This window comes from Phocoena sinus, chromosome 9, assembly GCF_008692025.1.
Source record: "Phocoena sinus isolate mPhoSin1 chromosome 9, mPhoSin1.pri, whole genome shotgun sequence".
Taxonomy (NCBI): domain Eukaryota; kingdom Metazoa; phylum Chordata; class Mammalia; order Artiodactyla; family Phocoenidae; genus Phocoena; species Phocoena sinus.
The window spans coordinates 16,633,643-16,922,000 of NC_045771.1; positions in this window are offsets into that span (position 1 = coordinate 16,633,643).

Sequence of the window (288,358 nt, forward strand, 5' to 3'; positions counted from 1 at the left end):
TTAGTTTTTTAAACATATCTCTCATTGCAATAAATTATAAATGTAGAGGACAGTAACTTCCTCATTAATTTTTTCTGCCATTTTCAAATACATCTGTCATCATTATACACACATTTAAACACACACATACAGACACACGCAAAGTACTGATCTTTCAAATTCAGTATCTTTGCAATAAGACAGATTTGGGGCTGCTAGGTAGGCAGACCCTTACCAATGAGCATTCAAGTGAATATATAGGCAAAGTGGTATTAATGGAGTTATTGGTCTTAAAATGTCTTGTTGAATTTTAATGCTTAACATGATTTGTCATTACTACAATGTATTGACCTTCATCATGTTTCACAAAAGATGTTAGCTAACTGCATCAATAGGATAAATAAGAATATGAAGTGTAGTCTACTCTAAAAATGTGCAATCTGCGCTTCCCTGGTGGCACAGTGGTTGAGAGTCCGCCTGCCAATGCAGGGGACGCAGGTTCGTGCCCCGGTCTGGGAAGATCCCACATGTCGCAGAGCGGCTGGGCGCGTGAGCCATGGCCGCTGAGCCTGCACGTCCGGAGCCTGTGCTCCGCAACGGGAGTGGCCACAACAGTGAGAGGTCCGTGTACCACAAAAAACTGTGCAATCTATTTTCAAGCTCTTTTGGGAACTAATTTTGCAGCAGATGTTTGCATACAATGTGCTAACTTCAAACGGTGATTATTTAATTCTTGGAGGAAAATGTATCCATTTTAGAAGAGCTTATACATTCCCTAGAATAACCCCAAGTATCTTAGATAATTTTTTTCTATAATTTCTTATATTTTAAAGATATTTGGTTCATTCTTACCAGACTCAGGAGTTTAACTTGAAAGGCAATAGTTTAGAGGAAAGAGAACAGATTTTAATGTTAGACACATCTGTGATCTAAAACTCACCTCTATTATTTTCTAATTGTGTAAACTTAGGCAAAATTAATTTCTCCAAGCCTTAGTTTTTATTTGTTAAGCAGAGAAGACAATGACTATCTAATTTCTAGTACTTTGGTGGTTTAACTGAGATAATGAATATAAACTTCATAATGGAGGACTGATATAGAGTTGATGGCCAATACGTGTTAGTTTCAGTGTCTATTTATCCCGTATCTGTGAGATTTTATCCTAAAGTGCAAATGTGACAATTATGTGCTTCTCCTTCCAGTCATTCTTAATGAGTAAGGTTATGCTTACCAGCCTTGTACCCCTTCATGTCAAAAAAAAAAAAAAGCTGGATCAAAAATAGATGTTACTTCCTTATGTATGCATATGTGTTTCTACTTCTCTTTGCAGCTTTGGTAAAAAGGATGGTATTTTTAAGATAAGAGCTTGTGAGAAACAATGCAATTATTCAGTCGTTCTGAAAGATGGCCCAGGAGGTATTGTTCTGCTTACATAGGTTCTACAAATAGATAATGCCATAATGAATTTTTGTTCTAAGGAGATGTTTTATACCTCAACCATATTAAATATAACAAATGCCAAATGGAATTAAAGAGATGGAACAAAACTCAGTACATTTGTTTCCAATCTAAACTCATCCTTGAGGTACATTAGGACAGAATCTGAGGTATTCTGCCAAAAGAAGGTTTCTTTCTTTTAGTCCCACAAACACCATGTTATGCTATGCATACAGGTGCTTCTCTGTGAGTAGGTCACCATTTATTTTGTAAATACAAATCAGGTAGAGAATACTTGAGCAGGAAATGCTGAAGGTATTACTCTGTCAATTATTTAGGGTAGGAATTTGCAAAAAATGTCCTCTAGGAAAACACACACACACACACACACACACACACACACACACACACACACACACTTTAAGCAAGAAGACCCGGATTCAAATCCCAGCTTTAACTCTTTCTACTCATATGATCATGAACAAGTTAGTCTTTCCAAAATTCAGTTTCGTCACTCCTAAAATACATAATTTTGACAGTCTAACATTACATGCCACATAGATAGTAGATACTGAAACATATAGGTTACTCTCCTTTCTTCCTTGTGTAGGTAATTTTATACCTCCCATAGAAAGCCCTTAGGCAGTTTCTGTGATGAATGCAAGAATTCAAGTTTCAAAATACCAGTGATAGGTTTTTGTTCACATGTGTGATTCCTGCTTCTAGAATTTATATTATGCAATAATCAAGTCAATTGAAAATAGTAAATTAAATATGGAATTAAATGATGCCATCAAAGTAATATCATTTTTTGATTTGGTTTAATCTTCTTGATTTTCATTTTCAAGGAAATTAGGAAAACACAAAAATTTGAAGATGAAATATACAATTCAATAAATGTTTGTTACCATATGATCCAGAAATTCCACTCCTAGGTATATACCCAAGAAAAATAAAAATCTATGTCCACACAAAAACTTGCACATCAATATTCACTGAAGTATTATTCACAACAGCCCCAAAATAGAAACAACCCAAATGTCCATCAACTAATGAACTGATAAATAAAAGAGTATATCCATACAATGTTGTATTATTCAGGAATATAAAGAAATTAAGGACTGATATATGCTACAACATGGACAAATCTTGAAACATTCTGCTAAGTGAAAGAAGCCAGTCACAAAGGACCATACGTTGTATGGTTCCACTTATGTGAAATATGCAGAACAGGCAAGTCTATAGAGATGGAAGCTATATTGCTCAGGGAAAGGGGGGAGAGCTGGAAGGACTGTGAGATTGGGGGGTAGGGGTGAATGCTAAGGGGTATGGTGGGTTTTTTGTGGGGGGGGTAATAAAAGTGTTCTAAAATTGACTGTGGTGATGAATGATCAACTCTGTGATTACATTAAAAGCCACTGACCTGTACACTAAATGGATGATTTGTATCTGAATTATGTCTCATTGAAGCTGATAAAATAAATAAAGCATGATCTCTGCTATAGGTGAAACAGACATGTTAACGAGTAAATTATGATGGCTTCTGTTACAAAGATCCATTTAATTCATTCACTCATTCTTTCATCATACAGATGTTCAGTGAGCATCTACTCTGTGTCAGGCAGCATGATGGGAACAGGATACATACACAGAGGTGAGCAAAACAGATATGGTTTCTGTCCTCATGGAGATAATCACTAATAGCACAGTGACTGGTGCTCCATTGATTTCCTTTGTTTAGAAAAATGAGAGCATGACTCTATTCATTTCTGGGAGTTAATTCCCAGTTCTTGCATTCTTAACGGTATTACTTTAATTAAGTTTTGTATAAGACGTAAAGGTTTCTCATAACAGTATTTTTAGAAAGAGAGATGGAGTCAAAAAACCAGAAAGAAATAAGGTACTTCATCTTAGAAAGACCTTGACACTGGCCTCAAATGTGATCATCTTGGACTAGCTATACAGATTTTTTTTTCTGATATTAAACAGTCAGAAATGGTAATAATTTGGAGTTCATGAGCAAAAATATAGAGACTTATATGATCAACTAAATAGCTTATTTGCCACAATTTAGGACAACACTGAATCTTTCAACATCTCTGTGCTGCAAAAACTTCCTTCATTAGGAAGAGGTAGTTCAGTGTGTATCACAATCCAAAGGACATATTGGCAAGAAATGAAGATTTAGCAGAAGAGGCAAGTCAAAATCTTGACCTTTCCTTTTCTCTGTTATTTAGTTTATCCCACTCAGAATCTCTATCCTTCTTCCAATATGGAGAGGTCTCTTCATGTCTTATTTGTCCCATCCACCTCTCCCTTCTACCCTTCCAATTCACTCGGAAAACTAAGCAGAAATTAGAATGAATCTCAGTAAGAAAAGGGCATGGGACAAGGACTTATTTTAGTCTTGACTAAAAGGGATTTTACTGATACTACATAAATAGGTTTATGAGGATATATGCTGTGGATATTTGGAGCCAATGTGCATCAAAGGAACCACTGATCTAGTTGACAGAGTATAATCTTGACACTCAGGAGAACTTGGTGTTCTGACCCCTGCTTTACCACTAACTAGTTGTGTGATGTTAGGCAAATTACATCCTCAATACATTAGCTTTTATCCTTTGTTGATTGAAGGAATTGAACCAGAAGATCTTTCAGTTCCTTTTAGATCCAAAATTAGTATTTCCTTCATAATGTTATAGTCAACTTTTAAATTATTCTTCTTATATATTTTGGAGTATAGATGTGGATTAAGAGTATAGGATTTGGAATCAGATAGAGCTGGGAGTGAATGCATATCCTATCATTTATTAGAAAGCTGTTTATGCCCTGGGAAAAGTCTTTATATGCCTCATTTACCTCATCTATATAAGAAGAAGATAGAATGACCTCATAAGGTTGTTTTGAGGATTTTCAATGACACCCTGTACAAAAAGCACCTGGACTACTCTATGTGCTCAATAAATGAAAGCTATTACTATAATTGGTGTAGACTAGATGAATTCATTTTATGTAAAGTAGTCTGCTTAGCATCTTTGATTTTATATTTCTCTTATACACAAGGTGTCCATCTGATACATTATAATACTGCATTTTCTTAATATGCTATGTGTCTATCTCCAGTATATGACAGCCAGAAATGACTTCTAAGCTACAGGCCAATCTCTGAGCTGATGAATTGCTCCAAATACTTGACTGCTATCTCCTCTCTGTGACCTTCTTGAGAAGACATCTATACTGACAATGTGGAAATATCATGGGGGAAGTGAGATGTAGGGAGAGAGAAGAGAGTGGAGTTATGTAAAGAACACTAGAAGTTAGGAGAGAAAAAATAAAGGAAATAGTATAAAAAGGAATGCCTTAGTTTGAATTCCTTATGTTATTATGTTTCCCAAGTCTTTTACAGAAACCAAAAATTATTTTTATAATAGGAAAAATTATATAACTTATATATAAAAATATAGCATTGTATGAAAACAGTACTTTAAAAATTCAAAGTAGCTCTTGAAGAGAGCAGAGCAGAGCCTAAATGGATTTCTTCTCTCTTGTTTAAGATCAGACCTAAGGCATGCACATATAGATGCTTTACATATACCTAACCAGCCATGCATATATTTATAGATATGCTTCCAAAAAAGAGGCACATCTCTACATCTATTTACAGTTGAATATAGGTTTGTATTCACTAAACATAACAATCCTTTCAATCAAATAGACACATAAACTCTTATTTGTATTCATCGAAATACACAGACATGCAAACACTGATGCCCACACTTGCAGAAAGTCAATATCTATACCAGCTGAAACTAATGCTTCAGTTTAGTGAAAGGAAGAGAGGAGTTTTTCTCACAACAACATTTAAACCTTTGTAAGTACAGGGTTTGCTGGTTTTTTTCATTTGTAAAATCTGGCTGTATAAGATATCCTACTCACTAAAATAGCTTAGGATTTTGAAGTTAAAAATAAACATTATATAGTAAAATTAGTGTTAGCATCTCCCTCCTAATGGTATATGCAATGACTTCGTAAGTGCTCTAGGATAGTGTAAAGTAATGAGCTTCTGGCCTCATTACAGCAGTTTGCTGGGCTGGCCTCTGGGAAACAGCAACGGGAACTGCCTAGAGTCCACAGAAGATGCTGAGGAGACAATGTCCTCTTTGGAACAAAGACTATAATCTTTGGTCCTACAGACTTATTTAAGAGTTCAAATGAGCAAGTTACAGATGTGCTAATGAAAGGCCCAAGAAATACAGCTGATGGGCATAACAGTGATTTCAACCCAGATGTTCCATTGGGTTAAAACAGCATTGTTAGCAGTGGTTCTCAAAATTTAGGTTCTCAAAATCCCTTGGAGGCTTTATTAAAACACAGATTGCTTGGCTCTACCCCCAGAGCCTTTAATTTAGTAGCTCTGTAGTTGGGGCTGGAGAATTTGTCTTTCTATCAAGTCCCTAAGTGGTAATGATGATGCTGGTCTCTAGACCACACTTGGGAACTGTGCCTTAGAGAGACAGAACGATTTAAGGAAGAAGGATGTATCAGAATCTTTCAGGGACTTGAGGTGTGATCTGAGTGGACATATGTAATTTTGTAAAGTTCTGTAGGGGATTCAACTTCACTCCTCTCACTGCCAATCCCAACCCTCCAAATCCTGCCCCAACCAGACTGACAACTAACTACTGGGCTAGGTAAATTATGTGGTTTCAATCACAGAAGCAGATAGTACTAGCTTTAAAAAAAAGTCCAAAACATTGGAAATATGTATTGCAGATAAAAAGTTATTATGAAGTGGATACACAAAATGGACAGGAGCCCATAACATTTGCCTCATCTTTGCCAAGCTACCATAGACTTTTGAAATAAATACTGATTTCTTTTTTATACTAATGTGAACTTAAAGGTATGAAGTGACATGAAAGCCATAAAGCAGAAGAAGGAAACTTAACATTTATGGAAAATTAGTGCCAAAGATTTGCTCGCTGGGAATGTTGATTAGAAGTTTTGTAGTCTTGGCCAATTAAATCAGCTTCCATACCACAGTGAGTAAATGATGGTTTTGAGTGTCTTTAAGAGCAGAGAGAAGGCAGAGAGAATTAAGGAAAAATCCAAATGATAGCAGAATGCTTTCCTTTTAAGGCAAGAGAAAGAAATATCCAGAGGACAAACTTAGGCTTCAGCTTCTGAGATGAATGAAAACAGTTTTAGCTCTCAAAGCTGTAGGTATGGAGCAGCTAGTCCTCAAGGCACTGAGTTAATGATGCGGCTGATTGCTTCTATGCACAGCGTCATTATGACTGATGCTGGGCAAGTTGCTTAACCTCTTTTGGTCCCAGTTTCCTCATCTGTAAAATGAGGAAATCGGAATAGATGACTTCCGAAGTCCCTTACAGGTCTAACATTTTATGATTTAATGCCTGACTGGCAATGCATCCTCTTAAGTGCCACTGTGCATAGCCATGCATGACTTGAAACATTCCTGTGCAGGGTGCCAGCTTGTCTTCATGATGGAAAGTAAAGAGAGCTAGCTTTAAACAAAACAGTGAAGTAATCCAAGTTTTATTTAATCTTCTTTAAGTTTTGTTTAAATTGACTCTCGTGCCCTTTTAAATTCCCTTTCAGGCAACCTGGGTTTCCTTGCATTTGCTCATTACCCTCTCTTCACACTTCGCTTTCAAAGGCATATTGGGCATTGGTAAAAATGTAGGCAATGTTTATTGGATAACTGATAAGGTGACACTAAGTGCAGACAACAATTAAAAATCTAGGGGAAGAGCCTGGATAATCAGGTTTAGAATACCAAGCAAAACATTGGCAACACATTTGAGAACTTGCCCAAAAGGGCTGGAGATATGCTCGGTAAAACTGAATGAATGAGAACCTCGATCCTCGAACACATACTCACACGACCCAGAAGAATATCAAAACATGTTGTCATAAGGGGCTAAAAAAGTTCAAGCTTAGTGAGTTTGGGGTACAAAAATACTGAAATAATTGTAACCACATTGTCATGGGGGTATGTAGGCATATAACCAGGGGAAATCCTGGCAGAATCCTTCCCACTGCACTTGAAATCTTACCTTGAAATCTTCCTCTAAGGCTGACTCCTGAGAAGAACCTGTTCAGTTGGTCTAGAATCCCTGAAGGCTTAGCTGTATTTTTCTGAACACCCTTCCAAACTTCCTTCCATTTCCTAAAGAGGAACCCTTTGAAGGACCCTGAGCTGGTGGGGAGAGATGGAGTACCATGTGTCCAGGACTTATTGGCTTTCACCCGGACACCTGAACTTGGAGACTTCTTTCCTGAGCACTGGATTGCCTCCATACCTAGGTCACTTCCCTGTGCTTCTAGCTCTTCTCCTCCATTTTGTAACCACACATGGTCATGCACATGGTCATACGATGTTTTCGACCATCTACTTAAACCCAAGTGACTTAGAGTTACTATAGTCACAGTCCTGTCATCTAGAACATCTAGTATCAGATCTTCAAGACAGAGAATAACTGAAAAGGCTCCCAGATAATTCAAGTAAGAGGCAGAGACATAGAAGAATAGGAAAGCACAGCAAGAATCCCTGTGCTAGGCTATAGTGGGTAACATGAGTGAGTCAAAATTCAGAATTAGAACATTGCCTCTGAATACATGTATTAGTGGATATATATAAATACAGTTGTAATAATTTATATAATTTAAAGATAATATAAGTAATAATAAAGGAAAAAGATTTTTTTTAACTTGGCTTTACTATGGAAGAATAATAGTAACTTCAAAAATGTACATAAATAAATTTTTCCAAGTGCCTAATATTACATAAAATAATGACATTATGTAGCAATTAATCTATCACATTACTAACGACTTACAGCAGTTTGCTCTGAGTTTTGTATGGTTACAACATTAAATTCTGGTCAAATATGCTATGATTCTATGTCTTTATGGTTCATTTTTGGAGGAAGTATAGTTATCTGTTCATAACTCAAAAAGAAATTAAAGGGAAGAGTGAATGATTAAACTGTTTTGTTTATAGATTCAGTCTGAAAGATAAACGAATATTGGCCTCTTTAAGATCTCCATTGAGAGTAAAATTACTGCTTTTATCCATTTTCAAAACATTAGAACTAAGCTATTCTTGTGTGAACTGGGATGCAGCTCAGCAGCCCAAGTTTTGTTCTTAATTGTTCCCTTCATGCAGACATGGCCTGGAAGAAAACCAACAACTTGATCCTTTTATTTCTATATCCACTGGCTGGAATAAAACCAGGTTGAATATTTTAAAATAATCACAACCAATTTTGCTTTACTCTTCAATGATTTTATATTGAATACAGAATTTAGAGTCCCTTATAAAATTATCAAGGGGTGTTCTAAGAGATTCAGATGATGCCTTTGATTAATTTTAACTCCAGTTCACTCTTCATATTTTAGCAAAGTGTGAAAACCTACACTGCTTTCCACCTGTCCTTGGCTCTTCATAGACTAGCTACTGGTCAGAGATAATGGGCAGCATATCTAGATGTGCTGGGATATGGCTGAAAGGGGGACATGGTACATCTGATTTAACTAATTCAGGGACCAACAGAACACAGGACTACTATGAAGCACAGAGTAGGCCACACATTTTCCAAAAAAATCCCCTACTTCAGGTAGAGGGGGACATAGGAGCGAGCGATTGATGATAGTTTACGAAGACAATGACAAAAGGATGCTATAAAAGTGAGAATAGCATGAGAGTAGAAAAGTGTTTTCAAACTTTTAACCATTCATGTTACAACTTCATGCATTTGCCACATCCACATACCACCTGAACCTGTAATTTAAGTAATTTTACTTAAATATATTTAAATAGACTCATTTAAATAATTTTTAAAATTAGCCTCCTACTCTGAGTTAATATCCCTGGTCACCATGCTTCCCTTCCTTACATCCACATCCCTTGAGATCTTTCCATCAAGAGGTAGAGTCTACTTCTCTATCCTTAGAATCTGGGTAAGCCCTGTGACTCACTGTGGCCAATAAAATGCGGCAGAAGCAATGTCATGCCATTTCTGAGACATTAGGCCTCTTATGTGCTTCTTCTTTCTGCTGGGACCTCTGCCTCCACCATGGACTAGTTTGCTATAGTAATGCCTAATTAACACAACCATCTACAACTTTTGTAGTCCTCCTTCCTCAGTTGAAGATGACCTTGGATTGAGGAGGATGGAACCTTGGCAGAAACAGTAAGGAGCACTTATTTTCCTTTCATTGCTGATCATTTCTTCCTTTATAGAGAGGTAAGACTCCTACTTAAGGAGTCTTAAGGAGGTTAATTTTGAGGTAAGACCTGCTTATAAGGTGCATTTGGCTCTGGAGGAACGAAGAGGAGACAAAGCAGCACTATGAGAAAATAAAGGAGAGACTTGCCACTATGGATGGGCCTGGGGTGAAGGTCTAAATTAATAGGGGTCAAGATGACCTTTATCAAAGCTCAGTTCAGCTAAAAGGAAAACAGACCTGGGTAAAGAACAGAAATACTGTTCAGGAACATAGTATGCATTTAGCTAATGTGTCTTTAGAGATAACATTGAGATGTGTTAATATAGTTAATTTTTGTTTGTTTGGAGTTTCATATGAGAACAGTACTAGAGTTAGGTGGCAGAATATCTATGCTAGGATTTCCCAATATGATGGACATATCCAATATGACAACAATTATTCTATCCGCCAAGTCTAGGGGACAGGTAACAGTGCTAGAAAATTGAGTGGGAATACTGGTAAGTGAAGATTCTAAGAGAGTTTTCAGTGTGCTTTGAGTTTACTTTTTCTTTCTACAAAGGAATGGAAGGAGGTATTTCCTCCAAATAAACCCAGGTGATGTGAGAAATTCGAAATGAAATTTTAAAGTATACATAGACTTGTGCTTAATTTTTTTCTGGAAAAAGTTAAAAGTGATAATCCAGCTGAAGCTGCCTATGAGAGACAATGGAGAGGAAATGCCTATGAGAGGAAATGGTTAAAATGGGAGCGAAAAACCTGTGGAAAAGCCTGACGATCACTACCTTGGCCGGGTGATCATGTTAACATCAATGATTACAAATCATGTAGGTAGTTGTGCATTCTTGATATGATGTGATGAAAGTGGCACTTTACTTCTTGGTCTTCTTGCATCCAAACCCATAACCCCAGTCTCATTATGAGAAAAACATCAGACTAATTCCAATGGAATGGCACCCTACAATATACCAGACCAGTACTCCTCAAAACTTTCAAGGTCATCAAAAACAAGAAAAGTCTGGAAAACTATCACAACCAAGAGAAAACTAGGAGATATAAGAATTAAATATAATTTCCTGGATGGATCCTGGAACAGAAAAAAATTAGGTAAAAACAAGGGAAATACAGATCAACTATGGATTTTAATTAATTATAATATAGCAATATTGGTTCATTAAGTGTAGCAAATATACTATACCTATATGGTATAAGAGATTATTAATGTGGGAAATTGTGTATGGGGTAAAGGGTGTGATGCGGGAACTCTGTACTATCTGCTCATTTTTTTCTGTAAATGTAAAACTGTTCTAAAAGATAAAGTCTATTAAAAAAGTGGTAGCTTATGGATGAGTAGAAGAGCCCATCAAATGGATGGTGAGTTTACCATGATTTCCTTCCATTATCTCCAAGACTAAACTCAATTCAGCCTAAAATCCTGAAGTGGACATCAGAGCAGATAGAATTTTAGCAGAAGCCCTCTAGCTCTGGCTCAAGGATCAAGAAAGAGTCTTCTAAAATTCAGATACAATGGGGGTATTCCCATCTTTTATTGCTCTTCTTTTTCTTTTCTTTGTTTTCTTACATTCTAGCCTCCAAACAATCCAATAATTTAATAGCAACAGGGGTGATGGGAACCCACAAAAGCCTAACACTCTGAAAGAAAGGAAACTTTCTCTCCTTATCAGAGGAGTTATGACCCCAGAGGGCAAGGGAAAAACTCTTGTTACTTCTCTGTGTCTCTGTCCTTCTGTCCCTTGACCCCAGACACAGGCATAGTCCAAAGAAGTACATAAAACAACAAGGTACATAAAGCCTGGTTTCCTCAGTGGAGTAGCCCAAAGGGAGTACTTAGAAGATTGTAGAGAGGGAAGAACATGGGACTGTGACCTCTTAAAGTCCTATATGAACTCCTGGGCTCATCTCTAAGCTGAACATGTATGAAATTGACCTTAAACAGAGTACATAGACTCTGATAACCAAACTGTGGAATGGACCACCATTCTGGCCACTGGGTGGTGCACACATGGCATAGATCCTAAAAGTAGGGCTAAGGCTTTGAAAACTGAACTGATACTGGAATCACAACCCACAGAAGGTAGGTCAGGACTTAACAGTCTGAACCCAATCAGGATGATTACCTGCTTAAAAATATAATTAGTATTATCTACATAAATTAAGGCAAACAGTCCCATAACATAAAATTCAAAAAAGTTCAGGATATCATCCAAAAGTACTTAGTCTATGAAGAACAAGAAAAATCTCAACTTGAATGAAAATGAACAATCAGACTTCAACAATGAGATGGCACAGATGTATCATTTTTCTATCTAAAGAAGAGCTATATGGAAATTTTAGAAGTGAAAAACATAATAACCAAAATTTTTTTAAAAATTCAATGGATTAGCTCAATAGCACAATAGGGAAGACAGAGGTAAGAGTGAGTGAATTTGAAGATAAATCAGTAGAAATTATTAAGTATGAACAACAAAGTGTAAGTTGATGGAAAAAATTAAATAGAGCCTCAAGTACATATGAGAAAATACCAAAATATCTAATATTTTTGCTATGAGTGCCTGAGAAAAAGGAGAAAGAATGCAGAGCAGAAAAATAAATGGAAAAAAATAAAGATTGAAAACATCTCAAATTTGTCAAAAGAATAAACCTACAGATTCAAGAAGCTCAGCAAATCTTAAAGAAGAGGCCCCCCCAATCCACATCTATACATATCATAATTAAACTGCTTACAACCAAAGATAAAAGAAAAAATCTTAAAAGCACCCAGGGAAAATAATGCATACATTTACTAAAATGATGTTTCAAATGACTGTGGATGTCTCGTCAAAAATCCTGGGGCCAGAAAAATGAGCTACAATATTTCTAGAATGTTGAATGAAACGTATAATGCAGAATTCTATATCCAGCCAAAATATCCTTCAGGAATAGAAATGAAATAAAATATTCTTAGATTAAGGAAAACTAAGAGGATTTGTTAGTTGCAGACATGCTGTAATAGAATTGTAAAAAAATTCTTAAGACAGGAGAAAATTGGTACCAAAAGGAAACTTGGAACATCCAGAATGAAGGAAAAGCAACAGAAAAGGTAAATATCAGAGTGAATATAATAGATTGTTCTCCTCCTACTTAGTTGTATAAAATGTTTTGACAGTTGAAAGCAAAAATTATAACACTGATGAGGTTTTCAATGTCTGTGGATGTAATGCATAAATGACTACAACATGAAGCAGTGGGGAGGGTAAAAGGATATGACGGGAAGGTTCTCCTTGAAGTGGTACAAACATCAGTAAAGTTGAACATGTGTATTCAAATTAAGATGGAAAAAAAACTGTTTATCATGAAATATAACTAAGTGTAAATAAAATACATATGTATAATTTAAAGAATAAAAAAATGTGTATTCAAATGCCTAGAGAAACCTCTAAAAATTGTACAAAGGGAAATGCAAATTAAGACTGCCATGAGATACTTCTGTCTACTTATTAGGATGGCTAAAATAAAATATCCTGACAACACCAAGTGCTAAAGAAGAAGAGGAGCAACTAGAACATTGCAGGAGGGAATGAAAAATGGGGCAGCCATGCTGGAAAACAGTTGGGCAGTTTCTTATCAAGTTAAACCCCCACTTCTCGTGTGATCTACAATCTCACTTTTAGGTGTTTAGAGAAATGAAAACTTATGTTCACACAATTGTACACAAAAGTTTATAGCAGCCAAAATGACCTTCTGTGGGTGAATGCATGAACAAATTGTAGTACATTTATACAATGGAATACTACTCAGCAGTGAAAAAAGCCAGGAGCTATTGATATATGCAACATCTTGGAAGGATCTCAAAAGCGTTTTGCTGACGGAAAGAACCCATTCTCAGAAAGTTACATTCTACTTACTTAACATTCTTGTAAAGAAAAAACTACAGATCAGATCAGCAAGTTGCCAGGTTTAAGGGTGGAAGAGAGTGTGACTACAGAAGGATAGCAAAAGAAAGTCTTTTAGGGTGATGGAACTGTTCTGTATCCTGATTATGGTGGTAGCTACGCAAATTTAAACTTTTTTAACAGTCACAGAACTGTATACACACACGTTAATTTTATTGTATGTTAATATAAAAAAGTATACTTTTAAAAGGCATTCACAGAGATAAGAACAAGATTAAAATGAGAGGAGCCAAATGAAATCTATACCTCTCTGAGCATCGGAGATAATAATACAGAATATCCTGTTATAAAAAATATCTTTTGAACTTGAGAGGTCAGAGAAAGCAACCCAATAGTGCTAAATTCACAGAATGTTTTTCATCTGTTGGCTAAATCAAATTAAACAAATCATCAGGACAGATGGCATTCACTCCAAATGTTTTGAAGGAACCCTTTTAATGAGGATGTGGTTCATACTCTCTTGAGTTTCTCCAGTCATAACCTATTTCACCTCTGAATTTCCAGCTACCAGAGCACCTACAGACCTTTCCATTTTCTGGCCATTTAACGACAATCATAAGCACTTATAAATGTGAAATATAAATTAATGATATTGGAATCCAAAAAAGGAGGGAGAAATTTAGATTGCCCCTATAGTATTCAGTGAATGCTTTTTCATAAAAGTTATCCTGAAATAGTTCTATCTGATATCCTGTGGAGGGCAGAGGCAAAGATGAGTTTTACAATGAGGACCACTGATGTCTTGTATGCCAAACTCCAAGACCTTGTGAAACTATCAAGCAGAGAAGGAATGCACCTGCAATCATGAAGTGAATTTGAGATAATATAAAGTACACACATAATTGCCATAAAAATAGGAGGAAAAGAGACATGCTCTAATAGAAGTGTATTACAGCATGGGTAACACAGAAATGAGAAGCTGATGAAAAACTTTCCAAGTTGTCCCTTATAATTATGCCTTGTATGCATATTTATTCATTACCTTCAGTGGAGAAAGGAAATGAATAAATGTAAGATAAAGTTTTCTTTTTTAAACATCTTTATTGGAGTATAATTGCTTTACAATGTTGTGTTAGTTGCTGTTATGTAACAAAGTGAATCAGCTATACGAATACATATATCCCCATATCCCCTCCCTCTTGCGTCTCACTCCCACCCTCCCTAACCCACCCCTCTAGGTGGTCATAAATCCCCTAGCTGATCTCCCTATGCTATGCAGCTGCTTTCCGCTAGCTATCTATTTTATATTTGGTAGTGTATATATGTCAGTGGCAACTTCTCACTTTGTCTCATCTTACCCTTCCCCCTCCCTGTGTCCTCAACTCCATTCTCTACGTCTGAATCTTTATTCCTGTCCTGCCCCGAGGTTCTTCAGAACCTTTTTTTTTTTTTTTTAGATTCCATATATATACATTAGCATATGGTATTTGTTTTTCACTTTCTGACTTACTTCACTCTGTATGACAGACTCTAGGTCCATCCACCTCACTACAAATAACTCAATTTCGTTTCTCTTTATGGCTGAGTAATATTCCATTGTATATATGTTCCACATCTTCTTTATCCATTCATCTGTCTAAGGAAACTTAGGTTGCTTCCATGTCCTGGCTATTGTAAATAGAGCTGCAATGAACATTGTGGTACAAGACTCTTTTTGAATTATGGTTTTCTCAGGGTATATGCCCAGTAGTGGGATTGCTGGGTTGTATGGTAGTTCTATTTTTAGTTTTTTAAGGAACCTCCATACGGTTCTCCACAGTGGCTGTATCAATTTACGTTCCCACCAACAGTGCAAGAAGGTTCTCCATACCCTCTCCGGCATTTATTGTTTGTATATTTTTTGATGATGGCTATTCTGAATGGTGTGAGGTGATAACTCATTGCACTTTTGATTTGCCTTTCTCTAATGATTAGTGGTGTTGATCATGCTTTCATGTGTTTTTTGGCTATCTGTATACCTTCTTTGGAGAAATGTCTACTTAGGTCTTCTGTCCATTTTTGGATTGAGATGTCTCTTTTTTGATATTGAGCTGCATGAGCTGCTTGTATATTTAGGCAATTAATCCTTTCTCTGTTGATTCATTTGCAAATATTTTCTCGCGTTCTGAGGGTCGTCTTTTGGTCTTCTTTATGGTTTCCTTTGCTGTGCAAAAGTTTTAAAGTTTCATTAGGTCCCATTTGTTTATTTTTGTTTTTATTTCCATTTCTCTAGGAGGTGGGTCAAAAAGGATCATGCTATGACGTATGTCAGAGTGATCTGTCTATGTTTTCCTCTAAGAGTTTTATCGTGTCTGACTTCACATTCAGGTCTTTAATCCATTTTGAGTTTATTTTCGTGTATCGTGTTAGGGAGTGTTCTAATTTCATTCTTTTACATGTAGCTGTCCAGGTTTCCCAGCACCACTTGTTGAAGAGGCTGTCTTTTATCCATTGTATATTCTTGCCTCCTTTATCAAAGATAAGGTGACCATATGTGCGTGGGTTTATCGCTGGGCTTTCTGTCCCGCTCCATTGATCTATATTTCTGTTTTTGTGGCAGTGCCATACTGTCTTGATTACTGTATCTTTGTAGTATAGTCTGACGTCCAGGAGCCTGATTCCTCCAGCTCCATTTTAACTTCACAAGATAGCTTTGGCTATTCGGGGTCTTTTGTGTTTCCATACAAATTGCGAAATTTTTTGTTCTAGTTCTGTGAAAAATGCCATCGGTTGTTTGGTAGGGATTGCACTGAATCTGTAGATTGCTTTGGGTAGTACAGTCATTTTCACAATGTTGAGTCTTCCAATCCAAGGGCATAGTATATCTCTCCATCTCTTTGCATCATCTTTATTTTCTTTCATCAGTGTCTTATAGTTTTCTGCATATAGGTCTTTTTTCTCCTTAGGTAGGTTTATTCCTAGGCATTTTATTCTTTTTGTTGCAATGGTAAATGGGAGTGTTCCTTAATTTCTCTTTCAGATTCTTCATCATTAGTGTATAGGAATGTAAGAGATTTCCGTGTATTAATTTTGTATCCTGCTACTTTACCAGATTCATTGATTAGCTCTAGTAGTTTTCTGGTAGCATCTTTAGGATTCTCTATGTACAGTATCGTGTCATATGCAAACAGTGACAGCCTTACTTCTTCTTTTCCGATTTGGATTTCTTTTATTTCTTTTCTGCTCTTGGCTGTCGCTAAAACTATGTTGAATAATATTGATGAGAGTGGGAAACCTTCTCTTGTTCCTGATCTTAGAGGAAATGACTTCAGTTTTTCACCACTGAGAACAATGTTGGCTGTAGGTTTGTGATATGTGGCCTTCATTATGTTGAGGTAAGCTCCCCATATGCCTACTTTCTGGAGGGTTTTTATCATAAATCTGTGTCGAATTTTGTCAAAAGCTTTTTCTGCATCTATTGAGATGATCATATGGTTTTTATCCTTCAGTTTGTTAATATGGTGTATAACACTGATGGATTTGCGTATATTGAAGAATCCTTGCATTCCTGGGATAAACCCCACTTGATCATGGTGTATGATCCTTTTAATGTGCTGTTGGATCCTGTTTGCTAGTATTCTGTTGAGGATTTTTGCATCTATGTTCATCAGTGATATTGGCCTGCAGTTTTCTTTCTTTGTGACATCTTTGTCCTGTTTTGGTATCAGGATGAAGGTGGCCTCATAGAGTGTTCCTCCCTCTGCTATATTTTGGAAGAGTTTGAGAAGAATATGTGTTAGCTCTTCTCTAAATGTGTCATAGAATTCGCCTGTGAAGCCATCTGGTCCTGGGCTTCTGTTTTTTGGAAGATTTTTTATCACAGTCTCAATTTCAATGCTTGTGATTTGTCTGTTTATATTTTCTATTTCTTCCTGGTTCAGCCTCAGAAGGTTGTGCTTTTCTAAGAATTTCTCCATTTCTTCCAGTTTGTCATTTTATTGGCATATAGCTGCTTGTAGTAGTCTCTCAGGATCCTCTATATTTCTATAGGGTCAGCTGTTACTTCTCCTTTTTCATTTCTACTTCTGTTGTTTTGAGTCTTCACCCTTTTTTCCTTGATAAGTCTGGCTAATGGTTTATAAATTTTGTTTATCTTCTCAAAGAACTATCTTTTAGTTTTATTGATCTTTGCTACTGCTTCCTTCAATTCTTTTTCATTTATTTCCAATCTGATCTTTATAATAACTTTCCTTTTGCTAACTATGGGGGTTTTTTTGTTTTTCTCTAATTGCTTTCAGTATGTTAGGTTGTTTATTTGAGATGTTTCTTGTTTCTTCAGGTAGGATTGTATTGCTATAAAATTCCCTGTTTGAACTGCTTTTGCTGCATCCCATAGGTTTTGTACCATCGTGTTTTCATTGTCATTTGTGTCTAGGTATTTTTTTATTTCCTCTGTGATTTCTTCAGTGATCTCTTGGTTAGTTAGTAGTGTACTGTTTAGCCTCCATGTGTTTGTATTTTTTACAGTTTTTTTCCTGTGACTGATATCTAGTCTCATAGTGCTGTAGTCGGAAAAGATACTGGAAATGATTTCAATTCTCTTAAATTTACTAAGGCTTGATTTGTGACCCAAGGTATGATCTATTCTGGAGAAAGTTCCATGAGCACTTGAGAAGAACATGTATTCTCTTGTTTCTGGATGGAATGTTCTATAAATATTAAGTCCATCTCGTTTAATGTGTTACTTAATGCTTGTGTTTCCTTATTTATTTTCATTTTGGTTGATCTGTCCGTTTGTGAAAGTGGAGTGTTAAAGTCCCCTACTATGATTGTGTTACTGTCGATTTCACCTTTTACGGCTGTTGGCATTTGCCTTATATATTGAGGTGCTCCTATGCTGGGTGCACAAATATTTACAATTCTTATATCTTCTTCTTGGATCGATCCCTTGATCACTATGTAGTGTCCTTTTTTGTCTCTTGTAATAGTCTTTAAAGTCTATATTGTCTGATATGAGAATTGCTACTACAGCTTTCTTTTGATTTCCATTTGCACGGAATATCTTTTTCCATCCCCTCACTTTCAGTCTGTATGTGTCCCTAGGTCTACAGTGGATCTCTTGTAGAAAGCATATATACGCATCCTGTTTTTTCATCCATTCAGCCGATCTATGTCTTTCGGTTGGAGCAATCAATCCATTTACATTTAAGGTAATTATCAATATGTATGTTCCCCCTACCATTTACTTAATTGTTTTGGGTTTGGTATTGTAGGTCTTTTCCTTCTCCTGTGTTTCTTGCCTAGAGAAGTTCCTTTAGCATTTGTTGTAAAGGTGGTTTGGTGGTGCTGAATTCTCTTAGCTTTTGCTTGTCTGTAAAGGTTTTAAGTTCTCCATCAAATCTGAATGAGGTCCTTGCTGGGTAGAGTAATCTTGGTTGTAGGATTTTCCCTTTCACCACTTTAAATATGTCCTGTCACTCCCTTCTGGCTTGCAGAGTTTCTGCTGAAAGATCAGCTGTTAATATTATGGGGAATCCCTTATATGTTATTTGTTGCTTTTCCCTTGCTGCTTTTAATATTTTTTCTTTGTATTTTTGGTAGTTTGATTTGTATGTGTCTTGGCATGTTACTCTTTGGATTTATCCTCTATGGGACTCTCTGCGCTTCCTGGACCTGATTGGCTATTTCCTTTCCCATATTAGGGTAGTTTTCAACTATAATCTCTTCAAATATTTTCTCAGTCCCTTTCTATTTCTCTTCTTCTTCTGGGAACCCTACACTTCGCATGTTAGTGCATTTAATGTTGTCCCAGAGGTCTCTGAGACTGTCCTCAATTCTTTTCATTCTTTTTTCTTTATTCTGCTCCATGGTTGTTATTTCCACTATTTTATCTTCCAGGTCACTTATCCTCTCTTCTGCATTAGTTGTTCTGCTATTGATTCCTTCTAGAGAATTTTAAATTTCATTTACTGTGTTGTTCATTATTGTCTGTTTGCTCTTTAGTTCTTCTGGGTCCTTGTTAAACATTTCTTGTATTTTCTCCATTCTTTTTCCATGATCTTGGGTCATCTTTACTGTCATTACTCTGAATTCTTTTTCAGGTACACTGCCTATTTCCTCTTCATTTGTTTGGTCTGGTGGGTTTTTATCTTGCTCCTTCTACTCCTGCATATTTCTCTGTCTTCTCATTTTGCTTAACTTACTTTGTTTGGGGTCTCTTTTTCAAAAGCTGCAGGTTCATAGTTCCCATAGTTTTTGGAGTCTGCTCCCAGTACGTAAGGTTGGTTGAATGGGTTGTGTAGGCTTCCTGGTGGAGGGGACTGATGCCTGTCTTCTGGTGGGTGAGGCTGGATCTTGTCCTTCTGTTGGGCAGGACCATGTCCAGTAGTGTGTTCTGGGGTGTTGTGAACTTATTATGATTTTAAGCAGTCTCTCTGCTAATGGATGGGGTTGTGTTCCTGTGTTGCTAGTTGTTTGGCATGAAGTGTCCACCACTGGAGCTTGCTGGTCGTTGAGTGGAGCTGGGTCTTAGTGTTGAGACAGAGGTCTCTGGGAGAGCTCTTGACTGTTGATATCACATAGGCCCAGGAGGTCTCTGGTGGTCCAATGTCCTGAAACGCAGCTCTCCTACTCAGAGGCACAGGCCTGACACCTGACCGGAGCACCAAGACGTGGGTGCTCCCTTCTCCCTTTTCATCTTAGTCCTCCACCATCTTGAAGGTCCTCCATGAAGAGCCTTAAGACAAAGTTTTGTTTAAAGTAAACAATGCTGTTTTTGTGTAATTATCAGGCAGGATTATTGAAGTAATCTTCCAAGGAGCAACTCCATTCTCTATTGTTACCAAAGACTACATTTTTATAATTCTCTTTCCTATTCTCTTTGACACTTTTATGAAAATCCTGACATGACCTACCTTGGAAGAAAATGGATTAATCAGATTTCAATGAAAGTCATTTTTTGAATGTGATTGATTCTCCTCATTTGGTTGAGGGCTAAATGGCTAACAGGGTAGCTATTTCTCTCCCAAATGTAGGAAGATCTTGAGACAGAAACTGATCAGGCTGTTTTAGTGCTTTATTTCAGAAAGCAGATACGAAGTTTCTAGGTCTGGAAATGAGAATAAATGGGAATGAGATGAGAAGAATTTTGACAGTTCAATCCAGAGAAAATTGTTTACCTAAACAAATGGTGATTCATTAAAATTGATCACAGATTAAGAGTTCTTTGTTCCAGCTGCATGACAGACTATATATATATATATATATATATATATATATATATAAAATTAATTCTCCCAGAAGCCTTATGAGTTTGGTGTAACAGAGCCTAAGCAGCCACTCATTGCAACAGCTATGTATCATCTATCCATTAACAAGTAGTGATGGAGCAGGTGAAATATAACAGTTGCTCTGATGGGCTAGACTGAACATAGCAGAGAGCGTCCCTCTCCTTAGGGAGCTTATGTTCTAGGGGAAAACAGAAATTAAAGAAATAATTATGTTCATGTTCTACGAGCTTTCTAATGGAGCAACTATCCAAACACAGGGATCAGAGAAAGCCTTTCCAAAGAACTAATATTGAGTTTAAAATCTGAAGAATGAATATCAGTTACCAAAGCTGGGCTGGATGTCTCCTCATTGTGACGTTGTGGCCCACCCCCCTCATCACTGTATCCTCTGCTTAATTCTACTATGCAATCCATCAAGATATTACTTCTGTCCTAAATGAGCTCACAGTTACATGGTAGAAGAAGCATTAAAATAGATGATGAGATCTGAGTGCACTGAACAAGAATCTAAATCCTAAACATTAACTCTATTTCCTGGTTAATAATTTGGGAGTTTTACAGATAATTATGTTTTCATTAGTGAATTATTAAAATATAAATATTCCTAGAATATAGATAATAACTGACATGAATATGGTGGTTACCTGGTCCCAAGTCCTATACTTAGGACTTTACACATATTAATTAACTTCATTATTATAATCACCCTATGAGGCAGACACTAGCATTATCCCCATTATGCAGATGAGGAAAAGAAGGCACAGAGAAATTATGAAAATCCTTTAAGAATACACAGCAAGTAGGTGGTGAGGCAGAATTCACAGCTAAAGTCCATTTTCTTAACCTCTTAACCTCTATACTCACGTATCAACCAGCTGAAAATGAGACCCTATAATTACAGAACATAAGATAGTTGTCAAGGAGAATTTAAGGGGAAATGGGGAAAAAGAGTGAAAGGAAGCAGAAAGAACCAGTTACAGAGGGATGATTCAGTCCTGATATGAGAGATGAGAAGGGGCAAAGAAAAACTCCACTTTATAAAACAAAATGCTGCCCCAAGTAGGTGTTTTCGTTTATACTAACTGCTAAACTAATTTCATTAGGTACAGTTTGGTGGTCCAATGTGAAACTTCTTGGAGTAAAATAGTTCTATAAGAAAACTTGAAAGCTATGGCCCTATCTCCAGAAAACTTCAAACATATATACTTTTACATATATATCACTTTGAGGATTTTCAGTCCTAGAAGTCATCTATGAAGATGACCATCTCAGGGACCCTGCTTTTTGTTATTTTCTTGACTGTATTGAAATGATTTTCTCAAAATGCTAAAGCCAGGAAAAGAATCTGTCAGAGGTATTTAGAGTTTACAACAAAGTTAATGAGAAGGTTCTAAAAATGCTAACGATCAGGGAAGCAATAGAGAAGAATAAATCGTTGTAATGTTAATGAATATCTGTTCTTACTGTGTAGCCCTCACTCCTGCTGCTTATAAGCAGATGGCCAGGTCATTATATTCTTCATTTTATATGCTTGGTCGAGTAGGAAGTAGAATTTACATTTAAAGACATTTCTAGTGGTTTTTGTAAAAGCCCAAAATTTTTTCAACTTTTATGCTAGATTTCTAGAAGGGGATAGAGAAAGAGGAAAAACTCTGAGGGAAGGAAAAGGGGAAAATAAATGAAATTACACCTTGGGGTGGGCCCTATTTCATGCCATTTCCCAAGAAGTTGTTCTCAGTGGTGGTGACTTCCAGGAGCTTATGGAAAGACAGGACCCTAAGCACTTCTTAGGCCTGGACAACTTTTATGTCCTAAGTATGTCATCAAATAGAGAGTTGCCAGAGAGTTACGACCATGCAGTCTTGGAAAATACACTGCTCAGTGGCAACCCCTATAGACCTGAGTCTAAAAGAATCTTCTGGGGACTTCCCTGGTGGCGCAGTAGTTAAGACTCTGCACTCCCAACGCAGGGGGCCCGGCTTCCATCCCTGGTCAGGGAACTAGATCCCACATGCATGCCACAACTAAGAGTTTGCATGCCAAAACTAAGGAGCCGGCAAGCCGCAACTAAGGAGGCCGCTGGCCTCAACTAAGGATCCCGCCTGCCACAACTAAGACCTGGCACAACCAAATAAATAAATAAAATAAATATTAAAAAAGAGACTCTTCTGGAATATTTTATTCAAAACAAGATGCCAAGACCATTGTATGATCTGTGATTGGAGACGCAACCCCTTCAATAACTTATACTAAGTTTCCAGATGGGGCTTTAAATCCAATTTAATTTAATGAAAAAAGTAACATTTTTGTATTGTATTTTGGCACACTTTATTACAAAATGAATATTGATTTTATGCAAGAGGTGGGAAATTTCACATTTAGTGAAGACATTTTGATATTGTATCAGATGTTCAAATCAAACTGAAACTCCAATCAAGTAAATTAAGTACTAAGATGAGTATAACAATCGTAGAAAAATCCCTCCCACCTTTACTCTCACCTCAAAAATACCCACTAGCCCTCATATAGTCCTCTCTAAAAGCAGGAAGGCAGATACAAATGCACTTTACATTCTAGTAGAAGTTAGACTATGGAAAAGGGTATGGGAGAGGAACCAACGAGGGTAGGTCTTTCTATTTTCTAGTTTTCAAACTTAATTCTAACTGAGAAACATGTCCTGGAGCTTGAATTGAAAACAGAATTGGAGAAACTACCATGCTTTCTGAACATAGTCTGGGCTGCCCCTTTGGCATGATCTGCTTTGATTCCCTTCCAGCTCCTCTGGGTCTGCTGTTATCTTCCAATGCACCAAATGTGACTTCTGCAATTAGCATGCCAAGCTTTCTGGCTGACCCAGTGTCCTGGAATGAAATCAATGTTAATGGTTCCTGTGATTCTGGTTGTTTTTGCTTTATTGACGTTTCCTTCTCCCTACATCCCACCTCCAAACTAATTTTCATTCTATTTGAAAACAGCCCAAAATGATAAATTATTTTGTGCTTTTCTGCAGTGGTAAGATTTAATTGGGTTTCCCTAGATCAGTTCAATTCCTGGGAAAACGAACTCAAACCCTTGAACGTGAGGGACAGACAAGAGGTAAGATGGTGAATAACGTGTCGTGAGCACTATGAAAGTCTGCTGAAAACAATTATGTCACCCACGTATCTCCCTTCACCTTTCTCTCTCCCATTCTTTCTTTGTTTTTGTTTGTGTTGGCAAAATATTTCCAGTATTACATGGAATAACATTAGGATACAGAAATGCTGTGAATAGCATTAATATTAATATTCTGGTTCACAGGAAAATAAAATAGTATAAACCTCTCTGCAACTTTAAAAAGGGAGTATTGATAATATTTGGTTCTTTCTATTGAATAAAGAAGAGTTAAAAAGAAATGCCAGGGCTTCCCTGGTGGCGCAGTGGTTGAGAGCCCGCCTGCCGATGCAGGGGACACGGGTTCATGCCCCGGTCTGGGAGGATCCCACATGCCGTGGAGCGGCTGGGCCCGTGAGCCATGGCCGCTGGGCCTGTGCGTCCGGAGCCTGTGCTCCGCAATGGGAGAGGCCACAACAGTGAGAGGCCCGCGTACCGCAAAAAAAAAAAAAAAAAAAGAAATGCCAAGCATACCATTTATCTACTGAAGTGTAACAAACCACTGTGATTCTGATGCTCATGGGACAGTTCTGCTGCTTTTTTCTGGGCTTGTCACATGGTTGTAGCTAGCCAGGCTCCTTCCTTGGGGCTGCAGGATCCAAAATGAACTCACTCCTATGTCTGGGCTTTGATGCTGCCTGTCGACTGGGTGTCTGTCTGTCTGTCTGTCTGTCTCTCTCTCTCTCCCTCCCTCTCTCTCAAAGGTCTTTCCTCATTCATGGGCTAGGTGAACTTCTAATTGTGTTGGAAGCATTCCAAGGGCTCAGAGATGGAATCCATACATCTTCTTGAGGCTGAGGCTGCAGAAACTCACACAACCTCATTCTATTGGTCAAAGGGAGTCTTAATGCCAGCCAAAATTCAAGGAATAGGGGAATAGACCCCACCTTTTGACTGGGAGAATTGCAATAAATGTGCGATCATATTTTATCTACCACATTGAGCAAGTAAAAATTTATATTAGAATTATATGTCTAAATGCCAAGGTGGGCTTCTTGAAGGGAGTGAATATTTATTATATTTATTTTCACATTTCAAGCTCAGAGTGCTACCACATACTAGATCCCATTATCTGTCTGTTGAACAAGTATTGGTGCCTATGGATTGAAAAAATATAACAAAAATAAAGTAATAATAATTCCTTATGATTGACTATGTAACTTAGAGTTTTTATGGTTGTTTGTGTGAAGTCATTTATTATGTGAGATTAATTTGGGTGGACCTAAAAGCTCTCTTTTAGGGGTACAGAGTAATTTGGAAAAAAATGGCCTTAGGCATTTTAGACTGGGAGTATAACATGTATAAACATCAAAAAGGTGGAAAGGCAACTTATACGTGGAGGGCACTCAGCATATTGTTGAGTGAATAAAGGACTACCAAGTTTTTGAGCTGAGAAATGGAAACGAGTGGATTTTTTAAAGGCAACACAGATAATATCAGATCCAATGTGATAGGTTAGAGGAAGATGAAGAAGGAAATTAGACTTTCAAAAAGTGGCTCAGCACTTTCCTATTAAGAAGTCTTTACATTCAAACACTGGTTCTTCCACTCAAACAAGTCATTCCCAAGTGCTAAATTTAAAGGGGCTACATGGAATATTAAGGAAGCTGGAGTAAATAGAGTTTGTTTTGTATCAGGCTTAAACTGTTTGCCTCTAGGCTCAAACCTAAAGAACCTCTGACTCCCTCTAATTTTAACTCTCCCATTCTCAACACTCTCTATCTGTCTGACCACTGCCACACAGGCCACCTGAGGGGTGATGCTTCTCTGAGATTTTCCTTATGCACTAATTGCAGTAAATACCATCCTGCACTTTGCAGCCTATGAAACACTGCTCACTTGTTGGCCATACTCTGTATCCCTAACCAAACTATACATTCCTTAAGGACAGAAAGGTCGTCTAGTCTTTTTCCTCTTTTTGCCCTCAGTGATGGTATTCAGTAAATTTCTAATTTAAATAAACAGAAAAATCTTAAAAGTATTTTTCTTGCATAGTAATAATATATGCATGCCTTTTACTTTCTCTAAAATGTATTAACATGAGCAAAGCATTTATACCAGTGCCTGACATAAGGAATTGCTAAATGATATTTTACTGGCCTTACTACCATTATCATTATTACTTGCATGTAACTTATAAGCAGATCAGATCAAGGCAACACCTCTCACTGTAGATCCTCTGTAAACCACAGGCAGACTGGCCACCTGCATTAATTGATTTAGGTAACAAATATTCATTGTACATTTCACATGTGCTAAGTTTTCATTTTCAGTGGTAAGCAAAATAGACATGGTTCTTCCCTCCGTGGAGCTTACAATCTGGGTTTGGGGCTGGAGGAAGCACATATTACATTAGTGAAGGAGCAAATTACAAATGTCAATAAGTGTTATGAATGGAAAGGACAAGGTGCTATGTATGAGTACATACGACAGAGGGCAATATACTAGACCAGGTGGTCAAGGGATACCTTTCTGAAGAAGTTATACTTAAGATGAAATAAAAAAATAAAATAACATGGTTCAAGCCCAGAGAACAGTGGTAGAAGAACAGTGTAAACAGAAGGAGCAGCATGGGGTCAAATGCATAAGATGAAAAGAGAGTATAGCAACTGATAAAATAGAAGAACTTCCCATTCTTGGTCTCTGAAGCTAACTACCTAAGTTTAAATCTTGGCCTTTTCCTTTGCTAGCTGTGTGATTCCAAGCAGTTTATTCTGTGCCTTAGTCTACTCATTGATAAAAAGAGGTAATAGTATTACCTTATAGGGCAGCAGTCCCTAATCTTTTTGGCACCAGGGACTGGTTTTGTGGAAGAAATTTTTCCATGGAGCGGGGTGGGGGATTGGGAGGATGGTTCAGGCAGTAATTCGAGCAGTGGTTCAGGTGGTAATGCAATCGATGGGGAGCGATGGTTAGCGGCAGGTGAAGCTTTGCTTGCTCACCCGCCGCTCATCTCCTGCTGTGCGGCCCGATTCCTAACAGGCCTTGTACCCATACCGGTCCGCGGCCCAGGGGGTGGGAACCCCTGTTATAGGGTACTACGAGGATTAACACGAAAGTGCTTAGCACATTGGCTTCGCACACTATAAATGCTTTATCAGTATTATTGGAGAAACTGGGCTGGCTGACTCATTCAGTCAACTACGTGTTGAGAATATACTGCGCCAGGCCTACTGGTGATGCTCCTGACATCACCTGGATCACTGCCCCTGTATCTCTGCTACTAACCTCTCTTTTTTCAGACAGAAACACGACATCACTTTGAATGTCTTGCTTTTTGGGTAAGAGGTCCTCAGCAGAGCTGTTTAGGTTCTTAATGATAAAGGCTTACATTTTCCATTCATACCAGAGCCCTCTCTTTCCCAAAGCTTGGAATTCTGTAGGTGAAGCTTGGAAGCAGGGAGCGCCTGGGAGAGGTTGGATCAGTGGGCTTTCATGCGGTCTCTCACTGCGCCCCCCCAGAATATCGCGCTGTTCTCTTTTACACGCTGCTGCCAGCCTGCAGTTTTATCTTCACACACAGCTACTCTCTGCTTGCCCTTTATCCCTCCAATCCTCTCCATGTCTCAGAAATCTCAGCCATATCTCAGACACAAAAGCCACAAGTCTTTCCTCCTCTGGCCCTGGAATTTTCTCCTGTGCCCTCAGTAAGAGCAGCGTGGAATTCAGGACAGTTAATGCTCTGAATCCTGGACCAAAAGCAGATGGAAACGATGGACAGAGCCTTCTCTTTCCTCCCCTGACCCTTCTTTCATATTGACGACTCTCATAATCGTTTCATCCGTTTCTCACAGCAGCCCTAGTAGAAACCCCAATAAACACCCTGATGTTCGCTTTTCCTCCTTCCCAGAGTTGCCCTCACAGTTGCTTCCAGTGATAGCCTGTCAAATTATTACTTACACTCCAGCCCCCCAAACAATGGTCACCTCTGCACCTAACAGTACTTTTTATTCTTCCTTCCTTTCTTTTTAAAAATACAAATATTATGTAATTTTAGAAGCTATCTAATAAGAGCCATTTGGAAAATTCAAAAGAAAAGAAAATATATTAGAATATAAATATATATTTTTTTCTCTACTATATTTTATTCTCTCTCCATATATGTACACACACACATATACACATCCATACATATATAAACAAACATATATATTCTTCCTCCATGAGTCCTTGTGCTTAAAGGGAAGAAATGAATTTCCTTAAAAATTTGCGAGTACTACTAACAAGTACGCATTTTAGAAGTACAAAGCAGGTAACTTACCAATGTTTCCTCCCTCTGTAGCATTAATTATAGTGGATGCACACACAGAACTCTGAGAACAGCATTCTAAGGTTACATTCAGTGTGCGTTCCTGATATACCACCTGAGAATCCATCCGTATGTCTTTTGCTTAGGAAATATTTTTGAAAAATATCACAGTCCCCTCTACACCTAATAGTACTTTTTCCCCCTTTCTTTCTTTTTAAAAATATAAATACTGTGTAATTCTAGGAACTATCTTATAAAAGTCATTTGTAAAACTCAAAAGTTACTTAATCAGAAAATCTTTATATATTGGCTATGTAGAAAGATAACTCATTTTCAGTATTTTTTAAATGTATGCAATTTCAAGTAGTCTGTCTTTTTGTTTCCATGAATGCATTTGTAAATACATGTTTAAGCTTAAATACATTTACCACTTTAAATATGTAAACTATTATTGCTCACTATCTTATCTTCATCTATTCTCTTACCTTCATCTGTTCTCTTGCTCCAAGACCTCCTCTGTGATTATCAAAGGACACAACATTTTGACAAAATGAAAAGGTAAAGATTACTGACTGGAAAAGCAAGTTACAGAAATACATAGAGTGTGTGATTTTATTTTGTTGAAAAAAGAAAAATACATTTATGTATGTGTTATTCATCTAACTCTGAGGGAGACATTTATTATTTACTTAATTCTAAGAGAGAGAGAGAAAAAAAGGAGGAGGAGGAGGAGGAAGAGGATGATGATGATGGGGAAATGAAGAGGAGATCCAGAAAGTATACCCTAAGGTATTAACACCGAGTATGCATTTTTATTATTGTTTATTATCTGTTTTATTATCTGTACTTCTTAATTTATTACAATGCCCATATTTTAGCTTCTACCAAAAAATATACATGTATATGACAACTTACACATGTATATGACAATATATATGTGCGTGTGTGTATGTGTATGTAACAAACTTGAAGAAAGCACTGATTTAAGTTTTGTTTGAGGCAACTATTTTACTCTTCTGAAAAAGGAACAAAAGAACACATAGTCTCTTGCCAAGGATAAATCAACTCAGATGCTCACAAGAGGTTTCAAGTTTGCTTGGAATTTCCAAGTTCATGAATGTTCAGTGGTCTTTAAATTTGGAAACCTGTTTTTCCCGTTGCTAATAATAAATCTTATGAACTATCCTACACAAAGCATTAGGTACCCTAAATAAACACTATAAAAATAACCTCCTTTATTTTGGGTCATGCTGTTTCAGATGCCCACAACCAACTGTCTCCCCTGCTTTAGAGGCCGGAACCCTTCTTGTCTCTCTTCATTTCACCCTTGTCACTCCCAATTCTCTGGCAAGTTTGGTAAATACTACAAATAAAACAGGCAATATATAGAAAGATGATAAGTAAATAATATATGTAATTTATACCTTCAAATCTTCTTCAATGTGTTCTTTGAGTTAGTTTTCCAGTCTGTTGGATCAAGGAGTTTTCCTTCTTCGTATTTTACAAAGAATTCTCCCTTAAAAAAAAAAAGGAAAGGAAAGAACGAAAGTTGAGAATCAAGCATATGTCACTGTTAATGGAATGATGGAGTCCAGATTATGAGACACAGTCCCTGGAATTCCCAGCAGCCTTTGCAACATCTCTAGGTCACTTACCTTTAAGACCCCTCTCCTCAAACTTCATAACCCTATTACATTCTACAGAAGGCCTTTTTTAGGGGTGCCATTCTTTATTTTATACAGAGCAAATGACTTCCATGGTAAATTTTGGAGGGGAGAGGCAGACCCAATAGCTTGCTCTGAAAGATTCCTAGAAATAAAGAAGTAAAGGATAAAAGTTCTTTCTCTCCCTCTCTCTCTCTCCCTTCCCCTTTCGACAGTGAGCATAGTTTTCTTTCTGCAACTGAGGAGAGTCAGACAGAGGGCTGGGTTCCCTAAGATAAGTGTGTGGGCACTCTAACTCCATTCTTTGTGATGGCTGAGAGCCTTGCCAGACTGCTATAATGTACAGATACTTCATAGAAGCAAGGACATATTGTGAGATTTCATTTACTTAATGGCTTACAGATTGAGTTCCATACAGCCTTGAATATTGTAGTTCACCTTATAACATATTGTACTATTTTTTGAAACAGTATAAATGATTCTTTCTTAAATAAACGTAGTATTTTTTTCTTCTTTTGAATTAACTAGTTCCAAGTGACCCATCACATCAAAATCATATGTGGAGGAAGAGACCTTCAAGATGGCGGAGGAGTGATTTGTGGAGATCGCGTTCCTCTCCACAAATACATCAGAAATACGTCTACGTGTGGAACAACTCCTACAGAACGCCTACTGAACGCTGGAAGAAGACCTCAGACTTCCCAAAAGGTAAGAGACTCCCCACGTACCTGGGTAGGGCAAAAGAAAAAAGAAAAAACAGAGACAAAAGAATAGGGACGGAACCTGTAGGGAATGTGAAGGGACGAAAAGCTTCCACACACTAGGGAGACGCTTCACTGACGGAGACAGTGGGTGGCGAGTGGAAAGCTTCAGAGCCACAGAGGAGAGTGCAGCAACAGGGGTGCGGAGAGCAAAGCGGAGAGATTCCCACAAAGAGGATCGGTGCCGACCAGCACTCACCAGCCCGAGAGGCTTGTCTGCTCACCTAGCGGGGCGGGCGGGGGCTGGAAGCTGAGGCGCGGGCTTCGGAGGTCAGACCCCAGGGAGAGGACTGGGGTTGGCTGCGTGAACACAGCCTGAAGCGGTTAGTGCGGCACAGCAAAACGGGAGGGAGTCCGAGAAAAGTATGGAGCTGCCGGAGAGGCGAGAGACTTTTTCTTGCCTCTTTGTTTCCTGCTGTGCGAGGAGAGGGGATTCAGAGCGCTGCTTAAAGGAGCTCTAGAGACGGGCGCGAGCCGCGGCTATCAACGCGGGACCCAGAGACGGGCATGAGACGCTAAGGCTGCTGCTGCCGCCACCAAGAAGCCTGTGTGCGAGCACAGGTCACTATCCACACCTCCCCTCCCAGGAGCCTGCGCAGCCCGCCACTGCCAGGGTCCCGGGATCCAGGGACAACTTCCCCGGGAGAACGCACGGCGCGCCTCAGGCTAGTGCAACGGCGCGCCTCAGGCTAGTGCAACGTCACGCCTGCGTCTGCCGCCGCAGGCCCGCCCCGCACTCCGTGCCCCTCCCCCCCCCACCCCCCCCCACCCCCCCCCCCCCGACTGAGCCAGAGCCCGTGAATCGGCTGCTTCTTTAACCCCGCCCTGTCTGAGCTAAGAACAGACGCCCTCAGGCGACCTACATGCAGAGGCGGGTCCAAATCCAAAGCTGAACACCGGGACCTGTGCGAGCAAAGAAGAGAAAGGGAAATCTCTCCCAGCAGCCTCAGGAGCAGTGGATTAAATCTCCACAATCAACCTGATGTACACTGCATCTCTGAAATAACTGAATACACAATGACTCATCCCAAAATTGAGGCAGTGGACTTTTGGAGGCAACAATATATTTTTTTTTTCCTTTTTCTCTTTTTGTGAGTGTGTATGTATATGCTGCTTTGTGTGATTTTGTCTGTATATGTTTGCTTTTACCATTTGTCCACGGGTTCTGTCTGTCCGTTTTTTTTCTTTTTTATTACTTTTTAATTTTTAATAATTTTTTTTCCTTTAATAACTTTCCTTTCCTTTCTTTCTTTCTTTCTGCCTTTTCTTCTGAGCCATGTGGCTGACAGGGTCTTGGTGCTCCACCTGGGTGTCAGGCCTGTGCCTCTGAGGTGGGAGAGCCGAGTTCAGGACATTGGTCACCAGAGAACTCCTGAGTCCACATAATATTAAACAGCAAAAGCTCTCCCAGAGATCTCCATCTCAATGCTAAGACCCAGCTCCACTCAATGAACAGCAAGCTCCACTGCTGGACACCCTAGGTCAAAAAACTACCAATACAGGAACACAACCACACCGATTAGTAGAGAGGCTGCCTAAACTCATAATAAGGTCATAGACACCCCAAAACACACCACCAGACGTGGTCCTGCCCACCAAAAAGACAAGATCCAGCCTCATCCTCCACAACACAGACACCAGTCCTCTCCACCAGAAAGCCTACACAACCCACTGAACCAACCTTAAGGCACTGGGGGCAAGCACCCAAAACAATGGGAACTATGAACCTGCAGCCTGTGAAAAGGAGACACCAAACTCAGTAAATTAAACAAAATGAGAAGACAGAGAAACATACATCAGATGAAGGAGCAAGGTAAAAACCAACGAGACCAAACAAATGAACAGAAATTAAGCAGTCTATGTGAAAAAGAATTCAGAGTAATGATAGTAAAGATGATCCAAAATCATGGAAAAAGAATGGAGAAAATATAAGAAACGTTTAACAAGTACCTAGAAGAACTAAAGAGCAAGCAAACCATGATGAACAACATAATAAATGAGATTAAAACTTCTCTAGAAGGAATCAATAGCAGAATAACTGAGGCAGAAGAACGAATAAGTGACCTGGAAGATAAAATAGTGGAAATCACTACTGCAGAGCAGAATAAAAGAAAAAGAATGCAAAGAATTGAGGACAGTCTAAGAGACCTCTGGGACAACATTAAATGCACCACAATTTGAATTATAGGGGTCCCAGAAGAAGAAGAGAAAAAGAAAAGGACTGAGAAAATATTTGCAGAGATTATAGTTGAAAACTGCCCTAATATGGGAAAGGAAATAGTTAATCAAGTCCAGGAAGCACAGAGTCCCATAGAGGATAAATCCAAGGAGAAACATGCCAAGACACATATTAATCAAACTATCAAAAATTAATTACAAAGAAAAAATATTAAAAGCAGCAAGGGATAAACAACAAATAATAAATATATAAGGGAATCCCCATAATGTTAACAGCTGATCTTTCAGCAGAAACTTTGCAAGCCAGATGGGAGTAGCAGGACATGTTTAAAGTGATGAAAGGGAAAAACCTACAACCAAGATTACTCTACCCATCAAGGATCTCATTCAGATTCAACAGAGAAATTGAAACTTTTACAGACAAGCAAAAGAAAGAGAATTCAGCACCACCAAACCAGCGTTACAACAAATGTTAAAGGAACTTCTCTAGACAGGAAACACAGGAGAAGGAAAAGACCTACAATAACAAACCCAAAACAATTAAGAAAATGGCAGTAGGAACATACATATCGATAACTATCTTAAATGTAAATGGATTAAATGCTCCAACCAAAAGATACAGACTGGCTGAATGGATACAAAAACAAGACCCGTATATAGGGTGCCTACAAGAGACCCACTTCAGACCTAGGGGCACATACAGACTGAAAGTGAGGGGATGGAAAAAAATACTCCATACAAATGGAAATCAAAAGAAAGCTGGAGGAGCAATTCTCATTTCAGACAAAATACACTTTAAAATAAAGACTATTACAAGAGACAAAGAAGGACACTACATAATGATCAAGGGAGATATAACAAGGAGATATATCTAACAAGGAGATATAACAATTGTAAATATTTATGCACCCAATATAAGAGCACCTCAATACATAAGGCAAATGCTAACAGAAATAAAAGGGGAAATCGACAGTAACACAATCATAGTAGGGGACTTCAACACCCCACTTTCACCAATGGACACAGCATCCAAAATGAAAATAAATAAGGAAACACAAGCTTTAAATGATACATTAAACAAGATGGACTTAATTGATATTTATAGGACATTCCATCCAAAAACAATAGAATACACTTTCTTCACAAGTGCTCATGAAACATTCTCCAAGATAGATCATATCTTGGGTCACAAATCAAGTCCTGGTAAATTAAAAAAAATTGAAATCGTATCACGTATCTTTTCTGACACAATGCTATGAGACTAGATATCAATTACTGGAAAAAATCTGTAAAAAATACAAATATATGGAGGCTAAACGATACACTACTTAATAACCAAGAGGTCACTGAAGAAATCAAAGAGGAAACCAAAAAATACCTAGAAACAAATGACAATGAAAACACGATGACCCAAAACCTATGGGATGCAGCAAAAACAGTTCTAAGAGGCAAGTTTACAGCACTACAATCCTACCTTAAGAAACAGGAATCATCTCAAATACACAACCTAATACTACCCCTAAAGCAATTAGAGAAAGAACAACAACAACAACAAAAAAACCCCAAAGTTAGTGGAAGGAAAGAAATCATAAAGATCAGGTCAGAAATAAATGAAAACGAAATGAAGGAAACAACAGCAAAGTTGAATAAAACTAAAAGCTGGTTCTTTGAGAATATAAACATAATTGATAAAGCATTAGCCAGACTCATCAAGGAAAAAAAGTGAGAGGACTCAAATCAATAGAATTAGAAATGAAAAAGGGGAAGTAACAACTGACCCTACAGAAATACAAAGGATCATGAGAGATTACTACAAGCAATCATATGCCAATGAAATGGACAACCTGGAAGAAATGGAAAAATTCTTAGAAAAGCACAACCTTCTGAGACTGAACCAGGAAGAAACAGAAAATAGAAACAGACCAATGACAAGCAGTGAAATTGAGACATGATTAAAAATCTTCCAAAAAACAAAAGCCCAGGAACAGATGGCTTCACAGGCGAATCCTATCAAACATTTAGCGAAGAGCTAACATTGATCCTTCTCAAACTCTTCCAAAATATAGCAGAGGGAGGAACACTCCCAAACTCATTCTATGAGGCCACCATCACCCTGATACGAAAACCAAACAAAGATGTTACCAAAAAAGAAAACTACAGGCCAGTATCACTGTTGAACATAGATGCAAAAATCCTCAACAAAATACTAGCAAACAGAATCCAGCAGCACATTAAAAAGATCATACACCATGATCAAGTGGGGTTTATCCCAGGAATGCACGGATTCTTCAATATATGCAAATCAATCAGTGTGATACACAATATTAACAAATTGAAGGAGAAAAACCGTATGATCATCTCAATAGATGCAGAGAAAGCTTTCGACAAAATTCAACACCAATTTATGATAAAAACCCTGCAGAAAGTAGGCATAGAGGGAACTTACCTCAACATAATAAAGGCCATATATGACAAACCCACAGCCAACATCGTTCTCAGTGGTGAAAAATTGAAACCATTTCCACTAAGATCAGGAACAAGAGAAGGTTGTCCACTCTCGCCACTATTATTCAATATAGTTTTGGCAGTTTTACCCACAGCAATCAGAGAAGAAACAGAAATAAAAGGAATCCAAATTGGAAAAGAGAAGTAAAGCTATCACTGTTTGCAGATGACATGATACTATACATAGAGAATCCTAAAGATGCTACCAGAAAACTACTAGAGCTAATCAATGAATCTGGTAAAGTAGCAGGATACAAAATTATGCACAGCAAACTGTTGCATTCCTATACACTAATGATGAAAAATCTGAAAGAGAAATTAAGGAAACACTCCCATTTACCAGTGCAGCAAAAAGAATAAAATACCTAGGAATAAACTTACCCAAGGAGACAAAAGACCTATATGCAGAAAACTATAAAACACTTATCAAAGAAATTAAAGATGATACAAAGAGATGGAGTATAGATATACCATGCCCTTGGATTGGAAGAATCAACTTTGTGAAAATGACTATACTACCCAAAGCAATCTACAGATTCAATGTAATCCCTATCAAGCTACCAGTGGCATTTTTCACAGAACTAGAACAAAATATTTCACAATTTGTATGGAAACACAAAAGGCCCCAAATAGCCAAAGCAATCTTGAGAAATGGAGCTGGAGGCATCAGGCTCCCAGACTTCAGAGTATACTTAAAAGCTACAGTAATCAAGACTGTATGGTACTAGCACAAAAACAGAAAATATAGATGAATGGAACAGGATAGAGAGCCCAGCGATAAACCCACACACATATGGTCACCTTATCTTTGATAAAGGAGGCAAGAGTATATACAATGGAGAAAAGACAGCCTCCTCAATAAGTGGTGCTGGGAAAATTGCACAGCTATATGTAAAAGAATGAAATTAGAACACTGCCTAACACCATACACAAAACTAAACTCAAAGTAGATTACAGATCTAAATGTAAGACTCTTAGAGGAAATATAACACTCTTAGAGGAAAACATAGGCAGAACACTCTGACATAAATCACAGCAAGGTCCTTTTTGAGCCAACTACTAGAGAAATGGAAATAAAAACAAAAATATACAAATGGGACCTAATGAAACTTAAAAGCTTTTGCACAGCAAAGGAAACCATAAAGAAGACCAAAAGACAACCCTCGGAATGGGAGAAAGTACTTGCCAACGAAGCAACTGACAGAGGATTAATCTCCAAAATATACAAGCAGCTCATGCAGCTCAATATCAAAAAACAAACAACTCAATCAAAAATGGGCAGAAGACCTAAATAGACATTTCCCCAAAGAAGATATACAGATTGCCAACAAACACATGAAAGGATGCTCAACATCACTAATCATAATTGAAATGCAAATCAAAACTACAATGAGGCATCACCTCACACCGGTCTGATGGCCATCATCAAAAAATCTACAAACAATAAATGTGGAAAAAAGGGAACCTTCTTGCACTGTCGGTGGGAATGTAAATTGATACAGCCACTATGGAGCACACTATGGAGGTTCCTTAAAAAACTAAAAACAGAACTACCATACGACCCAGCAATCCCACTACTGGGCATATACCCTGAGAAAACCATAATTCAAAAAGAGTCATGTACCACAATGTTCATTGCAGCTCGTTTTACAATAGCCCGGACATGGAAGCAACCTAAGTGTCCATTGAAAGATGAATGGATAAAGAAGATGTGGTACATATATACAATGGATTATTACTCAGTCGTAGAAAGAAAAGAAATTGTGTTATTTGTAGTGAGATGGATGGACCTAGAGTCCGTCATACAGAGTGAAGTTATGTCAGAAAGAGAAAAACAAATACCATATGCTAACACATATATATGGAATCTAAAAAAAAAATGGTTCTGAAGAACCTAGGGGCAAGACAGGAATAAAGGCAAAGATGTAACGAATGGACTTGAGGACACGGGAGGGGGAAGGGTAAGCTGGGACGAAGTGAGAGAGTGGCATAGAGTAATATATGCTACCAAATGTAAAACAGATAGCTAGTGAGAAGCAGCTGCATAGCACAGGGAAATCAGCTTGGTGCTTTGTGATCACCTAGGGGGTGGGATGGGGAGGGTAGGAGGGAGGTGCGGGAAGGAGGAGATATGGGGATATATGTATATGTATAGCTGAGTCACTTTGTTATAGAGCAGAAACTGACACACCATTGTAAAGCAATTATACTGCAATAAAGATGTTTAAAAAAATCATATGTAGAAATTTTAGGCTGAAAGACATGAAATTATATTGTTCCTCTAACTTCAACATAAAGCAAGATTTCACCCTACTGAATCCTCCAGGAACATAACCCAAACACAGAGGTTGACTTTTAAGAGTGCTTTTCAAATAGGAGAAGCTTGCAAATGTACTTCAGTTTTTTAAAAAATTAGTTATTTTTGTTATTCTTTTCTTTAACTGAGAAAGAGCAAAAAATATTGTTTGACTTATTTTCATCCTTAGAGAAATTTCGGTTTTCTTTGAGTTGTGCATTCAATGAATCTGGGGTGAAGTCAAAAAGCTTTTGTCAAGAACTTCCTCCCCTATGTAACAAGACCTATGTTGAACAAAGACACTGCAAGGAATTGTTTTCTTAAATAAGAAGTGAAACTAATGTCACACACATATTATTCAGAAAACAAAATTAATGATAGTCATATGAAGATTGTCAAAATTGAGAGAAGGAAGCAATCCACACAGGCCAGAGTAGGGAATTATCATTGATGAGATAAAATGTACTTTGGGTGATGGGCTTAATGTGGTTACATGAGGGAAAGAGTGTTTTATGACCAAAGTGTAGGTGGAGGGTATCAGGGAACGGCTGGTGTCAAGGAGGAAACTGGCCTGCCTGGAATAGGCATTTCATGTGAAAGAAAAGTGGGGAAATTGGCTAAGTTTGGACTATAGGTTGGGGAAGTAGACAGGACAGCCAGTGAGATAAAAAATAGGGCAAATCCTTAAGTACCCAAATAAGAGGTTCAGATTTGAACATTCAAGTACTAAGAAGTCATTGAAGTCTTCTGAAAAATAAGGATTGTCATCTCTATAAAGGAGGGCAGAACTAAGATATGAAATATAGGAAAAGGAAGGGAGAGACAGCTTTTTGCAATTTTCTCTACTGTTAATGAAGATGAAAGTGATAGACACTGAAATGGAAACATATTAACCATAGCAGCAACAATACAGCCACAGATCACTAGAGAGTAAGGAGTCAGAATGATATATACCTCGCTTTGACCATGGTTGAGTTTTTTACAGCACTAAATGGGCTCTTGGCAGTTGAAACAATACAGGAAGAAACAGTTCAGGCAAAAAATATTATAAACGAGAGATATCCTCAAAGCATGGGAAATACTCTTACTTTTTCCTGTTATAAATGGCTGAGAAGATGAGGGAAAATTTTGTCTGTTTGAAACTAGTCTATTTTAAATCAATCAATTAAATTAATTGATTAAATTAGCTAATTAAATTTATTTTAAATTAATAGTAGTCAGCTTACCTTATTTCCCCAGTTTCCTTTAACCAGTTCATTAGTCCTCTTATTGCCAGATTAAACCCTTTGCTTATGCAACATGGTCCTCTACTAGTGTTTCCTATCTTACACTATGGATCTTCCTACCTCCCTCAACTTTTCTAGCACCTGCTGTGCTATTTTCATATTCAGTGTTCCTCTCTCTCTCTCATTGCACCACACTGTACACTGTAAATATCTTGCTGTTCTCATAATTCTACTCTTATTTACCTAAAAAATTCCTCCAAAAGATCATTTCAGATTTTTTCATTTCCAATTTTTTCATTTTTCTCCTCTGAGCTCTTAATTAATGATTGAGTTGACATGATGAAAGAAAAAAACAAACCTTCATGAGCTTTATTATGCACCTGTCTTCATTAAAGTTAAATGACTGTCTCTAAAGTTATCCTTTCAATTCCTGAAGAATTAATGTTTTTCACTTCCCTAGGCTGAATTTCCTCCTCTAAATGCTAGAACTGATCACTTCTTGCCTCTTCTAGGGTTTTGTTTCTACCACAGATATTCCATGTGCTCTTAAGTAAATTTTAGCTTACTATATCTTTTAGGAAAAAAATACACACAATTTACTGAGAGAAAATATTTGTTCTATTAGCCAGTGAAATTTTAAATGTTTGGTTTCCGATTTCCAAATTCCTATCAGGGATTCTTAGGCAGGATGATTGGCTAACCATCCATGACTACCTCTCCTCCTTCCTGAAATCTCATTGAAATGTGAGAAAACTCTGCACAACTAAATCTGTTGTACCACTGCAAAACCCAAAAGGGTATCATTAAATTATCAGAACATCACGGATTTTCTTGACAGTATAAAAGAGATTGTTTATGAAACTCAACCAATCTTAGTCACCTGCAGTTCATGACAGCTTAAAAATAAAAGTGCACCCAAGTAAGCGAGTTTACTCAGGAGAACTTTCAAAGTTTTCCAATTCCCAAAGCAGCTGGAACTAGGAGTAGGACTTGCCCTGTCAGGTGGTCGATTAATTCAAGTACTGTGGAATAGTTGCAGTAGTCTCTCAAAAAGAAATTTTCCTAGAAGATAAAACTAAGTAGAGCTCTCCAAGTAAAATGGAAGTTCTGCCCTAGGAGACTTTGTAAGGAAATTGGGTCAAGAAGAAGCCGCTATAATGGACAAAAAACAAACAAACAAAAACCCCAAACAAAAAATCTGTTGTACCTATAAATTCCCTTCTCCTTCTAAAGAAAACCCAGCCACACACAAAGTTTCTCCCCATTTTAATCCTCCCCCCTACCCTTGCTCTCAGCCAGTGACCTTCACAATCAGGGTCAGAATTCACTGTGGGATAAAAAGCTTACTTTACCTGTGATTTGAAGACATCTGAATGTAACATGTTGCTACAACTGGGCTGTTAGTTAAAATCGGGAACAAAATAAAACCTCAAACAACTGAGAGAAAACAAAGGTAAGAAACAGAGACAACAGAGTGAATAAATAAAGTCCCTGGGAAAGCTAAAGTAATAAAGGAAATAAAAGGTAACATCCAATATAGGATGTTTAACCACCTCAGAGATTCTAAAGGATTGCATATCTTGAAAGCAAGAACTGGCTACCATAAAATAGAAGTAACTAAGTAAACTGAGGTCTTGAGAATTAAACTGTAACAACAACAAAAAAAACCCAACTTCAGTGTTAATAAAGTAGAATAAGTAACAGCTGCAGAGTGACATCTGTCTTAAAGACTATATACAGAGGCATGCCTCAAAATTAGAGATGAAAATTATGAATGAGAGGTGAAATTATGAGAATGCAATTAAGAAATGTGGAAATGGATCCATGAAATCAAATAATCATTCCAGAAGGAATGAATAAAGATAGAAGAAAACTTATCTTCTAGAAGAAATATGTGGTGCAATGAGCAGAACTGTCTAAAAGTGACCCTAAATTCCCTGGCAGTCCAGTGGTTATGTCTCCCTGCTTCCACTGCAGGGGGCACGGATTTGATCCCTGGTCAGGGAACTAAGTTCCCGCAAGCCGTGCGGTGCAGCCAAAAATAAATGAATATGTTAAAAAAAATAAAAGTGACCCTAGATGTTATTGTAGGTTCCCCAGACAAACTGGCTTCTTCCACTTCTCTCAGGTGTGTTGCACCAAGCTTGGCTTCCCGTAACAGGCCAAAGGCCACCCGGTGCTAGGCAGCTGGTTTCTCAGACAACTCTTGTAAACAGCTTGAACTGTTTCCAGACTACCCAGCATGATTCCAGACTACCCAGCATCAAAAGGTATTTTCTTTCCCTGAAAACACTGTCCTGCTTGCACCATAACAAAGCAGATACACAGGGGAGAGTGACCTTCAACAGGATCCCAGCCTAACACTGCAGGCCAGGAGTACCCAGGTGTCAGGACATTCTTCTGCAGGTGGTGGAAGAATGGGAACCTTCTTCCTTTGCTTGCTTCTCTTCTTATTGAACCTGGACCTATGTGTTATCCTTTTCCTCAATGAATCCTGTTCCTTAAGCCACACAAAATGATGTTGTGATATATCATAGATAGAGACCTACAAGGGACTCACCATGCACAACAAATTATTATTGAGTCTTAAGAGAAAAAGGCCCACCAGATAATGGTTATTTAAACATATTTTGTAAAAAGATACGATCTTCAAGGATAAAAGGAAACACCTATATTTTCATCTTTTGGATAGATTACATTTATAGAACCAGTTAATCTTGAATTTAATGGAATTCCAAATGTATTTCAAAGAAAAATTAAAAAGGAACTCAATAGGCCAATTTTAAAATTCATGTGGAAGATAAAGGGTAACAAATAATAAAAAATTTTTTGTGTAAAAATATAATGTGTCGTGTAGTGGACACTGTGCTTTTCTACCCAGATCCCTCTTGTGGACCGAAGGACACCTTCCTCCTGCGGCTTCGAGTTCTGCCAGCAGATAGTCCCCAGTAACCTGTCCTCTCCAGGAATGTCTCTCAGGGGAAGAAAGCACTTCAACCAGAGTCTGTGTTCCTTCTAAGAGGCAGCCTATATCCAATTACTAGTTGATGCAGGAGTATAATAGCTCAGCCATCCCACTTCAACCTGGGACATCTCTCGGGGACTGTCTCTTTCTTCAGAGCTCCCTGTGGGGTTAACTGTGGCTTAACATGATGTATCGAGCACACTTTCTCCCTCAGCCCATTCCTGCATCAGTGTCTTCCCCACAGATGCTGATCACCAGAGCACTCACTAACAAAATTCCTATATACTAATATCCATCTCAGAGTCTGCTTCCAGAGAACCAGACTTGCCCTATCAGATGTAGATATCACAACAGCAAAAGACAGCAGTTAAACACAGTGATACCAATATATCAATAGGCAACTGAATCAGGAAGAAATAGAAAGGCAAGAAATAGACACACACATATACTATGGTGATTTGGTATGTCACAAAGGTGTTTTTTTGTTTTTGTTTTTTTAACTTGGCCAGGAAATAACGGACTTTTAAATAAATGGTTGGGGACAATGACTGTCCATACATCAAAGGAAAACATAATATAGTCAATTTTCAACTTTAAATAATACACAGGAACAAATTACACATAAATTAAAGATGTAGACATAAAAATCAAAGTATGAAAATACCTAGAATTAAGCATCAGACAATATCTTATAAGCTTGAATGGGATGGGGGTGTTAGTATAAGGCTTCCCAGACAAAACACAAAATTCAAAGGTCATTTTAAAAAAATGGTTGTCAGATTTTAAATTTTTTACCTTTGCATTTTGACATAATTTCGGACATACACAAAGTTGCAAAAGTAATACAAAATATTACCATATATGGTTCCCCCATGCTGAAGTAAAACTGTCTAAGAAATATTTAGTATGTTTTTTTTTTCACAAAGATATGATTTAGCAGTTGTAAAACTACTTTATTTGTATTCTAGGACTGAGTAAATACATAAATATATTGTAGATAATGAAAACCAAGTTTCTCAAAGTCAGAGAAAAAGTTTATTCTAGTGAGAACACTATTAGAATAAATGCTGTGGTAATTGGTGGCATTAGTAATAATTCATGATTATAGATAGATAACCACCCAGGCCTGGCTTTCTCCATGGGGCTCAATTCTTCAAAATTAGATTTCATTCCATTTCTGTTATCTTGATTCTGTATATTCCCACCTTTCCCCAATTTCAATTACTTCCATAACTAATTTAAATGTGTTTGTAAGCTTGAATCTTCCCTTAGAAATGTCTCCTTGCTAACTCCAAGGAATCTCTAACATTTGAAATCAAATGCAAAGTAATAAAGTGAAATAAAATATTCTAGGCAATGTATATGAGAGAAAAACTGCCTTCCCTAATCTCACAAAAATGTCCCATAATAAAAATTATCGGGCTTCCCTGGTGGCACAGTGGTTGAGAGTCTACCTGCCGATGCAAGGAACACGGGTTTGTGCCCTGATCCGGTAGGATCCCACATACCGCGGAGCGGCCGGGCCCGTGAGCCATGGCCACTGGGCCTACGCGTCTGGAGCCTATGCTCCGCAACGGGAGAGGCCACAACGGTGAGAGGCCTGCATGCCACCAAAAAAAAAAAAAAGATTATCAGCTTTGTCCTTAAGGATAGATTAATTTTTAACTTTTCCATCTGGATTAATTTTCCTTTACTAACATAGCTTTGACCTCACATTTGTACCATGTGATTACACCTGTCTAACTTTTTAGAAGAAGTGTGGGTCCAATCAAATCCTCTTTGTGTAAATTCAAATGAAAGACAAAGAAACTAAGAATCAGAGTGTGGTGACTGTGTGAAGCAGTACTTGGAGATATGGACTTTGGGGCTATGGTGGCCATTTTGACCCATGTGCACCAATGAGGCTTGCAGTAACACTGTTGGTACAGAAGACAGAAGTGGCACAGGAGACCATGCATTTGCAGAGATAATAAGTAGCTAAAAAGTTTATATACTTACTTGTTATCTTTTCATGTCTAGTAAGGTCTTACTATATCTATAGTTAAGTTTAACTAAATGCTCGTAATTCTTTAATATAGAATGCCCTCCTTGATTAAGCTACCTTGGGTGGGTTTTTGTTTGTTGCAATTAAACAATTATCCGTTAAAATTGTTAAACAGATAATTAAAATTGTTAAAATTGAAGTAGGGTAATGAAAGCAGTCACTGCAATGTGGATCTTTAGTAAATAATAGTATTTACTATTAGTTTAAACCATGTATAAATACATTTATAATAGTTTAAACCATGTGTAAATTCATTTATAATATACAAAACAACAAAAAGTTATCATATTGCTGGTAAAATAACAAGAATGAAGTCTCTGTACTGATGTTTCCTCCATAGTTTGTTGTGGAATTTATTTCTGGACAGGTATCCTATGTCCGTTCTGACTTTAACCTAGATGTTTATAATGAAGAAAGAATATAAAAAGAAGTGCTTCAAAGATTTGGAAGTTGAAAAGAGACATATATATATAAAAACATGATCTTCAATAGTCCTAGCATATCCGAAAAAATCTGTGTTCAATATAATTCTTTAATGTATGCTGTTAATCTGGAATCAAAGAGCTGAGAAATACTAAGCTGAATCTAGTATTTTAAAGAGAAAATCATCAATAATAATAGTATTAAAAGGTACCCTTTCCAGAATTCAGGAGAAAAAATTCTCCCCTTCCCTTATAAAATAATTAGGATGCTTTGGAATGTTCTGCATTTCCCTGATCAAAAGCATTTTAAGCAAAACTAGCTCGATCTGAGGAACTAAAATATAAGCAAGTATGGAAAAATTGAGGAAGAAGCTTTAGAAGGGTTAGGGAGTTATTTCTCTCAAGAATCATTTTAGAAGATCTGAAGCATGCAGACAGTAACAATCTATTAATTTTCCTCATAAGCTGCCTTATTTTTTCCACTTAGTGGTCAGCAAATGCAAAGCCAACTACCAAACACTCAACTTTGAATATTCACTAAATAATAGACAATTATCTCTGACTGAGGCCAGGATGAAAACAACCCAAGAAATAAACCACTATCTTACCCTGACTCCATTCTTCACTGTATCTGCACTCTCTCCTGGTACGAGCATTCTAAGCATTTAGTGATAATTTTTTGAAACACACACACACACACATACACACACACACACACACACACACACACTTCCATATAAAATGATCTTCTCAGAATACTTCACAAGGAAAACTCACTTTCCCACTGTGGCCAACCTATAAACTCAAAGTCAATACAATAAGCAATTCAGACTAGCCATAAAACTAACATATAGTATACAATTACATTGATTTTGTGCTAGATGTTTACATTTTTTGTTACAAAAATTAACATATGCATTCTTATCCTCATTTTACAGATGAGGAAACAGAAGTCCTAAGAAATGAAAGCTTATCCAAGGTAACATAATTAGATACTAAGTGATTAATCCATCTTAAAACAACCCTTTAAAACATTAACCACCCACTTTTGCCTCTGTCCATGAGATAATGTAGAAGTATATTGCTTTAGGTATTTTGCTAGCAGTATTTTTTTAGATGGATCTATCAATTGGTATAAAGCAGTAAAGAAGGAAAAATAAATTATATCTATATTCATTTTACAAATATGAAATGTAAGCTTAACTATCATTCTATAGAAATGCATTCTTTATAATTCTGATATTATTACAGGTTGTCCATTTTTAGAATGACAAGGTAGGCTGTCAATCTGTCTGAAGTTTATCTTCCCTAAAATATGACCATGTCAATTTCATGCTAATTTTTACATAAATTAGACTGTACTTTTCGCTCATGTTTTTGTGCTGCCTCATATCCACAACCCACAAAAACATATTAGTGTCTCAGAAATACTTGAATAAAACATAAAATGAGTAATGAAAGGTGTAACATGAATTATACAACTCAGAAAATTGTCTCAAATTACATCAAGCATGAGAATCTGGTATGAAAAAATAAATTTGTTAATATAGTGACAAATGTACAAATGTGAATATTTGTATAAGCACCTATATCAGAAAATTACAATCAAGATATTTGACAGTAAATATCTGAACATAGGATATTATTAGATGGGAGAGTCAGCTGAACAGCTTTGGCAAAGAGCCAGTGAAGTCTCCATAAGTTAAAAAAAAAAAAAGGAAAACCTAGAGGGTTTTTTTCCCCTGAATTAGTAGAAAAATACAATTCAGCAAAAAAACAATTAATTTTAAAGATAAAGACAGAGAAGAAACGAAAGCTATAATTATAGCACTCAAAATTGTAGTCCTGAGACTTAAGTATAAATCACAGTATGACAAGACATTTGCAAAATCAGGTCGAAAATTAACAATGTTCTGTTCAAAGAGAAAACTGAAAAAGTTATTGGAAAAATCCTCTCATTAAATGATGTTGGTTATCACATAGTGGTAATGAAGTATATTACAGAAGAGCAATTATTATCACAAGATCACTCCATCAGATAGTTTTGTTTATAGCTGTGCAAAAACCCTTGAGGTACAGAATATGACTCTGCTCTTAGAACATATGTGGTACCTATATCAAGGAGATGGTCCTGGTTAGTATTTGTTTGATCTGCTACTAAAAACCAAACCACTGGGAAAGAGGTATTTCATCTCGTTCACATATCTTATGTACCATAACTTAGCTGGAGAAGGAGGCATTAATGCCAGTAGTAATGGAGAGTTATCAATAAGTGTGCCAAGAAAGGGCATTTCTGTGTGAAGAGAAAATGCTGACTATGAATACTGTCAACTAAAAAAAATACATAACCTAAAATTTGAGAATTATGTTTTATTTGGCAGACAAAACCAAGGGCTTAAGCCCGGGACTCAGCCTCTCAGAGGGCTCTGAGGAATGCTCCAAAGAGGTGAGGGAGGAGCCAGGGTATGTAGGAGTTTTTGCAACAAAGACCAGGTAGTCAGAACTTCAAAAGATTAGTGTGAATTAAAGAAAACCAGACATCTAAGGAATTTAGCACTTTTTCTATGAGCAGATTCAAGAGTCTGGGCTCAGTGAAATTTTTCCTCTGATGTGCACCTTAGCTACCTGGGGTCAGTATCCTGTTCTTTCCCATCCCCAGTTCCCCCATGGCTCACCATAGGGGAGGCTGCAGTGTCTTTGCTTGATGGCTGCAACATCTTTTGTTTACTGATATGGCAGGCAACATTTTTCATTCACAATACCAATCCACACAGAGTTTTATTCAGAGACAATGGCTGAGAGTCAAAATTAGATTTTTGGATCATAATTTGGTGATTAAAGAAATGGTAAATATCTTAAATTTGTTCAAAGCATATTCTCTGGGTCTACATCTTTTCAACATGCTGAGGGAAGAAGTGGGCAGCAAATACAAACCTAATTTCCCATATGAAGGCTAGTGCACTTCTAAGTGAAAGGTGCTCATCCAAATTTAAAGAATGAAATATAAGGTAAAACTATTTCTTAATGAATGATTCTAATATCGAAAGTTACAATGTCCTTTGAATTTATGTGGCTTGCTCGGGTGCCACAGGTTAGTGATCTACACAGCATGTTGTAGGGTCCAAGTCCGTTATTTAAGGATCACAGTATTATTTTTATTATTGGAGATAAAAGAACGGTACATCTTAAGACAAAAGTCCATCTCAGGGTGTATTAGTCAGAGTTCTCCATAGAAACAGAATCAATAGGAGTTCTACCTATCAAGAAAGATTGATTTCTTATGAGGAATTAACTCACATAATTATGGAGGCTGAGAAGTCCCACATCATGTCATCTGTAAGTCTGCAAGCTGGAGACCCAGAAGAGTCTGTGGTGTAATTTAGTCTGAGTCTGAAGGCCTGAGAACGAGGGGAGCTCATAGTGTAAATCCCTATCTGAAGGCAGGAGAAAATGAGATGAAATGTCCCAGCTCATCAGTGAGGCAGAAGAAAGGGGCAAATTCCTCCTTCCTCCACCTTTTGTTCTATTAAGGCCCTCAACGGATTGGGGGATGCCCACCCACACTCTGTGTTACTGAGTCCACCAGTTCAAATGCTAAACTCATCCAGAACCCCACTGACAGACACACTAAGAAATACTGTTTAACCTGGGCACCCCTTCATCCAGTCAAGTTGACACATATTATCACAGAGGATAAGTAAATAGATTGCTGAAAATTTTATTTTTCCTTAATGCTTTATTATTTTCTTCACTCACTAAAGATACATTATTAGACATATTTTAACATTTATATCCAAATGGTACTATGACATCCTGTTGAGTGTGGGATCCGCCCAAAGAGTAGACTAGGAATTCATTTACCGTTATCCTTTGTGCTGAACTAATCAACCTAGGAGCTTTCAAGTGAATCATACTTACCAACTTGGCATCCAGGGAGAGGCACTGAAAGAAGCTGTTGATTCCATTAGAATCCAACTATCCAGAACTACCTGACAGAAGCACCACATTCTGGATGCCTTTCGCAATGATCTGCAACTGTAACTTAAGACTATTTCACTTAGTGGAAAATGCAAGCAGAAATGCAAACAGAACCTGATTCATTGCTCAAAACTCTCCATTCCCAAAACAGAAGATAACGCTTATTTTTCTGTACTTGTACAGGAGAGAGAGAATCCCTATAGCTGGTCATGTACTCACTTTGTAATTTTAGATTAACCAATTCGGAAGAGAGACTATGGGAGCTTCAGAGTCTTTACCTATAAATGAGCAATTCCTTCCTAGAAAAGGCTTTAGTAGAATAAGTTAAAAGTGTAAAAACCACTCAAAGTATCTTATGATAAAGAAATAATATAAATGACAAAATAAGCATATTTGGGCTGGAAGTATTCTTATACATTATCTAGTGATTTCTTTTAGAGGTCCAGAGGGTTTAGTCTCTTACCCTGGAACACACAATTAGATAAAGGCAAATCACAGACTGCAGCTCAGTGTTTTGGTCTGTCTCAGAGTTCAGTGTTCATTCTCCCTTGCTCTGCAACACTCTTTGTGCTTTGTCTCATTTAGACTCTGCCCCTCAAATGTACAACAGATATTTTGCTGAAGATGCTGTGTAAATTCACTTAATGTAATACTAATGATGTTGTACGTATACGAAACTAAACTTTACACACATAAAAACCCGTCTTGAAGTCTAAGGTAATAGAAATAATCATGTAACCTCTCTGAATTATGAGTTTGATTTTCATGTATCAGTATTGTCTATATTTCAAGGTATCTTGACCCTGCTACATTTTCTTGTTTTCTTCATGTATGACAGCAGTCCCCTGAAAAGTGCCTTGAGTCCCAAGTGAATTTTTCATGGATACATGACTGCTGCTGCTGTTGTGTCCTGCCCACTGGACACCATGGCAGCCACTCCCATCCATGGCACTGGCCTGAAATGTATTGGACATTAGACTCACTTGGGAGGTTTCAAAAATCTTAATGTTCAGTTTGCAACCCTCATCAATTAAATCAGAATGTCTAAGGGGTGAAAACCAGGCTTCGGTACCTTTTTAAAGATCCTCGGTGATTCAAAGCACAGCAAAGTTTGGGAACCACAGACCTATTCCCAGGAGCTGTTAAACTACTCAAGCTGCATAATGGTCTATGGGGCAAATGAAGTAGAACTGTTTTCCCCATGTTTTCTATCATAGTCTGTTCTTGGGTGTGTCGGTTAGTTTCCTCTTGTCTCTCAGCCATACACAGGGCTTTTTATTTTCTCCTCTACTCTGCCAAGGATTGGAAGCCTCCAAATTATTCTCCTGGACTCCTCTGCTAACTGGGTTTTGATTAAATTCTGCCAGTGGGAGGCACTGGCAGCTGATTGGAAGTCCGGAGAAAGAGAAAAGTAATTTTTTTCTGCTTCTGGCTCTGGCAGTTGCTGAGGTACCAGCAGCGAGTCAGCAGTGTTGGAGGGACTGCAGGCTCCTGGCTCCCTGCTCCGTGGTTGCAGTAGCTGTAGTGTCGCCCTATGGGTTCTGGGCAATGCCACTTTGCTTTTCACCCTAAGCAGTCGTAGCACCTTCCTGCATTTACTTGCATTTCCTTCTCCCTTTGGATCCTCCTCCTTTCCAACAATTTAGAAACATTTAGCTTTGAAATACATAGCGTGATTTTTTTTCCTCCAGCTTTATTGAGGAATAACTGTCAAATAACATTGTAAGACATTTAAAGGGTCCATCATGATGATTCCATATATACACTGTGAAAAAATTCCTACCATCTAGTTAAATGACACATACATCACCTCACATATTTATCCTTTTTGTGTGTGAGAACATTTAAGTTCTACTCTCATATGCTGTCTTTGGGTAACTTAGAAAAATGCAGTTTCTATGGACAGATTAATTTTTTGCAAAAGAATAAAAGTATACTCTGCAGGTGGATACAGCCCATAGGCACATGCCTTGGGAAATGAATATTTTCTTTGTGGGAAGAAAGAGGCATCCCTCCCTCCAGGAGGCACAATGCTGCACTGAGGCATACGCTCAGCGGACGGATCAAGTTTCTGTCCCCACGCACCCCTCTGCCAGGCACCCTCATGCTTCACTAAGCTACCCTGGGAACATGGAGTAAGGAGTATAGTGCCCTGAATCAGGCTGTGGGGATTTAAAGAAGAGGGATGTACACAGACGACCAAGGTATTTTAAGGAGTAAGAAGAGTAGGTTTATCTACTGAAAACGATGGAAAGAATGGTTGAGTGTGGTAGGAAGAAAAACAATGCCATGAAGTGCCACTGAACACTGCAGGAGTTCAGGGGGGACGTGCTCCACAATGTTGATTCTAGAAAGACGATAGATTCCAACCATTATTAAACTAGTAAGTGATGCTCTCAGATAGTTTAGTCATTTCCATTTCTCTCTGATTCAGTTATGACCCCTGTGAAAACCTGACTATAAAAACCTCGTGGGATTCTATAAATGTAGGCAAACCACCAAAAATGAAATCACCTTTCTGTTCTGGCTTTGAAAGCCCCAAACTATAAACTGAATTCACTTAGTTTTTGTGAATATAATATGCTAATGTCTTTGACTTTGTAAAATAATCTTTTCTGACCTTTTTCACAATCTTAAAGAGAGATATGGGCTTCCCTGGTGGCGCAGTGGTTGAGAGTCCGCCTGCTGATGCAGGGGACACGGGTTTGTGCCCTGGTCCGGGAAGATCCCACATGCCACGAAGCGGCTAGGCCCGTGAGCCATGGCCGCTGAGCCTGCGTGTCCGGAGCCTGGAGAGGCCACAGCGGTGAGGGGCCCACGTACCGCCAAAAAAAAAAAAGAGGTATCATTCACCTTGCATTCAATCACTTCAATATTTTCTATTATAGCCAGTCTTATTTATATTTCCCCCCTTCTATATGCTCATGAATTTAAATACAACACTAAATAAAATAAAAAGAATTGAAATATTTTTTCTATATCATCCTTTTTTTATTCCTGCTACCTTCTTAACCATTAAAAGAGTTCAAGTGCCTGATTGGCTAACATTTATTTTAGGCCCTTTACAAAGAGAAACAAATAGAAATAGTCTGTGTATCTTAGTAGATCATAATCTTTTTTTTTTTTTTTTGCGGTACGCTGGCCTCTCACTGTTGTGGCCTCTCCCTTTGCGGAGCACACGCTCCGGACGCGCAGGCTCAGCGGCCATGGCTCACGGGCCCAGCAGCTCCGCGGCATGTGGGATCCTCCCGGACTGGGGCACGAACCCGTGTCCCCTACATCCTCAGGCGGACTCTCAACCACTGCGCCACCAGGGAAGCCCCATAATCTCTTATTTTTGAATCTGAAGTTATTTTTATTTCCTGATTATAAAAGTAATACACACTCATCATAAAAATTCAGATAATGTAAGAATTTGTTCTGTCATAAAGGAACTTGACTGGGACCCAGAAACAAAACAATAAAAATATTCTCCAATGCAAAATAAATTAATTGTATATAAATAGCTAGTAAATTTTTTATAACAAAAAGAAGTGAAAGCATAAAAGCAACAGTGCTATTTTGTTTTTAGAGCATCTAACAATTTACAAACACTTTTAAATACTTAAACATACAGAGTTAGGTTACTTCTCCTGTTGCTATATTCTTTTTGTGTGTGTATGTGTGTGTTGCTATGTTCCGAATACCTATTTCTGCCTACTAAATTGTGACTTGATTTTACGACCTATGATTCATAGAATGCATTATGATCTTATGAAACAAAGTTTATCAGTAACTTATGTTTGATTGCAGCTTGTTCAAAGGAAAGTTAGTACAGTCCATGTTTATTATTCTCATTTTTGCTGCATTTACCATTCGCATTAGTTTCCTAGGACTGTTGTAAAAATTAGCACATACTCAGTGCCTTAAAACAATAGACATGTATATTCTCATGTCCTGGAGGCTAGAAGTCTGAAAAATCAAGGTATTGGCAGGGCCACACGATCTGAGGTAGAAATCTCTTCCATGCCTTTCTCCTTGATTTTGGCAGTTGTTGACAATCCCTGGTATCTGCCTCCATCTTCCCCTGGCATTCTCTTCTCTATGTGTCTATATCTCCGTATCTGTACCTCTCCATCTCCCCTGCTTATATGGACCCCAGTCATTGTATTAGAGCCCACCCTAATTCAGTACGATCCATCTTAACTTGATTACAACCGCATAAACCCTATTTCCAAACAAGGTCATATTCACAGGTGTCAGGGGGCAGGGATTAGGACTTCAACATATTTCTCTGGGAGACATAATTCAACCCACATTGTTTTGTGGCATTTGCTATTGCCTATGTCTTCCTTCTGGAATGTTTCTTGACTACTACCTCTCTTCAAGGAGGTGCTCTCTTGGTCTCTTGGAAAAAGAAGAGTGTTTTTACAGAAGTTAAAGCAGTGGTTCTCAACCAGGAGTTATTTTGTTTCACAGGACATGTTTGCCAATATGTGGAGAAATTTTTGTTTGTCCCAACTGGGAAGTGGGGGAGTTGCTACTGGCATCCACTGGGCAAGAATGCTTCTAAACACTCTTCAACACACAAAGCATCACCCCCATCCCCACAATAAGGAATTGTGGTCCCTAATGTTAAAAGCACCAAGATTGAGAAACCCAGATCCAGAGGTTCCACAGAGCTGTTAAAAAATTCATTCACAGGCTTCCCTGGTGGCGCAGTGGTTGGGAGTCCGCCTGCCGATGCAGGGGACATGGGTTCGTGCCCCGGTCCGGGAAGATCCCACATGCCGCGGAGCGGCTGGGCCCGTGGGCCATGGCCGCTGAGCCTGCGCGTCTGGAGCCTGTGCTCCGCAGCGGGAGAGGCCACGACAGTGAGAGGCCCGCGTACCGCAAAAAAAAAAAAAATTCACTTAGGATTCCTATTTCATGCCTTCATTAGAATACACATTGTTGAGCTGAGGTTTGTAATGGGAATTTGGAGACACAGACCTGGGACTGGTCGGACAGGACCTCACCTCACAGCTTGGCCTTACTACTCTACTGGTTATTAATAACAGATGACAGAACCACCAGGGAAACATTACAAAATGACAAAAACTCAGGTTCCACACTTGGATCTTTTGAATCAAAATTGACAATGGATTGTAGAAATCTACTGTTACGAAGTTTACAGTCTACTAGAGTAAGTCAGGGAGTAGAAAACACACAAGCATAATGTTGTTTTTCTACTATAGAAAAGGAAGTAGCCTAGGGGAACCCGCCCATAAAAAAGAACAATGGGAATATAGTGCTTACATAACTAAAAGGGATAATTAAGGAAAACACTTATTATTTTATTTTATTGTAGGTTAAGTCAGAAGTAAACATGTCTCCATTTTTAGAGAGGATCAATGACTAGAAGAGGTGTGTAAAGAATGAACACAGGGAACCATCACCTTAGCATAATTCTCCACTGTGTTTCCTAGACAGTGGAGCTCTGGGCACCATGTTCACTTGAATACTTCCTGAGCATCCCATGGCCTTGAAACATGGCCCTTGAGCCAGGAAGTCTGCTTCGATTGGTGCTAACCTCTGTAGTGAGATAACTGCCTAACATCTCAAACCAAAACTAGTAAGAGCAGTGCCTAGAAAATATTGGGTGCTCAATAAATGTGTTAAATGAATTAATAAAGAAAGAAATGCTCCAAAGTATACGGAAAAACTTATCTGATCTTAGCTGTCCTCCGGAACAACCTAGCATGTTAACCTAGCATGTAACAAACAATGTGCCATGTGAGCAAAAGTGATGTGGTTCCCTCAATCCTGCGAAAACTACAACAAAGAGGAAAGTCTAAGAATTGGATAATATTATAACTGGGATGTTGAACAAGCATGATGAGTTAAATGCAATAAAATGAAAACATATTATTGTTTTAAACTATCTTTTTTAAATGAATTAGCTTACTCTAAGTCACAATGCACCATTACTATCTGCTAATGAGAAAGCCCAATCTTCTGTTCTGTCAGAACATTGAACTTGGCCAACTCAGACAGTACTGCTCACTAGACCTTTCCTTTCTCTGTTCTACTTTCCCTTTCCTGCAAATAACGGCTTTGGTCCACTGTGGATTGAATTGAGGGAGGAGGGTATATGCCTCTCTTGACAAGGAGAGTGAGTGTCTAACCAAGTGGTGCTGCAGAGGCTGCTGGTATTTAAGCCTTTCTTTCTTGGGTACTTTCCTTGGTCCTTCAGATGCCCCCTCCTCCCTTCCACTGGGCCGGCAACTGGGAAATATACTTTTTTTTAATCAGTCAGCTGTTACCAATTTAGCCTCATGTTTTTCTCCTAGATTCACTCCACGCAGAAGTCTCCCTGTTAAAATCCCCACCACTACCCCAGGCATTGTAAGAGGCAAGGTTGGAAAGGACTCCAAGTCATCTCACTCTTTCAACTCTGGACCTTGGGAGAATTTATGGGAAAAACTCATGCATTCTTTAAGATGCTGGTTTCAGTCTCTGGTGAGAGCACAGTTTGCACTGACATTCCAAATCTTTCTTTCTTTCTCTCCCTCTCTTTCTCTCTCTATCTCTCCCCCCGCCTCTTCCCCCCACCCCCAAATGCTTCAGGCCGATAGCTACTGTCTCTCTCCTTAAGATAACCCAGACTTGTGTCAGACACTATCTACTGAGTAACCTAACTGCAGACACTGGTTTCTTTGAGGCTGCCTATCCTCAACTTGAGAGCAGAAGGTAGTAGCCACCTCCTCACTCTTAATAGGGTGGACCCAAGAGAGTGGGTAGCAACTCTTCACATATCCACAATTACATATTTCGCCTCTCAACCCATTTCTATCTTCCTTGTGAATCTGAGAGTTCTCTATCTTGACACCTCTTGAGAAATGTCTACTCAGCAGCTAGCACATTACTTTGAAATTCCACATCTATTGGATCCAGTTGACTCAACTGAAACTGAGAAAAGAGGCCATTTGTATGAGGATCACATCCCGTAATTGCACCTTCTTTTTATCTAATAGTACATAGTAATTTAATAATTGGTAAATGGCTATATTCAGGTTCTCTCCTCATTTTAAAATGTGTTTAATTTAGAGTAATAATTAAATGAAAAGGTGTGTTAACTTCTAATCATGGCTATGTAAGTTTTTGCATGGCCAAGACACCATGTCTTGATGCCTAGACAGATTAATTACTTAGTCTCTTGGGTGAAATAGCCCCTAGAATGCTCAACTAGCAAATCGAAATCCATAAAATTAAAGTAAAAAATATTACCAAAAATCTAAAATAAGTCTTAGCTTTGAACTCAGGTAGCCCATCTACTAATAACTTAGTAAAATGAGACACTGGCAGCATTACATTTAGCAGCCACAGTTATGTTAAAATGTAAATTGTGTTAGAATTGGCCTTACTAATCCTCCAATGTCTTCCACCTGTACATAAAGTGAAAGCCTAGATCCTTACCACAGCCTGCAAGGCTCTAATGTGATCTGGCCTCTGCCTACATCCAGACTTTTTTCCTCTCACTCCCCCCTTAAATCACTATCTTCCAGACACACTAGCTTTTTACATGCCTCTTTAGCTTGTTGATGTTTAGGGCCTTTGCACATTATGATGTCTCTGTGCCAGTGGTTCTTACCTGGGAGGAAGTTTGCCCTCCATGGGACCTCTGTCAATGTCTAGAGGCATCTTGGTTGTAACGAGTGGGATAGTGCTATCAGCATCTCTAGGTAGATGCTAGGGATGCTGCTTAACATCCTACAATCCCAGAATAACCCCCATAACAAATTATCATCTGCCCTCAAATGTTAATAGTGTCAAGATGGAGAAACCCTTCTTCTCTGTTTGCAGTGATCCACCTGAATACATCCCCATAGTTTCTCCTCCTTTTCATTCTCAGCTCTAAGCTTCAGAGAAACAAACATCCTTTCTACCACCCAAGCTAACATAGCCCAGGCCCCACCCCACCCATTCTTAGGTCACCACCATATCTTGCTTATTATGAAGTTTATTGTTTTACTGTCTTTATTCTTCCAGTCTCTGACTCTAGCAGGAGATCCTTGTTCTACACATTCACTGCAATATACCCTGCATCTGAGCAGTGCCAGGCACACAGAGATCTCCATTAGATATGAGTTAGATTAGTGAGACAGAGAAAAAAGTACGTAAGAGAGAGTTAACAAATAGCTAAAACTTTTTGAAAGATTTTTTTCCCCTGAAACACGTTGCTGGGCCAAAAAAAAAAAAAGTGGAAAAAGAGTTCAGGAATTGATTTATAAAAACAGCAAGTGTTTTCAGATGCAATGGATTAGCATCACTGATGTTTTAAAGCTCAGGTGAGTCAGAAGAGAGCTAGAGCGCTACACACTAATGTTTCAGTAAAAATAACATGTTCAAAAAAAAAAATAACATGTTCATACAGTGGCAGCTCACACTTCCATGGAAGTAACTTAGCACTGCAGTGAATGAGTGGCAAAGTGGAAAAAGGCTGTGAGGTCCCTCAGGAGGAAGAAGAACCACTTAGAGAACACTACAGGAGCTGAGGATTATACTTTCATTTTCTTGGAATGTAGTCAGTCCCTTTACTATAAATTATTGTCAGATCAGTCGTTTATAAGTGCTAGATTTCTCAAAGCACACCAGATGAATTTCTCCTTTCTTTTTGGGTGCCTGAAAAGTAAAGAGGGCATTCTTACTCCCCACTGGTTCGATGGCTCAGTCTTCAATTTCTGTTGATCAACACAGGAGGGAAGAGGACATTCCCTTATGCAATTGAAATGCTACTGAAACGTGATCATTTTTTAAATCATTATCCATGCAGGTCTGACTTTTAAGGCAGCAAGATTTTCCAATTTCCAAAACAATGGTTATGCAGGGGTGTGGGGTGGGATAGGGAGAAAACACTAGAAGGAGTGAATAGGTTAAATCTATAAGCTTATGAAAGTATCCTGATTCACCCCAGTTTCACCTTCAGTCAAGGGGTAGATGCTCTACAGATCAATGATGGGTATCTGTGAACCTCACAAATTAAGTTTAAAATAATGTTTATGTGCATTTATGTTTGGCTCTCAGAAGACTCTCCACTACTTTATTGGAAGTTCTAACATTTTCTTTCTTTAGGTATTCTGCACTTGGGGAATATTCCCTATTTGGTGACACAGCAGTCAATTACAAAATTAGTGTAAACAGGGACTTACTTTGATGAACTTCGTAGAATTCAGTGGTGCGTTATTCACATGTTCCATTTTTAGAAAGTACAAAGATTTAGTAAAGAAGCTTATGACTCACCAAAAGCCACATGGAATCTTTGGGCTGGTGATAAAACTATTCCTGAGCATCCTGTTACATCATCCGAGAAGAGAAGTGAAGAGAAGAGGGCAGGTGTTGTCTCCTTAGGGCAGGAATTCCAGCAAGCAAAATAAAGGAATTTATCTGATGCTATCTATAATTAGAGTTTATTGGAAGGATTTAGGAGAAATATGGAAAAAAAGAGGACTACTTCAGAAGGGAATGATGAATGAAGCATGGTAAAGCAGGACAAACCTGGCAAATTCTGGGCTTTTCACAACTAAGCAGTTAATAGACTGTAGAGTCTGAACTTGGAGAAGTAGAAGACAACCAGTGTGAAACTTTCTCTTCCTCCTGTCTCATCCCATATTCGTTTGTCACATTTAGGAAAGGAGCTTAGGTTTTATCTTCCTTCACTATGTTTGAAACTTGTGACAGGTGAGGAGGGATGGCAGTGATCAGAATATTGCCAAGTAAATTTGTAGTAAGTGGAAAACACTAATAAAGAAAAATGCTAGAATTTCTACATCTACCTGGACAAGGGATTATTTATATTAACTTTGCCATTTGCTTTACTTCACATAGAAATATACAGTACTTGCACAAAATTATCCCATACCTGGGATAGGGGTGAAATGGAGATGAAAATACTTTACTTGCCAATCTTTACTTCCAGGAACCAAGTGAAGTTTCTTTGGGCATTGGACTTCCATCTCTATGACAAAAGTTTTACAGATAGCCAAATTCCTTTAGAGACTAACCTTTGATTTTTCACATCAAAAATAGATGATCCCTTTCTATAGAAAGATGTGTGAGTGGATCATATCTCTCGCTTTGAGGCTGAAAATTTAATACAAAGGTGATAAAAATGCTGATTTTATGTATTTATGTTGAGATGGAAAGGTAAAACAGGAATACTCGAAGAAGAAAAACCAATGACTAGGTTGGGTTTCACATCAAGAGAAACAAGAGATCCAAACGTGCTTTCTGTCTTTAAGAGCAGGTGGCAGCCACACCCACATATTAAACAATAACTAATATATTATAAGAAATATAGCTAGTGAAAAAAAAGATTTGATAATGAAGTCCTGAGTTACGTGAAAATAATAAAAAAGTATGATGAATAATTCTTTGTGAAAACTCTATAAGCAGTTCTGGGGCATCTGTCAGAGGAAGGACAGATGAGGACATCAAATCAACCCAATGAGCCTGTTTCTTGGATGCAGAGGAGTGTCTCCCAAGTTGCATTTATAGTGCTTGAGGGCATAGCAAATAAATGTGTTCTTTTTCTTTGATGTTCACATCTGTAGCTGTGTTATTCCACTTCAACCTTGGCACAGATAGCCGTGAAGCTATCCTAGGCACTAATAGTGATCCCTTTGAGAGCCTGGCATAGCTCCCCATAAGAAAGCTCTCTACCTGTGTATATGTATGGCAGGTAGTCACCTATATTCTGAAATTTGAGAGGTACTCAAAATCTTCATCATATTTTCCCCTATCACCATAGTGCTGCTAAGCTTTAAAATACCAGTAGTCAATTCTTTCTGTACAAATTTTCTGAAGCTTCTTAATAGTAAAGTTAATTATGCTAGTACAAATATTGATCCTAGCACCTTGTTAGCTAGCTAACTGGTAGCAGAGCTTTTAAGTTTTATTTTATGTTATTTTATTTTTGTGACTAATTTCCTGTCATACAGCAAAAGGGATAAGCACAGACATCTTCTGATGCAGAGTTAAGGAAGGGAAAAACAAGTAGGAAAAATTCTGTTCATCAGGTTCTGACTAGAATGGTAGAAACCCAAAACATGAAATAGGAAGTACCTGATTAGGGGAGGTCAAAAGAAATTAGGGTGACAATTCAGAATATTTTTCTGACTGTGTTTTCAGGTGATTTTTAGGGTTCTTTATCTTCTCTGAATGTTTTCCACATTATCGATTGTTATGTCAGACTCATCTTTTCCTTGGAGACTTCAATTCGGCAGTATTGAAACCGTTTAGTACTGGTTTTTCTCTAGGCCAACTGCACAGTGGTCAATGTGGCATCTCCCTTCACCATCATTATGAAAAGTTCTCTCTTTTGAGTTACAGCCCCTATTTCCTGAATTACACACATCTCCCTCTTCAATGGTTTATTCCCATTGCTTCCTAGAAAAAGCACTTTGGATGTAAATTTTTGGAGACTTTGTAAATTGACTAGCAGCTTGCCTGAGGATAGAATTTTAGGTAGAATTAATTTGTCCTTTAAATTTGAAAGCAATGTTTCATTAGAGTCAAGTTTCTAGTGCTGTGCAAGACATTTAATTTGATTTTGATTCTTACTACTTTTCAGGTAATGAGGGTTTTTTTCCCCCTCTCTGGAAACTGATAATCTCTTATTGTCTTGTTTTTAGAATGTTTCAGTAATGTGTGTTGGTATGAGTCTGCTCTACTGTCATATAAGCTTGGGCACTTGGTAGGCGTTTTTAATCAGCAAACTTATTTTCAGTTTTCAGTACTTCTCTTGAATTGTTCATAATTTCCTACCCTCTGTGTTCTCTGTTCTCATCAACAGAAGCTTTCTATATTTGGATTTTTAGACTTTGCGGCTTATTCTCTAACTTTATTACCTTACCTTTCCTATTATCTGTTTATTTTTGCTGTTATTTTTCTACTTTTTGGTAGATTTCTGAGACTTTATTTTCCAAAATTTCTATTAGCTTTTTCATTTCTAATATTATATTTTTAATTTCTAAGATTTGAGGAAAGAAAAGAGAGTTGTTTTATATTACTTTATGAATATCCTGGTTTGTAATTTCAGTTCATTTTAATGAAGGGATTTAATATTAATGATAATTATGGAAGTAATTTATCCTTTATCTGTGTGTATGAATTTTTTCCTCCTACTCCGGTTTTCCTCCTTTTTGTTTGTTTTGTTTGCATGCTATCGGCTTACTTTAAGTGTCCAGTGATTCTTAACTGTCTGTTCTTATTTAAGAGTAAAACATCAGAAGTTATTTGGAGGCAGGTGTTTTCAGTGCTTGGATTTACTGCAGGATGGCCCGGATGGGCCATTTAATTGGGTAAATCCCCAATTGACAGATTTATTATTACTGTTTTCTTAACTGGATCAGTCTCTCCATAAACACTCAATTTCTTACTTGGGAGGAAAAAACTTAGCTACCAGAATTTTCTTGAATCCAAGTAGGAAATCGGGGAGTGAGGTGTTTATCTTCTAAGAAGAAAACTTTCAATTAATCCCTCTGTTTTCAGTATGTTACTTCAGGCCTCACGTGTGCTTGGTGTCCACAAATCTGGTTCTCTCTCATTTAATTTTTATCTTCCAATGGTTTGAGAATGGAGCCATTACCCAGCTGAATTTTTATACAAATATTCGACCAATTCTACTCTCTCAACCCCATATTGCACCCTCCCTTTTACACCTATCCAAGATGAGTTTCAGAGTTCCTGAGGTTTTCTGGAATTCTATGGTACAAATCAGCATGATTCTGGTTCTGAGTTAGCCTCATAAGTTCTCTCTCTCTCCGTCCCTCTCCCTCCCTCCCTCCCTCCCTCCCCACATCCATCAATCCTGTCAGTAGTTTCTTGTTGGGTTATTTGGTGAGGAGGCAATAACTTGCTTTCCTTTTACTTGCATGAGTACTAAACCACTTCAAAAATAAGACAAAGGAGGCATATGAAAAACAAAATAAACATTGTGAAATGTTAATGCTGATATTAAATAGTGTTTCTTTTACCTACAAGAAGGAAGACTTCCTATTACTGAATCCTGCAGTGAAAAGACTTACCCTTCCAGCAGTACTAGACAGAAGCAGGCCTCCATCCCTGAGACAGAGCTACTCACAGAGATCCAAAACACAACATATATCACCTGCTCTCTGCCTGTTTCTTAGGAAGAAAGGAATCTGCTGGCCACACAGGCCCACTTTCTCCTTCCAATCTACCAATCAGATAAGGATATTCCACCTGCCCTTGGGCAGAGTGAATAAGTAAATAGCAAGAGGCCAAGAGAATTATGCCCAAAGATCTCCTTTTACATGGAAGTAATCATCAAGAGTAAGGTAGAAGCATCACCACTTCCAATATTCCCCAGGTTTTGTTCTTTTAACTTCTTGGCTTGACCATTAAAACAATGCTACCTCCCTCTTTAGAAGAGATTAGCTGCCCATCAAAATAATACTTCATGATGCATTTAACAACTGCTTATTTGGCTTTCTGTTTGCATATGGGTCAGAAGAGTGCATTAACTACATCATCTCTAAGACCTCTCTGTACTCAAGGCTAAAAAGTCACTCTTTACTCTATTTCCCTTCTCAAATTATGCTACTTTCTTAAAGGTCTTCAATGGGACCAAACGACATCATAAATATATTTCAACAATATATTACATAAAGTCACAATAATAAAATTCCATCAACACAGAGGTGTTTCAGATAGATATACAGATGTTACAGATATAGATATATCCCCTGCCATCATCAAATTCCCTGGGAGAAAACAGATCCAACTATTCTTTAAAAATTTTTAGCCACACTGTACGGCATGTGGGATCTTAGTTCCCTGACCAGGGATTGAACCCCATGCCTCCTGAAGTGGAATTATGGAGTCTTAACCACTGGACCACCAGGGAAGTCCCCGATATACAACTATTAAATTCCCTTGCAAGTCAAACCCCAAAGACCAAAACATTTGTAGATCCAAAATTAAATTATATTGTTCTTATGTATTAATAGTGCAAAGAAATAAAAGTCCAGCCCCATTTCTTATTTTTGCTGAATTTCAAAGCTCAGTTGTATTTGTCTCAGTGATCAAAAGTAGTGGATAAATTGTAAAGCAATTATACTACAATAAAGATGTTTAAAAAAATTCTTAATTAAAGAAACCTAAAAAAAAAATAATGGATAAAAGCACAGTCTGGATCAGATGACCTAGATTAGAATCCTGTGGACATTACTTGATAATTGGATGACTATGTCTCTCAGATATCCAATCTGCAAAATGGAAATGATAATCATACCCACCTGATGAAGATAATGAGTTTTACATAAAGTAATATCTGTGATTAAAAGAGTACCTGAGATATAATAAACTCTCAATACAGTTTTAATATAATTTCTTCAGCAGCTTCAACCTGGACTATCTTCCAGTGGAACTGGTAGGACTCCTCTGAGTCCTTGGAAGTTAAAATGATCAATGCCAAATCTCTGAGGTTGCTTGTTTTTAGAATCCATATCATTAACAGGGCATCTAAGAATGTGATGACACCAATTCCACACCCACCAAAATAATACAAAGTCCTAGAGCAGTTATCCCAGGCAAAATTATATTCCCAGAAGTCAGTGTTCAGAGTTGCTGAAGATCATAGCACATTCTCAATGGTAACTGTTGAGAGAACATTAATAGAGAATATCTTTCTTTAGTCTTAGCAACATTCAAGTAGTTCAGAATCCATGACCCATGATTTTAAAATGCTCATTAAGATGTTAATTTGGGCAAGTGCATTTTCTGTAAATGGTGGGGAGTAGAGGGAATCTATACACACAATCATTTCTCCTATAGAGTGGCATTTGTGTAACAGCAGCTCTGCTTATCAGATATGTTGAACTTGGTGCCGTTCTTTAGATTCTAGTATCTTCATAACTTCTTAGTTTTCTTTTGCATTTTGCATCCCCTGTGGCCATGAGTCTAGCACAGAACTGAGCGAAAGAGAGAGACACAGAGACACTGTCTATCTGTAGACAGCTACCCTTCCAAATTCACTAAATAATTCCACATTTCCAAGGGCAAAATTATGAGGAGTGAAGAGAGATTATGCTACTGTGCACATGGTAGGATACCCCAAGAATGGAGATAAATTCCACTAACTTTTTTTTTTTTCACAGAACTTAACATTTGGTCTTGTGGATAACTTATCTTAGCTTTGTTTTCTCTTTCTCTAATTTATGTTCTTATATTTATTCATTTTCTTCCACCTACTTTCATTAGGTTAATTCCGTTTTTCTTTTTCTAATTTGTTGAATTGGAAATTTAACTCATTAATTTTACCATTTCTTTTATTCTAGAATCCCTTTTAAACATTGTTTTAGCTGCATCCTACAAATTTGGGTATGGAGCATTTTGATCATAACTTAGTTAAAAATTATCAAATCACCATTTAATATCTTCTCTGACCACGAATTACTTAGACTATTTTTAATTTTCTATTCTGTGGAAAGTTTAATTCATCTTTTATTTTTGCTGTCTAAAAATTATATACGATTAAGAAAATGGGTTCTTTGTAATTCTAATTCTTTAATGTTTACTGAGACTTTGTAAAGCCCAATATGCAATAAATGTTATAACTGTCCCTTATTTGTTTATAAAGACTGTACATTAGCTAATTGTTGGGTACAGTGTTCTCATGTTGTATGGTCTCTGCCCATGTAGATAGGGCAACCTCTAATATTCCTTACCCTTATCTCTAACTTTTTTTACCCTTTTGAGTCCAAGGAGACTAATCTCTTTGGACTACATCAAGAGGAGAGTACAGTAGGATGTTTAATCCTCTCTCACTGTGAGGCCACAGATTTCCCCACGGAAGGCCACAGCTTCTGTCAGACAGCTGTCTTCTTCAGCTACCACTATAGCTACACATTTCACTGGGCTCAGGGAGACTCTCCTCCACTTGTTTTTTTACATTTAGAGGTAGTTTGATTCCATGCTATAGCTAGCTCCTGGAAAACTGCATCATCCCTTCTTGCTTTCCCTTAACTCCCTACTCAATTAACCCATATGAATGTGCCATCTCTTTCCTTCTAGGATCATGGCCAATATAGCGCTATACATGTTTGCTCAATTATAATTATTAATTGTATTATTACTTTATTTTTCACCATTCCTTTTTTTGGAGGGAGGTGAATTATTAAGAGCAATGTCAAAAGATTAGTTTAATTTCCCAGTTTAATTCTTTAGAGAATTGTTACTTATTATGTAGCCATCCTCTTTATAACTCACTGACTTTTGCTGTTTATATTTTACATTATAAATTTTTATTTTTTGAGGCCTAGTTTACATACAGCAAAATTCACCCTTTATATAGTATATGTCCTATGTGTTTTGAAAAGGGCATAGTAAAGCAACCACCACTAAATCAAAATATATAAAAGTTTCATTGTCCCCCAATTCCCTTATTTTTCTTTGTAGTCAACCTGCTCTCTCACCCCTCATCCTTAGCAACCACCAATATATTATCTGTTACTATAGTTTGCCGTTCTAAGAATGTCATATAAATGTAAACATATAGATTTTTCATTTAGTTTAATTCATTTGAGATTCATCTGTGACGTTGCTCGTATCAATAGTTTATGCCTTTTTGTTTCTGAGTAATATTTGATTATATGTATTTATCATAATTATGCATTTACCTATTGATGAAATGTTGGTATTTGAACTGATCCTAGATTTTGTCCATTATAAATAAAGCCATTATAAATAGTTGCATACAGGTTTTTATATTGATATATGTTTTTATTTCTCCTGGATATTTACCTTAGAGTAATATTGCTGGGTTATAAGGTAACTGCATGATTTACTCCATGATAAACTGGTAAACATTTCCAACATGGCTATACCATTTTGAATTCCAACCAGTAATATCTCTTTGGTTAATTCTGAGTAATTTATTTGGGTATATAGTTTGCTAATTTTCTCTTTATATCTTATCTACATTGTTATCAAATTCACTGACAGTCTTAATTTCAATAATTATGTTTTTCATTAATAGAAGCTTTGTTTACTTGTTTTCCTATCTAGTAGCTTTCTACAATCTTGTTCTCGTTTTTGATTTACTTCTTTAATTATTTTATATGTAGTTATGTATTCTCTGTGATATTTTTGGTGGCTAAGGTCTAATTGTGTTTTTTCCCCTGTTCATGATATTTACACTGATTTTTTTTTTGTCAATGTGAGCTATTTCCTAGTATGCCTGGTAATTTTGGATTATTAAGTCATGTTCATTGGAATTTGATATGTGAGAATCCAGTGAGCCCTAGGTTGAGGGTATACCTTTTAGAAATTATTTTTATTTGGTTTTGTTAGGACTCCAGAATGCTGCTAATTCAGGCTAACTTTAAGTTAATTGTATTGACCTGAGTTTCTTTTCTTTGAAGGAAAATAGGCTTATGGTTTCAATTTCTTAGGAGACCCAAGGCAAAAGAAATGTTTCCTTCTTGTTTCTCATTTATGTCAGGCATGTATTTTTTTCCTATCATACTTTTAGTCATTATGTAACCCTTAAAATTCTTAACTTTTTTCAGGTTTCTCAGTTCTATCTCTCCACAGGATCAGGGTGTACACCATGTCTCTTTTTCCCACATGGCTGCTAAAACCCAAACCTCTTGCTGAGGCAGATAAACTCCAGTTTCACTTACAATTCTATTTAAGAGTATTGTACTTTTGTTCTTTGGTTATCCCCCAAATCAGACATGTTATTATTTTACATAGCCAATATTTTTTAAAATTTAAAGAAATTTTTTATCATTTTCTTCTCTCACTATTTCTTATCTGATGGATATTTCCTCCTGATTCATTTTCTTATATTTCATGCACAGGTGCTTTATATACTGTAGCTGATAATTCTAATATGTGAAATTCTATGAATGCTGTTTTACTGAATTTTGCTCATGTGACTTGTTTCCTTGTGTGTTAAGTGATCTTTGACTGTGATTTCATATTTGGTGGTTCTTTATCCACATGGGAATCTTCCTATGAGGCTCTGACTTTGCTTTTGTGAGGCACTGGGGGAAGAGACTGTTTAATGATTTGAGGCCCATTTAGCTCCCCCTGCAATTCATGCAGGAGTTGAAGTTCAGCTACTGAACATTACAGCTGATTCAAGACTTATCTAGACCTTAGAATTAATAAGGATAACAGCGTTCTGGGCAACCAGTACAACAAACATGGCATACAAATAGAAACCTACTTGCCAACTCTGTGCATTTTTAAGGCGTAAAGGATAATTCCCAAAGTTTTGAAAGAGTGATTATACCTGCCAGAGTTTATGGCTCATTTCCTGGTAGCAACTTAACATTTTACACAACCTGTCCAATCATCTTTTAGACAGGAGGTACCTATCAGAATTAAATACGTAACAGAAGAAGAAACTTAAGAGATCACACAAAGCAGTTACAGAAAAAAATAAATGACCGACCCAAGTTCATACACCCAGCTGGTAGTGGAACGTGGACAAAGACTCGAGTTGGTATAAGGTGAAATGTGGTAAGTATTTCAACAGACATGAAGATCATATGAGCTAATCTCTCAGGATCTGGGCATCTGCAGCCAAAGGGATCAATTCGCATTTAGTTTTCTGCCTTCTTCCCTTTTCCATATCCATTATCTAACCCCAGTCTCCTCATTAATATGGATGTTTAGGCTCTAATTATACTTATTATGGTGTTAGTTTAAAGAACTAGTTTAGTTTATCTAGTTTAGATAAAGTTGTTGCAAATGTTCTTTGCTGGTTTTGCATTTTAAAGATTATAAATCTAAATCCTGTTACAGTGCAATAACAAACATTTATATGTACTTCAATACCACATTAATCTCGAATACACTAATTTGTAACATCATTTGGGATGAGTTGAGCTGGCGTTCACTTGTGTTCTATTTGTGAAAAATGCATCTTGGAGCAATCAGATGGGATATGCAAACTTCGAGAACTGTAGTTAACCATTTTAAGAGAAGAAATTATTTCTAATTAACCTAGAGACTCTATTTTCGATAGTTTGCATGCTAATTACGAGTCTTATCTTTTCAATAAAAGGAGTCATGGATATTGACTAAGGCAAAGCTTTGTTAAACAGGTTCAGACTGCATGGCACCTGAACTTTATTTAATTAAAAATATCAAAAATTAAAACATTACAATTTGAGAACCCACTCCAATATTTCATTTAAAAGGAAAGAATTAGGAGGTTGGGCTAAGATTTTGAAAAATTATATTGTGAATTCATTCATAGTCTTACAAACTAAAAGAACAAAAATAGTAATAGAAATAGTTCATGCATGTCTTTAAAGAAGCTAGTTTGGAAAAAAGAGCAAATTGAATTAAGTCAAGTCTAACTCTGTGAAATGCAGAAGAACGAACCTTGAGAGTTATTCAATTCTTAACTTCCTCTTCTCTCTCTCTTTTCTATGGAACCAAATACCACTGTTTGTTCTTTAAAACTCCTTTCATGTGCCAACTTCTCTAGGCGAACTTTCCTGATTCAAGGTCTCAATTAGACACCATTATTCTGTTCTTCCAAAATACCAGCATAATCTCTGTCACAGAACTTCTCGCATGACAATTCAATAGTTGGCTCACATATATCCAGACATCACATATCTAATCCTCCCGAATTATGGTCATTCAATCTTAATTTGCTTAAAGGTAGAAAACATGTCTTTGTTCTCTATACTCTGACCCAAACACACGATCTGGCACAGAGTAGGCACTTTGCAAATATGTAGGGCATATAAGCAGCCAGAATTGAAAGTTCTGTTCCCTAGAAATAGACTGTAATTCTAGAAATATTCTATATATTGAACAAATTTTATCAGCACAATTTTTATTATTCGTACAGTTTATTTTATAGGGAGTTTTTTCAGAGGATCAAAAATACTTCTTCCCAATAGTTACTTTTTTTTCTTTCAACCTATAGGTATGTTGTTTCGATGTATTTGATGCTTTCCATAAATATGGCTAAAAACTTTACAAACTTCATACAATTAAGTAATTCTGACCCACTGAGTTAGGGAAAGGAGATTATATAGGAATAAGAAATGAGAGAAGAAAGTCAATTAAGAAGAGAAGAAAAGAAAGCAGAGATATAAAGCGTTCTTTAAGAAACAGGAAGAGTCAATATCAATGCACTTTTATTAAATACCTACTATGAGCTATATACTGCATTTGATATCAAGTTGAATTTTACATGGATCCTGAATTCCAGGAGTTAGAGTCCTAACTTGAGAATAAAAGATGAAAAGTAACTAACATGTTACTAAGCCCTAGGCAGGGAAGAAAGCTACAGGAAATTCACTTCTGTAGCCACTGTACTCCTAGCTAGTAGACGACTCCTGATAGAACGGTTATAGCTATTATTCTTGCTCAGCCACTTAATAGGTAGAGAGCATAAGGAAAGTCACTTAACCATGCTAACTTTCCAAAGTAATACTGCCATACAGAATGGTTATAAAGATTGAGTATTGAGAAGAAAAGTATAGAAAGAGGGCTGGTACATGGTAGGAACTCAATTTAAGTTTTGAGATAGTGTGGTATTATTCTTTCTCTTTTATTTTAGATAATTATAGACTTCATTTTATTGGAAACATTCAAACAGTTTAAGAATTAGAAAATTCTTTTATGTTCTAACAGAATTAAAGGTATTTTAGTGTGCCTGACATGTATCACACAAGGGATAAGTGTATAAGGCTACCTTTGTGTCAGAAAAGCTGGAATGGAACAATGACTTCTCAAAGTCCAGCTCAGCCCTGGGTGTCCGTGCTACGTGGTTTAATGGTGGAGGAAGTGAGTGATTATGTTTCCTTTCTGTTCTATGTTGCGATACCATAACTAATACATCTGTGACACATGGGATTCCTGCTGTCCTGAAAACAATTACTGAAATCAAAATTCAAATGGCTCTTTGATCCTAAATTTGTGGTTGATCTTCCCATTGCTCCCTTTACTAAGGAGATAGATAAGAAAACAGACGGAGGGGGCTTCCCTGGTGGTGCAGTGGTTAAGAATCCGCCTGCCAATGCAGGAGACACGGGTTCAAGCCCTGGTCCGGGAAGATCCCACATGCTGCAGAGCAATTAAGCCCATGCACCACAACTCCTGAGCCTGCACTCTAGAGCCTGCGAGCCACAACTACTGAGCCCACGTGCCACAACTACTGAAGCCCATGTGCCTAGAGCCCATGCTCTGCAGCAAGAGAAGCCACCATAATAAGAAGCCTGCACACGGCAACGAAAAGCAGCCCCTGCTCGCCGCAACTAGAGAAACCTCGCGTGCATCAATGAAGACCCAATGCAGCCAAAATAAATAAATTAATTAATTAATTTTAAAAAAAAACAGAGGGAGGGAAGCACTTTGCTCCAAATCCAGCAGAAGTGAACTATGCAAAATTAATCCTCAAGAGGGATTACTCTCCCACCTGATATGATATGGAATAATGCCAGAAACATATGGTTAAGGGACAGAGGAATTTGAGATTGAGGTGGCTATCCAACTGCAGGCTGAGATTTCTTAAGTCTACTTACATACAAGTAAGTACATGCTCAAGTAGATAAACCCACAGAGATACTGTAACAAATACACAGGCTGACGAACTTACTAACACCTACATGCATTCAAAGACGTGAATAGAGTAGGTAAAAACATGAGTGAGTAAGCAGGAGGGGGGACAGGGAAGCAGGAGGGTAGGTAGGAGATGGATGGGGATCAAGTAAGATGACAGACAGTGAAAGTAAATGTGAGTGATCTCCAGAGACCAAAGGATGCTAGTGTACAGTACGTTTTAACTTAGAACATGAACACAATCAGTTGTAACAGCCAGAGGAATCACACCACTTTTCATGAGTGAAAATTCTAAATTTATCTGTGCTATTTGGAGCCATTATATGCCGTCATGTTGGCCTTCCCCGGGTGCTGGCTGTCTGATAAGAATTGAAACATTTAATCTGAAAGGACGACATCTGGTGATTATTTATTTTCCCAAGAAAATAAAGAAATCCTTTTTTCTATAGAAGAGAATTCTTCTGTGCCTAATAGCAAATGCATCAAGCCTTTAAATGGCAATATCTTGAAAGCATTAATCACGTTCATTTCCAAGTGCTTCCTTTGCCTCTTGTCGCCCGTTAGGCTAGAGTACCACTTGACACTCCACTCGACATCTCTGCAATATCATGTCACTGGGATGTAAATGTCCCATTTGAAACAAATCAGGAGTTATCATCTGCCAATTAAAAGTTCACCAGAACTTCATCTATGATATTCTACCATCTCACCACTGGAAAGAATGTACAGTGAATATTTTGTAATTTATGGTATAAAATGATTTAATTTATATAGCACAGAACATCCCTCTGACAGCTGTCTTGTTGCTGGGACAGTATGGACTCCCAATAAATCAGCAAGCTTCCAGAGATTTTCTTAAGATAAATACAGTGGCCTGATAGCCCTGGGAGCTCTGCCAAGTGGTCTGGCCTCATGAGAACCGACCCTGCCAATGTGGAGAATTTCCCAACCAGCCTGTGCTTTTAAACAGAGGTGGAAGAGCTGGCACTGCATGATGAATTGTCCTCATCTCTGAGGTTGGCCTTATGCATCCCCAAGGCTCTGGTTCTATGAGTTAGCAAAGGGAAGGTGTGGGGAGATCATATTTTCCAGCTGCTTCCTATTCTCCTGGACCCTGAGATGACTATACCAGTGATGCTGTCCTAACACCCTCGATCCTTCCAGACACTGGCATCAACAGAATGCCTGGAATAAGTAACATTTAATAAGTGCAAACTGTTTGCTAGGTAGAGTGCTAGCCACTTCACCTGCAGCGTATCATTGAACTCTAATGATCATTCTAACAAACTGGCATTCTGATATTCATTTTACATACGGGCAAACTGAGGCTCAGGGAGGCTAAATAACAAAGTCCATCTTGATAGCAAGTGCAGGACCAGGATTCAAATCCTGTCAAGATGACCATAAAATCACAGGCATTTATCATGACGGGTTGACATACAAGTTCATGTGAAATGCAGTCTGAGCACACCCACACAGCAGCAAACTGCAGTACATTCCAGACTGGGAAACATCTCAAGGGCAAGTCTGGAAGGAGGCAGTTTCAGAGTAAACACAGGGCATCTATCTCCCCGACAGATGGCTGCCTTTGTGAATCTTCCTTCCAAGGGTGTAACTGTGCTGGGAGGGATGTAGATCTTCACCAGGCAGGAAAAGTCATGGGATAATCTGAGGAGGTGTCTGTTTTCTGGCAAATCTCACTTCTCACAAGTATAGTCCCAGAGGTTGGAGATGAAGGTGAGAAGAATGTTCTCTCATTTATTTTCTCAGGAGGATTGAAGGCCAACTTCCTGGCTTGGAGGCAAGGCAGTTTTTCTCTACAACCACACTCCTGCCGCTGCAATCCCCAGTGTGTCTGTTTAACACATATTTCTTCTAAGTCGTATAATTTAAGAAGAGAGCAAGTACATAATTTTGGAAGTCGAGTGGCACTTTCAGAATTAACACTGTTTCAAAGTTCCAATATTTTTAAAATAGGGTGTCAGGAAATAACTGAGAAGGGAGGGATTAGCTGCTACTTTTAACTATGTTTTCAGCAGTGGTGATGCTGAAAATCTTCAGTTCTGTTGATTTCAGCCCCAGTGTGTGGAATGCTTGCCTAATTAAGTCCTTGCCTCCAGAATTAGATGTGAAGCACAGTCTGGGCTCCCACCTACCCAGAGCACCATGGCCCATGTCCTGCTTCTACAAATAAGGATAGGATTGGTGACTAGATACACAAGCTTTTCCTAGGCACAAGGATGGGTGTTAGGCACACCACACATTTCTTCACATGAAACCTCCCTGTAATCAACAATAACACAGAAGAAAGACAGTTGGGTAGGATCAGGAGGGCTCTCAGGGTATATTTCCAGTATAAACTTATCTGGCTCTTACAGAATCCTTGACTTCTCTGATAATACAGCAAGAAAACCACAGACAAAAACACACAGAAGAAAAAAAAAAATTTCAAAAAATGATAAAAAATAAAAAAGCAAAAAAAGAACATTTTTCTCTACGTTTCATTTCTTAGATCAAAGAATAGATTGAAGATGCTAGAAGGTATCTTTGAAATAATACATTCTAACCATCACAGGAAGGGAATGGGACTTCTTTCCTTCCTTCCAATTGAATGTAAAAGCTCTGAGGGAAAAGATTTTTGTTAGCTTCTCTTCATATCTTTGGCAGTACCTAGCATGTTTCTTGTACATGATAGGCATTAAAAATACTTATAGAATTTATTGTATTAAATTGCCTTAAGTCACATATTTAGAACAAGACAAGCAGAGGCTGGATGGAGCCTGGATTTTTTGATAACTAGTATTGTGGTTTTCTCATTACACTATACAGTCATAACTGAAAGAAAAAAAGTGTACCTATATATTGAATGCTATGCAGATTATAAAATCTCCAAAGATATCTTTTGATAATGGTGGCTTCATTTCTGCTTCCTGAACTTCAGCATATCCCAAACTACTCCTTCATATAATAGATTGCCACATATATTGTACTAATGACCTAGTGATAAGGTGTGTAGGAACTGTTAAAGCACCATGCCCTTACAGGTGTTGCCATTACTGATGAGCTCTCTGCTCATGGGACTTTAGGCAAAACCATGGTTAGGCAGGATGAGTCAAAATTCTTTGACTGTCAGCTCATAGCCAATACCTGAACATTTAGTCTCTAGAATTTTCAGAATATCACAAGAGCTTAAAGTAAACACCACGGACAAATTAGAGTTATGTGGAGAAACCAAGAATAGAATGTCACACTGATTAAAAAAAAAAAAGGAAACTTTTACAGAGAAGGAAAGGCAATAGCCTTTATTAGCAAGAAAAGTGGGCGCTGTTAACTGAGATGGGGGCAACGAAATGACAGAGATGGTGTCAGATGACTTGAAGAGGGAGCTGTCAGATGACTTGGAGGAAGCTGTGTAGAAGGGTTAGGGCTTGAATAATAAAATACATTAGACTTAGGAATCATTTCATTAAAGACCTTTAAACTATATCTGAAGACGTTGAGAACAGAGACAAAAAGCGGAGACAGTCAGTGATAGAACAAGGACTGGAATTAAATTTGTTTTAGCACAGATTTGCTATGCAGTTACCTGAAAGGGGGTGGCAACTCAAGGACAAGGATATGCAGCAAACTGATAGAAGTCTTAGAAGAGCAGGACGAGCAGTGGGAGTGGTTGACTCTGGAGGAGGAGAATCCTCCTGTTACGTGAGCGAGGTCAGCAGGAAGGAATAAATACAACTGAGGTAGCTAAGGATTGCAGATTATTTTAATTGTTTTTCAGCCAACCTCCAATTTTTTAGACTTACCTGAAACTAAAAGCTCTTTTGAGATAACCATGTAGTATAGTTAAGTGAGTGTAGCACCAGGGCCTAGTTTTATGGGCAATCATCCAGTTTTCTGGGGGATTAGATGACAGAGCTAAAAGCGAAGTATTTTATGTCTGTTAACAAGCTGGACTCCTGTCTGGCAAATTAGTGACTGAGTCCCACCTTTCAGAAGCTTTCAGGTTTTCTATTGAGAACAGAAATAATATTGATGCTTACAGTTTGTAATTGCAGGGTTACTCAACAGCTATGTGTACTTGTGTTTATTTTCATGGGGGTCTTTGCACTTTCATTCATGCCCAGGTGTTGGAGAGTAACAGGTAAATTATAAACGGTTTTTAATTTGTTATTTAACATTAAAAATATGGCCTTAACATAGGGCAGCATAACCGGCATCTGCTTTAGAGCTATAAAGAGCACACAGTTAAAGTTGGATTTTAATCTACCACTTTATGTTTAATTTTCCTTACCTATGATATGGGGATAATAATAATATTATCTACCTCATAGTGTTATTGGGGAAATTAAATATAATATATACAAAGCACTAGCTCAGTACGGGCTCATAATAAACGATCTTATTATTGTTATTATTAGTTTTTATTTGAACACATATTTGTGGGTTTTTTTACACAATCTAAGAAAGGAGTAAAGAGACAGGATAATTAACATTTATTAAGTACCCACTGTGAGCCCTATGAATTTTTGTGCATAATCTCATTTTAGTAATCTCAACAGTGTCTCAGGTAGGTACTGTCATTCCTATTTGGATGTGAGGTTCAGAATGCTATATTTAACTTGCCATAAAGTCTCACAGCTTATAAGTGGCAGGTACATGACTAGAAACCAAATATGTTTCCATTTTAAATAAATCACATGAATTATTCCTCTCATTTGGAAATTAGTTATTTGGAGTGAAAGTAGAAGGTTCATATGTGTCTATATTGATTTAACAAGTCTTCATTAAACCTCCACTTTAGTTGCTGGAAACTACAAAAAATCCCATAAGCAGTAGCTTGATCTCTGGTCTCTACATCCTTAGAGTCTGGGGAATGAATATCATCCTTGAATTGCCACAGAGAGACCCTCTCCTTCCTGGCGAGGAGGGAGGTACTTACACAAGCCCAAGCAAATGAAAACTGTCACCTGCACAGCCAAATCACCCTGTCAGCCAGCCAGAGTCAGACACTGATTGCACAGCTGACATCTGTATCTCATATTAATCATAGTGTCCGAACTTGGCCAGAGACACAAAGACACAGACAAAGAAGCAGCAAATAATCCCAGCTCCTCTGTGGTTCTTCCATCTGTCTATCAGGAATGCGTCAGCATGAGTATTACTAAACTGATATATTCAGGGGAAAGAAAGGCCATCAACAGAAGAGCCAAAAACACTATCCCGATACATGTTAGATGTGATCCACATTCTTGTTCAAGGCAGTGTTTTTATAATTTCATGCATGTTTGTCCCTAATAATCATGTGTGTGCTGTTTAATGACCGCCTCCCATTCCTTCAACTCTCATATATGAGCAATTCCATCATGCTCTCTCTCTCTTCAAGTATGTACACTACGTCTTAAAGAGGTTAGTAACAGGACAATCAAGTAAAAAACTGATTTTGCTTTGACCAAAAATGAACCATTTATTAGAGTTCTCCCCCAGCTCATTTTTGACTCTCTTAATTTCTATATAGGGCTTCCTCCTTGAGCATTTCTTTATATCCTTCCCTAAAAAAGCGCTGAAGATCCCCTTTACCTATCTTTCTTAAGTCTGAAGTTTCTGTTAAGCTCTAAGCATCCACATCCTTTCTTCCTCCTCCCTAGGCTCTATGTTACCTGCTCTAGCTTCCAGATAAGTGGTCAGGCATATATGATAGGACCTATTAAGGTGTCACATATACATATATGTTTGTGTGTATATACACATATAGATGTGTGTTTGTGTGTGTGTGTACAGAGAGGGAAAGAGGCAGACAGACAGAGAGTCAGAAAGAAACAGAGACAGAGAGAGACTGGTGTCATCACTAGGAACGTGGGCCAAATAGTTGCATTGTCACTACAGAAAGTGAAGTGTCTTCATGGAAGCTGGGATGCAACAATGAGGAAAGATTGAGGCAGTATCCGTATTTATTTGCTAGCAGTGGATTGAGACATTTAAAGTTTGTGAATGTCTGATTAAGTGGGATTTATGCATCATACCATCTAATGTACCTTAATTAGCCCTTGTAAAATGCAAAGAGCCCTAAGAAAGTTCCTTTAAGGAAACTGTGGTGTGACCATAAGGCAATACGACTAGAATAAATAAACAAGAAAAGGTCTGAACTGACACTTCTATTTCAGTGTATCTGTGAACATCTCTGTCAGCAACTGTAGAGACAACAGTATTTACTGCTGGTAGTGTGCTACTGGCAGATATTAGAAAACTAATCATACAATCCACCTCTTCAAAGTAAAGAAGACATTTTCAATATAGTTACCCAAAAAACTGATTTTTATTTTATTTTATTTTCCGAATAGCTAATTTTGAAAAGAAACTTGTATGATGGAGAGAATACTTTTTAAATTGGATATTCTATGTGATTTTGTTGTTGAATTTAAGCTAACTGAATAAACCTTATTTAGATTCTTTAATAATTCAGAAATAAAACACAAACTTAAAAACATGATTTTCTATCGAATGTAAAAATTGTCTTTGCCAGACTGGATTCATTTGTTAAACATATCAAAGTACAATTTCCTCCTTTATATTCATAGGAAAAATTTCTTGACCACAGTGATTCTTACATTCATGCAAGAATTATTCTGTGGTATAAATATATGAACAGAGGTATGCTTAAAGTAACACCATTTCTGTGGCAGGAATGTGTGGAAGTGGAAACATAAAACAAAAATTTAATATTCATAAGTTGGCCCTTTAAGAATGAATCAGGGAGACAGTGGAGAAGTTATTTCAGAGACCAAAATACACCAGTGAACAGCCTTTAAAACACGCTCGTGCATTAAGATAACTGAAAGGAGGCAGCACTGCTGGATTGAAGTTTGCAAGGGGTAGGGAATAGGTAGACTGGAAGCTGGAGAGGTAAACAGGACTAATCAAGATGATTCATTGTTCTCTTCTAAAGAGTATGGCCTCTTGGGGTGATAGGAAATTGCCTGGTAAGTAAAGCATCACAGTCAGATTTATGATATAGAAAGATTACCCAGGCAGGAAAATGGAGTGTTGTATAGGAGGGTTAGTAGTTTGGAAGCAGAGAGCCTGGTAAGAAGATACTTAAAATATTACGAGGTGATAGATATTGAGGTAGGGCCGGAAAAGAACCAAAAGCAATGAGGAAAGACATGAGGGGGGAAATGTAAAGACCTATAGACTATAAATAAATATTTTGTGATGGACACCCATGCTTGGCTGAGAAGGGAGAAAGGTCTAGGGCTAATGAAGTTATATAGAAGAATCAGAGTCACTAAGTTTAGACAATAGCACTAGGGATTTAGGAGTCAGGCATTTGGTTCTAGTTATATTACACAAAGATGCCTTCAGGGATCACAGGTCATCCAGTGTCTTGTATCAGAATTATTTTCTCCAATTTCCAAACAGGGATATTAACATCTATCCTATTTCTAATTCCTGCTAATATGATGAGCCTTAATGATAGATAAAACAATGACACCAGGCAATACAATGTACAGATAAAGCTTGTTTATACAGAAAGCTAAACAAAGGTGTCCAAAATGTAGAACTGTTCTAAAATTTGTTAAATGATCATGTTCTTTTAAAAGCACTCCATGAAAAATGCTGAAGAACAATTTGCTATAATACTAAGCTCTTGGTGATGGTGGCACATGCCAGGCTGCAAATGACCAGTTGGTGATGTTGCAATAGTCCAATCTGTGCAACATGAGTAAGGCATGGAAAATGCCTGAGGATGGAAAATTATTCTGTTAGAGTCTAGATTGTGTTAGGAAAATATCCTAACTTTTATGGAATAAAGATCACCTGCTATAGCATAGGAAATGCTCAATATGTATAGGCTGGTAGCCATAGTTAGGCATAACAAGAGCAAGCAGAAGACAGTAAGCAATTTCTTCAGAAGAGCTGCTGCATCATTCTGACCTTCAGGCTTTCCAGTGGGGCAAAAATCCACATTCCTAGCTGAAACTCAACATGGGCTTCTGGTCAATTACATTCTACCAAACTATGATGACACATTTTTGGCATTTTAAAAAAGTGCACTGAAAATTCTGGTTTTCAGTGTGAGAGTTATTAGGAAAATGTATGTGTCATGTTTAAGTCACTATAAACTTGGAGGATTATGTAATATTTTTCTATTCTTATGTAACTTCAGTTGTTTTTATTAATATGAAGTCATGACAAATATGTACTATGTTCTTCAACTGCATTCACGTGATACATTCATTGCATATAAGCGCTTTCCAAGATATATGCTCATTTATTCTTCATATTTTATAGGTTCCCCTTTTTTATAAACATACTGCTATTCTGAATGAAAGCTATCTAAACTCTGTAAAGATCTTTACTGTAGTGTCTGGAGAGTAAGGAAAAAATGAACATTCAGATATTGATGGTTTGTTGCAATGTATCACCACTCCATCAGAGAGCAAGAGACAATGTGTAAACAAGAAGATCTAGCTCTTGCTTCCATAATCTGATGGAGTAAACTAACAACTGGGATTCAGTATAGTAGGTGAGTCAACACTATGTGCCTTAAGAGTGGGAAAGTAAAAAAGGACTAGCTGGGGAAAGGCAGTGTCTGGGAAGGCTCTTAGGGGAGGTGATAATTCAGTAAGACCTTGAAAGGTGAGGAGAGCTTGTCAGTTGGTAAGAAAAGAGGAGAATTCCAGGCAGTTAGAACACATTATGCGAAAACCGAGAGATCATAGACTCTAGCTTGAGGTGGCCACATTGAAAGTTCACCTGACTACCTAGAGCACGTAGTGATGCAGGAAAGAAGGGGAGAGCCAGGTTCTCACATGAGGACACACAAGACAGGAAAGAGACACTCCAGCTCAATTGGGACAAGTCTTGTGTGCCAAGTGGAAGAACTTGAGTTTGCTCCTCTTGGAAAAGAGGAATAATTGAATGTTTTAAGATGAAAAAATAGTAATATAATCACAGTGATCATTTTGATATCAATAAATAAATAAAATAGAAGAAGAGATATTGGTGATATGGAGTCTCATGAGAAGACTATTAATACAATCAAGGAAAGAGGTATAGCTTTAGGGTACTTTATGTCTCTGTATATTGTTGTATCTTTGTGCTGGTGAGGGAGATATCATTTACCATTTTTGCAAATGGAAAAACCAATGATGAGTTCAAGTAAATCATCTGTGGTCATTAAGAAATTAGAGGCCACTCTAAAATCTGCTTCTAAACCCTGTCATTTCTTTCCAAAAACTTTGACCTCTTTTTCTTCTTAGCAGAAAGCAAAAACGTAAGGAATAAATAATATTTATTGGTCAATTATTCCTCAAAAAAGCTGACAATTATTATTTTGAAATATTTATTCTAATATCTCATGCATTTTATGCTTTCAATAATTAAAACATCAAGAGGGATTAACCTTTTATCACAGATTACAAATATGCAAGTGTATGTAACAATAAGATTAATTTTAATTTCTACTTTGTTAGTTTATAAATAGTATTCCAAACTGAGATGCTCACAGGACAGAGAGAGGGAGGGGAGCGATTTTTTTTTTTTAAATACAAAACTTCTAGAGAAATCATGAAAGTGCCTCTAAAACTCCAAGGAGTCCAAACTCAACGCTATGCTGTTGTGGGAGAGGGAACCTAATAGTAGAAACCTCAGAAATACTATGGAAATTCCAGACACAAGGAGTTAATTCTAGGACAACTTGGGTTTTTTGAGGTCCAGGTCTACATGGGCATTAGAATTCTCTTCAAGGCACCTTAATCCTCTAACTCCGATAACAGATATAAATAGGTTTGAATACCAGTTCTGCCCTTACTAACAGGAACTTGAAGAAATTATGGAGCATGGCTTCCCTCCTCTACAAATCAATGGCAGCACTTACTTCATCAAAGGGCTGTTTCTGAGGAGTAAATAATTTAATCCATGTAAATGATTTGGACCAGTGTCCAGCCAGAAGTGTGCGTTCAATACATTGTAGCTGTTATTATAATCATCTGTTTAGAAATCACAGAATCGGAGCTAAAAGGAACTTCAGCAATTACCTAAACAACCACCTGATTTTGCAGTCGAAAAAACTGAGGTCTAGACAGAAAGTATTTCCCCAGGTCACACAGCCAATCCATCACAGAGCCGGGAGTGTAACCCAGACCATTTAGATTCTGGTCTGGTGGTGTTCTTTCCACTAAAACACACTAACTTCAGTGCTGCAAGATATACTGATACACTGTGAGTGGTTTTACAGCAGATATGTGATGGTTCTGTCTGGCCTAAGTGTATGTAGCTGAAACTCAAGCAATTTGGACGTGCCCAGGGGAAAGGGCGGAATAAATAAGAGTGAGCCTCATATTTGGGCACAGATTGAAGAATCAAGCATAATTATAATGCGTACTGCTCTCTTTCACCTTTGGATTCTTTGGGATTTACATATCTTTCCACACAGGAAGCTAACTTCTTTGAAAGACAGGTAGTGTGAGACACATGCCCTGAACTCCAGAGTGAATAGCAGCTGAAACAGCTGCTTGAGCCCCAGCGCTGTCACTGAGCACCCCCTCTGTCTCCAGGCCGACAGACAGCTGCTGACAGCATTTCATCTGTCAGCATCTTCACTCCTCCACAATCAGCAAATAGTCTGGGCCCTGATATGAGACGAGGAAAAACAACAGCATCATCACTGGAAACTCTGCCACTGATGTACATGCAAGAGCAGTTTATGACAATGAAAAAGAGTCACACAGTTGATAGAAAAGTCCATATTTACATTATAACCTGGCTCATCTTCAGGAGAGGAGAAAATCTCCCATCAGGACTTTGCTCCAACAGTGCCAGCTTCAACATTAATCATTTTCAATAAAGAAAGCCTTAGCTCTCTTTTAACACTGGAAACACAAATTTAAAAAAACATATTACTTTAAATGGAAGGGGTATCATCACAATTTAATCAATGTTTATTTTCTGCTTAAAAGTCTCCATGTGTGACTAAAACAAGTTGGCTCTGACTGTATTTTATTCTTAGGTGTTAAATTAGACTACTGAATTAAATAATCTCTAAGGCCCCTTTCACTCTCCATAATATTGTAACATTGAGCTTAATGGTTTAACATTTAATAGTATATATATAACTCATTGTACTTCTCTATGATTATTTACCAGCCCAAAATAGGTAGGGTTCCCATTGGCCTAGAAATAGTCTTTAAGCACATATTTTATGAGCTCAGGCAACTTTACAGAACAGTTAAGAACTATTTATCCTCTTGATACACTGAGAGAACAATAGTTGTATTTAAGAATCAGGAGATGAGAAGAAATAACATAATAATGTTTTATATTAAAAACATTTTATAGCTTCCCAGATACTTCTGTATACCATATTTTATATAAACTTCACCAAACCCAAAAAAGTATGTATTTTCTCTCCTTTTTTTTCTGTAATTCTGCAATTCAGAGAGTTAATGGAACTTGTCCAAAACACACAGCTTTAGCTACAACCTAAAACTAAGCCTTTGGATTCCAAGTCCGAATCTCCATCACTAGTCTATGTCTGCCTCCTGAGGAGGGGATGGTGTCCTCCAATTAAATGATACTTTTAATGAAGAAATGATAATGTTAAAGTTCTCTATTTTCTTGACTTATTTAAAATATATTAATATAAATACAAACTAACTATAAATTGTTTATCAATATAAACATGCAGCCAAAGAATAAATTAGTTCTGTAATGAAAAATAGAAAATATGGATGAGAATATGTCTTGGAAAGGAGAGATGGAAATAGGATGGGGGAAGGGAATCATATAGGAGTTAAACTCCATCTGCAATTTTTTTAAAGAATATAAATACCATTATACATAAAATAGATAAACAACGACCTTCTGTATAGCACAGGGAACTATATTCAATATCTTATAATAACCTATAATGGAAAAGGATCTGAAAAACAATATATATGTGTATATCCGAATCACTTTGCTGTACACCTGAAACACAACATTGTAAATCAACTATATTTCAATAATGAAAAAAAAGAATATATATATCAAATATGGAAAGAATACCAAGAACTGGCCAAGTTGTCACTTCCTTTTGAGAAGGTGTCTCCCTCCCCAGTACCAGGAAGGAGAGAGTGAATCTTATCACCAGAGATAGCACCCAGAGGAGTCTGCATAAACAGGACCTTACTAAACAACACTTATCTTTCATTTGTTTCCTTCCATAGAGTTACCTTCCCATGATTTACCGCTGCTAAAAGCCCAAACCCCTTTTCCTTTGTCTTGTCACCTCTCCACAAGTTTATCACTCTCTGGGTCTAACCATTTCTTTGGATCTTCACTATTTTTCTATGAAGAACTCCATATGCATAATAATAAACTGTTTCTCCTGTTAATCTGTCTTTTGTCAGTTTAATTTGTAGATCCCCGACACAGAACTTAAAAGTGTGAAGAAAAACATTTTTCTCCCCTACACCCTCATAAACTTTTCATAAAATCTAACTTGCCAAGCTCTTGAACTGCCATTCAATTTATTACTGTAAAATTTATTTTCTATTTCTCCAGAATTAAAAAAAAAAAAACATATTGTTGGTCAAAGACAATTTTTTCCAGAATACTGCAGGGACCTCAGAGTTGACTGACCCTTAGAAATGAGACTCTAAACTTCTGCTGTCTGACGGGCCTGACCAAATACCCTGTGACACAGGAGGTAAAGAAGAATCTAATGTTCCCAGCTTCAACTCTGATTCTGACTACAGAAATACAGGAAACTGCTTTCATCAATAATGAAAGTAGACTTTACCTTGAAGATACCAGCTCCACAACAATGTGGTGCTAAAGGTGACAGTGTGTTTTGCTTGGTCATTTTCTGAATGTAACAGCACTTGGAGGATGACCATTTAACTCTTTTGTTATTTATTTAAGCAGTAAATTGAGAGGTGAATACACTGACTTCTTGAAAACTTTAAATTAACCACCTAGTGGCTCTATAAGCAAATAGAAGGAACAATAGCCAGAAGACTGAGTCATCCTGCAGAGAAGCTTTCAAATGCAGGGTATTCGTCTTATCTTCCACATTAAGAGCTGTGTTGTCTGGAGAAAAAAAAGATGAATGTAAAGAAAAAGGTTATATAAAACTGTTCTTTTATGCTGTTATTTTCACAACTTATTTGTAAGAGGAAGACATCCAAATTATATATGTGTGTGTGTGTGTGTGTGTGTGTGTGTATGTACGTGTATATATGTGCATGTATATATATATGTGCATATGTATATATATAAAATGCCCATACTTGCGCATTATTAATATCAGCAGATTAATGTATCATGCTTGCTTTTGTTTCCATTTCTATTCTCAAATGTAATGGCTCCAGCTACGTGCCTTCTGTTTTTACTCATGTTTTCAGACTATGAAAGTAATTACTGGGTCTACCTTCTTCTAGGGCATGAAAATTTTATGAAATCCAAACATATCTGAGAAATGTAAACACATTTTTATTGACTAAGGACTATAACCAAGGATTGAGCTCTGATTTGAAAAAATTTTTGAAGTGCTTTATAGTATCAAAATCTGTTCTAATGCAATATTTCATCTAATCTTCACAATCCTGTGAGGTACATATTGCTATAATTCTTATTTAATAAGTGGAGAACCTGCAATACAGAGTTAGTTACTCTGTCACATTTTAACAAAGGGTATATCTGGTTATTAACCATAGATTCATTTGCTGTGAGGGCTGTGAATAGCTATTTTGTGCCATATACGGTGCTGGGTGGTAGAGAAGAAAGAAAACTAACACAGAGTGCCAATATTAGGGAGAAACAGAATACTGAGGAGATAGACAACAAATAATTAAAATACAGTATTGTTGACTGCAAGAAAGTAAATCCAGAATGCTATAAAATTACATGAAAACAAAACAAGGCTGCTTATCCAGTTTAGCTCTGAGTATGTGTGTTAGGAGGGACTATTAAAAGGTAGATAATTAAAACTTTAAGGGCCGATGAAGTTAGATAGGTCAAGGACTGCACAGGGCAATCAAGGCAGCAGCATCAGTACAGAATGAGAAACAGACTTCTGCACAATCATGGAACCATGGAATCCACAAGTGGTGCAGGATAGGGTGCTGGAGCATAGGGTACAAGAGGGGAGTGGCAACTAATGAGACTATAGATGTGAGCAGCCAAATGACAGAAAATTTTCATGTAAAGCTGAGGAGATTGGAAGGCAGCCTGAAGCAGTGGGAAGCCATGAAGGTATTTTAGTAGGTACATAACATTCTTAGATTTGTTTTTTAAAAAATACACACACTTACTTACACACTGGCAACAGTTGGGAAAAGAGTTTAAGAAGAGGTAAGATTGGAGACTGAAGCAGTCCAGGGTCTCCACTGAGGGCAGTGGAGATGCTGAGAAGAAAAAGGGCACAAAGGATATGAAGGCAAATTCAGAACATAGGACAATGCCAAGTTTTCAGACTTGAGCCACTAGGTGGATACTAAAGATATAAAATGTTGATAGAGTTCAATTTTGGACAGACTAAATTTAAATGTTCAAAAGGGACATTCAAGTAGAGTTGGATATAGAAATCTAGAGGCCAGAAGCCCGGACTAAAATTATATTTTAGTTCCGTCAGTGTTTACATAATGAGGAAAGAGGATTAAATCCATCAGAGTATTAAAAGTAAAAACAGAAAATATTTGAAGAGAAATCTCTGGGAAAGAAAAATATGGAAAGAAACCTGAGAGAGACGGAGAGAGAGAGAGAGAGAGGGATTTTGTGTGAAAAACTGGAAAACCAACAAAAAACCCGGACAGTTTTGAGTAGGTTGGAAAGGTCAAAGGCACCAAGTACTAAGGTGAGGTTAAGTCACTCTTGATAAAGGGTACAATAGTGATGCTAGGGAAAGCACTTTTAGTAAGATGGCACAGATGGAATTGTGTATCAAGATTGATTTGTGTGAGCCACAGGTGAGAAAATGAAGACCACTAGCATAGACCACTTCCTGGAAACTTGGATGTGAAAGAAGGGATGAAACTGACCAGTACAAAATGTAAATATAGGGCTAAATCATGAACCCAAGTATTCTAACTCCAAATTTCTGTGTTCTACTCCTTCTGTGTTTTTTTTTTTAAATCATGATTTTTTATAACCTATTCAGATTGTTTTCTTCTGAGAAGATTAGTTTAGCTGGTGAGAACTTGATGCTAATGAGGTGAAAGTTCTCCGTATACCCTAGCTTGCACTCCTGACCCTAGCTGATGGCCTTGTAAATGTGTACCTTTTGACTAAACAGAAAATGCAGAGCAGTGGGAGGCTCAGAAACCTTATCATTGTCCTGCGCAAACTAGGTCACAGATCAGTAGCATCCACTTTGCATAAAAGGATAGGGCTCTTAATGCTGGTAGAAACAGTGTGAGTCTTCAGAGATTCTGTGAAGACAAGTGCTGTGCTGTATTCCTGGGTTTCTAACCAGAACTTGAACTGCAGCAACCTCCTTCTGCACTCGTTTTTATAGCGGCAGGACCCGTCTCAGTAATAGTGTTACGTATTCATTGGTACCCTCTTATCATTTGTTGCCCAATTCCATGTGCTGTGTAACCACACTTACCCTAAAACTCTCCTTCAGATGATACTTATTTAGTAAACCGGTCTTTTACGCGAAGCATAAAAGTGCTCTGAGACCTTAAGGGCTGGAACCACCCCTGCCTTCAGGAGCTCACAATTTAGTAACAGAGAGGAGAACTGTAGTACACTTGAATTTGTAACCAAGCAGGACCCTACGGGGCCTTCCTGGGACAGATCTTTCCCCCATATCCTCTGCTGTAGCTCCTCTCTGAAGTACCTAGATAACAGTACTTGATGCACACTTCTTGAGTTGTTTTACAGTTGTTAAAACCACCACCAAATGGAAGAAATGAACTCCTCGATGACCATGAGCCCCCAGGCTTACGAGCACCTAAGGAATGATAATGTTCACTGCTCTATTGTCTCAACATCAACCAATCAGAGAATTGTGTACAAACTGATCATATACCCTGTGCCCCACCCCCCACCTGGCTTTTAAAATTGCTTTGCTGGAGCTCTTCAGGGATTCCGGGGTATTTTGAGCACTAGCCACCCATTCTCCTTGCTCACACCTGCAATAAAGCTTTCTCTGCTCCAAGCTCTGACTTTCTCGTTTGTTTGGCCTCACTGAGCATCTGGCACATGAACTTCCATTTGGTAACAGATGGGCACATCTTCCTCTCTCTTAGCTGTGTTGGAACTCCTATACATCCTTCCAGTCTGTGTTCAGGCATCAGCTCTTTCTGGGGCCTTTAATAATAAGACCAACAGTGGGAGCCACCCCCTCCTTTGCTCTCCCACTGTACCCTTGACATATTCCTATTAGAGGCCTTGCCATGTCCTATAACAGCAATTGTTAATTGTCCAGCCACCCTGTTAAACCATGGTCCCCATGGGGGCAGGAATTTTCTTATGGAGGTTTCTTTCCCCAGAGTCCAACCTCATATAATTAAGCTCCTGATATAAGATTGGGTGTTAACTAGACTTATTGTGGTGATCTTTCCATAATATATACAAATATTGAATCATTATGTTTTACACCTGAAACGAATAAAATATTATGTCAATTATATCTCAAAAAAATAAAAAGATTGTTGAAAATTCATCATGAATATAAATGACTATAATACAGTCAAGAACTATAAATAAAGTTCTATAAGAGGTCAGAGAATGTGGTAATATTTGACCCGGGCCTGGAAGAATAAGTAAAATTTGGATATGTAGAAATGGAGTGAGGGAGGTATTCCATGTAGAGGAATTAGTGTGAGCAAAAGCAAACATTTCACTGGAGCTTTGAGACATAGCAGGTATAGGAAGCTCAAGGGACAAGCTTGAAAAGGGAGGTTAGAATCCAACTTTGGAGAACTTTGTATATCAAGTCTAGGATTTTGCTCATCTATAACCACAGACACATTCAGGTATGAATTCATCCCTATAGCTGTGAAAACACACTAGTCTTTACATTATTGTAAGAATGGCAAATATAAGACAGAAGTAGGACCAGGCTTTGCTCTTAATAGACACTTATTTTCATATGGAGTTTTGGGGGAGCTCTTTCAATTTACGGACTTAGGTTCAGAGACCACCCACTGAAAGATGGATATGTCAAGTCAGGAAGTCAGGAAGTTTCCATCAGGGAGACTATATGACTTCAGGATAGGTTGGCAGTTAGAGTCCAGAAGGTGAGAACTGTTCAGCACTGGGAGGAAATCTTCCAATTCAAAAAATAAGGGCCAGTGAGTATTGGCTGTCTCACATGCAAGCACACCGAACATCTTTAAGGCCGTTCACAGACAGCAATGATAACGTACACTGTGAAAGGGACAGTGAAAGTAAAGGACACGGTATGGCTTGTGTTACTGATACCTGGAATATTTCCAAGATCTCTTGCTTCGGGGATCCCATTTGATCTTGGCCACTTTTATGGTGACTTGACTATAGTAAAACTCCCAAGCCTAGGATATGCTGCCTCTGATCTCTAAGGAGGCCAATCAGGTGTTGCGTCACTTTTGTTTTAGGTGGTGGCTGCATGGCCAGTAGTTTGCTTTTAATAAACTGGGGAATATCATTTGGGGATGATGCCCATATAGTCTCAAGAGGACCTGGAATTTTGTCCTTATAAAAGGTCCATCCACTTTTAGTTGACTGTGCTTGAATAGCATGCAAATGCAAGCAGTTTCCTTGGCGGGGCCAATCTAAAAATATTATGAATATTCATCTGAAGTTTGCTTAAAATACTGTCAGGGAAAAAAAAACACGGTAGTATAAATGAAACAGGAATGTCAGAGTGTTGGTAAAAGTTGATATTAAGAATGTATACGTTGATATTATAAGATGTGCATACGGTGGTTTAATATACTTTCTTTTTGTGTATATGTAAATTTTTAAAACTAAGAATTAATTTTAAAAAAGCAATATAATGGAATGTTGGACTTTAACAAGCAATTTACATTATGCTATTGTTTCCTAAATTTACTGATGATACGTCACTAGCTGCAAAGTTCTGGACAGTTATTGTACACTCAGTGTGCCTTGCTAAAAGAAGGCAAAAACTTAGTTGACTCTTCTCTGTGGAAGAACATGGAAAAAAGCTGGTCCAAGGATGCATACCAGGTACCAGTAACGGATGTGATTTGTTAAGTCACCATCATGATAAGAGTCACTGTTGGTCTATATAGCAGACACTACTCTGTATAGACCTGACAAACCACAGGAAGTACTAAGTACTAGTGACTTTTTTAAAAAGTAGTCAGACCAGGTTGTTGAACTGAGAGACAGTGTTGTGTAACATCCCTGCCTGCATCAAGTCTTCTATATGGAGACTGATTGATTTTCCTACTCTTGGAAAGTGGTACTGCTTCAACTGCATGACTGTGGCAACTTTTAGAATTACACTCATTTCTCAGCAATGCCCCTGGCCAAATGTAATAAAGCCCAGTAGCAGGGGTCAAGTGATCTCATCCAACAAACGTGTCCTCTCACTAGTGCTGGATTTAAGGAACTCAGAAAGTCTAAATCAATTATGCAGTCTAACAAAAGAACAGCAAGGCAGTCTAGATAAAATAACTGGCTACAGCTTTATAAGCTCCAACACTGAAGACCTATAAAAGGCCTCTCCACATGGTGGGGAGTAGAAAATGCAGCCTGAGATGTATAGTGGGAAATGGAGCCTGGGGTGAGAACCTAGCCCTAGCTCTAACCGATTTCTTATTGAGTGTGTCCCTATATTTCTCTTAAGTCTGTTCTGGGTCTCTGTATTCCCATCTACCTCCCAGACCTACAAGAGTAGCTGCCATAGAATAAGTTTCTTAGACTGTATGTGTTGACCCTGTGTACAAGCTCTTCTTCTGGATCTTCCCAGGCTCTGCTGAAACTGTCTGCTAGTAGCCTTATTATAGTTGTCTGTTTGCTCATTTTTTGGTTTGTTTTTACCCTGAGGTGAATCCACTCTTTTGGAATACCCAGGTGATCCTTTTACCTCTGGGCTTTAGTGGACTCGGGAACCTACACATATGACAGCTCATGAATACCACAACCACCCAGGCAGGAGGCATTTCAGTGTGACGAGTGACCTGGTCACTCTGAGGCTGCTGTGGCTGACAGCCAATATGATCACCTGGTTACCAGCCATCTTGTTGATCTGCCCTTATCACCAGAAGGATGTTCTATCAGTAGGACGGCCTATTAAAATTCTTTCATCCACTCCTTAACACCATATGGCTATAAAATGTGGTATGTCCATTTTGGTCAGCAATGGCTTTACCAGGGGCACAGGAATACACACTGCTAGCAATACACTTATTAAGGAAATTTATAGGCAGGTAAATTAGCTGAACATATATTATCCTCCAAGCCTTCACCATCTCACAGGAAGGAGTGGTTGAGCCAGGCACAGCTGGACTCACCTGGAGTGTGCTCCAGGAGATGGACTCTGATTTCACCACTGTACATATTTATAAGGTAGATGGGAGGAGTAAGGCAGTCCCTAGTTGACTGTATAACAGTGGGAGCTTCCTGGCTGGGAATAAGACCTTTTCATGCCTGAGTTTAGCTAGATGAGTTTGCATACTAATGCTCTTGGTACCAGCTAAGGACCTTGGGTAACCATAAACTAACTCAATCCGGCTGAAAGAGTTCATTGTTAAGCTTCTAGGAGGGAAAAGGCAGAGAACCCAATAGGACCATAGGAGACAATATATTTGTCTAGCCTCACTTATTAGGTGTTTTTGCCATCTGTTTTTCTACCTGATGTTTCATTAGACCAATGTTTCTTTCAGAATTGTCTTCATATCCCTTATATAACCATAATTTGGGGTGGGGGTGGGGCTTATTAAAAATTCCAATGTCTGAACCTTACCAGAATTCTACTAAATCTGACTATAGAAAGATTGAACCCAGAAATCTTCTATTTTAACAGGCTTCTCAAGTGATGCTTAGGGACACTGAAGTTTGAGAACTACTATTCCAGATCAGTGTTTCTTGAATCTATCTTATCACCCAAGACTTGTTCAAAAGACAATTCTCATGCGTCATTGGAGACCTACTGAATCAGAACCTCCAAGAGAGTTTCCAAAAATCAGGGAAGATATATAATTCATCTTCACATTAATTCTAGCCCAGTGTTCATCATACAGTATTTTTTTTAATTAACTGAATTGTGGCTTGAAACGTAACTGTGAAGGTAATTTAAGAACTTATTTAAGAGACAGTGAAAAAAAATTAGAGCCAAAGTATTATTTTTTTTTCAAGTAATGGAAAATTACTTTCCCAGGAGAAATAGCCTGAAAGAAAGGAGAATCAAAATAGTAGTGATCTTAGGAGTTTAAATTTTTTTTTTCAAAGAAAAAAATATTAACCCATTATATACTGTGATGAGATCAGGTAAGGCAGTGGCAGGACGTGTGTCACTCTCTCTGTGAACAGGAAGTTTCCTGACCACAGAGAGTTAGTGTGAATCACAAGCTATGGGTGGAGTCAAATCATTCTTGGCTGAGAAATGAGTGAATGTCAGTGAGGGAGGGAAATGGTATAATTTATTCTATCAAAGGGTGTGGTGATAAGAGGAAGGAGAAAGATAGGAGAGACAATGCCTTCAACAGTAACAAATTGATGAAAATGATTTATTTATGATTACATGAGTGTATTTGTGGATCAAGGGGAAAATGTCAATGGAGAGAGAAAATTTGGAGGCATAAATTAAATGTAGTTGGGAGAATGGATTAGATTAGGAAAGTGAAGAATTTTTAAGAATAGAAAAATGTCTGTTTATTATTACAGGACTTTTGCCATAATCCTCCATGTGGAACCCCGGGCATGGTCCTGTAAACCCCATTAGGCCAAGGCCTACATTTATATAACTGAAGTGGACCTTCATGACCTTTATCTCTACGAGTCAGTACTCTCAGGTATCATCCATCATCCTACCACTATATAATATTAGAAAGACGAATTCAAGTTTCTCCCTATATTCTATTCCTTGCCTATGTCAGCCACCTCTAGGCCTTCACAAGACAGTAGTCAGGATAGAAGAAATAAAACCTTTCAAGTATGAGATTGCACCAGGATCATTTTTGTCATAATTTCTACATAGAGCAGTTAACCAAGGTTTTCCAGGAGAAAAGGCATTTAAATTTGAAACCTGAAGAATCAGTAGACAGTGAAGGGAGGCAAGATTGTTCCAGAAAGTGGAAAGGTAAATGCAACTTCCCAGAGGGAACACAGTGGTCTTGAATAAGTAGATGTTTAGTGTGGTTGTAATAAATTATAAGATTAGTGGTGGCAACTGAGGCAACTGAGAAGAGGGAGAACAAGACATTGTAAACTCCTATGGCTCATAATAGGGATTTTGGGACCTTATCCTTAGAGCAATGAGAAAGCATTGGAGGATTTTAAACAAGATCCTGAAGGGTTTGGTTTGTATGTTTAGAAAAACATCAGTTGAGTTGTAATATAAAAACTGAAGAAGACTGTAGAAGGAGTCAGGGAGCCTTATAGAGTTCTACTGGTATAATTCAAATGCAGGAATATGATGGTCTGAATTCCTTTAGTGGGAGTAAGGGTAGAGAAATGTTAATATATTAGAGAGAGATCTGAGAAGGAAGCATTAACCTTCTCTTTAAGATTCAATCTATCTTTCCTATAGGAAAGAAGAAACCTTCCACCCACATTTACAATGTCTCCTCTCACAATCTTCTAACTTCTTACTAAGAAAGAAGAGATGGCTAACATTATCTGTCAAAATCTAAGATATTAAATAAACCACATTTATTTAGTTTATTTAAAGTTCTTATGCTTAATGAACAAGAGCCATGATGTATCTTCATCTTTCACTTTCTGCCTTAATAGGAGCCCAGTCTCTAGGGGCAAGCCAGCAAATCTTTTCCAAGTAATGGAATTTAGGGCCCCTTTTAAGGTCCAGCCATTATTCCATTTCTTCACCGACACGCCTGAATACATAAGCCCCAACAATGAGATGTGTGACAAGGTAAAAGGCATCAATTAACAAGAAATGCTCTGATGAAATTGTTACAGGAGAGTCCTGTTTTATGGTTTGGATGAAGATTACTGATGACATAGGTTTGGCCTTGTCATTTTTTTGTCAAGTGGCTGATGGTAACATAGCTTCCTCTGCAGTCCCAGATGTTTTACACTAAATGGTCAAAGAAACGAGAGACTTCACTTAAGCTACTATTCTTCAGTCTACTTTCACCTTTGAAGCTCTCCATGGAGCATGGCAGGGAGACACATACTAGGCATCTGGCTTGACTGTCACTTAAATGATAAATATCAGTCAGGATGGACTGGTTTATACTGTCAAAAACAAATAAACTCTAAATGCTGGTAGATTAACACATCAAAAGCATACATCCTGCTCCTGGTCTATGTCCAGTGTAGGCTGACAGGGAGTCCCCTCACCACAGTTGCTCAGGGAGCTGGGATATTAAAGCTTTATGTCAGCCTATGCTTCCCAGATCATTGTATTCAACAGAAGTGAGAGGGAATATGGCTAAGCCGTCATTGGCTTTTTTTTTTTTTTTTAACATCTTTATTGGGGTATAATTGCTTTACAATGGTGTGTCAGTTTCTGCTTTATAACAAAGTGTATCAGTTATACATATACATATGTTCCCATATCATCATTGGCTTTTAAAGGATCCACTGGGAGAATATACATGTCACTTCCCCTCAAACTTCATTGTTCAAAGAAAGACTTAATTTCAAAATATGGTGTGGAACTGCAGTTCAACCTTGAGCCTGGAAGGTGGAAAGCTGTAAATACTTGTTGAACATCTCTAATAAGTGCCATGTAATATCTTGTGTCCCATTTGGTTGTTGCATGTTTTGTCTATGCTCCCATGATTGAGAAACTTGGAGTATCTAAAAAGAGAAGACTAGATTTTGTGAACACACAATCCCACCCTGGACCCCTTTCAAAACTTGAGAGGTATAATCAATGTAGTTAGTAACTGATTATGAGGAGGAGTAATTCAAGAAAATTCTTAGATTTCTGTCTTGGAGAATCCAGGAGGTGGTGGTGCCAGGTTATGCACAGAATCAAGGGACATGGTGACCCATGACCCCAAGGGACCTCTTCAAATTCCGTGCCTCATGTTATAATACACCCCCAGACACTGCCACATTACATCACAAATCCCAACATGGGAGAAATATTTATGACTTTTAGAACTGTGATAGCCATCATACTTGATAATACAAAAAACTAGCCAGAAACATTTTGAAACATTTCACAGCATATATTTTCACAGCTGTAAAATTTCTTAAAGTAAATGACAAGTGCCATTTCATGGAAAGCTCGAATACTATGTAAGATTACACTATTCCCCTAATCCCCACCCAAAACCAACCTATCCCAGCACTGCCCAACCCATTTCAGTCATATTGTGCCTTTGGGGCCATTCATAGAGACAGAGAACACGAGAGGCAGAGAAGGTTTCAGGGAAGAAACAAATTCAGTTTTTGCAAAGGTGAATGCTAACTGCCTATGAAGCATCTGAGTAGAAATGTGAATAGGTAACAAGGCATGTGGGCTTGAATCTCAGGGGAGAAATCTGGGTTAGAAATATGTATTTAAGCATCACCAGGAATTGAACAATGTAAGTCAATATTCTTAATTCTTTCCCCTCAGCCAGACTTTGAGTGTTACCATTTCTCCTCGGGCCTCATAGTAGATTCAGAAAGTTCCCTCTTAAAGGAACACTCTTAGTTCTATATTCCAGGTCATACAACTTACAATTCTTTACTTCTTTTGCATAAATGATAGGTGGAAAGCTGAAATGTTATTACACTGAGATGACAGTGGACTCTTAGGTGACATCAGATAACAAGAGAAAGTGTTGTCTGAGTGCCCAATTAAGAAAATTTCCAGGGTAAGTTTTTTATTTGTAGAATATTTTTTTAAATATTTGTTCAAGTAATACGGAGGATAAACAAGGATATAATTACTATAAATGTGGCTTGTTTAATAAAACTGCTATTTAAGAACCAGTAATATACTGACACTAATAAGGGGATTTATGTCCCTCAAATATTTGTCTCAATATGTCCTTCTTTGAAGCAATTTAACTCTCACCGTCTTTAGAAGTCTCCATTCAAATATTTTTACTTTGCTAGGTTTTAATTCTTGGCTATATACTCAGGCATATAGGCCTCTTTGGGAAACATCAGTACTCATGGTGTGGGCTGTGTGTGTTTGTGTGTGTGTGTGTGTGTGTGTGTGTGTGTGTGTGTGTATCATCAGACCTCACATCTTTTATATTTCACCAGTAAATATTCTATAAATCAATGAAAGAAGTTCTTGGAGAAAGAGGGGTAAATCAAAGATAAAGGTGGAGCAATACTCAGGCTCTGAACTTCATTATCTTTGGTAATTATGTCTACTATTTTGAGGGAGGAGAAAAATAATTAATCTCTGTTTGACTATTCTTTATGCATCCTGTCTTCTCTAATAATATTCTCTAACCAATTTATATTCCTCCCTCTTAAATATTTAAAAGCCTTCTAATTTTCCATCCACTGTGTACCTAGACAGATGTAGCATGTTTAATTAAAGGATTTGCCTTTACCTAGAGTTGATAATATGTTTTTTTAACCACTTCAGAAAAATCTTGCAAAAACAACTTATTATAAAATGCTAAATTGAGTTTCAAATTTAAACAAGGTATCTGGAGTTATATTTATTAGTGTATTAAAGCAGTTCCAGGAGTATCTGTGGTTTTACTTCTCCACTTTATAGTATCTGAATTTCCAAAATAGATTTGTGAGCATTTATAGAATTTCAGAAAAAGAGATACTGAAACCATAAAAAGTTCTAGAGATTTTCAAGTCCAAAGACTATACATTTTTTTCAAGACGTGAAGACATAAAACCACAGGGAAATATAGTGACATAAGGAAAGTCGTAAGTTACTGAAGGACAGAGTTTGTACACTTTACTCTCTAATCAATGGTTTTTCCATAATTGTATCCTGCATGTATTTAATTAGTCACAAAATATTTTTCTATTATAAAAATATATTTAACATTTAATAGGACTTTCTATTTTATCCCAATAATTGAAATTTCTTATCAAAAAACCTCTTTCTTTGTTAAATTTTTTCTTCTTCTGTTATCAACTATTTAGATTATAATCTTTTGTCAGCTAATAAGACACTCAAATGTACTGTCATCATAAATAAACTTTTCCATTTTGCCCACAGGGGGTCATGAGAGAATTTGTTAAGGTGAGTTTGAAAATCAAGATATGCTGTGCTTGTCACATACTCTTATTCTGCCTCTCAAGTAAATCAATAGGGAAAATAATGAGATTAGTTTGCCATGTGTTTGTTCTTTCTAAGTTTGTACTCGCTACTGAAGATGCCACTTACTCTTCTAAGTACTACAGGCTACTTGGCTAAACATCCATTCAAAGACATTTTTTTTTCAGTGATGAACATGAAGTTTTCATATCATTTCTGGGATCCACATTTTCTTTCTTAAAACAAAAACAAAAGCAAAGACAAAACAAAGCAAACCAAAACAAAAAAAAACTGGGGTGCTTTCATATCTCTGGACTGATTTATAAGTGGGCCATGTGGTTTGCCAGAAACAAATTTTCTCAGATTTTATGTGTCTAACGAAGTATTTTGTCTTTATTTTTGAAGGATATTTTCTCTGGACATAGTACTATCAGTTGACAGGGCTTTTTTTGTTTTGTTTTGTTTTTGCGGTACGCGGGCCCAGCCGCTCCGAGGCATGTGGGATCTTCCCGGACCGGGGCACGAACCCGTGTCCCCTGCCTCGGCAGGTGGACTCTCAACCACTGTGCCACCAGGGAAGCCCGGGTTTTTTTTGTTTTTTTTTTCTTTTCTTTTTCTTTCATCACTTTAACAATGTTGTCCATTGTCTATGACTTGCATTTCTGACAGAAAATCTGTAATGACTCTGTTTTCTTTTTTCCTCTGGCAGTCTTTAATAGCTTTTTCTTCATCATTGATTTTCAGAAATTATACTATGGTTTACCATGTTGTAATTTTTTATCTATTATGTTTGAATATTTAGACATTCTACTTGAATTTTCTGATTCTTTGAAGATCCTGCATTTGTGTGTTTAGAGCTTCCATCAAATTTGGAAACGTTTATCAATAAATTCTTTATATATTTTTGATGACCCTCCTAATTCAAACTTACTTGTTAGACTGATATTTCCCCACAGATTACTGAGTCTTTGTTCAGTGTTTTTCTTTCACTACTTCGTTTTGGTAGGTCTATCTTTGAGCTTATTGATTTTGTTCTCTCCACTGTCTGCTATAAAGCTCATCCAGTGATATTTTCTTTTTTCTTTTTTTTTGCTTTAAATACTGTTTGTTTGATCACCAGAAGTACTTGCCTTTTTTTTTTTAACATCTTTATTGGAGTACAACTGCTTTACAATGTTGTGTTAGTTTCTGCTATATATCAAAGTGAATCAGCTATACGTGTATATATACCCCCATATCTCCTCCCTCTTGTGTATCCCTCTCATCCTCCCTATCCCATGCCACTAGATGGTCACAAAGCACCGAGCTGATCTCCCTGTGCTATGCGGCTGCTTCCCACTAGCTATCTATTTTACATTTGGTAGTGTACATATGTCCATGCCACTCCTTCACTTCGTCCCAGCTTACCCTTCCCCATCCCTGTGTCCTTAAGTCCATTCTCTACAAATGTGTCTTTATTCTTGTCCTGCCCCTAGGTTAATCAGAACCATTTTTTGTCAGATTCCATATATATGTTTACCATATGGTATTTGTTTTTCTATTTCTGACTTACTTCACTCTGTACGACAGACTCTAGGTCCATCCACCTCACTACAAATAACTCAGTTTCATTTCTTTTTATGGCTGAGTAATAATCCATTGTATTTATGTGCCACATCTTCTTTATCCATTCATCTGTCAATGGACACTTAGGTTGTTTCCAGGTCGTGGCTATTGTAAATAGAGCTGCAATGAACATTTTGGTACATGACTCTTTTTGAATTATGGTTTTCTCAGGGTATATGCCCAGTAGTGGGATTGCTGGGTCATATGGTAGTTCTATTTTTAGTTCTTTAAAGAACCTCCATAAGGTTCTCTATAGTGGCTGTATCAATTTACATTCCCACCAGCAAGAGGGTTCCCTTTCTTCCACACCCTCTCCAGCATTTATTGTTTGTAGATTTTTTTTTTTTTTCAGTATGCGGGCCTCTCACTGTTGTGGCCTCTCCCATCACGGAGCACAGGCTCCGGACGTGCAGTCCCAGCGGCCATGGCTCACGGGCCCAGCCGCTCCGAGGCATGTGGGATCTTCCCGGACAGGGGCACGAACCCGCGTCCCCTGCATCAGCAGGCGGACTCTCAACCACTGCGCCACTAGGGAAGCCCTGTGTGTAGACTTTTGGATGATGGCCATTCTGACTGGTGTGAGGTGATACCTCATTGCAGTTTTGATTTGCATTTCTCTAATGATTAGTGATGTTCAGCATCCTTTCATGTGTTTGTTGGCAGTCTGTATATCTTCTTTGGAGAAAGGTTTATTTAGGTCTTCTGCCCATTTGTGGATTGGGTTGTTTGTTTTTTGATATTGAGCTGCATGAGCTGCTTGTATATTTTGGAGATTAATCCTCTTTCAGTTGCTTCGTTGGCAAATATTTTCTCCCATTCTGAGGGTTGTCTTTTGGTCTTCTTTATGGTTTCCTTTGCTGTGTAAAAGCTTTGAAGTTTCATTAGGTCCCATTTGTTTATTTTGTTTTTATTTCCATTCTCTGGAGGAGGGTCAAAAAGGATCTTGCTGTAATGTATGTCATAGAGTGTTTGGCCTATTTTTCCTCTAAGTTTTCTAGTGTCTGGCCTTACATTCAGGTCTTTAATCCATTTTGAGTTCATTTTTGTGTATGGTGTTAGGGAGTGTTCTAATTTCATTCTTTTACATGTAGCTGTCAAGTTTTCCCAGCACCACTTATTGAAGAGGCTGTCTTTTCTCCATTGTATATTCTTGCCTCCTTTATCAAAGATAAGGTAACCATATGTGCGTGGGTTTATCTCTGAACTTTCTATCCAGTTTCATTGATCTATATTTCTGTTTTTGTGCCAGTATCATACTGTCTTGATTCCTGTAGCTCTGTAGTATAGTCTGAAGTCCAGGAGCCTGATTCCTCCAGCTGTTGTTTTCTCAAGATTTCTTTGGCTATTCGGGGTCTTTTGCGTTTCCATAGAAATTGTGAAATTTTTTGTTCTAGTTCTGTGAAAAATGCCTTTGGTAGTTTAATAAGGATTGCACTGAATCTGTAGATTGCTTTGGGTAGTAGAGTCATTTTCACAATGTTGATTCTTCCAATCCAAGAACATGGTATATCTCTCCATCTGTTTGTATCATCTTTAATTTCTTTCATCAGCATCTTATAGTTTTCTGTATACAGGTCTTTTGTCTCCTTAAGTAAGTTTATTCCTAGGTATTTTATTCTTTTTGTTGCAATGGTAAATGGGAGTGTTTTTTGTCTGTTGTAAGATTTTTTTTTTTTTTTTTAATGACGTTAGCTTATTTATTTATTTAGTTAGTTAGTTAGCTCTTTAGTTAGTTTCGGTACGCGGGCCTTTCACTGTTGTGGCCTCTCCCGCTGCGGAGCACAGGCTCCGGACGCGCAGACCCAGCGGCCATGGCTCACGGGCCCAGGCGCTCCGCGGCATGTGGGATCTTCCCGGACCGGGGCACGAACCCGTGTCCCCTGCATCGGCAGGCGGACTCTCAACCACTGCGCCACCAGGGAAGCCCCTGTTGTAAGATTTTTAATCACAGTTTCAATTTCAGTGCTTGTGATGGGTCTGTTTATATTTTCTATTTCTTCCTGGTTGTCTTGGGAGGTTGCGGTTTACTAAGAATTTGTCCATTTCTTCCAGGTTGTCCATTTCATTGGCATATAGTTGCTTGTAGTAATCTCTCATGATCCTTTGTATTTCTGTAGGGTCAGTTGTTACTTCCCCTTTTTCATTTCTAATTCTGTTGATTTCAGTCTTCTCCCTTTTTTTCTTCATGAGTCTGGCTAATGGGTTTATCAATTTTGTTTATATTCTCAAAGAAACAGCTTTTAGTGTTATTGATCTTTGCTATTGTTTCCTTCATTTCTTTTTCATTTATTTCTGATCTGATCTTTATAACTTCTTTCCTTCTGCTAATTTTGGGGTTGTTTTGTTCTTCTTTCTCTAATTGCTTTAGGTGTAAGGTTAGGTTTTTTATTTGAGATTTTTCTTGTTCTTGAGGTAGGACTGTATTGCTATAAACTTCCCTCTTAGAACTGCTTTGCTGCATCCAACAGGTTTTGGGCCATCATGATTTCATTGTCATTTGTTTCCGTCTCTGGAGCTCGTTTAGGTGGTGCTCTCAATCCCCTCTCCTTGCACACCCCGAAACAATGGTCCCTTGCCTCTTAGGCAGGTCCAGACTTTTTCCCCGACTCCCTCCCGGCTACTGTGATGCACTAGCCCCCTTCAGGCTGTGTTCATGCAGCCAACCCCAGTCCTCTCCCTGGGACCTGACCTCTGAAGCCCAAGCCTCAGAGCCCAGCCCCTCACCCATGCCGGCGGGTGAGCCTCCGCACCCCTGTTGCTGCGCTCTCCTCCGTGGCTCTGAAGCTCCCCACACCCCCTCCCCACCCCTGCTCTGAGTCAGTACCAGTGAAGGGGATTCCTAGTGTGTGGAAGCTTTTCCTCCTTCACAGCTCCCTCCTAGAGGTGCAGGTCCCGTCCCTATTCTTTTGTGTCTGTTTTTTCTTTTGCCCTACCCAGGTACATGGGGAGTTTCTTGACTTTTGGGAAGTCTGAGGTCTTCTGCCGGCATTCAGTAGGTATTCTGTAGGAGCTGTTCCACATGTAGATGTATTTTTTATCTATTTGTGGGGAGGAAAGTGATCTCCACGTCTTACTCCTCTGCCATCTTGAAGGTCCTCTTCGTGCCTCTTTTTTACATCTTCTACTTCTCTACTTGTTATGTTCATGTCTTCCTTTAATTCCTAATGGTATTTTTATAACATTTTAAAAGTTTTTGCCTGCTACGTTCTTTTCCTCTCCTTTTTGAGTCTATTTCTATTGACTGTATTTTCTCCTAACTATGCATCACATTTTCCTCTTTATGTCTGGTTTTTGGTTTTTTTTTTGCAGTACACGGGCCTCTCACTGTTGTGGCCTCTCCCATTGTGGAGCACAGGCTCCAGACGCGCAGGCTCAGCAGCTATGGCTTACGGGCCTAGCCGCTCCGTGGCATGTGGGATCTTCCCAGACCAGGGCACGAACCCATGTCCCCTGCATCGGCAGGCGGACTCTCAACCACTGCGCCACCAGCGAAACCCTGGTTATTTTTTATTTGATGCCTGACTTGTTACGTTGTTGCATGTCTGGATTTAATTGTTTTCTTTATAGTAAGTGGAATTTTGTTTTGGCTAGCAATTATGTTACCTGAAAATTAGCTTAATATTTTCAAGGTTTGTTTGGAATGATCTCTAGGAGCTTTTAATCCATAGCTATAAGCCATACTTCTAAGGCTATACTCTTCCAAGTTCTACTAAATGCCATGGTGTTCCAGTGGAATTTACTCTAGATAAACTTGAATGTGTCCCACCCCTGTGTGAGCTCCAGGAATTGTTAAGCTTTTAGTCTCTGACATTCTTTGCCTGGCTTCCTGGATTTCACTCGAGGTACAATTATTCTTTTGCAACAGACTCGAGGGGACCCCATGCAGATTTTTGGGACTCTTCTTCTGCATAGCTGTTTTGCTATAATCAGCTTTGAAAATTCTCACTGACTTACTTTCCTAAAATCAGAACTTTGTTTCCTCAACTCAGCAATTATCTAGAGCTCTGCTTGGGTTCCCCCTCTCTGCACCACCAGACACAAAAGTGACTCTATGCAGAAATCTGGTTCAAGCATAGACTACCTCTGCGTCTCTCCTCTCTTGAGGATCACAGACCTATGTTGCCAGTTGTCAAATATCAAAAATAGTCCGGTTTTTTAGCTGTTTATGGTAGAAAGACAACACGTACTACTTTCTTCATCATGGCACTGGTATCATAAATTTCTTTATTTTTTCACACAATATCAACCTATGCACTACCCAGAGCTTTAACAACGCAAAACTTCTTAAAAGAGTGCTCCACATCATTTATGGAATTTTCCATCAAGCTGTTGGCTCCACATTTACATTTTTGTGTGGGCTCTTTTTTGATCTTCCCAGAAGGTAACAATAAATGATTTTCAGACAACAAACAAGACTTATTCTATACTCACATGGGCCACAATCAGTTTATTGACTGGGATATTGACTAGATACAGTCATGCCACCAGAAAAAACAACCAAGTTTAAACATGTAAGGAAATGACAACTGTATCAATGTCTGACCTACAGATGTTTTAAAACAGCCTCAATTATAAGTTGCATACTCATTTCTTAAGGGTAAAAATATGAAATATCAATCTTCAAACTGATAAAACATTGTTTAGAGAAAGATCACAGAGCAACGTCATATGCGTGTTAAATTTCCAGGGCATAGTCCAAATGAGCAAAGATTTAGTGTCCCAGTTATATGCTCTCTGAGGAAGAGCCTCTTCCTGCCTTGGAATGAGGAACTTACTTTTTTGTTTGTTTTATTTTGAGTAGAGCAGAGAGGGTTGGAGAGGAAATAAGAATGTAACAGAGGCCAGTAGGAGCCCACATTAAAAGAGACTTCCTTCTCTAACCTTGTTTCATACAACCTGCTTCTGTACTGGCCATGAAATTTCAGAAAACTCTCTAAGTCTAAATATTAGGAGATATTGTTTAGGTGATGAATATTGGACTGAAGACAGGAGAGAAAAATGGGAGGGCAGTGAATAAAGAGAAACAGAAAGAGAGAAAACCAAAGACATTTGTAGGTCAAAACATAAAGCATCTGTGGAAACTGGTGTCAGAGAAACTTCTAAAGATGTGAATATGTATTTATATTTCTTTCAAATATGCAGTTTTGCAAAAGCAACCATGAAAGGCCTAAGATGTAACATTTGATATGTTATCAAATAAATGTTCACTTCTTGAAATTACTATGGTTTTCCTTTGTCCATTAATGTCTACCCAATGTCCTAGTAATGGCGCCATTGATTTAAACAGCGGGCATTGTAGAGTGTAGCTACCATCTATTGTTGCTTTATATCATTTGTCCAACAGTCATCTTTGTCAATCATTAAATTAGTAATATAAACAATACAAGCTTTTAATAAAGGAAATGTCACCAGATTTTGTAGCAAGTGTAAGGAGAAACACTGGGAAATAAAACGTAAGAAAAAACAAAAGGGAAGACAGTGGAGAAGAAAATGAGAAGTAAAATAAACTTTAAGCCTCTATGAAATGAGCAGTCTCTTCAGTATAAAAGAAGTCGCAATCGAAAACCTGCCTTTGAAGTTCTTACGAAAACAACAACAAATTAAATAATAAAATTATACAAAAAATAACCAGAGTAAAGCACACATGTAATCAATATCTAGCAATATATGTTATGACTAAGGACAGCACCTCAAAAAATGTATATTGTAGGTTTGCTGGATGCTCTCCAGTTGACTGTCTAGATTCATTCTCTGCCATGCACTAGCTCGGCTCCCTTTTCTGTCCAACTTCCAGCTGGAACTGGCTAAAAAACTGGCATTGGAAGATGGCAGTGGGAGGAGAGGGCTATAGTTTTCTTCCTTCCCTGCATCAGCCGGGCAGTAGCTGTAACCCTGCATGACTACAGGTCCACCTGAGCAGCTCCTCCGCCACAGTTAAGCTCTCACTGGCTCTTGGAGTATTGACTCCTTACCGGTCCCATCAACTTCAGTAGCAATAATAGCTCCTGGCTATTGCTATTCTCAGAATTTTACTCATTACCCACAATTCTGTAAGTAGACCCTTCATTAAAGTCTCTTACTTTGAACCATCTGTGGTAAGTTTTGTTTCCTACCGGGAACGTTAATGACACAACAGGTATTTGTTATATCCATTAGAAAGGGTACAAGTCGTGTTTTCCATTGTCAACAATAAATACAAAAATATAGTTGCACGTGTGTGTGTATATAAACATAAACACTTCACTGTAGCTTACCTAAGGAAATACAGATTGATTCACAGATATTAAGAAAGGCCAGTTGATACGGAATGTTGGTATAGAAATACATACATATTTCCAAGAGGCATTGAGTTGCTGTTTCTGGGATGGATGTCAAGAAGGCCAGACAGGTACTTGGACTAGTCCCAGTGTTTACACACCACAATGATTTTAAGAGAACCATAAAGTCATAGCGCTGGATTTTAGTCTATGGGAGTTTATTGAGAACGGAAGAGTTATGAATCTCTTATATTCTTGAATTCCCTTTATGCTGATTTTGTTAAGTGTTCATTTGAACACCACCAGCAATAAGAATAAACTAGCTCCTAAAGCAGGCCATTACAGTTTTGATCAGTTTTAGCCATCAGACACTTTTCCCTCCTGCTCATAGAAATATTTCTCCTTGTTACTTCCCCCACTGGTCCCAGTTTTACCCTTCAGTGTCATTCTCAATATGTCTCACCTCATCTTTCAGACCACATGATCACCTTTCAGATACCGGAATATAGTTATTATGATCTTACTGAATTGCCTCTTTTCCACTAATTTTTCAACAGCTTGCCAAACTCCTTGTAGTTTTATGATCAGACAGCACCTAAAATTAATTTATTTCTATTTCCCCAACTCTTCTGTCTCCCTGAGAAGATTCTATTAATTATAACTTGTTCATTTGCAACACTTTTGCACAGTCTTACCTCTGCAGTTTCCCAAATTGCATCACCCCACTGTCTTCTGGGACATGCTTTGAAACATATCCGAGAAGAAACATGTTTTGAAACAAATATGTTTCAAAACATGTTTCAAGAAACAACTTCCTGTGTTTCTGCACAAGCTACTCATTCACCTCCATATTACAGCCGTCAGTCTGCAGACACACAGATGGCTGGAAATCAAATTTTGCCTAATTTGACATCAATTTATCTACACTTGACTATAATCACACTTTATGTATTCAGATAGGATTATATCCAGGTCCATGTAGAAATGGGGAAAAGTGTTTGGTCTTGTACTTCTTAATTTCACCCTAGCTTTATAAAAGGGGATACATTTTCTCCCAATAATTGATCCATAATCAATATTGTGCCAGGCTCAGGTACCAATCAGGATTTGACAGGCGGGACTTCCCACTTCATCACATAACAGGTTCTGACTCTAACAGTCTTTGGAACCAGTTTCCAAATAGTATCAGCATCAATGGCTTTGTTCTAATACACAAAGCCTGGAACAAAACATGTCTTGTTATAGGAGATGTTCATTTCAAGGATTTATTAAAAATATTTATTATCTCCTACATGCTAGGGTCTCTGTTGGATCTGAGCACACAGAGGGGATTGAGGACCTGTTCCTTGGTCTGTTGGGCCCTTCTCTTCCCTTAAGTACCTGGGCTTATACTCTGTCCTATTCCAGCAGAAGGAGCTGCAATATTAAGACAAAAATATACCCATAACTCCTATAAGGTCTTTATTCTTTTACAAGCAAAGGAAAGAAAAGATGACAAAAATATATGAAGGAATACTGAAAGTACCAGTTTCATGAATCATAAGCACTGAGTTACATTTCAAGCTATAAATTGTCACTATGATTTTTTGTTTGTTAGTTTATCTGACATTTTTATAGTTCTAAGCCGCAGTGAGATAGCCTCTCGTCTAATACAGGCCTTACCTTATATTACGATTTAAAGCATGACAGCTTTAGCTACACCTAAAATGAGACAACATGGTATCATAAAAAGAGTGCTGGCCTGAAAGCCACGGGTTCTAACCCTAGCTCCACTTCTAACAGTACATGAACTTGAATGGTTCTTATCATGTTCTAGACCTTCAATTTCTCTCCTGTAAGCAAAAGGCTGGAATTTGATGGTCTCAAGTCTCCTTATACCCCGAATTTTCTGATTACATTAGTTTGTTTTGAAAAGCTGGAGAAGGAAACAGAAAAGGCCAGCTAGCCCAGTTGTAGAGGGAGTTGAATGCTGGCACAGGAATTCAGGACTGTATATGAAAATGTGTGACTATAGTATAATCATTATGATTCATGAGGACAGTAAATTCCCTTGTTGGTTACACATACACACTCTCCTCCCCTTCCCACTCACAACTTCTACTTCCTGGTTTAAGAACAATCTAAAAGTAGGAAAAGGATGTGGGTAGAGTGGGAAGAAGGGAGGGAAGGGAGCAGGAAACGTTCTCTATTTGGAAGAGATTTTGGAAGCTCTTTTTCATGCTCATTTATACCACCTACGGTGCTTTTATTCTTCCTTGCTGAATGTTTGATTATCCTAACAAAACAGAAAGTAATAAGTCAAAATAGTTATCCTCTCTCCTTTTCAAGCATAATAAGCTCAGTTAGAACATTTCCATACATACACAAATGATGACTTAATTCACTGAATAAAATTAAAAGGAATCAAAAGTGTCAATCATGCCAACAGGAGACAAAGAAAATTCCATAATAAGGCAACTCACTTTCTATGCCTATGGGTGAGAGAGAAATGACCAAAATTGACCTTTGAAAGCAATTTTCCACTTTTTGTTCTCTGATATAGTGAGTCTACTCTCATAGTAATCAAAGAGCTTAAAAGCAAAGCTTGTAGGCTTTATAACAAACTATTCAGCTCAGGGACTCTCTAGATAAGGGTATTTGGCTTTGGCATGATCTGTTTCACAGCAGGAAAATCTCTGGACTTGTAGTTCTCACGTACTTGTGGGAAGCTCATGACAATAAGGAGGTGGGATTTAGCTGAACTTTCTGTGGACTTCAAAATTAAATGTGACTTCTGCTGGGAACAAGATACCATGCACTCATTTCTCCTTGCCCCTTTTCACTAAATGCAACAAAAACCTGGGGGAGGGAATGCAAGAGGAAATCACAGGAGAACACAGAAAAATGAAAATAGAATGGCAAACTAATTGAGGATTCCAGGAGTGAGGAACAACGTAGTATCAAGAGCTTCTTAGGACCTCCCACCCAAACAAAGAAGGTGGCCCAGACTCCCCATCTCCAGACCCCAAAGCTGGCAACAGAAGGGCGACTGTTATGGACTAAATGTTTGTGTTCTACCAAAATCCATATGTTGAAGACAAGATACCCAATGTGGTGGTATTTGGAAGTGGGACCTTTGGGAAATAATTAGGTTTAGATAAGATCAAAGTGGTGGGATACTCATGGTGCAATTAGTGCCCTTATAAGAAGAGGAAAGTGAGATCTGTACTTTTCTCCATATGCATGAAGGAAGAAAAGGGTATGAGAGCACACAGAGAGAGGGCAGCCATGTATAAGAGGGCTCTCACCAAAGCCCACCATGCTAGCACCCTGGTCTCAGACCTTCCAAGCCTTCAGAACTGAGAGAAACTAAATGTCGGTTGTTTCAGCCATCAGTCTTTGGTATTTTGCTATAATAGCTCCAGCTGACTAAGACAGTGGCCCGAGTAGATTACTCTTCCCCTGATGGAACAGGACTTCAACACCAGGAGAGATGTGGCACCAGCAAGGAATTGATCAGGAGCTCAACTAACAATAATTGGCCAGTCCTTCCCTGCTGATTCTGATACTCCCTGCCACCACCGAGAGACATCAGTGGCTGAGGACACCCAAAGGGTATTCATTTAGTCATTCAGCAAATACTTACTTAACAGTTATTTTGTGCCATGCACTGTTCTAAGTGCTGGGATATGTCAGTGGAAAAAACTGATAACAAAATATTTATTGATAATTATACTTGAAGTTATTATTCAATTAAGAATTTTTAAAAGGCAAATGAAAAAGAATAATTTAAAGATTATCATGATAAGCTTAAACACAAATATTTATACACAGATTAAAGTTCAGATCTTCGTTTTAAATCTAACTGTTTTCTAAGAAATTGGCAAAAACCTTAGATGGGGATTACTAATGTCATTGTTTCTTATCTTCTGCTTCATCACCCAGGCTTTGTATATTTTCTTCTTTATGCCTCACACAGCCATAAACCTGGCAAGTTTGTGATGAGTTAGCATTTCCCTTTATCAGAATTCTTAGTCTCTGTATAACAGTTATTCACTGTTTAGATTTTAAATACAGTTTTCTACAAGACTAAGAAGATTGTTCCTCCCCAACGTACTCTGTGAAATGCCAGCTGCCTGCTTTAATCTAGAAAAGGCATCTGCTGTTGTAATGGGTGGTGTTCTGCTCTATGATCAGCATCCACGGGCCTTTTACTTGTCTGAATATTCTGGGATCTGCCCAACACTGTGGCAATGGGAATAGTTTAATAACTTCTAACTTGGAAGAAAAAGTAATTTCCTAACTGAATCCAAGCTTAAAAGATATTCCACGTAGAGCAGAATCATGGAATCTGTGTTATTCTATTAAACATCCAAGTGACTGCAGTTTTCTGAGGATTAATTATTTAAATATTTCAAGCTAACTACCTAACATATTCTCTGGCAAAATAGGACAGCATGCTCTTTTTTCCCCGCAGTGTATCATGTTTGCTTCAGATGTAAAATACTATCCATTCAACTTACAATAATGAAATGTTGTTTACCTAAGTTTAAAATGATTTATTTTGAAAAAATTTTTCTGAACAAACTTTTGGGGAATAATTTCAGATTTGTAGAATAGCTGCAAACACAATGTGGAGAGTTCCTGTATTCTCTGTATCCAGTCAGTTCCATTATTAACATTTTAAATTATTTTGTTACATTTATTAAAACTAAGAAACTGACATTGGTACATTATTATTAAATAAACCCCAGACTATTTGAATTTCATTAGTTTTACTGTGAATGTCCTCTTTCTGTTCCAGGACTGAATTATATCTCCCCAATCTCTGTCTCTGACAGTTTCTCAGTATTTACTTGTTCTCATGATCTTGGCAGTTTTGAAGAGTACTGGCCAGGTACCCTATAAAATGTCCCTAATTTGGGTCTAGCTAATAGTTTTCTTATGATTAGATTGAAGTTATGGGTTTGCGGAAAGAATACGATACATGTGACCTTGTCACATCAAATCGGGGGGAGCATGATATCCACAAGGCATCACTGATGATGTTAAACTTCATCATTTTGAGAAGATTTTGTGTGTCCGGTTTATTCACTGTAGATTTATTTTTCCCTTTCCCTGCTTTCTTTGGAAGTGTAGCTCTTTTATGTTTCTATTTTTAAATGAATAAGTCACAGACAACAACATTTGTACAGCTACCACTCAGATTTCAGTAAGGTTTAAAATTTAGTCATTTTTGCTCCACATATTTTTAATAACAAGAAAAATATTAACCTATGGAGTTTATATTCCTTATAGGTCACTACACTATTTCATTTTCTTGCCTTGTAGAGACAAACTGATTAAAAATGAATGTTGAGTGAAAAGAAATAAATTTCATGTTGACAAACACAGTATGACTAAATGTATATAAATTTAAAAGGAGAAAAAGAACTATTTTATGAATATCTATGTACATAGTATTAAAATCATAGGACCAAAAATGTTTAATTTTTTTCTTTTCTTAACTTTGCTTCTTAAACTCCCTTCTTTCTTTTGAGTTTAATTCTTAAGTATATCATTTAGTAATACTCCTTTAGCAAGAGTTTGAGAACAATGAACTCTCAGTCTTTGGTTCTCCAAAATTATCTTTATTTTACCCTAAGTACTGAATGATATTTTAGCTGAGTATAGAATTCTAGGATGAAAGCTAGTTCCTCTCATTATTTAAAGATAAGGATCTGATAGACTGCTATGATCAAACAGTAATTCCTTTGAAGGTTAACTACCTTTTCTTTCTGTTTATTTTCAATATATTATTTCACGTTGCATGATTTCACTAAATGTGTTTAAAATATGATTTAATTTTAGTTATGCTGCTTGGAAGTCAAGGTCCTTTTTTGATTCTCTGATAATTTACATTTTTTGGGTGGCTCTCTTTCCAACTATGACTCCAGCCTATTGAAACTTTCCCTTAGCTGGCTGATAGAGCTTATCCAGTTTCTATTTCTAGGACAAGGCAGCCCTTCAGGAAGTCTGACTTTATGGTGATTAATCAGGTTCATCTTATGCTTCTGGTACAAATGTGTTTTTCTTGGTGTTTGAAGCCTGTTCCAAGCCACTAAGCCTTATGTGGTTTTGATGTTTTATTGAGCATTTGAATCTAAGCCCTCTCATTTCTATGACTTTCTTTTCCTCTTTATTTCAGGGAACTGATACTTTCTCATTCAAAGTTTTGAGCATGTATATTCATTTAAAATAAATTTTATCTTATTTTATTCAGAATTTCTAAGTGTTTATAGGAGAGGGAGTAGAATAGCTCTGTCATGTTATGACAGCCTGTCATATTAACTGGAAGTACCTACACACCATTTCTGTATAAGATACTTTTTCCTTTGGAAATACAAAAAGAACGCTGACCAAAAATATAATCTCCACATTCTAGATGCTTGAAGTCTAACTGAAGATTTCAGACACATACTCATAGAATATAAAAAGAAAAAATGTTATTAGGCAGCATTGCATAATGATTTAAACGGTATAGATTAGTGATTAGAAGCCTTGACACTTAAGCCAGAATTCCTACATTTGAATAAAAACTCCAGCACTTGACAAACATATGAAAATTTTTCATAAAAAAGGTCAAGACTGGTTTCAAAATTAACCCATGACAAGGGTGATTTGGCAGAAAGTGGATTTTCTGATAAGGATTTGCTTTGAAAAAAAGCTGTACTATGATCGGGACCCACCCCAAGAGTGAGAGTTGTATGCCCCAATGTCAGCCAAAAAATAGTGAGAATCTTGGGGACTAGATGTGGGAACCAATGCAGTAGATATTGCTGGACTGGAGCCACTCAGCCCTTGTCCAGGAGAACCACTGGGAAATAATAGGGACCAACACAGTTTCTCTTTGCAGTGGACAGCTGAAAAAGTCAAGGACTAAGGAGATGCAACTGCTGGAGGCATAGAAGACATTATTTCACAGGAGTTGCATTCAGAAGAGTCCAGCAAGGGAATTTACGTGAAAGCAAAACAAGCTTAATATATCTGCCAGTCCTAGAGAGCATGAAGATATTTTACAGCAGTATCAGTCCAATACGAACTTCCTGCTTCCACCATTACCCTGACAAGTGGGGAAAGAGGTAGTCAGAAAAGGTAACCATATTCTCTTTCAATACTACTGTTTGTGAGTCCTTGCATTACCTGAGGGTACAGAGCAAAGTGACAGGACTGCCACATTTAATTCAGTGGCAGAGGAAAATTTTCCCTAGCTGAATAAAATTCTAGGGGACAAAAGTAAAGTATTTTTCCAAACACACATTTCAAAGGCACTTTTTTCCTCTGAATCCTCTTTAATTGAAAATGGCCTTCCACTATTAATTTTATAATTTATTCTCCATTCCAAATTTTGATTAAAATTTTTAGAACAATAATATGTAAACAGGATGAGTTATTCATTACAAGTACTGACATTAATATTGTTTTTCTAAGAGCTGAAATTGTCTTCTTTTATTAAAGGTGTTAATTCAACATATTGTATATTGTAATTTAATGTGCTATTTTTCAGTTTCCTTTTTTTCCTTGACCCAGGCATTATTTAGGAGAGTTTTCTATTATTATTGCCATTATTATTAACTTCTGATTCATTGTGCTTATATGCAAAAAATAAATTTTTAGAATCTAATCTTTAAGGAATTAAGGTTATCAATGAAATTAATTTTTTAAAAGCCTCTCTGAACTAAAAAGAATAGATGTTTTGTAAAGTATGATACTTTATATATGCTACTTAATCTTTGTTATTTTTAGTTCCCCTGGCTATTTATTTGTTTCAAAAATTGAACCAAAGGAAATACCAAACATTTTGTTTGTAAATATTTCAGTATATATGTCTATCAAATAAGGAGTTTAAAAATATATAACCACAAAAGCTTTAGCATACCTAACAGCCTATTAATTCCCTTATACCTTTCAATGCCTACTCCATGATATTTCCCATTTATCTCAAAAATATTATTTTATGAACAGTATTTTTAAAGCAGGAAAAACACAATATCCTGCATTGTACTAGATTTATATGTCTCTTAAGCAACCATTAGGATATATGCTACTTCTCCCCATTTTTTATGTTATCTATTTGTCAAATAAACCAAATCACTTGTTCTGTAGAGTGTCCCACTTTACGGATTTAGCAGATTGTATCCATGTTGTGCTTTTACATGTTCCTCTATCTGCCATTTGTCTTTAAAACTAGAGGATTATTTAAATTTAGATGCAATGGCAAGAATACACCATAGATGGTGTTCTGTATTTCTTATTGTATCACATCAGGAAGCATGAAATGTCTGATTGTTTCATGTTTACTGATATTAAGACTTATCAACAGGTTTGAGTGGTGCCAACTTAATCCATTCATTATAAAGTTTTCAACAATATTTCACTTATTGGTTTCAGAACCAATGGTTGCTTAGATCCATTATCTTATTACAGTCTGGAAACAATAATTTACTAACTGCATGATACTCTATTTAACCCTGGAATTCTTCTGTAAACAACTTTTCCTCATCAACTATTTAGTTATCTTGAGGTGCAGTCTGTTTAGGAAAAGCAGACAAATGCTTTTATTCCCCCCCTTTATTTACTCCTTTGGAGAAAAAACTGGGACTTCCCTTGTGGCACAGTGGTTAAGAATCTGCCTGCCAATGCAGGGGCAAGGGTTCGATCCCTGGTCCGGGAAGATCCCATATGCTGTGGAGCAGCTAAGCCCATGCACCACAACTACTGAGCCTGCACTCTAGAGCCTGTGAGCCACAACTACTGAGCCCATGTGCCACGACTACCGAAGCCCGCGTGCCGACAGCCTGTGCTCCACAACAAGAGAAGCCACCACAATTAGAAGCCCGTGCACTGCAACTAGAGAAAGCCTGCATGCAGCAACGAAGACCCAACACAGCCAAAAATAAATAAATAAATTCATTTAAAAAAAGAGTTGATACTATAGAAATCTCCAAAGATGAAAAAATAAGTTTATTTTTGTTTTATTACAGTCAAATTTTAATATATTTGAGCTATTTCACAAATAATGCAGTTATTATTCTTTGTCATGTTCGAACTGTACCATCTTTGACCTGTTGGTGTTACCTTCAGATAGGCTCTTTTGTCCATTTGAGACAACTGTGATAGTTTTTAAAATAGTTTTCTTGCTTTCTGATATGACAAAATATTCCAGGTTTATCTTGCATATTTATCACCCTGAACTGAAATCAGCTTTTTCTTCAAGGATTCCTGATTCATTTTAGTTAGAAATCATGTTTATAGACACAATCTGAGCCCTAGGGATGCTCATTTCTACTGGACTGTTGTTGGTTTTAAGCTTTTTAATGTACAGAACAAGGATATATATAATTTTAGAAAGAGAAAAAAAGTAAAAACATTATTTCATATTCACATTTAAAATAACGGTTCATATTTAATCTCTTTGACTTTATATCTGTATCTGTTTATTTGCCCAAAAAATGGTTTCCCAGACATTAACAATTACTTCTTTATTTTATCTATCCCAAGATAAATAATATTAAAAAAGAAAAGAAAGACTGAGATCAGCCAAAGATTTATCTGTGGTTATATATATATTTTTCATTAGGATACATATGCTTTGGGATATATGGTTAAAATAGTCATTTTAAAATAGCTTGACATAGTTATCCAGTAGGTTTATGCTAATAATTTCTTATACATTTAGGTTCATTTGTTTTACCCTTTCTTGTTAAAATTTATAAAAAGAACACTGGTCTTAGAGAGCCATATTATACCAAAATTGTGAACTACTGGTAAATTGAAACTCCCACCTACAACCTTTGGTTTCCCCCAAATATACAGAGAGATATAGATAGATAGATCTATCTATGTAGATATTTATGGATAAATATTATCTGAACCAAGAACTGGGACAAGTGGTCTGACCACAAGACCACCTAGTTTAAATTGGCACTGCCTCTCCAATTCAGGAACAAATCATTGTTGAACTTTAACTCTCTTCATGTTCTCTACCAGGTTATTTTTTAGCAGATGATGTCAAAGAGGATTTTTTGACTCAAGGACTGAAAGATTTGAGGACCATAATGAAACAAAAAGGTTAGAAAACTAAGGTAGAATCAGTAATTTTGTCTTTTTTTTTTTTTTTTTTTTTTTTTTTGGCGGTAAGCGGGCCTCTCACTGTTGTGGCCTCTCCCGTTGCAGAGCACAGGCTCCTGACGCGCAGGCTCAGTGGCCATGGCTCACGGGCCCAGCCGCTCCGTGGCATGTGGGATCTTCCCGGACCGGGGCACGAACCCATGTCCCCTGCATCGGCAGGCGGTCTCTCAACCACTGCGCCACCAGGGAAGCCCAGTAATTTAGTCTTAAAGTCTCCAAAGGACTTAAGGGTCTTAATAGATTCATTTAAGCCACATTATTGTTTCTATAGGCATTTGAGTTATCAGGAGGATCAGGCTAGGAACCTGTACATCATTTTAATGTCATGAAATACAATGAATTCCAATTCGATTTTCGAAATAAGCTTTTCTAAAAGACAACCATATTGTGCTCATTTCCTGCCTTGAATATTACTCCTTTTCACTTCCTCCACTTTAAGAAGACATTTTTGAAATTTTACAGTTTCACATAAGCCTTATATGTAGTAAAAAGCAAGGATTTTCAAACTGTTTTCAGGCAAGCCTTAGAGCCCCACGTGCTGCTTCATGTTCCAGTCCCATCATGAGACTCTGAGTGGGTAGGAATCTGGACCTCAGCCCCGTTTTACTCAAAATAGATTCTTTTTGATATGTTTCATATATAATTTGGTCCTTTGGAGGCTTCATTTGGAAAAAGAAGCATTTTCTCCTTAAAAAGAAATTCAAACTCTCAAATTCACCACCTTAAAATTGGATATACTCTCCTCACTCTCTCCCTACGAACTGTTATAAACATGTTAAATACAGCCTTAGAGAAGGTAGAATGAGTGTTCCACACTTTTCTTTAGGGTAGTCACACAACAGTACAAATCAGCTGTATTTCGAGTTCAGAATCATTCACACAACAGCACAAATCAGCTGTATTTCGAGTTCAGAACTCTCTACCCACCACAAAGACACATATACTTCTTAAACCAAAAGCTAAATCCCATTTGTTTCTAAAGTATAACTTTTTTATTATCATTATTATCACCATCATCATCACCACCAGGTTCTTTTCCACCAAGACAAATAGAATACACCTAGCAAGAAAAATTTTGTATTTGGGTGTGAAACACTACAGGAAATTCCCTGAAGTAGAAAATTGGCTCTTAAAGAACTTTATTTTTTTTAGTGAAAAAAAACTGGCCAATAAATTCTTCATAGGAAAAATCCTCCAGCTTTGAAAATACAGTCTAAGTATTTTATTCTCCATTCTCAGACAAGAATCTCTGTCTTTGAACTTATTTCCTAATGATGTTTAGTGCTTGGAATACAAAGATAACTTACACTATATGAGAAACATAACAAAGAAATGTTAAGTAGAAGAGCTTTGTAAATTTCAAACAAATGCCTGCCAGAGACCATTTCAGATAGTACATATTTAGTAAAAACAAACAAGTCATGTTATCATGGTTATCATTATCTTAAGATAATACTATTTATAGAGTTCTAGGAAATTGATATCAAATCTAAAAATATATTATCTTCTATTATATATCTTCAAATTCACATATGGCCTTATAACTTCTGTATAATCACATCATTTAAGTTTTCCTTCATTTGGTTTGATAACACCATAATTTAAAATTCAAATATTCAGAGAGAGCACTCACTGTGTTACCCAAACTAAGAAGACAGAAGCTTGATTTGGGGACCATTCATTATAACTGGGGTGGTTATTTTGCTGTATCAAATACAATGCCAGAATTTTCCTATTTTTAATATTCCATGGAAGGCTTTTCTTAAGTATATTTGAACATGACAGGTCATGTGTTTTCATTTTGGGTATTGAAGAAAAGAGTGAAAATAAACATTGAGTTCTCCAAATAGCTTAAGGCCTGGATGGGGTCAGTAGTGGGGGAAGAGAGAAAGAAAGGACAGTCATATTGGACATGGGCTATGACTCCCAACTTCTGGTCACCTTCTGTTTACCTGATAGTTTATTTTGTTGGGAGCCCTCCCTGGGTACCAATGCCAATGTGTCCAGCTGCTGTGGCCCACTGAAAGTGTTCTATATTGAACTGGGCTGGCTTTCTCCTTTGTTACTGTGTCTTGCTTCATTTTTCCTACTTTTCAGTGTTTAAGCTTCATTATGGATCAGGTGGTCCTTAATGAAGACTCACTGTCCACTGTAACAGCTGCTTCATCTTAATTCCTCTAGTACTGTCCACTGCCCCATTCATTTGGTGTTTATACATGGTCTGTACTGCTAGTATTTTAAAAAATTATTTTAGTTTAGGGTAATAATTAAGAGTCAAGGCTTTGCATACATTATTCTTGACTATGGGTACAATGTTGTATAGCAGATATCTAGAGCTTACTTATTTTGCTTAACTGAAACTTTACGGCTGTTCATTTTTAACTTCTGTATCCCCTTCCCCACAGCCCCTGGCAACTGCTATTCCATGCTTTGATTCTATGAATTTAACTCTTTTAGATACTTCATGTAAGTGGACTCGGGTACTATTTGTCTTTCTATGACTGACTTATTTCACTTAGCCTAATGTCCTCAAGGTTCATCTGTGTTGTTGCATGTTGCAGAATTTTTCTTTTTGTATGAGCCTGCCAAAATTCATGGCATTGAAAATAATTTGGGACTAGACAGAGGTGGCGATTGCACAGCGTTTTGAATGCACTGAACTGTTCACTTTGAAATGGTTAATTTTATGTTATGTGAATTTCACCTCATGGAAAATAATTTTTTTGAAAAAAAACCTCATAGCATTGCATACCTCAAAGGTGTGAATTTTACTATATATAAATTACACCTGAATAAATATGACTTTATAAAAAAAAGTGTAAAGGCTTTGGAATCAGATGACCCTGATTTCAAAGCCTGCCTCAGCCACATATTAGCATTCTATGAGCTTAGGCAAATTATTTCAACTCCCTGCTGTTGAGTTCCCTCATGTGTAAAATTGTAATAGTAACAGTACTGAGGTGGTATGAGCTGTGGTGCAATTAAAATGGCATCATGATATTTGACCAGAACTGCAAGCGCAAATCCACCCTTAATGAAGTTTTGCCTACAAAGTCCTTGAAGCTAGCACAAAGCCAGCTGGGATTCTGAGCCCAAACACAAAGGGAACCTGGGGACTAAGCCTGGAAAAGTATGGGGTTTTTCCTTTTTGACCTCAAACAAAAGCAGGTCAGGCCTGTTCCATTTATATCTACCTGAAAGTCTAAATTTCATTTCAATTCAAGATTTCAATGGTAAAAATAAACAAACAAACATATAAATAAAAAAACTATACCTCCTAGTGACGAGGGGAAAGGAATGAGAAAGGTTAAGACCATTGGTCCCAAAGTCTGGAATGGAGCCAGCTCAGGCCACTGTCAAAGGCCTGATCACTGAATGAGAGTGAGCAGAAAGGAAGCTGTTTCTATTTGGGTGCTGTGTGCAGATCCTCATGCATTAGGATAGAGTTCCAGCATGAAACATGAAATTGGGTCCACATTTGGATACTTCTTAATTGTGATGGGGTAACTTGACCTTAACACCTACTCATTTTTAGGGAATGACTGAAGAGAGGATTGAGAAAGGAGCAGAGAGGAGTCTTGCATGCCTTTCCTTAGAAGCCAACAAATCTCTTCCTCACTGGTTCATTATAGAGATTCAATGAAGATAATTCAGGGAAAGCACAGATAACAATGCTGAAAATAGACCTAGCTACGTTAAGTAGGGTAGGAGACGGCAGAAATATTTGTCGAATCGATTATATCATTTTGTCAAATTGTCTTTCCTGCTTTCTTCCCTTTGTCTTCGCTGCAGGAAACTGAGTTTCAGGCTGCACCATGACTTTGTAGGAGACGGCTGCATTTTAACCTCTTTAGAAGCATTTCCCTTTGAGCCTCGTGCAATCAGGACATAAAGGTAAAACGATCTTTATCATTGCTTTGAAAAGCTCAGGACCATTCTAATTGCTTAGCAGGAGAGAAGGTCTGTGCAAAAGGCTGGATCGCTAAGATGATCAGCTATTATGAAAAGGGTTACATGTGTCTTAGCTCTGTTGGTTCTTTGAAAATCAAAAAGTCTGACAATGCACCCTGGGGAAGCAGCTGTGCCTGTGCTTTTCAGGCAGATGAGCTTAATACTTGCCATAGCAGTGATTTCAGACACACTGCCTTTCTGGAAATGAGACTGTATTTAAAAGAACAGGCTCTTGTTATCTCTTTTCTTTCAAAGAACAGTGACAAAAGATGGTCTTTTTGAAAGGGGATTTTGATGTTTACTGTCACTTAACATGTTTCGAAATGCAGGACTAACCCCACAGATACTGATCATTTTCCTCCTAAGAACTATGCCTGCAGTTCTGGAAGATGTCAACTTAAATCTGAATCTCCCTACAATAGAGATTTTCCTTAGGCATGACCCACTGAAAGCATGAGTAACAATCAACAGTTCCATTCCTGATGCTCTTTTCCTTTAAAACATAACTTCTTGTTCAGTAAGTAGCATAAACAAAAATATTTTTATTACATATTCGTCATGACCTTTAAGGATGCTTAGAATAAGAGGTTGTTTAGGGAAAGATTGAAAGAAGCATAAACTGTAAATATAAACTGATAACTCAGATACAAAATCCTCTTGCTGTCAGTCATAAATCATCTCTTAACTTTGGTTTTCTTTTCTCTTTCAAGTGAAACTTTGACTTTCTCTCATTACAGGCTTTGGAAAAATGTATGCCTGACCAGTTGGTCACTTGTAGTTTGTGTTTTGGAAGTTAGGACTTCTCACACTTAATTCAGCTTCTCACTTAACTGAAAGTCACTAATGTCAGGGCTTCTCAGTGGTTTTCATGATCACTTAATTAGCCTGCTCTGTTACACAAGAGAAATTAATCTTATGTTGACTTTCACTCTCTATGTTCTGTATTTCTTGATTTTTCTAAGAAAATATATACCACTTATTTTTTACCTACGTAAAGTCTGTATTAAATTCTATGATAATTTCTTGCCAATAAGAAAAAAGGTGAACTTATCAAACAATGTGGTTATTAATTCAATGAACTACCTCTACTCTTCCTCATCAATCTTTAACTAACATTCCATTACTTCTAGGTCAGGGCCTACAGTTTAACACTCTTTCCAAACTTCTAAAGGAAGCAATAATGTATCTCTAAACATTTTCAATACCTTTATACAATACTTCTTAAAATTTTCCCATGCTTTTTGTGACTGCTATGGAGAAACACTGAGTGTGTTGAAAAAAACAGGAAATGGATTTTGGGAATAGCAACCCAGAAAATAGAGATTCAGTGTTCTGTTTTCTCATACCTACAAAATATTTCCTTAAACTGTCCTTTTAACAGAGCCTGTGAATGCAACACTCTTTTCTTATTTTTTTTCCTTCCAACTTATGAAATTTTTAAAGATCAACTGAGCTCTGAGGAGACACCTTAGGGGCCAGTGTAATGCTGTGGACTTTCAAAAAGGGGGAAAATCCATGTAAGAGCATTGTCTTTATTTGGTGTCTTAAAAATAAATAAATCATCCTAAAAATCTTTGGCCAAAATTACACTTAAATTGTTTAAGATGGCTTTGATATCTGATGTAATTTTTTTGTATCTTATTTTGACATCTGTTGTCAGTCTTGTGTAGGTATTAAAAAGATGTTTCAGATGAGTATTAAGTTTATGAACTAAGCAAATGACTGACAATCTAAACCTTTAGGTAAGTAGTCCATAATAAGATCCTTTGTCTTGAAATGTAGCAAAGATATTTTCTTCAAAATTGGATTGAGTCATATTCTTTAAATTGTTGGCACCAAGAAATTGAATAAGCTTTATATGAGTCCAAATTATATAATTGTTTTTAGTGTTGGATAGCCAATTGTTGAAATGTATTAGCTATTCAAAGATTCATGATTATGGTTAATAAAAGAGCAGTGGATCAGCAAAGGAGAAAGAGAAAGTGAGGGGATAAGATGATGCAAAAAGAGACAAGGAGAGAGAGAGAGAGAGAGAAAACATCATTTTTCAGCATCTTCCATGGTATGTCTGAGTGTGACTGAGAATATCTATGTTTAGCTTACAACTGTTGAATTAACTCCAGAGAAAACACTGCTTGATTATAATCAGATTGTGTTTTTTCAGACAACAGAACAGAGTGGTTATCTACCCTGGAGACAGACAAGTCTGGTTTAAGCACTGAGAGGCTGTTTAATTTCTCACACCTAAGTTTCTTCTGTGTAAAATCAGGATCATAATTTCTACTTCATAATCTGTTACAGGATTAAATGTGATGTCATATTAAAAAAGGTTTAGCATGGATCTTAGCACTAGTAGTTATTTTATTTATACATTATAATTAAGTAACTATTATAAGAAAAGTCATAAGTCTTAACGTCTATTCAGGTCCCTGTATTAATGAATAGGCAAGGCAGAGCAATTACTAAGAATAAAAAAATACATACACTAGAGTAATTGACTATGTGAATATCAACGTAGGTACAAATGATATATACAATGAGGCAAAGTGAGAATACAGAGAGATGACTTCTGGAGTGGCAGTGTGAAGAGCTTCATGGACCCTCTCCAAGAAGAAACAATATAACTGCTGAAAATTAATTAAGACGACGATTTAAAGTCTCTAGATATTACCCTAAAAGCACACATCAAAGGAAGAAACATGTATTTGAGAAAATCTACTAAATTTCTGTAAGAAAAGCAAGAGTCTGTGGCATTTGAGCCATGACCCACTCCTGCCCTCCATCTAAGAGCCGTATTGGGACCAGAACACATCTCAAGACAGGCATCAACGATTACCCCTGTAATGGGGCATGGATTTCATTGGATTAGACTTTAGAGCATTATTACAAACAATAGAGCAGTCATCTGTCAATTAATGGAGGTTAACAGTTGTGTGTGATACCAACAGAGGCAGACAGCATAACAGGGATATCAGGGAGAGAGACAATAAAAGAGAGCCCAGTTAAAACCACTATCACCCCAGGGTGACTGTGTGCATGCCTAAGGCTGTGCCCTCTGAAAACTTATGGGGTACAAATGAAGTAGTACTTAGAGGGAAATTTATAGTGGCAAATGCCTACATATAAAAAAGAAGAAATCTCAATTCAATAACATAATGCTGTTCCACCTTAAGAAACTATTAAAAGAAGAGCAAACTAAACTTAAAATAAGCACAACAAAGGAAATAATAAAGATTAGAGTGAAAATACATGAAACAGAGAATAGAAAAACCAGAGAGAAATCAATGAAACCAAAAGCTGGTTCTTTGAAAAAAGTCAACAAAATTGACAAACTGATCTAAACTAAGAAAAAAATAAACAAGACTCAAGTTACTAAGGTTTAGAATGAAAGAGAGACATCACTACTGGCCTTGCACAAATAAAAAGGATTACAAGGGAATGCTATGAACAGTGTTATGTCAACAAATAAGATATCTTAGAAGAAATGGAAAAATCTCTAGAAGGCCACAAGATTGTGTGGCTTTTGCATAAGTGTATATACATCAATGTAATAGAGAGTCCAAAAACAAACTATTATATTTATGGGCAACTGATTTTTTTGACAAGTGTGCAAAGAAAGATAAATGGAGGAAGAATAGTCTTTTCAGCAACTGTTACTGATACAACTGGATATCTACATGGAAAAGAATGAAGTTGAGATTTTTCCTTACTCCATCCACAAAACTTAACCCAAAATGGATCATGGAACTAAATGTAAGAGTTAAAATTATAAAACTCTTAAAAGGTAGTGTACGAATAAATCTTTATGAACATATTTGAGTTAGACAAAGTCTTCTTGGATATACTGTCAAAAGCACAAGTGACAAAAGAAATGACAGGTCAAATGACAACAGATTTTTTTAAATGCTACAAAGGACACCATTAAGAAATTGAGAAGATAACACAGAATTGGAGAAAATATTTGCAAATCATACGTCTGATAAGAGACTTGTATCCAGAATATATGAACTCATCATAATAAAAAGAAAGTTAATCCATTGTTTTTTTTAAAAACGGGCAAAGAATTTGAATAGATTTTTTTTTTTCAAAGAAGACATTGATATGACCAATAAGTAAATGAAAGAATGCTCAACATCATTAGCCACCAGGGAAAGGCAAATTCTAACTCTAATGAGATACTGCTTCACACCCACTATGATGACTTTAACCAAAATGACAGATGATTACAAGTGTTGACAAGGTTGTGAAAAAATTGAACCTTCATACATTGGTGGTGGGAATGTGAAACAGTGCAGCCACCTATATTCTGGCCATTCTTTAACAGGATACAGATAAAGTTACTGTATGATCTGCCAGTTCCATTCCTAGGTCTATACCCAGGAAAAATAAAAGTTCCATCCAAAACTTGTATGTGAATGTTCGTAACAGCATTGCTCATAATAGTCAAAAGTAGAAACAACATAAGTGACCACTGACTGATAAACAGATAGACCAAATCTGGCACATCCATACAACAAAATATTACACAATAATAAACAGAATGAAGTACTGATTCATGCTACACCACGGATGAACTCTGAAAATACTAAGCTAAATGAAAGAAGCCAGTAACAAAAAATCAAATATTATGTTTTTTCCATTTATAGGAAATTTCCAGAATAGACACATCTATAAACAGAGAAAGTAGATTAGTGTTTGCTAAGGGCTGTGGATGGAGAGTGAGGACAGGTGAGATGGGAAATGACTTACTAGCTTTACAAGGGATTTTTTGGTTCTGATAAAAATGTACTAAGATTTGATTGTGGTGATGATTGTATAACTCTGTAACTATGCTACAAACTACTGAACTGTAGACCTATATGGTTAATTGTGTGACAAGTAAACTATATCTCATTAAAACCATTTTAAAAGAAGTGAGAAATAAATTGACACAAGTTCTGTATCAATTGTTTTCGGAGCAAGAGAAGGAGAAAATGGAAGAGAAAAGGAAAGGCAAAAGTGAGCAAGTTGGTATGCAAGAAACTTTTTTTTTTTTTTTTGCGGTACGCGGGCCTCTCACTGTTGTGGCCTCTCCCGTTGCGGAGCACAGGCTCCGGACGCAAAGGCTCAGCGGCCATAGCTCACAGGCCCAGCCACTCCTCGGCATGTGGGACGCACAAACCCGCGTCCCCAGCATCGGCAAGCGGACCCTCAACCACTGCGCCACCAGGGAAACCCGCAACAAACTATTGATAGTTTTTGACAGGAGAGAAATAACCTCTGGTATAAAGTCAAAAGTCTTCAAAAGTTTCTCTGAAAAGACACAACAATTTTCCTAGATAAGTATAGAAATTCTGGAGGTCAAAGCATTTCTAAATGGATAGAAAAAAACCTAAAACACTAATTTATTCTAGTTAGCAATAGATTATTTTAATTATTCTATAATCATAGCTCATATACTTGCATGTTATCAATAAATACAGAAAAGAGTCTCCTTTTGATCCATTAAATACTTTCTTTGATTTAAATTCTTTTTCATTTGTCATGATTTTTTATTCATGTTCCTTTTGCAAGCTCTGAATATATTTGATTATTTTTGCTCATACCAGTAGTAATAATAATAATATCCTACAAGCAAATTTCCTTGCTATTAAATCAGCTTCTAACTTCCTTTAGAAGTCTACTTCCTCCCACCCCTTTTAATAGAGTGATAATGTTGTATCCTTTCTAATCTCACACCAAATCTCATATCCAACTGTCACAATTTGAACATTGTCTATTCATGCACTTTACTATTATTATGATCTTGAAATCACAGTACTTGAAAGTCACTCTAGAAATTATCTTGACCACTTCCTTATATTTATCCTGGTTTTTACCTATCTCCTTTCCACAGATAAAAATTCTTTGTTATGACTGTTGTTTGCTCTGATAGCTTACAATTTTACATGGTACAAAGCAACATTCCATTTTCAAGAGCAGTGGAGAACAGCTACCTCCTTTTAATATTCTTTTACATATGTGAGTGTTTCTACTGTCAACTTTCAGACCTATGTTTACCGTAATAAATAGCCCTGATTTCATTTTATTTGTCAGTTAAAAGGACAAAATAGAACAAACAAAAATTGGTAAAAATGTGTACTTAGATGTATAGGATTAAATAGGTAACATTTAATGCAATACCGTATTAAATATAACACCTGACATTTACTGTTCAAAGCAATTTATGTGTTCTATATCATTTAATATTCACAGTATTACCTTGAGGAAGTTCTACTATTATCACCATTTCACAGCTGAGGAAACTGAGGTACAGAGCTATTATTTGCTCTGCTCCAAGTAAGCATATTTTTCATTATTTTAACATTTAACTATAGAAAAGGTAGATTAATAAAGAAAACTGAAAACACTCCAAATAGTTGAAAGATCAAATAGCTGACATTATTTTCTTCAGATTCTCTTAAGTAAATTTTAAAATATACACAAATGTAGCAAAAACAGTCTATTGAACCCTCATTTATTCATCATTCATCCTCAACAATCATCAACTCACCACCTAACTTTGCTTCATTTATAACTTTTGCTCAAACCCCTTAAATATTTTGATGCAAATCTCAGAACTCATTGATAATCCTATAATTTTTGCATAAACATTTATTATGTATCTCACAAAGATAGAGGTCCTTTTAACATAATCACAATACTAACGATACTTAACATAAACAATACTCCTTTAATATCCTAGAATGTAATATTAGTGTTTATAATTCCCTGAAAGTTCATTTTTATGACAGTCTGCTTGGATTGAAATCCAAATAAGGCCCATACATTGCAACTGGTTAATATGTCTCTTAATCTATAGATTTCCCTTTATTATGTAGTATTATTGTTATTTTGCAATTTGTTTTTTTAACAAACCAATCCCTTTGGCCATGTAGCATCTCCTCCAATCTGTATTTTGCAGATTACAACCACACAGTGATGTATTTCAACAGATCTTTCTCACAGTATTTTCTGTAGTTAATTCTAGAACCTTGATCACATTGGGGTTTTAAGCTTTAGCAAGAATATTTCATAGGTGGTGTGGATTTTTAATTAGAAAAATGTGTCTTTCTAGAGAATTGAGAATGCAGAGAAAGATTTACTGTCCATATCAATTTAGTTAAGATTAAATGCAGGAGTAAATAGAGAAGAAAATTTTGCCTGAAATTTAACATCCAAGACAGACTCTAGAATGTGGACAGACTTAAAAATACATGAATAAAAGTATTTTCCCGAAGCGCAGTCGGGGTTTACTGGACCAATCAACATGGATGAAGCACTTTCCAAGCCTTAATTTGAAATCTTTCAAATGGACTCACAAGTTACAAATAGACAGGCTTTGTTCTTTCACGGTTTGTGTTCTAACATAACATTCACTATTAGAGGTAAGTCTAGGATCATTTGTCACACATTTCTCAGTGACATTGTTTAATTTTGATAAAAGAGAGCATGAAATCAACTTTGAAAAGTAGTAAAGAGTACTGGCAATAAGAGCAATCGCAAGCTTTCCTGAGGAAAGAAGAGACTAGAAAAAGAGAATTCGTTGATAGTATCACAAAATGAGATTTTTTTTTTTTAACTTTTGAAAATCTATAGAACAAAGGAAGCCTATTGCCGCTTAATTCTAATTCCAATTGTGTAGGATAGATTGCAAAAGAGAAAACCATTAGTCATAAAATTTGTAATTTCCCATATTCCTACCTAAGAGATATGTAGCTCCTATTTTTGGCCAACCTGAATCTTGTTAAATCTACAATTACTGGTTTTGTATGAAATGGCAAGAAATCAGGGAATGGGATTAAAATATGATCCCGGGGGGAAAATACCATTGCAGTATGAATTTCTTTATATGTCATGATTATTTTTCCCTTCTTCTCATCCAAATTTCATATGGAGCTCTGGTAATGTCATCTCCTAGGTAACTGTGTTGGCAAAATACAGATTTCTATGCAGGTTTGTACGGAAATCAACTGTCTATTAAACTCTTCCTTCCACCACATTCTTTCATCTGTATTCTTTATATTGGAAGATGACTCTCAGTCTTAATTCTGCCTTTTTATTCCCTTTAGGGAATTTTTTTTTTCCAATGGCATGGAGCTCTCTGGTATGTGAACCTAATTAGCTGTATAAAAGCAAACTTCATGTTCAACTCTTTAATCTAGCTACATTGGAGAAACAAGAGGGTCTCGGAGTTGAAGCTCTCCATGGTTTTGATGGAATGTAACCATTAAAAAGAGTACAATATTTCAGGACATGATACTTTTTATTCAAAAGATATAAAGGTTACTGGATGTAGTAAAATTAGAACAGTCTTTTAGGTCCTAGAGCCCAGGTTTGTATCTCAGATCCATAACATGACTTTAGCGTGTCTCTTACTCTTAAGAGTGTTTCTTCAAAAGTAAAAGGTGAAAAGAACTTCTTGCTTTTCAGGCAAAGTATTAATATTCCTATTCTTATCAGTATCTCTAAGGGTGTGGCCTGGAGACATACATACATACATACACACACACACACACACACACACACACAGAGATGATAGATGGATAGATATAGATAGAGTGATTTCCACAAGTGATTCTGATGCATATCCAGATGATAAATTTTGTTGCATAGCACTATTTCATCACTGTTTTTGTATGCATGTTGTTGATAACTGAACACATTTCCATAAGCTTATCGATCATTAATTTTTCATCTTTCATGAGTTACCTATTCATGTGCTTTTGCTCATCTTTCTACTCAGTTGCTATATGCATTTCATTGATTTGTTTATTTTATTTTTTATTTTTTTGCGGTACGCGGGCCTCTCACTGTCATGGCCTCTCCCGTTGCGAAGCACAGACTCCGGACGCACAGGCTCAGCAGCCATAGCTCACGGGCCCAGCTGCTCCACGGCATGTGGGATCTTCCCGGACCGGGGCATGAACCGGCGTCCCCTGCATCGGCAGGCGGACTCTCAACCAGTGCACCACCAGGGAAGCACTGATTTCTGTTTATTTTATGCTAACAATATTAAAACACCGCACATGATCTGAAATTGTTTTCTAATTTTTGCTTGTCATCTAATGTATTATGTTGAAGGTTTTTGAAATAATGTTTATAAATATTTCATAATCAATACTTGCTTTATTGGCATGTTATTTTTTTTGTGAACAAAATACTTCCAAACCATGAAATCACATTAACATGTATATATAATACACAATATGTAATATATATACTATATATATACACAGTCAGTTTTAGCTTTCCATGGTAGTGCAGGATCATAAAAATGACTGTGCAAGCTGAAACTGGGAAAATGTTAATAATATATGGGGAAATTTTAATTGTTATCTTTAAAATTTTTGTCAAGATATTAAAAACTGCCTTATTCTTGGTTATAAATGTACGGAAAAATAAAAAAATAGTAAAACTAGTATTTCCTAATTATACTATAATTTAAAATATCAGAAGAATTAAGAATGGAAGTTGAAATGTTTTATTTTGTTAAAAACAAACATTATCAAGAATAGTTTTTTTGTTTGTTTTTTAGCCGTGCCACATGGCATGTGGGATCTTAGTTCCCCAACCAAGGATGGAACCTGTGTCCCCTGCAGTGGAAGCACAGAGTCCTAACCACTGGACTGCCAGGGAATATCCTCTCAAGGCACAGTGCTTGAATAGTGCTTGCCTTCTTGTGTAACATTTGACTCACCGTATCTTTTCTGCACTGGGGTGATTAGGAATTCTCCATTTTAAGTTTAGATTAGCTTCCAACATTTTATCCGTCACACTTTCAATGTTATGAAATATCTCCAAGAGTCCCTTTAATGTGCAAGTTTTGCCAATGTCCCTTGCTCTCAGACATCTATACCCTTTTTCCATTATAACTACTTTTCAATTTTTCTTCCACCATTATCAATTTGCATTTCTAGGCTACTCTTTCATCTTGCTGACCAACTTCCTCTTTTGATTATTCATTTTTGTAAAATGTCACATGGGTTTATCACTGGGAGACAAGAAGGAAATGTAACTAAAAACTTCCCTGTCTGTGAGTGAACAGATGTGCAGTGACCAATTACCTATTGACTGTGAAAGAAATGTAATCAGTCACTGATCATTTGTCCTGATTTGTTGATTTGTGGACTGAAAAGCTAGTGCTGAGGTTTGCACTTTATGCAATTACTCACAGTTAGTATGCTGTGGTAACTAAAATTTGAACTGTCTTGTTGGATGACTAATATGTTTGACTTCAACCTTGGTAACATAAATTCATGCATGTCAAATCATGCAAAGTGAGTGCTATCTGTATATAATAAAAATATTCAGTTCCTTTCGAGGTGTTATTACATGTAACTTTATTAATTAGAACTTAAGAATTAATTTGCTTTCAGAGACCAGATTGCTACCAATAAGAGTACCAGTTATACAAAGAAAGTACTGTTTTTCCATATAGGCTCCCATATCTTTAAAGATTTTGTGTTAGGTTTTTGCTCTGTGACTTAAGATCTCTGATGGGTCAAGAATAGTCTTTAGGGGACCAGGAGAAGATGGCGAAAGAGTAAGACGAGGAGATCACCTTCCTCCCCACAAATACATCAGAAATACATCTACATGTGGAACTACTAGAAAACACCTACTGAATGCTGGCAGAAGACCTCAGACCTCCCAAAAGGCAAGAAACTCCCTACGTACCTGGGTGGGACAAAAGAAAAAAGAAAAAACAGAGACAAAAGAATAGAGACGGGATCTGCACCAGCGGGAGGAAGCCGTGAAGGAGGAAAGGTTTCCACACACTAAGAAGCACCTTCGCGGGCGGAGACTGTGAGTGGTGGAGGGGGGAAGCTTAGGAGCCGCAACAGGGCTGTGGAGGGCAAAGTGGAGGGATTACCGCACAGAGGATCGGCGCCGACTGGCACTCACCAGCCCGAGAGGCTTGTCTGCTCACCCGCCGGGGCGGGCGGGGGCTGGGAGCTGAGGCTCGGGCTCTGAAGGTTGGATCCCAGGGAGAGGACTGGGGTTGGCAGCGTGAACACAGCCTGAAAGGGGCTAGTGCGCAATAGCTAGCCGGGAGGGAGGCCGGGAAAAGGTCTGGAGCTGCCCAAGGGGCAAGAGACTTTTTCTTCCCTCTTTGTTTCCTGGTGCGTGAGGAGAGGGGATTAAGAGCGCTGCTTAAAGGAGCTCCAAAGACAAGCGCAAGCCCCGGCTATCAGCGCGGACCCCAGAGATGGGCATGAGATGCGAAGGCTGCTGCTGCAGCCACCAAGAAGCCTGTGTGTGAGCACAGGTCACTATCCACACCGCCCCTCCCGGGAGCCTGTGCAGCCCGTCACTGCCGTGATCCAGGGACAACTTCCCCGGGAGAACGCACGGCACGCCTCAGGCTGCTGCAAGGTCACGCCAGCCTCTGACGCCGCAGGATCGCCCCGCATCCGTACACCTCCTTCTCCCCGTCTGAGTGAGCCAGAGCCCACGAATCATTTGCTCCTTTAACCCCGTCCTGTCTGAGCGAAGAACAGACGCCTTCAGGTGACCTACACGCAGGGTCGGGGCCAAATCCAAAGCTAAACCCGGGAGCTGTTCGAACAAAGAAGAGAAAGGGAAATCTCTCCCAGCAGCCTCAGGATCGGCGGATTAATCCTCCACAATCAACTTAATGTACCCTGCATCTATGAAATACCTGAATAGACAATGAATCATCCCAAATTGAGGAGGTGGACTTCGGGAGCAAGATATATTATTTTTTCCCCTTTTCCTCTTTTTCTGAGTGTGTATGTGTATGCTTCTGTGTGAGATTTTGTCTGTATAGCTTTGCTTTTACCATTTGTCCTAGGGTCCCGTCCATCCGTTCTTTTATTGTTTTTACTTTTCAGATTTTTTTCGTAAGTTTTTTTTGATCTTGCTTCATTCTATTTTATCCTCTTTCTATTCTTTCTCCCTTTTATTCTGAGCCGTGTGGATGAAAGGCTCTTGGTGCTCCAGCCAGGAGTCAGTGCTGTGCCTCTGAGGTGGGAGAGCCAACTTCAGGACACGGGTCCACAAGAGACCTCCCAGCTCCACATAATATCAAACAGCGAAAATCTCCCAGAGATCTCCATCTTAACACCAGCACCCAGCTTCACTCAACGACCAGCAAGCTACAGTGCTGAGCACCCTACACCAAACAACTAGCGAGACAGGAACACAATCCCACCCATTAGCAGAGAGGCTGCCTAAAATCAAAATAAGTTCACAGACACCCCAAAACACACCACCAGATGTGGACCTGCCAACCAGAAAGACAAAATCCAGCCTCAACACAGGCACTAGTCTCCTCCACCAGAAGGCCTACACAACCCACTGAACCAAATTTAGCCACTTGGGACAGACACCAAAAACAACGGGAACTAAGAACCTGCAGCCTGCAAAAAGGAGACCCCATACACAGTAAGATAAGCAAAATGAGAAGACAGAAACACAGCAGATGAAGGAGCAAGGTAAAAACCCACCAGACCTAACAAATGAAGAGGAAATAGGCAGTCTACCTGAAAAAGAATTCAGAAAAATGATAGTAAAGATGATCTAAAACCTTGGAAATAGGATAGAGAAAATGTAAGAAACATTTAACAAGGACCTAGAAGAACTAAAGAGGAAACAAGCAATGATGAACAACACAATAAATGAAATTAAAAATACTCTAGAAGGGATCAAGAGCAGAATAACTGAGCAGAAGATCGGATAAGTGACCTGGAAGATAAAATAGCGGAAATCACTACTGCAGAGCAGAATAAAGAAAAAAGAATGAAAAGAACTGAGGACAGTCTCAGAGACCTCTGGGACAACATTAAATGCACCAACATTCAAATTATAGGGGTCCCAGAAGAAGAAGAGAAAAAGAAAGGGACTGAGAAAGTATTTGAAGTGATTATAGTTGAAAACATCCCTAACATGGGAAAGAAAGTAGTTAATCAAGTCCAGGAAGCACAGAGAGTCCCATACAGGATAAATCCAAGGAGAAACACGCCAACACACATATTAATCAAACTATCAAAAATTGAATACAAAGAAAACATATTAAAAGCAGCAAGGGAAAAACAAATAACACACAAGGGAATCCCCATAAGGTTAGGAGCTGATCTTTCAGCAGAAACTCTGCAAGCCAGGAGGGAGTGGCAGGACATATTTAAAGTGATGAAGGAGAAGAACCTACAACCAAAATTACAACACCCAGCATGGATCTCATTCAGATTTGATGGAGAAATTAAAACCTTTACAGACAAGCAAAAGCTGAGAGAATTTAGCACCACCAAACCAACTTTACAACAAACGCTAAAGGAACATCCCTAGGCAAGAAACACAAGAAAAGGAAAAGACCTACAATAATAAACCTAAAACAATTAAGAAAATGGGAATAGGAACATATATATCGATAATTACCTTAAATGTAAATGGATTAAATGCTCCCACCAAAAGACACAGACTGGCTGAATGGATACAGAAACAAGACCCGTATACACGCTGTAAACAAGAGACCCATTTCAGACCTAGGGACACATACAAACTGAAAGTGAGGCAATGGAAAAAGATATTCCATGCAAATGGAAGTCAAAAGAACGCTGGAGTAGCAATTCTCATATCAGACAAAACAGACTCTAAAATAAAGACTATTACAAGAGACAAAGAAGGACACTACATAATGATTAAGGGATCGATCCAAGAAGAAGATATAACAATTGTAAATATTTATGCACCGAACACAGGAGCACCTCAATACATAAGGCAAATACTAACAGCCATAAAAGGGGAAATCCATAGTAATACAATCATAGTAGGGGACTTTAACACCCCACTTTCACCAATGGACAGATCATCCAAAATGTAAATAAATAAGGAAACACAAGTCTTAAATGATACATTAAACAAGATGGACTTAACTGATATTTATAGGACATTCCATCAAAAAACAACAGCATACACATTCTTCTCAAGTGCTCATGGAACATTCTCCATGATAGATCATATCTTGGGTCACAAATCAAGCCCTGGTAAATTTAAGAAAATTGAAATCACATCAAGTGTCTTTTCCAACCGCAATGCTATGAGACTAGATATCAATTACAGGAAAAAAAATCGATAAGAAATACAAACACATGGAGGCTAAGCAACACACTACTTAATAACCAAGAGATCACTGAAGAATTCAAAGAGGAAATCAAAAAATACCTAGAAATGACAATGAAAACACGATGACCCAAAACCTACAGGTTGCAGCAAAAGCAGTTCTAACAGCGAAGTTTATACCAATACAATCCTACCTCAAGAAACAAGAAAAGTCTCAAATAAACAACCTAACCTTACACCTAAAGCAATCAGAGAGAGAGGAACAAAAAAAACCCCAAAGTTAACAGAAGGAAAGAAATCATAAAGATCAGATCAGAAATAAATGAAAAAGAAATGAAGGAAACAATAGCCAAGATCAATAAAACTAAAAGCTGGTTCTTTGAGAAGATAAACACAGTTTATAAACCATTAGCCAGACTCATCAAGAAAAAAATGGAGAAGACTCAAATCAACAAAATTAGAAATGAAAAAGGAGAGGTAACAACTGACACTGCAGAAATACAAAGGACCATGATAGATTACTACAAGCAACTCTATGGCAATAAAATGGACAACCTGGGGCTTCCCTGGTGGTGCAGTGGTTGAGAGTCTGCCTCCCGATGCAGGAGACATGGGTTTGTGCCCAGGTCCAGGAAGATCCCACATGCTGTGGAGCAGCTGGGCCCGTGATCCATGGCCGCTGAGCCTGCGCATCCGGAGCCTGTGCTCCACAACGGGAGAGGCCACAACAGTGAGAGGCCTGTGTACCACAAAAAAAACACAAAACAAAAAAACAAACAAACAAAAAAAATGGACAACCTGGAAGAAATGGACAAATTCTTAGAAATGCACAACCTGCCAAGACTGAATCAGGAAGAAATAGAAAATATGAACAGACCAATCACAAGCACTGAAATTGAAACTGTGATTAAAAATCTTCCAACAAACAAAAGCCCAGGAACAGATGGCTTCACAGGTGAATCCTATCAAACATTTAGAGAAGAGCTAACACCTATCCTACTCAAACTCTTCCAAATATAGCAGAGGGAGGAAAACTCCCAAACTCATTCTATGAGGCCACCATCACCCTGATACTAAACCAGACAAAGATGTCACAAAGAAAGAAAAGTACAGGCCAATATCACTGATGAACATAGATGCAAAAATCCTCAACAAAATACTAGCAAACAGAATCCAACAGCTCATTAAAAGGATCATACACCATGATCAAGTGGGGTTTATTCCAGGAATGCAAGGATTCTTCAAAAAAATCAATCAACGTGATACACCATATTAACAAATTAAAGGAGAAAAATCATGTGATCATCTCAATAGATGCAGAGAAAGCTTTCGACAAAATTCAACACCCATTTATGATAAAAACCCTGCAGAAAGTGGGCATAGAGGGAACTTTCCTCAACATAATAAAGGCCATATATGAAAAACCCACAGCCAACATCATCCTCAATGGTGAAAAACTGAAAACATTTCCACTAAGATCAGGAACAAGACAAGGTTGCCCACTCTCACCACTATTATTCAACATAGATTTGGAAGTTACAGCCACAGCAATCAGAGAAGAAAAAGAAATAAAAAGAATCCAAATCGGGAAAGAAGAAGTAAAGCTGTCACTGTTTGCAGATGACATGATACTATACATAGAGAATCCTAAAGATGCTACCAGAAAACTACTAGAGCTAATCAATGAATTTGGTAAAGTAGTAGGAGACAAATTTAATGCACAGAAATCTCTTGCATTCCTATACACTAATGATGAAAAATCTGAAAGTGAAATTAAGAAAACACTCCCATTTACCATTGCAACAAAAAGAATAAGATACCTAGGAATAAAACTACCTAAGCAGACAAAAGACCTGTATGTAGAAAATTATAAGACACTGATGAAAGAAATTAAAGATGATACAAATAGACGGAGAGATATACCATGTTCCTGGATTGGAAGAATCAACATTGTGAAAATGACTATACTACCCAAAGCAATCTACAGATTCAATGCAATACCTATCAAACTACCACTGTCATTTTTCACAGAACTAGAACAAAAAATTTCACAACTTGTATGGAAACACAAAAGGCCCCGAATAGCCAAAGCAATCTTGAGAACGCAAAATGGAGCTGGAGGAATCAGACTCCCTGACTTCAAACTATACTACAAAGCTACAGGAATCAAGACAGTATAGTACTGGCACAAAAACAGAAATACAGATCAATGGAACAGGATAGAAAGCCCAGAGATAAACCCACACACATATGGTCACCTTACCTTTGATAAAGGAGGCAAGAATATACAGTGGAGAAAAGACAGCCTCTTCAATAAGTGGTGCTGGGAAAACTGGAGAGCTACATGTAAAAGAATGAAACTTGGACACTCCCTAACACCATACACAAAAATAAACTCAAAATGGATTAAAGACCTAAATGTAAGGCCAGACACTATCAAACTCTTAGAGGAAAACATAGGCAGGACAATCTATGACATAAATCACAGCAAGATCTTTTTTGACCCACCTCCTAGAGAAATGAAAATAAAAACAAAAATGAACAAATGGGAGCTAATGAAACTTAAAAGCTTTCGCACAACAAAGGAAACCATAAGGAAGACCAAAAGACAACCCTCAGAATGGGAGAAAATATTGGCAAATGAAGCAACTGACAAAGGATTAATCTCCAGAATTTACAAGCAGCTCATGCAGCTCAATAACAAAAAAACAAACAACCCAATCCACAAATGGGCAGAAGACCTAAATTGACATTTCTCCAAAGAAGATATACAGATGGCCAACAAACACATGAAAGAATGCTCAACATCATTAATCATTAGAGAAATGCAAATCAAAACTACAATGAGATATCATCTCACACCGATCAGAATGGCCATCATCAAAAAATCTAGAAACAATAAATGCTGGAGAGGGTGTGGAGAAAAGGGAACCCTCTTGCACTGTTGGTGGGAATGTAAATAGATAGAGCCACTATGGAGAACAGTATGGCGGTTCCTTAAAAAACTAAAAATAGAATTACCATACAACCCAGCAATCCTACTACTGGGCATATACCCTGAGAAAACCATAATTCAAAAAGAGTCATGTACCAAAACGTTCATTTTGGTTCATTTACAATAGCCAGGACATGGAAGCAACCTAAGTGTCCATCAATAGATGAATGCATAAAGAAGATGTGGCACATATATACAATGGAATATTACTCAGCCATAAAGACAAAGGAAACTGAGTTATTTGTAGTGAGGTGGATGGACCTAGAATCTGTCCTACAGAGTGAAGTAAATCAGAAAGAGAAAAACAAATACCGTATGCTATCACATATATATGGAATCTAAGAAAAAAAAAAAAAGACCCTAGGGGTAAGATGGGAATAAAGACACAGACCTACTAGAGAATGGACTTGAGGATATGGGGAGGGGGAAGGGGAAGCTGTGACAAAGTGAGAGAGTGGCATGGACATATATACACTACCAAACGTAAAATAGATAGCTAGTGGGAAGCAGCCGCATAGCACAGGAAGATCAGCTTAGTGGTTTGCGACCACGAAGAGGGGTGGGATAGAGAGAGTGGGATGGAGGGAGACGCATGAGGGAAGAGATATGGGAACATATGTATAACTGATTCACTTTGTTATAAAGCAGAAACTAACACACCATTGTGAAGTAATTATACTCCAATAAAGATGTAAAAAAAAAAAAAGAATAGTCTGTGAATTGCAATTTGTCCAGCTATTTTTCTTGTCATAAGGGTGGGAGCAGACCTCTTTAAAGTTCTCTCTGAGTCAAAACAAGAAACCTATGCAGGACCTCAAGCAGTACCTCATAGAGTCTCCCTTGACAGAGCGAGTAATGGGGGCACTGAACACATTATGGGGTATGAAGATCTGGAGCATTGTTTTTAATTGAGTAATATTGGACAAAACATAAGGATCTATAGATAGATAAATTGTAATAAAGCCTATACAGCAATGAATTGAATAACATAAGTTTATACACATATAAAATTGAAAGATCGTAGAAATGTGTCTTCATATGCAAAAAAAAAGATACAGAAACATACTGAAGGAAGCATTTACAATATGCATTGAAATAAATGCACATATAAGGCAACATTAGATACCCATTTTTTTCATGTAGATACCTATATAGTAGTAAAAATATTAAAGACTGTGAGGTTACACACAACTTATTCATAAATTTTGTAAAATTAATTTGCACAATTCCATGTATCTTTTAAGCCTGAATTAATTTCCAAGAAATGTAACACCAAGGAGTAGATGACATTGCTTGCACCCTCCTGCCACATTCCAAGTGCCTAGAGAATGCATGTTTTCCTTTTCCATTTTCTTGATTTGGCTCGGAAACCTCCGTGTTCTCCCACCATTTTTTGTCTGTACTTAACCAAAAGCCAGTGGTGCTTATTTCTTACAAATATCCTCACAGGATCCTTACAAGTAAACGGTATTACCCACCACCTCCCAAACCAATGTATTTGCTCATGCTAGTCTTTCTGCCCAGAACACATTCCTTTCCATATCGACATCTGACCTCTCCGTTTTTCTTGTCACATTTCTTATACTTGATCTTTAAAAAAAAGTTCTGTTTTTTTCTCCCATTAAGCATGATACTTTACTCTTATAAAACATTAGTTATTTGTTTACACTTTCTACTTTGCTCTCCTTTCTTTGATACTGCATATCCTACTTCCTTTCTTTTATGAGCCTTTATATTAAATAACACATTACAGAAAAGCTACCTATTTGGACGGCCCCTCCTTTCTCTGTTTCTTCTCTTTAGGTACTAATGAACTCTTTGTTCAGTTCTTAATGATGGCCATTGGCTCTCTCATCCTTTTAGGCATCTGCTATTCGACACTGAATATTGAAAAGAAAATCTAAACAAAACGAAGCCAACTCTGGATTATCGTTTATCATGATATCACACTACACTAAGAGTTAAAATCGTCCAAAGTTTTAATTTTACATGGTGGTAGAATTTACTCCTACATTTTATGAAAACATATTTACTCATAGAAATAATACGTATAATAGTTTACATTTTATATCCAGACCCTGAGGTTTGTCTCTCACTCTGATTAGAGAAAACTTCATTTGCTATAGTCCATTTATATAACATTGTCAGCTTAGAATAGATTAGAACGCACGTGATAAAATACTGGAACCATTTCCCTCTTGGTTTCTGTTTAATTTGAAAATATGAACTAGAAGGCAGTTTCAACTTCTTTCCCTTAGGCTCACACATCCCAGACTGTCAGTTTAGGCTCTAGTCCAAGCTATGCTGGAAATTCAAGCTGATTTAGGAGCCTTTGGACCATTGCAATGCTTTTTCTATTCAATTTGCAGAAACATTCATGCCTAAGGTCCTTATCCTGCAAAAGCTAATTTGGGATCGATGTGATAGGAATTCTAAGCTTTTGCTGGGAAAGTAAGAAATACAACATGCAATAGAAGCAAAGAATGGAAAAGATTAAACCAGTATATACTGACTTTCCCTATACTACGTCCATACAATATCTAGTTTTTGTTTTTCTTATATTTAGCTTTGGATTTAGTTTATCCATCCATAAATTTTGATTTTAATATATAAATTTTCTTTAAATATTTATTTTTGACAGTGACAATCAACTGAAAAAATATTAATATTGGAGTGGCAATGTAACATAGTAATTAGCTTTGGCTATTGAGTAAGAAACATAAATTCAAGGCAGTGGTCTGAGTTCTACTAGCTATGTGGCCTTGGGCAAATTATTTAACAAGCCTAGACTCAGGTTCTGCATCTGTAAAATGGGAACTATAATAATAGTCATAACATTATTGTATATTTATGCTGAGAATATGCCACCTCACTTCCCCTTCCTTCACTCAGAGAACAATGTTTCAATTCTCTCAGTTCTGCTCAGTACCCCAGGAGAATTGATCCCCAGGGATTTAATTATGTGGGATCCCTTTCCTTCTGTCTTTAACTAGAGTTAGTTAAGGAGAAACACAGCAGGATATCGAAGAATGGAAAGAGATAGATTGGGTACTTCCCCTTCTGCTATAAACAATATTTGTGTCCTCCCAAAATGTATATGTTGAAATCTTAATCCCCAGTGTGACAGTTTTGGGAGGTGAGGTTTTGGGGAAGTGATTAAATCATAAAGGTGGAGCCTTCATAAATGGGATTAGTGCCCTTATAAAAGATACCGTAAAGAGCTCCCTCACCTCTTCTACCATGTGAAGACATAGCAAGAAGACAGCTATTTATGAACCAAGCAACAGGTCCTCACCAGACACCAAATTTTCCAGTGCCTTGATCTTGGATTTCCAAGTCTCCCGAAGTATGCTAAATAAATTTCTGTTATTTATAACCCACTTGCTTTATGATATTCTGTTATAGCAGCCCCAAATGAATAAAATCCCTCTCCTTGGTTTAGCACAGTGGTTCCATCAGGGATTGTGTCCCGTGACTTTTCTAGCTCCTGTTGGAAGCGCTGCCCTGAAAATCTTCAGATCTCTGAAGTGGTATCACTTTCTTTCCTTGTCCTTTAAGTTTAGGGATAGTAATGGCTTTCTACTATTGATAGACTCTAGACAGCTGAACATCATTCATTTGTCCCCTAAACCTGTCTCCACTTTTGGAAATGAACTTTCCATCCCAAAATAGCAGTTGTAAAAGCAGGACCCAGTTAGTTTTGTTATTTGGGGTTCTGATAGATATAAACTTCATAATTTTATGAATAATAAGCATATTCCCTCTCAACCTTTGCCTATCTATCCAACATTTAATTTTCATTAAGGATTCTTCTGTCACTCAGAGTATTTATGTTCCCTCTTTATGAATATTTTCTATTTTTCTTATTTTTATATTGAGAAGCAGTAAACAAAGGAGCACATAGACCATTAGGTACAGAAACACTGTGGATTTGAAAAAGAAAAAGTTAATAATTTTTAAATTATTTTCCATACCTTACCTAAGATATTAGGTAAGGCTCTTCTTGAGCCTGGAAAACACATTGAGAAATGCTTTTCAGGGGCCAGTCTGTTATCACATATACACATCACATGTGTATGATCACATATGCCTTGGGTCGCAGTTTATAAGAACAGAGTTAATGATTTCTCCTGATTGATTTTACACATTGAAGCTCACTCTCACTTAAGGCCAATTTATCCCATCAATATTTTTGACAGTCTTTTTCATGTTCCTATTATGAGACACAGAGCAGACATCTCTAGTAGCCACAGGTGCCCTTGACTCCTATGAAACCAACCAAGGTCTCCACCAGCTCTCTTAGTTCTACAGGCAGAGGCAGAATAAATTATTTCCCTAGCACCTTAAGAACTGTGAACTTTGCCCCCCTCCTACAGTTTCATGACTAAAAATGAAGGCAGGGAAATAGAAGAATTGGAACTGTTTGAACTACAGGCTTTCAGAGTAGCACTGCTGTTTTAGCAGATGCAAGTGCTTTATATTAAATGTGACAGGAGTTGCATGTCCTGAGCCAAAAGAGAAAATAAAATGTTTACTATTCAACTGGAAAGCTAAAAACCAAAGGCAGGGGGTGGGAGGCAAGTAGACAGAAAACGATGGATGAAGGTAATGTCATGGAGCTCAGTTCAGTAAATCTGTGCATATCCACATTCATATAAATCAAAGTAACTTGACCAGGCAGATGTATTGGATTTGTTCCTGCTGGCTGTCAGCATTTTATCTGAGGAAGTGGATAGAAACTAGCATAAGTTTTATCAAAGTTACTAATTCCCCAGCTGTACACTCTGTTCCCTCAATACTTCCTGGTTTGAAATTCTTAGTTCCCTCAGAAAAGAAAAGCACTACTATGATAAATAAAGGAATTCCTAGACTACTGAAAACACATCAGTTGTAGAGGGTGTACTTTGAAAACAAATTAGTATGACTCTGCCATGTTTTTGGATCTTTATAAAACAGTCTGAGAAGGGATCACTGTGGTCCTAAATTAACCACCAAGGTAGATCCAGGGTGTTCCTAGCATTATTCATAGAAAGGCACAGTGTTGGAACTGTCCCAATGAAATCAACAGAATTACTCTAAGGAATATCTAAAACAACCAGGCCTCCATGATTCTTCTAGCTTTAGACAGCTCTTGAGAAACTTGAAGCTCCCAGAAACTCTGAGCCAAGTTAACAACTAGGTTGCACATGAGAAGACCTAAAGGTTGAACGTGTACCCAAATGCTTGTCATACATGGATAGGCAGAAGCTCTAAAAATAATTTTACAAAATATGCAGAAGCATGAAACACTACAGACCCATTAAGGAATTATGTAAATTAGAGTGACTATGCACTTGAAAGAAACCAATACATTTATAAAAGTGAAAGGTGGAGTTATGAATAATTATGCCAAGAAAACAGGTATAAGCCATGTCCATTTTGGGTAAATCAGGATGTATGATCATCCAAACATAACTCAACGTGCCTACACTATGGAGTATGTAGAAGAAAGTCATGGATTGAGACTAGGAATGCGGGAAGTGGCAAAATATGAAAAATCTTGAGTGCCAAAGATATTTGGACATTCTCTAGAGATGCTGAGAAACTATTCTACAGATCTATTAATTTGGCAGATTGGATGCCGTATCAATGTGTTCCTTTTTATAAATCTGGAAATCAAGGACAAATATATTCTTTGGTTCTATCAGACTAAGTCTTCTAAGTTTTTTATGTTCTAGATATTTATCTACCTACTGAACACAAGTCATAATATGTGGGTTAAAAGAGAAACATAAATAATCATGACATAGTCCTTGACCTCTGGGGAAGAACAATTATTTACATAAACTAAATAGGTTTACTACAATGCAGAAGAGAATAAGTTAGATAAAAGAGTAGACTTAGGGTCTGTTTTCTATCTTTGTTTTCTACCTAGTATGCAATATAGGACTCTCTAAATAGGGGCTCAAAAAGTGTTTAGCTGGACTATTTGAACTCTAATTATTTTCATAAGTACAGGCATTCCCAGTAAAATGGATTATTAGGGTAAGATGCCTTGCTTATTTGCAACCCAACTGTTTGCAATCCATGGCACTCAGTAAAACCCAGCATGCAGACAGTTAATTGAGAAATTATATTAGCCCAGTCAACTTTGTCAAAATGCATTTTCTTTTTGGTTTTTATTTTCCTATGAAATACCGCCTACGGGATCAGTTGTTTCCAAGTGCACAGGCATAATCCATTTCCTAACGCATAGCAATGTAATGTGGGGGAGTTCCTTACGCAAGCAATTTGCTGAAAAATGTAACAGGCTACAAAGAAAGTGGAGTTGGCTGTTTCTAAACAGTGTGAACAAGGCATGAGATTGTTTTACCTTCCAGGAACAACAAGATAAACATACATGTCATCTGAAATTATACCTGTCATAATATAATGAAACAGCACACGTGGGGCTTTCCTCCAAACTATGATACTTAGCTTCCTTACTTCTTTATACTGTTCTACTCCTTTGATTCAAAATATGAATTTTCAAATTTCAGCTTAGTTATGTTGCTGGTTACTGAAAACCAAAATAATGTAAATGGGGGGAAAAGTCACCATTACAAATTAAACAATTAATGGTATATCCCCAGTACAACAGTTATTTACATAAATTTAAATATATGGAAGCTTGAAGCACTGACTAAGAGAGAGTATAGCTACAACCTAGATATATTTCAAGGTAGGTCTTAGTGTCCTTCCAAACTATGGATAAAGTGTTTTTCAATGCTTATAAAATAATACATTGAATTGCTGTCATCCTCAATTCAACTGAATGTATTGTAGATATGTACTAAATAATTCAGAATTTTAAAGTTTCCAATGGAAATTGGGCATCTTTTATAGCCTCATAAATCCATTCATGCCTAATTTCATGCAGTAAGGGATAACATAGTAACCTAAAAATATTATTGCAGTTGTAAAGTTTAGATTATGAAAGGATTTTATAGGACCTAGAAGACTTTCAACTTGATATGTAAGATTTGGAAGAGTCATACAAATTCCTCAGATGATTAATATATTTAATATACCATTATTATAATATATGGACTTTCTCCATTACTGCATTCCATAGCCAGTAATATAAACTAAGAAATTGAGGTTAGAGAGAGATTGACCAGCAAATTCATTAGTAAGAAAAATCAAGATTAACGTAGAGGTCTCTTGAATCCTGATTTAGGATTCCTTCAATTAGGGATGAGTGTGGGGTGTGTGTTTGTGTGTGTGTGTGTGACAGACAGACACAGAGAGAGAGAGAGAGGGAATTCACATTGAATATTAAAGATCAAATGCTACCTAAAGTCTCAAGAACATAATAATAAATATATTGCTTGTAGATTACAATTTTACTTCCATTCTTATAGCTAATCAGCTGTATTTTGGTTGTTTTTTCAGTTGTCAAGAATGAGCACCTGAAACTATTATAAGAACGTGAAAAAAAAAAAAACAGGACACTTATGACGCCAGTGACCCCAATATGATATCCGATAATGGTTTCCATTTTAGTTAACACTCATGGCTATCATCAATACAGTATTTATCATTTAAAAATCATCTTCAACATGGATAACCTAAATATAAATTAAAATACTATTATAAATTTATTAATTATTTGTATAATAACCCAGTCATAAATGTGCACCATTATTCTTCATTCTAACCATAGGCTACATGGGTCCCAAACAAACTATCTTGGAAAAGTTTAGTAATTGATGAAGTATTTTTGTTACTTTTAATCAGGCTGATAGAAATGAGTTCATGGTTTTAGACAGGAAATACCAAAACTTTATGAAACCTTCCTCACTCACTAGCAAGAACAAAGAGGCTCAACAGCAGCTGAATTCATCTTCTCACCACACTCCTCCCCCCGAAACTCATAAGCCAAGGCAGGATTTGTCCACTAGTTAGAATTTTAGTAGATTTCTGAACCAGCTAAATCTACCTTGGTGAGCTTGGCCTGAATTCCTCACCTCCTTCAGTGGGGCAGATGTCTACCACAGATGGCTTCCTACTAGTCCTGGTGAAGAAAAGGCCAACTCTTTACACGATTTATAAAGCTGTATAAACATAGTTTATTAAGACTTTTGGGGTGAAAGGTACTATATAAATATAAGATATTAAACTGCTTAATCAAAAGCACCTTTTTATAGCCTCCATTAAGCTGAATAAACAAAAATGCAAAAGAACATAATATATCACTGCTGGAATATCCATCAAAAAGAGCCACAACTTTTCCATTTTTGGTCGGGTCTATTTGTACAACCTTAAGTCACAAAGATTTCCAAATGCTTGTTGAAATGTAATGTCACTCCCTCACCTTCCCCCGACCTGTGTCGCTCTGTAATCACTTTCTAAGCAATAATGTAAACATGTCTTTGCTTTATGAGGCTGATACACAAACCTTCAGCTGGAGGACTTGTCTTTCACTCTGCACTGGATACAACATAAGATAGAAAAATGTCAATAGTCCATATGTAAGGAATGTGAGGATGGGTATCCTACCTTTCATAGCCAACTAAGCTTCAGAATAAGGCCCAGCTTGACATCTGATGACTGTGTTGAATGTAAGGAGAACTCTGTCATATGATTTACAAAGACCAGTCTTGGAGGCTGGGCTGGTTTTAGCCTTTTTTCCAGAAGTGGAGGAGTATATGTGGTATGGAAGAGCAAAAGGGAAATAGTTCATAGGTCTGTTCCATTTGAAAAGTATTGTATTAGACTCTGAAATTCATCAAATCAAGTATAGCATACAAACAACTATTATACCGTTTAGAATAAGAAAACTTGCCATAAAAAGGAACAAAGTGCTATGTGAGTTTCCAAAAGGAAGAATTAACATGGGCAATGGGAAAGCCTTCTTGGTAAATATGGCAATAGAGAAGGGCCTTCAAAATCTGATACCTGTTTGACAGGTAATTATTTGGGGAGGTTTGAAAATAGATTAAACAGAAAAACTATACAATACTGGGCTGAAATTTAAACATACCTCAGATTCTAGACCTTAGGAACAGCCTAATGGGAAAATACTAATGATACAGAACTGACCTCCCATACAAACACAAAAGTAGTATAGGGTTGGCCGCTGGACTGTAGCACACAGCTCCCCACATATTTTCCGTCTACTCTTCCTCACCATAGAGTACACAGCTCCCCACACCCTTGATGGTAAGCCTCCTCCTTGTAACTCAGGACTCTGTTCTTCTCACTATGTTGGACCTTCTTTAGGGTTACAGGTATCTTAGTCACCACTGTACTCTTAGCACAAAAACAGAGTGGGGTACAGAACTGGCATTTAATAAATCTGGGGTGAATAAATGAAGTTATCGTGCACATGAAACGACTGGTGAAAGAAGCTACAGGAATCAGGGAACACAGGTGGAGTAGGGAATTATGGATCTATGTTTACTCTGAGTTTAAGACTTGCTCTTCTCTGGTCCTAAACTTGGTACTGTTGGACCTCCAGAGCAAGCTTGTCCTCTGCATCAGGGCAAACTGCAGTGTCTCCAGGACTGGGATTGACAAGAAAACAGGAATTGGATAGGTGGCCTTTGGGTTGATGCATAAATAACACAATCTCAATATCATGGTCTTCACCCTCCAGCGTCTATGCAGAAAAGCCCGGTAGGAGAGCACCAGAGATAGGTGACAGGAGGCTGCTGGAGAGTACAGTTCAAGCACACAATGCATTGTAGACTTGAAAGAAAAAATGAGGGAAGGGACAAGGTGTTCATAACAGTAAGATCTTAATGGTTCTGATCTATGTTCTTTATCTTCATGGTCAGAAGAGTAAAGGCGTGTCTGAGAGTGTATACATAGTGGAATACTGAGGTGGAAAATAACTATTTGTTTAAGGTGTAGCTTTGCACATTATAACAAGAACTCTCTTAGCTTTAAAAACTTTTTGTTAATCAATGTTTATGGTAGATGTTTGTTTTCATCATTTCCGGACAGGGATTACTTGGATCATGTATTTATGAAAATCTACCCATAGTCACATCTACCTATAGATACTTGGTATTTCTGAGATCCCTGACAAAGCCATTTCTCTCACACACTTTTTAAAGTTAGGTCAAATTTAATTTAAGCTCTACTTCTTTGTACTGCAGGCATTCGTTACCTTTTTTATCATACAAAATGTTAACTTGGACAGCTCCTCCTGCTGGGCAAGTAGTTGAGATATTTTTCTGTATTCCATTGGACTATTATTAGAATTATTCGTACTTTTAGAAAAATTATAATAACAATTATTTTAACAAGACACATGTGAAGTGTAAATTGAAAAGTAAGAAAACAAGTATATTAGTTGAACAAAGGGATTAGCAGGCCCACAGCAACAAAGGTACTTCTAGAACATTGTATATGGTGTGGCTCTTCTGACCCAGCCATCAGAAGGGGATTCTATTTTGAGTTGGTTTTCTAAGAAAAAAAATGTGTTGCTCTGACCCTTTCACCTTTATTTACCCTGCTCTTCATATCCAGTGGCATTATTTACAAATAGGTGTCATGGTTAGAAATTAAGGGGATCTGTGTCTATGAAAACTTTCCTACTACAAATATACTATACCTGCCACCAACTGACAAGATTTAAAATGACTACTTATCTCTTCTGAACTGAGATTGTTTTTACTTTTATTCGCTAACACCAAGTGAATGCTTTCTATATGACAGGCACTCCTCAAGTTGGGTTTGTGCCACCAAAAAAAAAAAGACAAAGGCACAAAGCAGGTGGGAAAAATACCTCTTCCATAGGAAGCCAGGGAAATAATTCCCAGGTTTTGACTACAATAACACATATATTTTTATTAAAATAGCAGCACACATATAAAAACAGAGAGAAGATATTCTTAGAGGAAAAGATCAAAGAACCCGGACGTATTGAACTCCTGTATCTAATTAATATAACTTACTTAGAGTTACAAATGTTGTCCCATTTTCTGAATTGGGAGCCTATGCTCAACTTTTCTCAGTACACACCCTTTGTTTAGAAGCTTCTACATTGTCTTCTAGGATAATAAACCACAACATTTTGGGGGGGTCTCACTAATGATGCTCATAATGGCTACCCAATGGAATATGTTTACCTCCTGTCCTGAGGGTCTGGAGCATTTGGCACTGTTGACCACTTCCCCTTTCATAAAATTCTCACCTTTCTATGACACTCCTCTCTCACGAAGTGCCTTTCTCTCTTCCTATTCCTTGTTTTCTTTAATGGCAACTCTCATTATGTTTGCCTCTAAATATTGGTACTTCAGTTGTCTTTGTTCTCAGCAATATGATTTTTTCTTTCTTCTTAAGTGAAATTATCCAAATATGTGGTTTCAGCTATCACTTATACGCTTATGCTTCTCCAGCATAAAGCCCCAGCTGGACCTTTCTCCAGAGCTTAGATGCAGATAGTCAACCCCATTAATCATTACAACTTGGCTATCCACACTCTCACTTTATTCTAACTGAACTTATCATCTTCCTCTCCAAATATGTTTACCTCTTTATTTCCTCTATCAGGTGATGACACCCTGAGGTATTCCCTCATCCTCATCTATTACATAATGGGGCTTATAGATCCTACCTTCAATCTCACATGTGTCCCCGCAGTCACAGACTTAGTTCATGCTTTCGTTGTATCTTATCTAGATCATTAAATGGATCCATAACTGTCTCCCTTAAATATATCTTCTCTGACACAGTATTTCAAAAATCATCCTTTTTATCAATTACGTCACACCTCTGCTTAATAACCTCCAGAGGCTATCCCCAACATTCATGACAAAGCTTAAGATTTTTGACTTAGTATATAAACCCTGCATGATTTCCTGCTGTCTACTTCTCTAGCCTCCTCTCTCACCGATTCACCTGTATTCCTTGCTTCCTCTCGCCTTTTTACTTTCTTCTCTGTCTACATTATTATCTGCATTATTATCTTCCCTTACTTTCTTTCGCTCACAAACAGCTACCCATCTTACCAAGAGTCAGTTCAACTAGTATCTCTTCTAGAAAGTCTTCCCTGGCACCATGTCTAATTTCAATATACCAATTCAAGGCTTTCAATAGACCCTACTTATACCTGTAATATTCTTTGCATTACATGGTAACCATTGGTTTTCTTGTTCATTATGCTAAGAAATCCGTGAAACCTTAGAGTCATCCTTGACACTTCTCTTTCTCTCATAACCTACACCCAATCCATCAGGAAATTCTGTTGGCTCTACCTTCAAAATATATGTGGGATCTGGTCATTTCCCACTACTTCTTCTCTACTTTTCTAGCCCAAGCTATCAACACAAGCCTGGGTTTCTGCAATAATTTTCCAACTGGTCTCCCCATGTCTTCTCTTGATTCCAAGTAGTCCATTCTCAACACAGCAGCCAGAGTGATCCTTTTAAAATGTCAGTCAGCTTAAATTTCTCTGCTCAAAACTCTGTCATGGTTCCCCAAATCACATGGAGAAAAAGCCAAACCCTGAAAGGGTCCACATCATGAAGTTCTCTGTACTCTCTCTGACCTTAACTCCTACTACTCCCTACCTGCTTACTTTTGGTTTCTTTATGTTACTGGATCATAATAACTCAGGGCTTCTTTACTGGCTGTTCCTCTTTCCCCAGAGAGCCATAAGGGTAACTCCTTCACTTAAATCAATTCTGTGCCCAAGTGTCATCTTCTCAAGAGAGTCTACTCCTATTACCATTCTTAAAATAATGGCCTGCAACCCTCTCCAACACTGGCCCTCTTGAGCCTCCTTGCACTGATCTACTCATTTTCCCCATAGTGCTTTTACCTTCTGATATAGTACCTCTTGTGTTTCTTTATTTTCTGTGGGCTTCTTCTAGAATATAAGCTTCACCGGGGCAGGGATTTATCCGTTTTACTCACTGATGTATTCTAAATGCCTAAAGCAATGCCTGACAAATAATGAGCTTTTGATAAATATTTGTTAAATCAATGAGTAAACAAGTGAATAAGAAAATAATAGAGTCCATGAATTATTCCTCTATTTCTAGACACAACACAGTGCCTGTCACACACAGTGGACACACAGTAATTGCTGATAGAATAAATATATGAATAAATGAATGCACAAATGATTAAAAGAATGGTTGGCAGACCTGGTGGGGTACATAAAGATAAATAAAATATAGTCTCTAATTTAAAGATGTTCCCCATCTTTCTGGAAAAGGGTAAGATAGCCAAATTATGCAATTGTAAATATGCACCTAATGTTCAGAAATAATTACTAATCTTGTCTTTCCTGTTCTGTTCTAGAAATTATATTATTGCTGACCAGCATTCCTCACAATTTTCACCAAGACTCTTAAGTATTTTTATGTCTTCAATTCTCTTTTACTCCATAGAATAGCTAATGTTTTCCTCTAATATGAAGCTCTCAAATCATTCCCCATGGTTGGACCTAATAAGATGGAAGTCCCCTTTTTTTATGTTCTGGTCACCCATTTCCGAATTGGGTGGGTGAGGACGGTTTCCACAGCACCAACAAACAATTCTTAGACACCAGCAGAGGGTCTGAGAATTCAGCTTGATTCTGACACTACCTGGCAGACAGCATCAGATTCCAAAGGTTAGAGGTTCTGTCACACAAGACTGCCCCTCCCTCACTTAGGATGCCAGTGGCAAGTCCAGGTTGTCGCCTGTGTTTCTGAACTACAGGCTATATATCAGAGGTTCCAACACTCCTCCTCCTTGAGTTCAATTCATTTGCTAGAGTGGCTCACAGAACTCAGATAAACATTTTACTTACTAGATCCTCAATTTTATTATAAAAGGAACTCAGGAACAGCCAGGTAGAAGAGAGGCATGGGGCAATGTATGAGGGAAAGGGCAGGGCCTGGAGGTTCCATGCCCTCTTCACGTGCACTACTTTCCCTAAAACCTGCTCAAGTTCTCTGAATCCTGTCCTTTTGTGTTTTTTGCTTTTTTTTTTTTTTTAGGGAGGCTTCATTACGTAGTCATGCTTAATTAGATCATTAGCCACTGGGAACTGATTCAACTTCCAGCTCCTCACTCCTCCCCAGAGGTTGGGGGGGGAGGTTCTAAAAGTTCCAAACCTCTAATCATATGGTTGGTTCCCTGGCAACCAACCCTGTCCTAAGTTTGCCTAAAAGGGCTTTCCAAAAGTCACCTCATTAACCTATCAAAAGATATCTTTATAGCTCTTAGCACAAAAAATTCCAAGGGTTTTAGGAGTTCTGTGCCAGAAATGACAAAGACCAAATATACATTTCTTATTATAAATCACGTCACACCCCCAAACAAAGAAGACAGTTACTTCTCCTTCAGAAAAGAGCCTCTTGAATGTTTTGCTTTTGATCAATGTTTGCTCACAGTTTGTCATGTTTGGATTGATGGTGATGATTTTGTTTGTTTTGGAACATTATTTCCATCATGTAGATTTTTGAGTACGATTAAGTAGAAAAGATAATCTACGCAACACAATTTTTTCTTCCGTAATTTTAAAACGTATTTAACTTACAAGAGGTACTTAAGTGGGAAGAGTTCTCATAAATGTCAGCAAGAATATGAAGAGATCAGAAAGGGGAAACCTAGATAAACAAAGAAATTCTACCCGAATACAGAAAGTTTTGAAATGTGCGAAACTTGTGAATCCTTTCATATTCCAAAAGCAAGTCTTTCTGCATCTTGGTTTGAGAAGGTTCTCTGCCGCTCCAAGCAAGAAAAGAGAGAAATGATAACACCAGTTTCTAAAGCAGATACTTACCGTTGCTCAAGATAGTAAGCAACAGTATTATTAAGCTGTGATGAGAAATGCCTTTGTATGGTGTCACTCTGTACTATTTACCGTACTGGTCCCTTGGCTAATCAAATTCAAACTAACATATTAAACTAGCCCAACATTAATCTCAAGGAAAAGTCCAGAGATAAATTACTGAAGAGGGCATTTAAATGAAGGGGGACGCTTGAAGATTATAGCGGGCAGGGCACATAAATAAAGGCAAGGATGATTACATTCTCTTTTAAGCAAAGATCATGGAAATCTCTATTTGCTTGAGTTATGGCAAAAATCAATTAGTCTATAACTGGAAATTTTTTTTTCTGTCACACTGTACCAAGCCTAGGGGAAATCATTATGTTTGACATCACTAATAAAATAGATAGTTTTTCAGCCAGTATTTAGTTTTCTCCAAATAATATAATCTCCAGAAAATCATCCATCAATAGAAAGGCCTACATATCTCCCATGTATAGATTTCTACCTGGTGTCACAGAAGAGAAAAATCCAAGTGAAATAATTAAAAAGAGAGACAATGGGTGTGTGCCTTAGTGGAGAATCAGATAATATCACCAGAAAAAGAGTGATTTGGGAGCTACATGGCCCAGGTTTGATTTCTTCACCACTCACTCTGAGACCCAGATAGGCTCCTTAATCTCTGTGGGTCTCAGTTGTCTGAAGTGTAAAAACTGTAAAATGGAGTTTACAATATCTCCTTCCTAACACTTTTGTGAGAAGTTAACAATATAGAGTTTATGTAAATTCCAATTATATCGTGGCAGTGGATAATTACTTGATATATCATAGTTATAGACAAGATGACAGTGAACTTTTTAAAAAGGTAATTCCTTGACAATAATTCTTATTAATCAGATTGTCAGTTAATATACCAACACATATTAATCTGTGTAAGACCACTCCCCCATCATCTTCCACCCTCCATACCTCTCTGGCAGGAGCAAAACAGGACCCAAAGCTCTGCACGCTCCTGACAAGATGCCTACCCGTCCCTTCCCAGCAACCCAGTCCTGATTGCCTTAAAATCACCAACACCAAGATCACTGTGCTCTTTATAACTGTTTCCCTCAGTCACAGAGAAACTCACAATCCCAGGTTATCCCTCAACCTCCAACTCTAATTCCCTAGAAATTCATTCTGCCTCCTCTTTCTCCGTAACTCCCCAAACCCATCCACTCTTTACTCTGGAAATTCAGTCAGCCATCAGCAAAATTTGCCATATTCTCCACCTGTTTTCTGTATTTCCCGTTGCAACTTCCTCCACTGAAATCTGACTTTCCCGGCAGCCCTAACGATTAATGTGTGTTTTGTCTTTCATTCCCTCCCTATCACTGGAACTCTGTACTCCTTGCTTCTCCTACAACATCCTTCTTCTTTTCTCCCTAAAACAAAAAATTTTTTAAAGTAAAACAAACTGTGAATCTCCTGTAGTTAAACTAGACTACCACATCTCTCCTTGTTATAATCATTAATCATTGCCAAAGTGTCACTTGTGCTATTCCTTTAAGATTTTAGCTCTTGGCTGATTGTCACTTTCTGTAACAATATACTTGGGACAATCCTTCACGGTTTAAATTTTCAAGTAAATGCTTATTTCAAAACCCAGACTCTTAATTTTTAATTCTCTAAAATGAGTTTATTCTCCACCCTACCACAGCCATAACTTCACGGTTATATCCCAGACTTTCTCATTACCAAAAACTACAACCCCTCAAATCTAATTTTTAACATCCCACTCTCCATCCAGCATTTCCCATCTTTCTAGCTCCTTCTATCCAGTGCCTCAACTTGTATAATTCTTCAACCCCATCAGAACCTATAATCCATTAATCCTGCCTCCTCTTCACTGCCCTTTTTTCCCTCAATCTTTTACTTCCCTCTCTAACCAGGTGAAATATGGTCCAAATTATAATCACTCCTTGCATTCACATCCAATCTTTTGTCCCCTTCTTTACTCAGCACACTTGGTTAAATCAGGTGCTTTTGCTATTTTGCAGGTGAAAGTGGCCAGAGAAAATTACAGGCACACTGACTAGTCTTACATTCAATACGTATTCACTAACCTCAAATGGACCCTTCGTGGCAACCCTCCCACACTTCCTAACAGACAACTATTTCACAAGTTATTCTCTTCACAGCCATAACTCCTCCTCCACGATATTTATGCTTAGCTGATGGCCTAGCTTCTCTTTCCCTAAGAAAACAGAAGAAATATCACGGAGGATTTCCACAATTTCTCACAATACATCTATCCACCCACCTATATCTACTTCCTGCTTTCCTCCCTGTTATGACAGTTGAAATGTCTAAAACCCTAGCTGAGGCCTCCCATTTCACCTCTTGGTAACATTCCATCCTCTTTCATCCACTCAAAAACATCATCCCAGCAATTCTCTTTTCCTCTTGCAGTATCAACTCTCCCTTCACTGGAGCAACACTCCAGTGAGCATGCAAACCTACTATAATTTCTACTACCTTAAAAAATAATTTTAAAAACCTCTTTTTAACCCCTAATCCTCTTTCATTTATCAACTCATTTCTATGATTTTTTTAAAAGAAAAAATTTATAAAAAAAGAGCTATCTCTATCTACTGTCACCAATTTCGAATCTTCCTTGTCTCACACAAGGTTAAATCAGGGTGAGCTCCCCCAAAACACCACTAAAACTTTCAAAGACACCAATGACCTCTTTTTGCCAAGTTCAGTGGTCACTTTTCAGTCCTCCTCTCACTTGACTTATCATCAGGATGCCACATTTCAATACACAGCAACTCCCACCTCTAACTACTCAAAACAAAATGAGTCATCCAAGTCTTCTCTGCATCCCTCAAACCCTACATCCAATTCATCATTAGATCTTTCAGCAGTTCTTTCAAAAGAAATCTGGAATCTAACTTACCACATCCAAGGCAGCCACCCGAGTCCATTCTATCATCATCTGGGGCTGGATAACTGGTGTGACTTGCTGACTGTCTCTTTGCTTCTATCTTTGTCTACAGTCTATTCTCATGAGTTCAGTGAAACTGACCCTTGTGAAACATAGTTGATTTCCACCCCCTTAAAATAAGCTATAGCATGGGTCATCACACTACTGCCTGCAGGTCAAATCCAGCCAGAAGACTATAACACACAAGTCAAGAATCATTTTTATGTTTTTAAGAGGGAAACAGAAGCAGGAGCAGACGTGGAAGAGGAGAAAGAGGAAGAGGGAGAAGGAGAAAGAGGAGGAGAGGAAGAGAAGGAGGAGCAGAAGGGATAAGAAGAGAATACACTCTAGAGACCTTATGCACCCTGCAAAGCCAAAAATATTTACTATCTGGTTCTTATTTGCCATCCCCAGACCTACACTAGCTGTCTCTAAATCTCTCACCTCCTCTACTTTAGCCATATGAATATTCTTGCTTTTTTTGTTGTCAGTATTTCAGACATGCTTCTGTCTCAAGGCTTTTGCATTAGGTATTCCCAATGCTACACCTTCCCCAGATAGCCACATATGGATGGGCACCTCCTCCTACTTTTGGCCTTCATTCAAATGCCACCTCCTCTAGGAGACCTTTGTTGATACCCCCTTTTGAAACTGCAACACTTCTCCTTACCACTTCCTATTTCCCTTCTCTGCTTCATTTTTCTCTAGAGCTCTTATCACTGTTGGTTCTCAAACTGGCCTCCATACAGGGAGGGCAAGAAGAGACCAAAGAAAGAGACAGAGTACTCCCGATTGGTAGGCGGAAGTTCTAGTCACCCAAGGAACTTACTTACGAGGCTTCTGTTGGGTGCCACGAGATGAGGAGACTCCACATTCACCGCCAGAATCTTAAAAGTTTATATAGAGGCTTTAAGAGGGTTCAGTCACGTATACAGTCCAGATGGTCCCAACCACACATTACTCTCTCAAGGCTGAGTCCTTGAAAAATGTGGGAATGGTGGACAGAGCATACATTCCAAGGACAGGGCAGCGGGTCAGGAGCCTCTGATTGCCTGGGTCCAGCTCACGGGTTAACCAGGGGTCAAGTCCTCTCAATGACTCCTCCAACAACTATTTAGCATACTGTATATTTCACTCATGTTTCATTGACTGTCCACCCCCAACTGCAATGTTAGATCCATGAGAGCAGGGAGGTATGTTCAATTTATTCACAGCTATGTACCCAGCATAATGGCATTGCCTCACACATAGTAGGGGTTCAAAAAGTATTTGCCGAACCAAAGAAATCATATATGGTAAACTGCTAGTTTTGGGTCATATAAATATGCATATTCTCTACAGTCTTGTGGGTAAGGTAAAACTGCCAATGTTCCCCCTTTATTTGCAATATATTCTGGTTGTGTTTGTTTTTACATCCCAAGACTCATTCTAGTATTTACCTAAGCTGAACCCAGTATAAGAGGCAAGCATTCTCAGTGGGGATAGACAAGAGTAGAATGTTTTATTATGCCTTTAAGTAATGGCTTCTCTTTGTCTAATCTTCTAACAATAAACTGACCCTGTTCTATTTATATATCTCTCTGCTTTTGTCTCCTCTTTATTTCCTCTTGATTTCTTCATTTTAAAAATATTTATAAAAGAGAGAGAATAAAAGAATTAAAGGTAAAAAAAGATGACGCTTTATATTCTAAGTTAAAGATTCAGATTTATAAACCAGGAAATAAAAAGAATAAGTTAATGAAACAGTAAAAGATCAGAAAAGTGAGCCTGCAGGCCATTCCCATTCAACGATGGTGCTGGCATGGATGATAATGCTGGAATATGGGGCTTAAAAAGAATGTTAGCAAGGTCATCATGGAAAGCTTGATTCTCATACCAACCAAGTAAAACCCATTATTTTCATTCATGATCATCAACTCAATTATAGATATAAATAAAAAACCAAGTATAAACCAACTTAAATTTGTGCTCACTTCTATAACATTCATCAAAGCACACGCTCTACTGATGACGAATTTATCACCAGCAAAACTCACTGGAGTCCCTGGGAAAAATAAGACGGAATCCAGATGATAAGGTCTAACCTCGTTTTGTGCTTAGTGTAGTTCCACTTGCCTTTAGGGGGCCAAGGGCAGAGACCTCGCACCTAACACATCAGATTAGTTTCCAGCAGAACCGCTGCCCCCCACACCTCCATTCAAGATGCGGCAGCTGTCAGGGCAGAGACGCACCCAGCACTTTCGTCTGAAAAGCCCTGAACGAAGTGACAGCAGGAAGTCCGCCCCTCCCTCCACAGATGACAGGACGGGTAACAAAGATCAGCAAAACTTGGGAGAACAAGTTGCACAAGCAAGAGAACATGCCTAGTGGAGTCTGACAGGAACGGTGCCTGGCTGAGATGAGCCAGTTCCCAGGATGAGCTGACAAGGGGCACATTTCACTCTTTCAGCTCTTGCTCAGACTTGGGAGAAGCTAAAATTCAGGAACTTGTAGGGAGGAGAGAAGCCTGGCTAACTTTCGGTCAAGACAAAGCAGAGGGTATGAAATGCGCAGTACAGAACATTCAGTCATCGGGGATGACAACATTCTCTGTTCCAGCAAATGTGGTTCCTCTATTCAGAACTGGACCACAATGGACAGGGACTAATTGGTAGATTTGGGGTTTTTTTTTTGGGGTACGCGGGCCTCTCACTGTTGTGGCCTCTCCCGCCGCAGAGCACAGGCTCCAGACGCGCAGGCTCAGCGGCCATGGCTCACGGGCCCAGGTGCTCCTCGGCATGTGGGATCTTCCCAGACCGGGGCACGAACCCGTGTCCCCTGCATCGGCAGGCGGACTCCCAACCACTGCGCCACCAGGGAAGCCCACTACTTGGTAGTTTTATGGACTAAACCCAATTTTACTAACACCAGCTCCTCCTGCATCCAACCCTTTCCCTATGCGGAAAGCACTCCCTTTGAACACTGTCCCCAGTAAAGCTCATGAACAATTCCTGGGACACAGAAATAGAATCTGGGTAATAAAATAAAGTCTAACCTTTTTTTTCCTCTTTGTGCTTCCTAGTTTCACTCGCTCATTTGGTGCTGGGGTCAGAGGCCTCACACCTGGCTCTTCAGACCAGAGTCCACAGTGCAAAATGGCTGCCGACACCTCAGCCAGGCGGGCTGTGTGCAGAACCTCGGCACACGGCACTCAATTCAAGATGGCAGCCGCGGGCCGTGCGCAGAGACACTGCACCTGGCACTGCAATCTGGAGACCAAGCAGCGCAGCTGTGCCGCCCGCGAGAGCTCTGCCCTCTCCCCACTGCCGTATCCCTATAAAACAGCCCCGCCCACGGCCTGTCAGGAAAGCATGCGCTCTAGAGCAGGAGCTTGTGCCTCTCCATTCTCTGATCAACGAATAAAACTTATGCTTCAGAACTGAACTCCATCTCCGTCTACTGGTTCGAGGGACACCAGGCAGGAGGACCCTTATTGGGGACTGACTCGAAAGGATCAGTAACAAATGTACAGACACATCTTTGACACAAATTTCAGGACAATAAATTATCAACGCATCTCAGATTTCTGAGGCTCCTTCTCATTCATAATCTCACTAATTAATTTCCCTACTTTCCATTCCTATGAAGCAAAATTCTCCTGGCCTTCCCTGGTTACATTCTCTTTTAAGTGATTCTAATTTTTGTCCAGTAATGTCAGAGGCTGTCACTGTCAACAGTCATCAGGAAACAGATGACAAACCAAAATTAGGCAATTTGAGGTGAGTTTAATAAAGGCCCGTTTTCAAAGATACGGGCAAGGTTCAGGGGGAAAAAATGCAATGATGCAGGACCCCAGGGTTATGAGATCAGGCACCGATTTTAGGACTGGAAAACAAAAAGGACAGGAGTAATAACAGAACTTGGAGACAGTGCTCTACAGAGGGCCATCTAAGAGGAACTGTGACCTTCAGTAGAGAAGGTCACATGGGGAACCGGCAAGAAGTTCCTTCCAGCCTCTGGATCTCTTGCTGGTGCCTCCCATTGACAAAATCCAACCAGAAACCTTAGGACAAAAGAAGACTGCTGACAGAGTCTACACAGGTCGTTGTCCCAGGATGTTGAATTGGAAAAGAGTGTAGAATGAATCTGGAGCATTAAATATCATCATTGGTTAATTGCAATCTGAGTCAATTAAATACTTTTCACAGACAGTTCCCAGATCAAGCAAAATTTACTCAGGATCACAGAGAAAGAATTAGCATGTTAAAGAAACAGCATATAGCTTTCAGTTCATATTGCAAAAGGCACTTAATATGTGGGATCAGATTCTCATTCCAGGTAAAATCCTGGGAGGATTTCTGTAATTTTTTCAGGTTAAAAGTTAATCATGACTATGTTCATAAATTTGTCAAACAGCATGACTAACAGGGCATAAGAATCTTTATTAAATAAACCTCATTCCTTTGCATCTACAACACAAACTCAGTGGGTTTCTGAACTGGAATAACAACTCCCTCTCTGTTCCTTTGCTCCTTCCAACCTTGCTCTGTCCCTGCTCCCATTCCAGGTCACTGTTCAGCATACTAATGCCAAGCCTGCTTTTACCCAAAGTGCCTGTTTCGTATGCTGTCATATATATACTGCCAGTTGGATCTCAGCCAGTGGAATTAAATGAAATGGCTTTCTGTCAGACTGAATACTAATTATGTCTTCATGCGGAAGCTAGGTCTGCATAATGACATCATTTGCAACTAGGCTGGAGGTTGAAGCTCAGATAGAGTTTGCTGTGATATTTATGGATGTAAGCAAAGTGGGTCTCTGCTGTTCAGTCTACCTGTTTTGTGTGGGATTCTTTGCCTGTTTGATAGATTTAGCTTTGGAAATACAAGGTCTTCTCTGGGCGACATTGTGGATTAAGTAAATTTTTCATTGCCTAAGTCAGTTGTCAAGACTTCAAACCCACAACTCAGTTCCCTAGGGAAGACTTTGGTACACTTTTTCTTTTTTTTTTTTGGTATTGTCAAGAGCCTGAGATCCCCTTCAGGTCACGAGTATATGCTCAGTATGATAAAATATCTGATTTTCTGAGGCAGCATGGTTTACATCTATTGGTAATTCTCAAAACTTTCCCATTTTGCACACTGTCTGCACCTTGACCTCATCAGCCTGTCAGAAATAATAACATCCTTCACCCTTCAAATGATGCTTATGTGTCTTACAGCATTTATTGTGTTCAATTAGCTAAATTACTCGCAAATCCATGTTTTGATGATAATGAGCAGAATCCCTCTAAGGCCCTCATTTTTCTCTTGGCATTTTAATGGTCCTTTTATAGGAATAACTTTCTTCATGGGAATAAAAAGACAAGGAGCAGCCTAATGTTAAGCAATGCCCACTGGGAAGAAAAGTTTAGGTCAGGAGAAGACCCATGGTGTCCATTCAATTCAATACGTGCATAACAGAGTCCTTTCTAGTTTAAGGCATCTTGCTAGGTATACGATGTCTACAAAGACTAACATATGTGAATCCTATGTCCCAACGTCTTATAATTATATGGAATCATGGAAAGAGAATCAAGCAGGTTGCTAAGAGTTATCATTTTTAGGTCAATCTGTATTAATAGAGGTGTGTAGCCTTGGCAAACAATTTAACTCTTGCAGCTATTGAATAATGGGAATATAATAGATGATCACAGGTTTATATAGGGTCTAAAATTATCTTCTCTTCTCAGGCTATAATATGCTTGTATTGAAATAATTCTTTTAAACTCTAAAGAATTTACTGTTATTATACAAACATAATTGCTTCCTATTGCTGTCAGAGAGCAGCCATTATCCCTTAGCATCATGACATGTTCTACTGATTTTTAGAGTGGCAGTAAACAGAGTGAGGAACTCAAGACACTGGTGATTTTTAACATAAATATTTGGCCTACGATTTGAAAATCCTTTTTCCCAGTGAGTAATCTGTACTGCTCAACCAGCCCACAAATGTCCCTTATATGGCCCATATCTATATTTAACTGAAAGGAAGTTTATGTTACTTTCCACTTTATTATGTAGAAGCAGGCAAGTAGCACAGTCAAACAAGCAAATGTCAACAATGTTCAAGGCAGTGAAATACAAAGTCTGGGAACTCTGAGGTCAAATCTCTAGACCAGTGCCCAGGGCACATCAGTGACAATCTACCACTGACTCTTTTCTCAAAAATTCCTTACTTATATTTGCTTTTGCCACTATAGCTACAAGGCATGACTCTAGGTGACCCTCCTGATATTGAAAAAGCTCTGACCTTTTTAAGTTCACGTTCTGATGCAGTCAGGGAAAAAATCATCTTCACTTCTGTAGCTGTGTTGGATAGTAATCCATCATGAGAGTGACCATGAGGAGGTTTTTAATTATACCATGTATACTTGGTTTGGTATAGTAGCTTTTTTTCTTAAAATTGGGAGACTGGGATTGACATATATATACTAATATGTATAAAATGGATAACTAATAAGAACCTGCTGTATAAAAAAATAGAATAAAATTCAAATATATATATATATATACTTCAGAGTTTTAAAACCCTTAAGTTCACTGGATTTCCTGAAAGAGGGGCCGAAATGCTGACCAGAGCTAATAAGCTCCCTAAATCTTGTACAAATATGCTATGTACAGCTGTGTTTTCTTCTGGTGTCCATGCCATAAAAGGAAGTTTTTAGAAATGAAAATATCTTCCAGAGAGTTAGCCGACACATAGGAAGCAAGATCAAATGGGCAATGGCTCATTATCAAAGCCTATCTGAAAACATGACTCACCTGCAACTATTTCAAGATCCAACAAATAGAAATAAAAAGGTCAGAGTAAGGAAAATCTTTCTGATCCTTTGTGCTGTCTCATGATGGCATGACCTCTTTGGGAAAACATGTTTCCCTTCCACACTGTTCCAAAAATAATTTAAGGTGGTATTCAAGGATAAATAGAATGTTGGAGAGTTATATGAATTAAGTGTAGACAAGAATACATAGGAGATAGTAGGCTCCTAGTGGTTCCATGATCATATGTCAGGGTGGTGTAGAAGGAACTTACATATAGAAGGTTGAAGTAAACAATTCAGAAGACTCACTTAATCTTAGTGTTAAAAGTGAGTTAACCTCTGAACCAAATATCTTACCCAAATGCAGAAAATCTTTCTTCAATAATTCTGATACAAGATAATCAATACTGGATTTTGCTGTTTGGTGTCACCCTTTCTGGTCAATACTTCCTGGGGAAGTACTGTTCTGTTGGAGAGATAACCAATTTTGATAAAATTCTTTAAATAGAGCTAATATCTAGCTCTCTTTAACTTCTCTTCACTATTCTGAGCTTTATAGCCTCTGGAATGGCCCAGGTGAAGCCTATTCCTTTGTAACATCAGCCCTTCCAAGTAACTGGAGGCAGCTATTACGCTCCCATGAATCTTCTCTTGCACAATTATTAAGAACTTGGGTTTTGAAGCCAAATAGAGTTGGGTCTGAATCCTGTACTCAAAATACAATAGCAAAAAACAAAACAAAACAAAACCATGATAGCTTTTGTTTTTGGATAAATTACTTAAATGCTCTGAGTCTGTTTCCTCAGTTTTAAATGGGAAAATAATATTTACCTAAACAGGTTATTGTGAACGTTTTTAAAAAACGGTATAGGGGCTTCCCTGGTGGCGCAGTGGTTAAGAATCTGCCTGCCAATGCAGGGGACACAGGTTCCAGCGCTGGTCCGGGAAGATCCCACATGCCATGGAGCAACTAAGCCCGTGTACCACAACTACTGAGCCTGCTCTCTAGAGCCCGTGAGCCACAACTACTGAGCCCACGTGCCACAACTACTGAAGCCCTCATGCCTAGAGCCTGTGCTCCGCAACAAGAGAAGCCACTGCAGTGAGAAGCCCGTGTACCGCAATGAAGACCCAACGCAGCCAAAAAAAAAAAAAGAATAAATAAATTTTTAAAATATTTTTTTTAAAATGATATAAATTAAGAACATTAAATAAGCATAATCTTGGTGCATAATATATGTTCAATAAATTTCCTCTCATATCCTCTTCATCTTCAGAATCTGATATTTTCCTTCACAGGCCTATATTCTAGATTATCATATCACGATCTATTAAGTTCCCTATAATTTTAAATTCTAGAGGATACCAAATCTTTTTATAGGTGAGAGGTAGATATTTACATCAGTGGTTTTCGACTTTATGTGATTCAACATCTCTTTTTATGGTAAGTAAATATTTTGTAATGCTCTCTTTCTATCCTGGAAAAACACTAATAGAAAATTTATCTACAAAAATAATTTCAAAAAATTAATATCCTAAGTGCATTGTAAATGAGACATTTTTAAAGTGATATATAATAAAATAATGTGTACTTCAATATGTAAATGTTTTCACAAGACTACAATGGCAAACATAACAGAAAAGAGATTGTAGCACCTACACATATATCTCCATAAATACACCAGTTTCAAATGCCAGCTGATACAGGAGCAAATAGTGTGGCTACCAATGACATAATTTTCCGAAATTGTAAACAGCCCCTGGGAAAGTTCTGAATAAAAACCAAAGAATGATCTTCCCTTTGACATATAGTAGTTATACACCTGGAAAATTAATACCCTGCAAAAATACTTTAAGATTTTAAACTATGTGAAATTAGGTTTTAAGCTTAGATGATTACAAATAATTTTTATTTATAATAATATCCTGTAGGATATTTGAAGGTCATAAATGATATAGGACAATTCCTAGAAGGTTTGACCTGTCTCGTTCAGTGTAGTATGTCAGGCATTGCTGGCCAGTAATACTCACCATACCAAAAGCACTAAGACAATTAAAAAAAGAAAATACACACACAGATTCCCAAAACACCTCCACTAAGAGTCACTGTTTGAAGGGTACCAGGTCTATCTGTACTCCTAATCTTTACCTGAGCCATTTTTCAGGAGCAGCTATGTTATCATTTTGGTGACCTATCTGGCAAGTTGTAAATTTTGAACCAGTGCCACTTCTTTCAGGAATGTCCTTGATTTTACCCCTTAAAGTAAGCTGTGTCTTTTATACTGAGGTAATTTACATTAAAACCAAATTCTGTATCTGCCATTTATTTTTGCTAAATTTCATTTTCTTTGTTTCACTTTATCTTTTCAGTCTATCATTTTGGATCTTGATTCTGACATATTATATTATCTCTCCCTGGTTTTCATCACCTGAAAATTAGATTAAGTACTTTTCATCTGTCTTTATCCAAGTTGCTACTGAAAGTGAGAAATCTAACACAATGAATGACACACTTTATGGAACTTGACTAGAAATTTCCCTCTGTGTTGACAGAGCTCATTAAACGTCACCCTTTTATTAATAAGTATATAGCTAAAAGGGATCCATGAGACATATTGTCAATAGGCTTGCTAAATCTAAGATAAATTATGTCTACAGTATCTCTCTTCCATGTGAAATTAGTAATATTACTAATATTACACTCCACTTCTAATTTTAGGCAACATGCATACTCAGTGAGCCTTAAGTGGTAATAATGCACCTTTCTAAGTCATTGCACATGTCTGAGTTTAATAGTAAGAATTCTGACATGAATATGCACAATTTTACAACATTACCATATTAGTTTAGTTGCTATAACAGCTAGACTCAAATCCCAGCTGTGAGTTCTGCTTCACTTCTGATTCAGGCAGCCAAATTAACCTAGGTCATCTTCAGTACATATGTCCCAAGCTCACCCTGAATATCGACAAACAACCAATAAAGCAAGGGAAAAGAGAGCAGAAAGTCATGTAGAAAGTTTTCATGCATTAGGTCAGAAAGTGGCATATATCACTTCCGTCCACATTTTACTAGCTAGAACTCACCTGGTCACACCTAAGTTTAAGGAAGTCTAGAACATATAATCTTGCTGTCTGCCTAGAAGAAAAGGAAATGAATTTTGATAAACTAGTAGCTGTCTCTGCCAGTATCATTCTTAGAACTGTACTAGGTTTCCTGCTCTGAGCCCCCATGCCTCAGGTGTCCCCACATTTTGGAATGCCTTCCTGAAAATACTCTAAGTCACCCTCCTGTGTCTGGGACTAGCCAGGGACAGCAGGGTTCTCTGGGCAGTGCATCTAGAGCCCAGACCTGGTGCCATGTGTGTCTCTTTCACTGGAAGCATCAATCTCAAAAATTTCTAAGTCCCATTCCAGCAGCTGGGCCTAACAGGCTAATAGTGCTTTCCAGGTGTGGTGTCCTGTGTGCATACCAGAAGTTATGTGGGCTGCAGTTTCTGCTTCTGTACTTCAGGGTATTCTTTGACTCTCTACCATGATTGTGGGGTTAACTGGAAGTTCCAATGAGATAGTGCTGACACACTGGTTTAGGATAACTCTTACCCAAGTCAGAATGCAGGACAAGCTCAGAGCTCAGGGCTACTAATGGTCTGCTGCCAGCCCTTGAAAATGGGTCCCGTGTGTAGGCCCTGCATGGATTCTCACCCCTCTGTGTTGGACCTCCTCTTTATATAGTACTGAGGGCAGCATGGATGCCAGCAGCCAATAACTACTCTTGGGAGCCCCACCATCAGTACCCAAGGAGGTCATCCACCTTCTTCACAGATTTTACACCATGTTCCAGGCAATCCATCATGAGTGGATGCACCTAATTCCTCCGAAGGTGATGAGACCTTTACTCCACAATGCCATAGGGACCCTCTGATTAATGCCCTCTGGCCTCTAATCAATGTGGTGAGGCTGTGCCTTTCTGAGTCAGGCTTAAGCCATGCTGGATGAGAGATGAATATTCCTGGCATGAATGGAATTATTCTTCTTGCATGAACAGTGGGTTCTTGCCTCTTTTCTCCGCTGGTGGCAGTGTTTTAGAAGGCAGGGGTATGGGTGACACTGAATAAGATCACATTCTAGGAATGTAGTGATTATAGCCTAAAGTGTTCAAGAGAAGATATAGTTGGAGATGTGCTGTTCTATATTTCAAACAATAAATTTAATGTAACCAGAAAATGGATTATTGTTTGTATTTTTCTTTATACTCTGGATAATATTTGCCTTTGTGTTCATCATCAGTGAAATGTAGTAATAGCTTTTGAGTCATTAGAAACCAATATTCATGGGCTGCACAGTGGAAGATGCAGTACCATGGATAATGATGCAACCAGCATTAAATAAATGGCCTTAGGGAACTGCAGAAGCAACAAAATCCATATTGTCTCTATGCAAACAGGATTCTAAAAGCCATGGTATTGTGAGTATTAACAGCATTACTACCTTTTTCTCTCAGTGGGAGATACAAAATTAGCCAGGAGCGATGCATTTGACAATGGATTGCATTGACCCATAGATCAATTTGGGGAGTATTTTCATCTGAACAATTTTAATTCTTCAGATCTGTGACTATGGGATGTTTTTCTACTTATGTAGATCTATAATTTCTTTCAATGATGTTTTTAGTTTTCACTGCATGATTTGTTTCTTAAGTATTTTGTTTTTTGATGCTCTTTAAATGGAACTGCTTTCTAATTTGATTGTTCATTGCTGGTGTACAGAAATACAACTGATATTTGTTTATTGATTTTGTGCCCTGCACTCTTGCTGGACTTGCCTGTGATATGTTTAGTATGTGATAGTACTTGCTTCCAATGTTGAGCAGGCAGTTTGTAACTCTGCCTTATGAGACTTTTGGCCAGTGTTCTTGTTCTTACATGGAGGAGCAGGACTTTCAGAACACCTTACTCCACCAATCTGGAAGTGAGATATCCACATGCACAGTGCCTAGAAAGAATCCAGACACACACAAAAATGCATACTATGTGAGCTCATTTATGTAATGTTCAAAGTCAGCCTTCAGTAATTATGGTATTAGAAGTCAGGATAATGATTTATCCTTTGGGGAAGCACCAGGAAGACTGCACAAAGGAGGGTTTCTCTGGTGCTTGTTATGTTCAGTAATCTGGATGCTGGTTACTCAGGTATGCTCAATTACAATATTCATTATCTGTATATGTATGATTTGGGTATTTCTCTGTATGTATATTACACTTCAATATGCATGATCAAGAGATTAGGGGGCTTCCCTGGTGGCGCAGTGGTTGAGAGTCCGCCTGCCGATGCAGGGGACGCAGGTTCGTGCCCCGGTCCAGGAGGATCCCACAGGCCGCAGAGCAGCTGGGCCCGTGAGCCATGGCCGCTGAGCCTGCGCGTCCGGAGCCTGTGCTCCGCAACGGGAGAGGCCACAGCAGTGAGAGACCCGCGTACGGCAAAAAAAAAAAAAAAAAGATTAGGGATATGTTTTTATGTGTTAGTGGGATAGGCAAGAGTCCTATAGATAGCTTCAGTGATATTTGAGAATGTTCTAGTGCTGAAGTTGTTAGGTTGTTCATGCATGTTCTTTTAATAACGCATCAAATTATACATGCATGTAATAAAGATTCTTTAATGTGCATCCAATATTACACCATAAAATTTATTTAAAATACTATCAGCATTGTCCAATGGTCTTTAGTAGACTTTGAGGTTTAAATACTGCATAGTTTTCCACCCTTTGTTTGGATATTTAGAGAACTTCCAATATTTTATTTTATAATGTTGCAAGTAGCATGCATATAAATTCTGAGTATACATCTGATGTTTCCTTAGGATATACTCCAAAAGTGGACTTAAGGGGTCAAAGTATATAAACATTTTAAATGCTCATAAAATCAGATTGTACATAAAAATACATAAAATCAGATTGCTAGGAATGTTTTACAGATTAACTCTCCACTCTCCTCAGAAACACATGAGTGATATCACTTTTCTGCCTCCTATCAAACACTGGGATGAATACATACATAAAAAATATTAATATACTTATATAATAATATATTTATTAAATATGATTTAATTGCAAGTTTTCAGTATGTTAAAGGAAGCGTGGTATTTGATTTTATTGTGTATCTCTGAGTAACAGCTGTGTTGAATATTTTTCCATTTGTTTTATTTTTTATTAACTTCTTTTCTGACCTTATTTATTTTTATTTACATATCAGTGTTCCTATTATTCTTATTGATTTGTGAGCATTTCTGAACATTTCTAATTCTGTTTTCTAAAGTCTATATTTGGTCCATATTTGAGTAAGCCTGATATTTAATTTTCTTTGATATTTTAACCTCAAATATTGTTTGAGAACATTTGCTAAGGTTTTGGCCACTTCCATCTCACCAAGCATCTTTTCACTGATGTTCAGAATGATGTACAGAAGTGTTTTTCTCATGACTTCCTTTCCTTTCTTAAAATAAAAATTTCAGCCTCAATACCATGAAAGGTAATGGAGCTCTCACAGAGTTGTCTGTTGTGCCCCTTTTTGGGTTCTTTGCCTTTGTAGAAGATGCCAAGGGATGAAAGCAGAACTTTATGTGCTCCTGCAGCCCTCCTCCCTTCCTCAACAGTTATAGTATCAACATTCAAATCTGTATCAGAGATCATCAGAAGTAATCCCATCAAGAGTTTTGTCCCTGTTTCTGTCAGTCACCATAGAAAATACAGGCTCCCCAGGTTCTCTCTCATCACGTGATTATGCTGCCTATATGGTTTATTAAGTCCCTGAATTGACCCAATCTCATATTCCACCACAAATCCCAAACTGAGTCACTGTGCCCTCTGGACCACACGGTCATTCAATTGAAAAATCTCATGTATCCTCAACCTCTTCTGTGAACATCCTCCAAATGCAGTTGCCGCTGGGAATATTTCTCCCGATGAAATTCTTTCAAGGGGTGCATACAGATCACTGCTCTTCATTTCTCCTTAAAACCCACTCCCCTTTATAGGTCTCTACAGAAATTCATCACCTCAATCTTTGAAGATATAGTACATGGATCACCTTATCTATCCCCACCCCTCTCTAAAAACTTCTTCATAAATATCAATGCTTTTAATATACAGATTGATGATTATTCCAATACCTCAGCCTCTCCAATCATTGAACTCCTCTCCTGCGATGACCTTTGCCTTCAACCGGCCCCCACCACCAATTCCCATGATTGAATTGCCTTGAAGTTGGCACGACGACTTACAGCATACTCTCTATTACCCAAATATCAAGCATCACCTTCTCCAATCACCACCTCCCACCTTTGCAGCTTACTCTTCCTGGTTCTCTCCTTCACCCTGCTGGTATCATCCTTGCTTTCCCAGGTTAAATTTCAGTTCTGCCACCACAATCACACCCTGCATTCACTACCAACTCTCATTTTCCTCTCTCCCCACTGAACGTGTATGGAAAATCCCCAATCTTGGTTCTAATGAACTCTTTATCTGTTTTTTTTTTTTTTCCAGCTCCTGAGTGGCTAAGTCAGGCAGAAGAGACACAATCAATCTCATTTTAAAATCGTGAGCACTAATACCAAGTGAGACCAAGAAGTCACCTGCAATTCTGCAATATTTCCTCAAGCCATTCAGTTTTTTACTCCTCTGGATAACGGTTTTCTACTTTTCCTTTTTTCCTCAAGACTTTAACCCCTTATAGTGAACTTCCTCATAATTAATCAAGTTATTTTTATTTCACAGAGAATACAGAAACAATCAGAAAGTAATATCTTCAACATCTTCCAACCAGTACCTAATCCCATTATAGTCTGTCTTCCACCCAACACAATAAATGAATTCTCCATAATCCTATCCAAGAAATTCCTCCTCTTCTACACTGGATACCATTATCTCTTCCTTACACAAGGGCATTCTCCTGAATTTGTGCCTTTCTCTCCTACATCATCTATTTTTACCTCTGAATCATTCCTAAAATATATGAGTATGCTAAAATATGACCCATGTTAAAAAAGCAAACCAAAAAACTCTTTTGTCTCCACATTGCACTCCAGATATCACCCCCTTTCTTAGGGTTGGATGGGATGAAGAGATTAGGAAAGATGTGATAGCTAAAAAAGTATGGAGCTTCTCTCTGAGATGATGAAATATTTTAACATGTATCTGTGAATATAATAAAAGGTGAAGGTTGCATGTAACTGTGAATATAATAAAAACCATTAAATTGTTCACTTTAAATAGATGAATTGTATGGTATGTGAATTATATCTCAATACAGTAGTTAATAAAAGGCAAATAAAACAACTCCAATGAGATACCACTCCACACCCACTAGGATGGCTATAATCAAAAAGATATACAAAAACAAGTGTTGAGACTACGTGGAGAAAATGAAACCCTCTTAACATTGCTTGTAGGAGTCTAAAATGGTGTAGCTTTGCAAAACATTTTAGCAGTTCCTCAATAAATTAAACACTGACTTACTACATAATCCAGCAATTCAACTCCCAGGTGCGTCCAAGAGAATCAAAACATACTTCCATACAAAAATGTGTTCACAAATGTTCATACCAGCATTATTCAGGGTAACCAAAAAGTGGAGTCAACCCAATGTCCATCTTCTAATCAATGAATAAACAAAATGTGGTATATACATGCAGTTAAAAATTATTGAGTACTAAAAAGGAATGGAACACTGATAAATGCCAGAACATGGATGAAACCAGGAAACATTATGCTTCGTGAAAAAAATTACAGTCACAAAGACCACAAATTATATAATTACTTTTGTATAAAATGTCCAGAATATGCAACTTTGTAGAAAGTAAATTAGTGTTTGCTTTGAGTGGGTTTAGAATGGAGAACACAGAGTGAATAAAAATGTGTACAGGGTTTCTTTTGAGAGATAAAAATGTAAAATTAGATTGTAGTGATGACTGCACAACTCTGTGAATATATTCAAAACCACTGATTTGTATACTTTCAATGGGTGAATTATTTAGTATATGAAATACATGAGCAGTTTTTAAAAAAACAGAATCAGAGAATATGTATTTTTGTAAAGTGCACACTTCCCATGCTTAGTTCATCTTGAAGACTCTAGTCCTTCAAATCATATCTTAGGTGTTGGGCTTGAAAATTAAAAATGGGGCAGAAATGATTAAAAGTACATTCACAAAGGAAAGAGAGAGAGAGACAATGGAAGGACATAGAGAGGAGATAGAAAATCATTAGACTATTATTTTGAAGGGTTCTCATTTGGACTGTGTTGACTCTGCAGCTCAGCAAGGGGAGTAGCTCCATGTTAACAATATTAAGTCTTTAGATTCATCAACATGAGAATTTTCCCCATTATTTTTAAATCATCTTTAATTTCTCTCAACAATGTTATCTAGTTTTCATAATACAAGTTTTGTACTTTTTTGTTAAATTTATTCTTAAGTATTTTATTCTTTTTCCTGCTACTGTAAATGGAATAGTTTTATTAATTTCATTTTCGGATTGTTCATTAAAGTGTATAGAATACAATTGATTTTGTATATTGATTTTGAATCCTATAACCTTGCTCAGTTAGCTTACCAGGTCTCATAGATTTTCTACGTTAAAGATCATACATTCTTCAAATAAATAGCTTTACTTCTTCCTTTCCATTTTGGATACGTTTAATTTCATTTTCTTTCCTAATTACTCTGTACAGAATTCCCAGTACAACGAAGTAGAGAGAGCAGGAATTCTTGCCTTGTTTATAGTCTTTGGAGAAAAGCATCCAATCAACAATAAGTATAATGTTAGTTATGGGTTTTTAATAACATTTATCAAGTTAAACAAGTTCCCTTCTATTTCTAGTTTTTCTAGTGTTTTTATCTTGAAATGTGTTGGATTTTTTCAAATGCATTTCTCTTTCAGTTGAAATGATCATGTGCTTTTTTTTCTTTTCTCTTAATATAATGAATCACATTGACTTGCTTTTATATTATAAGCCAACCTTGGAACAACAGCAGAATATATATGGAACAGGTATTAGTCTGTAAAATAACCGCAATGAATTTAAAAGGCTAGATAAAACCGTAATTCAAAGAGTCATGTACCACAATGTTCATTGCAGCTCTATTCACAATAGCCAGGACGGGGAAGCAACCTAAGTATACATCGACAGATGAATGGATAAAGAAGATGTGGCACATATATACAATGGACTATTGCTCAGCCATAAAAAGAAACAAAATTGAGTTATTTATAGTGAGGTGGATGGACCTAGAGTCTATCGTACAGAGTGAAGTAAGTCAGAAAGAGAAATTCAGTATGCTACCACATATATATGGAAACTAAAAAAAAAAAAAAAAAAAAGGTTCTGAAGAACCAAGGGGCAGGACAGGAATAAAGATGCAGATGTAGAGAATGGACTTGAGGACATGGGGAGGGGGAAGGGTAAGTTGGGACGAAGTGAGTGAGTGGTATGGACATATATACACTACCAAATGTAAAACAGATAGCTAGTGGAAAGCAGCCACATAGCATAGGGAGATCAGCTCCGTACTTTGTGACCACCTAGAGGGGTGGGATAGGGAGGGTGAGAGGGAGACACAAGAGGGAGGAGATATGGAGATATCTGTATATGTATAGCTGATTCACTTTGTTATAAAGCAGAAACTAACACACCATTATAAAGCAATTATACTCCAATAAAGATGTTTCAAAAAATACCAAGTATCTTCTCTGACCACATGGAATGGAATTAAAAATAAATTAGAAATTCACAAATACATTGAAATTAAACAACACATTCCTAAATGCTCAATGGACCAAAGAAGAAATCACATGGGAAATTATAAAATACTTTGAGATTAACACAAATATAAAAACTTTGGGAATGTAATGCTTAGAGGCAAATTTGTATCTGTAAATGCCTATACTAAAAATTTATTTAAAATCTCAAATCAATAACTTCAACTTCCACCTAAAAGGACTAGAAAAGGAAGAGTAAACCAACTCAAGCAAGCGAAAGGAAATAATAAAGATTAAAGAAGAGATAAATGAACTGGAGAATAGAAAACTAACAAAAACAACAAAAAAAGACGCTTTGCAGAAATCGACAGAAGGATCCCAAAATTCATATAGAAATGCAAGAGACCCCAAAATAGTCCAAACAACCTTGAAAAGAAAATAACAATATTGATGGATTCACATTTCCTAATTTGTTTTTTTTCATGAATGACAATCTATTTAATTTTTTTATTGGAGTATAATTGTTTTATAATGTTGTGTTAGTTTCTGCTGTACAAAAAGTGAATCAGCTATATGTATACATATATTCCCTCCCTCTTGGCCCTCCTTCCCACCCCCCACCATTCCCACCCATCTAAGTCATCACAGAACAACAAGTTGAGCTCCCTGTGCTATGCAGCATGTTCCAACTAGCTATCTATTTTACAAATGGTAGTGTATTTATGTCAATCCTAATCTCCTAATTCATCCCACCCTCTCCTTCCTCTCCATGTCCACATGTCCATTCCCTATGTCTGCATCTCTATTCCTGTCCTGCAAACAGGTTCATCTGTACCATTTTTCTAGATTTCACATATATATGTTAATATACGATGTTTATTTTTCTCTTTCTGACTTACTTCGCTCTGTATGACAGACTCTAGGTCTGTCCACATCCCTACAAATGACCCAATTCATTCCTTTTTTGTGGCTGAGTAATATTCCATTGTATATATGTACCACATCTTCTTTATCCATTCATATGTCAATGAATGGATAAAAGCTTCAATGTCCTGGCTATTGTATATAGTGCTACAATGAATATTGGGGTACATGTGTCTCTTTGAATTATGTTTTTTTCAGGATACATGCCCAGTAGTGGGATTGCTGGGTCATACAGTAGTTCTATTTTTAGTTTTTTGTACTGTTCTCCATAGTGGCTGTATCAATTTACATTCCCACAATGCAAGAGGGTTCCCTTTTCTCCACACCCTCTTCAGCATTTATTGTTTGTAGATTTTAAATTATTTATTTATTTATTTTTGGCTGTGTTGGGTCTTCACTGCTGCATGCAGGCTTTCTCTAGCTGCAGCGAGTGGGGGCTACACTTTATTATGGTGCGCGGGCTTCTCACTGTGGTGGCTTCTCTTGTTGCGGAGCATGGGCTCTAGGCACGTAGTTGTGGCACAAGGGCTCAGTAGTTGTGGCTCACGGGGCCTAGAGCATAAGCTCAGCCATTGTAGCGCACGGGCTTAGTTGCTACATGGCATGTGGGATCTTCCCAGACCAGGGATTGAACCAGTGTCCCCATACTGGCAGGCAGATTCTTAACCACTGCGCCACCAGGGAAGTCCCTATTGTTTGTACATTTTTTGATGATGGCCATTCTGACTGGTGTGATGTGATACCTCATCGTAGTTTTCATTTGCATTTCTCCAATAATTAGTGATATTGAGCATCTTTTCATATGTTTGTTGGCTATCTGTATGTCTTCTTTGGAGAAATGTCCATTTAGGTCTTCTGCCCATTTTTTGACTGCGTTGTTTGTTTTTTTGATATGGAGCTGCATGAGCTGCTTGTATATTTTGGAGATTAATCTTCTGTCAGTTTCTTCATTTGCAAATATTTTCTCCCATTCTGAGGGTTGTCTTTTCATCTTGCTTATGATTTCCTTTGCTGTGCAAAAGCTTTTAAGTTTAATTATGAGCCATTTGTTTATTTTTGTTTTTATTTTCATTACTTTAGGAGGTGGGTCAAAAAAGATCTTCTTCTGATTTATGTCAAAGAGTGCTTTTCCTATGTTTTCCTCTTCTCAGTAGTGAAAAGCTGAAACCATTTCATCTAAGATCAGGAACAAGACAAGGATGTCCACTCTTGCCACTATTATTCAACATAGTTTTGGAAGTTATAGCCACAGCAGTCAGAGGAGAAAAAGAAATAAAAGGAATACAAATTGGAAAAGAAGAAGTAAACTGTCACTGCAGATGACATGATACTATACATAGAAAATCCTAAAGATGCCACCAGAAAACTACTAGAGCTAATCAATGAATTTGGTAAAGTTTCAGGATACAAAATTAATGCACAGAAATCTCTTGCATTCCTATATACTAACAATGAAAGATCAGAAAGAGAAATTAAGGAAACAATACCATTTACCATTGCAACAAAAAGAATAAAATACCTAGGAATAAACCTACCTAAGGAGGCAAAAGACCTGTACACAGAAAACTATAAAACACTGATGAAAGAAATCAGAGATGACACAAACAGATGTGGAGAGATATACCATGTTCTTGGATTGAAAGAATCAACATTGTGAAAATGACTATATTACCCAAAGCAATCTACAGATTCAATGCAATCCCTATCAAATTACCAATGGCATTTTTCACAGAATTAGAACAAAAAATTTTACCATTTGTATGGAAACACAAAAGGCCCTGAATATCCAAGGCAATCTTGAGAGAGAAAAATGGACCTGGAGGAATCAGGCTCTCCGACTTCAGACTATATTACAAAGCTACAGTAATCAAGACAGTGTGATACTGGCACAGAAACAGAAATATAGATAAATGGTACAGGATAGAATGCCCAGAGATAAACCCATGCAGCTATGGTCACCTAATTTATGACAAAGGAGTCAAGAATATACAATGGAGAAAAGACAGTCTCTTTGATAAATGGTGCTGGGAAAACTGGACAGCTAAATGTAAAAGAATGAAATTAAAACGCTACCTAACACCATACACAAAAATAAACTCAAAATGGATTAAAGACCTAAATGTAACACATTTCCTAATTTTAAAACTAACGAGAAAGCTAAAGGAATCAAGACAGTGTGGTACTGGCATAAGGATATACATATACATCAATGAATTTGCATTAAGAATTCAGATATAAATTACATTTATGCCCAGTTGAATTTGACAAGCATGTCTAGAAAACTATGTTGGGAAAAGAACTGACATTTCAACAAATTGTGCTGGGATAACTGTACGTCTATATATAAAAGAATGAATTTGGACCCCTACCTCACACCAAACTCAAAAGTTAACTAAAAATGGATAACCGACTTAAAAATAAGAGCTAAATCCATAAAATTCATAGAATAAAATATAAAATTAAATCTTTGTGTCCTTGAATTTGACAATTCCATAAATTAAAACAAAAAAACAAACCTTCCTACTTGTCCTTCCTATACCCTTTTCTTCATGAAAAAATACACATACATTATCATCACCAGTTTGTCTCTCAGCTCAGAATGCTTCTTTCCCTAAATCTCAAGTGCTGAGAATTCTCTCTCTGAATGAACTATGCTTCTACCTCCATCACTCCATATACTGTTTTAAATTTTCAATTTAGCCTCATAATGATTCCTAGTCCTTAATGCTTTCCAATTCTTAAAATTTTCTGTTCATATCTATATCAAGACTGTGTTTCAGGTTGGCTGTATCAAACCTTCTCCCTAGAGATCAGGGACTTCTCTCTTTCTTGGTACCCTATATGTTTAATTTTCAATTACCATTTTCAGCCAAAATAAACATTTTATATTATCCAGCTTTTAATCCAAGTCTCCAAAGCAAGGACAATACATATATATAAAACAACTCATTGGCTGCATTACAAATTCATGTTATCTGCTATCTGAAATGTAACTGTAAATAACTCATCTAGTTTTTCTTAGTTGAATCTGTGTTTTCTTACACAGAGTTGCTCTCTTAAGACTGGAACATATGCCTCTTCACACCACTGCTTGATCTCTCCTCCTCCTTTGATGAAAGATGAACCCATCCCATAAGAACTCCATCAGCTTCCCTGCCATCAAATTCAATGTGTTTCTATATCTGCCCAATATATGACCATTTTCTCTTATCTCAGAAGACCCAAGTATTCTTATAACTTTTCAAAGTAAATCCTTCAAACTTTGTACTTGATAGTACTCTATGTCACGTTCTATAGGAACTTTACATACCTACCTTCTATTTGTCTCACCAGTTGTTCTTCTTTGTAAAAGTTCAGACATTCCCTATAAAAATAAAATTGTCCCTATAAAAATTAAATTCTACTTGCCCTCATTCCACTTTCTTTTCTACCAATCTAAAATAATTAAAATATTGATTACAGGGGCTTCCCTGGTGGCGCAGTGGTTGAGAGTCTGCCTGCCGATGCAGGGAACACGGGTTCATGCCCTGGTCCAGGAAGATCCCGCATGCCGCGGAGCGGCTGGGCCCATGAGCCATGGCCGCTGAGCCTGCGTGTCCAGAGCCTGTGCTCCACAGCGGGAGAGGCCACAGCAGTGAGAGGCCCGGGAACCGCAAAAAAAAAAAAAATATATATATATATATATAGATTACACTCTGTTTCCAATTCTCCTTCTAGTCATTCCTCAACTTATGATAAATTGTCTTCAATCACAGTATTAAAGAAAACTTCCCTCCTAATTGTCAGTGACAACAATCCAGTGGCCACTTGATAGTGCATTTTCTTTTCTGCAGCAGCACCCCATTGAACAGTTACTGTTTGTGGAAATAATGACATCACTCCCTTGCCATAAACTCAATTGATGGATTTTCCAGTTTTTTGACAATTCCTCACTTTTATTTGCTCACTCTCCCCTCAATTTTTCCATATTTCATTCCTTAATACAGTTTCCTTCTACAGCTTCAATTATTAATTCCATGGATGACTCCTGAGTCTGTTTCTTACCTTCCTGATCTTTACATCTTTCCAGCTACACTCAGAAGACCTCCCCAAAACCGTACCTCAACACCAAACTTATCATGCACATTCTCAAACTTTATCTTGATCCTTGCTCTCTACATGAATCGATGTCATCACCATTCTCTTACTCATTCAGGTTTTGAATATCAGGGTTATCATCTATACTTTCTCTCTAGACTCTCTCATATCTAATCAGTGACCGAATGCTACAAACTCTGCCTCTATAAGACTTTGACTTTTCTTAATTATCCAGTTCAATAACTTTTCACTTCTTTCCTGGGATATTATAATGTCTATCAACCCGCTTCAAATTTTTCCACTCTTGAAAATTATGATCTGCATTGTCATTGGTTATTGTTCTAAAACACAGATTTTATCAAGCCATTGACATAAAAATCATATGTGACCATTAGGTACTTATGTACTTAATATATACTCTATGCTATATACTCATATATACTCCCTGCCAGTACTAGTTAAACATGCAATATTTAAGCTACCCTTGAGTAAATCTCTGAGGGAAATAACAGTATCATCAATAGAGAGAGATTAATGAATTTGCCACAAATCACAGAGTTAGTGAGTGATAGAGGTGAGAGGTACAGTTTAAATTCTGGTCTGTATCCAGAGACCAATACAGACTGCCAAGCAAACTAAAAAAAAAAAAAGAAACTTCATTCGCTCTCCACTAAAATCTAAATTCCTAATTGGACATTCAGTTTCATCCATAAGATGAATACCACTTATCCTTTTCAATTTAATATTTCTCTTTGCAACTTTCATTTTTTCTTCAGTAAGAGCTCATATACATAAAATAGTACATAATGTTTTTTCGAGCTTCAGTGAAAATTACATATAGTATATCATCTCTGTGGACCCATCCAAATCCAGCGTTGTATGATTCTATACTACTTTTCACACTATAAACATCTCAAACTAATGCCCCACCTTTACTAAAATAAGAAACAATAAATAGCCAAGACTTTCTTTTCTTTGGCTTACACTTTACCCTCTATGCAGAAACTGCAATTCCATGACTCTATTTGTCCAAATCTTTCACAAATCTTTAAGGGCATGCTCAAATGCCACCTTCTTCATAAAGATTCATTTGACACCATAACTATGATAAACTTATCCCTCTGAAACTGCTATTGAATTTGTACTTATATTGTAGTACAATACATAACACCTTACATTTTATTTAGCTTTGTACTTTTCTATCTCACTCGCTATATGAAAAGTTCACTTAGTTAAGCAACTATATTTTACCCAGCTTACTATACAGTGTACTTTGCTATGATGACTATGTTGCAAACAATGGCCACTCAATACATTGTTAATAATGAGTTGATTACCAACTCACTAGCTTAATTCACTTTCATATGTTTTTGTTAAATGGCTAAATATTTAGCACAGTGGTTAAGAGCTCAGATGGTGACTATTTCAATCCTTGCACTACTATCGGCTTAAACTCTCTGAGCCTTATTTTCTCCATCCATAAAATGGTGGCAATAACAGCACGTTTCTCTTAGGGTTTTGATGAGAATTACTTGAATCAATTCATGTAAAGAACTGGAAGAGTATCTTCATGTTTTAAGCCCTCAGTAAATGTTGGCTATCATTATTGAATATTGTAAAACAAAAATAAGGGCTTTAAAAAGAGAGCTCTAAAATAGTTTCCAACAAATTTGCTTTTATGTGCTTTGTATGGGACTTCCGGGCGGGTGAAAAATAACAATAAATTTAATTAAGGGGTGACTTTTCTGGTCAGTATAAAGGACAGAGCAGTTTTAATCCTGGCAAGAAGCAGTGTCTGGAAGCTTTTCATATTCAATCATTTTCTTTAACATGAATAAGTCGAGTGCTCCATTAGTTCTGGAGAGGAGAGTATAATAGAATCAGTTCTATAAGAGGGGCATTAAGCCCTCCTCCATTATAGGAAATTATTGAAAAAGGCTGCCAGGCTCTGATTTCCTTGCCAGAATATGGCTATGGATATTCAACAGTAACGTCAAGCTCGATAAAAATTTTTACTTTAAATAGCTAGAAATTCAATTGGCAGCATAGAATGTGAATGTCAGTTTTGAGCAAAAGTAGGGCTCAAAAGATATAGACACAGTTCTGTCTTACAGCAGATGCTTATTAGCGCCATCACTTTATTTAGATGGTTTAATTAAGATGAGATGGTATTTCCATTGCTTGTTTTTAATTTACATTGCATCTGTATGATAGAATTGAAATTTAAGCCAATATCAGCAGTCTATGTAAAATAGAGACTTTTTTTATCTTTTGAATGTTGACATCAAAGAAGGTCAACTCTATCTTAGCAAACTGAGGAAAATTTAGCCACATTGTTGTTTTTTTTTTAATTACCTTCCTTCAGAATTAGCCTATTTCCCTTCAATGACACTCTAATTCTACTACATTTCTTAAAGACACTAATTTGTCTATCCATTATACACTGCTTTACAATTTCAGAGGGAAATTTTTGAGTTCATCTAACACCCGCTAGGAAAATTCTGATGCCGGCATTTACCAGCCTGGCCCCAATCCCTTTTTATTAGTGAAACTCTGGCAGGACTTATGCTATAGAATGAAGAATAAGGCAAGTAACTGTCCAGAAGTAGGAAAGCCTCTCTACAATAGTGTCAGCAACCTCCCTAGAAGCAACATGAGACAGGGAGTGTGCATTAGGCTGACCTTTCTATGCTTCAAACTGAGAGTAAACATAACCCATTGATAGGGCACATAGACATGCCTTTAATAAAATATAAATTTGAGAAGCTGACTCCACAAGGATCCTTTCCTTATCAAATCTGTTCTGATTACTCGATAGTCACACTTCTCACACACACACTGCTCGTATTCTCATCCACTGAAATGAAACAGACAAACGGAGCAGCCCCAGAGAGAATAATTCCCCAGCTGGTATTCACTCCTGCTTCTCAAGCAAAACTCCATGGATCCATATGGATTCATATCATCAATAGATCCAGATAACTAACATCAGCTCTCTCTTCCACATCACATAAAAGGAGTTAGTTTTTCTTCCTTTGGCCTCAGTGTACTTTTATCAGCCCAAACATCTCATTATGCACAAAGACATTTTTAAATATAAAATTCAAAAGTGAAAGTAAAATTATTCACTGCCACTGCAAATACGTATTTTCCAAGACCTTATATCTAACAGATTTCTTATTTAACCTTCATTTTCATTTAAAACTCTAATAATGCTTTTGATAAGTGTTCCATGTTCCTTTTTTATATCTTTTATTTAAAAAAATTTTTAACATCTTTATTGGAGTATAATCGCTTTACAAAGTTGTGTTAGTTTCTGCTGCATAACAAAGTAAATCAGCTATACGTATACATATATCCCCGTATCTCCTCCCTCTTGCGTCTCCCTCCTACCCTCCCAGTCCCACCCCTCTAGGTGGTCACAAAGCACCAAGCCGATCTCCCTGTGCTATGTGGCTGCTTCCCACTAGCTATCTATTTCACATTTGGTAGTGTATATATGTCCACGCCACTCTCTCACTTCGTCCCAGCTTACCCTTCCCAATCCCCGAGTCCTCATGTCCATTCTTTACGTTTGCATCTTTATTCCTGTCCTGCCCCTAGGTTCCTCAGAACCTTTTTTTTTTTTAGATTCCATATGTATGTGCTATCGTATGGTATTTGTTTTTCTCTTTCTGACTTACTTCACTCTGTATGACAGCCTCTAAGTCCATCAGATTGGTTCTTCACTAGATATTATCAGATCTTAATAATTCAAAAAGAGAGAACAGTAAGAAAATCACAAAAAAGAGATAGTGCTTGGAGATATTATTAAAGTAAGATAAGGGTGGAGGAGTTTTATCCCCACATTTTTATGAGACATATCTTTCCAGGAAGGCACCTAAGAGATAATCCTTAATAGTATCAATTCATGATAAAAGAACTGATTTCTCTATTTTACTGCTTCCTACCACCCACTTGCCCACCACAAATTCTTGGCTTAAAAAATGTCTTATTGGTCACCTTATCTTTGATAAAGGAGGCAAGAATATACACTGAAGAAAAGACAGCCTCTTCAATAAGTGGTGCTGGGAAAACTGGACAGTTACATGTAAAAGAATGAAATTAGACCACTCCCTAACACCATACACAAAAATAAACTCAAAATGGATTAAAGACCTAAATGTAAGGCCAGACACCATCAAATTCTTAGCGGAAAACATAGGCAGAACACTCTATGACATAAATCACAGCAAGATCTTTTTTGACCCACCTCCTAGAGAAATGGAAATAAAAACAAAAATTAAAAAATGGGACCTAATGAAACTTAACAGCTTTTGCACAACAAAGGAAACCATAAACAAGACGAAAACACAACCCTCAGAATGGGAGAAAATATTTGCAAAATGAAGCAACTGACAAAGGATTAATCTCCAGAATTTACAAGCAGCTCACGCAGTTCAATATCAAAAAAACAAACAACCCAATCCAAAAATGGGCAGAGGACCTAAATAGACATTTCTCCAAAGAAGATATACAGATGGCCAACAAACACATGAAAGAATGCTCAACATCATTAATCATTAGAGAAATGCAAATCAAAACTACAATGAGATATCATCTCACACCAGTCAGAGTGGCCATCATCAAAAAATCTAGAAACAGTAAATGCTTGAGAGGGTGTGGAGAAAAGGGAACCCTCTTGCACTGTTGGTGGGAATGTAAACTGATACAGCCACTACGGAGAACAGTATGGATGTTCCTTAAAAAAATACAAATACAACTACCATATGACCCAGCAATCCCACTACTGGGCATATACCCTGAGAAAACCATAACTCAAAAAGAGTCATGTACCACAATGTTCATTGCAGCTCTATTTACAATAGCCAGGACATGGAAGCAACCTAAGTGTCCATCAACAGATGAATGGATAAAGAAGATGTGGCACATATATACAATGGAATATTACTCAGGCATAAAAAGGAACGAAGCTGAGTTATTTGTAGTGAGGTGGATGGACCTAGAGACTGTCATACAGAGTGAAGTAAATCAGAAAGAGAAAAACAAATAATGTATACTAACACATACATATGGAATCTAAAAAAAAAATAAATAGAAAAGAAAATGGTCAGAAGAACCTAGGGGCAAGACAGGAATAAAGATGCAGACCTACTAGACAATGGACTTGAGGATACGGGGAGAGGGGAGCGTAAGTTGGGACAAAGTGAGAGAGTGGCATGGACATATATACACTACCAAACGTGAAATAGATAGCTAGTGGGAAGCAGCCGCATAGCACAGGGAGAGCAGCTCGGTGGTTTGTGACCACCTAGAGGGGTGGGATAGGGAGGGTGGGAGGGAGGGAGATGCAAGAGGGAAGAGATATGGGGACATATGTATATGTATAACTGATTCACTTTGTTATAAAGCAGAAACTGACACACCATTGTAAAGCAATTATACTCTAATAAAGATGTTAAAAAAGTCTTATTTATAAATAAAGGAAATCTAATTTAAGATGCTGAATTGGGAAGTTAGAGAAAAGTAGGAAGTAACAATTCGAAGATTACTTGAGCTCTTCCCCCTGAAGCTCAAATTATTTGTTTTATAATATATAAGGATATGTTAATATTAAGTGGTGAAATATACAAAAATGGAATATAGACAGAAAGCAGTTTAAATTCACTTTGTGATTTTTTTTTCATGCTTTTCTTTCAGGAGGAAGAGACCAAGGATGACTCTAGAGAAAATAAAGCAGAGCAGGGTGCAGCAACAAATATCCAAAACCTATAGAATTACAATTACGAGAAAGTGACACCTTATATAAAAGAAATCACTACCATTTTGATTAAAAGCCAGATTCAACAAACTTAGGAAAAGTGACCTAAACCAGGATCATCATACTTTCCCCACAGATCACTCTCTCCTGAATATCTCTTTCTACTACTGGCCTGGGGAGAAGAACCTAGAACACTCTGGTTCGAGCTGGTCCCCAAGACCCTCCCCATTATGGGCTCCAGCTTCAGGGAGATAGGGCTGAAAAATTAGAGCAAATACAGCAAGAAGGAATCTCAGGCCACAAACTATATTCCTTCCTTCCCTGCTCCCTCCTTTCATTTTTTCCTGCCTCCCTCCCTAGCTTCCTTCCTTTTGTTTAAGGATCTTTATCCATCTAGAGTTGTGTCTCTGCCACAGGGAGCATGTAGATATCAGATATACCAGCATATGTGTGTGTATCAGGGAGTTGGGAGAGCAGCACCTGATAGAACAATTTGACCAAACATGAATCCACTAGGGCACTTGTCATCGCTCCTGGTCCTTGGACAGCTGACCACACAGGCTGCTACAGAGATGACACGTGATTCTATGCACATGACGCCTTCGGATCTGGCAGCTCTTTCTGCTATGCCTCCACCATATTAAGTGTAAAGCAACCATTCTATTCTGCTGCTTTGACAACATGCTAGGGTTTAGGAAACTGTGAGATTATCTAAGACTACCTCTGCTCAGATGCATTTCTTCTCTAGGGTCTTGACATCTCAAGGAGTTCTACACTCCAGCAAATTGGCTCAAGTCTCATTCTCAGATCCCACAGACCCATCAGGGAGTTCTTTCCTCATCCCAGGGTTTATCCAGCAGAACTACCAGTCTGGAGAAATTGATGATTCGGCTCCAATTGCTTCCATTCCACTCTCCCAATTCTCTTACCTTTGTTGTGTGTGATTTTATTTTTCCTCAGGACCTAAGCTTTTGAAATACAGCTTATAGAGAAAATCCTTTTTTATTTTGAGTTGTTTTATCTATCCCTAGAGACAAGGAATGGAGAACAACTGAGCTACTTAATGATGGAAGGTCAACGAGTTAATAAAAACTCTAGAAGAAAATAGTTTAAAATGGGACTTCAAAAACAAAAGCTAAAGAATAATAAAATTAAGAAAAGGCATAAATGTAAAGTAAACTGAAGTTAGATTAGCCTTCCTGCAAGGAATAGCTTTACTCTTTAGTTATGTCTCCTTGTCAAGTTCCTTTCATGGCTTCTAAGAACAGACATTTTCTTCAGCTCTTGCCACGTAAATGCAACTGTTCTAATCTCTGCATAATCCGAACACTAAATATAAAACAGAAAAGAATCTAAGGATATAAAGGAGCCCCACCTTGACAAGATCCCTCTTCTTGATCCTGTGACCTATATAGATTGTGATGAAATGCTAGGATATAAGTTCCATGAAGGTAGGAATCTTGTGTTTCTTGTTCATTACCAATTGCCTGCACTGAAAACAGAGCCTGCTCCACAGGAGATGCTCAACAAATATTTATTGGATAAATAAATCCTATAAGATCATGTATTTATATCCATGAAGATATATTTTAGTAATCCCTGATGCTAATCACTATTCATTATTCTGAGGCTCTCTGAGGCACACAGTAAAAAAAAAACAAATAGACTGCCACCAACAGCAACAAAAAATGGTAGAAAACTATTTGAGGAGTATAAGTTGACAGCTAGAATAAGAACAGAGATAAAGTTTCCCCTAGTGGCCTGGAGGACTACTCCCTCCATTACAGCCAGAGATCTATGTATTTCATCAAAATTTCAGGTGAAATATGAGGATGTCCTAATCATACAGCAGGTATGTTGGAGGGAAAAGCTTTTTTCAGAGATCTTAACTCACCCAAATAAGCAGTAGCAGCTATAGCTCCCCATCTCCTGCCAACATACTGTGAACCATAAAGGCAAAAACATGTTTTCCATGAGGAAGATTCACCCTACTGACCATTCATAGTTGTCTTCCAAACCTGCTCCATTAGTCCCTCTCCATATTATACTCTAGAAATAGAGCACAGAAGTAGAGTTAGGATCCAAGCGCAAGCTAGAGAAAATCCTGATATGAATCTGAGATTCATGAGTTTTCTTATTCAGCTAATGTGTTAGATCCTTTTTGTGATACTAACAGTGATTGGAAGCTGAGTTTTTCATCAATACTTCCTGGTCCCAACCTTGAGTTCCCTTCTCCTCTAACCTTTTCTTCAAAGATCTAGCTGGCATGACTCAATGAAATATCCCTTTAAGTCACCAAGTTAAATTCACTTTAGTAAACAAATTTTTATGCCAGAGGAGTGAGTGTTTTATTTTTCCACTAGTGACTATAAAGGGGATATTTTATTGAAAATATCTCTTGAGTTATTGCTTGAGTATTATAACTAGAATGCTCTGCTAATGGAAAATGAAACATACATCCATTATTAGTTCCATAATAATGTTAATAATGTGAGCCAAACTCAATAAGCCTAACTAAATATGGATCTACAGAGTAATCTCCCGGATATGGACTAAGTGCTACACACAATGCTTCATTTTAACACACAACAGTGCATGAGTGATCAATCTCATGTGATGAGGTAGTTACATTCTTAGAATACTGTGGTTTACATTAAAATGCTTTGTCTTTAAAAGGACCACACGCAAAACATGGAGCTACACTCTCATGACTGGAGACAATCCAAAGCTATACGGTGTTAGAAAATAGGTAAAAGATTAGAGCCCGTTAGAGATTCCTGAATTAATCAGGACACTTTCACAAAGCTCTGTTATAGAATGCACTTCCTGAAAGCAGCCCGCTCTCTTGTCATCTCAAGCCTCTGCCGATTTTGCTCTTTTTGCTTGAAGCAGCCTTCTGGTCATTCTTCAGGTGGATGGGTCCTTTTCTCTGTTAGAACTCAGCTGATACATCAACTTTCACAGGAAGATTTATTTAAGCCTCAGTCCCCTGACCATGCCAGATGCCTCTCCCCTAAGTTCCTAATTGTCAGTGAGTTTACCACTCTTACAGGATTTATCACTATATTGGCATTGTGTATCTATCTATTGTGATGACTCACTATGTCATAAGCTGCTTCAAGACAATAAGCATGTCTTTATCCCTCTGGTTCCTGACCTTTTATTTAGCCTGGTATATAGCAGGAGTTCAATAATCACATGTTGATGCCTCTTTCTTTGGCCAATTCTTCCTCATAGCTGAGTCCTCAATTTAAGTATGACTTTCACCAAAACTCCTTTCTTGACATTTCAGGTTACTTTGACATCGTTGTGATATCCCTACTAGCTTTATCACAATTTTAATTATATAGCTATTTGTTTTATGATCTTTTCAAGCCTTCACCCATTAAGCTAAAAGCTCTAGAAGGACAGGCACCATGTCTCCCCTGCTCTAGTTATATCCCTCATGTCTTACTGAACCCATTATACAATTCACACTCAAAAATAGTTATTGATTCAATTACTGATACTTGCTACAATAGAGATGAAATCAGTATGTTTTAAATGAAAGGATCCAGTCACAAATGACCACATTTCATATAATTTCATTTTTATCAAATATCTATAACAGACAAATCTATAGAGACACAAAGATTAGTGGCTGCCTGTGATTGTAGCAGCGGAGAAAGAAGAAAGAGTGAGAAATGGGAGTGACTATCAATGGGAACAGGGTTTCTTTTCATATTAATGGGAATATTAAAAAATTAGATTGTGGTGATAATGTCATAACTCTGTAAATATACTGGAACCCACTGACTTTAAATAGATGAATATCATGGTAGGTGAATTATATTTCAGTAAAGCTATCGAAATAGTTGTTGAATTAATAAATAAATAAATTAAAAGATGAACATGGGGCTTCACTGGTGGCGCAGTGGTTGAGAGTCCGCCTGCCGATGCAGGGGACATGGGTTCTTGCCCCAGTCTGGGAAGATCCCACATGCCACGGAGCGGCTGAGCCCATGAGCCATGGCCCTGAGCCTGCGCTCCGCGACGGGAGAGGTCACAACAGTGAGAGGTCCGCGTACCGCAAAAAAAAAAAGATGTTCATGAAGTTCAGGTGTCCCTCATTTCGTAAAGGGAATGTATTTCTGGAAAGGGAAACCCTGTTACCCAAGGTCCTTGGATCATAATCTCTTCAAAGATGCATTTCTGGCATAAAACACTGTCAATCATTTTTCCTTTCTTTTCATGTCCTCTGAATCCATGGGATGGTGCTTGCTATAGTTCCTTTTAGCTTCTGGTCATGTTATTCATCTCCAGTCCTCCGAGGCTGCAATGAGTTTTACAAGAATTTCTGCCAAACCCTAATTGCCATCTGTTTCCTCATTATTTGAAGTCACCCTAGGCCACTGAAGAAATTAGCATTTAAACAACAACTAGGAGTAGCCAAATGATTCCAATGAAATGTCCCTTTTCTCTTCCTTCACTGTGCCACTTGTAACACATAAGTGATGGCTGTAGCGCAAGCAGTCACTTTGGATAATGATGATGAGTTCCATACCTTAGGAATGTCAGGGTTGAGTGGGAAGAAGATTATGAAACTTCTTTCAGCTTAATTATAGCAAAACAAAAATTTCAAAATACGATATTCTAAAATATGGGTACTGTCTAAACTCTGAGGAAGTATCTTTCAAATCATGGAGAGAATATCTTATTTCTATAAGGAATAATTGAATTCTACAAGGAATGCCACTGAATACCTTGAGGAAGAAAACATAAGCTGTCATGTTAGAAAGTGGCATTTAATTATTAATTCTTTTATTATCTGTGAGAACTTGGGGAGTTAATCTATCAGTAGGCCATAGTGTTTTCATCTGTAATACAGTGTTAATAACACTTACAGGATTATCAAGGGATAAAAATTATGCAATGTGTTTGATGGTACCCAGTAACTGTCTGGGACATTGTAGATGCTTTAAACATGCTTCCAACATAATTACTTGAATCAAAAGGTAATCCAAACTTATCTTTCCAAAAGATAATAGTTTAGTCAATAACCAATCAAGAAGTGTTACTTTTGTACTTACCATGTACCTTAAAATATGTTGGGAGTCATGGATGAAACAAAAGTAAAAGGCACCATTCTTGTCATCAGAGAACCTACATAAAGTTAGAGCATCACGACTGATCCAGGAGAAACCACAATGAGCACTACATGGTAGTACATACTTAACATGGCATCACTTGCTAACAGGAAGCTTGATAGGAATATCAAAGCGACAGAGACCACTGGGAAGGAGGGTAGTGGGAAAAGTTTCATGTGAGAGGATGTACTTGATCTGAACTTGGCAAATCTTAATAGAAATATTTATATGTAATAATTCATCAATCATTTTCATTGTGTCAAAATACTAGTGTAATTAATTCCTCAATTCCCCCAACCAGGGTAATTCATACTCTGGACAGAGAAAATATACTCAGAGATAAGAGTTAACCTATGGCTGCTGATGATACACTATCTAAGCCCACTCCTTCCCACTGCCATCAATGGTTAAATGACAAAATCAAAGATACTAAGTATCAGCATATAGTTCTCCTGGCCAAGGATTGAGGGGACAATTCAACCATGGTAACATTAACAAAAAGGAAAGTCAGGAAATGTATCTTTTGCAATGGTGGGGGGGGAGGGGGGGACACGACAAATAGAAGGCTGGGAATGAACTGCATTCATTTATATGGAACAAAAAGCAAAAAAAGACAAAGAATAAAATAATGGAAATCACAAGTGCAGTATAGATGAAAAATTCTTTGGAAAATGCATCCAAAGGAAACAGAAGGAAATGTGAGGCAAAATTTTTGTGTATGCTTAAGGAATTTAGAGATAATGTGGAGTCCATGAATTAAGTGATGAAAGAGACCAAAAATAATGCAGGATATCAACAAAGTTTCAAAAATAGAATACAATGGAAAGGTAGCTGACAAGCTTACCAAAGAAACTGAAGAGGAAATTAAAAACTTTAAACTACTTGACATATCATTAGAAGCAGAAAGGAATTGAATTACAGTAGAGTAAGTTTGTTCAGCTGTAGGAAAGTAAATCTTGGGGAAAAAATAATCACATAAAATTCAGGGTAAAAAGATAAAGAGATCACAATGATTAGACAGAAAACAACAATAAGAAGAAAAGGCAATGGATTCAATTTTTGAGTAATTGCTCTTGGGAAAGCAAACTGGAACACATAGAGTAAAAAAAATTTTTTTCAAATATATAGTATAATAAAAATGTCCTGAAATAAAGAAGACCTGAAGAGTCAGATTCAAAGGAAAGATGATTGAAAGCAATGTGCACCAAAGGATATCCCAGTGAATTTACAGAAATCCAAAAATAATAAATAAATTTCCTAATTATCCAGGCAAAGTCCACATGTCATTCAGAAAGAAAACTGAATAAGTAAAGCTGACCTCTGACTCTTCTCCTAGGCAATGTTAGGTGCCAGGATGTTGATCTACAATGTGTCGGGAACAAAGAGATGTAACTCAAAAATTCTACTTGCATCTAAGTTTGAAACACATTTTCATAAACTGGAAGATATTTTCCTAAGCAAACCAAAAAAAAAAAAAAATCAGGAAATATAGCAGTAATGCTTCCTTCATTTCATGCCCACTTGAAGATGGAAAATCCTGGGAACCAAAAGCTAAGGTAGAATAAAAAAATTCTAATTGGTTAAGTGGTTAAATTATGGAAAGAAAAGCCTAACATAGAGCATTAAGTCTGTACAAATGTATAAAAAGGTCAATAACAATATACCTAATGAGGACAAATAGATGGATATTTTATAAATTCTGAAAGAAATTTACCTATTTACTGTTGCTAATGGACTAGGACTAAGGTCACAGACATCCCTAGAGGAAGTGTTAAAAGAGGAGAGGAGGTAATATAAATGAACGAACTTTATTATGTGCTGTGAAGTCAATACATTCACTTTTATATTAGACATTAAGCATGTGTACATATACATGTTTACATAACCCATCACTTTCTTAAGTTACACCAGTATTGCTAGATTTCCAAATCTAGCAATATTTCCAAATAAAAAATAACATAGTAAACAAAGATCAGGTAACAAAAAATAGAAAAAAGCAACAAAGAAGAATAAAAAGAATCACTTATTAATTCAAACGAATTCCTACTACAATTCAGGCACCATGTGAAAATATGAGTAGTGTATCGAAAAAAGAGGGGATATATGTATACATATAGCTGATTCACTTTGCTGTACAGCAGAAACTAAGACAACATTGTAAAGCAACTATACTCCAATAAAAATAACTTTAAAAAAAGAATAAAAATGACATATTCCCCATCCCCGGGGAATTTAACAGTTCAAGAGCTTACACAAACTCTCTCACACACACAGAGACTCTAGATTAAAATTTTCACTGCTTGAAAACTATACCTTTTTAATCTCCCGTGCAGCCTTAGGGAAGTCTGCCTGTCATCATGGTATTTATATGGAGCACATGGTCATCCCTCCAGGCAACATACCCACCACCTGTACTGATCAATCAGATCCTTCATTCATAAATAGGAATTTAAAGCAGAGGTTCATTGGATATTTCAGAGGAACTACCTATATGAAAAATAAGCAAGAAACTAAGCAAAACTGATACCAAATGAAATCGATAATTTAGAACATATATGGAAATTGTAAAAATTCTTTTAAAAAATATAATTTATTATGCTCAGGTAAATTTAAGGCAATACTGCATGCAGAAGTAAATAAGATGGTATGACATAACTCTTGGCAAATGAATGTATGATATAGAAAGGGGTAGGGGAGAGAAGGGAAGGGAAACTAGGGGAGGGGAGGGCAGAGCAGAAGAGGGGAAGTCAGAGAAGGGAAGGGAAGTGTAGGGAAAGGGAGAGAAAGAAAGGGGAGGTGAAGAGAGGGAAGTGGAAGGGAAGGGAAGAAGGAAGAAAGATCAGTGAATAAACTAAACAATAAAATGGATAATACTAAAGTCCAAGATGGTAATTTGAAAGTTTAAATTTGTAATCTTCCAGATTATAGAGCTAAAAGAAATGGAACATATCCCAAAAAAGTAAGAGACAAAGAGAAGAACTCCAAGTTGGCCATCTGCTTAATAAAATGACAACTGCCCAATACACTAGCCACAGATGCTGCTGAATGCTTTAAATGTGGCTAGTCTAAATGGAAATGTCATAAGCATAAAATACACAGAAGATTTCAAAGGCTTAACACTAAAAAACAATTTTTTAACCAAAATGTTTTAATTTTAGTATCATTTAAACTCTCTTTGCTTGTTTCCTTTTAGTTTTCTTTTTTTCTTAATATACCTACTAGAAAACTTGAAATGACACACATGGCTTGCATTATATTTCTATTGGACATGCTATAAATGAGTTTCAGAAACAGAGAACAGAAGAGAAAAATAAGAGGGTATTTCCCAGAGCTAATAAAAGATAATTGAATGAAGATGGTCAAAAGGTACAAACTTTAAGTTGTTAGATAAATAAGTACTAGAGATGTAATATAAAACGTGATTAATATAATTAACACTGATGTATATGTATGAAAATTGTTAAAAGAATATATCCTACGAGCTCTCATCACAGGAAAAATTTTTCTTTAATTTTCTATCTATTTGAGATGGATGTTCATTGAATGTATTGTGGTAATAATTTCATGATGTATGAAAGTCAAATCATTATGCAGTACACTTTAAACCTGGACAGTGCTATATGTCAATTATATCTCAATAAAACTGGAAGAAAAAAGATAATATTTATACTGAAAGAGGCTGCCCAGTGCTAAGAAAAAGACCCATAGAAAGACACATACCATAGAAACTTCAGAACTCCAAGAAGAAAAACAAACCATTAATCGTTAAACAATGATAATCCAATAAAAAATAAACAAATATTAAATAATAATAAAAAGATAAAATCAGTGGGAGAGGGTAACCTAACTTTAGACATGCTGATCTAGATTTTGTAGTTTGCCAGTTGTGTTAAATCATAATTAATAAAAATAACAAGAGCTCTAAAAAAGTATTAAAAGCTTTTTTAATATCTACAAAAGTAATCTAATCTACATAAATTTAAACAGCAGGCTGACATCAGACTTCTCATCAGCATTACTAACTGTTGAAATATAATTTTTTGAATATGTTTTGGTCTTAGAAATCTATACTCAGCTGTCAATCAGATATTAGAGTAACTAAGACATTTTCAAATAGGCAATGACTCAGAAACTTACTAAAAAATTATTTTAAAAATGTACTTGAAGAAAGTTCAGTCAAATTTTGAAGATACAAATATTTTAAAAAGAGAAAAAATGGGGTAGAAGAAATAGTAGCATATAAATCATAATATAGGCCAAATTTGAATCAGTTGGAAGATTTTAAATACCTTTCTCAAACTATCTACCTTCAACCCTTGCAAAAAAAAAGAAAAATCCGATGTCTACAAGTGAGACTTAAGTATCAGTATTTTTCAAATTTCCCAAGGTAACTGATATTCATTAAGTTTCAGAATCGTTGATGATTCTAAATGAATTCAAAAGGAATTTAAAGATAATCCATGAGAATACGACACTTCAAAATTCACCTGCAGGCAGTAGGTGACAAATTTACAACCACACTACATTGTTCTGTTTTAGATAATATTCTTATAATCATAAAAATGTAAATGTAGTTTTATTGCAGTTAAATATTCAGACACAATCTTTAGAGAAAGCTCAGTAGACCTCATTATAATTATACAGAAAATGTCATTGCCATAATCCTTGACAATATAAAGATAATTAATAAAAAACAGGGGTCAGAGAGGGAGAAGTAATGGCAGGGAATGTCATTACAATTACACAAAATTCTTTATCTTTCAAAAGGGGGAGTCAAAATATACCACAGAAATTTGGTAAATAAGAAAAAGAAGTATAATTTATTTTGTGATATTTCATAATTTTAAAAGTATATATCACATTTATAAAGTATGCAGGAAATACCTCAAAGATTATATTCTACACATATAACTATAATGAAAATATAGATATTTATCCATTACCCAGCTTAATAAATAGAATTTCACCTATTTAACTGAATTTCTTCATGTGTTCCCCACCAGTCATTTCCCTCCCACACTCAGTGATGTATTATCCTGAATTTTATGTTAGACATTTCCTTCTTTATAATTTTATTACATTTGAATGTTTCCTCAATTCATTTTTTAGGTTTACATGTTTTAATCTTTATATACATAATGTAAAAAATAAGATTATACCTTAAAAAGTCTTCTCTAACATTTTTCTTTTTGTTTAAACATTATGAGATATGCTCACATAGTGTTATGTCAATGTTTCCTAGCACTATAATATCAAATTATATTAATGCACCACACTTTTATTTGTCCACTCTCTTATTGATAAGTATTTGGTTTGCTTATCATGTTTTGCTAGTGCAAACAATTCTACTATACACATTCTTGTTTAGTTTCCTCATGAACATCTGTCAGGGTTTCTGTATCTAGGAGTGTGATTGTTAATAAAAGATGTGCCCAAATTTACTAGGCAATGTCAATTTATATTTTCCAAAGTGGTTGTCCTAATTTACACTCTTACCAACAGGTCTTCTCTAAATATTTAATGTAATTAGTAGCTGTGATGGTTGTTCTGTGTGTATGTAAGTGTTTACTTATCACCAATATAGTAAGGCATAAAATCAAATCTCATTATGGTCTTCAGTCTTGCTTACCTGAATGTGAGCATGATCTTCACTTTTACTTATCCGAATATGAGCATCTCTTCATAATTCATCAATCAGTTGTGCTTTCTTTTCTGTGAAATGATTGTTCATATATTCTGCCCACTTTTCTACCAAGTTTCCTTCTTGATTTGTAGTTCTGTGTGATATACACCTTTTGTTGACTACATTTACTGCAAATATCTCTAAATTTGTGACTTCTATATCACGATTCTACTGTATCTTTTGTGGAACAGAAGTTTAAAATTGAGTGATACTAAATTTAACAATATTTCTTTTGTGGTTTGTATGTTGGAGCTCTGATTTAGGACATTCTTCTCAGTCCTGAGGTCAAAAAACAAACATCCATATTTTCTTTAGAAAGTTTAATTTTTGTTCTTTCTATTTAGGTATCTCAAATGACCTAAAACCTAATGGATTTTCTTTTGTGTGTAGTGTGAGGTAGATATCCATTTTTTATATTATATGTATAATTCATTTTCCTAGCACCATTTATTTTATGTTCATCCTTTCTCCACTAATCTACAATACCACCTTGGTCAGATATAAAGTTTTCATCAACGTGGACAGATCTGAGTCTGAACCTTTTCCTTTCATCTATTTCCAGCTCTCCAGCAGTAGAATACTCTTGATTATCAAAGCCGAATAATGAGCCTTGGAACCTGGTAAAGGAGGTCCCTCACCTTGTTCTTTTTTAATTGTCTTCATCATTATTAAAACTTTGCTTTTGATTACAAGTTTGTGACTCTGTCTTGATTTTAATTAGAATTAAACTGAATTCATAGATTTATTCAAAGACAATTGACTTTCTTATAATACTGCCTTTCAAATAATTTATTTAATTAAATCTGTTCAATGTCTTTCAATGAAGTTGTATAATTTTCTAAACAAAGACAATGCATCTCTCATCTCTTATCTTATGAGACTTATTTCTAGTTACTTGTATTAGTTTGCTCCATCTGCCATAACAAAATACCATAGACTGGGTGACTTAAACAACAAATTTATTTTCTGAGTTCTGAAGGATGGGAAAGCCAAGATCAAGGTGCCAGCTGATTTGATTTCAGTGCTCTCTTCCTAGCTTGCAGACAGCTGCATTCTCACTGTGTCCTTACATGGTGAAGAGAGAGAGAGCTCTTTGGTTATTTTTATAAGGCCATCACTACTGTTGGATCAGGGCTCCACCCTTATGATCTCATTTAACCTTAGTTACCTCCATAAAGGCCCTATCTCCAAATATACTCACAACGGGAGTTTAGACTTTTACATATGAATTTTGGTGGGAAACAATTCAGTCCATAGCAGTACTTCAGTGTTTGTTGCTATTAAAAAATGGTAATTTAAATGGTAGGTCTTAAAAATCATCTTTCATAAATCTTTTTGCTGGTATAAAAAAATTCAATTGGATCAGCTCCTATATCCAAAGCTTCAGAAGCCTAGGCCCTCTAAACATGACTGCAGAGGGACACACGAGGCTGAGACCATCTCACACCCACCATGTGATCCAGCCATTCCACTATTAGGAAACTACTCAAAAGAAATAAAAGCATGTCTATACAAAGACTTATATACAAATGTTCATAGAAACTTTATTATTAATAGCCAAAAACTTGAAACAACCCAAATGTCCATCAACAGGTGAATGAGTAAACAAGTTGTAGTCTAACCATACAATGCAATATTACACAGTAATAAAAATGATGAACTTTTGACATATTAAGCCACATGGATGAATCTCAAAGTAATTATGCTGAGTGAAAGAAGCCAGACAAAATGGTTGAATATGATTCCACTTACATAAAATTATAGGAAATGCAAACGAATCTATATGGCAGAGAACCAGACAGAAGTTGTTGGTGGTGGTTAAGGAGGGGGCAGGGTGAGAGAAAAGGACTACATGGGCATGAGGAAACTTTGGGGCGGTGATGGCTATGTTCATTATTTTTATTGTGTTTGTTTCACAAGCATATGCATATGTCAAAATTTATCAAAGTGTACATTTTAAGTATGTGCATTTTCTCCTCTGTCAATTCTATAAAGCATTCCTTTTGGTACTTTTTGTGTCTATGAGCACTTACAAAGTTAAGTAAGAACCAAATAGAGCTTTTTAAAGATGGTAGACTGATCACATGTCAACTTCTCTCCATCCTAAGGGTAACATCACATTTATTGTAAAAGAACAGAAAACTTATAGTCATACAACAAGTAATAAATAGAAGATGGGTTATCTAAGAATGAGAGATTTCAATAAGTAATAAAACAATGCAGTAAGTGATGCAACACGGCAGAGCAAATACAACCTAGAATGTGTATAGAGGCATACATGGCTGAAGCGAAAGTTATTTGCTTGGAAGTACCTCAGGGAAACTTGGAACTGAGGAACACAAGATAAAACGGACAGACGATGGAAGTGAATTATGATGCTAATGTCAAGTTGGAGATTCAGATTAAACCCTCTGCATCCAACATTTAGGAGTCCTAACATGTATTACCTCTGTCACCCCAATAATGGCCAATCATTTCAGAAGCCTAGCACAAGTACCCTGAGATCTCAAATGGCCTTCCATTTCCTCATGTTTAAATACGAACAAACATCTTTTGAGGAAATCTTGAATATCGATAAAGACCAAGGTAAACAGGAAAAAAAAGTACCAGAGAATAATGATGAATTAGGGTGGTGGAGAGAGTTATAAAATGTCTCTTACTAGTGTTTTCAGTTAGTTTATCTTTAAAATCAGGAATTTATGAAAAAAGATCAGAGAACAAGGGAAAACTCTTGAAATTTTAAAACATGACTGGTAAAGAAAAATAAATGAAGTTTTAGGAGATAATGTTGAGAAAATCATCCATAATATAAAACAAAAAACACAAAGAAATGGGAAAGAAAAGAGGAAAAATAAAAGAGCATCAATCTAGAACATCTGTCTAATAGAGAAAAGAGAAAATGCCAGGAAAATTATTAAAGGACAAATAACTGACATTTTCTCAGAGTCTCCAGATTTAAAAGGCCGCTCCAAATGCATAAAGGAAGACCTAACTCTAGGAATATTAGGAATATAGGATGTATTTCATAACATCAAAGATAAAGAAAGACCCTAAAAATGTTCACAGGGAGAAAATTGTCATCCCTAAAGAAACAATAACCAAACTGATACACTTTCCATCAGTCACACTAGATCCAAGAAGACAATGCAGCAATGCCCTCCAAGTTTTTTAGGTAAACAGTTTTCATCATGCACTCCATACTCTACCTAATTATTAATCAAGTGCCATTGTAGAATAAAAGTAGTTTCAGATATATAAGAACTTAGAAAATTTATCTCTCACCCACCTTTCTTTATGAAGTTAGTTAAGAAAGTGTGAATGAAACCAATGAGTAATCTAAGAATTAAGAAACATGAAATAAAGGAAGAAATCTACCTAGGAAAGCACAGAAGGAATGTCAAAGTGACAGCTGTTTAGAATTAGAAGTTTTAAAGAACAGCATCTGCATTAGGGGCAGGATTGCTGAGGGCTCTTGGAAGGAGGTCTCTGGGCAAATGGGACTCAATAGAAGGTGGGATTTGGTGCAGAATAGGGAAAGGACAATGAGAATGTGATAAAGGCAAACAAGAGAAAAATTGAACATGAGTGAAAAGACATTATCAATTATAAGATGAATAGGAAATACCAAAAAATGTATAAATGTAGGATGAGTTCAGTTCTTGGCTATGCAGTGAATAGTATTTTCACAGGCACTATAATGGAATTACTGTTCAATATATTTTTTAGAAAGTCTAGAATAAATCCATAGATGAACCACACACTCAAAAAAAAAACTTCATTGTGGTTTATAACATAAAATTCAATCTTAGGAATATTAAAATGAAAGTACATATGCCCAGTGAAACTGGAGAAGTAAAAGAAAGGGTAGGGGTACTAATAGTATCATCTTCTAAAGTGAAATGTCAAAAGATATAAATTATTTATTTCCCAATAAAATTATAAATCTTTCCCAGTCACCTTTAGCAATATCTTTTTAAAATTTTTATTTTGTGCTAGAGTATAGTTGATTTACAATGTTGTGTTAGTCTCAGGTGTACAGCAAAGTGATTTAGTTATACATATATCTATTCTTTTTCAGATTCTCAGGTGGGGGGAGGGATAAATTAGGAGGCTGGGATTAACATATACACACTACTATACATAAAATAGACAACCAACAAGGACATACTGTATAGCACAGGGAACTCTACTCAATACTCTGTAATAACCTATATGGGAAAAGAGCCTTTAGCAATATCTTTAGTTTTTCCCAAATAAGACAAAAACAGAGGATATCCTGTAACATGGAAAGATGATTCAAGATAAGCAGGACAAAAAATCCTCAGTTAAATGCCTTTAATATTTGAAGGAAAGTATTCCTGTCAGTTGCATGGATTAAGTGTCTCATGCCTCCCTGCTCAACTTACCTTCTGAGTGCACTCAGAAAATACTTGATTATGTATGCTTAAAAATGTTAATGTCACCAGTTTATGTGTAAGTTTTTTCATCTTCTAAATTAAAATCAAATAAGTTCCCAAAGTGAAGATTTTATCCAATTAAAACTAAATTAATGAAACTCAGAATCATCACTGTATTTTATAAGAAGAGGTGTGTTTTCTAAGCTCTATTTATTTTATCCAAAACAGTGTTATGTCCTATTGATCTGTACCAGACAACAGGAATGGAAATCTTCCACAACTAGATTCCTGATATTGTCTCAAAACATAATTAATAGGATTTTAACATATATTTTTGAGGGTGACACAGTAGAAATAAAATTGCTTTATTATACTTTTATTGAAATATAGTGACTCTCTTTCCCTCACTTTATACTTCTACATTGTCTGATTAATAATACTGACACCGCTTTTCCTGTTTTTATTGTTGACCTTTCCATTAAGTTCTTTTTCTATACAGTATTTGTGTTATAAATCTTGAAGGTATCAGACAGTAGTGTTATATTAATACAATTCCAACACTGCTTTTATAATAAAGTAGCTACTATTTAAATATGTTGTCATAGCAGCTATACTTGCTCATCTTTTATACCTAAAATTTTTATACTCCTTCGATTTTTCCTTGGTCATCTATCTTGCATTATGGTCTAGTTTCTGCTTACCTTTAGTCTTCAGTGATTAGAAATTTTGATATCATTAAAAAAAATTTTTAATCAAAAATTCAATTACCAACCTGAAGATTTTCAAATGTACATTTGAGCTTCCCATAACTTAATGTTATACATCTAATTTTTTATTTATTTTATGGAAATGTCTTTCAAAGAGGTATGATTTTTTCCAAATATTCAAGTGGCTGTCCCTTATATTAGCTGCAAAAGTTCTTACCATCACATCCACACCATTCATCTATCTTTAAATCTCATGGTTATCTAACTATACCAAGCATTTTTATTTTAAAGAAATTTTAAAAATTATGATTCTTCTTGACCATATGTAGTATATCCCTCCAACAAGCCCTTCATTCAGGTCTCTGTCATTCTGATAGCTCCTTCATCAACATAAGCTTTCTATGGAGAGTCTACATCATGGTGTGTGGTTCCCAACCACTAATTTACCCCTATACATGCCTTATTTTGTACCAGAAATTGTATTTTCTAACTAAGCACAGAAATAGAATTTCCAGTGAGGTATAAATTGTGTCTGGGGTATTAAGAGAAAACATGACCTAAGCAAGCTCAGGAGACAACTCCTAAATTTCTACGGAGAGGCTCTTTGGTATTGGACTTTAGTTTTCAAGGCAGGTGTATACAATATTTTGTTGGCTGAATCAACTTATTGTGATTTTTCTGTAAGTTTGTCCATGTAACAAACAGTAGAAATTTTTTTCCTATAGTAAAATTGTTGGATGTTATCCATAATTTCCAAGTGTAATTGAATAGCCTTCTCTTTTATTTGTCATTATTATTTTAACGAGAAGTTAGAAGAGGATGTAGTGGAGACTGTTAATCTCACTCCATTATATCCCAGATGGGCTGAGGCTTTTATCTAAGTACAGCCTGATTTGCAAATGTCTTTTAATCACACAGGACATAAAGTGAGAAACTAGCTCTGTGAAATCCATGGTAGCACACACCGAGACATGGAGAAAAAAGAAAATCATTCACCTAAAAGTAAAACTGGAAAGAAGACAGCAGAGCAGAGACTTCAAAAAATTATATGGAAATTAATCAGAGAAATGGCAAGTTCCTAAAAACTGTCTCTGAGGGATAGAGGCTTACTTCCCTCTCAGTATTTCTTGATAGACGGTGAGGATGCTCTAGACCTGAAATGCTTCATCGTTTGAAAGCGTCAGTTGTTGGAAATGTAAATGATACTAGATAACTTATTGACCTCACTAATCAATTAATAAGAGCTAACTGTTAGCCAAAAAGAAGATATACTGTAAGTCTTTGGAAACTTAAGAGTTTCCTAAAATTACCAGCATTCAAATAAGATAATCTGGTATTTAAAATATTGCTAAAGGTATCCATAAAAATAACTAATGATATTTAGGACACCTTAGCAGATTCTAAATCTCACAGTTATGTACATATGAAGATAAAAGCCATATCAAAGGGCTTTGTAGACAGAGACCATTAAGTCTTAGGTGCTTAGAGGTAGCCTATCAACATTAGATCTTTTGGTTAAGGTCAATAATCTCATCTATTTAATGGTAGGTTCTTTGATCAGCAATTCCTTTTGAAAACACAGCTTTTTAAGCAGAATTTTCCATATTATCTCTTTAGTGGAGAGTAACAGAATAGCAAGATGGACACCTGACCGTACCTTGTCCAGCTTGGTGACGATAAGCCATGGAGATTCTAGCACTTAGCTCATGGTCTGGAATTAATAATCATTTCTGGCAAATTTTCAGAAATAAATTATACTATAAAAAACTTTTGATTGTCACACCTCTGGTATCTGGTAGTGGGATAAGGAAGGAAGGGAAGTACAACCCATTAATGGGATTAGCTGCATCGATCCTGGGTACTAAGACAGAGAAAGATGCACTCAGACCCCTAAATCCCAGCATAGAGAATGGTTCTAGCTACTCTACATTGTTCTGTTCCTTTTCTTGAAAAACGTGTTTGATGCAGATTATTTAAAAGTATTTTTTTCCTAGAAAATAAGTCACTTTGATGAAAATGTATTGGTGAGAAGAGTGTAATCATTTCCTCTCATGGAACAGTGACAAATTTCAACATAATTTTACTTGCGGTAACCAATGAGCCCTGCTTTATGCTCACAGTACTGTGCTAAGTACCTGGGGTAGAAGGACAGGTCAGGTGTCCTCCTCCTCCACCCCCATGATATACTGCACATCTCTCCACCACTACACTGACTGTGTTGCAGTGGGACTGTCTTTACACATTTGCCCCCTCCCTCCACTGCCACTACCTTAGGTGTGATTAGTACTAAGAGGTGAAGCTAACTAAAATCACTCTTTAGATTTCTTCAAGCCCAGAAGTATAACTATCTGCAAATCACTTTCCAGAAAAATATTCCTTTATTTTCCAGACATGTCACTAAAATAGTTGGAGATATTCAGCACTCCAACTTGTTAGTGAATTTGAAAAAATAGTAGAAAATATTAAAAATGAGACAGATGAAATACAAGGGGGAAAATATGCAACCTAGAAAAAGCAATAGGTCAATGCATTTGGTCAAGTGACCATGTTACCATCTATCCCAGCACAAAAATCTTTGGTGTATCCAACTGTGCTCATAAATAAGAATATTATAAAAATGATATACCTGTATATATACCTGTATACTCCTATTTTTATAACCATTAACTCATTTCAATTTTATAATCCTAACTTTATTTTTTTTTCAGTACTACAACACCAATACTACCAGAATGAAGTCAGTGGGTATCTATCTACTATTTCACATATTTCCTCATTCTTTAAACCATAGAGAAGAAAAATCTCCTGAGATTTCCCCAGATAGTAACAACTTACTAGCATAATCTTTGAGTTTATTCTTCCCTTTAAACATCTGTCATAAAGACTGCAATCAAATGGAGATAATGTATGTTAAAGTATTGTGTGAAGTTTGAAACGTTATACAAATGTGAGATGGTATTTTTATCAAAATTTACATGTATACTTGTCTCTCTGATTACATGATTTTGGCACTATTATGGACTTTGAACATAGGGTCATTGAAAACAAATAGATGTTGAATCTAAAAGCATTATTTTGGTTGTTTGGGATTCTATGCTATTATTATTTCTCAGTGGTACAAGCTATTCTATTATCCAAGAAAAGTCCACCACGACAATTCCATGCTCCACCTTTGTATATGAAACCAAGAATTAAACTGTAACACTCTTTCTTGGTTTTTATTAAACTCTCTTTGTTTTAGAAAGCAAAATCTAGAATTCATTTGGCCATGAAAGTGCCTCCTCTTGTTCCCTCAAGAAAGATACTCTAAACATTTGACTTATTAGAGCTATTGGTCCCTATGTTTATAACTTCAACACTCATGATATAAAGACAACCCTGAGATATCAGAAAGCTATGAAGTTATCAGAGACTAGTAGAGTCCTATCAAAAGGAGTGAGAAGGGCTTCCCTGGTGGCGCAGTGGTTGAGAGTCCACCTGCCGATGCAGGGGACACGGGTTTGTGCCCCAGTCTGGGAAGATCCCACATGCCGCGGAGCAGCTGGTCCCGTGAGCCATGGCCGCTGAGCCTGCGCGTTCGGAGCCTGTGCTCCGCAACGGGAGAGCCCACAACAGTGAGAGGCCCGCGTACCACAAAAAAATTTAAAAATATATATATATAACAAAATATTTAGAGATACAGTGTGATTTCTGAGATTGCCTCAAAAATAATTCAGGCAGAGTTAGTAGGGTATGGATGAAACAAGATTGGCCAGGTATTGAAAATGGCTGAATTCAAATGAATTGAAAAAGATAGCCATATTGAAATTATCGTACTGTTCTCTTTGCTTCTGTATATATTTTTAAATGTCCACAGTAAAATATGTCTTTAATAAATCTCCTGGTACAACTCTGCTGTCAAAAGTGTGAGAAATACACTTGATGATGCTAAGAGCTTCATAGATCATGATTCTCAGTTAAATATCTTACTTTTGGCACATTGATGAAAACCAGAAAAAAATCAACAACCTCTCCCCAAATGGCCACAAGAAACCAGGTAGTCAAGATGCTTACTGCTGAGATATCCCCTCCTGTCATCTGGGAGCATTCAATGCTCATTTTTTGATCCAAAGATGTCTTTAATAATAATTGATAAAGTCTATCAAAATGAAAATTAATAGAAATCTATGAAAGATAATTTACTTCGGTACAATTATAAGTCAAAGTAAGGGATTTCGGAAATAACACAGACATTTGAGATAGTTTAGCAGACAGTAAGTCTACTGTCTTCCATCGAATGGAAGTCAACCATACCAACGTGGCCTCCAAAAAGAGAGTGGATATTGCACTGAATTCATAGCCATGTAACAGGACAAGGTGTCAGTCCCAATCTGCTCTGTCAGAACACACCTACAGTATCGTCCCCATTAAAGGTAGCTTACCACATTGGAAAGGTTTTAGGATTAGTTAGATGGTTAGAAAGCCTAAATACCTGCCACATCAGGAAATTTTGCAGTAAAACCATGCTTATCTTTAGAGAAGAGAAGGTGTGGGGTGTAGGGGGTGGCAGAGAGGTCTAGCAGAGAATGGAAAAACTGCCAAATAGAATGAGTAGTTCCTCCCTACTGGGCCCAGTGAGAAAGGATCACAGGCAGTCCAGAGCCAGGGACCATAGGAAGCTTTCAACTGTAGATTTGCTTGCCAGAAACAGAGGTCCTCCCTCCCTGGAGGTGTGCACATACACCCTGGACAACCTTCTTGTGTTGTGTCATAACCCTGAGAGTCTGAAATGAGAACCATACTTTATCATAACCATTCCGCTTGTTTGGCTTTTATTCCTCTTGTTCTAAGTGGCAGGTACTTTCAGGGATTATTACCAACCTATTTATGTCCAAATCACAGCTTCCACTCTTTAAAATTAGCCACCTTTCCCTCCTCCTGCCTGACGTGTTCCCTCTTGTCATGATATGTGCCTTGGGGGATAGCATTTGATCACAGATAGGCGGTTGTTACCTAGTTTGAGCTCAGCAAGAAGCAGATGGTGACAAGAAAGAAAAAAGCTTCTATATATACACACCTAAGCACAAATGATGGGGAAGGGAAGAATTAAGAGAAAGAACATGAAGTAAATTGTAGCCATTACTATTAAAGTTTTTGAGTGGAAATAAAAGGCTTAGATTGCAGTATGTATAAGTAGAAACTCTGCCCTGTAGATTTAGGCTTCTACTTTACAGAAGAATATCAGGAACTTGAAGCCAGTGGGTATATTTTGTCTATGTCTGTTCCAGCATCCTGCATTATTCCCTTGTCACTTCTTGGCCTAAAGAAGGTGAGACTATTGTCAGCACTCTACAAACAAAGAAATATAATTAATGATATTGACTAGTATTGACATTATTCTGAGATGATTGATTTCTGGCCCTCACAAGCCTTCTGAGTTTTGTTTTGAAATATGTAGCATCACAACTGAGTATTCTTTTTCCCTTTTTTCCCTCCAGTATACTAACCTGAACAATTTGTTGAAATGATAAAAATAGAGAGCTTTCCTCCCAAGAAGAATACATTCTGCTTTTATATTACCCTAGATATTTGGCCAGATTTTATGAATGCATGACATGACTAAACCTAATAAAACCTAATAAATCTAATGTACACTGAAGACAAAATATTAGACTTCTATTTATGTATGCCAGTGTAAAGTGATTCCTTTAATCATGTCATGCCACCACTAAAGCTAAAATAACTGGAAATGAATAATACATACAAAGATTGGGTTTTATAAATGTGTTTCAATTTCATAGCAGAATTTAACTTTATATACAAATATTAGAATCCAAGCTCTGGTCCCATGCTTTATTAGGTGTGTGATATTTGTGAAGTCTGTTTCCCTATTTGTGAAATGAGACATTAGGAATGAGATCATCTTATTGGTTTCTTCTAGTTTCAATAGTCTTTGAAACTGAATTGAAAAACTAGAGTTGAAGTATATGTATATCTTATGTTTAAAAAATTCATAGAAATACATGTGGAAAGATACTAGAAGAAAACATACCAAAAAGATAACACCCTGTTTGGCAGAGGGGGACAGGAAATAATTTATGAGCAGTTTATTTTTCTTCAATTTGTTTTTTCATATGTTCTAAATATTTTATAAATCACCATGTGATAGATGTATAATTGGGGGAAACAGACACTTTTTCAGTTTTCAAAAACAATATTTATGTCAGGCCACTACTTTGTGTAAGGGCATGAGACATCAAATATTGTCAGCACAGAAAATAAGATTTGCTTCACGTGTGTTCCTTGTTTAGGATAAGGTTCCAAATAAAGCACTACAGCAAAGTAGTACCAGCTGGACAAAGTCAATGGTATTGGTAGTGTCATTGGGCTAGTTATGAGTAGACGATAAGAGTCAGGGACTAGAATGAAACAAACACCTAGTTTAGGCATCACAGTATTTATGCTGTAGTTTAAGCATAAAACACTCAAGTTCTAGTTCAAGATGTTTTACTAGATTAAAAACAAAACAGGTTTGGCTCATAACATATCAATTTATATCCCACACATCACTGAAGTTCATCATGGGGGTTGGCTAGGCATGGTTTCATTCATTTCAAATAGTTAGTTAGAATCTGAAGATTTTCGACACCCATATCTGAGGTCCAGGACCTGGTTCCAAATTTGCCATTAAATGATGCACAATTTGCTATAGATGAGTGAAGAGGCTGATTGTGACTTGTATTCACATTGTTTTAGCAGAAAGGAAAAGATGCTCAGTTCTTCTGGCAGAGAAGGCGGGTTCATAAGAGAAGTACTAGAGGGTGTGAGGCTTATACTGAATCCTGGCAGATGGGTGGGTGGTCCTTCCTAAATTAGAAACTAGGGGAAGACAGGCAAGGGAGAGATGGAGAGGGCATTCCAAATAGAGAAAGATAAAACAATAATAGATTATGAAGAGTTTGTATCGATCACTATACAGTGTGCATCTCAACATTTAGGCAATGAGTCAGAGGACTATTCCAAGGCAATGACAGATTCAGATTTTACAAAGATTATTGTGACAAGCAGTGTAGAAAGAGGATTAGGGGGTTGGGGAAGAAAAGAAAGAAAGAAAAACAAACAGAAAAAAGAGTAAAAAATAAACCTGAGGCTCAATTTAATACTCTTCTCATGGTATTCATTTCTAAACTGAAAGATCATATTAATTGGAAAATATAAAATAAACATTTTCTTATATTTTGTCCAACTTCTAGGATATATCTGACTGATGCTATCATTCTATGCTGGGATTGGTTTTCTTTAAGCATGAGTTTCCAAAGCATACTAACAAAACTCATTGAGAAATGATCTCCTATTCTTCTGTTTCCTTAAAGCTCAGGAATGACTATAACAAATAGAAAAGTAGAATAAGCTCTAGTAGTGAAGATAATTCTGAAGTCCAGGCAAGCTTTCTTTTACTCTGTGTGGTTGAGATAGAACATCCAATCTGTCTAGAGAAGTCTTGGAGACAGGAAACATTCTGGACTATTTGAGGGAATGTAGGTCACGAAAGGGGTAATTGTGGAATCCAAGCAGAAGCAAGAAGAAAGGGAAGAACTCATGAAACACATATGCTTTCAGAGAACACAAATGAAGGCCAAGAAGAATAAAAGAACAAGCCAAAAAAGAACAGTGACAGAGAAAGTAAGGCCAGAATGCTACATTGAGTGGGTCTGGTCAGGCTTAAGACTAGCAGCAAAGAGAGGTTCCTGAGGGCTCAGCCTTGTAGCGTGATTAAAAATGGACACATACCTATTTGAATGCATCTAGGATGCCTTGTGGAAAGTACAAGAATTGGTATAAACAATCAAGTTTGGGGTCACATCAGGAGAAAAGATCCAGAAAGCTGCAGGAGGAATTGATGAATACAAACAGGAAAGCCATTAACGAGAGGTAAAATGGTGGGAACCAGGAACAGGAGAGACAACTGTGATCACAAAAAGAGCCGATCACATTTGCATATTTGATAGAAAAAAATAGCACCATAACTGAGAACTTCCTCCATGAACTTGGACAAAGTTATTTACCTTGTTGTTGGCATCTGCAAAAAAGAATGAGCATAATTACATCCTCTACAGCAGAGCTGTTGTGTTGCCTCAATTAGAACACTGGGAAAAGGCACTGAGACCATAGATGAAAAGCTCTATAGTAGCACAACTTATAAAATCAGGAAGAGGATGTGTGATCCCCCAGCTGCAACCATTAAACAAACCCTGTTCCTAGCACAGAGCCGAGGTCAATGGATGAAGCTGGTACACAAAAAAAGACTTTGGCAGCAGCAAGAGCTGCATTAATCAAAGTTGTGAAACAAAACAACCATCAGCTGCATTCAAGCACCATTGTGGAAGGGAATCAATATTTGACAAACACTTTGTAAACGACACAAATTAGAAAGGCAAAACATTTAAAAATATTTCATAGGAGTCAAACAACAGGAAGTAAGTATGCAAGGAAATGGTCTTACGTGTCTCTGAAGGCATTCTTTGGCACAAACGCTGACATTACTCACACCCCATAAGCGAGAACCTAAACTTTGCTGTGAGAGTGCCCTGATATTTGTGATAGATTCTGGATCGAATATATCAATAAATACTCAACCTCAATGAGAAGCAAACTGTATCCAATAGCCAGACCAAGCAAATATCCATGGGTGCCAGATGCTTATTCAATAAACAGGTTTGATTAAGTAATTCTAATTAGTAAGAAAAGCAACTGCACCTAGGAATTCTGTGATTCTGTGATGGACCGATTGCAGAGCAGGAAAAATATAACTAATTCATTGAATAATAAAAATGACTTTCATCTTGGTATGTTATTCAGATTCTTAGGGTATTGTCACACTGCAACACATTTTATTCTTATAGCGGGAGTCAGCAAACTTTTTCTGTAAAGAACCAAAGGATAAATATTTTAGGCTTGTAAACCATACAGTCCTCTGTAAGGCCGCTCATCATTCAACTCTCCAGGTGTTGTGTTAAAAACAGCCATAGACAGTATGTTAAGAACCAGGTGTGACTGTGTCCCAATAAAACGTACACAAACAAATGGCAGGTTCAATGTGGCTCACTGTACTTTGCTGACCCCAGCTCTATTGTGTAAGCCTAACTATCTCCAAGGCTGCCGCTTATCAAGTGAATATTGACAGTTAATAGTAATCCACAACTATATGCCAATAAAATGGACAACCAGGTAGAAAAGGACAAATTCTTATAAACGCACAACCTTCTGAGACTGAACCAGGAAGAAATAGAAACTATAAACAGACCGATCACAAGCACTGAAATTGAAACTGTGATTAAAAATCTTCCAACAAACAAAAGCCCAGGATCAGATGGCTTCACAGGCGAATTCTATCAAACATTTAGAAAAGACCTAAAACCTATCCTTCTCAAACTCTTCCAAAATATTGCAGAGGGAGGAACACTCCCAAACTCATTCTACGAGGCCACCATCACTCTGATACAAAAACCAGACAAAGATATCACAAAGAAAGAAAACTAAAGGCCAATATCACTGATGAACACACATGCAAAATTCCAAAATTAGCAAACAGAATCCAACAGCACAATAAAAGGATCATACACCATGATCAAGCGGAGTTTATCCCAGGAATGCAAGGATTCTTCAATATACACAAATCAATCAATGTGATACACCATATTAACAAACTGAAGGGGAAAAACCATATGATCATCTCAATAGACGCAGAGAAAGCTTTCGACAAACTTCAACACCCATTTATGATAAAAACCCTGCAGAAAGTAGGCATACAGGGAACTTACCTCAACATAATAAAGGCCATATATGACAAACCCACAGCCAACATCGTCCTCAATGGTGAAAAACTGAAACCATTTCCTGTAAGATCAGGAACAGGACATAGCTGTCCACTCTCACCACTATTATTGAACATAGTTTTGGAAGTTTTAGCCACAGCAATCAGAGAAGAAAAGGAAATAAAAGGAATCCAAACCGGAAGAGAAGAAGTAAAGCTGTCACTGTTTGCAGATGACATACTATACGTAGAGAATGCTAAAGATGCTACCAGAAAAGTACTAGAGCTAATCAACTAATCTGGTAAAGTTGCAGGATAGAAAATTAATGCACAGAAATCTCTTGCATTCCTATACACTAATGATGAAAAATCTGAAAGTGAAATTAAGAAAACACTCCCATTTACCATTGCAACAAAAAGAATAAAATACCTAGGAATAAAACTACCTAAGGAGACAAAAGACCTGTATGCAGAAAACTATAAGACACTGATGAAAGAAATTAAAGATGATACAAATAGATGGAGAGATATACCATGTTCTTGGATTGGAAGAATCAATATTGTGAAAATGACTCTACTACCCAAAGCAATCTACAGATTCAATGCAATCCCTATCAAACTACCACTGGCATTTTTCACAGAACTAGAATGAAAAATTTCACAATTTGTATGGAACCACAAAAGGCCCCGAATAGCCAAAGCAATATTTAGAAAGAAAAACGGAGCTGGAGGAATCAGGCTTTCTGACTTCAGACTATACTACAAAGCTACAGTAATCAAGACACTATGGTACTGGCACAAAAACAGAAAGATAGATCAATGGAAGAGGATAAAAAGCCCAGACATAAACCCACACACATATAGTCACCTTATCTTTGATAAAGAGGCAAGAATATACACTGAAGAAAAGACAGCCTCTTCAATAAGTGGTGCTGGGAAAACTGGAGAGCTACATGTAAAAGAATGAAACTTGAACACTCCCTAACACCATACACAAAAATAAACTCAAAATGGATTAAAGACCTAAATGTAAGGCCAGACACCATCAAACTCTTAGAGGAAAACATAGGCAGAACACTCTATGACATAAATCACAGCAAGATCCTTTTTGACCCACCTCCTAGAGAAATGAAAATAAAAACAAAAATAAACAAATGGGACCTAATGAAACTTAAAAGCTTTTGCACAGCATAGGAAACCATGAACAGGATGAAAAGACAACCCTCAGAATGGGAGAAAATATTTGCAAATGAAGCAACTGACAAAGGATTAATCTCCAGAATTTACAAGCAGCTCACACAGTTCAATATCAAAATAACAAACAACCCAATCCAAAAATGGGCAGAAGACCTAAATAGACATTTCTCCAAATAAGATATACAGATGGCCAACAAACACATGAAAGAATGCTCAACATCATTAATCATTAGAGAAATGCAAATCAAAACTACAATGAGATATCATCTCACACCAGTCAGAGTGGCCATCATCAAAAAATCTAGAAACAATAAATGCTTGAGAGGGTGTGGAGAAAAGGGAACCCTCTTGCACTGTTGGTGGGAATGTAAATTGATACAGCCACTATGGAGAACAGTATGGAGGTTCCTTAAAAAACTAAAAATAGAATTACCATACGACCCAGCAATCCCACTACTGGGCATATACCCTGAGAAAACCATAATTCAAAAAGAGTCATGTACCAAAATGTTCACTGCAGCTCTATTTACAATAGCCAGGACATGGAAGCAACCTAAGTGTCCATCAACAGATGAATGGATAAAGAAGATGTGGCACATACATACAATGGAATATTATTCAGCCATAAAAAGAAATGAAATTGAGTTATTTGTAGTGAGGTGGGTGGACCTAGAGTCTGTCATACAGAATGAAGTAAGTCAGAAAGAGAAAAACAAATACCGTATGCTAGCACATATATATGGAATCTAAGAAGAAAAAAAAAAAGGTCATGAAGAACCTAGGGGTAAGATGGGAATAAAGACAGACCTACTAGAGAACGGACTTGAGGATATGGGGAGGGGGAAAGGGAGGCTGTGACAAAGTGAGAGAGTGGCATGAACATATATACACTACCAAACGTAAAATAGATAGCTAGTGGGAAACAGCCACAAAGCATAGGGAGATCAGCTCAGTGGTTTGTGACCACCTAGAGGGGTGGGATAAGGAGGGTGGGAGGAAGGGAAACGCAAGAGGGAAGGGATATGGGAACATATGTATAACTGATTCACTTTGTTATAGAGCAGAAACTAACACACCATTGTGAAGCAATTATAGTCCAATAAAGATGTTAAAAAAGAAAAAGGAGTCATGTACCACAATGTTCACTGCCGCTCTATTTACAATAGCCAGGACATGGAAGCAACCTAAGTGTCCATCAACAGGTGAATGGATAAAGAAGATGTGGCACATATATACAATGGAATATTACTCAGCCATAAAAAGAAACGAAACTGAGTTATTTGTAGTGAGGTGGATAGACCCAGAGTCTGTCATACAGAGTTCCCTCAGACGCAGAGGGAAGAGATATGGGGACATATGTATATGTATAACTGATTCACTTTGTTATAAAGCAGAAACTAACACACCAGTTTAAAGCAATTATACTCCAATAAAGATGTTAAAAAAAAAAACCTAACAAAAAGAGGCATAAGATCTTTATAGAGAAAATTACAAAACAAAAGATTTTTATAAAGACATTCTAGAGATGTACCATGTACATGGAAGAGAAGACATACTATCATAAAGACATTGGGTTTTCTCCAAATTGATCCATAGATTCAATGAAATTCCAATCAGTTTTTTTTTTCATGGAACTTAGCAAGGGAAATCTAATTGTATATATATGAACTGAGGACAGAGAATAGCCAAGGAAGTATGAAGAACAGCAAATCTGGTCAATTATTATAATTTTACATAATAATAGTATTATATAAAAGTATTATAGTAAACATATAATAATTAAAACCATGAAATTGGTGCATTGTAAATTATTAGGAAAAGACAATGATGCTGGGACAATGGTTATCCATATGGACAGAAGAATAATAAAATTGTATACTTATATCACATTATATAAATTCTAGGTGAATTATAGATGAATCATGAAAAGCTTTATGAACTCACATTATTAAAGGATTGTTTAAATAAAGCAAAATACCCATAAGACATAAAGGAAACAACTGATAAATCTGACTACATTGGACTTAAAATTTCTGTGCATTAAAAGGGACCTTAGAGAAAGTAAAAATATAAGCCAGAGCTTGGAGAAAACAAAGTTGATGTATGTGTACTACCATGTATTTTCACAAACACGATGTGGAATTAAAAGCTATTTGCAGGAAAACAAAAAAAAAAAGTAATCTAAGTGTTCATCAACAGATGATTAGATTAAGAAGATGTGTTGTATATATGGTATGGAATATTACTCAGCCATTAAAAACAATGAAATGTGTGGATGGACCTAGAGAATATTATGCTCAATGAAATAAGTCAGACAAAGACCAATAGCGTATGATATCACTTAATGTGGAATCTAAAAAAATAATACAAATGAGTGTATATACAAAACAGAAACAGACTCACAGACTTGTGGTTACCAAACAGGAGAGGGAAAGAGGAAGGGGCAAATTAGGGGTATGGGGTTAACAGATACAAACCTGTCTATATGTAAAATAGATAAGCAACAAGGATATACTGTATAGCACAGGGAATTATACCCATTATCTTGTAATAACCTATAATGGAGTATAATCTGCAAAAATACTGAATCACTATGCTGTATACCTGAAACTAACACAATATTATAAACCAATTTATTTCAATAAAAAAATAAAACTTTGCCCTCTTTGGAAGCTTGCCCCACCCCCTCCAGATTAATCATCCAGCCACCTGATAGATCCCCTGTTTTAACTCTGCATAGTTAACATGGATATGAATTTGCTATTTTCCTATTTGTTTATCAGTTTTTCCTCTACTCCCCCCAGCTCTCCAGGAAGGATATAAGCTCAATGAAAGCAAAGAGCTTATCTGGGATCCTCAGTACCTGGAACAGTATCTGGTACTTAGAAGAACCAGTAAATGTTGTTCATAGAATAAACGTATACTAGGATGGTGAAGGGGCTTTTCCTATTATCTCAGATTTTTAGCTAAAGCTTTGGAAAATAGGCAATTGATATGCCCATATTCTATAGAAAAATCAGTAGACTCATCCTTATACGATTTATTACAATGCAGGGGTGAGGATTAACCTCATCCTCCTACTACCTTCAGCCTATACAGAAGACTAGATATTCAAAGGAAAGTCATAGATTCAAGGAACCATGGGTCTTGGGAGGGAGAGTATTTTTACTGCATTTCTGTCCTACCTGACAGTGACTCCAAGAGACCCATCCTTCAAAATAATGGGGGGTTCTGGAAGAAAAGGGAACTGACACCCCATTCCCCAACTGGCTGCATGCTAAGCTTCAGAAACTCACATGCAGAAGTCCACACACTGTGAGAGCTATATCTGATACTGAAACTTGGAGACAGTATCGTAGAGACTACTGCCTATTTCTGGCCTGGAGTATTCTGAGAGGTGGAGGTTTCTGGAGCAGCTTGCTGGCAAGGCAAGAAGAGAGGGCATTTGATGTGTATTTCAGCTATTTGGAACAGTAAAATGCATGAGGTCAGGCTCAGACATCTTAAACACACCTTGTGGAGACGATGGCTGGCAGTGATGAGCAATAAAGGGACACAGGCTGGACTTTCACTTGCTTTTGGTCCAGCTTTACTTTGCTTGGGCAGGTCCTGCATAGGGTAGACACTGTAGTCAGTCAGAGAGTATATTTTCCACATCCTAAAACTGTTTAGAGGTGAGATCTTTGCAAAGAGCTGGGCACAGAATCTCTCAAAATGTGCTCAGAAGACAGCCATCCTTTGAGTGCCTGCTATACAGTTAACTATAATACAAAACATCAGCCAGGTAAAACATTGGTTCCTTTGTCTATTATCCATCTGTCCTCCTACCTCAACAGCGATTATCTCACACTTGGGGGCCGGGCAGTGAGAGGAAGAGTGAAAGATCAAAAAATGTAAGAGAACAGATTATACAACTTTCCCATGCATTCTTGAGAGTCAGAAGAAGTGACAAGTATAAAGTGTGATCTGAATATGAGATTCCATTTTTAAGTCATACAAGACTGGATTTTAGTACCTAGCCGAGTTTTAATGACCAAAACGAGACTGTTTTAATAACCAAAGTGAAACCATGGAATCTATAATAAGATGTCATTAAGGGACATGGAAATGAGATCCAGAGAATGTTTAAATATGGTGATTGGAAAAAATAAAACCATTTTCTTTTGTAACAAAATTCAAACCATGAAATCAACTCAGTAAAGGCACTTGCCTTTTCTCTTCCAAGCTTACTAGGCATTCAAAAATAAAGGGTTTCCTGTGTGCCAGTCAACACACTCAACCCAGGAAGTGCAGACTGAAACTTGCCCTCCATCGATAACCTCCCTCCACGTAGCCTCAGTCAGGCACACAGCTTGTTCTCCTGGCTAGTGCTAGGACCTCTTTAATAATGTTCAGAAGCCAACTTTTCTCCCTCCCAAATCAAATATCTTTTCCAGTTCACTTAATGGGCCTCTATTGTCCCTAAAGCACAAGATTTAGAAATGTTGTCCTTTTTTAACGCTTTTTCCCCTTGTTTCCTAAAATCAGTCACAGTCTCTCAGTTAACATTCTTTCATGTGTTCCCTGCTTTCAACCATCACAGTTGCCATCCTAATCCAAGTGGCCTGGACTATTGTAACGAACTGCACTGGTTTCCCTCACGAATCAACGTCCATCTGAAGAGATAATGTACGGTATACTCAATTACTGAATACTATCCACACCTCCACCAACACTGTATTTCTTGCTGCTAAAACCTCAGCCTTACCTTGACAGCTCTCTACAGCCAATAAACTTGTGTATTTCCTACCTGATCACCTCTCACTACTTTATGTAAACTGACCTCAGTTACCTATTTGCCTTTCCATAAAGATGCCTTTCCTTCCAACATTCTAACTTTGCTCATTGCATCTCCCTCTGCCTCTGAAGGGCCTTCTGAGGAAAAGAAATTTTGGGCATGAAACTGGGAGACAATATTCCAGAGCTGCCCAGGTGTCATCCAGACTGACATTCCCATAAAAAGGGGTCACATTAGATGATGCATTCCCTCGGATTCATCTAGACTTCAGAATCACAGAAAAAGGAAGCTCAATTCTAAAAATATTGCAATAACTCCTCAAGAACAGTGGCTCCCAAGCATCCTGTGATTCTGATTTAGTAGCTCTAGGATGGAACCTATACATCTGCAGTTTAACAAGATGACGAATTGAGTCTGTTGATCAGATAGGTATGGGAACCTTGGTCCTCTGCCCAAAGGTGGTTGGCCTGGGAGCCTAAGAGTCAGTGATGAGAGAACGCAATACATAGCACACACCACCACTGGTATTGTCCCTGATTATTGACACAACATGGGGAGAATCACACTGTTTTGAACCCCCTGTTCATATACTAAATCTCCTAAGATCCACATAGCATCTCAACTAGCTTATGTTCCAGGCTTTCTTTAAAAAGTAGATCAGTTATCCTTGGCTCCATTCCCTATAATGCACAAGTACATAATAATCTAAAGAAATTTAATCCATTAGCATGGCCACAAAGTCCTAATATGAGTAATTTATGATTCCCCTTCTGAAGAGAATAAGTGCACATCCCCTAGAACACACCCCTCCACCCTTCTGCACACAACTTCTAACTCTAAAAGAGTGCCCAGTGAGAAGAATTTCAGGCTCCATAGCAAAGAAGAAGGAGAAAGCGATGGAGGGGCCTTATCAGGGCCAACGTTTCACTGAGCTGGGGGAATGGTCTTTGGATACAGAATGTTCACACTTCACCCAGTTAAGTAGGCCGAGGCACTAAGTCACAGAGTCATGGGCTGTTTGACAGGATCTGTGAAGGGGTGTCTCCAGAGCTAACAGGTATCTTAGCACTATAGCTACAATGATGATTTGAATAGAATAGCATACTGAGCCTCCCTTTCACCTCTCTATTCCCACACCCACTCATGTTAGGAAGGTCAGAAAGTTTGGAACCAGCTCAAACAAAAGCCTCTCTACTTTTCTCTCTGGAGAGTGCTTTGTATTTCAACTGGGTTATATTGTATTAGGACTGTCACAATATTACGGCAATTGCCATAGCACCGGTGATTTAAAAAAAATCAATTCGGCAACTTTGTTGGGAGGCTGTGAACTAGGTAAGACTAATTAGGGCTTAAGAAAGCCAGACTGTTCTCACCGGCCTTGCTGAGTCCCAGCCAAGAGTCATTCATCTGCTTCCCTATCAAAGCAGAAGACCAACCTTTACTCCTCTGGGGAAGCAGAGGCCACACTCCAAAACAAACCCAGAAAATAAGTGGCCAGGGCTTTTGTTATTTAACAAAGACCTAATATATCTTTCATTAGTGACCAGTTAAAATTGTTTCAAACTCAACTAGTTTTTAATAAGGTGACTTAAGTAAAAGATATTTTCTCAAATAAAAACAAATCCAAGGTTAGGCAGTTCCAGAGATGTTTCAGAGGCTCAGCAACGTCAGGGCTTTGAGTGAGCATCTCTGTTATTGCCTCTCCTTTCCCCCATGGTCACAGGATGGCTGCAGTGATTCCAAGCAATATACCTTCATAGAGCAGTATCCAAGGAGAAATAAAGGGGGTAGAGAGAGATGAGCTGTTTTCATACCCTCTCTGAGGGAGGAAAATTTGTCCCCAAAAAACCCAAGATTTCCTTACATCACTAGTGTGAGTCAGTCACATGTCCTCCCCTAGACAAATTACTGGCAAGTAAGAATTTGATTAACATGATTGGCTTAAATCAATCATATTCCATACCCTGTGTTTTATAATCTTGCTGCTAGAACAAGGAATAAAGGCAATGGCCCCTCTATAGGGAAAATGATATCTATACAGTGAGGAAGGCAGTGTCTTTCACCTTAGTATGTGGGTTAGAAGGGATGGGGAAGCAGTGCACACCACTTAGTTTTCATCAACATTTGCTAAGTGTTGTTAGCCTCATTTTTACGGTATCTGAAGTAAATGAGGGGTACACCACTGGGATGTTGAGGTAGAATTGCCAGCAACAGTTCTTGGGGTCCTGTTGTGTTAGAAATGCAAATAGAAGGATGCCAAAAATTCCATTTATAAGAAGTCACTAATGAAACTTCTTTTCCATTAAATCACAACACACACACCTTAGAGAATGTAGGGTGTCAGAGTTTCAGAGGGATGAGAAGTTATTTTATTGATAGTATCATCAAGAGGCTAAAAGATAAGAGAAACCTATGAGGGCCTGCTAGCGACCCTAAGTATTGTTAGATCCGGGAGATATCAGGATGGAGGAGGAAGTGCCAAGTCCCAAGCTTTTGTATGAAAATAAGAACTAGAGAGGGCAGGTTACTTCCATATCCCACTCTCATATCAGTAGCTAAGAAAATACTGAGTTGCAGTGAAAGGGATAAGGGTAAATGCCTCATTAAGAGATGAGATTAAAGGTATGTGAGGTTGCAGAAACTCCCACACAGCAATAGTTGTGATTAGAGTTTTACCAAACACTTTCTTCATCAGGTGTGACCAATGTTCTTCCTAAGACCAGGCCTCACAAGAGCGGTAGCTCTCTAAAACATGTCTCCAAGTGCGGTTCCCAGACCAGCACCACAACCATCATCTGGGAATGCCTTATAAATGCAGATTACCAGGCATAGGCTCAGCCCTCCTAAATCAGAAACTCTGGGGAAGAGGCTTAGCAATCTGAGATTTAACAGCACTCCAAATGATTTTTCTAATGCTTGCTAATATTTTAGAGCTGCCCCTAAAGTTTCTGGTATTTTAAAATATTCTTAACATTGAAGCCAGAATCAGAATGTTGAACTGGTTTGTTTGGTCCCAGTTCTTGATTTCTTTTTTTGGTTCTCATTTCTGCCCACATAACCCAGTCCCTAACGGATATTCCTCTGCACTAATCTGTTTTTGCATGTGACCTACTACAATATTTGTAGACTGAATCTAGAGATGAACTACAGCCTTTTCTTAACGAGTAATGCTTTTACATTAAAATAAGCTTATTGTTCTACTCTGTGAAATCACTGAGGTATCAAACCAAGAAATGGTCAATGAAAATTAATGCAAAGAGCCCTGTCATCTAAAATTTGTTTCCTTGTTCAACAGAAACAAATGAACTTGTCTTTCTTGCATTTTCTTTATAAGATTAAGAAACTTATGTTCAGATGTCCTGTCTAACAAAGAATTTCTATGGGAGTTCTTGGTCATGTTATTGAAGGGGGATACTGTGCTATCTCCTTTCTCCAGGAGAGCATAAACCAAGGCTATCATCAGAACCAGATTCATGCTATTCTCCAAAAGAGCCATAGTTAGGGGAAACCTATTTTCTTCTCTCCCAATAATAATGTCTGCAGATAAAGACAGTTGCTAAAGTAAGTTCTTACATATTTCCCTTCTCAGAAGTACAATTTTAAAAGGCACTGAAGACTCTTCTACAACTCAAATATAAAACGCACCCCTAAACATTTGTTTCTCTTTGCCTTTGGTCCAATTATTCTATTTAACTATTTGTACTGAGAGACAGCTCTGGTCACTGGTGTGGCAGATAAAAATGGTATTTAGAAAAAGCTTTTCAGATAATTCCGATGTCCTGCCTTCTATCACTTCCTATTTCCCTAGTCCTCCTCCCCCCACCACTTGTTATTCTATATCAAGTAGACCACAATCTCTGGGTGAACACTTGGTATTCTGAGAAACATAGGCCCTAGTACTGTGCTAGAAATCAAGGAAGAGCAAAGACGAGATTCGAGAATCAAAGATCATATCTCTTCCAGTCTAAGGAATTTAAAGACAATGTCTATACACAAAACTCATCTTTAGTTATATCCACACAAATACACTTCAGCCTTGCATAGTCCTAGACCTCCAGGATGCTGTAGGTAAAAGCTAAAGGAACTAATGCTTGGAGGGTGGGAAGAGGGAAAGGGGATGGAATTCCAGGAGACAAGAAGTTATTCTAGCTAGAAAGTGAATTATTGAAGTTATAATTGCAATGGATTGCCCTATAGTCCAGAACTGTTCTAGTTTTAAGAAGTAGTTTGTATAAGAAGTCTTACACAAACATTGAAATAGAACTGCCACTGCTTATGTATATTAATTTATTAGGATAGTGATAAAACTCTCAAGTAGATTTCTTCAGTCTTTTGTACAGCAATGCTATAAAGAAAGCAGCAGTGGTTATGGTTCTAACTCCAAAAGCCAATAGCAATATAGTTCCTAGTTCCTTCTCCTCACCTAGGATTTTTGTTAAATGTTACTGCCAGAATGCTTAGAATCTTTGTTATCTATACTCTATGGTTAATCACTCCTTGGGATGAAGCTAATTCCGCTTGGCCAGCACTATTGTTGGTGTCATGAGTAGCACTGGTCAAGAGAGGACCAACTAGCACAGCTGCCTCCATCTCTCTCCTAGAACTTCCTGAATTTGGTAATTAGACAGGTCAGATGGCCCCTTTTAATAGAACATAGCTCAAGCCATCCTGAGCTTAGAGCGTGAATTCTCAATAAAAAGCAATATCATACTCAAAGGGCCAAAACCAGTTTTTAGAGCAAAAGTCTTAGATATTAACAATGGTCATGGCCCTTAGAAGTTCAATCATACCTGGAAATTTCTTATTCCTAGTATTTAACTTTTCTTAGAATTAACATTTTTATCCCTAAGGAAGTGATTTTGAAAAAGAAAAAAATGTTGTGAGACACTGGCTTTGAGACTCCAACATCTTTGCTGATTGACTTATAAGATCCCTACTCTGCCTTGACCACTCAACTTTCTCCCAGTAGCTTTGGGCCAGCTTCAGGGAGGGATGTAATTTTTTTTTTTTTTTACAGGTTCGAGTCTCACAGCAGTTACAAATGTCAATGTTGCCTTCTAGAGGAGACCACCTGGAAGATAACAGCAACGAGCTATAATCCTTATTATACCTCTAGCCGATAAATCGTCAACTTTGACAATACCCATCTAGAAGGTTCACAGAAGCATAGTAACAAAAATCAAGCAGGGGAATGACATTCATTATTTAACTGGTTACTTTTTATTTTGTGAAATCAAATTCCTAAAACTTGCATATAGAAGCTGCTGGCTCTAAGAAAAGTCTCTAATAGCCTTAGATAAGATTCAAAGTACAGCTTCTTAAGGGAGCAATTAGACTAGGTTTATACCAAATGACTCAGCCAGTGTTTAAAAAAAGAAAAACATGGTATAAGAGGAGAGAAAAGATTTAGTATGAAAAACAGTTTATTCTTTTCCTAAGAGAAAAATGAACATGATATTTGAGTGAATACAGTTATATTTACCCCAAAAGGTAAAGATGGCCAAAGTTGAGCCCTCCAAAGTGTTCTATGCATTCTTTTAGAGACTAAAGTTCCTCTGATGATCTAAAACTCTAGATGTATTGTCTGCATGGCCAACATAAGACAATCAGTTAATTGTAGGGTTCAGTCCCTAATAACGAAGAGAACAGCAAACTAAGTTCCAACTAGAAATGTAGGTTTTTAGTCCTGAATAAACTATAGTAGAAATAGGATAACTAACCAAGATAAGTTTGAGGAAGTATATCTGAGATTCTACTCGTTTATTATTCTGCCCCCATTACAGCTAACTCTACTCTTTTACTGGAATTGATAGTCTTTTTTTTTTTTTTACACAAAAAAGGAAAATCTGGGGGGGATTACTGAAGCCTAACTTTGAGCACTAAAGAAACAAAGCTTCTGATAACTTTTAAGTAGATTGTAATAAGGTTAAATTGGAGCTGTCCAGCTTATCAAAGCCACCTGTGATACAGGTGCCAGGTCTCACCTGCATTATGAAAGATTTATGTATTAAGATATACTAACTTTGATTATTTCAAAGCTTAGTGTTAGTGAATGAGGTATGATTTAGTGGACAAAAGTATATTATAGGTTTAGTCTTTCCTTAAATGACTGATTAATAGTATCTATTCTAGACCAGAGTTTTTCAACCTTAGATGCACATTGGAATCACCTGGGAAGTTTCAGAATTATTATCCAGGTTCTACATCCTAAAGCTTCTGATTTAATTGTTCTGGGTTAGTGACTGCTTATTAGATGACCTGGGAAGTTCTTAAAAATTCTATCATGCAGCCAATGTTAAGAACTGTCCTAGATTCTTTAATTAGGAAAGAATATGATTTGAGAAACATGGACATTGATTGAAAACTTAATTTGCCAATTGTCTTAGTCATTATTAACAGGTGCTAACTACTCCCTTTTAATAATAAGAAAGACCTAACTCTCATATTAAAATTGTAAAGTGCTTAGTTCCTTGATACAGATGTTTAACAGTTAACTTACATGTATCGTCACAAGTTATAGCCATTCTTTCCCGGCCTGTCCTAACACCTGGGAAAAAATATAACTTGTTCTATTCGGCCTTAAAGGGCTACTGATCTCTTCGTAACAACTCTGTATTTTTACTGAATTTGCCTCTACTTGGTCATAGTGGTTTACACCTAAAGTTATCTAGAGCCATTGACATTCAGGTCAAAACCTACAGATACTCCAACAGCTATACCCACAATTTTCTTGATCTACTAAAAGAGCAAGCCTTGTTTGAAGAATCTGGGTCAGCCAATGCTTCAGTAGTCTTCAGATGGCATGTAATGTGGAGCTAGGGAATAATTTGTAGTTGATTCTTAGGTGGAGTTGGACTCATATTTAGAATGTTAATGCTAGATCACCCATAACAGAGCAAGAAATGTAACTCACCAGATTTGGTTTGAGCCTTGGTAGTATGAAGGTAAAAACAACATCTTTTGATTGACCATCCACCAGTCAGCTAGATAATTAAAAAGCACTGGCTACTGAATTACTTTATAGCTGGGAATTGACAAGGGAGCTTCATGTAACTTACCCACTGAAAAATCAATAAGGATATGTCAAGGAGTAGATTCTGTGTTTGGAGTTCGCATGGCTACATATGAATCAATGGAGAGCCTTAGAGCAATATGACTCCCAGTGTGGACATCCGCTTGAATGTGAATAACATCGTTAAGTTGGAAGCTAGTAGAATTCCCCTCAGAACTCCAAGATTCTGTATTGAGATATCACCTGTAGAGCAACTGGAGGTGAGGAGTAGCCTCTAATTTACTCATGCCTCTACCTACCAGTCATCAATCTTATGGTGCATTTCATTCTCTGCTGAGAGGACAGAGTAGAACTAAATGGAATCCACGTGGGTTGAATGGCTTTGCTGCCCACACTCCTCCTCCTGAATGAGACATTAATAGTAAACCAGCTGAGGGAGTTGAAGGGGGGAGTCATAATAGGGCAGTAACAACTATGAGACATCTCACCTGGTATAAGAACATTTTATTGGAATGACAGTTGGATTAGTTCTCCAGATACCAGAACTGTTGGCAGGCAATGAATTATAGTGTATTATTACGGCATATACCAGTGTGTCAGGAGTCGTCTAGATAGAACCAGAAAAATACTTGTCACCTTAGCAGGATGGTTTCTTGGAAGGAGAGCTCACACATTGTAACAATATTTTTTGTGGCATTTTCCACCATCTCTTGAAGAAGCTTCATATATAGCCGGCTGGTATCTATATGTTAACACCACATGAAACTTACATTCCAAACTGGTTTCTCCAGAGATTCATGAAAAATAACTGTGGCATAGATCAAGGTTAATGATATGAATTAAGAAAAATCTAGGTTTTAATCCTAACACTGCTAGTTGTCAACTGTATTGCATCAAAGTACTCAAACTCTCTAAGCCTCAGTTTCTTCACCTATAACTTGGTGAAAAATAGGATTTACCTCAAAAGGCAGAGAGAAAGTAGTGGTTAGCACATTGCATCTCTCACTCTATTCTATGGGCAATTTATTCTCATAATTAGATTGTTTAGCTTATAGAAACTACTTCTCATAGTTTGATCTATCATAATAATTGACTATTTTTCAAGGGTAGAAAACAAAAATGAAGCAACCTGAATATTATTCACAACATTCTCCACCATCTGGTTAAAGTTATAGGAGGTGGACATTACTCAGACCACCCAAAATGATGCTGACAGCAGCAAGACGAGTTCAAGTCACTCATGTACTTTACGTTATTGTGTAAACATAAAGAAGTTGACTTGATAGGTGATACGGTGAAGGTAGTGAGGTAATTTGACAACCTCTCAAAATAAGTCTTAGAAGTAACTAGAAAAAGCTACATCTTTTAAACAAAAGGACTCTATGCTTCTTGCTGTACTACATTACCCCTCCTATTAGTTTCTTAATCAAACTATGGCATCTTGACAAACTCCCAGTGGGGAGTCTTACCTGTACTGCACTGTGCTATTCATGGAGCCCAGCTTCAAAGATGGCTGCATTGTTTATTAAGTCTAAATAGTTGTAACAGCAGCCAACTGGGCTGAGATTCAGATGGAATGGATTCACCAGCTTTCCTTTCCTGAACACTCTCTCTGAACAGTTACCACCATCTTCTCTTCTTGACACTGCATTTTAACAGGCAACCATGAGGAGGAAGACTTAGGAAGAGAAGTCTGTGGAGAAGCCCAAGAAAGAGAAGGGACACGAGAAGACTCTGGAGTGGCCTTCTTATCTCTAATCATGCACTTGATGGGAACAGAACCTGAAGTAGGAAAACCCCAAAGAGCAACAGACCCTAAAGGATTCACTGCCAACCAGACTAATAGAAGCCCCACCAGGTACCCCGGCCCACCTCACCTACTCGCTACTATTAGCTTCCTAGCAATCTAGAGGCGGTGGCCTTTATATCCATCCTCATGTCATTCAGCAGTTATTGCAGGCCCTGAAGTCAGGCTGGAAATAAAGGAGGCAAGAATGATAGTCTACACCTGGAATTCAGCCAGCCCTTTCATCATTTAAGAAAGAGCCCCAAGGAGGAAGGAATCAGCTGTTGAAAGACTTTCAGCTCTCCTTAAGAAGGCACATGTTGTATCCCTTCAGAGAAGCTTGATGAGGCCTGGAAGGGAGTTATAACTTACAAAGATTCAAGGTACACTTTCCCTGTAATCAACAACTGCCTTAAGTTGCTGAATAATTTGATTAAATGGAGTTTTAAATCAAAGACATAAGAGTTTAATTAGGAACTATTCTTGTCCTACTGAAGGTAACAGGCAGCTGTGCTAATTTTATTCCCCTGCCAGGATTTTTACCAACTCACAGAAAGGAGGGACTTGGAAACAAGCATAAATGTGTAAAAGGAAGTACAGTTACCAATGAAATAGGCCACGAGGTGTTTTCCACACTAGCCACAAGGACTGACAGAGGAGTCCTGCAGAAAAAAGTATGGGTCCTGGAGGGGGAGGGGGAAGGGTAAGCTGGGACAAAGTGAGAGAGTGGCATGGACATATATACACTACCAACTGTAAAACCGATAGCTAGTGGGAAGCAGCCGCATAGCACAGGGAGATCAGCTTGGTGCTTTGTGACCACCTAGAGGGGTGGATTAGGGAGAGTGGGAGGGAGGGAGGCGCAAGAGGGAAGAGATATGGGGATATATGTATATGTATAACTGATTCACTGTTATAAAGCAGAAACTAACACACCATTGTAAAGCAATTATACTCCAATAAAGATGTTAAAAAAAAATTTGTCCCAAACAAGCAGAGCTGGAAGACACCCCTTCCATGTTTTGCTTGCTGTATTTAATAATCCATTTTATTTACCCCTTTGGTACTTTTTCCTGCTTCCCAATATTTTAATTCTCTGGTTCCTGAACTTCTAGGCTGATAATTTTCAAATATCCATGTGCATAAAATACATTTTTCAAAAATTTTTAAAATGCAGATTGCCCCCACTTTACCTCCAACTATGCTCAATAGGTCGGGGTGGGACTCCCTCATTTTTGGGAGATCCCCCAGGTGATGTGATGCAGCTGAAACACTTCCTAGTCACAGTGTTGGTGTTCTCTCAGTGCTTCACCCTCTACCACCACTATTTCCTATGTCCTATACACCTCAATCCATCTGTTACCTGTTTTTCCAAACCCCCTGCTTCAGGGACCACATGATCAACTAGGAATCTTTGATCAATAAGAACTCTGGGACATATTAAATTATACAGGAAGGAAGGCAAAACCTGTGTAGCTGTGGCATTCCCCAAAAGGATGTTAGCATTTTTACCAAGAGGGTCAGATCCAAGTCACTCTGGATCCTGGGAAAGTGCCTAATTCAGGAGGCACTTGGAATTCTCTCTAGAAAGTCTCGATGGTCCCAGGAATTTAAAACAGAGGTGGCTGCACCAGAAAAAACCTTTGATCACAAAACTAGAGGGGGCCTTTGATACAATTTAGAACTTATACATCAGAAAATAAAAACTCAGAGAGATTAAGTAATAGAATCATGGGAAATTTGTTAGTTAGTGGTTAGTGACATTTCTGAGGGTACAATCTGGGTGACTGATCTCTTTCCGTGGGTGGTGTGGGTGGTGTGTGTGTGTACCTGTGCGTGTGTGTGGAGTGGAGGACTAAAAACTCTGAAGAACATTACTGATCCTTGAATGTATCTGGCTGTTCTGGGATTGTAGCCAATTTGCCTTGCTGGGTCCACTCCAATCCCAACCACCATATAGACCTGCAGAGATCCACACTGGCCAGCAAAGACTGGAAAAGGACAAACAGGAAGTCTGGAGATCATTATGTCTACAAAATCAATTTGCTATGATTTTGTCTAAAAGCCATATACCTAAAATGTATTAAGTGTATTCTACCTAATAACATAGCATATGAAAAATTGAGGTCCAGAGATGGGATAAGGGCACTCAAAATCACCCATGTGTTCAAGATCAGAATTATACAGAAGCCCACACCTAATTTCAAATGGTTTGTTAACTGAGTGTTGTCACCTCTCCTGTCAAGCACACTTGATGAGTGTTCCTGAGAGACATGAATCTAATATTTTAGATATTTTCAGAAGGCATTTCTGTAATAAAAATCTATGTAAGAATGAAGAAGTTAAATAATAATAATAAAACATGTACTATTCAAAGCTGTATGCCTTAGCTGTGAAATCACATTTTGACTTTTGCTGTCCTGGCTCTTCAAGTAAGTAGTACTTTTAAATGCAATCCAGCCACAGCTCCAAATTCCTTCCCCAAATGACAATCTTCTTGTAAAACGTACGTACACTGCAGTATGCCCCATGCCTAACGGAAGTAGTAAGTCCAACCTGACTTTGTCGTGTATATCTGCCCTGTGTGTATATGTCTCTGTGCATGCCTGTGTGTGTGTGTGTGTGTGCGTGTGTGTGTGTGTGTGTGTGTGTGTGCGCGCGAGAGAGAGAGAGACAGAGAGAGACTCAACTTTGATTTGAGTGTCTATTTAAAGTGAGATCCTTAAGAGGGAAAAACATAACATGTTATTATTAATAACATTATAATTATAAAATGTATGAAAATATTCACAGTAAAAAGCCAAGTCATTGGCAGAACCAAGGATGGAATACTTGGGTGGAACACTTTTCCCCCGCCATTCATTCCAAGAGGAGTAATTTTTCCTAGCCCCACTCTTGGCCCCTTTACTCACTCCTGATTATTAAACCTGAGGATGAAACCTAAGCAAGCTTGTGCACCTGCCACTTTTACCACCTGGGCAAGTCTGTCCCAAGAGATTTCACTGCTGCTACATGGTGGAAGTCTTCCTGGGTATTGGTAGGTAATTTGTTTTAATTCTAGAGTCTAGTATTAGTAAGCCCTTTAGGTAACAGATCTCAGGGCTTGTTATTTTTTACTTGTTCTCTTTTTTATGTTTCTAATTACACTGGACTTTTCTGAGATATATTTCATATGCAAAATAGAAACCCTCCAGAAAGCCTGTGGGAGAGAAGGGCACAGTGACACACAGCTCCCAGGCTCATCCATCTGGGACAGAGACCCTGATACTTGGTTTAGTGGCAGCTCCTCCAAGGCCTTTCTCCAAGCTTGTTAGAGGACCACCTGGTTAGTAACTCCTGTGCCCTTCTTTTTTTTTTTTTCTCGGTACAGCGGGCCTCTCACTGCTGTGGCCTCTCCCGTTGCGGAGCACAGGCTCCGGACGCGCAGGCTCAGCGGCCATGGCTCACGGGCCCAGCCGCTCCGCGGCATGTGGGATCTTCCCGGACCGGGGCACGAACCCGTGTCCCCTGCATCGGCAGGCAGACTCTCAACCACTGCGCCACCAGGGAAGCCCTGTGCCCTTCTTTTAAGTCAAACTCTTGAACCTCGCCTAGGATTTACTGAATTAATACTGGTTGTGGGGCCCAGAGATGCACATATTTTAAAAGTTTCTCAAGTTATTTGTTTTTATACAAGAGCTTAAGAACTACTACAACAGAAATACTTTCTTTACTGCACAATACTGTCCTTGCATGAGAGCACTTGAGATCTCTCCGGGAAGTTTCAAAAGCCCTCCTCAAATACACAGCTCTTCCAGCAAACGTGCCCTGATTCTATAAATTTCCACTTTCTATCCCAGCAGTGTTTCTTAGTTGGAAGTCCATGTATAGACTAATAGGGGTCTGTGAAACCTCCAAATGTATTAAATTTTACATACATGTGAATATGTACATTTTTCTAGAAAGAGGGTTTATAGATTTCAAGATTTCTATAACCCAAAGCATTCTTGGAGTTGCAAAATTAGAAGATAATATCCATCCAGAAAGACTGATTTGTTTTCAACAGCTCTTTTGGGTCCCTAAACATAACGAAGTACAAGGCTTAGCAGTTAAATTTTTGTTAAATGGCCTTATTTGTCTGCATGTCAGTTCCTTATAATTAAGCATACTTTGACTAATTTGAATTAAGTATGCCTGGATTCTAAACTCCCCACGCTATTTGCCTTATACAGATAGAGAACACAAGAACAGGAATGTCTGTGCTCCTTTTTCAGTGTTAGTTACCTCTGAGGAGCATAGGTATCTTTGCTTTTTTGTGGAAAAAATTAACATCTTCTCTGATGAGAGTTACAGATTCATCTGATAACAGGTGCAGAAAGCAATCTTTAAACTCTAGACAGATTAAGGATAAAGGAGGACCCTAGGGCACAAAGCAGATGTTGTAAGTAATCAAAGAGACAGAAATTTTAATCAGTTCTTCTGTTTTTCAAAGACAATTCTGTTTCCTGGATTAATAGGGAGCTGCTGTGAAGCTGAATTGCCCAGGTGTGGCAAAATACTGTCCTACCCTCCTAACCTGGGGAAGCTTAGAGAACTACATTCTTTCTAAAATTTAAACTTATCTAGAAAAAAGTTACTTGTTTATTTTTTAAAATAATAATCTCATTGACATATAACCTGTTAAACTTTGGAGTTAAACAGAGGGTTTTGGGGCTTCTCTGGGGAGGGTACTTGGGGAAGGATACAGTTTCTCTTCCATAATTTTCAATATGATAAAAATATTTAATACACAAAGTTGATGAGCATTACATGAAAATATATGTAAAACAATTTCCATTTGGTGTTTACTCGGTGTGACTTTCCTTCCCCTTACCAAGCTGAAATGGAGGACTAAACATTTTGAATGATCTGAATTTCATTCCAATAGTGTAGTAGGCAGCTTCTAAGATGTCCCCCAAGGATCCCCATTTCCTGATATCCATGATCTTGTGTAATCCCCACCCTTGAGTGTGGACTGAACCTTGTGACTTCCTTCTAATGAATAGAACATGGTAAAAGTGATGGCATGTCCCTTCTAAGGTTAGGTAACAAAAGACTTTGACTTCCATCTTTCTCGGCCTCTTTCTCTCTGCCCTTGCTCTCTGGGAAGCAAAACGTTGTGAGTAGCCTTATGGAGATGCTCACATGTCAAGGAACTGATATCTCTGGCCAACTGTCAGTAATGCTTGAGTCTAGCCAACAGCCTTGTTAGTGAGCTTGGACCGGGGATCCACCCTGAGTGTGGGAACGACAGTAGCCCCAGCTGACACTTTTTATTTTTAATGTTTTGTATATTTTTATTATAGTGTGGAGCACCAATAAAAAGAGGTATAATAATAAAACTAGGCACAAGCCCATAGTTTTCTGAATTTTTTAAACATTGAATACTTTTTGAATATTCATATAGTTCAAAATCAAAATAATACATAAAAGTACACGGTGAAAATTACTGCTTCCTTTCCAGCCCACACTCATGTTCACCCTTCAGCTTTCCTGCATCTTACTAGTTTCTTGTGTTATCTTTCTTTGTTTCTTTTTTTCCTTTTTTTTTTTTAACATCTTTATTGGAGTATAATTGCGTTACAATGGTGTGTTAGTTTCTGCTTTATAAGAAAGTGAATCACCTATACATATACATATATCCCCATATCTCTTCCCTCCTGCATTTTCCTCCCTCCTACCCTCCCTATCCCACCCCTCTACGTGGTCACAAAGCACCGAGCTGATCTCCCTGTGCTATGCGGCTGCTTCCCACTAGCTATCGGTTTTACATGACACTTTTTGGTTGCAGCCTTATGAGTAACTCAAAGTCATAGGACTCAGCTAACCTTCACCCTGATTCCTGATCAACAGAAGTTTTAAGGTAAAAATTGTTTATTGCTTTGGGCCACTAAGTTTTGGGGTATTTTATTACACAGCGGTAGATAACGAAAATTAATGCAAAGAAAGCATAATTCACCCTCATGAGGAAGAAACACTTCTTTCTCTGGACAGTGGTAACCCATTCAATCTCATTCTATAAGCCTATGGTTTTTATAATGAAAACCATTTCAAAGGAATTGAAGTTGAAAGGATGAGATGGGCATACAAAATCAGCTAAGGTAGCTTTTTCAAACATCACTTGCATTACTACCCTAGCTTCTAGGAAGTAAAATGATGGTAATTTAATATATATTAACTGTTAATATGTACCTGACTCTATGTAGAGTGCTGTATCTGAATCATTCCACTGAATCCTCACACGCACCCCAAGTGTTACTATCATGGACACCTTACAACTGAGAAAATTGACGTAAAGAGAGGTTGAATATCTTTCTCAGTCTACGTGGCTAGAATTTGAACCCAGAGCATCTTGAAACTAAAATTCATATTTCAAAGCAAAGCAGTCTGAGGAGACCTAACAAGGACTGGCATTAGTGAATAGTGAATTTATGGCTTTCTTTGCCAAGTCCATTCAATAATAATAGGGAAAAAAATTTTCCAAAGTGCATAAAATCCTAATTAACTCTATTAAACTAACCTATAATTGTTTTAATGCACTCATAAAAATACATAGAAATATCAAACATGTTCTATTCATGTATAACATTTTTGTGTACTCTAATGACAGTTACACACAACCAAGAGATGTTAGAATTACACAGATCTATATACAAGACATATATAATAATGACATTTAAATTTTTTCTTTGCATTTTTCCTTCTCTTGCTTGGAAGAGCAATTTTGACCAGAATCATAAAAAGCTGACAGAGAAAGAGGTCTTTTCATACAGTGCAACAATTTCCTTTTACAAATGGGAAAACCGAGGACATTATTTGCTACCAGTTAATGGTAGCAAAAATTAGAACCAGACCTACTGATTTGCAGTTCAATGTATAGTCCAGTGCTGTGCATGGTCCAGTAAATTCGACATAGTATTGAAAAAGCACTAGTTTAATTTTTTCCAATAAAAACATGGAATCAAGTTAACCAACAATGAATTACTCAGCTCTCTTTGGAGGCCAAAGCAAGATATAAAATTCGTATTGAAAGAGCAACAATAAGACTGACAGCTAATTCTTCCTTAGAAATAACAGAATTCCAACTATAATGGAAAGATCTCTTTAAAGTGCTTAAAGAAACGCACTTAACTTCTCAACCTAGAATTTTGCATTTATAAAAATATCCCTCAAAAATGAAGGTTAAGATTAAGATGTTTTCAGGAAGTTAATCATTTATCACTAGCAAGAACACTGAAGGGAGTTTTTCAGGCAGGAAAAAAATGGCTCCAAACAAAAGCACAATAATGTAAAAAGGAATAAAGAGAGAAAAGGCTAAACACAGTGGCAGAAAATGAGTGCCGACTGCATAAACAATCATAATAATGATTTGCAGGGTCTAAAATGTATTTTGTATAAAAATGCATAATAGCAACAGTACAAAGACAGTAAAGGATAACTGGAGTTTAAGTGTTCTAGCCTTTGCATTTTTCTGGCAGTTGGTAATAGGACATATTTAAGGTGGATCTAATCGGTCAAAAATATATGTGCAATCTTTAGGCTAACCATTAAAACAGTAATAACACTATGTATAAGTGCACACTGATAGAGAAGGGAAATTTGAAATTTTTCAAATATTTGAAAAATACAAAAATCAAGAAAAAAGAAAGGAACAAAGAACTGGTGAGTAAAAAACAAACAAAAACAATAGAAATGTTATAGATTTTAACCCAATTATATTAGTAATTTTCTTAACATAATAGACTAAATATTACATTTAAAGGACTACAATATTCAAGGTAAAAAATAAAACTGGACCATGTGCCCTTTACAGGAAACACACCTTAAACATAAGGACACAGAAAGTTTGAAAGTAAATAGAATGGAAAAATGTATAGCCAATGTAAATAGTATATCAATAACAAAAGAGTAGACTTTTAGGGAAGAAATTTTAATTAAAAAAATGAAAGAACTAGAAGAAACAACAGGCCACTCTACAATTAGTTTTGGAGATATCAGCATACCCTTTTCAGCAATGAAGAGAAACACTGATAAAAAATAAATCAGTAAGGATATAGACTATTTGAACAATTTGATCGATAAATATAAACTAATTAGCCATAACACTACAGTTAAGAGCTGCAGAGACAGAGTCTTTTCCAAAAGCTCATGGAATGTATATGAAAATAGACCATATGCTGTGTCATTAAATAAATCTCAACAAATTTTGAAAAACTGAAATCATAAAGAATACATCACAGAGCACAGTAATCTTAAGCCAAAAATGGTAAAAAATTTTAATTTAAAAATCCCAAATATTTAGAAATCATGCAATATACACCTAAATTGCACTTTAGTCAATGAGCAATACAATGGAAAGTAAAATGTTTGTGAAATAATAATATACTAAAACTTGTAGAATGCAGGTAAAGCAGTGCTTAGCAGAAAATTTATAGCATTATGTACATGTATTAGAAAAGAATAATTTGAGCTTTTATCTGAGGAAGCTATGAAAAAAATAGCAAATGGAATCTAACAGACAAGAAAGGAAATAAAAATATAAACAGAAACCAATAATAGAAAGCAGACATAAAATTGAGAACATCAACAAAGCCTTTGAGGATTAATTGAAATTTAAACGTCTAAAAATACTGTGTCAGGGTGGGGAGGTGGGTGGAAAAGTGGGGGAGAGAATACAAATTATTAAGATCAGGGATAAAAAAGCCACCATTACTTCAGGTGCTACAGATGTCAAAAAGACAAGAGGATAGTGTAAGCAAGTTTATACCAATAATTGTGATAATTTGGGTGAAATGTACAGATTATCCCAAAAGTTGCATTATCACAGCTGACAAAAGAAAAAAAAGAAAGTATGAACCCACAGTTCCTTGCCAGGGGGCTTTCTCAACAAGGTTACTCAGCTCATCAAGCCACCAAGTGGTACCTCTTGCTCCAGTCTATGAAGACAGAGTCTTATATAGTGTGACATAACCACAGGAGTTATATCTCATCATCTTTGCCTCATAATGTAGCCTAATCAAAGGAGTGACATCCATAGCTTTGCCATATTATATTGGTTAAAATAAGTTACAAGTCTTATCCTTATGGGAGAGTGAGGGGTGGGGGAAAGGATATATTACACAAAGCCATGGATATCATGAGGCAGAGATCATTAGGGTTATCTTAGGGTCTATCTATCACCCTGTGCCCAATCACTTTGACTACTGGGCTTGTTATAAGAACATTCACAGCAGCATTATTTGTAAATGTCAAAAACTACAAATGACTCAAACATACACCACAGTAGAATGGATAAGTAAATTAGGGTATATTCTAATAATAGAAAATATACAACGATGAAAAAAATGAACTGTTGCTTCACTCAAAAATATGGCTAGATCTCTTAGACAAAATGATGAGCTAAAGACACCAAACACAAAAGTACCTGTGGTATAATTTCATTTATGTATGATTCAAAAAGAGACAAAACTGGTTGTGGAAATAACATCAGTGGATACCTTTTGGTTAGAATAACTGGTAAGGGTCATAAGGAAGGCTTTTGAGGTGAGGGAAATGTTTATGTCTTACTCTGAGTGTTGGTTGAAAATTTATCAAGAGGAACACTTATATTTTGCACATTAATGTGTACACTCTATGCTTCAAAACAAAAATTATCTAAATCTCTTTAAATTATTTTAATTTCCTACACAGAAACATCAATTATTCCTGATTCTTCAACTCTTTATTAAGACTTTTCCTTCTTATTGCAAACGGCCAATATGTGCTTTGAAAGAAACAAAGAAAAGAGGGCAACTGTCTACCAGCTTCTCTTCCATGTGGCATTGGTGACCTTGCTTCAGGCATCATGCTTTCTCGTTTCACAACCATCATTCTCAGGTTCTACAGATCCCATGGCCCATTGGTTAGGGTCAACAGTTTGTTGTTCAACAAAGTGACGATTCAACCAACATTCTTAAGCACTGTAGCTAGTAGCTTACAGTGTAGCTTTCTCGAAGAGCAAAATCATCAAAAAATAACAACAAAATCCACTCTGTACAGGTCATAGATGAATGGAAAGGAGAACCACAACGTGTAAAAATGGAAACGTGAATTAAATACTATAAATGATCAAGGAAAGAAACACTTTATGTAGAGAATACAGGACTGTCTACTCAAAGGAAGTGTCATGCAAACTGGTATGCAAGGATGAGTGGGCAATGCCCTGAACGAAATGGTGCCACAGCAGCTAATGTTTAACTAACATCTACTTGCTGGGCACTGTTCCAAATGCTTTATATATATATATTAACTTACTTAATTTTCACATCATCCTAAGAGGTAGGAACTCTACTTTACAGATGGGAATAAACAGAGGTGAAAAAATAACTTGTCCAAGGTCACAAGCTGGAAATTAAAGTTTAGAAGTTTGAATAGGAACTCTGGAAACCTGTGCTTCTAACTGCTTTGCAGCAGCAGTAAAGAAAATACCACCACCTGAAAGAGTGTGGTCTCCTCTGGAGAAGGGAAGCATCAGAGCACGGCTGAAGAGTGAGAGGTGAGGCTGGGATGGTAGCAGAGACCAGAGTGTCATTCCATAAACGATGTTTGGATTGATTAAGCGGGGAGCCATCGGAACACTTTAAGGTATTGAGTCACCATAAGACTTTTATTTAGAAAAACCACATTGGCAGCATTTGGGGTAGGAGGTAATGACACAAGAGGGGAACCTAAAATAACAGACAAGGTAAGAAATGATTAGGCCTTCCTGCACTAAAGCAGTGAGGATAGGGGTGAAGAGGAGTAGAGGCTAGAGAAGGAGTTCCCAAAATCCAGGCAGGAGACTGGCATCAGCATCGCTTGGAACCTGATAGAAATGCATACCTTCAAGCTCTGCCCTAGACATTTGCATCCAAAGTTCTGAGAGTAGGGTCCAAAAATCTGAGTTTTACTGATCTTTCTGAGTCATCCTGGTTCACACAAAAGTTTAAGAACCACAGGCTTAGGGGATTCAGTTTTAACCCAGGGTCCATGTTAGACTTACCTGGAAGGTGCTCAAGATTCATTGCCCCACCACCCACCCATTCTAATTTAGTAGGTCTGGTGCAGTACTCCAGCATGTGAATTTTTGAAAAGCTCCCTGAGTAATGCTGATACATCCCCTGATTAAGAACAACTGAAACAAAAAATGGAATCTGATCTGGTTCTTTACTCCTCCATAAGTAGATACATGCACACCTTGCAAACAGGGTATTCTCTGCTTCAGAAAATTCTAAAAGAGTAACTTGCTGATGTCTGCCTATGAGACTATCTCTAAGTCTAAATCTTTACCTGGGGATGCCCTTTCGTGTCTGCCTATGTGCATAGGGATGATCCTGCCCTCTATTTCACACGCAATAGGACCTTTTGATGTTTGAAATTCATCCAGCAAATAAAAGCAAGAAAAGTGGCACATCTACTAAATGTTTATTTCTGAAATGTATCAGATAATGGTTTCAGAGTGAATGATTCAGTCTCTAACAATAACACTGTATTAGCTAGTGAATCCAATTTAATCTGAATTCTTGGGAATATTCAAACAGTTTTATACTTGTCAGTACTGAAATTGAAAAAGCAAACAAATCAGCAACAGAAGAGAGGCTGGAAGCTGCACAAAGCTCAGCTCCATGGTGGCCTCATTTCATACCTGTCTCCCTTCATCACCAGACTCATCTTTCAGTGCTTCCTTAGACCATCTGAGTCTCTTTCTTCTAGGTTTGTACCACTGTTTACTCTTGAAACAGGCAGACGTAACTACATATGCAGACATCCCCTGTGGTTGGTGAAAATTTCAGAAGCCGTACTACCCCAGGGCACACTCTTCACCCTCAGTATCATCCTACCAGTTTTGGCACAAAGTCCAAACTCCTTAGCATGGCTTATAATAGTCCATCATGTAATTTATCATCCAACTCAAAGGATTTGAGAATGATAAGCGGAGCTAATAGTAATTACCATGGAATAAATGGACAAACTGTGATAGCCCCAGTCAAATAGGAATCTCCATTAGCCTCCACACCTGGCAGTTCATGATCTAGTTACATAACCAGCACTTCATCAATGTCTACCTTCTAACACATATTATTTCTAATCAGTACAAAAGTTCTGCAATTCTTTATTATTACCCTTATTTTACATATGAGGAAATGCAAAGAAATTCAATAGCTTGCAGGACATTTTACAAACAGGAAAAGGCAGAATCAGAAGTCAAATCCTGATCTGTTTGGTTTCTATATCCAAACTTTTCCTCAGGTGGGTGTTTTTTTTAACAAGTAGTAACTTTCTAAAATAGAATCAACAAGGAGTTATTCAAATCCCCATGTATACCAGAACCTGTTTTTTTTTAGCTATATATTAATAGCTCTCTTCCTGAAGAACAAATCATTCATAACGAAACTCAAAAAAAACTGAGACAGAAGTATATAAAGTCAATAAGGTAAGTTCCCCTCTGCCCCTACTCTCAGTCAACCCAATCCCCGTCCCAAAGGTAAACTCTCTTCACAAAATCCTGTTTATATTTCCAAAAGTTTTTAAGTTGACATAAGTGTGGGTTTCTCTTTTTTTCCCATTTAACTGGGAATATACTATATGAAGAACTCTCTTAACACTCCATTAAGAAATATGGATAATTTTTAAACCAAAGATATAAAAGATTTTCCCATATAAATCTGCTGACAAACAACAAAAAACATTCACATTAATTCCTTAATTAAAGACTAAGAGATACTTAGCAATAAACTCATGAGAGTGGAAGGAATAAAATATATTTCATGCTTAGTAAATTTTGTTACTGTGGTTGGCACCCTCAAAGAGTTCAAAATATAATCATTGAAGGCTAAGCCTGTTGTGTGGAGGTTGAAGTATACATCTTTGACTCCTGGGAGTGGCTCAAGCCCCATGAAGCCCCAACTCTGCCACAAATAACCTGGGTCACCACACTATTACTCACCTGAGTCTCAGCTTTCCAAGCACAAAATCAAAGGGTTTGACTTCATAAAGCTAGAACCCCATGTATCTAGATGACGCTAATGCACCAGCAACACCAAACAGGGCCCTCCTTCAATCTCCCTCCCTCTCTGCAGGAGTACATTAGACAAACATCACCACCCTCTCTTGCCTACCAGCTGGGCCATTTTCCCCAAGACAGAGAGAAAACAGACATCCAAAAGAAAAACCTGCTGCAGAACTACTGAACTGTGGACAGGAGATCATTGCTCCCCTCACCCTACTAACTACTGTGCCTGCTCTCACAAAGATTCACATCTAGAGGGAGAAGAGAAATACAGTTTTCATGATGGATGGATCTTTTCCACTCCTAAAGTTTCCTTCTTGTGAAGGGAGGTCAAAATAATACAACCTGTGGGCATTCCCCACCTGTTTACTCATTAGGGAGGTCCTTACATGTTTGCTAAGTCTGGGAAGAATAACTGAGTATGTTTATTATTGTGCTTAGGCTGCTATAACAAAATACCATAAACTGGGTAGCTTAAACAGCAGACGTTTCTCACAGTTCTGGAGGCTGGGAAATCCAAGGTCAAGGTGCCTGCCTATTCTATTCAGTTCTTGGAGAGAGCTCTTCTCTTGACTTGCAAATGGCTGCCTTCTCACTATGTCCTTACCGTCCTTACAGGGCAGAGAGAGAAAAGAGAATACAGACTCGCTTATGTCTCTTATCAGAGTATCTCCCCTCCCCATGGCCTTATCTGAACTTAATTATTTCCCAAAGACCGCATCTCCAAATGCCATTACGCTTGGGGTTAGGGCATCAACATGTGTATTCTGAGCGGGGGTACAGCTCAGTCCATAGCAGTATGCTCAGCTCTGTCCTTTTCCTTATCTCGGTAGTAAACCTGCCCACCAGAAATCATGAGGCATCTTGTGTCCATCCACAATGTAAGCCTCGCTGGGCCAAGGGGGACAGGTTACCTGATTCTTGAGTTTGGTATGGACATTTCCATAGAAAAGCCAAGTACTTTATCTACAGTAGAAGTGATATCCTGGACATACTGTACTTTAGGTTGTCCTATTAACCAGTACCAACAATTCTCCCTCCTTCCAACACATATAGGATTGTGAATGTCTTTAGCCATACGCTCCAACTGAGGAACAGTTGGTTCTTTGAGAGTATTTTTCCCTCCCTATGAGTACACACTTGTGTGTGTGTGTGTGTGTGTGTTTGGGTGTGTGTGTGTGTTTACTGGAGGGAGAACTGGTGGTAGTGGTTCATCCATAAGTTCACCCATAACTATACTTGGCTACTATTCTGCACACATGCCACAGGCGCTCAGGGGCGGCAATCCGACTGTGCAGCACGCGCTTGCCTTTCATGTAACACGTCCTCCTCAACACATGCTTCTTTAGAAATGAGAGACTCTGTGCATGACTCACCAACATTCAAGAGTAAGGTCATTGGTGGAAAAACCAAGTAAGCAAGGCACACCTCCCTCAAAGAAAGGACACAGCCACCAAGAGGAATTCAAAGGGTCAATCCTATCAGTAAGAACATGTTCAGGCAAAAGTCACAGAAAAAAAACCTTGACATAATAGGTTAAGAAATTTAGAAATATTTTAATCTCAAATAATGAGATAGGGACAGCTCAAGGATTGATTTGTTCAAGTGGTTCCTTTACATATCAAGAATTCAAGATTTTTTTTTATTTTACTCTGTCATCAACAATGTGTCAGTCACTCAAGGTAGCTTCCCTCAAGGTCACTAAGTGATTACCACTGCTCCAGACATCTCATCCATGGAAACATGACAAGATTTAGTGGGAAAGAGGGGCACATCTCTTCCTATGTGTCCTTTTTTAAGAATAATAAATCCTTCACCCAAAGTCCCCCAGCCAATTCCTTACATTTCAGGAGCCAGGACTCGTTCATATTCCCCTGCCTAAACCTATCAGTGAAAAAAAGCTAATAATACTAGTGTGATCCACTTCAGAAAATCAGGTGTTATACCTGAGTTACAATGGAAAATCAGGACTAAACCAGCAAGGAAGGAGGAAAGCCTATGAGGCTGGTAACCAGTAGTGTCTGTTACACTTACCAGTCAGGACTGATGGATAATACAAGAATATGCTCTTCTTGGTAAAATGCAGGATCACTTCTCATATCCAACTAAAGTCACCCATCCCCTGATGTGCACTTGGGGACTTCAAGGAAGATAGGAGACAGGGACTAAAACATTTGGGATGTAAGTCCTTTCCCAAATGGCTGGTGCTCTTGTTTCCTTTCATAAATGGATGAAATGAACAAATAAATTATAGGACTACTCAAATTCCATTCCTCGGGAGCTGTCACATAGTCCTTGCCAATGAATGCAGAGGGGCAGATGTAGACCACTGACCTTAACAGAATTTCAGACAGACAGTAGCCCGGGCTGCTTATCCTAAGGTTTAAATTAGATGTGCTCTGCCAACACGAGAGAATCAGTTTGCTGTTCTGACAGCCCCTTTGCTGCAGCCATTTATGTAGAATATACACAATTATTTAAGAAGTGTTGGCAGTGATGTTATTCATATTAATTAGATAAGAACCATCTGACAATGCTAAAATTTATCCTATTTTCAGCTAACAATTAAGGACTGTTGCATAATAATCAGACTCTTTAAACATTTCATTTCCATTGACCATTTTAATTAAATTTAAGTTGTAATAAAAATATAGGATGTTGCTGCCCTTTTTAAGCTATTAAGAGCCAACTTGTGGATTGCTTAAACAGATAAAAAGAGACTGAGTTTACAGGTACTGTTCATGATGTATGGAAGGCAGAGTGATATGGTGTAAAAATGTGATATTCCATGAGAGAAGACATGAGTTTAAGTTTCATTTCTGCTACTAACTCTGTTTCTTATAGATGTCAATCAATTACTTTCAAACTGCTCATCTCTGAAATGGGGACAATATTATCTGTTGCATAGGTTTGTTGTATAAAACACTCAGTGCAGTACCTAGCACATAGTAAGCACTTGAGGATGACAGATATTAGTATTTAATGGATATGAAATAACTTGCATATATGTGCAGCTATTAGGCTAATTAATCTGAACGTAGAAACAAAGGTGGCATTAACATTATTTTTATGGTCATGTAAATTAATTTTTAAATGTATAAGAATTCAGACCACAACATCCAAAAGATCAAACTTAGAATCTCCTGTGATGGCTAGTTTTATATGTTAACCTGGCTAGGATACTTACTGTGCCTAGATATGTGGTCAAACATTATTCTGGGTGATTCTGTGAGGATGTTTTTGGATGAGATTCATATTTAAATCAGTGGACTCTGAGCAGTGCAGATTGCTCTACATACTGTAGGTGGGCCTCATCTAATCAGCTGAAGGCCCAGATAGAACAAAAGACTGAGCTCCCCTGAGCAGGAGGGAATGCTGCCAATAGACAGCCTTCATACATGAACTGCAGCATCAGCTCTTTCTGGTTCCACCAGCCCACCCTGAAGATTTTGGACTTGTCTCAACGATCACCTAAGCCAATTCCTTAAAATAAATCTCTATATACATGCACATCCTATTGGTTTGGTTTCTCTAGAACCCTAATATGCCTCCTCACACAAAAAAATAGCATGTCATGTGTTAGACCATGACAGCAGTTAGCAGTTATGTTAGTATTATGACCCTTCATGCTAGGTAGGTTCTCCTCCCACCAGGTATGTCCCCTGCCAGTGGAGAAAGGGCAAAGGAAACTCCATTCACCTTCCTTGAAAACCAGAGCCACAACCTACTACTCTCATTAATTCCCTTAAGAAGGACAATTTAGTCTTTGCAATACCAGAGGTTTGAAACACTATTTACTAATTTCCCCAAAATATATATCTACCTTCATAACATCCACTTACCTTACGTCTATTTCAGAATTTATTCAGGCTTCCTGTCAAAATGTATTCTACAGCCTCTTAGCTTCTCTATTACCTCCTGCCCCTTTTCTATCTATCTATCTATCTATATATCTATCTATCTATCTACCTAGCTATCATCTTCTGGTTTATTACCAGGTGTTGCCTCTCTATTTTGTTATTTTTCCTAAGGAACAGACCAACTTGTTAGATGAATGTAGATATAAGTTCTAATGGCAAAACTGGGGACACTTTTTAGCTAATTTGTGGGAATATATCTATTCTTAAAGAAAGCAATAATTTTTTGGAAGTGGTCTATGTCAGGTCAGGATAAAGATTATGAAGTCAAATTAAATTACTTATCAAAAAGAAGAACAAGAAAAACATGGAAATTTTTTTCTTCATACTCCCAGGAAGAGGGCTAGAGAACTTAATGTTTATCTAGTCTTAGGAGTTTATCTCTTTGAACCTAGTTTACGTCCATTAAAACCAAATGCATAGTAAAACTGTACATCCTAGCCAGAGCAGAGGTGATGAACATAGTTTAGGTTAAGACAAATGCATAGGACTGAGACGTAATAGATAACAGTTCAGCGGTACTTGGAACTGGGAACTAGATTATGGGAATATAAGGCTGTGTAATAACTAGGTCACTTGTGTATTAACAAGGTCCTATGACCTTGGGAGTTTATCCCTGCATCCTCTACAAGCTATACTCTCAGTGAAATAGTGTATTATTTGCGAATAGTGTATTTGTGTTCCATTTTCCCAGCCAGGATGAATATAGACACACCTGTGAGGCTTAAAAAAATACATTTTGAAATATCTATAGACGAAAGTATTCAAGGTGTGGATTTGGGGAAACTATCTCTCTGAATATCTGAAACATGTCAAACGTTCAGGCATAAGCACTGAAGGTTATCATGACTGTATTAACCTTTTAAAAAGAGTGTGAATACTTTTATCCCCAAATTTTGAGGGAAAAAAATACAGTAGAAAGAATTCTATAGCTGTTCCCCCAAGATTCTGTCTCCTGGTTATTTGATCAAACACTATCTAGGTAGGTCTGTGAAGGGATTTCGTAGGTGTAACTGAGGTTATGGACCCTGAATTAGGGAAAGTAGCCTGTATGATCCAGATGGGCCCATTCTAATTACTTGACCCCTTAAAAGCAGCGAAATTTCTCCAGCTTGAGTCAGAGGAGAGATGAGACAGAAGAGGTGAGTCAGAGACTCAAAGGGAGTTGCAATCATCCTCTAAAAGCTGAGGATGACCCCCAACCAACAGCCAGCAAGGCAACGGAGACCTCTGTCCTACAACCACGTAGAAGTAAATTCTACCAACAACCTGAATGAGTCTGGAAACAGATTTTCTCTCAAAGCCTCCTGATGAAAGCCTTGGGTGCCCCTTAGCTCTGTGGGATCCAGAGCAGAGCTCCTGGACCCTCTGAATTCCTGACCTACAGAACAGTGAGATAATAAATCTGTGTGGTTTTAAGCTGCTAAATTTGTGAGAATTTATTATGGCAGCAACACAACACTAATCTAGTACTTTAAAATAATTCCTTATCTTCATCTATTTCCTCTATTCCCTCCCCCTCTACAGGAGCAAAAGCAGTTTTCACAAAATCTGCAGGAGGAAAAACCTATGCTTTGCAGATGTATCCTACAAATTTAAATTAGCCAAGAACAAATTATTTAAATTAGTATTTTCCCCTAAAATCAGACTGATAAAAGAAACAAGCACACATTTTCACTGAGAAGAAATGACTCCAAATTCTCACTCTGCCATTTACTAGTTTATGAGACTTTTGACACATTTTTAATCCCTTATAACATTGCAAGGATTAAAAATTATTTTTTAAGTGAATCTCTCAATTATAAGAGATTTTAAAATAATTTTTAAAGTTACAGAACGATAAGACTCTATTACCTAAATTCATCATTTTGTTATTGCAGAAGCAATCTACATTTATTGTAAAACAAATATGAGAAAAACCAGATGAGACTAATTTTTTAAAAAAGAAATAAAAAAGATAAAGGCATAATTTGACATTTTAGAATAATTCCTGTTAATACTGTCCAGATACTCAATTTTTGAAGCATATAATGCACATATAATAAACAATGTGCATATATAATATGGCAGGGAAATGTATTGATGATTTTTCTCTTTTTCATTGCTATTAAGACATCAGAAAGAATGAGAACTTTTTTCTCCCCAGGGAAACTAGAAATTGAGTTTCACAGACTGAATTTGCCACATACCAGGACTTCTCTTCCCCCTGCCTAAAGAGAGAAGAAGAGGTTCACTTAGGTCCTTGTGACAGGGACTATCCCAGGCAGCAGAGGACGAGGCAGGGCATCCAAAGGGAATGGCTGCAATGACCTCTCAGACTCGGCAAAGATCCTATGCCAAAACAAACCCCTAGGTGATAAGATCAGAACACCTGCTACCTAAATATATATCATAGTGAAATTTTAAAATGTGGCCTTTCTTACATCCAAAATGTGGTGGAAAAAATCTTACTCATATGAAGTTTCACAAAAATTCTAGAACCTGCTTTTTTCACTTTACGTCTTAACCTTTTTTCACGTCAATAAATGTAGAGCTACAAAATCATTTTAACAGCTACATTATATTCTTCTGGATAGATGTTCCATAATTTTTTATTAATAACATATTTTTGGACATCAGTTAAATCCAAATTTTCATTATTATAAACAATCGTGCTGTCAAGCTCCATTATCTTTAACATAATAAAAGGGTAAGTCAAGGTGACCTGTGCTTTACCAAGACCAAAGCCAAAAGCTGAGAGGCACGGTTGATGGAGGTCATAACTAGAATGCTTATTTGCTTCCCCATGAAGGATGGAAGCTTTCTAGACAAGGTCTGCCACAGCATATGGGCTCTATACAGCTTTGTGATGGATCGCTCTCTGATACTTATTTTTCAGTGCTTTTTACTTTGGTTTCCTCAAAGACAGGTAGTATCTTGGGAGCAAGGCAACAAATATATTGCTTTTCATAGTCTCAGATTTTCTCCAATATTCTGCAAAGAGTAAGTGCACTAAAAAATTACATAATGATTACAATTATATTTATTTTCTTGGTCAAACACTTACTAAGGTAAACTATGGACTAAACTTACCTTTAAAATTATATTATGTCCTCGCTTCTCTAAAGACCATAAACCTGTGATGGTTGAGTACTGTTTCTAATATCTAAAATTTGATTTCGTGATACATGTTTAGCTGATTGCTGTTTATTACGTCAGTTGGACTATGAATGCACCTTCTAACACCAACAAAGACAGACAATTCTTGCTAGGGAGGCTGTGTGCCCAAGTTTTTTCAATTCTTCCCCTTCATGATTCAATAAATACATGTGATATAACTTGATAGGCTCATGGTTTACTATATTTTATTGCTCAATTTTAAAATTTATTATCAGTTTCAAGGGGTTGAATTTGCTTAAATATATGTAATTATATCACCAAGAAGAAACTTTAAATACATTTAAATCAGTCTAAATGTTGAGCAAAAATTACTTAGAGAAGGGAAATCCCGTGTATTGAATCCGGGCAGTGGTGTCTTGATATAATGCCAGACCAAATCAATGAAATATTTCATCAAATTTTTCCTTAGTCCCATTCTCTCCTAGCTAGTGTGCTTTTCAATCTAAATGGCTTGTTAGCTAGTAAAATTCAGACAGACAGCTGGTGTGTCCTATTGCCTGGCTTCTGGATGTGTTTGCCCTGAAATCCATAGGCAAGCAATGAGTTCCCAATATTGAAGAGGTGTTATCTCTGAGTAACCAGGAATAAGCTCTCAGTGTAGAATCTAAATTTATCATCATGTAAAAACATGGTCCTTAATATCTTAAAAATATCTGAATAATTCGATATAACTAGGAGAAGGCAGAAGTATCCAGGAGAAAATCAACAGTCACAGAAGACAAGCCTTGCCAACACAGTGCTGTGGGCTGAGTCCATCGCTCCCCAGCTAAAGTGTCTATCCAAACTTCACCGATTTTTAATTCCTTTAACAGGGACTCAGAAGTCCACCTTCACACAAATTCTTTAATAAGTAAAGAACCCAGGAAAAACCAATGTTCTTCTAATCCCATCCTTAACATGTTACAAGTAAATTTTCTATTTTCAAACAGGATAGCTTTAAAAGAGAGAAGTGTCATAAAAAGGATGCAATTCAAAGTGATGTGTATTTTAGGGGAGAGAAGTTTGACAATTTTGCCTTAGTTCTTCTTGGTGGGATAAAGAATAGAGGGTCACTCTTATACACACACATACACATGCACATATTGCATTTGTTTTGGTTTTTTAACCTCAAATTTCATTAAAGACCCGGGTGATGAAACTGTCTCTTTCTGAGGCCACATCCATGAATCACTGTGCAGCTACCAATACCCTCAAATGTGATCTTCCTGATTTGTCTGTCTCCCAAAGAGGCAAAATCTAATAAACATTAACATAAAGGTCAGCCTTGCTGGTTACTGTAAATATGTGTAAGATTAAAAAAGAATCAGTCATGATTTTAACTGGCTTATCAGGATTAGTGGAGGGAGAGACAAGATGCTGCATATACACCTGGAATGCCATGTGCATGCGCTCATGACCTCTTAAGTTTTTCACAGGTGTGTACTTGGATATCACTGGAGGACCAGTGCATTTTGTTAGGATATTCTGTGGTGAGCTGTAGATAGGGTACTATACACTGTTAACACATACATTGAATATTGCGAAATGAATGAGTAACAAGAAAAATACATTTAAACTATTTGATTTTCTGGTCTGTCTCAGCACAGACAAATAAAGGACACATGGGAAAACTATTTGAGTCCAAATAGAATCTTAGCCTTCTAAAGGAGAAAGGGGAAAACAGATGGTGGCCAGAATGAATTTCATGTTAACAACACATACAACAATGTGTATGAACTTGAATTACTATTTTACTTAGACTCATTCCAGTTTCCATATTAACTCACAAGAGTAAGATCTCTTGCAAGCCTTCAGACAAAAAATTGATTTATGATTTGCTAGATTCTGTTGCATGAGTCCTTCAGCACAATTGCTACTGGACATGACAAATGGAAATTTCGACACTGCCATTCTTCGTACTTTCATTTTGTAGATGAAACCTTTGATTTAACCAAAAATAACAGACCTGCCCTTGAGAGTCTGAAAAATAGTCTTTGGAGTCAATGGTATGCATCATACAAAGACTTCCGAGTAGGAAATTCTTCCTGTGCTGTTTTGGTGGAATAATGTATGCAGAAATGTTTCTTTGGATGCCAAGGCAGCATTGGGGCACCAACTGTGGTGTATTGAAAGAGTAAATAACTGAGTTATTTTGCTCCGTAGCCCTTTGGTGTGAAAAGAAAGCTCTACTTTTAAATAAATAAAACTAAACAATGATTTAATTTCTGATTCTTAGACCATAAGTAAGACCATCATTCTGAAACCAACAGGACATTCTACCCATGCCCTGAATTAAATCATTTGTGGCAAGAATTAAAACACTCAATGCAAATTCATTAACACTTTTGCAAACCCTCAATTTCTATTTCTCTCCCCAAAGATAAGTAATCTACTTAAGAAAGGTTAATGAGAAGTACAAGTGTATTCCATTTCTGCTACTCAATGTTTTTGGTCCAAAATGTTAAATATGTTTTTTAAGAGTATTTGTTGTCAGTTGTACAATCCAAGCCCAGCTTTAAATGTAGCATTATTATCTGATTTCCTAATCCATGGGTTACATGTGAGGTTGGTGTAAATGAACAGAAAATTCTTTGATGATGAATGATAATTATGATATCCATGATACCAAATACGATATTTATCTATGCTACTCCCCAATTTAGGAAACATGGAGATATATATATATATAAAGCTACCATTTTTAGAGTGCTTCAGCATGTTAGGTAGTGTGCTATTTTCCATGAATTATTCATTAACTCTCATAGGAATTCTCTGAACTAGGTATTACCATCTATGTTTTGTAGATGAGGAAACTTAGACGTAAAAAAGTTAAGTGTAAGTGATGAACTTGTAGCCTCATTTTTTTTTTCTGACTTGAAAGCCATCTTATTTTGTTTTCAATATTTTGGTATAAAATGGTATCATTTTAATGTTTTTTCCTGATTTAAGTGATTTTTGAAAACAAGTAAGTTTTTGAATACAGTAAGGTACAGAAAGAACAGAGTAGAATTAGACCCCCAAACACCAAATTTACTATAATCATCAAGTTCAGAATATAATTTTTAAAAAGATTTAATATCTTTAAGAAAATGAAATAGGCAATCAAAAATATGAGCTGGTAACAGAGAGATGAAACCATAAAAATTTATCGGTTTATTTTTTTTTCCTTTTCTGCTCTACAGTAGTTTTACTCATATCTCTGTTCAAAGCCCAACCTCACCATGGAAAACTATTTTCTCCTCAGCATCACTTTTTTTTAAATCAAAATCTTCAAACATATACAAAAGTATAGACAATAATATAACAAATAATAATATAACAAATCTCCATTGTCCCAGTAACAATATTCAGCAGTGGTCAACTCATGGCCACTCTTGTTTACCTACAGCTCCTCCCCTCAGCCCCCACTATCCCTACTGGATTTTGAAGTACATTCCAGATATCATTTTATTTAATCTGTAAACATTTCTGTATTTATTTCTAAAAGATAGTCCTTAAAATACATAACCACAGTACCATTATCACTGTTAAAAATGATTCCTATTTTTTAAATTGTCTTATAATGTTATTTTACAATTTGTTTTTATCGGGATTCGAATGAGATCCATACACTGCACTTGTTTTTATATCTGTTAAGTCTATTTTAATCGACAGATTGCTCCTTCATCATTTTTCCCCTTTCCTTGCAATCTTTTTTTTTTTTTTTTGCGGTATGCGGGCCTCTTACTGTTGTGGCCTCTCCCGTTGCAGAGCACAGGCTCCAGAGGCGCAGGCTCAGCGGCCATGGCTCACGGGCCCAGCCGCTCCGCGGCATGTGGGATCTTCCCAGACCACGGCACGAACCTGTGTCCCCTGCATTGGCAGGCGGACTCTCAAGCACTGCGCCACCAGGGAAGCCCTCCTTGCAATCTATTTATCGAAGCAACTGAGCCATTTATCTTATACAGTTTACTACAGACTAAATTTTCTTGATTGCCTCTCTGTGGTGTCACTTAATATGCTCCTCTATCTTTTGTATATGCTGTAGATCAGTAGTTAGATCTAAAATCTTGATTCAAAAGTTTGTTTTTGTTTTGGCAGTAATGTTTTATGGGTGGTATTGCACACTTCTATTAAGAGATGTGTAATATCTATTTGTCTCTCTTTCTTGATGTGAACAATTTATAATTACTGTCTAGATCCTTTATTTCAGTAGAGGTTGAAACATGGTAATACTCAAATCGTATCATTCTTTCTTCATTTATTTGCTAAGATGCATCTATAAAGAGAACTTTCTCTTATCAACATTTGATTATCGTAAGGTATAATCCAGAAAGGAAATACAGGATAAAAGTTTGATTCTACTCCTTTATTCACCAGTTTTCAAAACAATGCATTGGATCTCCAAAGGTATCCAATGACACCATTATTTTTTAAATTATTATTAGCTCATAGATTTAAACATATTTGATGTATTTTAATCTACTATATTTAATTTTCTTATCGATTATCAAATTGTCCTAATTTTGGCCAGTGATAGCTTTTTCAAGTTGACTCCTGAGTCTTTTTGGTACTAATAATCATGTAAATCTTTCTTGCTTCTTAATAAAAAGAAAATCACCTTTTACTTTTTTCTTTTTTTTTCACTTTTTAAAGTAAAGCTTCCTTGCTTTTAGCCATCCCAGCTGAGGCTCATACATGTGAGTAAGTGTAGCTGCTCTGAAAGTTGTCCATTGCCATATAACTCTTTCTAGACAAAAAGGGTAAAAGAATCACCCAGTCAACCCACTGGAACATGAGAAAATAATGAATAATTTTTGGTTTAAGACACTAAATCTTGTTTTTTTAATGAAGCAACATATAATCTTCAATATATTATACTCACTTAAGTTGATCATGTATTTTTAAAATTTTTACTATTATTTAGATACCACTGAATAGCAATATATAGAGCTGTTTGGCATTCTTTTATAAAGCTGCATAGTACTCTATTATATGGACTTAGCATGCTAGACAACCAGTGCTCTAGTGATGGCATTTGGTCTGTTTTCACTCTTTTCCCATTACAACAATGCTTTGGTGAAAAGCACACGTGTCTTTTACATTTTTTCAACAAGGCTGTTTTGAAAAAGAATAAAATACAAATTGTAGAAATAAAAAAAAAATTTTTAATCAATGTATAAGTTAAAAAATAGGCAAATATTTATGAAGACAGATCTAGTGAATTGGAACATAAATCTGTAAAATGTTATGGAATGCAACAAGAAGCCCAAGAAATGAAAAATATGAAAGAATGGATAAAAAACATAGAGAAAAGATGGGAAAATTACATTTGTGATGAGAGTTACAGAAGAAGACAATAAGAGTTTTGGGGAAAAGCTATACTTGGAGAGTTAATGGCTGAGAATATTCAAAATGGATGAAAGATATGAATCATCAGAGTTGGTACACAAATAACCACATAGTTTAATAAAAAGAAGTCCTTTCTAGATACATCATGGTAAAATTCCAGACACTAAAGACAAAGATTTCAAAGGAGACCGAAAGAAAAGACCTGCAAAAGGGCCACATTTATGCTGACACCTGCTTTCTCAATAGCAACAGCAGAAACTAAAAGCAAACTGTATTCAAAGAGTTGACAGAAAATAACTGTCAACCTAAAGTTGTACACCCAGAAAAAGCCGTTCTTCCAAAATGAATGCAAAATAAAAATGCATTCAGGCTTAAAATAAAGAATGATCCTTCAGAATTTAACCGTCAATTCACCCTCATCAAAGGAAAGCCTAAAAGAGTACTTTGGGAGAAAAGAAAATGGTCCCAGAAGAAAGGTCTACTATGAAAGTTACACTGACAACCAAAATTAATTGCAAACACGTGGATGAATGTGTCAACACAGATATATATAAAAATAATGTGTAATTTATAGGATAATCAAAATAAAATCAAATTAAAATACCAGATAATACAATGATATTTGGGAAATGGGTTATTTGCGTTAAAGCCTTCTAAGTTACTTGTTTCGATAGAAAATGGGGTAAAGACATTGACTAGTTTTATAATTAATTGTGTACATTAAAATTTCAACAGTGCTATTAACAACCTGAAAATAGAATATAAAACTTCCAAATAAGTAGAAGTGAAAAAAGGAAAAATACAACAATTTTTTAATCTTAAATTGAATAAGAAAGATGAAACAAAAACATGTACTGCCAACGGAGAACACAAATATGGTGATATGGGTAAAATTAAATTAAATTTAGCAATCCAAATAATTTAAATGAATAAAGCTTATTCATTAAAAGGAAAACATTCTCAAAAATTATTAAATTTCTGGTACTATATTACTTACAAAATACATACACATATCATAAAAACAGAAAAGATGAGAAATTATGTACCAGGCAAATACTATCCAAAATGAAGCTACGGTTTCTTTCATACAAATAAAACCAAAGGCCAAAGGCATTAATAAAGATGAAGAATACAATTCACCAAAAAGATACATCAATTTGAAATCTGTCAGTACTGAATAATATAGCTTCAAAATCAATAAAGGAAAAACTGAAAGAAATATAGGAGGAAATTGATAAATCTATCATCATGGTAGACAGATCTCAGTAATTAGTAGATAAACCAAATAAAAAAGAGATCATTTAATATAGAGAAAATCTGAACCACACATTAGCACCTTGATCAATGGGTTTGTGTAGAGCCAAGCATTCAGTGTCATAGACTACATTTTTCTTTAGCATAAAGGGCATCTATGGAAATTGCCAATACACTAAGCTATGAAACAAGTCACACACACACACACAGAGCAAAAGAACTGGAAAAAAATATAAACCATGATTTTCTAAGCACATGTAATTAATTTAAAATATACCAGAAAAAAAAATTCAAGGAAGAAATCATAATAGAAACTATAAAAAACTTAAAAGTGAATAACAATTAAAATACTGAATATTAAAAATGTATTAATGGGCTTCCCTGGTGGCGCAGTGGTCAAGAACCCACCTGCCAATGCAGGGGACACGGGTTCGAGCCCTGGTCCAGGAAGATCCCACATGTCGCGGAACAACTAAGCCCATGTGCCACAACTACCGAGCCTGTGCTCTAGAGCCCGCATGCCACAACTACTGAAGTCTGCACGCCTAGAACCTGTGCTCCATAACAAGAGAAGCCACCACCTGAGAAGCCCGCACACTGCAACGAAGAGTAGGCCCCGCTCACCACAACTAGAGAAAGCCTGCCCACAGCAACAAAGACCCAATGCAGTCAAAAATAAAATAAATAAAAAATAAATTAAAAATATATATATATTAAGGTAGTTAAAATTGTCCTTAAAGGAAAAATTTAGTGTTCAAACCTATATTTGAAATTTTAAAAAACACAAAAAACTGAAAAATAGTGAGCTATGAATCCAATTTAAAAAGTTAAAATAAACACCAAATATAGTGGGAGGAAAGGGATTGCTCTAGTCTGAATGTTTGTGTCTGACTCCCCCCCCACCAAATTCATATGTTGAAATCCTAACTCCCAAAGGTGATGGTATTAGTAAGTAAGATCTCTGAGTGGAGATTTGGCCATGAGGGTTTCACCCTCATGAATGGGATTAGCGTCTTCATACAAGAGGCTCCAGAGAGATGCCCTGCTTCTTCTACCATGTGAGGACACAGCAACAAGGCCCCAGCTATGAACCAAGAAGAGGGCCTTCATCAGAAGGCTACCATGCTGGTGCCTTGATCCTGAACTTCCAGCCTTTAGCACGGTAAGAAATAAATTTCTGTTGTTTATTAGCCACCCAGTCCATGGTATTACAGCAGCCTGCATGGACTGAAACAGGGATTTAGGAAAAAAAAGAATTAATAAAATAGACAAAAATACAAAGATACAAACTGCCAAACCAAACTAATACAGATACTTAGTTTAATGTTGTATATATGGAATGTAACAAATGGAATCAAAAAGAGCATACGTTGCTTCTATTTAAAATAAGAAACAAAGAGAAATTGAGAAAAGCTGAGCTTATGTATTTTAATAAATTTAAAGTCTAGTGAAAGAGGGGCTGGTATTTGTCTCCTTACTGCTAAATCTAGAAATGTGATTATTCAGACCAGAATCACTGAAAGAGCAGCCCTGGATGGAATGACATTTTTGTGAGATCCAAGTATCTAGGGGGAAGTATGAAGACAAAAGATCACCAGGGAGGCAATAGGGCTCCAGATGTGGGGAGGAAAGAGGGAACATGCTCAATACAGACTTTCTGCAACTCTTACATAACGTGCAATCATCACACCATATTAGTCGGTGGGCAGATTCCTATCCTGTGGTCTGGCAAGCTTACGATGTGGAATGCTGTGCTCTGACTTTGAACTGGTTTACCATTTTCCTCACTACCCAACCTCCCTATCTTTTTTCTATGCTTTAATATTGCAAATCCCAAGAAAAATATTTTCCAAATTGTTCCAAGTAGTTGAGATAGTTGGCAAAACAAGTCTCTAAGAAATTTAAACTTCTGATCAAAGAAAATGTTGAATATGGTTTACTGTCAAGATGAGTTTCAGCTTTTAGGAACTAAAGGAAGAGTTCATGAAAAGAGGCTGAAAATCTTCTACATCAAACACTGCATTTTATTAATAAATTCAATGAAAATCAGCTCAGGAAATCACAGGAGAGAGTTTTTTCCCTTAATTCAGCTTTATTGACTCCCTTTGATTCAAAGCACCAATACTTATGTGGCAGAAATTTCCAATTGCCTCTTAAAAATTGGTTTATTTGATTTTATATGAGAGACTATGCTACGAAGATAGGTCAGTGAGTAAAATTTTTGCACACATTTTCATAGACCGTTTCTTCTCTCCCAACAGTAAATATATTCACCTGGTAGCATCCCTGACTTGGAGTTATTGCTGAGGAAACAGCTAGGACTATTCTCACATCCAGCAATTTTTGAGTAGGTAGGTGCCATTCTAAACAAACAAACAAAAAAATAGGATTTGGGAGTAAGATGGAATAGCAACTTGAAAGAGAGAAAAGAAGGGAGGGAGAGAGAAAGAAGAGAAGTTATTGACTCTCCTGGGGAGAATTTGAACAGATACTTCACAAAAGATATATGGATAGCAAAACACACACACACACACACACACACACACACACACCCCAGAAGATGCTCACCATCTTTAGTCATCAGGGGAATGCTAATATAGACCACAATGAGTTACTACTACACATCCGCAGAGTGGCTTAAAGGAAAATGAAGCACTGGTGAGGATGTGGAACTAGATGTCTCATACACTGCTGATGGGAATGTAGAATGGTGCAGTCACTCAAAAATACTTTGCCAGTTTCGTATGAAGTTAAACATAAGACTCAGTAATTCCACTGCTAGGTATGTACCTAAGAGAAATGAAAATATACCTCCATGGAAAGACTTGTACACTAATGTTCATAGCATTGTATTCATAATAGCTTAGAATAGGAACTACTCAAATGGCCATGAACAGATGAATGAATAAACAAAATACACATTAATAAAAAGCAATGAACTAGTGGTACAGGCAACATCATGGCTATATCTCAAAAAGATTCTGGAAGCCAGATACAAAGAGTACATACTGCATGATTCCATTCATATGACACTCTAGAAAATGCAAACTAGTCTATAGAGTTATGAAGTAGCTTGGTGGTTGCCTGGAGTCAGTGGTAAAGAAGAATTGAATGCAAAGGAGCATTAGGGAACTTCTGGAGTGATGAAAATATTCTGCATTGTGACTGATGTAATAGTTACATAAATGTTTACATTTACCAAAACTCATCACTTAAAATGGGTGAATTTTGTTGAATATGAATTATACCTCAAAAAATGTGTAGGGTTTTAAACACGTATACACACACAGAAGGGACTTAGGAAGAATGAAGAAGATGGTGAGGGAATTAGAACAAGCTTTATTTGCCTTTGAAAAACAGAATAAGTGTTGTTTTTGGAAACATGTCAGTTAGTGGTAGTGCAGTAACTGCCATAGCACTTTAGGTAAAGTAGGAAGGAAAGGTGGGAGTCAGCCCTTCAGCTCTGAATCAAGTGGACACAACATCTCCAGTGCATCACCACAAGCTCTTGTCCTTGGTCGTTCTGATCAACTATTTTATCCATGACGTTACATTCTTTCAGCTCTACTGTTTTATGATTCTGTGTTCTGCAACAATGTACTGAAATTTATTTGTCAAGCCTACAGAAACCTTAAAGCTAGAAAGGATAGCTAGCTAATACTCTGGATGACAGCTTCAGGATTCAAAATCCTTTTGACATAGAGGAACACTGCACTGTAATCAACAAGATGAAATTTAAAAGGACAAACATCTTGAAGTTAGGTTTAAAAATTCAACTCTGCATACACAGATTTGGGATAATCTGGCTTCCTTTGAAGGAAAACAACAAGAACAACAACATACTCTCCAAAGGAGAAAAATCCTTTGTAATGGATTATATAGGTGTGTATGCTTTCATTTATATAAAATTTTAGAAAATGCAAACTAATCTATAGTGGCATAAAGAAGATCAGTGGTTTCCTGGGGTCAGAGGTAGAGAGGCTACTGACAGGAAAGGAGCATTGGGGAACTTTGGAGGTAGGATATAATATATATATATAATTTATTGCAAAATGATCAAGCCAGATTGTCAAATAACTATTAAAAATTTCATGCAATATTAAACTACATGAAGAGAAGTAAACATCCAGAACATTGTAAATCACAGCCTCATTGAGTTTTGTACTGGTCAAACCATATCTGAAATATATTCAATTATGAGTATCAGATTATGAAGAGGATACCTAAGAAAGACAGACAATCTGATGAGAAATTCTCCAAAACATGTCATGGATTAGAAGACTAAAGTGAAGAGAGTCATAGTAGTTTCCAAATATTTGAAGCATTGCAACATACAAGAGGAAGAGGAATAGAAAATGTACTGTCTTAAAAATTTAAGATCAATGTAAGTTTCAGAGAGGTAGAAATGCCTTTAAAATAAGAAAGAAGTCAAATATGGCAGCTAGTTCATAAGGTCTCAACTGTCTCTTGATGTACCATGTAACTTGTTATTGGAAGTAATTGTGCAAGGGATGCATGATCAAATTATAGAGATATTAGAATAGGAATCCTACCATTAGGTGAGAAGTAAGACTGCACGTCACTGATTGGAAAATGGAGTAGGTGGAATTCAACCCAACTTTAATGATGGAAAATATCTGGAGAGGCGAAGAAAAAGGGCAGGTGGAAGTAGGAGGAAGTAAGGGGAAAAGATAGCACATGTATTGATGCAATGATGCTAAAGTCAAAAAGTAAAAATAAAAGAATCAAATAGTGTAGCATGCCACAAGACACCAACCTGCCTAAAAGCAGTGTTCTTTGTTAAGGAATATTACCCTAATTAGCCTGGTAAGAAAAGCCTTAATATTAGGACAGGTGGTTTGATACTTGACTATTCTGAGCCAAAAGCTAGAAGGTGTTACTTTCAAATACATTTTAGAGTCGAATGCCTTGCTTCCTTGTTCACATCATTAATAAAGGGAGGTAATTCATGGGCAGACATCCACAGATTTTGCTCATGAGATTAAGAAGGAAAACAGAAGAAGGAAGAAAGGGAAAGTGGGGAGAGTATTGAGAGAAAAAGACCAAAAAGATAAAGTAGAGTTATCATCAAACCCAAATTCTAGCTTGAGTTTGCTAAATTCAATGTTGAACTCTAATTTGTAAGTTCAGGGGGAAATTAAGAGGAGGAGGTAATGGACGGGATAATAAAGAATTTGTGGACAACAGAATAACATCAACAATTGTAGCAACAACCGGAAGCGAAAAAGAAATGATCTTATGAGGAAAGGCTGATCTTTTGAGGTGATCCTCTGCGTCCAACTAGCCCATAGAATAGACTCTAGGCACCTGAGAAACTCCAAGCTGATGTTTGTTCTGAGAGAAAGAGAGCACACAAGCACGTCTGAGGTTCTTTTATTTGCTCTCTTTGTGTTTCTCTGTATTTGATAAGATGGATGGATTCTCTGCTTCGTTTAGCATAATAGTTAAAGTGAATGAAAATTAAATGTTGACTTGGTCTGATTAAAATATAAATCTAAATACAGCAATGAGAGAGAGAATCCAGAAGTGAGGGGTAAGAGATTCATTAAATAGTTACATATACAGAAATGTGGCTTTTAAATATCTTTATAATGGGTTAGATGTCATAAAGCCATAGATAGAACAGTTTTACTTTAGCCTGCATATTAAACCTATGCATTTAAAATTCCAGAAGCTGGATTCACCTACAGAGGACAAAGAATTTTTACACCCCTAAAGCCTGAGGCAAGAGGTCAAAGAGCCAAAGCTCTTGTTATTTATATAAAGGAAGATGTGGAGGTTTTAGTCAAACACCTGTATATTCAAATGGCCGGTAGATGTATGAAAATCGGTAAAACTTCAGATCTAGTCAAATGAGTGTAAATTAAATTAATGATATTATCTATCTAATGGATTGGTAAAAGTTAAGATGAATCATATTTAATGATGAAGGGGGTGGTGGAATGGGCACAATAAAGGAGAATAAAGTTCTCAATACAGTCTAATATAGTGTATGTATTTTTTGGCCCAGTAATTTCACTTCCAGAAAAATATTCTAAGGAGATTAGGAAAGAGTATAAAGAAGTAAGTATGAAAATGTCTGAGGAAGCATTGACTGTTAGTATACTACAGACAATTTAAATGCCTACTAAGGGGGAACTGGAGTAAATAAATTATACTTTATTCATAAAGTGAAATACTAGGTCACTGCTTAAAAGGATGCATTTATCATTATGCATTAATATGCCATTATATATTATTAAGTGAAAATAAGATTGAAATATATATACAAAATTCTATGCAGGGAATTCCCTGGCTGTCCAGTGGTTAGGACTCGGTGCTTTCACTGCCGTGGGCCAGGATTTGATCCCTGGTCAGGGAACTAAGTTCCTGCAAGCTGTGCCGTGCAGCCAAAACGAACAAAAAACGCTATGCTATACTACATATTTGATATGTTTTAATTTAGGTAAATAAATAATCTGTGAAAAAGTCTAGAAGGATGTGTTTTTAGCTGTTAATTATGTCTAGCTAGAATTATACAGAAGTTTTCACTTTCTAATCTATAAAGATAGGCTTTCAACTTTAAAATTTTGAGTATGTATTATTTGGTAATCTGCAAAACCAATTAAGCGGTTCAATATAGTAGACTCTAACATCTCTTAAGTGACGCTGTAGCCATACAGGTGGATGTATGAACATAGGTGAACGTAGGTGAAATCACTGGAGTTGAGGAGTTTAATCATCTTTGAGGATAGATAATTGGATGTGTCATCCACATGCATTATGATGGCAAGAGACCGAGTGTAAAGAAAGAGAGTGAATCATATTATGACTTTAATAAACAATGCAGAAAGTGATAGACAATAAGAAAGGCCATAGGGCAGTACTGGGGTGGCATGAATCTTAAATGACTAAGGCCTTTGGCATGAGGATGGAAAAGGAAAGTCAGGAAGGAGCAGTAGGGAACTGGAAGAATGTCCACACCACTCTAGTCCCTGCTACTCTGTGCTGAGTGGCCTCTGAGGACAGGGCAACTATGGAGGCCCTGTTCCCTGAGGAGACCTAGTCAGAAGGGCCATCCAGGGAAGATGTTTCATTCATATAAAGATTTATTGAGCCTCTACTACACGCCAGTTACTGGATCAGTTCTTCAATAATAATGCTTATAGAAAGCATAAGGTGAAAGGTCTTGACTAAATGAAAAAATAAGGGAAGAAAAAGCAGATAATAAAATGGAGATAAAAGTTCATGATCAGATAGCTTGTGTGGGTCTAGTCTTCTGGATGGTGACTAAGGATAGTGACGATAATAAGGTTTCCATTATAAGGGCTGCCTGGCAGGATGCAGGGGTGAGTGAAAAAATGAATGACAATTTTGAAGATTCTGAAACACTGAATATATAGAGATGCAAATGTCAAGGCATGAATATATCCTAAAAGCTAGAGAGACCAGATTAGGTGTATGACTTTATCACCCTCTAGACTCTTGCTACTCAGAGTGTGGTCCAGGGACCATCAGCCTTGGCATCACCTGGGAGCTTGCTTGAAAGATGAAATCTTAAACTTACTGAATCATAACCTGCAATTTAACAAGCTCCCCCAGGTGATTCATAGTCATACTAAAGTTTGAGAAATATTGCTCTAGAACATAGATTACCAACTACTCAACCGTAAGTGGTGGAATTAGAGGTGGCGTTACAACTAGGATGCTAGGAATTATGCATAAACCTATATCCTGTTGTGTCTATGCAGCCATCTATTGAACTACTTACTGGTGGGAGTGTAAAGCTGGTGAAAACTTTTTTTCTGAGTTTCTTTAGAAAAAAAATGGGGGAGGGTTGTTGTAAAAGAAGACTCCAGAAAAACAGACATGCAAAGCCATGACTATATGCTCCACGAGACATTTGTTCCTAAGAATGATTAGAAGTTGTTGAGAGAGCCATGAGGACTTACATCCTATTGAGGAGAGAATTCTGTTTCATAGAGAATTATAATGGGTACTGAGACTATATGCATGAGTTTAACTGGGCACGCTGGCCTCTGCCACTGCCAGAACCCTTAGGGACTGGGAGACCTAGAGCCATAGGATAAGTGAATGTACTGTTCCAGGGAGCAGGACAGCACTAGGAAAGAGAGGGTTGCTGAACTGCCCTGTGGTGACATTATGACTCTAACGATAAAAGTGTACTTTATACTCCCACAGACTCAGGCCAAGATACAATTTATAAGTGTATTACGAAGGAAGACATCAGCCTGGGCAATGAGGGTGGCCAGCAGGGAGAGGGTGGGGGCTTGAATTCACCTCAGTTTCCAGGGGGTCCACAAGAATCTGTCAGAGGTTCAACCTCAACCCACAGGAAGCCATCCCAACTGCAGGGCAGGCAGGAGGGAACAGAGAATCCCACCCTTGGAGAAGCCAGCATTTGAGTAAGCTCCCTCTCAGGTGGGAGGAGTGGCTGATAGTCCTGCAGTTGCAAGACAGAAGTGGGGCTCCAACCGTTCAAAAGCAAGTTCCCCTTCTTCCCACCTTCTACTAAAGCGTTGCCCTTCCTAGAGAAATATTTGGGAGAATCTGCTTCCTAGGGACAGTGAGCACGCTGAGTTGAGAGGAGGAACCACAGGAGGAACATAACTTCTTTACCTCCTTTGAGAAAATCCCCTGGAGTTAGCTGTATGAACAGTCATTCCATGCCTGCTCAGAAAATTCTATCAGTGAACTTGCCTACACCTCTTCTTTTACTCCTCCTTCCCATGCCCACCACTACCCACCATTAGTTTAAAAATAAAATCAGTTTGGACATTCCTTCCCCTGGATATGGATGTGGAAATTAACTTATGAGAAGTCAGAGCACAGCCTAGAATGGTAGTTTAACCAGGGAACTGGGTAGGAGTCTCAGTTAAACTGGTAGGCATATTATTTTTTACTATACTATTTACTTTTTTTGTGCTCCTCCCTTTGGAGAGACACAGTGTCTATATAAGTGCTTCTATATTACTTTAAATTGAATTATTGAAAAACTCCCAAGCACCCTCATTTGAGATACCTTCATCTTTTTCAAATCAATATCTGTCTCAGGAGAGCACTGTTAGAAATTAAAAGGGTGGAAAGGAAAAATATCCTTAGGTTATCAGTTTTTCATTGCATATTCAATAGGGGAATGGTAACTCAATTATTCTAGATCAGTTGGTAGCCCACTTGGACAAAAATGCCCTTCTTCAGCAACAAAAAGGGCTCCTTACGGATGAGTTTGGCTGGAGAGCTCTGAAATGCCAGAAGCCCTGATTCAGGGGCATGAACAAGACAATCTTGCAGAGATTTCTTCACTCTACTGCACTTCCTTGGCATTCACCTGGATTTCATCATTCAAAATGGATAGACATCTTAGCATTCTCTAAAATTCCTCAAATCCTTGGAGGAGCAAATCAAAATCACTACCCTGTGTGTCCAGTAGGGGGCCAAGTGCTATCAGCATGATCCAAAGTAACTGAACCTGCCCAGGATCATTTTCCAAATCTTCTACACTTAATCTTAATTTTACTTGTCTTCTCTTTGATTTCATGACAGTCCATGGAGGAACAGCTGAATTATGCTAAAGTGATAGGCAAAGAGTGACATCCCTGAGTCATAGTCAATTCATTTTCATAACTGAAGTAATCACTGATTCTTGCAACATCGCTTGGATTGAAATATGGAGGACTTGTTTTGTTCTTGGAGGTTACTGAAAAAGCTACATCATGACATATCTGAGAGAATTACTCCTGTCATTGTATAAGCAGATTCAGATAAACTGGCCAGTTATCTGCTTCATTATTTGCCCATTGTCTATCATGATAGCTGAAACAAAAAAATGACAGAACAGTTGATTTAGGCGTGCTATATAAATAAAGCCTGAATGTATCTGCCATGGACATATGTTATTTTTCCAACTTTTATAAACAATGGATCAATTTGCTGGCAAAAGTCTCTATAAACCAACCATTTCACCGGCTTACAAAACATTCCACCATGCGAGAGAAAGAGAGAGATTTTTTTTCTCAAGCAATGTTGTCTTGCATATAGGCAAATAAATAAATAAATAAATGCTTTCATTTTTGCAAGGCCCCACTGAAAAATATAAAGTGTGCATTATGCTTCCATGATACAAAGTATGGGCAAGTATCCAGCCACTTAAGCTTTTTTCATTAATTTTTCAATGCATTTCACATCTACCTACAATTTTGTACAGTGCACATAAACTAGAATAACAACAGTCAAAATATAACATGATGTCCACCCCCAAAATGAACCACTTGGCAACTGTAAGCTGCTTCCATCCTGAAAAATGTGTAGTCGCAGTCATTTACAGGGCAATAACCAATTGTTGGCCCCTGAGAAGAGACAAAATCAGGATGCACTATGTAATATAAACCTTTTATAATGACTTAAAACTCTTATTAAATTTATTTTGTGAATTCTATTATTTTAATTATTTAAATGTTACGTCTTCTAATGTCAAACACCTAATTTCATAGTTTTATTATAAAAATTATCAGTAGTGACAGGAATATGAGAGTGCAAATAGTGAAATAAGGGCAAGTCATTTAGAGGTATTCAAAGATTTAATTAAACAGTCATATTTATACTTAGTTTTTTTTTCCTTGCTGGAAAAGCATTAATAAATCCACTTTGCAATGGTATAAGACTATAGTTTTCAACGTGCTTTGACTACATTAAATGTCTAATATTTTAAATCTGTCTAGAAGCAAACATCTATACGATGCCTTTTTTTTTTTTTTTTTTTTTTTTTTTTTTTGCGGTATGCGGGTCTCTCACTGCTGTGGCCTCTCCCGTTGCGGAGCACAGGCTCCGGACGCGCAGGCTCAGCGGCCATGGCTCACGGGCCCAGCCGCTCCGCGGCATGTGGGATCCTCCCGGGCCGGGGCACGAACCCGTGTCCCCTGCATCGGCAGGCGGACTCTCAACCACTGCCCCACCAGGGAAGCCCCCGATGTCATATTTTAAACAAAGAAATAAGAAACCAGCTAAAACTTTTTCAAGACTCATAGGTCTAGCCTTAAGTGTCAATGCAAGGAATACAATGAGTAGGAGGTGGAAGGGAGGGTGAGTGGCTCCCAACAGCATATAGAAAGACAATGGAAATCTTGCAAGTCAATTCACATACCAAATAACAAACTGTATGATTTACTGATGACAGATAGACAGATAGATAGAGCTGAACAAGAATCAGCATAAGGCATTTCACAACTCTTTATGAAAAGATTAATCTGATACATCTGAAAAAGACCTCATAAAAGTATACGTATAGCTGAGTCACTCTGTTATACAGCAGAAACTAACACAACAATGTAAAGCAATTATACTCCAATAAAGATGTTTTAAAAAAAATCGTGTTAAACATCATTACACACATTTTTCTAAAAACAAAAATACCTCATTATAAAATTGTCCTATGGCATGCATTTTGGGGCAGCTCTAAGACAAAGATGCTGCATAGATATTTGGAATCTGTAAGATTCCCAGATTGGACTGGTGTAAAATGCAAGCATGTAAGCAGGCCCAATGTTTCCCAAAGAGCACAATGCATGCTCTCGGAAGTTCCTCAAATGGTTTCAAATGGCATATAGACATTAAATAGCATCAACCCCCATAGAAAAAGTTACTTCCTCTTCGATCAATATGATTATGTCAAGAAACAACTCTCGTTTTAGTGCCGTTGTGTCATCAAAAACTCTCTAGCATGTGGTAAACTACCCTTAGTAAACAGAAAACAAACGAAACAAAACAGAAAACCCGTAAGCAGACGTCTATTTAACAGGCATCCAAATACACTTTTACTTCCTGGGTTGAAAGTCACAAACTGAGATTAAGGTCATGGTATTTCACCAAAGGTTTTCCAAAAGTGTGTGTCTTCCTCTTCTTGGACAGGAAATAACCTTTAGGGAGCTTCAACATAGACATGCCTTTAGAACTGACTGATACAAAGAGGGTTCTGTGTTTTCTCGACCTCATACTTCTGTGGTCAAGATCTTTATCACATGAGGAGCGTTTTAGTTTTAGTGTTCCATCACAACTGATGATGCCAAGTACATTCAAGGGACATTTAAGTTTTGTTGGGCTTTCTCTTCTTTCACATTTCTACCTTCAACCAGTCCTGATGTTACATAAGGCAGATATACAGCATAATATTAAGGTAGATTTTCTGTCAACTGGAAATTGCTCTGGATGTCATAGCATGGATATAACAGTGATAGATTACCTGACCAGATCAACTGATCCCCTGCCGCTTTATACTTATTTATAATTAAAATAAAGTAAAATAATATAATAATAGCAACATCTTAATTAAAAGAGGCTAATAGATAACTTACAAAGGGAATGTGACCAAGGTAACGATAAAGTGAATTTTTGTTTGCCTGCCTGGTCAGCTTCCTGAAGTGCATCAGTGGTTCCAAAAATTCCCCATTAAAGAACCATGGCCCATCAGAAACCTGCACCTCAGCGACTCCACGTGGCTGTAAATGCCACACTTAAAGAAGCCCAGTACCCTTGCCTATGCTGCCTCTCTTCCTGAATGACATCGCCTGCCTCCTTCACATTGGAGTCTCTGCCAGTGCTAGGCTTATCCCCTCCAGGAAGTCTGCTTCACTTGCCGTATGCAGTGTTAGGTTTTCTCTCACTCTAGTCCCCTAGTACTTTACATGTACTTCTAACTTATAGCATACAACACATCATGGGCATATTTGTTTGCATGTCAGTTTCCCAGAAAAACACCCTCCCCTCAATGCAAGATGATGGAGGACAAGACTGTATTATTAACCATCTGTGTATCTCCAGCCACAAAACCTAGCAAGGTGTTGTCCTTTGGGAGCCATGTAATACATCCATGTTGAATGAGTGTATTAACAAATTACCTCAAATTTGCTGCAAATTTCTGCACTGTGGGGAAATCAGAGAAATCCTCTTGCCATCTCTTATATATGGTGCGGGGTGCCGGGAAAGTCTGGTACATGAGTTCAGAAATGTAACTGAATGAATCTCCAAGCTGTGCTCATGAGGAATCCAAGAGGAGATGAAGTCCAAGTTTCTTATGCTTTAAAAATGCTTATTATTGAGTATCTCCTACTTTAAATTTTTAGCTGAGAATGCTATATTACTTACAGGGAACTTGCTTGTACTAACAGCCTCGCATTTGTCATTTAAATAGGACCCTCTATCATTTTTCCTTAGTTTTTTAGTAGCTGTCACGTATAAAATTACCACAAATAAAAGATGGAGGTGGAATATAAATGTTCAGAGACAACACAGCATGGCAAGCAGAGGGGAGAAAGGAGGTTGCACAACACTTGCCTGGCTCCCCAAGGGACGAGGAATTTAGGGCAAGTCACATAAGGAGCCTAGTGGCTGTTCAGCCGATACATACGTATATATGTATGTATACATGGATATTGTTTTTTTCTTGGAAGTGTAATCTTTTTGGATCTTTTTGATTTACTATGTTGTGAAGGCCTCTGCTGCTATAACAAAATACCATACCTCTTTTTGTTTCAGGAAGCTAAGGCTAAGTTACTACCTGAAATCCTTCCTCGGCTTCCAGGCTCTTTTTTTTTTAAGCATTAAAAGCACACACAAAAAAAATCAAAACAGCATACAGGAATATAAAGTGAAAAGGAAGTTGCTACCCTTCTTCTTGTCCAGGCTCTTTTACCACAAAGAAATTTCATTTCAGCAAGGAAAAGCCAGAGAGGGAGTTTCCCGGGTGGGAAAGCAAATAAGAAGGGGAAGAGAAGGAGGACATATTCTGACAGAGTCAGGGCACCAAGGATTTTGTGACCAGTGTCACCAAAACACTTATGCACAGGTTCATGAATAGGGTGGGACCCTGCAAACAAAAGACCTGGCTTGCAGGTCAGCCTCTGGTTCAGGTCAGCTGGGTAATTAAGGGCATGTCATTTCCCACTCTGAGATTCAGTTTTATTATCTATAATGTGAGGAATTTGCCCTTTCCAGGTTTGATTTTCTGTGCCATTGTTGTTTCCTGCTTTAATTCACATCAAATCTAGTAAATGGGAACCACTGACTTATTCAAGGGATATTAATTTGCCTCTAGTCTGTAAGGTCAAGAGAAATAATGTGGTTAAAAAACAGAACTGGTATTTTCCTTCTTCTTGCCAATTCAACAAACATCAGAGACAAGGAAAGGTTTTGCTTAAGACTGAAACAGCATGTTCTAACTGGTGCCACAATGTACAACATACATCACGGGAAAAGCATTGCCAAGCAGAGAAAAGCAAAACTTTAATTTTTTCCACTTGGAATTAGAAGTGTTTTTCATTGCATTTTCTGCCTACGGCTTTAGAGTTTCAACCAGGTGCTGTATAGCTGATGAAAGAGAGCTTAGCGCTGGATGACAGTTTACATTTTATCTCCTTCGGCTCTACCGCAGAACGGTGAATTCAGAGTTGTGCCCTCTAGTGGAGAAACACTCTGATTGCAAGTTTCTTTTACTGGGAAGGAGAATCAGGTCTTCAACCACTTGGGATTTTTGTGTGACAGGGCACCGTTTCAAATGATTTATGTCTTTCATGGTCTGATACTTATCTGTGATACAGCATAAAAAGCACTCAAGACTTGGAGTTAAAGAGTCCCAAGTCTGAGTCCTAGGTTGGCCATCATGTAAATTTGGGAGTTAATCTCTGCAAGTCCCAGTGCTTCCATCAATTACGTGAGTTTTACCTTCCATGTTGCGCTGTTGTGTTAATTAAACGAAGTAATACATCCACATGTGCTTTTTAAAATATAAACTACTTTTATTATAAGTAAAGTTAAAAAAATATTTAGTCCCTTGAAAGCCTAAACCAATATTAAGAAAGTACATCTCTGAATACTAGATGAATCAGCGTATATTTGAATTTTTTGAAAGCTTTTTTCGTATTTCTCCTCTTCGTCAATCTCCTCTCACACTTATTCAGCATCTTTTCTGAACTCACAACTGCGTTATCAAGTAAAAAATCTTAAATGAAACTTGAATAATTTACTTAAGAATTATCTGAATTCAACTGAAGAGTTAGTAAGAGATCTGCCAAGTTCCTGGACTTAAATAAAAACAAAACTTACAATAGTTAACAAAATCAAATAATTTAATTAAAAATTGCCACCTATAGGAAGCCCACTTTAAATAAGAATATATAAAGTAAAAGTATGGTAAAAAATATGACATTTTAATGTTAGTCCAATTGAAGATGAAATTCCTTCCCAAAGAGCTTCTCTACAAGTTACTTCTCTACAGAAAAAGCACCTAAAATGTATGAATGACTACCTATGGATGGTGAGATTATCCATCATTGTTTTTCTTCTTTTTATTGTTCTATGTTAACAATATATCACCAACATTATTAAGTGAAAAGCATTATCTCAAACCAATTCAAGGTAATTCTGTGTGAAGTGGAAAAATGGTAGAAATTGACATAGATGTTTCTCATTTTAACTACCTAACCAGGTATAAACTTCCCCTCCTCTGTCCCCAGTACTCTCCGGGAAGCACACACACCTTGTTACATACAAGACAGTAGCAGACTGTACTTGCAAAGCATTCCTCCTGTTTCCCCAGATGTGTTTATGTATCATCCCAGTCCACACACAGCACCTACCCTTCCTCCTGCTCTCCATCACACGTTTTTGAGATTAAGAACTTTTAAAATTAAAAGAATAGTAATTATGTAATATAACATTTTTCTGTTTGAAAATAACCGATTAACATTCCACTATAACCAAGCAAAGTAATTGATCTTTCCAGGTCTGCCTCTATAGTAATACTACAGAATCGGAGAGAAAAGCCATGTTCAAGATTAGCACGGAAAATGGATGAGGAGGGAATGTCAGGAGCAGCGCAGTGACACTGAGGATGGGAAGGTGGGGTCTAACTGGGGCAGACTTGAGGGTCTGAAACAGATGGCAGAAGCAAAGTACACGTGGGAAGGATAGGGAAGAATTAGTATTCGGTCCAGCCCCTCCAAGTGCCCTCTGTCTTCACGTGTAGGTTCTGATGCCAACTTAAACCTCCGAGAAACCCTAGGACTACTCCTGCACTCTGAGCCACGGGAAAGTTCTAGCCTCCCAGAGACACCGGATTGTCTTCCTGAAACCCCTACCAGACAAATCAAGGCCCCTTCTTCTACTTTCTCACAACACCCTGAACTTTCCTTCACGGGACTTACTACAATCTAAGTATAAATTTATTTATGTGAATAGTGAACCTTGTAATCAATGGGATTCTGAGAGAAGGGTTAAAATGGTCCCAATTTATACATGATCAAAAAACTCAGGACTCTATGGACAGACCCCCAAAACTGCTAGCCTGGTTAGCATTTCCAAACCTCTCCATAAAGTCAGTCCCAGACTTCTTAGAAGTATGTGTAAAACCTCAAAAGTCTGAGTTATTATCATTCAGGTTCAGAATTATTGTAAATCATCTCATCAAACTCTCTAACTTTTATAATAGATTTTCTAATTAGTGCCCTGAACCACAAGAAACAAAACAGAGCAAAAGAGAGAACGCATTTATATTTCCCTTTATTGAATACCTTTAATTATGGATCTAGAGCAACTCCATAATGAATAAAAAATGAAATTACTTGTAGCAGTGGACTTGCACTGCTCAATCCACATTATTCTTTCTGTTCTGCATAATCTGTGGACTGGAAACTAATTATGTAACTACTTTAACCCTGAACCCTCACAGCATTAACCAACTAATCTACTCGGCACACAATCTCACCCACGCCGAGAACCATAAAGCAACAGGAGCCCTAAAACCGTGTGCTCCTTCTCCATTTGCTCTCCCTCCCCAAACATCTGAGCTTCCCTCCTGATGGCCCATCTGAGTTCAGCTCCCAGCAATCAAAACAGCAGCTGCACAGCACCCTCCCAACCAATCTAACTACAAGTTAAAGAAAAAAGATAGAACGAAGAGATGATTGTAAAAAATTCAGTTAACCTCTTAGAAACACAGAAAATATGATTTCTCTCTAAAGATATCAAAATGAACTTTTGAATTTTGCTTATCCACCCCCCAAAAGGAACTTTGATGGTGCTCCTACCAGAATTGTGTATATGAGGCTCTGAGGAATTGCTCCTTTGGTCTAGTTTGCCTTCGTAGCCCTCTTCTGTTTTCCAAAGACTTTCCTCCTTGTCAAGTATTCTGGGTCCTAGAAACCAAAGGAAGTTATGCTCCTTCTCTTAGATGAAAATTTAAGTCATGTATGGGTTTTATTTATTTTTTTAATTGGGGTATAGTTGTTTTACTATATTGTGTTAGTTTCTACTGTACAGCTAAGTGAATCAGCTCTATGTATACATATATCCCCTCTTTTTTGGATTTCCTTCCCATTTAGGTCACCTCAGAGCATTGAATAGAGTTCCCTGTGCTATACAGCATGTATGCCTTTTAAAAAGAACACTGTTTGAGTGAAAATATACAGTACTGGGAATCAAAAAAAAACAAAACAAATGAACAAATCTAGCAACACAGAAACAGATAAACAGATATAGAGAACAAATTGATGGTTGTCAGAGGGGAGGGGCTTGGGCAAAGTAGATGAAGGAAGTTAAGAGGTTCAAACTACTACGTATAAAATAAATAAGTCACAGGGATATAATGTACAGCACAGGGAATATAATCAATAATAATGTGTATGGTACACAACACATAAAAATATCTAATCACTATGCTGTACACCTGAAACTAATACAATACTGTAAGTCATCTATACTTCAATAAAAAAGTAAATAAATAAGATAAAAAGGACTCTGTATGATATTATAATGGTGGTTACACGTCCTTATACATTTGTCCAAACCCAGAGAATGTACAACACCAAGAGTGAACCTTAATGTAAAGCATGGACCTTGGGTGATTATGATGTGTCAAGGTAGGTTCGCCAGTTGCAACAAATGCACCACTCTGATGGGGGATGTTGATAATAGGGGAAGCTGTGCATGTGGGGGGGCTGGGGGTATATAGGAAACCTCTGTACCTCCCTCTCAATTTTGCTATAAACCTAAAAGTGCTCTTAAAAAAGTAAATCTTTAAAAAAAAATAATAAAAAGAAATCTTTACCCCAAAGGAGTTTCCTTACACAAAATGTTTATCATGGAGCATTGATTTTTTTTTTTCTATTGTCATCGTCAATAGAGTAATGTACAGTAGGGAGGTCTCCCTGAAGGAGTTAGCGGGCTTTGTGTACAACCCCTTGTTTACTCTACCTCATTTCATAGGGAAGCTTAACCACCTGTTCGTTGAAAGGTTCTCCCCACAGGCATTTTATTCCCTCTCCAACTGTTCATCCTCATCCCCACTGTTAAGTAATAAAGGGATCAATACCATTAAGTAGGTCATGATGTTGAAACCTTATGATGAAAAAGTTTCTTGATGAAGATAATCCCCATTTCACTAAAATCTTTACATCCTGGGGAAACAAAAACAACTACCCTTGTTATTACTGACCAAAAAAAACCAGACTAAAAGGTGTCTGTAGTATATGCACTTTAGGGTCTGTTTGCTCAGAACTATCCTCCTTTATGTGGGACATTCCCCTGAGAGTATCTTTTTTGTTTTTTACCCCTGTGATGATGTCAGCATCATAGTGCTGTGATGTGGCTGTAACTGATTGGCCAGCAGTTGGCATCTCAATGAAGCTGGACCAATTAAGTGCTCACCTTCAGAAATCTGGGCTGGGCTCTGAGAGACATCCCAGTCTCTGGGCTGTGATGGATTATGGTGGGAGTGGGATCACTGTAATGTTCACACTCCACAAAAGAGGTCCCCAAACTTCTACTGCAGAAACCCGTAAAGTATTCCAAGTTTCCATTCATCTCAAAGCAGAGCTCTTCATCTTTTTCCCAGCATCTGTGAGATACCACAAAATTCTTTCTTTCTTCTATAAGCTACCTCACTTCCTTTCTGTAATAAATAATAATGATTTGTTTAATGCACCTTTTTCTGAAAATTCATTAGGGTGGCACGAAGTGAAGCAAATTATTTATACTTAGTCTTATTTCTGATACAGGTTACCACCATTGCTGGTGTTTTTAAGAGGGTAGGAATGTTCAACCCTCCCCTCACTTCCCTATAAAGGAACACTTTCTGTCCAGTCTCGTTGAGCTTTTCTCCTAGATAGGAAGAGTTCTTCATCTGATGGGCAGAATCTGAGACCATAATTCAATCTTTATATATATATATATAGAGAGAGAGAGAGAGAGATAGAGAGAGCCAGGATACTATATCTTAAAAGGCTTAGAGACTTGTACGATCTCTCTCTTTGACTTACTAGGCCCATTAACATTGGGCTCTCTTGCCCTGTCTTGGTCTGTCTTCATGCTCCCCTTGCCCAGGTCCAGACAGCATCCTCTCTCCAATCCTACATTTATGCTCTTATTTGGATTAGCAAAGCAAGCTATATAGATCTTGACCCTAACACTGGCTGGGTAAATAGACTGGTGATCTTCAGACCAGCTATTTTTAGATATGTCAGAGTCATGACAACTACTCAAAGGAGACTTTATTTAGATTTCCATACCTAACTTACTGAAAGGATTTTCCAACAACTTCTAAAGGCAAAGCAACACATTTAGTTCAGATAGTGGGCATTTGGCCATGTATTTTTTTTGATTGGTATTTTACTCCCTGTTTTCCCTTATATCAGAGCTTTTCTTAATTCAAAACTAGCGAGAATATTGGTAAAGAGTAGAATTTAGGTATTAAATTTCACCTCACATCCCTTCGGGTCATGATTCATTCTTGGTATACTGTACACAGGTTATCCTGTATCCAGCTCAGTGGTTCTCAATGTGGGCTACTAATTAGACTCTCCTGGGAAGCTGTGAAAACTTGCAGTGCTCAGACAGCACTCGTGTCAAACTAAACCAGAATTTCTCTGGGTGGGAACCAGACAGCAGTGAATGTGCAGTAAAGGTTGAGAGCCATTGCTATGTCTACTACTCTTTCAACGACCCTCATGACCCTCCTGTTGTCTTTCGACAACAGGAATCTCCTGATCAACCAAAGAGCACAGAGCCCAAACAGAAGCAAGGAAGGGCTAAGGGAGTCAAGAGGGAAAAAAAGCTGGGCTCGTGCACAGCAAACTCAATGGGTTGTAGCAGTAGGAACAAAAGTCTTGTGCCAGATGATTTATTACAGAAGGACAAACTGCTTTGATTGGAATTGTATTGATCTCAATGGACAAACTTAATGGGAAAAAAGATGAAGTTCTGAAATTAGGTAAAAAACCCCAACATATATATATGGGATGAGAGAGAGAGGACTAAACATGAATAATTAAAGTTGAGAACATTTAGGTGCATATCGGGCTGCCATACCAAAATACCATAGCCGGTGTGGCTTAAACAACAGAAATATATTGTCTTATAGTTCTAGAGGCCAGAGGTCCCAGATCAGGATGCTAGCATGGCCAGTTTTTGGTGAGAGCTCTCTTTCTGGCTTGTAGGTGGCTGCCTTCTCTCTGCGTGCTCACATAGCGTTTTCTTGGTGTGTGCAAGGAGAGAGAGGGAAAGAGACAGAGACAGAGACAGAGAGAGGGAGGGGGAGGGGAAAGAGGAGGTGAAGGGGGAGAGGGAGGGAAAGAGGGAGGGGGAGGGGGAGAGAAGGGGAGAGGGTTCTGGTGTCTCTTCCTCTTCTTATAAGAGCCACCAGCCCTATCAGATTAGGGCCCCACCCTTATGATCTCACTTAACCTATATCACCTCCTCACAAATATAATCACTTTGGGGATTAGGACTTAAACATATGAATTTGGGGAATAGGAGGGAAGGATGTTTTAGTCTACAGCAAGGTGTTTTGGTTCAGTCTAGACAAACTGTAAGTCAATAATGATTGCTAAAATGTGATTGTATGTCAAGATACATAAAAATAATAGTGATTATTTATTGAAGTTTACCATGTGGCAGGCACTATACTACAGATAGCACACTTTTACAGTATAACACACATGGACCTGTTTACACATTATATCATTTAGAGTATGGAGAGAAACAAACAGGATTAGCCGGAGAAGTCCTCTGGACACTCATAATAATGGAGAAAGGGGATTTCCCATTCCCAGTATGAGCTGGTTGTGTCTAGCTATTGTGTACCTAGAACAATACCAGGGCACTATATCCTCCAACAGCCTGAAGTCAATTTCTCAGAAAGTCACCAGGCACTAGCAGCTGGCTCTCAGACAACTCCCTGAAGCTGTTGCCCAAGACCTGATCCTTTATTCCCTGAATGAAAACTGTTTCTCATATTTGCATTATATGCTGGTAGCTAAAGAGGCAGGGTACCCCCCCAACCCCGCCAACACAAGCCAATCCAAAATTGTGTAGCTCCTCCCAGACTCCCAAAGGCATCTCTGTGATACGGGGCAGCATGCCTCTTCTTACTGAGCTCTGGCTGGTCAACTTCCCCAAAAAAGCCTCTTTCCCAGATAGAGCTGTTTTTAACCTGGTGCTTCTCTAACTTTTACAGGCATATGAAACATCTGAAATTTTGTTAAAATGCAGATTCTGAGTTACCCGGTTTGCAAGGGAACCCAAGTTTCTGCGTTTTTAACAAGCTCCTGCTGCTGAAATAGGGACTGCACTCTGAGTAACAAGCATGTTTTGAGGAACATACTTTGTGATATGGTGGTATTTTCCATCTCTCACCTCCCACCTCCCCATCAGTCCATCAATCCTCACAGCAATCTCCTGAAATATTCTTGTGTATACTCATCATTTTGTGTATTAGAAAATTAAGGCTCAAATAGGCTATGGAATCATAGAGAAGAGACTGTCCCTGGGGTTTCAATTAAGTTGCTTTTTTTCTTTTTTTGGAAAAGGGACACTGTCTTTCTTCTCTCGTCTTTCTCTTTACAAATTCACTGATTTTATTCTGAAGGATTAGAACTCACCGTACGATTACAGAAGCGAACTCTAGGAAAGTACATAGAAGTATCCTGGACTTTGATGTGAATCACAACTCACCAATCAATTCACTGTCTTTCCCAGACCTACATCGCTATAATTTAGTAGATGGCAGCTACGGTTGACTTGAGAAACAGCTATGGGGCCACCAGCCTGGTACTTTTGTAACTTTTTATGTTTTTCTTTCTTCTTATTTTTCATAAACCCCTTGGTACCTCATACACAGAAGAAAGGGTAAAAGAATGAATAAAGGTATAGATAAGTAAACGAGATTCCCATGTTAGATCCAAAGATTGAGTAATGTTACTCTCCTCTGTGAAAACCAGCAGAGGGAGAGACAAACATAAATACACATACATATGCATATATATATACACACAAACATATTTCTTACTGTTCAGTATCATATATATTTAAACTTGTATAAAATGTACATAAAAGATAGATATGTACATATCATAAGAAATATGTGTAAGGAAGCAAATATTTTTATCCCTTATGCATGTCCTTCGAATGGACTAATCAGGAGCATTTCAAAATGAAGGCAAAACCACATGATTCAAAAAAGAGATAAATTAAACTCATGAGCTGGGCTGTATTCTGCCCACTTAAAATAATTTAGCTTGAGTTTCAAAGTGATATTGGAACCAGGTTCACTTCACTGAACCTATCTGCATGTTCATCTGAATGCAAAGCACAAGATTAAAGTGAATTGCTGCTTAGCTTTCTTCTCTGGAGTTCTCCGCGGGATCCACCTCTTGCTGACAAGCACACCAAAGCCCCTAGGGAAGCATTTACAAGATGGGTTTACAAATTTGTTTATGTGCAATACCCTCCTCACCAAAACAACAAAGATCACCATGATCCTGCAGCTAAAGCAACTCTTCCCATTTAATCAGCTTCTCCTACTCATTTTTCACTCTATTCGTATTTTGTACACTTTGAATTTGAGCTTATCTTTATCCTATTTAACATTTTAAAAGTTACTTCACATGTGTAGCAAGATATCGAAAATTCATTAGGTACCTCTTACATGCTTAGCTTTATGTTAGGCACTGGTTTTAATACATTGTTTTCTTATTAGAAGAATGAAACATACACATATTAACATTTTGAATAATATAAAAGGCTATTAATTTGACTCAGTTCACCCCATTTTCAGTACCTCGTCTGAGTTTTAACCACTTTTAATTGTTTCTCCTGCATCCTCCCAGAAAGTATATGTTTGTATGTGTGTGGCTGAGCATATATGGGGCACCCTAACATGTATACATATCTTTCTGTATTTTCCAGTAAATTGATTCCACCCAAAACAAGAAATACAACCTTTAGTTTTTTGGTACTAGCCTCAAAATAGCACATAACACTGATTTTTGAATATAATAAGTGTCTGGCAATGTATTTGTTAACTCACCAGCCTTTAATATTCTTTTCCCATTAATCCATTCTAGCTTGGATATTTAACTCTGTGTATGGCTCTTCCCCTCAATTTCTACTACACTAAACAACATTTGGTCAAGTTCCAATTTAAATATATTGAATGAACTTATTTCTGAAACATTAGGCCCCTCCTGAAAAGGATTATTCTGTAGTTTGTCTATTTTAAAATTCTACTATATTTTACTGGGTTTTTTAAAGGAAAGGCAATTGATAGCACTAGAACAGGCTTAACCAATGATTTTAACATTGGATCTGAAATGTTGTAATATTTTAAATATCCCATTTATACATCATTATGTTCCTTGATTCATTTATTTTAAAATAGTTGCATAACATGCACCATACCCAGAGACTCATGGTAATAGGAAGAGCGCTGGCTTTAGAAAGACCAGGAGAGGAAGGGAGGGCCTGCAGGTCAGAGAACTGTGCTTGAGGTGGGACTGGGCAGGGAGCAGCCACATTTACAGGGCAGAGAAAGGTACAGCTTGTGCACAGAAAACAGAGAAGGAGAAACCGAGAGGCGGCAATTTGGGAAACAAGGTCAACTTTGCAGATCAAATATGTTTACACAGGAAAAAGGGAAGCTGCTTGAGTGAGATTCAGATGTTATAAAGAAAGGAGGCTGCTGTGGAAGTGAGTTCATCTATCATAGAGATTTCTATGACATTGAAAATTGCAGTTACTGACCATGTTAAAATAACTACATATTTAAATTGTTCTACAATAGATGTAAAAGAGTTTTAAAATAATACCAATTTTATTACTAACAACCAGAGGACTGAATAACCTTGAAAATGTGTTTGCAATTCTATTTGTTCTTAGAATATATTATATTAAATATATGCAGTCAAAGGTTGTTTCTAAAGTCACTTGAAATAATTTATTCTCGCCGCGGTTCATATCATCAACTTGATATAGTTAAGTTCGTTCATTTTGTTTTTCAGTTTGTAGGTACTCTACTGTATCTTTTCAATTTAATTTTGAAAATGTAAGTAATTCATAAGTTTCAAAAGCCAACATTATTTAAAAAGGTATTTTCAGAGAAAGCTTGCTTTTATATCTGCTCCCTTTTGGGAGTGTTTTATTTATTAAATACACTTGCATAGACATACACAAATGGTTGCATATCAAATATACTCTTCTGAACCTTGCTTTTTTCACTTAACAATACATCCTGGAGATCACTCCATATCAGCTGATGGAGAGTGTCCTCATTCCTTTTTATGACTACAAACTATTCCACTGTGTGAATGGACTATTTTAAATTCAACCAGATCCCTATTAATTGATATCTGTAACATTTCTAAGCTAATGGGTTAAAACATAATTTTTAATGGGTAGATTATATGGATATAACATAACTGATTTAGCTAATATATTTCCAAACATTTATTTCCAATATTTTGCCATTACAAAAAAAATGCTCTAGCAATAATTCTTTAGCAAACTCTATACAGATCCTAAATTATTTTATAGAATAAGCTTCTAGAAGTAGAATTTCCGGTTTAAATTTTTTGCACTTATTTAATGTTTTATCTCCATTGATTTGGGTCCTATTTGACAGCCTATGACATATAATAATCCTGACAGTAATTCCCAATTTGACTATTCAGTAACATCATTCTGTCATCCTGAATATAGAGTTTTTTCAAATCTAAAACATACAGATATCAGAAAGTTGAATTAAAAATAGAAATTAAAACTATTCTAATATATGAATATAGTCTCCACTATGGAAAAATGGCACTGAGTTCTTATACCTATAACATGGAGATCAGTTTGCTCTGTCAAACAGAATAAATGAAAGTTTTGATTGAAGGTGTTATACAAATGAATTTTATCCATAGAGATTGCTTCAATTTAAGTAGTTACTACAGTGTAATGTAAATATTTACTTTGGGTTTTAAGGACAAGTCTTTCCCTGTTTTATATATGCCCTTTTGCACATGGTACAAATGTAGAAAACTTTGAAACTATTGCCAAGTTTCTTAGAAACCTGAAGTTTCAGTTTGCTAAGATAAAAGTAATGTGTTCTACACTGTTCTCATTGAGAAGCCACCAGCAGGGATAAAGTTATGAGTCAAGAGTAGAAATTCAAGAAGGAAAGGGACCTGGGATTGTCTTCCTTCCTCTAGACAATCATAAAGACTTCAAATAATTTCCCCTGAAGGTATATGCCTCAGAAAACATACAGCATAGAGGAATTTACTCTGGAGGATTCCACATAAAGCCATTTGTACAGGAAGCCCTGGAGGAAATAGAAATGACTAGTCAATGTTTTGATTCTGACCAGGATAACAAATAATGAACCTAGTTTGTACATAGGGAACTACAATACATACCCAGTGACAGATTATAAACATGTCAGCCAGTGTCTGAGAGAACAGCTGGTATAAAGGAGCTACTATTTATCAAAGACAGATTTAGCAGAACAGAGATCCTTAGCCAACAGAGACAATTAGTACCCAAGATCCCAGAAAACTATCTGAGGAGCCATCTTATAGAATATTAAGATACGAAAGCAACTGTGTAACAGACCCCATCTGAGCTTCACAACATGTAAAATCAAAGGGACAAGAGATGTGGTGGGGTGGAAGATAGACACTATGAGAAAACAGGCTGTAAGCAGAGCTCCATTGGATGGAGAGAATAATTCTGGTAGGTAGAGATTCTAGAGATAAAGACTCTATGCCTTAATCAGTAAACTCAAATATCTTAATGAAATAAAAATTCATATTTTAAGGCAAAACAAGAAAAACATAAACATAAAATTTTTTCTGCCAGTTTGGGCCTCCAGCCTCCCCTCACTATGTATTGTGCATCTGCGTGTTACGGATCAACCAGACGTCCCCAAAGGCAGAAAAACCTGCTCAACCATAAAGATCAATTTTTCTTCTTTTGGAGCTAGCCATGCAACTCCTTAGAAGATAATATTCCTTTCTCAGTTGTGTAAGGGGTCACGATAACCCACCACTCGCCTTGTATGTGCAGAAATCTTTGGTAAACTTTATGAACAATGCCAGTACATATTTTTCCTTAAAGATAGCAATTGGTGAAGAATAGACTGGGTCAGAGGAACTGAGGAGATACTGGGCCGCACCTAATGGAAGTTCTGAGCTTAAATACTCAGGACCCTATTAATGTTACTAGCTATATTACTTGTACCCTGCCTGTTTTACAAGATCATTTTTTCTTGCATTACCAAATGTGTGACTGAGCCTCCAGTAAAAATACTGATGACTAGGCAGCTTGAAACAATGGATCAAATATACAGTTATATAAGGTCAATGATTGTAATAGTGTAACTCTAGATATGGGAAGAAGCAATAAGAGGGAACCATTTCCAGGACCATAATGGACTAGTAACACAGGTGGCCCAGAGGCTTCTGGCTACTGTTAACAGGGCTAGTCCGGTAATAGCCCAATAAGTGGCCTATCAACGAAATCCTCACCTGACCTTGGAACGAGCATTCCTAGTGCTGTGGGACAGACTGGTGATGAAATGCCTCCCAAACCTTGGTCAAAATTAAGACCGAAAGGGAAGGGATTGTAAAATAAAGAACATGGCCCATTTTCCAGTTCTACAAGAATCAAGACATTAGCCACTGCAGTCACTGACCTACAGTACACCCTGAAAGGAATTCAGGGCAAGGATCAGAATGAGGCACTTTGTGCTCTGGGAAAACTGGGAGAACTGGCCTTCAGCTAGTTAGATCTCTTCAGGAGAAAATTTTATGAACCCAGTTTCTTGCATCTTCCTACACTCAGAAGAGCACTAAAACCATTAACTTAGAAATACTATTTCCTGCAAACAGCAGTAACCTTATAACAAGATGTGTGCTTGAATTGCATGTACCCCTTGGCCAATATCCCATATATACTGACCTCCCCCCTTACCTTTTTGGAACAGTTTTCAGAGCTCTCTGGGTTATAAACCTCAGGTTGGCACAAATAAGTTTTTCCATTTTTTTCTTAGATTGACTATTGATTAAGTTTTTTGTTGACAATCTTATAGAACCAAACACATAAGGTCAACAACTGCAGCCAACCAGATGATACAGAGTGATGGGTAAGATGAGGCACTAAAAGGTGTTCTCCCACCTAAAGACAGGAGGAGCCATGCTGGCTTAGCTAACAGTTGCCTCTAAGGAATTTGGGCCCAGTATTGCCATACTGTCTGATTTTTCAAGAAAAGCTAAAAAATTTTTGTGTGAAGAAATCAAACCGTTATGTTACCAACACAATTTTTTAAGTTTTAAAAAATTCTATATAGGCCAACCAAAACATGTCTACAGGCCCCCAATTTGCTATCTCTATAATTGTCCTCAGGCTACTGGGCCTTACTATCCCCTTCTTCCAAAAAGAATGAGAGGGGCTCAGGAACAATGAACATTACAAGGAAAAACAATCTGGTTTTTTTTATGGGCAATAAATAGTTCTTATTTACCTTGAATTGCAAAAGCTCTGTGACACCCAAAGTGAACATCTTGCTAATGAAAATGCCACACTGACTAGGCATTTCATGCGTTCAAAGATGCTGATGCACCCCTATGGAAAGGAAAGGAAAGACCCATCCCTTGTAATAATCAGTTGATTGATCTTCCCACCGAGATGACCAGATATTTTGACTGCATAGGTAGAACACATTTACCTGTAAGGTCAGTCTAAAGAGTTTTGAGAGCACAAATTGGAGTTGATATTTTACAGCTCCCAGTAGAGTATTAAATGTGTTTCTATCTCTTTTCAAAGGCAATAGCTATTTTTAATCTGAAAACTTTTTTTATATATAAAAAATCACCCTGCCTCTCACCACCACATTTCTGCAAATACAGTTTTCTTAGAATGAGGGAATTTACAGTTGGAAAACACACTGTAGGTCATTCTGGTCAAATCTCTGATTCAGTGGGGAATTCATGCTATAGAACCCCAACAAATGACCAGTAGTCTCTGCTTAAGTAACTGGTGAAATTTAACCAGTCTCTAAGGATTTTGGCGCATATGGAAAATGGTAAAAACGTGACTTGGAATTTTTCTCTCTCCCCATCTCAAGTCCACACGTAACAAAGTGAAAGATCCCTGCTATTAACTCTATCATATTCTGCTCTCTCCTTAGTAATCCTCAGCACCAACAAACACCCAACAGGCTGGTGTCCCAAGCACCACTCGTGACTCGCAAGTATCTGATTATTTCAAGCAGTGAAATATCACATTTGGCACCTCTCCTGAGAGGCAGCTGCTGTGTTTAGCTGGTGTGTGAGCAGTTGGTGGGTCCTGCCCACTGGCAGACCAAGTCAAAAATAGTGAGTGTCCACGTCAGCAGTCAAAAACCACACGGTTTCACTGACATCCCAAAATTTGTGGGGCTAATGTGGCCAAAACAAGGAGCAGAAACCTGTATAAAAAAAGGCAAACCACCTTTCTAGTCTTTTGGACGTTCTGTCCTCTTAAAGGAAGAACAAACCACTTGTCTTTATAGAATTGCTCTGAAATGCTTGAATCTGTGAAGAAGATATATTACCATCATAAATCAAATGAATTTATTATGGACCAATTATTTCAAGCTCAAAATAAATTATTTCAATTTTTATAGAAAACATATATTTGCTGTAGAAATTGGGCATTTTAAAATATTGATTTAATGTGGTATAGGATCTCCAATAGTAAGTGTATCTGTGGTTTCTAGGGCTCTTAAAATAATGTTCTGGAAGCTAGCTGTCCTCATTTTCCCTATTTGTGCCCATGACACAGCTATTAATCTTTATACAGTTATATATTATTAAAATATCTTCCAATTAATGTCTTGTCTCTTCACTTTCTTTCTTGGTAAATTTACCTGAAAAAAAAGTACTTAATTTGATGCAGTCAGTTTTATTAATTTTTTCTTGTACATTTTGTTTCTTACGTATTTTGTCAAAGAAATATTTCCCATCATAAGGTTTAAAATAGTTTGATATTTTCTCCTAAAAGGTTTACAGCTTTGCCTTTCAGAAATAAGCCAAAATTATTTTATGTGTATCGTGTGAGGTAAGAATCAAATTCCATTTTTCTCAACATGATAACAAGCTGTTAGCACCTATTTTCCCACCGATCGATAATGCCGTTTATGTTGCATATCAAGGTATCACAAAAGTAGATTCTACTCCTGGGCTCTTGAGTCAATTTCTCTGTGAAGCATAAGTAACACTGCACTAAATGCTGTAAATGTAAAGCAAGTCAGTATCTTATAGAGTAGGTTCCCACACCAGATTCTTCTTCAGCAAAGTTTTGGCCATTTTCCTTCCCCTCAAAATTTTTAGAATCAGCTTGTCAAGTTTCTCAAAAATTTCTATTGGTATTTTTATTAAAATTGTGTTGAATCTCTAGCTTAATTTGCAGAAAACAGGCACCTTATGAAACTAAATTTTCTAATTCACTAATTAGATATCTTCATTTATTCAATTCTTCCTTAATGTCATTGAAGAGGTTTTATAATTTTCTCTATAAAAGTCTTAAACAGTTTATGTTAGACATATGCCTACGTACCCTTATACTTTTGTGCTATTGTAAAGATTATTATTTTTGAATTACATTTCTGTTTGTTGATAGTGTATAAAAATTCAGTTAATTTTTGTCTTATAGCCAGAAATGTTTCTAATTAATTCTAATAATAAGTCTGAAAACACTTTGGATTTTTTAATTTGGGCAATAATTTTCTGCAAATAATAATTTTCTTCCTTCCTTCTTTATATATTTTATTTTTTTCTTTTGTACTATCTTGGCTACCCTTAATATACTAAAACATAGAAAATAATGTTGAATAGAGACAGTTTTGTTGGTTATTCTTGTCTTATTCCTAATGTTACAGAAAATGCTTCTATTCGTCACTAATAATGTTCTTAAAAACATTTTAGTTGGTAGCTTTTTAAATTTATTTACTCTTATTTGGTTGCACTGGGTCTTAGTTGTGGTAGGTGGGCACCTTAGTTGCGGCTCGAGGGATCCTTAGTTATGGCTCGCCAGCTCCTTAGTTGCAGCATGCGGGCTTCTTAGTTGAAGCTTGCCACCTCCTTAGTTGCAGCTCCTTAGTTGTGGCATGTGAACTCTTAGTTGTGGCATGCATATGGTATCTAGTTCCCTGACCAGAGATCAAACCCAGGCCCCTTGCATTGGGAGCGCGGAGTCTTAACCACTGTGCCACCAAGGAAGTCCCAGCTTTTTTCAGATTAATAAAGCTTTCTTCTGTTCCTACTTTGGAAAATATTTATAATAAATGCACATTGAATTTTATCAATTTTTTCCAGTTTTTGAGAGAAACATACATTTGTTTCTCCTTTGATCTGCTGATGTAGTGAATTTAATTTATAGACTACTTAAGAAAATAAAATTCTCTTGAATTTCTATGGAAAAGGCACTATTTATTAAGGATATATGATCTTGTTATGCATAGCTAGATTTAGTTTGCCAGTATTTTGCTCAGGATTTGTACATCCATGTTCCTGAGTAAGATTGTCTGTTATTTTCTTTTCTCATGATGCTCTTGTGTGATTTTAGAAGATAGTATTAGCTTTCTAAAATGTGTTCAGAGAATATTCATTTTTCTGTTTTTTGGAAGATGTATAATATTAGAACTACCCCTTGAAAGTTTGATAGAGTTCTTCTGTGACACACTCTGCAACTTGTTCTTTCACTGTGGGAAGAACTTAGATTACTCAGTTTTTAAAAATGCTATAGAAATTTTCATGCTTTCTATTTCTTCTGGAGTCAGTTTGGGTAAATTATGTGTTTCTCAGAATTTGTATACTTCATTGAAGTTATCAAATCTGTTGACATAAACTTGTGAATAGTATTTTCTTATTACCTTTTCAATCTCTTCTATATCTGTACTTACAACCCTTTCCTACATTTAATTTTGGATATATTTGTCTTCTTCTTTGCTTTGGATGGGCTTCATCAGATGTATATTTTATTAATCTTGTCAAAGAACCACTTTTGGTTTTGTCATTCCTACTTATTTATCTTTGATTTCTTATTTTGTTAATTTCTGTTCCTAATGTAATTATTATCTTTCTTCTATATTCTCTTGGGTATATTCTGCTGTGCTTTTACTCTCTTCTTAAGATGAATAGTCCGCTCACTAATTTTAAATTCTTCACAGTAGTAAAGCCAAACAAATATTTGTGACTAACAATTACAGATGTTATGTTTCTATAGTTGTAGAAATCTCAAAATATCATTTACATCTATAACTACTGTAAAATTATAATTATTAGAGCCACCACTAGATCTTATTAATAAATTAATAAGAAGCACATTTATTTCTAAATCACACATTTTTAAAAAAAGATTTTGCTGGGCTTCCCAGGTGGCGCAGTGGTTGAGAGTCCGACTGCCGATGCAGGGAACACGGGTTCGTGCCCCAGTCCGGGAGGATCCCACATACCGCCGAGCGGCTGGGCCCGTGAGCCATGGCCGCTGAGCCTGCGCGTCCGGAGCCTGTGCTCCACAACGGGAGAGGCCACAGCAGTGAGAGGCCCACGTACCACAAAAAAAAAAAAAAAGACTTTGCTAACTCTATTTTTATGAAATTGGTTTTATTATAATTTTATATATTTTATTTTATGCATTAGGGATCACAATTATAGGAAGGAGCCTATAAGCTCACCAGATTTCTATAGAGGAAAAAACAGTGTAAAATCTCTTTGGTAGAGCTTAATGCAGGATTCACAGGTTTAGCCTCAATGCTTTGCCAGGAGCCGAAATCTCTAGATACCCAGTGTCTTTGTAGGTGTTTTCCTTCATGTAACCACACTTTACCATTCCCTGGTTTGCTTTCCTTTTCACAACTTACCTTTCTCTAGTGTGTTTTCAGCTCACTGGGTTTTATTTTTGATAGTTCCCACCCCCTTGGATGTTTCTTACTTTATAGCAAATCCAATAACACACTAAATATATTTCTGATAATTTATCAAGTATCATATTATATTTTAGCAAAAGGATCCCTCAGATTATATAATCCATTATTCTGCTAGAAAAAGATATCTCATCCAGAATTTTCCAACTCTTACTTAAGATAGGTTGGGAGAAAGATCTACCATAATTTATTAAAAATTCTGACCTTCAGATTTATATTCAAGATGGATTCTTCCCCTTGAAGAGCAACTTTCCCTAGTGAGACTTTATACCTCTTATACATCATTCAGCCTGAAACACTCTTTCCTAAGGGCAAAATTCAAAATTTTAAATATGGGAAACTAGTGCTCGGCTTTTAAACATCTATTGCTGCTTCCTGGTTTGATAGGGATATACACAACCTTGTCTTTAGTGAAACAGAATTCATATGAACGGCACAGACAACTCTTGAAGCTCCATGCCTTCAAAGGTCTCAGAATCCTGTGTTTCCTCTTACATACTATAGTATTCATACTGACTGATCATTTATTTTTTCTGTATCTTTCAAGATTCTAAATCTCTGTGCCATTTTGTTTAGCTTCCTACCTAAAAGTGTAAAGGCATGTCACTTGTAGAGGAATAAGTCTTTGTTGTTCCTTGGAACATAGTAAAAGATCTCTCTCTCTCTCTTTCTCCATATATACATATAACATAAGATATTAAATAAGTATACCTGTACGTATATATATATATAGCATAAGATATTAAATATGCTTGGGTCATAATTATTTTTCTTTGTTTTCAAGTAATTCTGCATCTGGTTGCTCTAATTTGTATTTCCCCTCCTCATTACACTTCACTGGCATTAGTTATTATTGTTCTATTTAGGCTTTTCAAACCTGATAGGCAAAAAATGATTCTTGTTTTAACTTACATTTTTATGACTAGGGCTGTTGAATATTTTATCTGTGTTCTCAGAAGAGTTGACTAAGTTATTTTAGCACAAAATCACTCTCCTTTCCAACGTACCTTATTTTTCAGACTTAGGCCAGTTTATGGTTACTTTAATAATTAACTACCCATTTTCATATAATCTTTTTGAATGAATTCTAGGAAGTGATTCTTTTCAAAAGTGATTAGGTCCAATTCCTATTGCCTTGCTGTTCAAATTCTTTTATTGTTTCTAACTAATTTGTTTTAATTACCTAGGGATTAAACTAAATAAACTGAATAATTTGAAGTACCTGAATAATGGCATCAGCTCTTTTGGGGGTATAACTGCAGCCTTAGGATATTTTTATAAGACTTCGAAATAGTCATATGACTCAGTTGTGGCTAAAAACACTTACAGATATAATTGGAGGAGAGAGAGAGAGAGAGAGAGTCAAATCCAGCACTCCTATTTTGTAAATCTGGCAAATAATATCCAGAAAGGAAGGCTGATTTACCAATATTACAAAGAAAGTTATTGGTAAATCTAGGGTTAGAACCCAAATATCCTGGCTCTTTTTCTACTGATTTATAACCTTTTTGGCACCATACAAATTTTTCCAAATTGGGAAAAGGAATTATGACAAATAATACATTTTTTATATTTAGATAGACATTTGTATTTGGACTTCAGAAAAATATTAAGTTTTCCCTGACCAAGGATGTCAACCCACTGGGATGGGAGGTATATGTGTAACCCACATTGGTTTTTGCTTGATATTTTCAAACTCTTAAAAGACAATCAGGCAATATACCATTTAGGAAGTGTGTTAGATAAACTGCAATAGATTGGGCCTGCTGTAAGGATGTCTCTGGCATATTTTTAAAACAAAGCTATTTCAGTGCCACTATTTAAAAAAATAATAAGTTGAACTGGAGTTAGTGACTTAATGAATGACTTTTTTCTGCACAACATCAAACTAAACATGGAACTTAGTCCATCACCACTTACTCCCAAACCCAACCCACACAAATAATTTGGGTGTATAGCAGGTCTTGTTGAAAAGCTGGAGTCTGTTGCAGCTTCAAATTCCTAACTAGAAGGAGATTACGCACATTCAGCAATCAGGTTGGAAGAAGAGGTACGTAGGGGACATGTTTCGAAGAAGGTTTTGCATATGAGCTCACTATTTTGGCTTAGATTGTGTTTTTCTTTGAGGGATCAGGAAGGCATTTGGATCCAAGAAATTTCTTTACACCAAAGAACTTTCTGGTCAGCCTGCTATCAGATGTGTGTCCTGGACCTTTCCCGTCAACATGGCATCCAGTACACATCACTTTACGCCTTCTTCCTGTTTCACCTTTCTCCCTTCTCTGCCTTCTCAGCTCTCTTTGCACTTCATGAAGAGCAAAAAAAAATCTTTTCCACTAGCATATTTGCTCTTTTCTCAGATGCCTTGGCACCAGTATGCCTTCTGCACACACTTAGATAAAATTCCAGCCAAAGACAGTTCACTGTATAAGAGCAATTCTAATGCCAGCTGTTTAGGTAATGATATTTTTTTCACCGTATTATACAATAAGCAGAGAATCAGCTATGAGGGTTTAATGCAGACATAGGGTTTACCACAGCACTTAACAATCTCTAAACAATCTCTAAACCATAGCATTTAATAATCTTTAAACTCTGCTTATCTTTCTCTACTTCCCTAAATTTGTTCCATTCCCAATCAAGTGCTTCTCTAAGAAAGTAAACATTCTCTTGCTAATTCTACCCACTTCTTATCTTGTTCTCAGGCCAACTCTTTCTCAGCCCTCCTCTCCACTGAAGAGCCCTTTTCTCCCAATTTCCTATCTGGCCCCAAATGGCTGCCATCCCTTGCCTAGCTTGCCTAAATCAAGGAATAATTAATCTAATAATCCCCAACTTTTTACAGAATTCTGAAAACATATTCTTCTCCTTCTTTATTCATGGTTCTCAATTTTCAACTCAAGTACCCAAACATCTATTACTGTTCTATTCTAGAGTTTGGAGCGAAAATGGTGGTCTCCCATTTACATGCTCCTGTTAGCACATACTGGCAGTAATTTAAAATTCCTACATTGAAAACACCGCAGTGAAACTCTTTTCTTTTTTTCTACCAAAAAAAAAAAAAAGAAAAAGATGCTAAATAAACAATGAGGGTAGAGAATTTTCTTCAAAAAATGTCCATATCTTTGTAATAGTGTTATACTGTTTCTCCCAAAACCAAGATGACAGATTTCATTATCCTCTCAGATCCTCACTTTTAAAGAGAAATATTTAATAGTCATTCTGCCTATGGTATCATATTCTGATCTCGTTTCCCCCTGCTTTTCAGTCTCTAATAAAAGTTTCCACTCAATCCAGATGTAAAACCATCTTGTAATAAGGGAATTTAATGTCACTGGGAGAAAGATTTCTGTTGTGCTCCGTTAAGTAGCACGGTAGGTGAAGCAGCATTTGTAAAGCTTTTACAAGGATCTCTGCTTCAGTGCTTCCAAATAAATTGCTTCAGGAGTCTTCAGATCCATCACATCCTTTGATTATGTCCCTTCATTGTGAAAATAACTTTCATTTATGGATGTCTTAAATCAGGCACTGTTTTCATGAAATATTCTTTCTCTATAGTTCATATTTCTTCTTTCTGCCTTTTAATATACCTATTTGGTTAGCCAAAGAAGGAATGTAATTCAGGGGGAGTGGAAAGGCAGGCAGACGGGAGAGGGCACGAAATTAGTTCTGAAGTGTTGCAAGCAAGTGTCAGTACAGGCAGCAGCATTTTGCTCGACAAATGGACATTTTATAAGAAATACCACTTAGGTTTTAGTAGTGCTGCAGTGACCAGTCAGTTGAGGCAGGCATGATATTGATGAACAGTGATTCATAGGTGAGACTGAGTGCAAAAGCCTCATGTATCTATACTTCATGGAACTCTCCAGGTCAGAGTTTTCTTTTTTCTCTAGTTCTCAAATTATTGAAAATAACATTGGCCCTCTCCTTCTAAAGAAGAGATGTGCTTTTTACTAAAAAAAAAAAAAATACTGGGAAACTTTTCTGGCCATTTCACTTTTTTTTCATGGATGACCTCAATTCATTCAGAATAACCTGCAACTTCAAACTACCACATAAACACCCAATACTTAGTCCTTGGAAGTTGGAACGTTTCAGCTCAATATATGCCTAATATCACTAAGCTTGCTGCTATACATAATTTTTGTTGTTTTTCAATTTTAGGATCACTTATTAGCTGGGGGCTAAGAAGGAAAAAAAACATGCATTATCTTGAAAAGACAAGAACATGATTGACAAACAAGAACTGGCCCCCAAGCTAGTTCCAGTCAATTTCTCAAACAAAAGATCCATTCTCAATCTTTCTTCCCACATGAAACAGAGCTAACTAAGGGATTCTTTTTTTTTTTTTTTTTTTTATGCGTTACGCGGGCCTCTCACCGTTGCGGCCTCTCCCGTTGCGGAGGACAGGCTCCGGACGCGCAGGCTCAGCGGCCATGGCTCACGGGCCCAGCCGCTCCGCGGCATGTGGGATCCTCCCAGACCGGGGCACGAACCCGTGTCCCCTGCATCGGCAGGCGGACTCTCAACCACTGCGCCACCAGGGAAGCCCAAGGGATTCTTATATAATCCAAAGTATGAAGGACCACTGGAAGCCAGAATTGAGATGTTAACTCGATCAGGTAAGGGATAAATCTAACAGTTCTCCACTTGGATTAAAAGGAAACTACAGATGTAAAAGAAAATCTTCAAGGTACCAATTCTGACATTCTATTCCTAGATAATCAGTATGATACGTTTTCTATGGTTCTTTGGGTCTTCAGAAATCCTTACCTTTTTTGCCTTTATTATCAATATTCCTTCCCCACACTTTAGTTATATATATACCATGTGACCCTAACTTAACATCTTTTTTTTTTTTTTTTTTTTTTAATTTTTTTTTATTTTTTCATTTATTTATTTTTGGCTGTGTTGGGTCTTCGTTTCTGTGCGAGGGCTTTCTCTAGTTGTGGCAAGCGGGGGCCACTCTTCATCGCGGTGCGCGGGCCTCTCACTGTCGCGGCCTCTCTTGCTGCGGAGCACAGGCTCCAGACGCGCAGGCCTCTCACTCGCGGCCTCTCTTGCTGCGGAGCACAGGCTCCAGACGCGCAGAGCTCAGTATTTGTAGCTCACGGGCCCAGCTGCTCCGTGGCACGTGGGATCTTCCCAGACCAGGGCTTGAACCCGTGTCCCCTGCATTGGCAGGCAGACTCTCAACCACTGCGCCACCAGGGAAGCCCTAACATCTTAATGTGTATGATATTTCAAACCCTATCAAGTAACTAGAAACAACCAAATATGTCTTCAGACACTGAGAAAAATCTGCTTCCGTTTTTTGTAGGTTAAATAATCCCCAACCCAATAACATTTTTCACAGAGAATATTATTTTCTTAATACATTGGTTGGTCTCTTAGAGAATCTTAAAAATGTCTACATATATATAAGCTAGTGGAGCCCATAAGAGTCTAACTAGTTTCTGACTAGTGAATATTAATACAACTTATTCTTCTTAATATTCTAATGTAGAAATACACAGTTGAAAGAGTCATCTCCTACTGATCTTCAGTATCCCACAGGTACAAAAGTAGGCTTGTAGCAACCCTTCCGTGAATTTCAACCACGTGGAGAAGAAACCATAAACTCCCACGACTACCACCCCCTTATGAGGAAACTCATAAGTCCTTCCTGCTCCCTATTCCATGAATTACCAAGGAAACTGCGTGTCACATAAATATACTTGGTATTTGAGAGGTATTCCTTGAAGACCTACTCTTCCATTTGTTTTGAACAAGGTCTTTTCACTGACGCACAGCTAAGTAACATAGCAAACTCTAATCAACAGTTCCCTGAATTCATAGAAGATCCTTGCAATCGGGGAATGTACAATGCCAACAACATGGGAAAATTTGGTGCGAGCAATGATCCCTCCTAGCAAGTAACCTGTTACTCAAAAGTGCCTGAGAGGGCTTCCCTGGTGGCGCAGTGGTTGAGGGTCCGCCTGCCGATGCAGGGGACACGGGTTCGTGCCCCGGTCTGGGAGGATCCCACATGCCGCGGAGCGGCTGGGCCCGTGAGCCATGGCCGCTGAGCCTGCGCGTCCGGAGCCTGTCCTCCGCAACGGGAGAGGCCGCAACGGTGAGAGGCCCGCGTAACGCATAAAAAAAAAAAAAAAAAAAAAAAAAAAAAAAAAAAAAAAAGTGCCTGAGATTGTCCAGGGATCAGATAATGCTTATATGCTGAATGTCTTACAAGCCTCTTAAGAAATCTATCATCCTGAGAAAGATCAAGCCAGGGATCAGTGATTCTCCAATTACAAAGCCTCAGTGCTCTCTTCATCCTCAGGGGCTTTCATTCCCCTCTTCTTCCTCCCATGCCAAAGTCCCAGCTCCTTTGAAGTCCAGGCTCCAGTGTAGGGTTATCAGCCATTCACGCCTCCATTTGGTATCACATGGCATACAGGGAGGGGGAGCTTTAGATACTAAAGCTAGAGTACGAAGGGGATGGAAAAAATCCTCACAGTTGTCTGGGCTTCAGATTTCTTACTGAAAACCAGTAAGAATTTATGTACTACAAAGGTGACTCTATTACTAACATATTTCCTATTTTTTATATTGAAATACTGTCTGTATCTGTCCTAGCTTAAAGCTCACTTAAAAAACACTAGCATAGCCAGGCTTCTGGAAGAGAATAGAAATAGAAGTGGGAATGAGGAAAGTCATTCCAACATAAGTTAAAAAGTAAATTGTGGGCTTCCCAGGTGGCGCAGTGGATGAGAGTCCGCCTGCCGATGCAGGGGACGTGGGTTCGTGCCCCCGTCCGGGAAGATCCCACATGCCGCGGAGCAGTTAGGCCCATGAGCCATGGCCACTGAGCCTGCGCTCTGCAACGGGAGAGGCCACAACAGTGAGAGGCCCGCGTACCGCAAAAAAAAAAAAGCAAATTGTAATATTCATTTATCTACATCCAAAAACATTTTTATTTTTACCTCAGACAATTCTGAATACATACAAAAGTTGAGAAAATAGTATAATAATCCTTACACACCGACCACCGAGTTTCAACAATTATCAAGCTCAAATTGTTTTGAAACAAATTCTAATTGTTATATCATTTCATGCATAAATATGTCAGTATGTACCTCTAAAAACAACATAACATCATGACTGTTTAAAACATAACTACAATAACATTATATAAAACATTAGCAATAATTTGTTAGTACCATCAAATATCCAATTAGTCTTCAAATTTCTCTGACTGTCTCATAATTTTTCTACAATGTGTTTGCTCAAATTAGGATCAAAATGTACTGCACTTGGCTGATACATCTCTTAAGACTTCCTGAATCACAAGTTCTCCACTCCATATTTTTTCATTATAATGTGTTTGTTGAAAGACTGAGAATATTTGTCCTGTGTTTTTGGCCCAGTCTAGATTTTGCTAATTTTATCCCTGTTGTCGTTTAGCATGATTCTCCGTCCCATGTATATTGATTAGATTCAGGTTCTTTTTTTTTTGGCAAGAATACCTTAGAAGTAGCTTGTGTACCTTTATTAGAAGGCACTTAATGGCTGACTGTCTCTATTTTGTGATGGTACAATGCACTGTAATCATTGCCTAGATTTTTCTAATTCATTGGGGGGAACTCTACAAGATTTAGGCAAGTTCTAACCTGTATATCCTCGAAATAAGAACTGAGGGCTCAAAGATGAGCAAGACATGGTCTTGCTCTGAAAAATCTTATAATTTAAGGTGTGGGAAATAAGAAACAGGCATAGAAACCAGCTGTTATAACACCAGGCAGGCTCTGCCAATACCAGATAAGTCTATAGTGTGAGGCTGTCTTATAGAACAAGGGACAACGGCCAGGCATCAGAGAAAAGCATCCCAGGTCAAATCAACACCAGAAAAGAGTTGTGCAGAAAAGATCATTGGGAGTATATGGGGAAACCCAGCCTCTCTGACCATCAATACTTTTAGTTATACAATGAGAAAGCTGATTTAAAACCTCTTTAAATTCCTTCTACCTCTTAAGTTCTAGCAAACCATATATTTAACCTAAAATATAGCCAAAATACTCACATATTTGTAGCAAAAGGATAATCAGAAAATCATATAACAAAATTCAGTATGAAATAGTTTGCTATCCACTTCTCCAATAAAAATTTCAGAGAAAGATAAGCCAGTGGTTAAGATATTTGAGGCACTTCTGCAAAGGATTTCTCGCTAACTTCAGAATATGATCACTCCAGTCCTTCACTGAGTTAAATTTAACATTGAAATATGATTTCCAAGCACTCAGTGGATTGTGGGCAGGGGTATAAATTAGAATAATAACGTTTTGAGGAGGAAATTTGGAAACATCTGGTAATAATATAAATTTACATACATTTCTGGCAATGTAATTTAAGCAATAAATTCTATATGACTACTCACACGAACATGCAAAGAGGACAATTGTAGCCTTATTTGTGATACTGGTAAACTGAAAACAATTACACCCATCAAAAGAGGACTGATTTTTTTTTAAGATAATGATTTGTTGTCAAAAAGAATAAGCTAGATCTCTAACTACCTATATGAACATCACTGCACAATTTCAAGTGAAATTAAGCAGTATGCTGAATGTCCTGTTTAATTTTTATTTTTCATTCTTATTTTAGAAAGTATCTTTCTACTTGTATATCTGTATGTATGTATGTATATTCATGTTTT